This window comes from Peromyscus eremicus, chromosome 5, assembly GCF_949786415.1.
Source record: "Peromyscus eremicus chromosome 5, PerEre_H2_v1, whole genome shotgun sequence".
NCBI lineage: Eukaryota > Metazoa > Chordata > Mammalia > Rodentia > Cricetidae > Peromyscus > Peromyscus eremicus.
This window is the reverse complement of record NC_081420.1, coordinates 93536725-93825082: the sequence shown is the minus strand read 5'-3', so window position 1 is coordinate 93825082 and position 288358 is coordinate 93536725. Positions and strand designations below refer to the sequence as shown.

At 42.9% G+C, this 288358-nt stretch overlaps 3 protein-coding genes across 3 annotated transcripts in view; all 3 read left to right on the top strand.

Annotated features, from left to right (window-relative positions):
* Window positions 1-7547, top strand: part of Nudt7 (nudix hydrolase 7) — a 15634-nt gene extending 8087 nt beyond the window's left edge. Inside the window, exons 3-4 of the mRNA XM_059262543.1 lie at window positions 2888-3046; window positions 7031-7547. Of these exons, the coding sequence (XP_059118526.1) occupies window positions 2888-3046; window positions 7031-7393 (522 nt within the window). The 3' untranslated portion in view covers window positions 7394-7547. The remainder of the gene's footprint in view (window positions 1-2887; window positions 3047-7030) is intronic.
* A 57680-nt stretch (window positions 7548-65227) lies between these two features.
* On the top strand, window positions 65228-225735 carry Vat1l (vesicle amine transport 1 like). The gene is made up of 9 exons (XM_059262542.1): window positions 65228-65454; window positions 90892-91021; window positions 97373-97588; window positions 132315-132457; window positions 142267-142370; window positions 144498-144553; window positions 149360-149554; window positions 222722-222805; window positions 224470-225735. The coding sequence occupies exons 1-9, from the start codon at window positions 65228-65230 to the stop codon at window positions 224566-224568; spliced, it is 1254 nt and encodes a 417-aa protein (XP_059118525.1). The 3' UTR covers window positions 224569-225735.
* Window positions 225736-283918: 58183 nt separating this feature from the next.
* Clec3a (C-type lectin domain family 3 member A) overlaps window positions 283919-288358 on the top strand; it is a 9546-nt gene continuing 5106 nt past the window's right edge. The window contains exon 1 of the mRNA XM_059262541.1: window positions 283919-284033. Coding sequence (XP_059118524.1) covers window positions 283919-284033 — 115 coding nt within the window. The remainder of the gene's footprint in view (window positions 284034-288358) is intronic.

Sequence of the window (288358 nt, the reverse complement as noted above, 5' to 3'; positions counted from 1 at the left end):
GTTGAAATGCATGGCACCAATGGTGATGGCTTCTCGACCCCACTATGTTTTAGCAAACTCTTACTGATTTCTTTAAACTTACATGGGAGTGGGAGTGTGGGCACGTGTGCACCATGGCCTGTGTAAGGTAGCTAGAGGACAACTTTTGAGTCTCTTCTCTCCTACCTTGTTATTGAGACAGGGTCTCTCTTGGCCTTATCCCCTCAATTCCCAGCTACAGGATCCAAAATCTTGCACTTGGAGCTTCTGTCAGGTTGTCTCAAATTCTGCAGAATGATTGCTGACTGGCAGAGGAACCTTCCAGATTCTGGACTGTTCTTCTGCCTCGGCCTCCCATTAAGTTGTAAGAATTCTGAGGTCACAGATGCATGCCACCATACACAGTTTTGTGTGTGGATTCTGGGAATCAAATTCAGATTGTCCAGTCGAGTCATCTCTGTGGCCCTAGAGACTCTAAATAGATGATTCGCTGAGTAAGAACAAGGCCTCTGGAATTAAACTCCAATGTATAGCTCACTATGTGAACTTTGTCAGGTAACTTAACCTCTAGGCGCCTTACCCTTTCTGTGAAAATAGAATAATAGTAGCCTAATGTGGTTTGTATACCTGTTAATAGAGATCATTTGTGAAAACAAAGGAATTACTGTTCAGCCATATTCAGACCTGTGACAACATGGCAAAACCTCACAAACAAGATGCTGAGAGACAGAAAAGGTCACATGTCATATGATTTCATTTACATGAAATAATCAAACTGGAAATCCATTTGGAAAGCAGAGAACGCATCTGAGTGCGGTGTGGGGGTGGGGGAGCTTAATAAGTGGTTTCCTCTTGGAGTGGGGAAAACATTCTGAAAATAGATATTAGTTATGGTTCTACATCATTATGAATTTATGAAATGTTCCTGAATTGTTTGTTTTAAATTGGTTAATCTTATATTAATTTCACTTCATTAAAAATGCTTTAAGATATAATAGCTTGTAGGGTTGGTAGAGTGTTTACCTAGCATGTGCCAGGTCCTGGGCCCGATCCCCAGCACTGCCTAAAACAGGGCGTGGTAGTGCAAATCCTAACCGCTGCACTGGGAAGCAGGAAGCAGGGAGGTCAAAAGCTCAAGGTCATCCTTGACTACATAGCAAATTTGAGGCCAGACTGGGCTGTATGAGACCCTGTCCAAATCTTTCCCCACCATACATAACAGCTACAGAGAAATTCCTGTGAAACGTATGCCCTGGATATGGTCAGCACCCATAAAGGACTTAACAAAATCATCTATTGGTAATACTATCTTTATACTATCCTTTCTTTTAGCTTTTGCAAATCCTCATTGGTGTCTGTCTGTTTGTGTGTTTATGTTAGAAGCATGTAGAGAAAAATCAGAAGTGAGGGAAGTTCTCAGTTGTTAAGGTGTGTGTGTATCTGTGTGTGTGTGTGTGTGTGTGTGTGTGTGTGTGTGTGTGTGTGTGTGTTTGCATGTATGTGCAGGCCAGTATTCAACACTGGATGTCTTTCTCAATCACCACCTTATTTTTTGAAAGTTTTCTTGACATTTCCTTCTAACAGTTTGAGGTGGGGTGGAAAGGAACCTTTATACATGGCTGGTGAGAATGTAAACTAGTCCAGTCAGTATGGAGGTTTAAATTGTTTTTTAAAAGATGTTCCATACAACCCAGCTATTCCACTCCTAAGTATTTAACCAAAGTATTTCAAACTAACAAATCACAGAGATACTTGCACATCAGTGTTTATTGAAGCAGTAGTCACAATAAGTAAATTATATATATATATATATATATATATATATATATATATATAAAATGAAAATTGAAATAAATAAAAGAAAAGCAAAATCATACCATTTGTAAGAAAATAAATGCAACTGAACTTAATCATATAGTGTTTTCTTTCACTTGTAGTTCTTACATTTTATATAGACACATAAAATCGTGTGTGTATATATGATATAAAAGGAAAAGGAAAGCCGATTAGGGAGACTCTGGAAACTAATGGGAGGGAAAAGAAAGGGGGGGAGGGGGTATAGGAGAACTATGTTCTACATACAATATAGACATAGACATATTTTGTATAAATTAAAACATCTAAAACATAACAATGAATTGAAATTAGTAATATTTTTATGAACATGTGAGTTTGCCAGACAAAATAAGCCTACATCCTTTGGTATGTTTTCTATGCAGTTTTGTTTTATTTTAAGTACACACATTATTTATAAAGTTGAATTATTATTTCCATCAGGGATATTTTCATGTTCTCTATGTAATAAATGTAATGTGTTAAAAATCATATCTAAAGGATATGTGGTGAAATATAAAAAGTAGCATATATATTAGATGAATAAGTTGCAAAATTTGATTTAATATTAATATTGAGTGAAAATATTATCATAGGTTTATGAACTAGGAAAAAAAACTATGTAAAATATATATTTCAGATGGGGAACAATACAGAGAATTTTCTAAACAGATATTTTCCAACCTTTGTAATAAAATTATTAGTGTAAGATATATTTGTGTGTGTGTGTGTGTGTGTGTGTGTGTGCATGTGCGCTTGCCCACTTGTGCAAGCATGCACATGTACCATGGCATTCATGTGAGGGTCAGAGGGTAACTTTCAAGCATCACTTTTTTTCTTCCACCATATGAGTTCAAGATTCAAACTCAGGTTGTGCCCTTACCTGCTGAGCTCATCTCATGGGCCCTGGTTTTGTGTTGTTGTTGTTTGTTTGTTTTTTGGTTGTTGTTTTGTTTTTAGGATTCAAGGAAAAACATACCTTGCACATTGTAGATGTTGAGTTAATATTTGTTAAATGACTAAATAGTTCTCAAATTGAAATCTCACTTGTAACTCTATTCTTTCAATCCCCCAGCTGCGAAGGGCACCCGGAGAAGTCTGCTTCCCTGGAGGAAAGAGGGACCCGGTGGACATGGACGACACAGCCACTGCTCTCCGTGAAGCCCAGGAGGAGGTGGGGCTGCATCCCCACCAAGTGGAGGTGGTCTCTCACCTGGTGCCATATCTGCTTAATGTAAGGACAGTCATGGGCCCTCCTGAGCTCCTAAGGGGTGCCACATTTGTTCAATTCTCAAGAGCATGATGCACAGAGACAGGATACCTGGGTCCTTGGGTGGACTTTGCCCTTCATGAGCTCTGTGGCCCTGGGTAAGCCCCTCCTACCCCATCCAGAACGAGAGGGGTGCTACCTCAATGATTTTCATACTGGGTGCCGTGGAACACTGAATGTTCTCAGAATTGCTCCACTTATGTTCAGTTTGTGTGTATTTTTCTCCAGCGTACATTTATTTTGAGAAGTCAGTTGAAAAATAATATGCTATTGTGCAAAATACTAAATGGTGTCCCTTTGGAGGGGCCCAGTGTTTTCTGTTTACTCTAATGTCACTCGTTTTGGTGCACACCTTGGGATACAGAGCCCTCTTGTCAAAGAACTAGGGGGCTTTTTATCCTCAGCCTCGTCTCACATACCATACTGCATTTGATTGTCTGGTCGCTGTGGGCCTTGGGTCTGTGATTATTTCTCACACTTCATGTTACCGTGACCCTGGCAGTTTTAAGCTATACTGGACACCCTTCAGTTCAGGTACCTCATGGTTAAGGACTTTATAAAAAGATTTTATTTTTATTTATGTGTATGTAGGTGGCAGCAAATGTGCCTGCAGGATCCTCCAGAGGCCAAAAAGAGGGTGTCAGATCCACTGGAGCTGGAGTTTATAAGTAACAGGGAGCGGGAGTTATAGGCGGTTGGGAGCCACCCAATATGGATGCTGAGAACTGGAACTCTGGTCCACTGCAGGAGCAGCATGTGCTCTCCGCTGCTGAACTAGCTCTCCATGCCCTGGGCTCCTTATGGTTCGACTAGGGTCACAATTTGGGAGAACAAGATCATTTGACAAGATGCCTAAAAACTGCCAGTGTTTGCCACTGCATTCTTGTATGAGTCAGGAGTTCCTTATTCCATAAACCCAACAGCACAGGGAAACCTGTAGCTGGGGTAACTGGGTCTCATTGGCTTTATTGTAACAAAGCCAGTTGTGCAAACAGACTTCAGGAGTCACCTGTTGATTTTAACTTGTATACCAGCATTATTTTATCAGTAGAAATGTACTATACCCATTTACATTCATGTCCAGAATGATGACAGATTAGTAGTCATCTGTTCTCATGTCCCCGCACTCCATATCTTCCATGGTTGATGCCTGACACAGCTATGGTACAGTGGTCACAACGAAGAAACAGTGTGAGGACATGATTGTGAACTACATCCACACTTTCTTCACTACTTTTCCAATTGCCTTCCCTCCTGCCCTTGACCCCATCCTACTTACCGGATTGCATGCAATTGTCAGATCTCTTAGTCCCTGTGACAGTTTCTCCTGCTACACTCATTGTGACTATGGCGGTCTCAAGGTTTGCCATTCATGTGTTTTGTTCCGTGTCCTTGAATTTGAGTTTCACTGATATTTTTCTCATGATTAAGCTGGTGTTACAGTTTGGGTGAGGAAGGCCACAGGGTTTGATGTCCTTCCCACATAACCACAGAACTAGGTATAAATATTTTAATATTCTATGCATTGGGCTTTCAGGAAAAATTTATATTAAAACATTACGGCCACCAGTGCCTCACAGCTGGAAAACTGGGGCATTAGATTGTCCTTCGGTTACAGTTTGCTTAAAGTCTCAGTGGTACCGGGCTGTAAAAATCAGTGACACTGAGCCTGTCCTTCCTCACTGAGCCTATTTGAAAAGTGGGAAGGATGCATTTGAGAAAGATTCAGTATGGAATAAGCTGGTGGCCACTCCATAAATGTATGTGTGCGCGTGCGTGCGTGTGTGTGTGTGTGTGTGTGTGTGTGTGTGTGTGTTATGATTGAGAAAGACAGAAGAGACACATGGAGAAAGATTAGAGATAGATCTATAGAGACACACAGATACAGACAGACAGCAGACACAAAGAGAAGAGAGCATTAGAAGGAGGGAAATGTGGCAGCTATTTCCTCTTTAGTTGCATTTTCTAATAGGGGTGATTTTCAATTAATTTCTGCAAATCCCCCAACGCATTTTAGGGAGCTGAGTTTAAAACTCTATTAACTCGTTGATGTAAAGCAGTTAGAAGTTTCTCAAACCAGAGTAGCTTCATTTCCACAATCCCTGGGAGCGCCTGAATTGTATGTGGGTGGATGCAATAATGGAGTTCACAGATTCCTCAGTCACCTGTTACTCTAACAAACCTGAGCTAATCAACTGATAGGGTCTGATGGTTAATTTTAAATGTCAAATTGCCACAACCTAGAATCACCTGAGTAGAGAATCTCAACTGAATTATCTAGATCAGATTGACGTGTGTGTGTGTGTGTGTGTGTGTGTGTGTGTGTGTGTGTGTGTGTGTGTGTGTGTTTGGTGGTAGGAAGTGTATCTTAGTGGTTAATGGATGCAGGAGTGCTCAGCCCACTGTGAGCAGTGCCATCCCCTAGGCAGGTGGTCCTGGGCTGTATAAGAAAGCTACCTAAGCATAAGCCAGCCTGAGAGCCAACAAACATCATCATCCATGGTTGCTGCTTCACTTCTTGGGCTGTGAAGTGAACTCCTTGCTCTGGAGTAATACTATGTGGACTAGTAAGCAGGCCCTCCTTTGAGTTCCTACCTTGACTTCCTTCAGTGATGGACTGTGAGCTAGACAAATAACCTTCTCTCACCTCAAATGACTTTTGGTAAGTGTTTTATCGCTGCAGTAGAAATGACATTAGAACATGAAGGACGGTTTAGTTCAGCTCATAATTTTGGAGGTTCAAGCCCCTGGTTAGCTGGCCCCATTACTTTGAGAACTGTAGTAAGGCACCTCATTCTGACATACCCTGTTGGGGTTCTCTTGAGACCTCGTCATCCATCCTTCCTTCCCACTATGCATTTCTGCTGGCCACTCACTGTTGGGTGACTGTGGATGACCAGCTGGACATCCTGCACGGGGTCACAAATGTTGGGCTGACTTCCTGCAAAGCCGTCCTCCACCAGCATCTGGACCTGAGCCTGAAACCCCAGCTCCTTGTCTCTAGCTGGAGTCGCCTCCCCAACACCCTGCCTGCTTTCTTCACCAGGCTGTTGCCCTCCCTCCGGAGCCCCTCACCAGTTTCTCCTGGTAGCACTTTCTGAAAAACCTGCTCACACGTCAATCCTCCACTCACCATCTACTCTGGGAAACCCATGACCTCCAAGAGTGAGCCCTTACCCAGGACCCCGCATGGCTGAGGCTCTCGGTAACCTATGACCCCAGATTTATTGCCCCAAGGCTATTTAAGGTCTGTTTCCCCCTTGTCTCCTCTCTAGCCAAAGGTTGTTACTCACCATGGATGCATTTAATAGTCTGACCTATTTCCATTGTGAAACCCTCTTTGGCTGCCTCCCCCCATGGAAGGTCCCCATGGGCCTGTTTAATCTTCTCTAGACTCCCTCCTCACAATGTACCTCCATCTGGTTTCCCAAGCATCTTTTCCATGATCCAGGAACTTCAAACTGGAGATCACATCTGGGTTCAGTCCCAGCCTCTCTTGCAGGCTTTCCAGTAGAAGTGAAGATGGTACATTCAGCAGAAACTCTGAGTCATTTTGCAAGCATTTGTGCTCCCTTTGCAAAACAAATATGTACGTTATGAAAATACAGTTTATAAGCAATTATACAGCTTACGATTTTGTGTGTGTACTTCCCCCTGAATATAAGTATGCCAGAAGTAATATGTTACTTTTTTGTTGATAAGACATCACACCTCTGTCCTCACCAAGAGAAAAAGGTGTGTAACATCAGTCCAGATGCCAGCACAGGTGGAGCATCTCTGTTACGTGGGGGACATGGATTTGTGTCAGGAGTCCTCCCACCCCCTGGCCCACCTAATACCATATATCATAGCCTTGGTCTTTCCTCTCCTAGAAGTGGCGTGAGTTTAATCTTTGAAACCACATGTGGCTGCACTTTTTAATGTGTGGATTTGGATTTCTGCTTTCAGAATGATGCACTGGTAACCCCAGTAGTGGGTTTTCTAGACCACAACTTCCAGGCCCAGCCTAACGCAGATGAAGTTAAGGATGTGTTCCTTGTGCCTTTGGACTATTTCCTGCATCCCCAAGTCTACTACCAGAACCACTTCACACACTCTGACTACCATCTTGTTATACACTGCTTTGAGTATACAGACCCCGAAACTGGTCTGAAGTACCTAATCAAGGGAATGACTTCAAAACTGGCTGTGCTGGCTGCCTTAATTATTTTGGAAGAAAGTCCCTCCTTTGAAATTGAGTTTGATCTCAATGACCTGATACCGTCTTGTGAAAAGACCTTTCTTCGTAAATATCCTTCAAGCAAGTTGTGAAGCCATCAAAACCCAAAAGAACATCCACGAGGTCCTTGTGTGAGCTTCTGCACGAGCTTCTGCACAGAATGACAGTGTCAGCAAGTGGAATCTGACAGGTGCAAATATTCTCCTGCAACGCAGAGGTAAAAGCCTTGCCTGGTTTCCAGTTGCCTTTTTTTTTTTTTCCATCTATAACACTAAAAGTCTTTTAAGACTGGAAAAATGCTTTGGCAGGGCAGTATAATTTTACCCACAATGCCAAGACTTTTAGTTATTTTAGGGGTATCTGGCACATAGTAGGCACTTAATAAATATATGTTGAATATATGGCTGTGCAATGTTCATATCATTTTAAATATATTTTTAATCCATTGTTTCTCATGACAGAAACTTCTGGCTAAACATTCAAGCCTACCCACTTGGGACTAGGAAGACAGCTCCACCTATATTGGAGTTATCTATATTGTGCCTGTCTTGGAAGCATAAGGATCTGAGTTTAATCCCCGTCACCCATGTAAAATGACTCAGGTGTGGTGGTGTATATTTGCAATTTCAGCATTGGGACACAGAACCTGGCATCTCCGAGGCTTATTATCTGGGCAACGTACCCTATTTGGCAAGCTCCAAGTCAATGAGAGTAACTGTTTAAAAAAAACATAAATGTTGGCAGTGCCTGAGGAACGACACCTAAGATGGTCCTCTGACCTCCACAAACATGTGTACACACACACACACACACACACACACACACACACACACACAGAGTTTACCTTCCCTTGATTCTATGACAATAGAGTTTAAGCTGGGTCAACAGACTCCCCCAGGATCTCTTGCAATTAAATACGCCCCTGGGATTTAGTTTGGGGCAATGTGATGTGGGGGAAAGATGACGTTGTGAGTCACATTCAATTTAAGAGAGAAGACAGCTCCCCTGGAGCCCCATTTCCTATCTTCTGTGAGCTGCAGCATGGATATATCTACAAACCAATCATGACCAGGTAGATGCTGGGAGGCCCAGCTCTCTCTGCGCTTCATAACATGGAAGATGCCCTGTTCTCTACCTGATCTTATTTGGAGACTGTCTCGAGGTCCGGATGCCTGACTTATCTCTAGTATGACTCTGGATGCAGTTCTCTGCAGAAGCTATCCCCCTGCTGCCCATATGGTAATTAGTCATGTGCTGGGAACATTATGATAGGACCGTGCTTTCACAGATGATAACTAAGACTGTACTAGGAGCTTTATGATAGGGGCGTGCTGTTTAGTACAAATCAGGTGATACCCCAGCTACTGTTCCCAATCCTGTACATTCCCTGTACTCTGGAATAAAGCTGAACTGACTCACTGAGCCATCTCCCAGAGAGCTATCTCCATGCTCACAGGCCATACAAAGTTCTCTGTCATTGCTTCTGCCCCTTGTCCTCGTGGACTGGTGGCCAACAGGCAGTAGGGAAAAAGGGGACCCCCACAAGTAAATGACGAAATTCCCTAAGGGAATGGCAGAATGCAAAGAATGGTGAGCGCCTGGTTCTCCAAGGGACTCTGTGAAGCAAAGCAACCCTTCAGATCGAGCTGTCGACAGAGGTCAGTGATGGAAGACAGTAATAAAATCCTGTCATCTTTCTGCACTGTAATTTGGGGCCCTCTCATTGCAGTATTGCTGCAACCCTAAATAATAAACTATAATACTTGAATATGACAAGATGAATATTCACCCAAGCTCAAGGGATCGCACGCAAAATTGACATCCCAGCTCTGACTCGTGTTGTGAAAGTTCTGTGATGTGCACAGAATGTCATAGGCGCAGGAGGGGGCAGGCGGCAGACACCCAAAGCCGCTTAAACAGACGAGCAGGAGAGGCGGCCTATGTGCTTCCAAATATAACCATATAACCAGCCATCTCCCAATATGCTGATGGCAAATAAAACACCAATTTCAAACACAAATCCTAAATCAGAAAGACAAGCATTCCAAACTGCATGCCTTGAGATCTACCGCCTCCTCTGTGACCATCACCATGGACCATGCTTCGGTGCCCGCGGGGATTTCTTTGTCTAATTAAGATATTAACTGTGCCAAGGTCAGAGAGGCTGGTAAGTGAAGCCCTAGAACCACAACTCCACGATGCTAATTTCACATCCTACTGAGTAGTAGTATTAGATTTTCATAACTATAGCTGAAAATCTGATGCCCAAACTAAACATGTCAATCTGCTGAGGAAGTGTCCATTGCTGCTGAGGGTTTTTTTCCCCCTCAAATTTGGCAGAAGCAAATACCCAGTCTACTGCTTTATGCCCATAAATGTTTAAATGGTGCAGATCTGGATCCAACCAGGAAAGCAGATGTTGGGTGAGCATCCCCATTAACATTCTGTAACTAGCCCTGCATGAACAGGCCTGAGCCATTTCTGAACAATTACAGAGGCATTTGCAAATGTGTATTTACAATCTGACAGCAGTGTAATTGCTGGGGAGATGGCTGACCTCTCTGGCGGTCCAGAAAGCCTCCCTTCACACTGTTTGTTGATGTGAACTCCACTGGCCTTGACTGCTTTCTGAAAGGAGTTGGAGCAGCTGAACTCTGCAACCTGAAGACACCCAAGTTAGAGTGCTGGTTATTTATTGATAGCTGCATTATGGTCTCTGTCTTTTACTAATTACAACTATGTTCAGGGCTCTAATTAAATATCTAATCTAGATCAAATACAAAGAAGTTGTTGGGGGCTGGAGAGAGAGCTTAGCGGACAAAATTCTTGCTGGGCAAGCCTGAGGACCTAAGTTCTGTACTTAGAACCTATGTTTTTTAAAACGTCAGACATGGTGGCACTTGTTTGCAATCTCAGGGCTAGGGTAGTAGAAGCAGGCAGATCCTCCTGAGGCTCACTGGCAGCCAGTGTCATGGAATGGGCAGACTCCAGGCTAGTGAAAGATCTTGTCTCAAAATATAAGGTGGAGGACTCGGGAGAGGGTTCAGTTAGTAACGTGTTTGCTGCCCAAGCAAAAGGACCCAAGTTTAGATCTGCAGAACCCACGTAAAACCTGGGCATGGCAGTATAAGTCTGTAACCCCAGTGCTGGGGGTAGTAACAAGTGGACATCAGGGGCTTGCTTGCCAGACAGTCTAGTTGAAATGATGACCTTCAGGTTCAGTGAGAGACCACCAAAAACAGAACAGAAGTGACTGAGAAAGACATGCTTAGGTCAGTCCTTGGCTGTCCACGTGCAATCATGTGGGGGGACTGCACCTGAATGCACACCATCACACCATGCCCATATACACACAAGGATGGATGGCAGTTGGCTGTCCTCTAGCCTCCACATACATGAGCCTAATACACACACACACACACACACACACACACACACACACACACACACACTGTTGGCCTGGTGCAGACCTCAGGGAGTCTACAGTGCTACTGACCAGATTAGCCTCAAGTATAATAGCAGCCACAAGCACACAATGCTGAAGACCTCAAAATCAGAAGGACCTGGACCTTGTTTTTGCATCCTGTCATTTATTGTAATAAGAACCATCTGTTGGAATTGATGCAGACACAGAAGAGCAACCTGTTTGCCAACTTACAGAACAAACCGATGTGCCCATCAATAGATGAATGGACAAAGAAAATGTGGTATACACATAAATAGAGTTTTATTTAGCCATACAGAAGAATGAGATTATGTCATTTATAAGAAAGTGGGTGAAACAGGAGAGCATAAGGTTAAGAGGACTAAGACTCAGAAAAACGAATGTCACATTTTTGTCATGTAATCTCATTGGGGTGGAGGGGTGAGGATGCATAAAAATAGAAGAGGGATATGTCCTGGCTAGTTTTATGTCATCTTGGTACAGCTCAAGTTATCTGGGAGGAGGGAACCTCAACTGAGAAAATGCCTCCCTAAAATTGGACTACAGACAGGCAAGCCTATAGGGTATGTTCTTAATTAGTGATTGTTGGGAGAGGGCCCAATTCATTGTGGGCTGGTGGTCCTGGGTTCTATACAAGAGCAGATTGAGCAAGCCAGTAAGCAGCACCCCTCCATGGCCTCTGCATCAGCTCCTGCCTCCAGATTCCTGCCCTGTTCCAGTTCCTGCCCTGACTTCTTTTGATGGTGAATACTGTTATGAAAGTGTTAGCAAAGTAAATCCTTCCCTCACCAACCTGCTTTGGTCATGGTGTCTCCTCATACTAAAGTGACCCTAAGATGGGGAATATTTGGGAAGAGGCAGGGGACTAGCAGGAGAGGAAGGGGACCGAATAATGCAGGTGAATTGATCAATGAAAGTCATGATATGCTTAAACAAAAATTGCATTATGAAACCTGTTACTCTGTTACTTCATGTAATAAATATACATTAGGGTTTTTTTTTAAAGAAAAAGATCAGAAAATTAGTACTTCAGTTCATAATTCCTAGAAGAAGGTACCATTTTGCCCACCAGTGTTCCGTGCCAGGATTCCACATACTCTGTGATATGCAGGGTTCAGTGTGGAGTGCTCAGATAACTTCAATCATCTCCTGTCTCCACTCTCATGAAAATAAGTGGTTCTGCCAAGGAGACAGCCTCAACTCTGTATTTCTACAGCCTCCAGAACTAGTAAAGAAGAGGATAAGAACCCAAGTCTGACATCAGGATGCTTAGGCATGAGTACCGCCTCCATCATCACCAATCCATTACCCAAACCTGTTTTCCATTCTCTGTGGCTTCCCTACCACACAGAAGATGAACATTCCTGTCAGGGACGTTGTCCTGGTTTACTTCTCTGTTGCTGTGGGGAAAAAAAAAAAAAAAAAAAAAAAAAACACTGACCAAAAAGCAACTTGAGGAGGAAAGGGTTTATTTCACCTTATACTTTCAGATAACACTACACACTACTAAGGAAGTCAGGGCAGGAACTTAATGGGGGAACCTGGAGGCAAGAACAGAAGCAGAGACCATGAGGAGAGGTGCTCACTGGATCGTCCTCCATGGCTTGTGCAGCCTGGTTTCTTATACAACCCAGGCTGACCTGCTTGGGGTGGTACCATTCACAGTGAGCTGGACTCTCCGGTATCAGTCATAAATCAAAAACATTTTCTACAGACTTGACTATTGATAGAAGCAATTCCTCAACTAAGGTTTCTTTTTCCCAAATTGACAAAATGAATAAATACATATACTAACCAGCACCGATGTCAAGGTATTAAATAAATCAATATACATGAGACTCTGAAGTTAGTATTTACTTTCTTGTTAGCTACTAAGTGTGGCTGTTATTTTGTGGCAGTATGGTTGTACCCAAGCTCTCATGCTCGTTAGACAAGCACTGAACCATTAAACTACATCTCCAGCCCTGCCACCATTTTACCCAGGCTGGCTTTGAAGTCATCCTGTAGCCCAAATAGGTCTTGAACTTGCCATACTCTTGCCTCAGTCTCCAAAGTGGCTAATTATAGTATTGTCTATAACAATTATATATATAATTATATATATATATATATATATATATATATATATAGTCTATATAATTGTCTATAACCATTGTTATATCTCTAGTTTAAAGCTTTACCATTTTCCTGCACTTGGGGTTCTAGAACTTTCTCAGTGTAGAGCCCTTCATACCTCAGTAACTTTTCCAAAGCTCATCTAGGAGGAAAAACAAGAAAACAACACTTAACAGTTTTGTCTGTTCTGTAACTCCACCATAACAACTTAGTACGGATTTATGTTCTACTAGCTTGATAGCCACTTGACAATGCAGTCTACACACACTGGGAGAAAAATACTTGTAGCTAGAGTTTTCCTGCCTGGCCCACAGTCAGGACAAATCTCTGACACCCGCCAGTCCCACAGCCGCTCAGACCCAACCAAGTAAACACAGAGACTTATATTGCTTACAAACTCTATGGCCGTGGCAGGCTTCTTTCTAACTGTTCTTATATCTTAAATTAACTCATTTCTATAAATCTATACCTTGCCATGTGGCTTGTGGCTTACTGGCATCTTCACATGCTGCTTGTCATGGCGGTGGCTGGCAGTGTCTCCCTGACTCAGCCTTCCACTTTCCAGAATTCTCCTCTCTCCTTGTCCCGCCTATACTTCCTGCCTGGCCACTGCCAATCAGTGTTTTATTTATACAGAACGATATCCACAGCAAATACTGTTTTCCATTTCAGCCTTAACCACAGGGCTTTATTACTTACAAGTCAATAAAAGGCTTGAGTAAGTGGTGTCATATGGCAGAATAGATCCACATAGAGAGGAGGGGCAAAATCAGATTGGAAATTCAGTGCCAGCTTTTAGGAGAATGTGGTGACTAAGCTGAGGCTGGTGGATGAGGAAATGGCATCCAGGCCAGTGGGAAGGTGGTGTTGATAATGGCGACTAAGATTTATTAAGTACAGATTTTAATAGTTACTGTTGTGTCCCTGTGACAAATACTTCACCATTTAAGAGTGGACAGATTGATCTGGGTCACTGGTTTCAGAGGGGTCCAGCCCATTGCCACAGTGGAGAAGGCTGTAGAGAATTCTGGTCCATGACACTGGAAGTACCTAATAGGTGCTGATCGGGTGATAGCAGATAAGGGCGGGCAGGCCTGAATGAGCAGTTGAGTATAAACTCCACTGTCCCCTCTTCCCGCCCCTCACACCATGATCTGTTTCCTCCAGGTAGGTCCCATCTTCTAAAGATTCCACCACCAGACTTCTTATACGCCAGCCTTGTGCCTTTATGACTTCACTGAACCCTCACACCATTTTTTTTTTTGTGTAGCAACTACCAATACGGTGCCTATTTTTAGGTGAGAAAACTGCTAGAAGGTCATGGTCCTGTAGTACATGAAGAACAAAGCCAGCATTTCAAAGCTCCCATTCTCTCTACTCTGCTCACTTACTCCAAGATGAAGAGGGGCTGAAAGTTTAAATTTACACTTCCTTTGGATCGCCACATGCGTGAAGGAAACACACTAAAAAGTTAACGAAGCAGAGAGAGTATGGAGTTTGTTTTTGCCTAAACCGTGTCCTCCAATTTATTGGCTGGCATTACATACAGTGAAATGAGTAATTAGCTAGGGTGGTTTTCATTGAAATGGAACATACCAATTAATAAAGACAGTGCTGGCATACTTGCTAATTTCACATTTCATTCATGCCACCAGAGTTTCAGTTAAAGAATTGGGATGGGCTCAGAGAGATGGTTCATGGTTGATAGCAAGTACAGCTTCTGCAGAGCAGCTGAGTTTGATTCCTAGCACCTGCATCGGACAACTCATAACTGCTGGAAACGCCAGCTCCAGGGCATCTGATACCCTCTCCTGGCACTTCCATGAATATGAGCACACACAAACACACACACACACACACACACACACACACACACACACACACACACACACGAGAGGTAGCGGGGAGAGAAGAGAGAGAAAAATAAAAATAAAAAATAAATCTTAAAAAAATGAACTGAATTTGGTCAGGGGGAGGATGGAGAGAGAGAAGACTGGGAAAGACAACTGGAATCAGAGGCATCTCTGGGATGAGCTAGAAACCTAGAGCAATGGAAACTCCCAGAAATATATGAGGGTGATCCTAACTAAAACTCCTAGCAATGGGAGATACAACCCTGAACCGGCAAGTCTTCCAGTGGAGGGATTGGGACCTCATCACATCCACATAACCTCTGACCTACAATTTGCCCTGCCTACAAGATGTGCTGGGTAAAGGTGGTGCAGAAGTTGTGGGAGTGGCCAACCAATGACTGGTCCAGCTTGAGATCCATACCATAAGAGGGAGCCCACTCCTGACACTGCCTGGTGGGCCAGGACCCAGAGGCTGGACAGCTTAGAGACCAAGGATAGAACCAAACATGACTGGTAAAAGGAAAAAAAAGCCAATGAAATGATATTCTGCTATACTCATATTGCCTAGCCCAATTGTCATTAGAGAGGCTTCACCCAGCAGCTGATGAAAACAGATGCAGAGACCCACAGCCAAACATTAGGCAGACTTCAGGGAATCCTGTGGAAGAAGAGGAGGAAGGATTATGGGAGCCGAGGAGCTAGGGACACCACAAGAAAACCCACAGAATTAACTAACTTGGGCTCACAGGGACTCATGTAGACTGAATCACCAACCAGAGAGCTAGCATGGGATTGACCCAGGCCCTCTGCACAATGTTACAGTTGTGTAGCTTGGTCTTCTTGTGGAACTCTTAACAGTGGGTGCAGGGACTGTCTCTGACTCTGTTACCTGCTTTTGGAACCCTTTCCTCCAACTGGGTTGCCTCATCCAGCCTTAATAGGAGAAGAGGTACCTAGTCTTACTGCAACTTGATATGCCATGGCTGGTTGATATACAGGGAGGCCTGCCCTTTTCTGAACAGAAAGGAGGAGGAGTGGATGGGGGGTTTGGGGGGAGGGACTAGGATGGGAAAATGTGATGGGGCTGGGGAAAATTAATTAATTATTAATTAATTAAAAATTAAATAAAGTTTTAAAAAATGCATGAAATGGGGAAAATATCCAACCCCTTTAAACAAGGTGATTAAATATAACCCAAGTAGTTGTTCCTTTTCCTCTCATTGCTAGTGGGTTTACTGAGAACAGCATAAGGTTTCAGTGAACTTCTGGAATGTTCACCCACCACCCATTCACAATTATCTTAGATGACCCGTACAAAGGGTCCCTACTGGGGACAACAGGTCAGGTCACCCATGTGCACTCTAACTGCCTTCCCTTCCTGGACTTTATTGCACTGTTCTGCATATCAATATGACACATTTAATTTGTAGCCCAATTCCCCCGCAAAAGGAATGATTTCCATACTGTGAGACTCCTTTGTCCCCTGACTTCAGGTTAATGTTAACAGCAAACCTAAAGGTAACTCAATTTGATGACCAGGCCTGTGACTTCTTAAAAAACTTCTCCAAATACATTTGATTTCTCCAAGACTTTGAACTACACCAGGGATAACACATGTTTGAAAAAGACTTTAGAGTGAGTTCAGCTAGCCAGAGTTGTAAGGTCAGACAGTCAATAATTGGAGTAAATATGTCTCTACTGTAAGCCAGTGAGTCTCAACTTGTGAGTTGAGACACCTTTGGGGGTCATATATCAGATGTCCTCATATTAGATATTTATATTATGAGTCATAACAGTGCAAAATTATGAAGTAGCAGTGAAATAATTTTATGGTTGGGGGTCACCACAACATGGGGAACTGTACTAAAGGACCACATCATTAGGACAGTTGAGAACCAGTGAGAGTCTAAGCAGTGTTTGCCCTGTTAGGGAGTCCACCACATAAATCTGGGAGAAGATATATTTTCTGAAGCAATTTAAAGTCCCTCTTTTTAAAGTCTCATACTCAAGTCCATAAATTTTTATTTTATAGGTGTGGAGTTGGTTTGATTTCCTTGACTATTACTTTCCTCTTTTTATATCTTCAAGTGCTTACTCCCCACTTCATCATGGCGTCATTGGCAGGTCTGTGTCGTTTTTCTTTTCATTTATTATTAACATGAAATTTTAAGTTCCTGATTGTTTTTCATTTTTGCTTAACTCCCATGTATTTCCTGACTCGGGGTTCATTTCATTTCTTCTCACCAGCCTTGATCCTCTTTTACATCCGCTATATTTCACGGGCCCCAGAAGGCCTTCTGAGAAGTGGCCTACATTTTTTTTTTTCGCTCCACTATCAATTTGTACAGCCCTACATCAGACTGAACGATCAACCGAAGATAGTGGCAGCATTTTGTGAGTGTCCTTAACCTGTGGTAAGCACCCATTCTCCTGTCTCAGTGAGTTAAATAATTGCCACAGAAGGACCCATCTGAATCCTATCCCTGGTGTTCGCGTGAACTTACTTAGAAACAGTCTTTATGGGTGTGATTAACTTGAGGATCTTGAGGAGGGTCCTAAGTTCAGTGATTGTCATCTTTATAAATGAAAAGAGAAGGAGGCTCAAGCCACATGGAGACAAGGACAGAGATCAGAGTGCAATGCCACAAGCCAGGGGATGCTGGCAGCCTCCACCCCTTAGAGAACTTGGAGAGACTAAGTTGCTGCAATGCCTTCCTTTCGGACTTCCGGCTTCCAGGATGGAAAGAGTACGGATTTTTGTTGTGTGAAGCCACTGAGTCTGTGCTAACTTGTTAGGATAAACTGTGTGTTCACCTCCTTTCTTAAATAGCTCCCCATTTATTGGTGCAGCTTCCCTTCTGCCTTGGGATTAGCAGGGAATGGGCCGCTGTTGACAGGCTAGAGATTGGCATGCAGCCTAAGCCCAGCTAATCAGATTTAATTCCAAGAAATCCTTTTGGGATTAGAACCAAGTGGCACCAGGGCCTATTTGTCTGATGTCTGGAAGGGACAATAAAGTCAGTGTCCAGACTGGGACAGAGATGGCAGTCAGCAGTGTGTCCTGAGGGCCTTGGGCTCTCCAGATGCTCTGGAGGCCTGAGTTTCACGGTTTCCATGAAACATACCTGTTTTTTTAGGGTATAATTCCCTAACATGCAAGCTTAAAAAGATTTCTAGACCTTTCATCAGAAAGTATATATGGGGGGGTTGGGGATTTAGCTCAGTGGTAGAGTGCTTGCCTAGCAAGCGCAGGGCCCTGGGTTCGGTCCTCAGCTCTGGAAAAAAAAAAAAAGTATATATGTAAACAAATACACATGTGGGTACAATATAACATGAAGAAAAAATAAAAATAAAGGTGCTAAGTATAAGGGCTTGAGGAAAGATTGACCACAGACACTAGACATGCATTATGAAAGAAGGCATGAAGTGAATTCTTGAAATAGTTCTAAACCTGCCATGGACCTTTTGTTTTTGGTGGTGAATATGTGCATAAAACATATTCAATACTGAAAGAGTAAAAGTTAATATGAATGAAGCTCCACAACTCTTTTCCGAGTGCTAATTCCAATGGCAAAGGAGTTCATTGACTTGTATAGACTCCTGGTCTGGTTAAGTGTGTTGTGAGTGATGTTTATATTTACCTGAAAGGTTTTATAGTAAAGTTTATTTAAAAATTTAAAGATGTTACCATATTACAAGTATACATCCTCATATCCTTTGACCCTCCTCCCTCTCTCCTTTCTCATACTCTTTCATACTTTGGGGAATTTCAATTGTAATCTTAACTCAGACTAAACCTGTCCACGGGCAGAATTTTCTGGAAGCAACGTGCTGTGGTAAGAAGGCTCTGATGGCAGAAAACCCAGAGTTAAAATTCTGTCCTCTTTGCTAGCTGTGCGACCCACTGGGCATAAAACTAATTAAAAGAATAGAAAGAAAAGTGGGAATCGTGTATTTTCACTCCTGTTCTGAGATGCAGGCTCAGTCAACATGGAACCCTTCCTTAAGTTGCTTTTCTCAGGGTATTTTATTATAGCTGCAGGAACAGAAACTAAGAAATCCAGAAATATCTGGCCTGCAACACTTTCCAATATTGCTTAACTCTGACTAATACTTGACTATGTGTTTTAGCTTTCAACTCTTTTTTTCTTTTTTAATTATTAAATTTTTAAAATTTATTTTACATACCAACCAGTTTCCTTTCCCTCCTCTCCTTTTGTTCCCTCCCTCCACCTCCTTTCTATCCTCCCTCCCCCATCCACTCCTCAGAAAGGGTGAGGCCTGCTATGGGAGTCACAAAGCATAGCATATTAAGTTGAGGCACGAGTCACCTATAGTAATAAAAACAGCTTGGTATTGGCATAAAAACAGACACATGGATTAATGAAATCGAACCAAAAACCCTGATATAAATCCATACACCTATAAACACTTGATTTTTGACAAAGAAGCCAAAATTGTACAATGGAAAAAAGAAAGCAAATGGCGCTGGCATAACTGGATGTTGACATGTAGAAAAATGCAAACAGTTCCAAATCTATCGCTCTGCACAAAACTCAAGTCCAAGTGGATCGAAGACCTCAACATAAATCCAGTCACACGGAACCTGATGAGAGAAAGTGGGAAGTAGCCTTGAACGCGTTTGGCACAGGAGGCAATTTAACACGAGCACAGTGATGTCAGGGACCAAAGCCTCAGGCCCCTGGGAAAATGACAACTACTTCCCTAGGCTAGACTCAGGAAAATAGCAAAGCTTTGCCAAGTGTGAATGGTGAGGTTGTGTGTAGAAAGTCCACCATCACTTTCTCCCCACAGACATTTTTGGCATAGAGACTGCACACATCCCTCAGGACTTCATTTACCCAAGGCTTCCTCATCTTCTCACACTTCTCTGTCCAATATGTCACCAAACCCTACACATTTCACTCTCTGACCATCCTAGTCTCATATGTCCCTGCTTTCCTGAATCACCTGAGCTTAAGCTGCCAGGAACTCCTGAAGACATCTGTCTAGCAGCTGTTCCTCAGAGCTGTCTTTCCTCTACAGCAATGGTTACTTTTCAACATTTACATAGGATCCGTGTGTGTGTGTGTGTGTGTGTGTGTGTGTGTGTTATGTGTGTGTGTGTGCATGTATGTGTGTGTGTGATTGTGTGTGTGAACCAAGGCTTCTCATTGTTTTTTGTAATTACAAATTCTCTGATCTCACTTCTGTGTGACTCCAGCTGTGTAGTGTAACATTTGTCCCCCCAGGACTCACCACCGGACTTGGCCTTGGTTTAGTTCATGGGTGCCGTAGGACTTCTTGACAAGCTGATCCCTCTGCCCAGGATTTTACATCTCCCTGTGTCTTTCTAACTAGTTCATTACTTTACTGACAAATGCCCCCTCTATCAGCTTCATTAGTTCAGTTTCTCTTAGTACCTATCCTTCAGAACTCCTGCCCCAATGATGTCATGGTATTCTTTGTTCATTTATTTTTCTTGACATCCCCCTCTCCCTCCAGATTTCAGATTCCACAATAGCAGGATCATGTCTCCAGTTTGATCCACTACTGAACTCTAAGCCTTGGCACTAGACTTGGTCAATGATTTAGGCTCAATGGATACTAGTTAAAATTTAAAAATATAACTTAATGAGAGATAGCTATTTGTAATCAAATAGAAGATTTCACCTGTTATGAAGTCTAAGAGAAACCCAATCCAGATCTTCCCAACAGACTATCTCTAGTACAAGTCAACCTCAGGTTGCCAAGCATTGCCATCAACCATCACTACTTCACTTAATGTGTAAAATACTCTATATAAAGTGCTCCCTGGAAAGTAGACAAGAGTGAGCAGCTCTTGTCTCTAAGCAGTGCTTATCTTGTAACTTAGTCATGTTCACACTTGATTTTCCAGAAGGAAAAAGTTACATCTTCTTCATTTGTGGTGGTTTGACTAAGAAACGTCCCCCATAGACTCCTGTATTTGAACACTGGGTCCCCGGTTGGTGGTGCTGTTTGGGAAGGTTGTAGAACTTTTTAGGACTTGGAGACTTCCTGGAAGAAGTATGTTGTAGGAGGGGTAGGATTGAGAGTTTATAGCCTCTCCCCACTCCAATTTGCTATCCTCTGCTTTGTATTTGTGGTCGAAGATGTGATCTCTCAGCTCCCTGCTTCAGCTGCTTGCTACCATACCCTCCCCCACCATTATGGATTTCCCCTCTGGAACTGTAAGCCCAAATAAACTCTTTTATTCATAAGTTGCATTTGGACATGATGTTTTATCCAAGTAGCAGAAAATTATAATACATCATCCTTCTAGAAAAAAGGTCTGATTCTTGGATCTGGAATATTTCTCTACATTTTGTATATTAAAGGTGCCACTGTCAGCCTGTGGTGCTGTTGAGAGGGAGTGGACCCTTGAAGAGGGGGGTCAGAAGAAGTTAGGTCATTGGGAGTATGGCCTTGAAGAAGATATTTGGACCTGGCCCCTTCTTCTATCTTTCTGCTTCCCAGGCACCATGAGGTGAACAGGCCTCTTTCCTCGTCGGTTTCTTTGTCTTTCTGTGATAAAATACTCTGACAAAAGCATCTTCAGGTTTGTTTTGGTGCACAGTTCAAGGTTACAGTCTAGGCGGGAAAGTCACAGAGGCAGGAGTTTGAGGCAATTGTCAAATCACATCCACATGTCAAATCACATCCACAGCTGAGAAGCCGAGAACAATGAACTCAAGCTAGTACTCAGTGCAGAATCTCTTGGTTATCTTGTCACTCCTGACGTAGATTTAGGGACCATCCCCCATCAGTTCTATATGAACTTGACCTATATCCTTATTATAACTTTAGTGTGAAGCTCAGTGTCCTGGAGATTTATTCCAACGCTTCAGGGCTTCTATTTCTTCTAATCACCTTCAGGTTCATTTCCACGTCAGTGATTCTTACTTCTGTATCTCCAGTTCATTTTATTCCTCTCTTTACATTAATGTCAAGCAAAACCCAAGTTAGAGAGCACTTCTTCTTGATTACATTAATATGTTTTTATGTAACTCAGTGAGTTGAGTTAGAGGCACAGGACTATTAAGGACCATTTATACCACACCACACAAGAATAGAATCTACTATTTTTCTCATCTCTATTACATTTCTCATCTTCAAAACTTCCTGTCACAGACAGATACTGAGTCCTGATTGGGCAGAAATGCCACATTTACTCTTCTCTTTTCTCTTTTATTTACATCTACCACTAACACCATACTCACTTCCTTTGAAGTACTGTATCTGTTTGACACCTGGTATTTCACGCCCATGAGGATTCATCTTCTGCATCCAATAAGCTTAGCAGTGAGTTGTCCTAATATAAGCATTTGTTTGTGCTACAATGATTCCAATTACATTTTTCTCACTTCACTGGCTGTTTTCTAATGAAATGACCAGGGTCAAGTGAGGACAGGCTTATGCCAAAACCCATGGGCACTGGATTGGAAAATATACTTATGCAAAATACAATTTGATGTGCAAATATGTATTTTTTTTAAACAAGGTTTCCTGTGATCCAAGCCTTCACATGTCCCATCTATATTCCACTGCAAGTCTACTTATTCTATCTGCAATTCATAACTAAATTAATCTCATGCCTCCCATTCCCTTGCAGCACCTTCTCCCAGGCCCCACCACATTCACACCTATGTAACGAAAGGTAACCTGGACGTCCCGAGTCTCCTGCCTCCACTTCCCAGTGACTGGGCTTATAGGTATACACCATCAGGCCCTTATTTTGCAAAGAGAGAGATGAGCCTAGGACATAGTAATGAAACAAATGATAAAAGTAGGTGTGAGGTTTGAAATAATTTGCTGCAGCAGAGAAGTCTGGGCATCCAAGAAGCAATCAGGGGAGGGAAAAGGCAATGGCTTTATTAAGGAGCCTGAGGGCAAAGGATATAGGGAAGAGAGAGAAGAGAATGTGAAAAATTTATACCAAAGAGTAGCGAGGGCAACTTTAAGAGGAGGTAAGAGAAATAGCCTTGATACAGAGAAAAACAGCACTAGGTTTTCAGCCAGGGCAAGTGGACCTTGCCTCTGGTTCTGCCCATTAATAAGCTGTGTGTATGCCCTTGAAAAATAAATCTACGATGCTGAACCTAAGGCTCCTTATGTATAAAGTCAATCTGAAGTATGCGGTCTTTAAACTTCTGTTGAAAACCCATTCTGGATTTGTCCAGCTACATTTGACTACATGTGAGTACATGGGCAATTAGGCTTAATGTTTTACACAGGAGAAATGTGACTGAGACAAAAAGAAAACAAATACCTCTTTCCCCCTACCATTTAAAACTAGCATTATGCCAAGAGTTTATTATGTGAAAATACCATTTGGTGGGGTTAATTAAAAATTCTGACATTCAGAGCAGGGATTTGAGGAAGGAATGTGCAAGTCTAGAACTCTGGGTAGCATTAGACAGGCCTCTAAATGTTGGATTGTATTAAGTATAGTGTTAGGCATTAGGAAGGGGACATTTGGAGGCCAATGTTTCAAAGCCAAGTGCTGGTTGGCTTTGCACATTTCGTTTGAATTATAGCATGTTTAATAGGATTTAGCTGCGGTGCCTCTGCTTAACAATCTGTTTCCTTGGCAATTCAGTCCACAGTAGGGCAAAGGGCAGACGGAAAGCATGGGCTATTTGGTAATTTAGTAAGCAAAATAAATAGGATAGAATTTCATTCAATGTACAGCTTTGTATCCTTGTTCCCCCTGCACATGAAAAGAAAAAAAAAGTGCGTGGGGGGGGGGGGCGGGGAGACCAGTATTAAGTACGTGCTAGGTTCTTAATAAATGGAAAGTATTGTTATTACTAGAAAACATTTTTTATACTCTGCCGAGTGCTTGTAAGAGATACCCAAACATGTTATTCTATTTGTCTCCAAATGTTCACCAAACAAATTAAGTATCCTTTCTGTATCTCCACTGGTATTACCTCGATCTCTTCTGCTCCCATGTCTCCCGTCTCCACTCCAGCACAAGTTCAACTGCAATTCACACAAGAGCATCCGTTCCTGCCATGCCCCCTTGGCACCCGCTTCCCCCTCTCTCCCACCTGGGCCTACAAGTTTGCTAGCCTTCCTCCCTGAGAGCCTCCTCTTCTTCCCTGCACTTCATGCTCCACTCAACATTGAGGGCCACGTGGCATCTCCTCAAGCCTTGCGCCACTCCCCGGTGCCTTGCAGTTGTACAAAAATGAAGCTTGACCTTCTTCTCTCCCTTACAAGACGACACATTCTCGACCCTGCTTAGTAACTCCTGCTCTTCGAATCCTGCGTGAGCATGCTGATTTCATTTGCTCCATCCACATCACTTTTGCACCCAGTGTCCCCTCCCCCCAGAATGGTCTCCACCCATCATTGGCACTGGTCTCCTCACATCAAGAATCAATTTTAACCATGCAATACACTTGTCTATGCTGAGAAACTCTTGACATCACTCTGCTGTATACACACATTTTAATTTCCTGCCTTCTACAAATCTGTTATTTTGAGTACTTATTCGTGTTTCCCTTTATTGCTTACACCACAGTACAATCTCTATGAACATGGCAACTTTTTATTATATTTTATTTTCTGCTAAAAATGTAAATAGTCTTTGAATGGATAAATGAGTTGGGTTTCTTTTTTTTTGAAACTAAGTCAAAGTCATTTACAACAAAGAAGTAGCTCCTTGTAATACTGAAATCATATTAATAATTAGGTAAAAATATTCCCAAACACTATGGCTTTTATTTTTACTATTTAAAAAAATATTAGCTGGGCCTGGCTAATGTTGAAGTTGGACTTTCTATTCAGTTCAACTGATCATTAATGTGGTAAACATTTGATATGACTAGTCACTGGATGCCTTTGTCACATTGACTCGTTTAGAAAAAGTGATTTTTTTAAAAATAAAACACATTTGTTTTAGGTGAAGAGTTTTGTAACTTGAAAATGTCCCCCTTTTCCTTTTGTTTAAAACCATATCAAATATTCTATTACAGTGTTGTTTAATATGTAATTTGTATGGCTATACATAAAGTATTGTTTTAAAATAGATATTAGCTGGACATGGATTAACTTAGTAACCCTAGAGCATGGGAAAGCCGGGGGAAAAGTATTACCACAAATTAGAGGGTAGATGTAGCCATTTAGTGAGTATGTATAGGCAGTGTGGGCCCCTGCCTCTAAAAAATAAAAGGATAGATCATTTGCTCTGACCTGGGCTGATTTTATAATCATTTATGTATTGTTACCTTTTTTATTTGTTAATACATTTTTCTTGAACCAAAAATATTTAATTTATCCTCAGTCATTTATCCTCCCTCTATATTTGTATGCAGTGGGGGAAAAAAGACACCAAAGAACTTATGAAGTGTTTTTAGAATTACAGAATATTATGAAAAACCTGTATATCTATTCTTGCCAAGTAATTTTGTTTTTGTTGTTGTTCTGCTTTGTTATCGTTGTTGTTATCATTTGAGACAGGGTTTCTTTGTGTAACAGTTCTGGATGGCCTGGAACTTGCTTTGTCAACCAGGCTGGCCTCAGACTCACAGAGATTCACCTGCCTGGGCCTCCCAAGTGCTGGGATTAAAGGCATGCACCACCACTGGCTGTCCTTGGAAAGTAATTTTGTATGTATCTCTGTCATTGGAAGACTAGTTGCCAAACTGCTGAAAGTTCCCAAGACAGGTCCTGGGACTGTAACTATCCCTTATGTTGTTGGTTTGGGTGGGGTTTTCTTGTTCTCCACTTCCTCACTTTTCCAAAATGGTCCCCCCTCCCCAGAGGTGAGGACCAAACCCAGGGCTTTGCACTTGCTAGGCAAGCGCTCTACCACTGAGCTAAATCCCCAACCCCTCCAAAAATGTTTATGCATCTCTTTGATAGCCAGAAAAAAAAAAACTTTTAAAAACAGAAATTCTCAAAGGTTAAAATGCAGAAGGACTTGGTGTTTGAGTATGAGAAGGAGTTTTTAAATACAAAAATTCTAATCTCTAAATTTAAAATTGCATAGCCATATGTTGTGGAAGAAACACTGAAAAGTGCAAGTCTCTGTACAGTGTGCAGTGGGGTTAACCATTCCAGTCCCGTATATGGAATCATAAAGGCATCTAAATTAAGAATCAGAGTAGCCTGGAGATAGAGCTCACTTGGTAGAGTATTTACCCAGCATGCACTAGGCGTTAAACTGGGCCTATCGGCTCACACCTGTGATTACAGCTGTCAGAAGGTAGCAGTGGGAAGACCGGAAGTTCAAGGGCATCTTTTCCTACACAGTTTGAGAGAGAAGAAGGAGCAAAGCAAGCACTGGGTCAATGTTCGTTGTTGTGGATTTCCTTCCTCTTTTGTCTCCCTTTAGACATCACTTTAGATTAGGGGTGCGCTGAAGAAGAAGTCATGGGCAGTCACTTGATCCATGTGGGCAGAGGAGGAAAGTCTTTGGAACCTGTGTTCCATTAAAGCATGCGCTCCATGTTTGGTGTTAGCAGTCTTCAAAATGAGAAGCAGTGCCTCGGGAAGTGAAGGTTCTGACTGCTTTTTTAGTCATAATATATTCTCCAAACAATCCTATTTAGCCACAATCTCAATATTCAGATCAGGACCTGTGAAACTGTCAAGTATTTGTTCTAAGAGTTTTGTTCCTCCAGAGAATCCCTAATACAAAATAATAGGAAGCAAGAATTCAAATTCTGAGTCCCGAATTCTCAGCTACTGAGTTCAGCTGATGTGATCAAGTCTTCCATGACGTGGCTTCGTCTGTCTGGGTAACACCACAATAGATTATTCATGGAAACAAGCCCATTCCTCCTCTGTTCTCCCTCTTCTCTTGTTCCTTGCACATCCCTAACATCACCCGGTACTTTACTGTGTCTTTAGTTTTCATCTCTGTAGTATAAATTGTCCATAAATGAAACATCTGAAAAGCCTCGAGCTTTCTGTATGCAAAGATCATGTGTGAAGCAGGATCTCTTCCTCTATTGTGTCTGTTTTGTACATTTTCATCTGTTAATGTACATGGGACAGAGTCATATGCTGAGAAAGCAAACTGACCCCACACACAGTAGGACCCAGCAATGTCCAGGCATATCACAACTTAGAGGGGCCTCTGCTACAAATGAGTTGCCAAGAGAACATGGGCTGTCTAGGAGAAAATCCTTTGAGGAGGAATATAAGCTCATTCTGGGTGGAACCTAGGAGTAAACAACACCTTGTGATTCAACGAAGACTGTGGTGCTTTGAATTTTCTTTGCTGCTTTGTAGGGGATAAGTATTTTTATAGAACTGCAAGTATGAACCCCTGAAGGTTCTGATATCCCTGCTGCTCACTTGTCTTAAGCAGTGTTGATGCACATTCCAAGATGATCCTCCCCTAAGATTCACTCGTTAAGAAGGGAAAAATGTAATTATGAAAAATGTCCAGTCTGCTCCTGTGGTAGTGTGGCTATGTCTGCCATGTGTGACATGACCATCAACATCATGGAGAAGCGATTACTGACAACTCATAGAATAGGGTGGCCCTGCAGTCCCAGCAAGGAACTAAGCAGAGCTTTATAGCTGATACCAGTAGAGCGATAGCCATGCTGCCAGGAATGGTAATAAGGATGCTAACACTCCCTCTTAGGAAGGAGAGAGGGTCACCAGATCCACATTTAAGATTTCAGACCTGTCTTCTTACTGCCCCCAACTGTACTTATCATGAGAAAAGATGTGCTAGAGGAGGTGGAGGCTGACTGAGGGTTGGGAATCCTCGACTGTACAACTTTTCATGAGCTGTCATTGTGTTGAGGTTGAAAGCCTTTGGCCATGCAAGCTGCCTTTGAATCATCCAAGCACTAGTAAGTAACCTTATAAACGTTGTCTGGCAAGCTGGGCTTGGCTGAAACCTTCCTTTGGTCTGTTGGTGCCTTAGCCGGGATGAATGGATGTTTCTTTGAGAGTTCTAAGTATACTGATCTGAACATATGGATCTAGAGTGTGATTAATTATGAATAAGTATTTGGAGAAAATATTATGACTAAAAAGTAATCAGGACCTTCATTGCCCATGTAATTGCTTCTAAGCTAACACAAAACATGGAATGTATGTTTTAATTGTACACATGGATTCTAAAGACCTTCATACTCTGTTCACATGGATCAGCTGTTTGCCCACGACATCCTCTTCCACCTACTGCTGTTGTAAAGTGAGGTCTAAAAGAAAACAAAGAACAAATCAAATGAACAATAATGTACATTTCTGTAGTGCTTCTCTCTGCTGCTTCACACCCCCCCCCCTTACGTTCATTGTGTAGGCACGGGTTTCCTTGTATTTCTGATCCTCTTTGCCATCACTCCTGTACACAGGGTAACAGGTGTGTGCCAATATGTCAGACTTATGCAGAGCTGGGGATGGAGCCCAGGGCCTTGTTCATGCTAGGTACATTCTCTACCAACTGAGCTCTCTCCTCCACCTACTCTGGTTCTTAGTTAGTAGTCCTTATAATCAGATGCAAGACTGAAACAGTCCTATTGCATACTGTAAGGTAGTTTACCGACTTTCAATGTTCCCCCAGGGTGTAAGCTTATTCAAATGAGGATTGCTGTTACTAAATGTGTAGAGTTTCTTTTGGCCTCCAGGACCAGGGATTCTAAGGCCCAGACCCCTTTTTGTCCCTTACAGATACCCTAATCCACTGATATTCAAATAGCTTGTATAGAATCACAGTATTTGCATATCATCCATCCACAGTCTCACAACTATTTTTTGTTAGAGTATTTACAACATCTGGTGATGGTTAATTTTAACTGCCAACTTGATACAACCTAGAACCACCTGGAAAGAGAGTTTCAATGAGGGGTTGTCCACATCAAATTGGCTCATGGTCATGTCTTTGGAGGACTGTCTTGATTCCCTTCATTGATGCAGAAACACCCACCCTAAATGTGGGCAGCACCTTCTGGTAGTGGCCCAGAATTTTTTAAAAAGCCATGGAAAAAGGAGAGCTTTTTGTTTTTATGCTGGCTTAGCCTTCACTCTTGCTGGTGAGTTAATCTACTCTATTGCTGCTGCTGGTGATGATGATGATGATGATGATGATGATGATGATGATGATGACGATGGTGGTGGTGGTGGTGATGGTGATGATGATGATGATGATAATTCCTTTGCTGTTACCAGCTTCTTCAGGCTTCAGATGTGAACTAAAAACCAGCAGCTCTCCAGGCCTTCAATGCCAGATTGGGACTGTGGAGGCCTCTAGCCTCATGGAATGAGTGAAACCAGCTTCTTGGCTTCTCCAGTGTGGGACAACCATTGTTGATTGCCAAAACTACCAATCTAATAAATCCAATTAGCCAATCTAACAAATCCTTATTAGTATATTCATTCTATCTCCTTTGTTCCCCTAGAGAACACTGGTGAATGAAGCACCTAATACAATGTAAATACTATCTAAATAGTTATTATGCTGTATTATTTAGGGAATAATAACATGGAGTCTCTATACATATTCAATGGACACATTTAAAATCCCATTTTCAATTCATAGCTAGGAGAACTCACAAAAGCAGGCCTCATAGATGGAGGGGACTGATGATACATCATCATACCATCCCAAAGGAAGCCGAGTTTGTTTGCTTTCTGTTGCTTTGATAAACACCATGATCAAAAGCAACCTAGGGAGTAAAGGGTTTATTTCATCTTACAACTCCCACAGCCCATCACTGAAAGGAGTCAGGACAAGATCTCAAGGCAGGAACCTGGAGGCAGGAACTGAAGCAGAGATCACAGAGGACTGCTGCTTACTGACTTGCTCCTCATGGTTCATTCAACTTACTTTTTTTTTTGTACAACTCATGACCACTTTCTCAGAGGTGGCATCGCCTGTAGTGGGCTGGGCCCTCTCACACCAGACTCTGTAGGCCCACAGATTTGTCTAAAGGCCAATCTAATGGAGGCACTTTCTCAACTGAGATTCCTTCTTCACAGATGACTCTAGTTTGGGTCAAGTTGACAGAAGCCTGGCATCCAATGCACATCTCACAATACCTCTGTTTGAATTTCTTCTCACAAAACCCCAAGCTACTTGTGTTGCCTCTGTAGCAGTAATATAGACAGGTCAAAGAAAACCACAGAAGTGGAGAGACACTATCCTAGTTAGCTCTGAGAATTCTAGGCCACACAAAGTTCAGAAGACCTCTAGGGGTGACATTAAAAAAAAAGGCAAAGCAAAACAAGGAGCCAATCACAGAACAGAAACTGACTGCCAAATAATTCCATCCTTTCCTCTCGTTACTGCAGGCAACCTAACAAACGCATTAATTTTGTCTTCCAGCTAATAGCACATTGGGAGATAAGCTCACTAATGAGCATTTTCATTTGGAACATGAGACTGTGGATGTTTGCAGGGCACACAAGCACGGTTAAACTGCTGCTTCTGCTCAGCTAGTCCTGAGAAAATAAAGTTGCGGTTCTTACACTAAAGTCATTAAATAAATTCTCTTGGCTATGAAGACTTACTCAGCCCTCCAGGAGAGCTAAAAGTAAACAATTAAATTATCTCAATCTACTCACATTTTGCAGCAAACCATTCCCATATACTATTTTCACTCTCTTGCTCTACAGCTGAATCTGGCTGAGTTAATGAGAAATGAACCATGCTGTGTATTATTTATTTCTCAGATTATTCCCCAAACACCCTAAAGTTTGATCAATAAAAATGAAACCTTCAAGGGGCCAACATTTCAAAAAAGCAATACCAAAAGCACTTGGAAGATACAATTCTCTTGGCTGATTTAAAGTCCAAAGAAATGAATGCACCCTCCCTCGCTCTTGCCACTTCCTTATCCACAGAAGCAATTCTCCAAGAAGGATAAAGATGAATGGCAGCCATCCATTTTTGAAAATCTGCTCATTCAAATAAGGACTCAGTTGATACCACAATGCTCTAATGCACAGAATCGGAATCATAGCCACCAGTTTTGAAGGTTTAATGGTATTGATCTAAAGTGTGGATACACAGATTATTGCCCAAACTCTGATTTGCAATTAAAGTTTCATTAGCACACAGCCCTGGAGAGTCAAGAGTTACTATAGGAAGCAATGCCCTGAAAAGCTTAAAACTTGAAAAGAGCCTTTCAAGTTTCAAGAAAAATATATATATTCACTGTCTTCAGTTGTGTATCTACTGAGGAGCCCTCTAGGCTCCAATGGATAGTTATAAATCCCTGGTCACACAGATGATACAGGTTAAACTCTATGTGTCTTAGGCTGGAAAGATGGCTCAGTGGTCAAGACATTTGTTGCTCTTGCAGAGGACCTGGGTGTGGTGATATATTGTGTACCCCAATAAAACTTATCTGGGGATCAGAGGATAGAGCCAGACACTAAATTAAACATAGAGGTCAGGCAGTGGTAGCACACAACTTTAATCCTAGTACTTGGGAGTCAGAGATCCATCCAGATCTCTGTAAGTTCAAGGCCACACTGGAAACAGAGCCAGGCAATGGTGGCACACACCTTTAATCTCAGTACTGGGAAGCACACACGCCTTTAATCCCAGGAAGTGATGGCAGGGCAGAGAAAGGTATATAAAGTGTAAGGAAACAGGAACTCTCTTTAGACTGAGAATTTCATAGAGGTAAGAACTTACTTCTCTGATCTTTCAGCTTTCACCCTAATATCTGGCTCTAGGTTTTTTTTTTAATTAATAAGACCATTTAGCAATTCATGTTACACCTGGGTTTGTTTCTCAGCACCCACATGGTGACTTACAGCCATCTGGAACTCCAGTTCCAGGGAGTCTGACCTCATCTTCTGACCTTTATAGGTACCAGACATGAACATGGTATACATAAACACATTGCAGGCAAAACACACATACAGATAAAATAACTAAATCTTAAATAGAAAAATTAAACTCCATGGGTCTCAAACCAAAATAAACAGTTTGAAAGGGAGTTTTAGGGAGAAGGGGTTAACAAGATTGGGAAGGAGACCAGAGAGGGTGGGAGATTACAGGAATAAGAGTGTACTTTAGACATGTGTGAAGTTATCAAAAGACAAATTCAATTAAGAGTTTAAAAATAAAAAAATATATTATGATTATTGTAATAAAATACATCACTGTAGATGTCAACAATAAAAAATATTCACCATCTGTCTCTTAACTAAAAAAGCTTGCTAAACTCTCATCTAGATGACTTTCTCGCCTTTTTATATTTCACCCTCAGTGCTGGAGAGACGGCTCGGTTGTTAAGAGAGCCTACTGCTTCCACAGACAATCCAGGTTCAGTTCCCATCACCCACATCAGGTGGCTCATGGCCTCCTGTAACTCCAGTTGCAGATCTGAAGCCCTCTTCTGGGCTCTGTGAGTACCTGCATAAATTCGGTGCACATAAACTCATGCAGGCACACATGCACATGAACAATACTAAATATCTTCTTTAACCTGTATCAACGCCAAGAGATTGGAAGATGCTGTTGTCACTCCCATTCTACAAATAGTGAAATGGACACTCCTAACATTGTGAAACCCCTCCAAGGGAAGGAAGGACTCGGTACACTGCTTATTAGTTTCAGAATTTGCGCTCTTAATGCATCCGTAGTGCTTTCTCCCTAAAGCTATTCTACCACTGCCCTTCCTCCCTTCCAGGTCTTATCTGCTGGCAGATATTCTTTTAATTTAGTCTGGGGAACCAGAATAGGAGCCTCCATCAGGGGGATGGGTAGGTAGCGAGTGGAGTGTAAGAGGAGTCAGAGGGAGGGAGGGTCCTTCTGCATTCCATGTTGTGTAAATACTAGCCAGCAGTCAAAGATCCTACCCATGACACGAGAGCTTTTCTCCTCAAACTTTGTATTTCTTTTCTCCTGATCTCTGAAAATTTGATTAATTAGCTTAGGAAAAATTCAGGGATATACCTATTGTTCCTATGCTACAAAATGTACTGGCATGCTCTTTGCCTCTGGTGAGGACCTTCTTGGTGAATCATAAGAAAAGTAAAATTCAACTAACTTTATTATTGAAGACCTACTAAGTAAGAAATTAAGAGACATGGGTATGATAGGCTATACAATGCCACTCACCCAAATATTCAATGGCAAGTTGCCAGTGCTTCAGGGGTCTATACCTCATGACCTTATTGAATCATAAGTGTCCTCCAAATGTCATATCTCCTAATTCTGTTTTTAGGGATTTGGTTTCTAGCACATGAAATTCTGAGGGACACAGTCAAGCTGGCATGGGACTCTGTGGCAAACCTATATTTAAATTCACTGTATTACACTAATGCAAACAAGCCCAATAATCCATAAGGACCTATGGCACACACCTTGACTCTGAGAGAATCAGTCACTTCAGGGAGACTCGAATGTCAGGAACTGTGTATGGGTTCATTCTGATTTTTGCCACTTCCCCTGGCATTAATAGAAAGATTGCCGCGCTACAGATGAGGAAACTCACTAAGGCCACAAAGCTGGTGATGGATGGGGGAGAGATGTGGTGACTCCATTTTTAAACAAGTCATGCTGTAAGTGTTCTGTCTGATTTTGGACCTCGGTGCTCCCTTCCCATTTCATCCCTGTTCCTGTTCCTTGGACTTCCTAAATGCTTTTGTTTCCTCTAGCTACGAGATCCTGCTCAGTCAAGCTTCTAGAACCACATTTCTTGGCTGGTGTCTCCTCCCTGCATCTACAAAGCTACCAACATAGCACCTTGCTTTAGGCCTCATACCTTCTTGTTCCTATTGTAAGTACCAACACTTGTGATTGCACATCCTGGGCTACATCACTATGTGGAGACTTTTAATCCCATCTGCAAGATTCCTCTTCAAGTATGTCTGGTGGGTTCTACTGATTAGGACACAGCTATTAGGATAGAGAGCCCTGCACAAATTAGGTCTGCAGCTTGGCACTTAGTTGGTCTTTACTAGTGGTTGGTTGAAATTTTATGTATTTGGTGGGTATCACAATTAATACAGTCCCATCTGGAGATGACTTCATGGAAATATAAAGTAAATAACTTCACTGTAATCTATCATAATCCAATATTAATGAACATACCCCTCAAATTAATTTCCAATGGACAGAAGTAATTAACCTTGAAGGACTCACAAAGGAGGAGATCTGAGTTCTGAAAAAAAGTGATTAGAAATCCAGCAAGTTACCTTATCATGGAGAGATGGTCCAAGAAGTGGGAACAGCAGTTCAAAGCAACATCCAAGAGCACAGGACTTGCACAAAGCCCACTTACAGAGCAGAAGGAACTGGGGAATAGAATGTAAGTGCGAAGCTAGGGAAATCAGACTCACTGAGTCCCACTAGGAAAGGCTTTCAACACCTCCCTGAAGATGCTGGGGGTTCATTCTGCAGATCATGAGCAAGAATTAAGGGGTTAAAGTTGGGGATCGACAAAACCCGAGCCACATGGATGGAAGACCATTCTGGTTGCAGCAAGGGGGGGGGGCTGTTCTTAAAAAGCCTAGCACAACTGACTTAACTAGCATCTCAGCGTAAGTTTGCATAGGTCTCTGTCCAGTATATCCCACATGCAGCATCCTTGAACTCCTGGAAAGAAGAGGGAAAAGATGTTCTGTTCTAAGCAGATGCCACTCCGGTCTGAGCAGGAGGTACAGCTATTCAGGGGTAACCAGAATGCCAGTTGCTACTCCAATGCTTTTTAAGTGGAGAAGGAGTACAAGAATGAAAGGGCAAGAGAGCACCTACCTAGCATGCCTGGAAAGCACCTTGACTTCTTCAAGACAAACTGGGTCTGTTCTCTGCTCAGCATTTCCAAAACTAGAAAGTTTGTGCTGGTGGTAATCATCTGCCTTGGTGATGGACATCTCTAGACAGTCTGGACGGTTAGCAGGACTCAGAAGCATTAGCCTGTTTAATCCTTCAGTTGTCTGTGATCAGAGGACCATTGGTTAATGTAGACAGACAGCCTTGGATTCTCCTGCCTTGTCAAGAGATAGAAACGACAGTGAAGAAGACAATAGTAATGACAATGACAGTTCTGTCACTAACTGTGCATCCAGCACTCCCTTTACCTAAATTGCCTTTAATCTGCTCTGGCATTGTATTGGTTTTTCCATCTCTGTGACAAATACAACAAAAACACCTTGCACAAACATCGTCAAGGAGGAAGGATTTGCTTTGGTCCCCAGTTTCAGAAGGTTCAGCCCTTCCCGGAAGGGAAGGCATGGTGGATAGGTTCATTCACAGCATATCAGTGCCAGGCCAAGAGGCACCTTCTCCTTTGTCCCCCTTTTATGTCTATGACCCAGTGCGTGGAGTGGTGCCACTCATATCCTAAGTGGATGCTCCCTGTCAGCTAGTGCTCTCTGAAAATGCTTAGCATAAAATGTATGAGCTAGACATGTGGCTCAGTGGAGCTTGTTTATCTAGCTTATATGAGACCCTGGGTTTGACCCCCAGTACCATAAAATTAATTGATAAAATGTGAGATCATTTTAAAAAACCTCATTGTATGTCATAATGAGGGTTGCACCTACTTACATGTATAGGCGTTTTATAATGCTATACTCCACTAATATTTCCTGGCGGAAATTTCTGCTCTACCCTTTTATACTTTATTTTGTTGTATATATCTGTGGCTTTTTCTAACATGTTCGTCATTGTGTACCTAAACTGATCTAGTTGAAGAATTAGAGATAGTATGGCTGTCACCGTTGTTTTATTAAAGCAACTGAGGATTAAGTGACATGTCCAGAGCAAGACAAACTCTAGTATGGCAAAATTCACCCTCTTTACTTTGTATTATTCTGGACCCCCAAGTCACAGAGCCTCTGCTGGTAGGGAAGATGCCTCAGGACAGGTAAAAAGGATAACAATGACTGTAGCAGTTATTTTTTTTTTAATTGCTAATACCTGTTGTGCCATATTTGATCACACTGTGACACTCTGAGACTGTTAAATAAAGTTTACCTTGAATCAGGGGGAAATCCAGTGACTAGCTGGCCAGAATTAGCCAAAGAAGCCAGCAATTTGGATAGAGAAGATATTCAGGAAGGAAAGGGCAGGGATTTGGGTTTGGCGCTTCTTTTTTGTTTGGGGATGATGCTTGCTGGGTCTCTGGCCAAAAAGCAAGGTCAGCTGATCGCTTCTCAGGTTCTTTAATCTAGCAGGTTTTCACCCCCACATCTGACTTCTGAGTCTTTGTTGGTAAAAAGAACGCTAGAGATTTAGTTTAAACTTACATATCACTGCCAAGGAGAGCTGGTACCAGGGGACTGAAAGGCCCTCCAAGGGTACTGACTGTGGGACCATGGGGCTGTAGATGATAATTAAAACATCAGTAGATTCATGTGCAACCATTAAGGTGACAGAAAAACATCAAATACCTTTTCTCTACATATTTAAAAGTGACTTCAGTGTGAAGTAAAATTTTACATGACATTAGTATAACATTTTTGGTTTTTATTATTTTTAATTGTGTATATGTTAATGTGCATGTGAGCACAAATGCACACTGAGGCTGGAAGACAACCCTGGATCTCATTAAACTAGATTTACATGAGCTGCCTCATGTGGGCAAAGGGAACCAAACTCAGGTCTTCTGCAAGAGCAGCATGTGCTCTTAACAGCTGAGGCATCTCTCCAGCCCCATTGTAGCTACCTTTACATGGTTACCTTTGTGCCCAATAAAATGTCACATGGTACCATATTTAAATGATAGACACATGAGTGCCTGAGAGGTAGTATAACACAGTTATACCTATGCCAGATCAGGCATGGATGTTATACACTTGCTCAATTTTCATCTCTAAGTTGGAAAACAAAATTTTAACCCATTTTTCAACTTTCTATGGCAATCAATGACAGCTACTAACACCCATCCCCTTTGATAGCTATACTAAGGGTTAAAAGTGCAGAAGCCAAAGGTAAGCTGGAGAAATGCCAACCAATCCTTCTTACTTGTTCACCGTTCTCTGAAAGCTCACTTTGCAAAGAGGCTGGGAAAATACAACCTCCCAGGCAAGAACATCAGGGAGGCCTGATGGAAAGTGTCCTTGGTTGGCAATGTTTGAGTCTCTGTCCAGGCAATTAGATTTCCCAGAAAGCCCTTTGCTTATGGAGACCTAAGGACCAGAGAGCAGATTTGTGTAACAGGTGCCAACAGAATGAGAAGTCCAAATTCCAATGAGGAGGGTCACTGTGGATTAGTCAAGATGAACACAGTAGACAGATTGCTAGGGTATCGGAAATCTCACAAGATCTAGATTATTCTTTGTGTGTGTTCCTGCACTGTCCTCATATGCTCACATAGTCCATTTCCTATAGCACATCCTCCAAGGCGATCTTCTCTATAAACTTGTATCTTACTAACGTGGGGCCTTTCTCTGTTCCCTCTCACTTTCCCCCTTTTCATCTTATAGCACTTCTCTGATACTTTGACTCAACAGAAAGGTAACTTCCAAGATTTGTAATACACAAATTCCATGAGACACAGAGCTGTTAGGGGAGGGAACATAAACTTGAACTGTATTCCACATCTCTTCCTCTGTTACGAGGAAATTTCTTAAGCACTATGCCAGGGAGGGGCCTGATGTTGAGAGGCTGGACTCCAAGGTTGCAGGACCAAGTCTCAGTCCTGGCTCCAGTGCATGTGATTCTGCTGTGTGATTCTGGGCTCATCTTTAACCTATCTAAGCCACGGTGTCTTAGAGATCCTGATGTCATTTATTTTGGATAAATATCAGAAGTATAGTATCTTCCTCCTGGATGATCTCCTTCCTGAGTTAGAAAGACAGGCTCACTGGACTGCAATACCAACAGTATTCCAGGCACAGTGTCCTTTTCTTGAGATTGTTGTAAAGTTAAAGGCTCCTAGGATTGTCTGTGGTGGGATTGTGGTCTAAGTAATGAGACTCCTACCCTTCGCTGAGCAAAGAGAACCCACCATCTTCTTGCTAATTCTTGATTGCTGCCTGTGGGCTTCATGGTGTGCTTCAGACAGTGTGAAAGGATGGTTCAGTGGATAAAAGTGGTTCTAACACAGCCCCTGAGACCTCTGTAAAGGTGGGAGAGAGCAAAGTTGTCCTCTGACCTCCACACATGCATGGCACTCACGTCAAGACACATACAAACACACACATGTGAACACGCATGTAGACATACATACAACACAAGTCAGTTAACTAAGATTCCAGAAGTCCGAGGGGCTCAGAACATGTCATATCTCCCAAGGTGGTGCCAAGACCTGAAAGTGGATTATACCCTAAGTCATCTCACAGCTGGTGGGGAGAGATTAGGACATTGAGGACAGGGCACACTGTATCCAGATTGAGACTCACGCCACACCTTCCTCAATTCATTTTTTCTCTTCATTCATCACTCATGAAACAAGTTCTCTCTTTTCATTCATTAAGCCTCCTAAATTCAAAGAAGTTATTAAGTTGATTTTTAGAAGTTGGTTTACAAAGCACTGGGTTTCATTCTGATATTTTGTACATGTATATCATTTTACTTCACTCACATTTACCCTCTCTCCCCTTTGTTAGTCCCTTTGCTTGAGAGAAAGTATACAATCTCTGAATTTCTGAGTAGGGCTTGTTTCATTTAACATTGTGATCTCCAGTTCCATACATTTTCCTGCAAGTGACATGATCTCTCAGTTATTTCTGGATGAATTAAACTCCATTGTGTGTATATAATTTGCTTTGTCTTTTCATCAGTTGATGGGCATCTAGGCTCAATCCTTACCTTGGCTATTATGTCTATCACCACAATAAACATAGATATGCAAGTATCTCTGTGGAGTGCCCAGTGAAGAATCAGGTATATTCCCAAGAGTGGCATCAAATGACAATTCTGCTTTTAGATCTTTTAGGAACTGCCATACTGATCTCCATAGTGGCTGTACCAATGTATATTCTTACCATCAATATGCAAGTATTCCTTTCCAAGGAAAAACTTTTGTCTTCAGTATCTCCCTTTGAAATACCAACTCTGCCAAGCTTAAAGACGTTTACTCTTATGTTCCAAAACATCACAATCATAGGGCCAGACTATTCTCAGCAGCCACTTTTCAGGGCAGAGTAGGGCCAGAGCTTGGCATGGCAATCCTATATATGCAAGATGCCAGGGCCTGTGGTCTGGCATGAGAAACTCTGGGCTCAGGCTAAGCTCTCATACTCTAATCTTAGTTATAATATTTGCTTTGTGTCCTGGAATGAGGAGGGATTTGTGTGTATGTGTGTGTGTGTGTGTGTGTGTGTGTCCATCTGTCTGTGTACTTGTGTAAATATGATACTGCTAAAAGCCAAGACCCCATACTTATAAAGATTTTTCCTTTATTCTTAGTATTTGTGATTGTTTTATGTGGTGGGCTTGGGATTTGATCTAAAGTTAGCTGAACACCAGGACCTATTCTCTGCTCGTATCTGGGAATTTTGTCATAAATGTGTCCCGTGGGAGGCAAGCTCCCACCTTTTAAAGGGTTCCTATAAGGAGGAGAGAGAGATAAGAAACGTTTAGAAAGATAGCAAAGAGGAGAAAGACAGAAACATAGGATAGCTTCGGGAGGACCTGGATCAAAACCCAACAGCCCCTTCTACCTCTTCAAAAGGGCTTTTTATAACATGCCAAGGGGAGAGGCAAAAGACCTCCCCCTTGCAAGATCAAAGCACACTGTGCAGCCAAGTGTAGACCCTTCCAAATACCTGGTAAACACCCCCGTGGCCAAATCATCTCCTTATGCAGCCCTGCTGGGTAAAGCCAGATTCTCTGACCCTGAGTAATTTGGTCCTCTACAGTGTCCCACCTCTACTATTATTTTTAAAACAAAGCTACTTATTTAATTTTACTTATTTTGAGACAGAGTCTTGTGTATTCCTGGCTAGCCTCAAACTCACTACATACCTGAGAATGACCTTGAGCTACTGATTCTCCTGCCTCTACTTCCAGAGTGCTGGGATTGCAAGTGTGCACCACTATGTGCCAGCTATGCAGTAGTAGGTATCAAATCCAGTGCCTTGTGCATGCTACATAAGCACTCTACCAACTGGGCTACATCCCCAACCCCCACAAATACATTTATTCTTAAATGAAAATATATTTCACTACAAAAGAAAACCAATGTCACTTGCGACCAGAAGAAGACAAAATGAGAAATGAAACTGTACCATAAAAACCTAACAGTTATTGCTGCCCACAAGTATGAGTTTCATTAATCAAAAACTAGACAGCATTCTCAACTGGGGAAGTCAAGTAGAGTTCAATGAAGAAACCATTAACAAAGTTGTGAACAAGCTAAAGGACCCTAACAAGGAGCTGGCAATAGTAGGTGCAATTATCTACAAGGCTAGTCTTGGCAGATTTAGCAAATGAAAATATTAGATGTCTAATTAAATTTGAAGCCCAGAGCCGGGCGGTGGTGGCGCACGCCTTTAATCCCAGCACTCGGGAGGCAGAGCCAGGTGGATCTCTGTGAGTTCGAGGCCAGCCTGGACTACCAAGTGAGTCCCAGGAAAGGCGCAAAGCTACACAGAGAAACCCTGTCTCGAAAAAACCAAAAAAAAAAAAAAAAAAAAAAATTTTAAGCCCAGAAAAAAAATAATTTTATATATAATTATGTTCAATATACTATGTAGAACCTAGTTATATTAAAATGAATAGTAATTTATTTGAAATTCAAAGTTAACTGTTTGTTCAATGTGTTCCTGACAACACTTACCTGGATGTGAAGAGAGTAGGGTAGAGAGAGCAGAAACTGGGACATGAGAGAAGAGCTGCCTTCTGGATATTATAGCCTTCCTTAGGAGCCAGTTAGAACCTAACTGGACAGGGTGTGAACTGGTAACAAGCATCTTGAACTCTCTCTTCCTTGAATCTTACAACTTTCTGTTGGTATTTCTAATTATTTGGACAATCCTGAAACTAGCAAGTAAGTGCACCTATAGCTTCATTCCAATGATTTCCCTGGAAACTGGCCTCCTGGGGACACTGACCAGGATGAGAAGAAATGAGTATTACCTTGAGGGCAAATAGAAGATGCCACCAGGAACCTGCTGGAGACCTGGGGCTGAAGCCTCATCTCTCCCTGTTCAGAGTTGCCAGCTGCCAACTTGACACGTAATTCTTCGCTTAGTCAGAAGATATAGAGGAAAAATGGAAGTATCTTGATGACGAAGTATCACCTGAAGTCAAACAAAGCACCATCTATGCATCATGAACACTTTTAAATGTATGTGTACCATACTTTTTGAAACCTATTTCAAATTAAATGACATTAGGGGTGGATTAGGACCAAGACTCATAGGGACTTACCTTGGATGCAAACCTCAAAATTTCTATTCCTAACCTCAGAAATTAAGATTAAATATAGTATCCCAAAGTATTATTTTTTAAGTGCAAAATAAAAGTTCATGATTGAATTGTCAGTATTCTCCATCATGATAGCACCTGCCTCTGTGTTTGCACAGTCCAGCCTCCCCTTCTTCCTCTGACATGGTCCTGTCACTGCTGGAAGAGTCTGCTACAAGGTGGATTTCACATCTGGTGAGTATTCTCTAATTACCAAAATATGACATGTATCTATTTATTGTATTTGCATTTCCCAACAATTCATGAGGGAACTAGAAAAGGAAAAAGTCAGTCCTAGCATAGTGGCTTAAGATCCAAGTGGACTGAGTCAAATCCTGTGCCTGCCTTATAGTAGTATATTACCCCAAGCAATTTGCAAAATTATCTTCCTATAGACTCCATACCTTCATCTGTCCCCATTGCTGTCTGTGTTTTTCTGCCACCTAGCAGAGATTAATATCTGCTACTTAGGAAGAAAAGCCAGCTGTGCTCGTTTTTGAAGATAAAAGTCCGAACAGCAGAAGCAGGCTCTAGGTAGCATCCTCCTCTTGTCTCAGCTTATGGCAGACAAAGAGAGACAGTGTGGACAAATCACATCTTCTAACAGGAAGCCAGAGAGACTGGGTTGTGCTAGCTCAGATTTTCATAAGAACCTTTAGAGAGAACTAACCATGATCCCATGAGAAATATCTTAATCCTTTTGGGCCATGAAAGAAAACATCTCCTGTTGCCCTAAAGATGTTCTACTTTATACAGCCTCTTAATGGTTCCACACCTCTTCTCATTAGGCCACCCTGGGGACCAAGCTGGGAGGGCCAATGATATCTAAACCACAGCATCAAATTGTACCTGCTGGAAGGTCACTTGGAACATGGGAGGAGAAAGTCTTCTGCAGGCTCTTCATTTGCTCTTCATTATACACCACTTCTACTATTGACTTATTTCATTTTTTACACATGGGAGGAACAAACTATGATGAAGGTGTCTTTGTCAATCTTCTATTGCTGTGAAGAGACACCATGACCACAGCAACTCTTATAAAGGAAAACGTTTCATTGGGGCTGTTTCAGGCTTAGTCCAGTATCATCATGACAGGAAGCATGGCAGCATGTAGGCAGACATGCTGCTGGAAAAGTAGCTGAGAGTTCTACATCTGGATCCACAGGCAGCAGAAGAGACACTGGGCCTGTCTTGAGCATTTGAAATCCCAAAGCCCACTCCCAGAGACACACTTCCTCCCCTAACAAGGCCACACCTACCTCCAACAAGGCCACACCTCCTAATCCCTGTCAAGTAGTGTCACGCCCTGATGACTAAGCATTCAAATATATGAGCCTATTGGGGTCATTCCTTTTCAAACCACCACAAAAGGTCTACACAGTCAAGAAAAAGGAAGAATGGGACAACACTTTAGAAACAAACCAAGATAAAACAGCGCTAGGGCTCTAGACTTCTCCCTGATGCCTTGGCTTCCTTCCAAACACTGTCAAAGGGTTCGGGTTTTTTGTTGGTTTTTTTTTAATTGTCTGCCAAAGTCAGTAATAAAATGCAAAAGACCCTTTGATCATCAATCTAATTAATTCACTTTACTGCTCTTCTTGACTTTTTCATCTCTTTTCTATGTATTTGAAATAAATTTTCTTCTCCTAACCAAGAGGTAAAATTGAATTGTGTGAATCATAAAACACGCTGTCCTAGTTATTATTAACTGTCAACCTGACACAGCCTAGAATCACCGGAAAAAGAATCTCAGTTGAGTAACTCTTTATCATGTTGGTCTGTGGGCACATCTGTGGGGTATTACCTTAATTGTTGATACAAAAGGGCACAGCCTCCTATGGATCGAAATGTTACTAGACAGGTAGTCTTGGACTGTATAAGAAAGCTAATTAGCTGTGAGCTAGCCAGCAAGCAATGTTCTTCCATGATTTCTGCTTCAGATCCCTGCTTGAGTTCCTGCTCTGACCTCCCTCAATGATGGACTATGACCTGGGACCATAAGCCAAATAAACCCTTTCCTCCCCTGAGTAGCTTGGTTTGAGTGTTTTCATCACTACAGTAAGAAGAAAACTAGAACAAATGCCAAACAAATATCCACACTATCCATCAAGCTTCATCTGCTAGTTCAAAGACATTCCTGGGTATTTGCAGACTCAAAGGCAGATTAGACTTTGAACTCCCTGTACTTCCTGAATTTGAATAGAAGGATCAAAACATACCAAAGGTAGATATTTTAACTGTTTGAAAGAGAGTGGTTTCTGTGACCGACAATTTATTGTAGGTCTCATTATTTCTGAGAAATGCTACCCTTTAGAAAAGGTAGAGGAGGTATTTGAGAGCCAGGTATATACTCCAGTTCTCTCATAGAACCGTTTTGTAGTCTTAGGCAAAGAGTTAGTCTCTTCTGGATCTCACACTCATCAAGTTGGAATAAAATCTTTCTGACAGGAGTTGTGTAAGAACCAAGTACAATAGCATACAAGAAGGAGAGATGAATGTAACCCTAACACACAGGGACAAGAAATGTCACTTTAATTTCTCTGCACAACATCTAACCTACCAACAACCATCCACATACCAGAGACAATAAAAAAATACAATCCACCCACCACACCATCCACAGGGGCCGTATCTCTGAATTCAGCCAACCACAAGGCAAAAGAAGTCCTTTGAAAAGAATGACACCCACACTCAATGCATGCAGATTATTCTGCTGTTGCTGTTCCCTAAACAGTGCAGTCTAGCTGCTTGTATAGCATTTATACTGCACTAGGGACTAGATGTCATCTAGAGATGATTGGGAGCTTGTGGGAAGATATGCCCAGGGTACATACAAACACTATACCATTTTATATGAGGAGCTTGACCATCTGGGAATTTCAGTAGCCCAGGGAAATTTTAGAATCAATTCCACACAGATACGGAGGGATGACTGTGCAAAACAAAAAAGGGGGATGGGGTGGAGTGATGGCTCAGCAGTTAGGAGCTTGCTGCTCTTGTACAAGACCTGAGTTCAGGACCCAGCACCCAGGTCAGATGGCTTACAACCTTCTGTAACTCTAGCTCCAGGGGACACAACACTCTCTTCTGGTCTCAGTGGGCACCTGCACTTATGTGTGCACACACACACATACACACACAAATTTTACAAAAAAAAAAAATGAAAACCTGTGTTGATCCCCATACCATCAGAATGGCATTAAATTCAATAGTGCCCCCCCTCCTACTTCTGAAAGTCTCAGAGTAAAGTTCAGAATCATCATCCAGGATCCTCCTGGTTTTTGATAAACCCTTGAAGGAGGAGTTCTCCTGATGTTTAGATACATGGTTCAAGCACAAGGGATTTGCCAAGGTTGAGAATCCTAGAGCATTGGGTCTCAATGTTATTAAGAGCTTCCTCCTACAGCCATTTTCTTCTAAATCTATCAGCCCTCAGAACACAAAGAACTGAGGTCTCCAGTCATTCATAGAGTAAGTGAGCCTTTCTCAGTTTGAGACATGTTCTCAATGCCCAACCCTGAGCTGATTATGTCTGTTCTCCAGCCGCCAGTATTCCAATCTAAAAACCTTCCTTCCCTTGGGAACATTTTCCACCACAATGGAAATATCCAGGCCAATGATCATAAATTCACAGCCCACTGGTGTGATTTATTCTACCTTAATATGATAATTGCATTACTTGTCAAGAGTTAATGACTAAGTCAGAATAAACTGTGGCATGTGCACATTTGCGTTACTAGGCAGCTACAAAAGAAATAAAAAGAATCTCTGTGCAGTGATTATGGAACACTTTCTAGCAGATATTGTTGTATGGAAAAGCAAAGCATGAAAAAGGTAGGCACAGAATGCTACCTCTTATGGTAGAAGAGGAGAATAAAGAAAACATATCCATACACATGCTAATCTTTTTAGAAAGAAGCACAAAGGAAAGACATAAAGCAATGAAGTTGGTTATTCATCAAGGGTGAGTGGGAAGAAGAGGGTGGAAGATGCAGAGAAGGGAGAACACTCATCTAGTATACCTTTTGTATCATTTTGTCGTCTGGGGGTACATTAGTGCTCCACATATTAAAAATAACATTAAAATTGTCACAGACAAGAAGAGAAGAGTGGTATAATTGTCATCTTAATATCACTTTCCTTACATAGGGTCAAGGTGAGATGGTTTGACATGTGTTAAACTGCTTTTTATTTTAAGTCAAAATGTATCTTGCAACTCATGCTATGCTTAGGGCTAATGGTCCCCTGTTCTAGTTTTATTTCTGTTGCTATGATAAAATTATTTTGACTAAAAGCAATGTGAAGGAGAGGGGGGGTTATTTCAGCTTGCAGTTCCAGTTTTCAACCCATTATTGTGGAAAGTCAAGGCAGAAGTTCAAACAGCTGGTCATAGCACATCAACCCAAGATCAAGAGCAGAGAGAAATGCAAGCATGTATGCTCACTTCCTTGATTTCACTCAGTTCAATTTCTCCATGTATCTTACATAGTTCAGGCCCCCCTGCCTAGGGAATGATGTTACCCAAAGTGGGCTGGATCTTCCTACATCAATTTGCTTAATTAATACAATCTTCCATAGACATTTCCACAAGCCAACCCAATGTAGACAATTCCTCATTAAGAATGCCCTCCCAGGTGATTCTAGGATGTGTCAAACTGACAAAGCTAACTATTACACTTCCTTTTCTTCAGTTTGGCAATTATATGGCAAGGTAGAACCTCCCATCTAAATCTAGATTTAGATCTAGATCATAATTTATCCCTACCTACTATAAAGTAAAGAATAATAATAATTTCCCCCTTTGCAAATTCTCTCTAGTCCCTCCCTCTTTAGCTCTTGGTATCTTTAATGCTTTGGTCTCTCTATCCTAAAGGAAAAGGGAGAGTCACTTTCCATTCATTCATTTGTTCATTCATTCCACCTAGGTAGGGTGAGTCCACCAGAATAGAGACGTAGGTTCACCTTGGATCCTAACTTCTACCCTGCCTAGGTTAAGCCCATTCCCCTCACCATGCTATCCAAGAGAGTTTGGCTTTTTCTTCATCTTGCATCCTATTGCCAAGACACTATTACACTATTTTTATAATAGCATTATTCAAAGAGGAGCAAGGCAGAAACAATCTCAGCCCATATGTCAATGGTTATTGGTACTTCAACTCAAGCAGACTGAACTCTTATGCTTCTGCCCACTGGGGAAAAAAAACTGTTGGCTTCTGAAAGCCAATTTGAGGATAGAAGTCTGGTCAATGAAAAGCAGGGGTAGGAGAGTCCTCCTGAAGCTCCCTGGGGACCTAGGTGTCAGCTGGTGAGGTGAGAATCTTTGAAGCTGGCTGAGCTGGTTGAACTCAAGTTCTCTACTGTCTAGAAGCATACAACTTTCATCTGTTCAGCCTCTTACAAACAGAAGTTGTATCAATATGAAGCATTTTTACTATATAGGACACAATGGTGTTAGTTGAGAAACACTGCATGTAAAAAACATTGCACATGTTGTAACTATTTGCTTATTTACAAAAAATCACTTAGGGGCCAACAAGATGGCCCAGCAGGTAAAGGCCCTTGCTGCCAAGCTTGATGAGTTCAGTTCCTGCAAGCTGCCTCTGACCTCCAGACATATACCATGTCATGTGTATACCCACGCACATACACACCATACACACACATCAACATAGCTAGAAACAGAAGAACTATGCAGGGATTTTTTTTCCTTAAAACATGATCATTTGAAAATAATTATATTTAAATTGTAGAAAATGAGAAAACACAAAAAAGCACGAAGAAAATAAACCAGGCTTGCAAAAAATAGCCGCAAATAAGTAGCATTTCATATCATCTACATGCTCAGCAAATCTGCGTGCATGGCCTATTGTAGAGAAGATTTTATTATTAAAGGTGTATATTTTTTTTTAAATCTTCTTCCACTGATAATGTTTTCCAAGGTCCTGTGGTTTTAAAATGTATGGACTCACACAAAACTAAAGCTCTTATTCCTAGTCTGTGGTTCGGCGTATTTTCATTAATACTGCAATGAAGATACTTGGAGCTGAAATGTGTGTGCACATCTTTAATTACCTCCCCAGAATAAATAGCTTTTTCATTACTGTGACAAAAGGTCTGTCTTTTTCAGGCTTTGGTTTCATTTGCCCAAATTCCCTTCCCAAAATATTTCTACCACTTGACACCTCCAAAAATATGTTACTATTTTGTGGATTCCTAATCCACGTGCATAACCACACAAAATACCCCCACCTCAAGCTTAGCAGGGGAAGAAGAAAAAGTCAACATTTAAATTTTCATGTATTTAAGCCCACTCTCTTCCAGTGCCTCATGCACAGGACAGTCTTATATGGCTGCCCTGTTTTGATGTTTGTCTTGGGCCTTTTCCAGGTATTTGGATTGTGATTTTTAATATTGGTCATCATCTTGATACACTTGGGAAGAGAAAGCCAGGTGGGCCTGCGGCCATGTTTGTGAGGCATTTCTTGATCGCTAATTTATTTAGAAGAGTCCAGCTCACTACTGGTCGTGCCATCTCTACTCACTGGCCTGGGCTGTGTGTATATATATATATATGAGCAAGCCAGAGGGAACAAGCCAGTGAGCAACATTCCTCCATGATTTCTGAAAAACTCCCACCTTAGCTCCCCTCAATATTAGTCTATAAGCAGTAAAGCTAAATAAATCCTTTGCTCCCCCAAGTTGCTTCTGGTCATAGTCTTTATCACAGCAACAAAACCTCCCTAGAACAGGGATGGACACACTTGAGCTATGTATGACTGAAAAAGACTTACAGTTGCGAGCATATGCCTCACTATGAAATCCCTCGTTAAGACTCAGAGGCCCAAAAATGCAGATGGAAAATAATCTCAAACAGACTTTGCAACCCATCTGTTCCTAATAGCCTTCCTGTGGGAATATTTCTTCTATGATTAGAGAAAGGTTGGCCAAATAAACTTACCTGGGACCTTGTGGTTTTCTATAAAAATAATAAAATCTCCATGTCCCTCTCTTCCTTTTTACTGACTTTAAAATTCTTATTTTTATTTTTTGAGAATTCCATACATGAGTACTGAATTTATATCATTTTTTTGCTCCTCTCCCCCTCTATCTTCTCTTGTGTCCTCCAACTCTCTCTCACAAATTCATGACCTCATCTTCTTTAATTATTATTGTTACATATAGAAGATAGACAGATAGATAGATAGATAGATAGATAGATAGATAGATAGATAGATAGATAGATAGATATTAAAAAGACAACCTGCTGGATCCATTTTGTGTGTTTAGGAGTGATCCCTTAAGATTGAGTAACCTATCAAGGAGTACAAAAACTAAATCTCCCTTTCCTAGCAGTCATTAATTGCTTGTAGCTCTTCATCTAGGGGAGGGACCTGTGAGACAACCCCTGTGCATATTGACATGTCTACTGGTATCAATGTGCTGGTCTTGCTTAGGCAACCATATTGTTGATTTCATGGATGCAGCATCTTTGTCCTATATAGAAGTTACCATCTTGCAGCAGATGCCCTGAACCTCAGGCTCTAACAATCTTTCTACCCCTTCTTCCGTGATGTGCCCTGAGCCTTAGGTATTGTGTTATAGATGTATCAGTTGGGGTTAGGTACCTCTGTGTTCTCTGCATTTTGACAAGCTGTGGCTTTCTGTAATGGTCTGTCTGCTACAAAAAAAAAAGAAGCTTCCTTGCTGAGGGGTAAGAGCTTCACTTATCTGTGGATACAATGATAGTTATTTAGAACACAGTTGGAAACTATACGAGTATAGGAAAGTGATAGGTGTGGGCTTTCCTCTAGGGTCCATTACCTCACCGGCCACAAGTGTTTGGCTATGTTAGCAGTGCCAGGCATGAATTCCCTTCAGTTAAGCTGGCCTCAACCTCCTCTTACAAGAAGCTCTTCTCTGTTAACCAAAGTCAATGAAAACAGCTGCCCAAACAATATTAGCTAACACATGTCAGCTTTATTTACAGAGCAAGGACTGTGGAAAGACAAGATATTCTTGAATATTCCCCTAGCACTCTTTCCTCTGTAGACATTGGTGTTTGATATAACTACTATTATCAGTCTGGTTTGTACTGCTGTGACAAAACAAAACAAACAAAAAAAAACAAAAACAGAGTCTGGGTACTTTATAGGATTAATTTACTCCACAGATTCCTGACTCCAAATTCCAAGACTGAGTAGCCTCCTCAGTCATCCTCTACTGAGGGTCCCCTTGATTGGGTCACAACACAACAGAAGTAGAAAGGGAAATGCTGAAGGAACAGGTGAGTTAGCAGCCTTGCTTTATAACATCCATCTCTTGTAAGAACTAGTTCACAAGAGACCGGTATTGATTCTTGAGAGGCTGTACCTCACCATCTCGTTGCTGTCCAGTATCCCTACCTCAAAGAAGCCTCAAGACTTCAACATGAGCACACTGGGACCCACAAGCCCAGCACGTGAAGCTTTAGGGAAACACACTCAAACTATGTGTAAATCACAGTAAACACCTGATTCTTCTAGTTAAAAACCCCTGTTCCATTTCTTCCCATTTTTCTGCAGAGTCCTAGTGATCCCAGGGATTTTGTGAGCTTCCCAACATCATTTGTTTCAATGAATTTATTTATTTATTCATTTTTTTTTTTGGTTTTTCGAGACAGGATTTCTCTGTGTAATCTTGGTGCCTGTCTTGGATCTTGTTCTATAGACCAGGCTGGCCTCAAACTCACAGAGATCCACCTGGCTCTGCCTCCTGAGTGCTGGAATTAAAGGCATGCGCCACCACTGCCCAGCTATGAATTTATTTTTTAAGGCAGGATCTTGTTTGATAGCCCAGGCCAGCCTCAAATTTCAGATGCAAAAGTACTAAGGCTACAGACATATGCCACCATGCTTAGCTCTTCTTTGTTCCTTTCTCTGTATAAGCCTACAACCATACTGCATCTACACACTCTTTGACAAGGAGATCAGCGTCCTTGTCAATACAATTTCTTCAATACACATTGAAGAAAAGACAGTGTCTTCAACAAATGCTGCTGCCCAAACAAGATAGTTACCCAAAGAAGAAGGAAACTCAGTCCTTATCTCCTCCTGCATTTTAAAATTTATTTTGCATGTGTATGTCTGTATATGGGCATGCACCATACAGGTGTGGAAGTCAGAGGACAGTCTGAGGGTGTTGCTTCTCTCCTTGCTGGTCCTGGGAATCGAACTGAAGTTATCAGGCCTCGATTTTACCTGCTGAGTCATCTCACTGGTCGCCACCTTTTTCAATAGATCCTTTTCCTTAATGTGCTAGGTCAACCAGTTTCAACTAAGAGCCTCATTTGACTAGAATGGGATATCTTAAAAGTTAAGATATTCCATTATACTCACAGATCAGAGCCTAGCCCCATTGTCATCAGAGAGGTTTCTTCCAGCAGGTGTGGTAGCAGATGCAGAGACCCACACTCGAACATTAGGCAGAGCTCTGGGAACTCCTCTGAAGAGAGGGAGGAAGGATGGTAGGAGCCAGGGGTGTCCAAAATTCCAGGAAAACAAGACCCACCGAATCAACTAGCTGGGCTCACAGGAGCTCACAAAGATTGAAGTGGCAATCATAGAGCCTGCATGGGTCTGTGCTAGGTCCTTTGCATTATTTGCTGTGGTTGTTTAGTCTGGAGTTCTTGTGGGATTTCTAACAGTGGGAGTAGGGGTGTTTCTAACTCTTTTGCCTGCTCTTTTTTCTCCTACTGGGATGCCTCATCCAGTCTTGAAATGAGGGTTTGTGCCTGATCTTATTGCATCTTGTTATATCATGTTTGGTTGATATCCTTGGGAGCCTTGCTCTTTTCTGAAGGGAAGCAGAGAAGCAGAGGATGGGAGGAGAGACTGGGAAGAGTGGAGGGAAGGGAGGCTGTGGTAGGGATGTATTGTATGAGAGAATAAATAAAAATTTAAAAAAAAAAGTTAAGACAAAATGGTGTGCTTGGGTTCAGTGAAAACTTGAAAACTTCATAGCTATAGAATAGGTGTTTTTTTTTTTTTTTTCCAGCTGGGAGGTATAGTTATCACAAGATCTAGCCACATGGATTTCAGAATAATTGGCCTCTTGGTAGTCAGCATATTTGCACAGTAAATCTCCATCTTGTTTGACCAAAGTATGTTATGCATCATATCAAGGTATCGTTATTTTGACTTGCGCTGTGTTTTACTGCTTTGAAAATGTAATATTCAAGCATGTTTTGCTTCTTAGCACAATCTGTTAAGCACTATAAGCAAAAGAATATTACAGTCGGTTTTCGTCTGTACAAGTGCTACAGTGATAATAACAGTTTAAATCAATACACTCCAGCAAGTGCTGTCCCATCGAAGTCTGCATTCCTCTGCACTCACTGCCCTCCTGGAGCTGCTTGCTGGCTTTGAACATCTGCTACTGTCTGCCTGAGGACACTGGCAATGGCTTGTTCTACAAGGAAGGCCAGACAAGAGTTCTGGAAACTACTTTTCTCTTGAAAGCAATGTTGAATGCTTGATAGAGCCATGGTCCTCAACCTGTGGGTCATGACCCCCTTGAGGCCAACCCATTCACCGGGGTTGTGTATCAGATCTTTACATTATTAAGATTCATAACACTGGCAAAATTACAGTTATGGAGTGGCATGAAATAATTATATGGTTGGGGGTCACCACAACATGAGGAACTGTATTAAAGGGCTACAGCATTCATAAATATCCCAGTTTCATTAGTGGCCACTTTGAAAAGTTCAAAAGCATGATCCACACTACCTTCTGGAGATCTCTAGTAGAGTCAAGAACCAGCCACCCACTTGTTTGAAAACGTGCCTGTTCCCCATTTTCTTTCATTCCAGATGTGACTTCCCCATGCTGCTTCCAATGCTTCCTGGGATCCACCCCAGTCAACTAGGCCTCCAGTGTTAGTTCCAGTGTCTGCTTTAAGGGAAACCTAAACCAAGAGAGCTGCCCATCAGTCAACATTGCCCTTCACCTCTGCATTCTACATGTCAATGCATCTGCGTGTGGAACTGGCACAAACTACCTGTATTTGCTCACACATCTATCATGCTAGTAGACTGACCTCCTAACCTGACAAGTGAAAGGTATAGGAAGCTGCTGGAAGAGCAATCACTACTCAGAGGGAAGGTATAGAATATTTGATGCATTAACTCTCATCTACAGGAGCAAGTACAAATTTAATTATTTTATTAGACTCTACCAAGTTACTGTAAGCATTTTTAAGTACTTATTCTTTTTTTTTAAATTTACTACCAACCACAGATCCCCCTGTCATCCTTGCTCCTACTCCCCTCCCACCATCCCCCTGATCCACTCTTCATCCCCTCCTCCAACAGGGTAAGTTCTCCCATGAGGGGAAAGCTAAGCCTGATACATTTGGTTGAGGCAAGACCAAGCCCCTCCCCGATGCATCAAGGGTGAGCAAGGTGTCTCACCATAGGTAATAGGATCTAGAAAATCAGCTCATGCACCAGGGATAGATCCTGATCACACTGCCAGAGACCCCTCAAACAGACCCAACTACGCAACTGTCTCTGTATGCAGAGGGTCTAGTCCAGGCCTATGCAGGTTTCACAGCTGTTGGTATAAAGTTTATGAGTTCTTTTGAGCTTGGTTCAGTTGTCTCTGTAGATTTCCCCATCATGATCTTGATCCCCCTTGCTCATATAATCCCTCTTTCATCTCTTCAATTGGACTCCTGGAGCTTGGCCTGGTGCTTGGCTGTGGGTCTCTGCATCTGCTTCCATAAGTTACTGCATGAAGGCTCTATGATCACAGTTAGGGTATTCACCAATCTGATTACCAGGGTAGGCCAGTTCAGGCACCCTTACCACTATTGCTAGTAGTCTAGTCTGGGGTCGTCCTTATGGATTCCTGGGAATTTCCCTAGCTCCAAGTTTCTCCCTCACCTGATAATATCTCCCTCTATCAAGATATCTCTTTCCTTGTTCTCCCACTTGTTGGAGAGGATATGGAACAAGGGGAACACCCCTCCACTATTGGTGGGAGTGCAAACTTGTACAGTCATTTTGGAAACCAGTGTGGCGGTTTCTCAGAAAATTGGGTATCAATCTACCTCAAGACCCAATGATACCACTCTTGGGCATATACCCAAGGGTTGCTCAATAATATCCAAGGACACTTATTCAACTATGTTCATAGCACCATTATTTGTAGTAGCCAGAACCTGGACACAACCTAGATGCCTCTCAACGGAAGAATGGATAAAGAAAATGTGGTACATATACACAATGGAGTATTACTTGGCTGTAAAAAACAACAACATCATGAATTTGCAGGCAAATGGATGGAACTAGAAAATATCATCTTGGGTGAGGTAACCCAGACTCAGAAAGACACAGTATATACTCACTCATAAGTGGATACTAGAGGTAAAGCAAAGGACAATCAAACTACAACCCATAGCTCCAGAGAAGCTAAGAAACAAGGAGGACCCTAAGAGGGATGCATAAATTGCCCTGGGAAAGGGAAATAGATGAGATCTCCATGAGTAAACTGGGGATGGGAGGCAATAGAGGATAGGAGATGGGGGATAAGAACATGAGGGAACAGGATGGACGAGCTGGGGGAGGGACGGAGTGGGAGAGCAAATGGAATTTTTTATCTGGGGCAGGGGTTTGCTTTGTTATGACTCTTGAACTCTCAGGTTTGCACTACCACGAAGAGCTTGTCATAGCAATCAGCACACTGCTGTTAAATCAAATGCTATAGACAGACTGGGACTCTGAAGGAAACTTAGCATTACTAAAGCCACGCCTATTCTTGGAAGGCTGGTGGGGTCAGTATCCAGAAATCCTGAAAGAGCGACCCTGTCTCTTCTCTAGCACCTTTTCCTCCCAATAAATATATCTCAGTTAGAAAAATCTTTTTGCATATTGAAGAAAGGGGCTATGGTACCAAGAAGGGTAATACTGAAGACTGAATATTTAAGTTTATGTATTGAAAAGCTCATCCCTGAGGTGATTGTATTGGTGGGTGAGTCTTTGAGGAGGTGACTAAGAGATCCTCATGAGTGGGGTTACTATCTGTGATGACTAGCTTTTTATTGACAACTTGTCACAACCTAGACTGGCCTGAAATAATCCTCAGTTGAGGAACTGTCTAGAGAAGGCTGATCAGTGGGCATGTCTTTGAGGGACAGTCTTGATTATTGTTTGATGGGGGAAGTACTATTTCATCATGCACTGGACTCTGAACTGTATAATAGTAAAGAGTGCCAGCTGAGCAGAAACAGCTGAAAGGCAACCATGTGTCCATTTTATTCACTCTTGACTGTGGATGTGATGTAACTAGTGGCTTTGAGTTCATGCCTTGATCTCTCCTCTGTGATGGACTGTGACCTGGAATTGTAAGCCAAGTAAAATTTGTCTTCCCCTGGGTTAGTTTTGGTCAGAATGTTTTACTAGAGCAACACAAATGGAATTAGTTCAGTATCCTTATCAGCGGTAGACACAACAGCCCCCTCCATCCTTCTATCATGGAAAGATGAAGCTAGAAGACCCCTGCTATGAATCAGAAGAGGCCTTCCACAAACATCCAATCTGCTGCCAGTTTCATCTTAGATTTCCAGCCTGCAGAACCATGATCTTTCTTATTTATAAAATAAGCCCACTCAACGTATGTTGTTCTATAATCCCAGACTAAGACAACAGTCAGAGTGACTCAGGCTGCCTGGGGATGAGCATGCTCAGCAGTGAGCTGTGTGTCAGCATGGGAGCCTGCAAGCTGCATCATGTGCCTTCTGTCCATCCTGCCGCTCCCGGCCTGGCATCACCCTTCCTCCATGTACCTCATTTAACAGTCTGCCTCACTACCCCTGTGGGCACAATTGAATTAAATCCTGAAGATCAAATAATAACTTTGCTCATGAAGGCCAAGGAGATACACAGGCACACACAATGACGAGACTCAAAGTCCACATCTGAAAGGCTGTCTCTATTCAGAAGGGCAGTGGCATATTAAATTAGAGTATGTCCTTTGATTTCTTTTCCTCTCTGAAAATATGAACAGTCTCTAAAAACAAAATTGTACAGGATGATTTAGGAGCCTTGCAACATCAGCTTCAAATTTTTCAAGTGCCTTAAGTGAGATAGAATTGAAAGGAGCTTCGGAACTCATCCAAAGGACAGACAGTATTCCAGGTTGGGAACACTCCTGGCCTGTGTTGTCTTATCCATAGCTATCATTTCCCATCAAGGGCATTTCTGCAGAGAGCCTTTGTGCCAGGTCACTGCCAGTATGAGGACTGATATGACCTCAGGCCCTAGGCTGGAAAGTTCCTGGAGCATCAATTAGCACAAATATCTTCTTTTATCAACTAGAACAAGGACATTTCCAAAGTCACACAGGCAGGAGGACAAAAACCACAGAGTCACACATTCCCAACATCTGAACCTGTGGCTTAGAGTGAGCACTTTTAACATCATGGATGTACTAATTATTTTCTATTGACAAAGGTATTTAGCAGCCTCTATCCCTCAGTTGCCTGTAATGCCAGTTGTGACAAACATGTACCCACCCAGGCATTGGCAAATGACCCAAGGAACAAATTTATCCCACCTGAGAATGATTGGCAAAGACCAAAGATTGCAAAGTGAAGCCATGTGGGATAAATTTGACTCACAGACACACTGTGTTCATCCAATGTTATATTCATAAGGATTTTATAAATTTGGTATATTTTGCATAAAAAAAATCCAGACTACTCGATTCTTGTGAATGTCTAAAAGATCTGGCAATCCTGAGCTCACATCCTTACCTGGCCATCATGGCTGTTAGAGTTTAAATACAAAATGTCTCCACAGGCTCATGGGTTGAAGGCTTTGTCCCCAGCTGGCGGTGCTATCTGAGGAGGCAGTGGAAAGTTTGGGAGGTGGGGCTTTGCTAGAGTAAGTAAGTGGAATACCAGGAATGGGTCACCAAAGAGTAACTTGTCCTTCCTGCCTGTGCTTCCAGGTCATGATGTTGAGCAGCTCTGTTCCACCAAGATATTCTATCTGTCTACAGCTTGGAAACAAAGGAGCCAGCAAACAGAAGGTTGGAAACTCTGAAGTTGTAAGTCGTAACAAATTCTTCCTCTAAAATACTTTCCTTTTGGTATCTGTCAAGCAAGAGAAAAATCAACTAATACAGTGAGTCAAGGTTAAGTTGATAGTTCTCCCCTTCAGAATGCCCTCCACACTCCTGATTATCTCAGTCCCTTCCACTCCCTACTGCACCCCACGCAAGAGCCATGTCATTTGACTCACATGCATCGTGGTTCCAAATTTAGAGTGAAGTGTTCTCAGAACTCTTTGGCTCTGTTTTCTCTTAATAAGCCTCTCAGAAATTTGAGGGCAAGGTCATGACATTTTCTTGCTGCCCTTCCATGGTATCTGATGCTGGGCAAATACTCAGAAGTAATTATGGATTGATTTGTCCACAGCAGCCTTCTCTTCATGACACCCTGAGATTGTCACCCGTGTGAACTTCACTGGAAAAGGCCTGGAAGTCAAGTATGCTTGGATGAAGCTCTATTCTATAGCTCCATTTGGAGGTTCAAGAATCGTGCTACACTAGGTTCTAAATCTGGATTAAAGACAGCTGCCTAACTGCACTTGACCCCTGTGTCCCCAGTTAATTTGACTATAGAATCCCCTTTAACTCTGCATCCATCAGTATCCTAAGAGACCAATGTACCACTCAGGGGACTTTAGAAAAGGCTAGCTTGGAGCCCTAACCTTTCTCAGTTAAACAGTGGTTAAAATACTAAGTGACATAGTAAAGGGAGTTTCAAGTAAGGCATGCTTTTTCCAAGCACAGACATCGATTTGGATTGCTTCCTTTAAATTTCCCCACAAATCTGGGAAGACAGCATGATCAATATACACATTTTGCAAATTAAGCAATAAACACACACACACACACACACACACACAGAGACAGAGACAGAGACAGAGACAGAGACAGAGACAGAGAGATACACAGACAGATAGACCGACAGACAGACAGACACAGAAACAGAGACACACAGAGAGAAAGCATAAGGAACTTCAGCAGTGGTTACACAGTTAGGAAGAGGTAAATGAAGCCAGGTCTGGCATGGACAGCCTGATCAAGTCTAGGAACTAGGAGCTTTCCCTCTGTTTACCTTGACCCTGCATCCTTGGAGCAGCACAGCATGTGGTTTATATGTCCATTGTCTACAAGGAAGGCATCAGGCCTTCATGAAGCAAGTAGAAAAGTAGTTATTATGCCTTAATCAACTACTGTATGTGAGAAATGATACGCAGGGTTTGTCATGTGTCCCATGCAGTTTTTTACATGCCTGCAAATTAGTTATCTGATTCTCATTTCACGTGTGAACTGTGTTAACATCTCAGAGTCCAAAATTCACACAGTTGGGAATTGGGAACATTGGGATGTGAACAGTGTCTGGGATCAAAGTAAGTGATCAATACCTATATTTTACAAATTAGGAAATGGAACAATACAGATTAAGAATCTTGCATTGGGGAGCTGGCTCAGTTGGTAAAGTTCAGAACACCACAACTCAGGTACCTTTATCTGTAACTCCAGCACTTGGGAAGAAGACACACAGATACCTGGAGTTTACTGGCCAGCCATTCTAGGTCTATGTTCAATGAGCAACAATTTCAAAAAAAAAAAAAAAAAAAAGAATAGTGAGTGAGGAAGACATCACACATTGACCTCTGACCTCCATATACACACACATGTACCTGCACCTGCATGCAACATGTACACACACCCTCACCCACACACACAAATAGATTTTTAAAAAGAAAGATTGAAAGGTCAAGGGATATGGTTCAATTGTTAGGAGCACTTGCAGAGTGCTCAGAGGACCCACATTCGATCCCCAGAGCCCACATTGTGGTTCACAATCATCCATAACTCTGGTTCCAGGGGATCCAATGCTATTTTCTGACCTCTGTAGGCATGAAACATGCACATGGTGCACATACGTACATACATACAGGCAAAACACCCTCCCATGAAAATACAATATATAAATTCCCCCAATTTTTTCCTTCAGAAAAGTTAAGAAACTTGGTCATGGTTACACGGTGGCTTTGCTCAGTACATATTAAGAATTTAGAGACTCAGTGCTGGACTGGTGGATGGATAAATGAGTGACAGGTGGTTGAGTAATATTTCTTGCCCACTTACTTTATGTAAGTTCAGTGAAGAGGAGGTACTTGCTAAGAGGCAATGGGTAAGATTCCTGTCCCTGAAGAATGTTTTCCCTCTCCTGGAAATTAAGCCATTTACCCTCAGAAAAGAAAAGGCCAAGTGTGCCCTTCTCACATTCTCTGCTGCATCCAGATCTTACAGCTTCACACGGTCATGACTCTGAGAAAAAGCCAACAAACTGGATACTGGCCAATAAAATAACAGAAACAGCACTCTGGGAAAAAAAAAAAAAAAAAAAAAAAAACCCTGGCTCAGCTCAAACCAGGTCTGTCAGGGAAATAAGAGAGCCAAGGTAGCTGCAGGGCTAGTTCACCCTGGTGTATAGTGTACTGGGAAGAAGAAGGGGGGAGAGGGGAGAAAGGAGGAGGGAGGGAGAAAAGGAAGGAGGGAAAGAAGAGAGGAAGGAAGAAAGAAAGGAGGGAGGGAGGGAGGGAAGGAGGGAGGGAAGGAAGGATGCATGCAGGGCAGAATCCCCAGATCTGGTTTTTACTGGACCCTGTCTGAGAAGTCAAGGTTTTATTTGCTTCTAAACCTGTATTTTACATCCCTGTTCAGTTGCCATTATTCACAATGATCTATACCAAAGTGCTTTGGGGAAACACATCTCTACGCAGCATTTGGAAGGAGCAGACAGCATTACTGTGTGATAATTCATAGAAGAAATCACACAGCCTCATACGAGGGGAAAACCCACCAAAATATGCAGAAGGGGATAAAAGAAATCACTCAGAAATCATCTTGTAGCATGAATGAAGTTACAAAACCATAAACTGCTTCATTTAAATTTCCTCACCTGGTCCCGTGTGGTATATTCTCCTCCACACTTGGCCAGCCATGTTTACCAAGCAATGCAAAACAATCAATAAAAATCATCTCTCCATAGACAATAGCTGCTTGTGAATAAAAGAGAAAAAAAGAGCAGGTAAAATTATCCCAATTTTAACTATTTGCGATCTGGCAAATACAGACCTAAAATGCTCTTCTTAGGGCTAGCACCTCCAAGTTATGAAAAAAGAACAGAGTTTTCCTATTAGTTTCTGTCATTAAACTGCAATTGAATTCTATGGAGATAAAAAACATGAAATGGGACAAAAATGTATTTTTAGGGCTGGAGAGATGGCTTAGCAGTTAAAAGTGCTTGCTGCTCTTTCAAGAGATCAGAGTTCAGTTCCCAGCACCCACCTCAGACAGATCAGAAGCCCCTGGAACTCCAGCTCCAGGGGATTTACACCTTCTTCTGGTCTCTGTGGACAGCTACATACACATGGCCATGTATGTGCACACACACACACACACACACACACACACTATATAATATAATAAATCTTTTTTTTTTTAAAGAAAACATGTTTTGGAGGAATTTTTGAGAAAATAGCCTCAAGTCTCAGGGGCCAGAGTTATTTAAGTGATGTTGTACTTTGACAAAGGAACCTGGGAATTCCCTTTACTCCCCATACCGTCCATCCACCATCCCATAGTGTCATCTATTAGAGACTATTACTCCCAGTATTGTCTCTCCCCTTATCACTAATAACTTGACTCCTACTTTCTTCGGGGATTCTGTCACTTCACTGACAGAACACTACAATCCCCCCAACCTCCTTTGCAAGAGGATGTGACTAAACTAGACAAGTAGTATCCTTAAGAATAAAGATATGTAGGGGCTGGAGGGATGATGGTTCAATGGGTAAGAGCGCTTGCTCCTCTTGTACAGAACCCACATAGTAGCTCATAAGTGCCTGTCACTCCAGATCTAGGGACTCTGATGCTCTCTGCTGACCTCTATGGGCTCCTGTATATGGACAGGTGGTGCACAAATACACTCAGGCACACCCATGGGTGCCTAGAAAATAAATAAATCCTCAAAAAGTTAGAAAGATGGAGTAACATAAAACCATATATATTATCAAATAATGGTTAAGATGTCATGTTTCAAAGTGACATGGCTCCCATGAGGAAATGATCTTGGGAAAGCTCTTCAGCTTTTTGCAAATCTTTCCTCTGTAAAATAGGAATAGTAGTTCCTAAAGCACAAGAGTATCCTGAAGAGTAACGACTGTGATTTACGCATAACCAGTTATTCTAACAGGACTGAAGATGATGCAGTGGACCAAACCTGGTTAAAGAGTGCATCTGGATGCACGGATCATCATACAAGTGGTGTATTTCTAGAATCTTGCTGAGCCATTTCAAATTATTTAGATAACCATTTATAAACTAATATTAATATTGTTTCAATATTATTTCCTATATCTTTTTACTTTCTGGATTAAGAAAAGTTTGCTTCTGGGCAACCCAACCTAAATCAATATACATCACTTGAACTAGACTGTTAGACTTCACCTGACACTCTGTTCCTCTTTACTTAAATTCTTACTGGGCACGGTGGCACATGCCTTTAATCCCAGCACTCAGGAGGCAGAGGCAGGTGGATCTCTGAATTCGAGGCCAGCCTGGTCTACAGAGTGAGTTCCAGGACAGGCTCCAAAGCTACACAGAGAAACCCTGTCTCGAAAAACCAAAAAGAAAAAATTCTCTACCCTTTCCTTCTCTCCTCCCTTCCCTCCCTCCATCTCTCCCTCTTTCTATCTCTCTCCTCCCTGCCCCCTACACACATGCACTCACGCAGGCATGCATGCATGCACTTGCATACACACTCACTCAGGAACACATGTGCTCTTTTCTGAGAGCCATTAACAGTCTAGAGCTGAGCTGCAATACCTCATCATGCCTGCAGTGGTACTACCTCAGTGTTTGACATTGCCCTTTATGGGAAGGTACTTCTCAAGGAAGCGCAGTGAGAATACCTGGAATAACCCATTTACACCAAATAAAAGCTGACTTATTCTGTATGTGGAGTTATGCCAGCCAGCACAGCTTCCACCATATTATACTAGAGAGGAACAATGTTACAAATGCTTACTTAAATTGTTATATGGGACTCAAAGGACAGTATTCTTCTCCAAGTAGCTCAAAGGGTGGTGTATCCCTTCTTGGTTGTTGTGAATATCAGCTGTCTACCAGTTACAATCTGGGTTTTTTTAACAGCCAGAAGACTCACTTATAGGGAATAATTATCTTCCACTTAACACACTGTATAAGACAAACACCATCTCCTAAATATGCAGTCTGTGAACTACAGCATAGATTTACTTCCTTTGAGCCAAAAGAAAATGCTTAGAAACAACACAAAGAGCCTTGGTGAAATAGAGATATTAGAAGTCCAAGAAAGGAGCAGACACATTTAACAATTCCATTGAGTAATGTTAATCAGAGGCATAACTGATTATACCCAGTTCAACAAACACACATGGGAAATGCTAAGAGCAGAAAACTGGAGTCAGTTTTTTTTTTTTATCTTATTCAAAAGAACTGAGGTGTTCCATATGCTGAGTCATTTGAGATTCAATTTTCTTTCTGTAAGGTGGAAATGGTCATTCTTACCTCATGAGGTTATTCTGAGAATCAGATTTTATTATGCAATGTCTAGAACAGTAGACAGCCAACACAACACCATATATTGCAATGCTATTTACACCGAAGCAACCTCTACTCACTTCTCCATGTGTAAAGTGACTGCCTCCCATGGAGAGCAGCTAAAGTTCTCAGCCTGGTATTCTCTCTGCCTAGATACCTAGGACAGGATAGAGCAAACACTTCCAGGATCAGCTCTTGGCCAGTCATATGCAGAGTGTAGTGAGTAAATAACTATTTCCCTGCTTCTTGGATGACACAACTCTGGGATGTGTTTCATCCACAATGTATCCCAAAGGTCTCCTATGGTTTTAACCCCACTCACCCACAGTGGTAATCTGCTCTTAAAGGCATCCTGTATTGGCTTCTGTCATTTTACTGTCTCACTTTCCTAATTTATAACCAAAGCTTCCTGGGATTACCTCCAAAATAAACCATGGGCACTTGTTCCAATTCTTATTCCAGGATTGAATCCAGCCTAAAGACTCTATCTCACAATGTGATCAGGGTTCTTAACTGGGTTTACAACAAAGCTCAGTTCACTAAAGGGGACCTTCTGTTCTGCCTCTGTCTGCCCTCTCCCTCCCACACATAGCCATTGCCTCCACAGAAACCCCTGTCCTTTGCATCATCTCCCATTGCCCATGCTCTCATCTCCAACTGATCACCATGCTTCCAGGGATTCTATCATCTCACCCACAGCCCACTTATCGCCAACATTATTACCCTAAAATGCAGTTCTGGTAATCCTGGTCCCTCATTTTTGTGTCTGAAGCTTTCTGTAAGGTGGAAATGGTCATTCAAAACAAAACAAAAAACCATGTTTCAAAGACCAGCCTCAAATGTTGCTTCCTTCAGCTCCTCTGCAAGGACTAGAACTCACCGGACAGATGAGCATTATCTGAAGATTGCCTTTACCTGTCACCTTTGTATGTGCTTCAGTGGGCCTGGAATCTTCTTGGTCTGCAGAACTGGCTTACATGTCCCCTCCTCCCCGAGAATGCCTCCAACCTCATAGGATGAATTCATAGTTCCATCTTCCGGGATTCCACAGAAGCATCTGCTTCCATTGGCTAAATAGTTCATCCAAAAAACATGTTTGTTTATGGACCAATCATGAGCTACACCTAGGAAAACAAGGTTGGTTAAAAGTAGCACAGCTCCTATCCACCTGAAGTTTAAGTTGGGCTAAGGAATGAGACATTGCTAAATAAATTATATTATACTTACAAACTGACATGCATTTTTACAGTGAAGAACCCCGCCTGGGAGTTAGTGAACTTTGATGAAAAATTGATGCTCTGGATGAGAGTGGGTAAGGAATTAACCCTGATGAAGGTGGTAAGCTGAACATCCAAGTTCAAGGGCACAGCAGGTGTAGAGTTCTGAGTTAAGATGGGGATGATGTAATGACTTTTTCCAGGGAAAGGCCAAAGTTTGAAAACAGAGAGGCACAGAAAGGATGGAATGAGGAGAGACGGTTATAGTATCATTCTGCCATGTGCCTATGAACATTGCCCCACCAGTCTCACTCACTGAGACAGAGAGCCTCACAATCACTGACCTAAGCCACCATAACACTTTACTCCATGCAGAATACAAATGGAATGCACTCATTCTGTGGATGTGCAGGGTAGTTTTATGTCACCTTGACATGAGCTAGTGTTATCTGAAAGTAGAGAACCTCAGTTGAGAAAATATCACCATAAAATATGGCTATAAGGCATTCTCTAAATTAATGATTGACAGGGGAGGTTCCAGCCCATTGTGAATGGTACCGTCCCTGGGCTGGTAGTCCTGGGTTCTTAAAAAAAAAAAAAAAAAAGCAGGCTGAGCCCACCTAGAGGAGCAAGCCAATAAGCAATAGTCTTCCAAGTCCTCTGTCTGCATCAGCCCCTGCCTCCAGGTTCCTGCCCTGTTGGAGTTCCTGCTCTGACTTTCCTCAGAGATGGATTGTAACCTGGAAGTATATGCTGAAATAAACTCTTTTCTTCCAAGTCGCTTTGATCATGGTGTTTCATCACAGCAATAGGAACCCTAACTAGGACAGTGGATACGGGTGTTGGGACTCAGGAAGAGTAAATATCACTTGAGATCTCAAAGGTAGGATTTACCTGAACTGAAACGTGCACCTGATGAGAAATTGTATCTCTTTCCTTAAACCGCACAGGGCAACTCCTATATCATCTTTTAAGACAGCACAAATGAACTTTTTTTAAGAGTTAGAATTTATTATGTGATAGACATGCTTGGATTGCATCTATAGTTTTTGCTATTTTTTATTTTTTGAGACAGGGTCTCACTATGTAGCCCTGGCCAGTCTGCTCACTATGTAGACCAGGCTACCCTTAGACTCACAGAGACCCACCTTGTCTCTACCTCCCAGGTGCTGGAATTAAAGACGTTGCACCTTGGTTGCCTGGCAATTAATGCTTACTCCTTTAGGCTCACTGAGACAGGGTTTCTCTCATACCTCAATTTCATGAGTGCTGGGACTATGCAGACATGTCACCACAACCTGCTGGAGAAAGTACACGTTTTTCTATAAACTTTCAAAACAAAAGACTGTGTGTGTGTGTGTGTGTGTGTGTGTGTGTGTGTGTGTGTGTGTTCCAGGATTTTCTTTTTCTTCTGGAGATCCCAGCAGGAACTGTGTGTGTGTGTGTGTGTGTGTGTGTGTGTGTGTGTGTGTGTGTGTTTGTGTGTGTGTGTGTGTGTGTGTTGTCCAGGAGGTTCTTATTCTTCTAGAGATCCCAGTAAGAACCAGATCTGTTCTGGGACTGAATTTTTCTGGAGCATCTTTGCTCAAAAAAAGCATAGGTCCTAGGAACTAACTGTCAGAAGGAAGCCTCAGGAGAAGCCCAGGAAGAGCATCTCCCATGACACAGGGTCCAGAGGGAAAAGACTGGACCTGGCCCTTCAGAGCCCTGGTTGGGAGGGATCTCTAACTTCCCGCACCTCCCTGCGGTTCCACTCAGAACCAGCAGATGGTAAACAGCCCAATTTCCCGGCTGTCCCGCCCACCCCTGCCTACCCGCGGGAGAGGAGGCAACCTTGTCTCGCGGCAGCATCCTCCAGGCCCAGACATTCATCTCTGTCCATTTCAAGGCGCCAGAGTCTGTGCCGTATATACCCAAGTATTGAGCCCACGCCCGGGATTGGGGTGTCCAGGCAGCCGCTCCTGGTGCGTTTTATTCAAGAGTCTTGGGGGAAATCCGTTTTGAATGTTGCGACCAAAAGCCTGATTTGGGGTCCGCGCAAAAGCTGGACTTGAGGTTTGATTTGAAGCAGGAGGAAATGTGAGGGCGCGAGGGAGGTGGGGCGCGAGGGCGCGGCTCCTTTGAGGATTACGTCGGAGGCGGTGGACCGCGGCTCCGCTCGCAGAGGTTGCAGCCATTGCACTGAAGAGCATCCCACATTCAACAGGAGGAGCCCGCGGGAGAGAAGCCCCGACCCTCCTCATAGCCGCTGCCTGTGCGCCCCGCAACCCCTCGCGCGCCATGGCCAAGGAAGGCGTAGAGAAGGCGGAGGAGACGGAGCAGATGATCGAGAAGGAGACCAGCAAGGAGCCTGCTGAGGGCGGCGACGGCTCCCACCGCCTTGGGGATGCCCAGGAGATGCGCGCTGTGGTGCTGGCCGGCTTCGGCGGGCTCAACAAGCTGAGGCTCTCCAGAAAGGCCATGCCGGAGCCACAGGACGGCGAGCTCAAGATCCGCGTCAAAGCCTGGTCCAGTATCCACGACTTTCTGGTTTTTCTCTTTTGCGCGCTGGGCGCTCCGGGAGTGGGTGGGAGAGCCTAGGTTGGGGATGCTGCCCAGGTACCTAGTACCCACAGGCAGCAGGCGCCCACTCTACACCCGTACTTGGTTCTCAGGGCTCCCCCATTCCCAGCCCAAGCCAGTGGAGCCTGGGGAGGATGCTCAGAGGTGGCCCTTCTCCCCACAGCAGAAGCAGGGTGACAGGAAGGATAGTGGTTCCCAGGACTTGAAGTCTGGAAGATTGCGTCGTGCCCCTCTTGTAGGACAACTCAGCTGCAACACTGGGAAGGATGTAAGGGTGGGAACTGATCGTTTACGTGGTTTGAAAAATAGCAATTGCTGTATTCATACTGTTCCCGGTGCCGTTTTTTGGAGTTTTACATATGCGATCCCATTTACTACTTCCTGAGCCCCAGTAAGCCAGGTGCCCAGCTTTAGAGGTGAGAAAAGGGAGCCTCAGAGGGAATGAGTGATCTGCCAAGATCACTCAGCTGCCAGTAAGTGACCTGGCTGGGACTTGACACTCGATCTCTCTTTTCACCTCTGTGCATTCAGATGGGGCTGAGGTCAGGGTGCAGGACTGGGTGTCCCCACCCCCACCCCTTGTGCATTTCTTTCCCCGGACTTACATGAAGACAGGAGCTGAGAATCAAGAGAATTAAATCACCCAACCTAAGCTGGGTGAAAGGTGAGGCCAGGGATGTATCCCACCCTCTCTCCCCCACTGCATCTTCTGCCTTTCCGGGTAGCTGGGGAAACCAGATCGTGTTCTTCAGGAACTCCTGAGCTGCTCTCAGAAGGAGCCCACACTCTAAGAGACCCTCTATTCCCATTCCTCCTGGGGAGACGTGCCTAGACCAGCTGGGATTCCCCGCAGTGTGTAAGTGTGAAAGCTGTTCTCTGCTTGGGGGCACAAACCGCCATGCCCCTGAAGTCAAGTGGAGTGGGGAGCCTCTCACTAGGCTCAGCGTTCTGTAGTAACCATGATTCTTACAAGGGTTGTTGGATGGATTTCCTAAGCCCCTGATGTCCCTACTTCATAGAAATAGCAGCTGACTCAAACCTCCCTAGGACAGATCCGGAAAGAAAGCCGGGATCTGCAACTTGATCTAAGGGCAAGAAAAATGCAAAGAGCTCCCTTTGGCCCCTTCATCACCTTGACAGCAGGTGGGTTTTATTTACCAGATTGGGAGACAGCTGGTGGGAGCAGCCGAGCAGTGATCCATGGTTAGCTCTTCATATATGATCTTGGTCCTGCTTGACTTTAAACACTGTTTGGAGGTTTCTCAGGTGAGGAGAGGAATTCAGGCTAAGAGAAGCTTCTGGCCAATCTGGGGATCTGGTGCAGTTCTTTTCGTTAACTCTTAGGAGGCCAAGGTGATTGATCCCAGCAGGCGGAGGTATTACCTGCCCCCTTCACCAATAAACCACCAGCATCCAACAGAGTTGGCACAGTACATATTCTAAGTAAGTGGCGATGGGTGAATGGATTGAGGGGGTAGACTGGAGGAGGGTTGTGGAGTCATCATTTTTCTATACTCGTTGATGGAAGACCATCTACCTAGTATAATTAAAACCATGAATGAATAACTCTCCTTCCTTAATGACCTCATCAAAAATATTATGCACCTATGGACACACATTTATATACAAGTGTGTGTGTGTGTGTGTGTGTGTGTGTGTGTGTGTGTGTGTGATTTATGAACTTTCATTCACACTGAAGATTGAGGTCTAGGATTCAAAGATATATTCAGGGAATAACTGTTGGGGCCTCAATTTCAAGAAAAGAGCTTTAGCTGCAGTGTGAGTAAGTCTGTGTTCCCCAGCTTCTGCATTCAGTAGCCCTGTGCTAACAACAAGAAAATGCCTGCAGGAGCAGGGACGTTTTGAAGTAATCTCAAGATGAAAATGAGGAGGTGATTTTCAGAGACTGAAATACAGACCTGCGCTTGAATGCAGCCACACACATGTGTACACACACACACACATACACACATGAACACATGCACATTTGCACATATGTATACATACACACACACACACACACACACACACACACACACAAACACACTACTACAGAAGCCCTGCTTATTCAGAAAGCCACACAGACCTGGTCTGTACTAGGAATATAGTATGGCAAAGAGCTTCAGATTGATTTTTTCCTTTCACCAAGTGAGAAGCAGAATTAATCATTTTGCAAGGCCACATTGGAATAGCTTGTGGAGATGGCCTGCTGGGTCTGTCATCCTCCGCTGGGCTGGGATTGGCTAGCCAAAGAGGCCCATTGATTATAAGTTTCTGCCTTGAGAGGCAACATGACTCATCCCATGTTTTTATGAATCAACTGAGGCCTTGTGGCTGAAGGTCCCCCTTTTATCTGCTTTCTGTTCTTAATGGAAACCTTTTTATCATCAAATAGGATGTTATTTTTGCTTGGAAACAAAGCATAGCGCATCTGAACTAGTATTACTCAGACCTGGGACAAGGGCTCAAGTTGGCGAGTCTATAATTATAAAAGTGGATAAGAAAAAGCAGGAAGAAAGGAATATTTTATTTCATTTACCCTCTAATTCACTGATTGGTTGGGCAGGCATTTTTCTTACAGAACAAATTGGGCATTGGGGACATTGTGTGATTTGTCAAAAGTGTCACACAAACAGTAGTGAGGATGTATATTTATGTGTCCTCAGGGCTTCGACACTTTCCCTTTTGTTCCATTTTGTGACCCTCAGAAATACCACAGGAGATGTGATTTGCCTCTCTAGACCATGACACGTATGGTTGTGTCCTTTGTTTCTTTAATAAATATGGTCCATTGTTCTTCTTATGTGTGGCTAAGGGTATACTTTCTGGCTATTCCCAGAGTAACATGGTTGTTTTTTCTGGAAATTAAAGATGTGTTCAAGTGCAGCTTAGGGAGAGCCACTGCTTGTTGCTATAGGGTTGGAAAGACAGAGGGTTCTGCCCTCTAAAAAAAAATGTCAATTGATGGGAGATCCATTTCACAAATTCTTCATTGAGTGGTCTATGTAATAGTAGGTTTAAGTGCCCAACCAGCAAATGAGTATGTGAAAGAGAGACAGTGTGTGTGTGTGTGTGTGTGTGTGTGTGTGTGTATGAGTATGTGTGATTGTGTATGAGTATGTATGAGGGAAAAAGTGTGTGTGTGTGTGTGTGTGTGTGTGTGTGAGTGTGCACGCATGTGTGTCCTTTGAAGAAAGGTGGACCTGAGCGTGTGCCTGAGCTTCTGCTCTTCCTTCTGTGTGACCTTGGTGAGCTTGTCTCATTTGCTCCAAGCTTCCTAGGGTTCATCTTCAAAGCATGGACAGTAAGATGATGGTTGTAGTGTTATCAAGACGGCCAAACCTGAGTTCTAGCTCAGCTCCTTCCTTGCTAACTGGATAGCGTGGATCAGGCTCCTTGGAACCAGAGGCTGGTACGGAGAGCCTTTTGCAAGCTGTTTACTAAGGAAGACCTTTCAGGGCAAAGAGAGCAATGCAAGCAGGCCAGGGCCAAGAGAGCTAAACAAGGGTATGGTCTCCATTGGCTCCCTCTGCAGAGTCAGTTCCTCCCAAGAGCAAGAAATAGGGTAAGCCTTTTGGTCACTGGCTGGGCTGCTAATGGGAGTGTGGAATCACTTAAGCAGAGGTTCTCATACAATGGATCACAATTCTCCAGGAGATAATGAGTAGCCAACATCCACAGGAGGGATCTAGATGAAGTACAATCTCACTCCTTGGTTAGCATTGCTGATTAGCTACCCTAAACCTAAACAGAGGACCGGTTTGTAAAATGGGGATAATTGTGATGCCTCCTTTATTCATACTGTACTGAAGTTGAAATGAGGTAAAACACATAAGACCTATATATACAATTAACGGTTAATAAATGACTTACTGTCTAAGCTATTAATTTTGGCTTACATTACATCACTACCTTACAGAGTCTTATCAGAATGGTTTTGAAAGTAAAATGATCGATAATTACACTGGGATAGCAGGGACAAACTGGAAGGATTCTGGACAAACCAGGGTATCCTACCTGACAAGGGTCTAATGACGTGTGACCTTGTTGCCATCATGTCTTTTGAAAAGGAGCTGGTAAGGTCTGAGGCGGGCTGAAGGTCTCCAGGTTGGGCTGTAGGAATGTATTTAAGTGGCCATTAACAAGCCTTGTCTAGTTTGTGGCTCAAATTGGCTTGTGACGGAAAGTCACTAATGGATTGGGGACATTTATTTTCCCAGAGTGATTTACAGCAAGAGGCCATATGAAACTGCTGGAAGGAGACCAATTGGATGAAAAATGGTTCTAGCTTGTCATGGCCCCATTGGCTGATCTAAAAATGGGCCGAGGGCAGGCCACACCAGAAGCAAGCCAGCAGATGGGCAGAATTCTAATATGTCATAAGGATATGTAGGAGACAGGGGAAGAATGTATGCTCACTGAACAGTTATTATGAGCCAGAAATTGAGTGCATATATAGGTCAACAAGGTCAATGTCACTGACTCTGTTTTAAAGAAGACTTGTCAGGACTTCAGACTTCCAAGTAGAAAAGAGATTTAAAAAGTTCAAGTCTATATTGCTCCTGGATTCTTCACATTTGGGTGCCAGATAGTAGGAAATCATAATGATGAACAGCGTCGGGGGCAGGCAGACCCAGGGATGTGTAACACAGAGAAAGCACCATTCCAGATAGAACTGATAAGACTCAAAATTGTATACTGTCTGCCCCCTAGATGGCCGTTTGTATTTGTTTCACTTCCGTTTCCTCTAAGCTTCTGAGGTATAAGATACCTTGAGGATAAAGTTACTCAGGCTGTCGATAAAGAACACTCATGCTGATTAAACCTTGGAACCACTCAAAATAGTGGAGTTCTTTCCTTTGCTTCCTTTGATTAACTGGCCACCTTTGCAAACACTGACAACTTGAAGACAAGATGTCCTAAATCAGTATAGCATTAAAGTGTCACTAATGAGGCTGATGGGATGAAATACGGCCAATGGCATGCTCTGGGTTTGTTCAAGTAAGCAAATGGAGTCCGTGAGGTTCGATGGCACAGCTGTTCATAAAACCGAGAAATTATGCTGAGAGAACTCTAAGTGCCCAACTCAGAAGATGCTCTGACATGGAAACTGGGCTACGGTATTCTGAATCACTCTCTGTTGAGTGAAAGTAGCAGGGTTTGACACGAGAAGGGTGGCTCCGTGCTGAGTCATAACTAAGTCTCCTTTGGTAATGAACCTGACACAGCTCCTAGCTCAGGGGTCATTCTCATCTACTGAAGCTTCTGTTTGCTCCTTACCTATATCCTTGCCAGCCAGGGCTGGGGACAGTGATGGCTCCTGTTTACCCAATGATAGAACGGAAATTCTTTGGTCATTTTGTTTTGCTCTGTCTTGAGACAAGGTCTCACTAAGCATCCTAGGCTGGCCTGGAACTTGCAATCCTCCTGCTTCAGCCTTCCAAAGTTTAAATATGTGCTATCATACCTAGTTTAGACAACATCGCCTCCCAGCAACTTCGATAGGTAGGAACACAAAAATGGCATATATCTTTCCTCATCACTGTGGCCAAATGTATGTCAAAAGCAATTTAAAGGAAGCAAGGTTTACTTTGGCTCAGAGTTTGGAGAAACAGTCCATCACGGCAGGGAGGGCATGCCAGCTGGAGAGACTCAGTCTATAGTGGTGGGAGCTTGCAGCTGCTGCTGCCTCACATAGATCTTAGAAATTATGTCAGGTTATAGTCCTGAAAAACTTACCCTCAGTGACCCACTTCCATCAGCCATGTGCAGACCCCAAAAGTTCCACAACTTCCCTAAATAACCCACCAGCTGGAGACCACATATGAAAACATACGAGCCTGTGGGAGACATATAAGATTTAACACGGTGGCTCTTCTATCGCAGGTTTAACCCCCATAATTTTAACTTACTGTTTATAGTGAGCCATCTTGTCCCTTTGAGACTGTTTTGATCTCAATTCAATAGGGACACTAGGCTGTTCCTTTCTCCCCCCCCCATCACACATACTCCTCCCTTCCTCCTCATTTTTCATTATGATTAAAAGAAAAACAGCAATGGCCATCAAAGCATAGTCCCAATAACAGAAGCAGTAACTGGAAAAATTTATAGTGGAGGGTAAACAAGACCGAGGAATTAAAATGTGTAGTAATATTTTATGTAAAGTAGGAGTCATCCAAGTGGAAATAGTTTTACTAAAATAAAAATGAAGTAAGTTGCAATTAGCTTAACAATGCTATTTAGAATGTTGTAACTTGCTAGAGTTACTAATGTCGTAATTGTGATTATGTTTTGGTAGCAGTTATGTCTAAACATTCTGAGAGTCAAAGTTACGAAATTGAAAATAGTTTGGGAGCAAAAGAAAGTACCTGAAGAAAGAACTGGAAGAAAGGCCAATGAGTTCACGTAGAGTTTGTTCTGAACTACAGATATAGCTCAGTGAAAGAGCACTTGCATAACATCCATAAAGCTCTGGGTTTGAGGGAGAAACTATCAGTTCATTCATTCACCCTTTAGAAAGTGATGGTTGGTCAACACTCTTTGGTAGGAAAGCAAGTAAAAAAAAGCTGTGATAAGATACCTAACAACAAGCAAATTAAAGAAGAAATGTTGTTTTCTGGTTTACAGTTTGGTAGGATACCTTCCATGGTGGTGAGGAATGCATGGTGGTAGGCTCAGGAAGCCAGCTGGTCATGTTGCATTGACAGCGAGCAAAGACAGAATGAACAGGAAGTGAGGCCATGATATAAAACCTCAAGGCCCACCCCTAGTGCCCCACCCATTCTTTTCCTTCAAGGATCCACCTGCTGGCACCAAGTGCTCAAACACATGAGCCTTTGGGAAAGACATTTCATATTCAAACCACAGCAGCTCTCAACACGTCTTGCCCATAATAGGTATTCAATGAAGGTCATTTTCCTTCCTGAGTCTCTCACGTTTGAATTGGTGTCTCCTGGTTCTGAACCATGTTGGTGGCAAGGAGCAGGAAATTGGATTTTAATCCTTATTCCTAGGGTTGGGAATAGAACTGGCTTGCTCTATGACTACCATCACACTAGCCCTTACATAGCTATCCATGGGTAGTGGTAGGGATTCTCTGACAGTTGAACATGTATGGATAATCCATCCTTGGGAGTTTAGTTCACTGTAATTCAAAGGATTCCAAATTCCATGACCTTTGGGTGGACCCATGACATCCAATGCTAACAACAAAGCTCACCCAGACACAGAGAAATTGTACCCCCCCAAGTTCCTAGCACTTCTCTTTCCTAAAATGGATCCTTTTGACATCTTGGCATTTGTTGTAGAAGAAAAAGTTTAATTAGAAGCCAGAAGAGACTCTTTGTAGGAAAGGGCAGCAAGCATGTAATCTCAAATTAGTTCCTCTGTGTGTGATCTCATACAGGAAATTGGTTGGAGTCATGGCATTGAAATGAGTGAGTTTTATGTTTGAAGGCTCAGGAGACAGCATCGATGCTCCCATAAAAGGCACTGCTTCATCTCTGAAAGTGATATTTCCTTCATAAGAGCATGCGTCAGCTTCTGCTTTTAATCTTCTTCTGCCAGTGACCCCTGACTCTTCATCTAGTTTCATCCTCAGCACTGTCTGGGAGCAGGGCATGCCAAACACCACGTTCCCCAACAAAACCCCAGTAGCAAGCTAAAGCATTGAGTCTTGTTACTCTCAACATCTCTAATTGAGTGTGGTCCCCAGAGTTCAATGCAAGATAATTATCCCTTATTCAGGGAAGCATAATGATTCATATCTTAGAACGTCACTGCGTGCAAACCTTTGGTTATAAAATATTCTATATTTGAAGTGAAGTGGGCATGGATGAAAGTCCTGCTTCCAATAATCTCAGAAACTTGTATAACTGTGAGATAATGGTGGGCTTCTTTAAGGTTTCAATTTGTTCATATGCAATATGGGTATAATAATAGATAATGGGGGGTTGGGGATAGTTCATTTGGTAAAGTGCTGGCAAGCCCAAGTCTGAAGATCTGAATTCAGTCCCCAGCTCCCACATAAAAAGCTAAATGTGGTGGTGCACACTTGGCAATCTCAGCAATGAGAATGTAAAGACACATAGATCTCAAGGCTCGATGGCCAGCCCCAGAGCTTACTTGATGAGCCCAGAATCCTAGTGAGAGACTGCCTCAAACAACAAAACAACAAAGAAACAAAAAAACAAAGTGGACAACTCTTGGGGACTGCTACCCAAGGTTGACTTCTGGTTGCCACACACAGAAGCATGGGTGTGTGTGGCTATCTATCCACAAATGCACTTACACAAGCTCTCACACCCCACCCACAACGTACCCACAAATACAAACACACACACACACACACACACACACACACACACACACACACACACACACAGATACAAGTTCCTAGCAGTGATATTGGTGTATGTAATATTTGTTGAATTAATGATTTTTCTGAGGTATATATTATGTGTTCCAAAGACATTATTGGTGTGGAAGCAGTGCAAAGAAACACATTAGGAAGTCCCCCAGTACTCCATAACACTCTGTGTATAGTGCTAGGGATAGACCCTGGAACCTTGTGTACACTCTACAAGTGCAAGCTTAATCACTGAGCTGCTTCCCTAGCCCCTCATAAGGTTTTCTGGCCCATTATTCAGACACTACATTTCTCCCCCAAAGGTTACAATATCCTGACATCAAGAGTAGCCCAGGCAGGAGGCACCAAGATTAATTCCTGAAGGAAGAGCAGAAATAGAATCCAGAGATATTATGCTTCTACAGTGTGCCAGGACCTGAAGCCAAGTCTTCAGAAAGAAGAGCAGTCTGTTCTTCCCTGACCTGTGTCTTTGTGTCTTGTTTGTGCTGATGGTTGTGATGGGCTCTTGCTAACTGGGCTTTGCTGTCTTTCCTCTTATCTTTTCATAGTCTCCTTTCTCCTGAGCTAGCTCCTACAATGACTTTCCATCTCCATCTTGAGACTGACAGAGATGTCAACCTCTAGATTCAGCTGGCTTGTACAAGTCTTTAGTAAGCCCCAGTACAACAAAAGATGTTTTTCTCCTGATTTTCAAGCAGCAAGGAAAGAATCTGATTGGTCATTGCTTAGCAGCATCTAAATCTCTCTCTCTCTCTCTCTCTCTCTCTCTCTCTCTCTCTCTCTCTCTCTCTCTCCCTAGTCCCCAAAGGAATAAAGAACTTAGACTGTCTGTATTTATGTCTTGATCTCTCCCACATTGGCCTAAAATAGTAGGACTGTGTGATTAACAGCTCACTTGGAGTGTGTGTGTGTGTGTGTGTGAGAGAGAGAGAGAGAGAGAGACACAGAGAGAGAGACAGAGAGACAGAGAGAGAGAGAGAGAGAGAGAGAGAGAGAGAGAGAGAGAGAGAGAGATGGGAGGAGAGAGAGTGGGCATGCAGGCAAGGTTGTGTGCATGTCTATTTGTGTGTATCCTTATGTGAGTGTGTGTGTAGAGAGGAAAGAGGAATAGATACTCCAAAATCAGTAGATAGTGATCAGAAGATAGGAACAAGAACCACAAAGGATATGCAAACTGAGCATGTTGTATGTGTGTATGTGTGTGTGTGTGTGTGTGTGTGTACACAACTAATTTTAAAAAGAGATTATGATTGAGATTGCAGGTACAAGCCACTGTGCCCAGTTAGGAGAGTCTGCCCATGCAGAAAAAGTTGGAGAAACCAGGCAGAGGACTGGAATGGCAACCCTGCTCATTCCATTTTAGGTTCTTACAATTCTTATTTCAAACTTATGAAATGACGTAGGATTAAGTCTTCATACCTCTTTGGTAATCTTGGAAATTCTAACATTACCAATTACCAATCATATACCAAGTATGGACTTGGTTAATATAGACAGACATCCAATAAATATTCACAGGATAGACAAATAAATGATTGACTCTGATGGTGATAAATACAGCTATTGTAACATAACCAGTAACACAATCTATCTAGCATTTTTCCCAAACAAGAAAGGTCATCTCTTCTAAAACTTGCAGCTGGCAGGTCTTTGAGTAAGGACTGAACAAATCCCAGTGGAAGTGTTTTCAGAGAGTTTTATTTCTTCTTAACACACCGTGTTACCTTGGAACCTGAAGTTACTTCCCCGCTCTCTAATAACTACCTTCTCTGGGCTGTGAAATGTGGGGCTCTGACTTCTGGGGATGCTCTGTAATTTTCTCCCTATTGACCTCTGTCTCCACCAAGTGCTGGAAGCCAGGGCTGTCGAGAGAACCCAGGGGGCTGCCTCCAATAACTGTTATTCTGGGAGGACTCACTCAGGCATCCCTCAATGCCTGTGTATCAGGAACAGAATTTGGAAAGACATATGTCCATGACTCTGTCCCAATCTTCTTATATATGCATCAGCCCCCAACCCCCACTCCTCAATCTTCAGACAGTTGAATGTGCTGTACGGGTGCTCAGAAATGGAGTTTTCTTGTTGTGTCCTTTTAATTATGACTCTTTCCTGTCACCCTGTTTTGCCCCCCTTGCCCTTGAAGTATCCAAATTATACACCTATTTTGTGTCCACTCTTCCTAGAGTCATATTCTCACTGTTTGAAAACAATATAAGAATGCTATCATTTCCTTTATTTCATTCATATATTAGTCATATTATTATATTATTATTAATATCATAAAAAACCTTAGGAATCATTTCTTTGTGTCACAGACACTATTCTAAGCATTCTGTAGCTATCTTTATGACACCAGATGAAGAAATGAGATCAGACAGGTGAATGAATTTGTTTAGGATCTGAGCTAGGAATGTAGGTCAGTGGTAGAATGCTTGCTTAGCATGTACAAGACCTTGAGTTTGAACCTTAGCACTACATGATAAATAAATAACAATTACACAGATAATAAGACTGAGAGCGTAGATTTAAGACAGAATGTGTCTGTCTCCAGCATTCCATCCTGTTCTACCCCTCTTTATACACCTGTGCTTCACTGCCCTGTCCTAGACACGAGCCCCTGGAGTGGGAAAACAGCTTGCTTGGTAGTGTATACAACATTGACACATCATAGCTGTCTTCATTCGAGCCTAGATTCTCGGGCCCATTTTTCCCTCAAGGTAAGGTTGTTTTTGCTTGTTTTGTTTTTTTTTTCTTCAGAAGATACAGCTGTTCTTCAAGGAAACTGATATATAGTGGGCAGTGCCCCACCCCATACAGGTAGTTTGTGGCCTGGGATTTGTGCGAACTCTCATGAGATTCTCTCACTACAGTCTCGGTGGCTCCCTCTTTCCTCCCAAAACAGTTAGTCATCATCTCTGGTGGGAGAAGAAAAGCAGGCCTTGCCCAGGATCAAAGAGAATTGCTTTCTCATTTATCTGTGCTACCTCTTGTTCAGTCAGCTAATGGAGAGCTATTAAGCCCACCGTTCCCATGATTGGTCTGAGTGATTTTGTAATTGGATTCTTCTTATCCTCCCAGCAAAACTCACTGAAATTGTTCCATTTGGGGATTTTGTCATACACTCTGACTCAACCTCTCAGTCAGATCTGGAGATGTTTCATGCAGGCACCGATGCATCCTCCACACATCCTGAAACAGCAGCTTCAGTTTTGAGGGCCTCCTTGATGTGACCAGAGGAACAGCCAGCACCTCTGGGATGCTAGGAACTAAGTAGCAAAGGCCAGAGTCACTTCCTGCCTCCTCCAAGCTGCAAAACCTGTGCTGGCAGCCAGCAGCTTGGCTCCTTCCTTGAGCGGTTTGCTCTTCTTTTCCTAGTCACACTCTTCCCTTTCTCCAGCATAGCTGGGCTTGCTCACTTCTGAATGGAGAGCAAACTTCTTATGCAACTGAAAGCTGTGTCAATCCAGCATTCTCTAGAAAACAAGAAAGCTGGATCCATTAGAGCAACAGAGAAGGGTCTTGAAAATAGTGCTTTGCTGTTGACATCCCCAAATGTCTCCTGTGTTCTTCATATTATCTCTGCTGTCTTTACACTCTCCTCCTTCATCCTCTTCTTCCCCACTCCCCCGCCGCCCCCCATCCGCACCCCCACCCCCATTACTTTCCTGTATGTGTTCTCATGAATGCTCATGGATACAGGAGCTTGGTGCAGGAACTTGCTCTCTTCTTCTCCACCACATTTATTTATTTATTTATTTATTTATTTATTTATTTATTTATTTATTTATTTATTTATTTGTTTGTTCGTTTATTCATTCATTCATTTGTTTATTTATTTTGAGACAGGCTGTCATATTGACAAAGAGTTCCCCAATCCAGCTAGACTGGCTAGTCAGCCAGTCTCATGCCCCTCGTGTCTGCCTCCTCAATGCTGGCATTACAAGGATGGATGCTTGTGCTCAGCTCTCCAAATGGGTTAGGGATCTGAGTTAAGGCACTCATGCTTATGTGGCAAGTAGTTTACCAACCAAGCCATCTCCCTAGCCCCCTCGCCTGTATTTTAAACTCTGTTCTTGCTGTCTGGTCTTTTATATTTATCTTTACTCACCTTTCCCCTTCCACGTCCCAGGGGTAAATCTTTGCCCTTTCCAAAGCAGTCAATGCAGGAAGTCTTTGATTTACTTGGTTCTCCCACTCCCCATTATACCAGTATACACCTGAGGCTGCAAACCAAGCAGAGCTGAGTGATAATTCTGTTAACAAAGAGAGGAAAAGAAAGGGAAAAGCTAGAAACTCTCAGATGTTTTCCTATTTGAGTCTCCAGTTGAAGAAGCATTGTTTGCAAGCCTTTGATGCACCCTGTGCTAAGCATTTTTTTTGAAAGACAGACTTCTAGAGTTGCTAATTATCTGTGGGGATGGTAGGTGCATCATGATCCTGCTGCTGTCTTCTTTTTAGGCTAATGACACCTAAATATTAATGAAACAACATTTGAAATTCAGTTCTTTAGTGCTAGGATTTGAGTTTGAAATTTCCCTCATAGGCTCATGTACTGAACACTTGGTCCCCAGCTGCTAGCACTATTTTGGGAGGTTCTGGAAGCTTCAATGGGTGGGACCTAGATGGGAAAAGTAGGTCTCTTGGACATTATGTTCTTAGTCCCTAGTTTCTTGCTGCCCTGCTTCTTGTGTACCATGAAATGAACAGTCTCCTTCTCCATGCTCCAGCCACCAGGCTAACCTATTTCTCCACTTGCCTAGAATCAATGGAGCAAGGGACAAGGAGCTGCAGTGTCTGCAAATGTTAGCCAAAACAAAACATTTCTCCTCCTAAATCAGGTATTTAGTCACATCTACCATAAAAATGACTACTGTATTCAGTTACAATGATTGTATTTCAAGTGTTTGATATCCACATGTGTGTCTAGTGGCTACTATATTGGCTACCCTGTTCCCATCACCCCAGGAAGACATAGACATAATTGTGCTAGTCTTTACCTTTCTCCATTTGTCCTATTGAAACAACAATTTTCTTATACATCTTGCTCATCAGCAGCAATGTCTTGGGAAGTAACTGCCCTAGCACAGCAAAAGTGAACTGTTTCTATTTGGGCCTCCTTGTGCCCTGGCTTTATGGAGAAATCAAACTGGGGTCACTCTGAACCTTTTTCCTCTCCATGGAGAGGTGGGCTAGGGCTGGAGGGTTTGAAGAATGGAAGCAAAGAGCGTGCCCATCCCATTCTTTCCTTTGAGAAGCACCCAATCCCAATGGGACAAGTTAATAGCTACTTTCTCCGTGTTAGCCGTGACCCTCGTGTAACAGCTTCTTGGGGAATTGTCACACTGTGTAGTCATTTATTTGCTGAGCCCTGGACTCAGGGGAAGCACAGATGTCACTGTCAGTGTTGTAACATCATTGCCTAGCCAACCCCCAGAACTCAGAGAGTCTGTTGAATATAAATTGGATGAGAATGAGTGTTCTGTGCTATCAACTGCTGCCAAGAAGCCTTCTGAAGCTCATGCCTTGGTCAGCGTAAAACATGGGACATAGAGATGTTAACCTTTTCAGCAACCATCATAGGAATGAATACCATCTGCCGCTCCCAGGGGTTGAGTAGATAAATAACTCCAAGTCCCTCAAATCAAAAACATTAGTCTTGGCATCAAGGGGAGCTTATTTGTGCCATGCTTTCCTGTTTCTGTTGAAAACTGGCTCTGGATATTTACATTCTCAATATGTCTCTTTGGTTATTTTATTACATGGTGAAAATACTACTGAAGTGTGCCTTGAATACAAATTTAGACAGATGGTCTAAATGTATTTCCTTTCTCAGACACAGTAGCAATAAAGGACTCATACAGCTATATCTTTTGCTAATAGCATCCATCATCACTGTTCATGTTATAGAGAAAGTGATCTGGGTGGGACAACAATCCTATCATTTATTTAATAAGAAAACGGTAGGCTGTGCAAAAACATCAGATGGATCAGGGAATTCCCTATATATCATATGGATGCAAAGGCTTGTTTACTTAACAATTATGGATAGAGAGGGCAGTCAGAGTTATGTGGAGCCAGACCCCAAAGGGACTGCAGTCAAGAGAAGTAGGAAGAAAGGAGCTGGGCATTCTAGAGCACACTCTTTCCACTCTCTGATTGGATGGAGGGCTACTCTTTGCTGTAACTTACTCAGAACAGTTCTGAATGTCTTCACATAAGATACTATTTGGAATTTACAAATAAGGTGTCCTTGCTTTGCATGTAATTTTCCTTCCAAGAGCAAATGATTTTCACAGTCTTGAGATATCAAAAAAGGAGCCTTAAAAAGCCAAGAGAGAAAAAAATGTAAGCAAGATTTTTCTGAGATCAATCAATGCCTATTTTCCTGGGCGTGCGTATGCTATCAGCTGGGAGTAACAAACAGATATCCAAACTTCAGTTCTTAAGAAATAAAATGAATCAAACATCTTCTTCTTTGACCCTACCTGGGTTGGAGTTAAGTGCTTTGATGAACGTATTATCGGTAAGACAAGACCGGAATAATGAGCGGCTCACTTTCTCTGCTGTGTCTGCTTGGTCAGAGTCTCACATCAGATCTGCTTGGTCCCTCTCACAGTTGGTAGAGGCTGTCTTAGATGCTGGGGTCCTTGACACCCATTGGCTGTCAAATTCCACTTGGAATTTGAAGGTATTTTCCTCGATGCCACATGTTCCACAGCATTCTGGGACCTTAGCTTCCTACAGACATATCGAAAGCACATGGATATGAACTTAATATGGACTTTTACCTGCCCCCCCCCCCGCCAGAAATGTGCAAATCCTGCAAGTATTTTGGTGGTGCTGCCTGCTAAGCCCTTTCTGTTTTCTTTGTCCTCAGTCTCTGCCTTTTTTTTTGTTCTTTGATCTCTTTAATTCCTCATTTTTCTTTCCTCTTTCTACTTCACATCCTTAATTAATGGCCTTATTCTAATTTCAGGTTTTACATAATTAGTTATTAGAACATGTAAGTCTTTCCATCTCAGGGACCACCACGCAAAGGAGCCCTTAAATATTCACAAGTAACAACTGCTCCATGATCATGAGGGAATAAAATCCTCAAAGTAGGTATTGCACCATTGCTCTTGTAGTGGGTTCTGCCATATGTCACCAGAACATTATTTTAAGACCCCATTCTTTATTCGTCCTGTTACTGGGAGTAATGGCTACTGGCAACACATAGCCAGTCCCTCCCCTTCTAAAGAATTAATTTCAGCAGAAGGGAACCCCCTTGTCTAAGATCTCTCTCTCTCTCTCTCTCTCTCTCTCTCTCTCTCTCTCTCTCTCTCTCTCTCCCTCCCTGCCTCCACCCCTCCTACCCTCCTTCTCCCCCTCCCTCCCTGCCTTCATCCCTCCTACCCTCCTTCCCTCCCTCCCTCCCACCCTCCCTCCCTCCCTCCCTCCCTTTCCCACCCTCCCTTCCTCCCTCCTTCCCTTTCCCACCCCTCTATCTGCAGCTCTCAAGCCGTGACTACTCAGTACAAGGTCTTGTCTTGACTAAGACCTGCTAAAAGGACATGAGTCTGCATGGATTCAGAGACCTCTGTAGTAATACATCAGAAATTAACTTCTTCTCTGCCCAATCCAACTTCCCTCAGATGATCCAACCATTGTTCCCTAGAGCATTTACTATCAGAATGCATGCAAATCTCAATCTTGGAGTCTGTTTCCCAGTGAACTTGACCTTTGATACCCTCTTCGTGTTATGAGAATGATGGTGGTAGATGAGGCTCATGCTTATGGAGCACTTGTTGTGTGAGAGGCATTCTGTAGCACAAGCACTATCAACATTAGATCCACACCAACACCTTGGCCTAACCCCCAAGGAAGTCAAACCACCTGCTCATGGAGAAGGGAGAAAATTCAAGTGAAGGAGATAAATATATCTTTGGTGATGGCAGAGGGTCTCTGGAACATTTCTTTGATAAAAGCTTTTGGGTGTCAATGTTTTGGCTTTCTAGCTAGATTCTATTTGGGCACATCCCTGGTGGTCATACAAGTACTCTGCTTCTGTACAGCATAAAAGTCCTCATCGTACTGAGTGAGCTTTTAGGAATTTGTTCCTAGGAGGATTTTGAATGTGTTTACTCTAAGCTTCCAAGACCAAGCATACTGCTTGGTAAACATCAGGTACTCCACATGCTGAATACAGAGGTCCAATCTTTGTAACTGGAAATGTTGGGTGGTAGCTTCCAAAGAAAGTAAGTATGGAGATTCTGGATTCATATCACTCACATCTTAGCATTGTGAATTTCAACAGGCCCTCATTTTGTTCTTTGTAAAACTGGGATAATATCATTATCTCTTGGCATTATTTATGGGCGTTATAGAAAGTAAATGATACCATATGTATAAACCACTTAGCCTTGGATGCAGTAAGTGCCTGATAAATGTTATCTATAATAATCACTGGCCATAAATCAATTGATTTTCTCCTTGGGTTCCATCTTCAGAGAAGTCAGTTAGAAAGAATGCAACCTTTCTTGGACATTCCTCTTCATGGGAAGAGCTGACACTACTTATTACAGTAGTGCTTTGCAGCCCTTATGGCAGTGAGAAGGATTGTATGGCATATTTGTTACTTTCATATCACCGTGACCATGGTCTCTGACAAGAAGAAATTCTTTTGACTTGCATTTTTAGAGTCTTTCAATTCAACATGCCAGTGAAGCCATGGCAGGACAGTTCGGTTCATGTTTCGGTGAACATGAGATAAGCTGTTCACATTGTGACAAACCAAGGAACAGAGAGAATGAGGGCCTATCCTTATTTACCTGCTTTATGTCCTAGATGTTCCACAGCCTTCCAATTGGCAGCATTAGCTGGAAGCCAAACACTCAAAGCATGGTTCTGTGGGGGCACATTTCAAATTCAATCCATAATACTTGAGCTAGAGACATTCTGAGCTGGGCCAGGATTTTCATACTTACAGGGAGGTAAGACCTGAAAAAGGATCTTGACATGGATCCAAAATATACTGGATTTGATGTATTCAATAATACTACAGTGGGAGAGAGGACTTACTGCTACCAGCCACAAGCAAGGAGATCTCATGCTTTCCACTCAAGGCACAGGAGCTCAAGGTGTCTAGAAGATATTTCTATATTTCCAGCATGACATCTTCCATTGGTTTTTTATAAATGCCATTAGCAGGGATGTGACAACCTATCCAATATTTTATCAGCAATTTGGACATAGATAGCAATGGGCTTGGTGACAACATGTTCAGAGAACAGATTCATGAAGGCAGGCCAAGGTTTTGGATCAAAGAATTGGGATCCAAGAAAGAAACAGACAAATTAGACAAATTAAGCTAATCTAATAAGATTACATTTAACATGGCTAAATATGATCTTCTGGACCAAGGTCAGAAACCTCAACTACCCTGGGAGATGATGACAGCACTTTTCATTTTCATATCTACATAATGACCACCTAGTAATTCTTACCCTATCTCATTCCAAGAAGGACTTGAATTAGCTCATGAAGATCTATTGGTGGTTCTCTGAGCATGGTCCACAGCCTGGCAGCACAGCCTGGAAGCTTGGCCTACTGAGTCAGAAGTAGGGACCAACAATCTACTCTAACAAGCCTTCATGGGAATTCTAATACAGAATATAATTTTCAAACCAGAGCTGGGATATATTAAACAGACGATAAAGCGTTTGCCACACAAGCGTAAGGGCCCTAAGTTTGATCCCTAGTCCGTGTATAAGAAACCAGGCATGATAACATGCATTTGTAATTCCATCTTTGGGGTGATAGAGGCAGGCAGATTCCTGACAATTGCTAATGAGCCAGTCTAGCTGAATAGTGAGACTTAGTACAAGTGAGAAATGCTGTCTCAAAAAATAAGATGGACAACCCCTGAGGAACTGTGTACCAAGGTTGACTACTGACTTCTGACCACAGGCATTTGTTCACACATATGCACACACACACCATGACATACACTTGCACCCTCACACTCAAGAAGTAAATTTGTAAATAACTGAAAAAAAAGGAGTATAAGATTTTAAGTAGAAATTTCTAAGATTCAGATATTAAGATGAAGTGGAGCTTTAAGACAAGCTCAGTGGGTAGAGCACTTGCAGTACAAGAAGGGGGACCTGAGTTTGGATCCCCAGCATCTACCCAGGTGGCTGTGGCAGCCCTCCTGTAATGCCAGCATATGTGGAAGCAAAGACAAGATGTCTCTGTGGCAGTTTAGCTAGCTAGACTAGCTAGCTGAGCTCCAGATTCCATGAGAGACCCTGTCTCAGTAGACTAACTGAAAAACGAACAAGGAAAGTATACAATATCAACCTCAGGCCTCTACATGTGTATGCACATGGGTTTCTGAAGGTGATTTCTTTACTTATCTGCCTCTTAACTGGACCCATGGCAGGGTAAGCTTTGAGATTTCTGATGAGCATATGATCAGAATATAGGGTGGAGCTTTTGTGATCTGTGTCCATGTAAAGGTAGGCTCAAAGAGGGTTTTCACCTGGTGGTCTTTGCTTAATAATCTAACATTGTTTCGACCCCTGTGGTCAGGGTTGAAGTACTGACTATCTGACAAAAGAATGGGCTGGCTGAAGCCCTAAGATTCTCTCATAGTGTTAGCATATCCCAAATGACAACAGATAAGAGTGCACAACAGTCTACTGTGGTTTATAAATGACAAGATGCTGATTTAGTGGTCAAAATCTCAAGCTCGGAAATCATAAAAAAGAATGTGCATGCTTATTCAGGTCCTATAATATAATCTTAAATGGGGTACTGGATTCTCTCATGGCCTCAGTTTCCTTTCGTGCAGGGAGATTAAAATGGTCCCTACCTTAGTCTTCACAGGTAGCATCTTCATTATGGGAGCAGTGTTTGTTGGTGCAGACCACATGGTGGAGACAGTGTAACATCTCTCACTACCTCTCCTGAGGCTTCCTAGGGTGACACGCCTTACTCAATAAGGAAAAGAATGATAGAGGTCAAGGAAGGCTAGTTCCTATCGTGAGTCCATATCTCTATCATGACCACTAGTGTCTCTCCCCATCTCCCTGGGATTTAATTCTAATATCATTTTAAGGAGAAGCCACAGAAGAAAGGACCATCAGGAGAAGAGTGTGAGAGCTGATGAAGGCTTTAGAGACTCAGCAATGACCCACAGACGATGGAGTGAAGTGAAGGTTCTAGACTCTATATGCTTACATCCATCCTTTCCCCATTTCCTCTTAGCCTTCTTGCCTTTGAGTCTAAGATCATTGACTTTTGTGCATTTGGTTTACTTGCATTTCACTATGTCGTGGGCTATAAAACAAGAAAGGAACCTGAAGGCCTTTGTTCAGTCTCAGCTCTGCCACACACTACATGCACTGCCTTTGGCAGTTCAGTGTTTTTGTGCCCTTCTTAATGTGTACATCTATTTGATGGGAAAATGATGTTGGCGTGTTTGGTTTTTCTGAACCTGTTATTAATTAATTAAAGAGACTTGCATGAAAACGTATTGAAAACTCTGCTAGTCTAGGTAAGTGTTAGACAATATTATTTAAAAGGAATGTCCCAAACGCCTCCATATTTCTTATCATGACATTGGAACCCCGTTCTTACAATGACGTTTTTTTTCAGGATACCTTCTTCATGCTGTTGCCTTTGCCCTTTAGGATTCTTTTCTCAATAATAACCCTTTGTACCTAGCTTCTGATAAATGACTTAGTTTGGGAGGAAAAAACAGTCTCTCTCTCTCTCTCTCTCTCTCTCTCTCTCTCTCTCTCTCTCTATATATATATATATATATATATATATATATATAGCAGTTTTAAGAAATTATAGCAGTTTTAAGAAACTAGGATTGTAGTAGAACATTATCAAGTCCTTTTAAACACCATTTTGCAATTATTTCAAATGCTTGAAAGTTATAACATAAAACATAATGAGAGACATGAGGAATCCTTATCACATGCTCGGGGAGCCACAAACTCTGCCATGTCTTCCTGGTCATGATGGCCTATACCTTCAAACTGAGAGCCAAAATAAATCATTCTTCTTTTAAGAAAAAAAAATTCAGTAGAAGGAGCATTGAGAGATTCTCTCTCCCTCTCTCCCCTCCAGCCCCCATGTGCACTTGGGTGATTATGCACAGTCCTCAATGTCTCCCCAACATGAGTGTCCAGGTAAAAATCAGGCTGTCTTAGAGAGTAGTGGAGACTATAGTTGTGAAACTTCATGGCTTGGTGGGCCCCTGCTTTGTTTTGCTTTTGTAGCCGTGGAAAAATAAAAGTGGTAAATACCATGAAACCAAGGTCAACAGCTTCACTCTGTGGCTTTTGTTTTCATATTTCTAATATCATTGCTTTGAAAAAACAATGTTTCAATGGGTGGCTGATGATGGTACTTGTTTAGTTTGTAGGTTTGGGTTTTACTAAACCACACAGGGAATTCAAGTAAAGAGGTTCCAGTAGAAAGATGTGTGATAAACAAAGGAATTCAGAGAGAAGGAGGCATGAGGAGGCACCAAATTGTTCTCTTCAGAATATTTCCACTTACTGATTTCTGGGGAACAACGATTTGTTGGGATAATTTATTTGCTCCTATTGAAAATGGGTCCTGGAGCTGGAGAGATGCCTCATTGGTTAAGAGCACGGGCTGCTCGTCTCCAGGATGCAGGTTAGTTTCCCAGCGCCCCATGGTAGCTCACAAACCTCTGTAACTCCAGTTCCCGGGGATTCAACACAGGTTTCTGGCTTCCACAGGCATCATACATGCACAAGAAGATGGCTCAGTGGTTAAGACTATTTACTGCTCTTGTGCAGGACCCAAGTTCAGTTCCCAGAATCCATATCAGGTGTCTCACAGCTGCCTGTAACTCCAAGTTCATGGGGCTCCCATGCCTCTAGCCTCCTCAGGTGCCTGCTTCATATGTATTCGCTTGCAACACAAATTATGCATACACATAATTAAGAATAATATCTTTTTCTTAGAAAAGAGCAGTTCCTGCTCGGATTATGAATGGCCACTCTTCCAGTACTTGACTTCCTTTTGGCACACTCAGCTGCCGACAAGTGGGAAGGGATAAGGAGTTATAGACGTTGCCTTGGGATATGCCACTTCACCCAGCATCATGGGTGGAGAAGTTTCCATGAAGAGGTAGCATATTCAGGAGGCTGGGGAGATGGCTCAGAAGATAAAAACACTTGTTCCACAAGTTTGAGAACTTGAGTTCAAATGCATGTAAAACACTAGCTGTGGCATCGTACATGCCTGTGAATTCAGTACTGCCAGCATAGTTTCAAATTCAGTGAGAGACTCTGTCTCAAGGACATAAACTGGAATGTGATAGAGGTGGCCACCCAATGTCCTCTGGCCTCCACGTAGGCATGCACACATACATGCACACGTGTGCATACACTGCACACACAAACACACATATACATACATGTGCCACATGCACACATAGTGTACTATATTCTATAAGGGCTCAAGTTTCTATTATGTTTGAAGTCAAGTCCTTTCATGTTTCTCAAAGATAATGCTGACTTAATCTGTGTGTCTGTGGTTTCCTCATTTTGAAATGGGTACCACAGTTCATTACTCATGGGAGTATCATTGAGTTTAAAACAATAAAACAAAAATACTCAGTATAGTCCTTACCACAAATCAAACCCCTAACAAATTGAAGCTGTATCCTTTTCAAGAGGATGTGGATGATACAACAGATTAATGTAGTCCACTGATAATAGGTCATGTTTTCTGTACTGAAATAGACACTGAGTGCTTGTTCCCAGGAACGGTGGCATTGCCCATGACCTGATAGAATCACTGAGTATTTTACTGTGGCTACAATCAATCTGAATTCTTCTCACGGAATGCAGGAGCTTGGATCTCAGCTCCAGTCACCAGGCCTAACTCATGCCGAAGGCGTCTGAAGACAGCCCTCCTAAGCTGTGTAATGGACACCTAGCATGAAGCCTTCTCCAGGGGTGGCTGTGTTTGCAAAATGGCTGAGTGATTATTTTCTGGCATTTCACTATCTGGGTCTTGGAAAACCGTAAGTTACCACACAAAAGGAAACAGTGAGCTGAACCATGCGTGGGTGAGATGGAGTGCTTGATTCGAGACACAGAAATTCTTTTTATTGTTCTACAGTGACTTTGGACAATGGACCTTTTCACAGAAGCAAAGTTTGTACATAGTTGATGCTGGTCCATGTAAACTCTGGAATGGTTTTTAACATACCCCTCCTCTTTATTTTAAAAAGAGGGACAAGGCTTCCTAAAATGTTCACATACTTCTTGCCTTCTTAATTAAAGATGTGCACTATAAGCCTGATGTTTTTTAAATGCTTTCTATGAAGCTGGTAACATGTTTCAGGGCTTCACTCTTCATTAATTTTCACAAGTCTGTGGGTGCTGCCTAACTCTTGCCTTCAGATGGGGAAACTCAGGGCAGAGAAGCCAAGTTATTTATTCAAGGTCATATAGTTAGAAGTGGTCGAGTTGAATTTTGAACTCCATTCCCCAGACCCTTAAGAAACAAAGATCCACAGCCAAACACCAGGCCGAGCGCCAGGAGTCTAGTCAAAGAGAGAGAAGAGGAATTCTATGAGCAAGGGGCATCAAGATCATGATGGGGAAACCTACAGAGACAACTGAACCAAACTAGTGGGAACTCATGAAATTTAGACCAATATCTGTGGAGCCTCCATGGGACTGGAATAGGCCCTCTGTAAAAGCAAGAGAGTTATGTAGCTTGATCTGCTTAAGGGATCCCCTGGCAGCAGGATCAGGATCCATCCCTGGTGCACGAGGGGGCTTTTTGAAGCCCACTATCTGTGGTGGGACGCCTCACACAGCCTTGATGCAGGGGGAGGGGCTTAGACCTGCCTCTACTGAATGTACCAGGCTCTGCTGACTCCCCATGGGAGGCCTTACCTTCTTGTAGAGGGAATGGGGGATGAGTTGGGAGGGGGAGGCTGGAGGGGTGGGAAGAGGAAAGAGGGGGATCTGTGATTGGTATGTAAAATGAATAAAATAAAACTCTGAATAAATAAAAGAAACAGGACTTATTGTCAAAGAACATTTTTGTTTAAGAAGTGACAGAAATGGTTACTAAACATCAAAGTAGGACCCTTGGAAATCTGAACATCCACTTCCAAAGTGTTTCCATTATTCTGGTGTTTGAAAAAGGTGCATTGTAAACCTGAAGTGCAAACCTGTGCATATCCATGACTATCCCTTTGTTTACCAGATGTTATTTGCACACCTGCTTCATGGTGTGACTGTGGGACTATTGCATGCTAGGCCCTATAGAAACAACTAAATGTCATAAGGCACACAGTTGCCTTCCAAAGGGCCCCTTACAAGAGATGCATCATTTGAGGCATAATAGGGACCTCACCTCATTCACGATCAGGAGGACCTCGAGAAAGTGTCAACTTTTAACTCACCCTTCAAGGAAATCATCCTTTTTGACTTCCTCCATCCTGTCTGAATGAGACTAATGAGTGAGAGCAGAGGGCGTTGGTAGAATTACATGCTTTTGGGGCTTCAAAGAGGCCTCTCTGTGTTCAAAATAGTTCAAGCTATCTTGTTTGGCCAGATACTAATGGACCTTAGGTTGGGTAAAAACTTTTGGATTTTGTTTTTTAGATGGTAGCTGATGAAAATGAGAAGCTTGTAAGAACTGAATCTCTTGATAAAAGATGCATTTTCAATGAGATATGTTCCTCCATACGGTTAGCAAATTAAAAAATGCAACTCTAGATCTAAGCCAACAAACACAAAGCCATTGGGGACATTGATGGCATTGGTGAAAGTGAGCATATGATTTCCTGTGGCTATGACTTAAACATAAGTTTCATAACTGTCTCATTTTAAAAGTAACGAGTTAGCAGAAAATACTCGGTAACTTCTTGTACTGGGTAGTTTTGTGTGTCAACTTGACACAAGCTAGAGTCATCTGAGGAAGGAGCCTCAGCTGAGGAAATGCCTCCTTGATATCCAGCTACAAGGCATATTCTCACTTAGTGACCAATGGGGGAGGGCCCAGCCCATGGTGGGTGGTGCCATCCCTGGGCTGCTGGTTCTGGGTTCTATAAGAAGGTGGACTAAGGAAGCCAGGGGAAGCAAGCCAGTAAGCAGCTCCCCTCCATGGCCTCTGCACCAGCTCCTGCCTTCGGGATCCTGCCCTGTTTGAGTTCCTATTCTGACTTTCTTCAGTGATGAACAACAGTGCTGAAGTGTAAGCCAAATAAACACTTGGCTCCCAACTTGCTTTTTGGTCATGATATTTCATGACAACAATAGAAACCCTGACTGAGACACTTCTCCCACCCAGATATGACTTAGATTCTGTATCCTCATACCCCTGGGGCCATCTTTTGATGCCCCTTCTCTGAGCCACCTTCCTCCTGTAGGAAGTGATGCAGTCTCTGAATGGCTCCCATTCCCTATCGCGGGTGCTGCGCATGCGCAGTGCTGGTATGCATGTGTGGGATGATGGAGGAGAGATGGTTGGTTGTCTCGAGCCCTTTTAAATTAGGTCTTCTTTCTCTTTCTGTCTCACAGATCCACCGGTAGCCATTGTGTCTGGCTGCTTTCCATATGTCTGTTCATAACCAGTCCCTAGTATATTTTTTTTCCCCTTGGATTAAGTGCTAGAATGTCTAATGATCAATCTAGTCAATATGTGTTTTCGGGATAAGAGTGAGCAGACTCTGAGGGAGGATAAAGGGGCTGAATTAGAGTGTGAACTGCAACTGTCTTCACTGCCAGGAAAGCATTAGTTATCCACGTGGAGATAATTGAATTTTGCTTTATTGCTGATATCTAGCTAAGTGGCATTACTATTAGGGACACTTTGGCAAGAAGGAGATGATGTTTTTTACAAAAGGAAGGAGAGGGAAGGAGGGAGAAGGTGGAAGGCAGGGGAAGGGAAGGGAGCGCCAGAGCGGTGTTGTGAGGGGATCTCATTTTGAATCTTTCTTTATGCTTGTTCTCCACAGTGGCTTGAACTTCCTCGACCTGATGGTGCGACAAGGGAATATTGACAACCCTCCTAAGACGCCCTTGGTGCCAGGATTTGAGTGTTCTGGGATTGTTGAAGCTCTAGGGGACAGCGTGAAGGGTTACGAGGTAAAGTTTGAAGTCTGACTTACACAGCAAGGATCATCTAGAATATGTGAGGCACTAAGACTATGGGAAATATGGGAAAATGTATTTGAAATAATAGCAGCCATGTTTTATTTTGTCATTTTGAGTTTGATAATATTAACCATGTTTGTAATGATAGGGCTTTCCAAAAATCTCATGACCGTTTGCTTATGTTTTAGGATTTTTTTCCATATCCCATCTTTGTGGCTCCTGGCAACAGTTTGGGGAAGTGGGCTGGACACGTCTTGTTAAATTCCTCTCTCACACTTACTTAAAATAGCTATTAAGACTATTTGATTTTGTAGTAACTAAGTGCATAGTCCCTTGTTCCATCTACAGCTACCATTTTCCACCATCTCAGGCTTAGTAATCAACTACAAAATGCAAAAGTAAGGGGAGTTAATTATTTTATAATAAGGTTCTTTAAAGTATTTACCTAGTGGGTGCTTTTTAAGTTATCATTTATAAATGCTGAAATATTTTAGAAATGGACAAAGCAGGATTTCAAATTTAAAAAAAGTGCTTTAACTCAAGGAACCTCTACCTGACAATAAGATATAATTGGTGAGGGATTAATTAATGGCTTTGGGAAGAAGGCAACATGTAAGTGGTTTATTTCATTATTCTGCTTTCATATACTTGTGAAATTCTCCATAATCAAACATTTTATTTTGAAAAAATGCATGCATGAGTCTTCCTGCTGTTCTAATACAAACGAAACACAATTTAGTCTATAAAACCTGAAGCACCATGGCTGGCAAGATGGCAGTGGGTAAAGGTGCTTGCCACCAAGCCTGGTGATTTTAGTTCAATCCCTACATCACACAAGATTAAAGGAAAGAACTACAAGTTGTCCCTGACTTCCACATAAGTGCTGTGGTACACACACACACACACACACACACACACACACACACACACACACACACTAATGAAACACTGCAGCCATATCAGCTGTATAAAATTAGGAGTTTGACATCTAAAAACTCACTACAAATCGAATTCAAGGGTACTCACTCATAACTGGGATCTCAGCAGAAAGGCAGGGAGACTGACGGTTGAGAACACACCATAACCAGCTCTGCAGAGCAGTCATCTTTTCTCTAACCACAATGGACAGAGAGAGACAGACAGACAGACAGAGAGAGACAGACAGAGAGAGAGAGACAGACAGACAGACAGACAGACAGACAGACAGAGAGACAGAGAGAGGGGGGAGAGGAGAGAGAATTCTCTGGTAGTCTAGAAGGTAGGAAGTAGAAGCAGATCCCAGATTTAAGTCACCAAAGCCATTTACAGTTCCTAGAATCTCATGGCCTTGACCCATATTCCCACCCTCACCCCCAATGCTACCAAATTGCATGCAAGGCATGAGGAGTGAAGATGAGTCCTGTAAAATCAGCACCAGCGTTCTCTCCAACTTGACCTTCAGCCTGCAGCTCGTCCTCATGCCAGCTGGAGTCACTCTACCTGAAAATACGGAATGTTCTAAATTCATGTTGATGAATGCCTGGAAACCTCATCCCATTTAACGATGCTTCTTTCAAAGATTTCCAAATAACATAGGTGAAGAAAAACACAGAAAGGAAGAAAAGATGAGCTTTGGACCTTTAAACACAACTTCACATTCTCTGACCCTAGTAGACATTGTCACCTAGACACACATCTCTTTTTCCAGATGTGCTGCATGTATATGGATCTGGTTGTTCTTCACGCCTCCACATGGTCCCCAAGAAAAATCTCACTCTGCTCATTCTGCTAACCCTGCGCATTGACTAAATATCAGTAAACAGAAATGTCATTGGACTTGGTTTATAGGGATAACTTACCATACTCAATTAAATGCATTTGTCCTCTAAATATGATTTTCCTTCTTTTAGTTAGCCATGACTTGACAGTAATATCAAGCCTTCATGGGAACCCTCTCTCCTGCCAGTGATTTTCAGCTGCACATATTTTTTAAAAAGTCCTCTCTATGTCTCTGCACAGGGTGTTGTGTTAGAGAAAGCCAACACTAATATCCTCTATGAGGTTTTGACTTAAGATTCTTAATTTTAGTCATGTTGGAGATGGAATTCTATGCAGCAACATGCTCCATGGCACTCTTAGTTTTTATCATTAGCAAGAGATTGAAAAGTTGTGTCCTAGCTGGGCGGTGGTGGCGCACACCTTTAATCCCAGCATTTGGGAGGCAGAGGCAGGCAGAACTCTGTGAGTTCGAGACCAGCCTGGTCTACAAAGCGAGTTTCAGGAAAGGCACAAAGCTACACAGAGAAACCCTGTCTCAAAAAACCAAAAAGAAAAAAGAAAAAGAAAAAAAAAAGAAAAGTTGTGTCCAGAGGCCATTAGTGAAAAAAAAAAAAGATTTGGACTCATGGCCTCGGAGCTGATTTGTTTTTCTTACTAGAATCAACTAATTGGATAAATATAGATACATATTTCACATGTATCCAAGTATATATGTGCGTGCTGATCCCATTGCCTGGTCATATTTGCTATTTTGAGAATGAAATAAATGAATAAATGATAGGCTGAAGTGTAGTGAGAGACCCGAGAGTGGTCCTACACTTCCAACAGCAAAGCACATTGAAACAATTCATTTCACTCCCTGTGGATACTAGAGGCCATTAGCTACTCTAGGGTGCTGAGTTTGTGTCTCAGTTTTCACAGTTCTGTGAGGAAGAAGCCAGTGCTGGGCTCTCTTCATGATCTGGTCCAAATGCTTGCCTTGATGACAACACTTAGCAGAGTCACTGCCAGTGGGACAGCATTTTTTTCTCTCTCGGATCTTCATTGGGCAGCTATTCCTTCTGCTTCGTGCAGTAGAGCAGGTCTGTGCTTCAGTGGATCATTGATCTGTGAATCCCCGAGTTTTGGAGCCAGTTTATTCTTTGTAAAACAGGTGCATGTTTTGCTCTTTCCTTGGTTTCCACGCACTGTGCTAAGTGCACTGGATCCGCACTGCGTCGTAAACATGGTATCCATTTCAGAGAGGAGGAAAGTGAGTTAAAGAGCTCAGTATGCCATCATAGAGTCCCCTTTTGTGCACTTCCACATGGTATGTTTTCTTCATAGCACTTACCTCAAGTACGATGGGTTACTTATTTGTATCTGGAGTTGAAGTACCTGGACACCAACCATGACGCTGCCACTCTCCAACTGCATGACCTTTGACAGTGATTCCATGTTTCTTTGGGTTCCTTTAAATGAAGATAAATATTTATGGCCATTCATCTGTACAGGAGGGCTATGACAGAACCCATCTTAAAGGAGGTTGTTGCTGTTGTTGGGTAAGGATAGGAAGCAAACACTAAGCCGCAAGGAAAATACAATGGAAGAATTAATTATAATAAAAATACCTAAAAATTGAACCGTTTCTCTAGGAAAGCCATTAGTTCTTGGGAGTTGGCATTGACCATAGCAAATTTGTTATTAACATTTGAAAACTGTAATATAAGGAACTAATATTTCAAATTCCCAAATGTTTTAATTTACCTAGCACTTGGTGACTCGTACTAACATTAGTGCTTCTTCTGATATTTCCTAATAATGATATGCTATTTTAAAAAACTTGTCATTTCAAAAAGATGGCTCTTTTTTCCTCATTTTTCATAGTGTTTGGCCAGATCAACTATTGATGAGAATGCAGTGTCTAGCTGTGCCTTCTCGGGGTTTGCCAAAGCTTACATGAGTCAAACTATGTGAGGTCTTTAGAGAAATGTTTCCATGTGCTACACATCCAGTAAATATTGTATAGCACTTATCCCATCCAGTGCCACTGTCCTGTTTCACTCAAAGCCACATTGCTCTTGTTCAGTTCATGCCTGTGTGTTTTCGTGGATCTCTCATCTACCAAGTTTCCTGTCCACTAGGATCAATAATCCTGGGATCTGGTTAGAGGCAAATACAATGAACTAAACTGGCAGGGAGTCTATCTAGGCATGAGAAAAAAAAAATAAATGAGAGTGAGCTGGACTCCTAGGCCTGTCCTCAGTGCTCAGGGAGGTTTTAGTAGAATTTCAACTACCTTGGTTTATCTGATTCCCTCATCACTAAAATAGAGTAGTTATATAGCAACTGAGTCAGAAAATAGCTTGGACAGTCTGTGGTGTGTCACTCAAGGAGGGGGCTAATAGAACATGGACTCCATGGCCCCTGGAAGAGTTTAATATATTGGTTGTGAAGGATCAAAAATGTCTTGAAATATGGAGGTAGACATGAATATGCATCTTTGGCGATGCTAGGTTTTGTTTCATGGGGAGGAAACTATAATTTCCATCAGATTCTAATTTCAGAAATCTCTCTAAAAATTATAAAATACAAAATTTTAAACTTGAAATCTGAAATATGTTCGTAAAGTAGAGGACTACTTCTAATCAGTATTCAGTGAGTCCAGGATTACTACAGACTTGAGAGAGGAGAAAAAAGAAGGCAAGTTTAAACCAGAGCCATAGGTAAGCCTGAGCAAGAACTGCTCACTGTCTAGACCAGAGAGGACTCAGGGACAGGAGAACCTTGTCTAAGCCATTTAAATCTCCAGCAAAATGGAAAGATTAAGTAGCAGATACTCCTCTGTGCCCAGCCACCAGATCATCATGATTAATTGCTCTCTCAGACCAAGCAGACCAGGTTTTGCATTGTTCCTATTGCTAGCAAGGCATAACAGGGTTCTGTGACTCAGATATCTCTCCTGAACTGAGCTCTTTCAGCTCCATCAGGGATGTCCTGACACAGGGACAGAGATGTGCAGCTTCTCTTAGAACACAATAGATGCGGTCCTCACCTGTGTCATCTTATTGAGCTTTTCTTAACCCAGATCTGATAGGTTCCAGGATAGACAGGAAAGTCTTTATAGATGCTGTGACATCCACACACTGAGGTTATAACAACCTTATCCCCAAATACATGGAACTGTCTGGTCCTATTAAACAGACTACTGTGGGATCTCTCGGAACATCTCAACCCTTCCACACATAAAAAACATGATCTTCATTCTTTTGGACCAGTGTCTGAAACATCACCATGCTCATGCCATTAGCTTAAGAGTTTATTTTCTACTAAAGTATTTCTTCTAGGTGGAGTTGCCTCCTAAGCCCTGTCACTCAAAGTATTTGCCACCTGCAGTTTTTCAGAGAATATGAACAAATTAAGAGTATGAACTGTAACTCATTTACTGTTATATCACCTGTGCTTGGAATTCAAGACTGAGAAGGAGCTTACATAAACCATCATCGCAGGAGAGCATTGTAATATTCTGAAAAGATATATGGAAACAGACAGCTCTTTGCCTGTGTGACCTCAGGCCAGAGACATAATGCACCTTCAGTTTCAACATGAGCGTAGTGGAGCTACTACCCCAGAAAGCTGCCATGGAGACTAAATAACTGATGTAATATGTAGGTTAGAGTTCAGTATATAATTGTTTTTGTCCAGTAAATGGGTTTTTCTGTAATAATCAAATATGCAAATACAATAACCTCTTATGAAGAGAAATCCTTTCCCAGCCAAACTGTAAGTCCAAGGATGCTTGGCTATGAGGGCTAAAAGAAGCCTTAAAGGAAGGCCACGAGGTTCGGGTGAATGGCAATTTGGGAAGGAGAGAGGAAGTATGTGCCTCATTCTAACTTTGTCAGGTGTACTGATACTGTTTAAGCCTCTGCTACCACCTGAACAGTCTTCAGAATTCTAGTGACAGAAAACAAGGATGTAACTCAATTAGTAGAATGCTTGTCTATCATGTACGAGGTCTTGGGTTCAAGTCCTCAGCACTGTATAAAGCCAGACATGCTGATGCATACCTAAAATCCCAGGTCTCAGAAGGTGGAGGCAGGAGGATCAGAAGTTCAAGGTCATCTTCAACTACATAATAAGTGTTAGGCCATCCTAGAAAACATGAGACTGTTTAAGAAGGAGGAGGAAGAGAATAAGGGAGGAGGTGAAGGAGGAGGAATAGGAGAATTATTCTAGTGACAGAATGAGTTTCCCCAAAGTCATGGCTGTGGAGAGGAGACAATAAATAGTAGGGAAGATGAGTAGTTAGGAAATCCAAAGCTCTCAATGGATCATTAAATAATCATATGATTTAGAGCAATTTACTTGAGATTTTACTGCAAATACATAGAAGTGTGTTTGCTTCATCAAAGAAGAAATCTGAAAATCGGAAGGATTTTTATGGAGGTCACAGTGTATGAATTAGGAGAAACGGCCCATGTCTGTTATGTAATAGAAACACTGTGCATGTTAGGTACCACGGACAGCTCCCGATGAGCCTGGTCCTTCTTAGAAGCCCATCATGAACCAGTTTCCTTTAACTTTGTCCTTCTTTATTCCCAGATCGGGGACCGTGTCATGGCATTTGTCAACTACAATGCCTGGGCTGAGGTGGTCTGCACCCCAGTGGAGTTTGTCTACAAGATCCCAGATGACATGAGTTTCTCTGAGGCCGCTGCCTTCCCCATGAACTTCGTCACAGCATACACAATGCTCTTTGAGATTGCCAATCTCCGGGAAGGGATGTCTGTGCTTGTGCACTCAGCCGGCGGTGGAGTGGTAAGTTTGCTGTTGGTGATTCTGTTTCTTCAGGGTCGTAATGGTACAAATGGAGTTGAAATTGACAGTTGGTTCTTATGTGAGTTGTCATTGGTAGGAATAGTCCACAACAGCAGTGGTACTTGCATGAACTGCAAAAAGCCTTTATCGATTGTTGTAGTGGGGTGAGGTTGAGCATCATAGATGGTGTCTCTGGGGCTTAGGATGTTCTCAGAGGGTTATGTGAGGACACAGTGGTCTCAGGTGTGGTTTTTGTGGAGAGACACTGAGTCTTGGCATCATAATGAAGTGCTGTGTTGATTATTATGAGATACTTGCACATGTCACATCTTACTGATGCCATGTAAAATGCCAAGAGAATGGATAATGTCCTTTTCAATTAGTTGCAGTACTTGACATGATTCTTATAGTAACATTCTAATCCACTTGTGCTCTGGTGTATTTTCTTAAATGGGAAAAATGTGGACAGAGATTGACCTGTCACACTGAGAACTGCACATGAACCTTAGCACACCCAGGAGAGTGATCATACGTGGGACTATTCTGTATGAAATCTTTCAGACATATCTTTGCCAGGTGGGAAAATAAAGAATATCAAAATTTCTTCTCTATAGTTCATGTACAGTGGGATTTTCTTTCATGGTTTCAATATGTCTTGGTGCTTATGTCCAATGCACACTGTATGCCCTTCACATGGACAATTACCAGGCTTGACATATTCTATTGAGGTTTAGGCAGTATTACTCACTAACTCAACACAGATTCATTAAGCACATGTCATGCTCTACACACTGTGGATATACAGACTCAGAAGAGAAGGCACAATCTAACAGAATTCAAAGGTTCCTGAGTTGTGATTCTGTTTGCTGGCTTCAGATATGAGTTCTTATGATTTAATCTGGCTCAGATGTTTTCATTGGAGGGTTTGTTAATATTGATTTAGAAGAAAAACTTGGCTTTTTATAATTACCAGAAATTTCTGAAGTTTAAAGCAAACTGTGTGTGTGTGTGTGTTGTGTGTGTGTGTGTGTGTGTGTGTGTGTGTGTGTGTGTGTGTGTGTGTAAGCCAGAGGTTGACACTGGGTCATCAGCTGTCTTCTGCAGTTGTTCTCCATCTAATTCTTTGAAATAAAGCCTGTCACTGAACCTGAAGCTCCCAATTTACCTAGACTGGCTGGCCAGCAAGCCCCAGGGGTCCATCTGTCTCTAGCTCCCCTGCACTGGGACAATAGGCACCACCACACCTCTCTTCTTAACATGGAGGCTGAGAATGGAACACAGGTCCTCATGCTTGTTCAGGAAGCACCTTACCAGGTCATTTTCCCAGCCTATGAACGTCATTTCTGCATTTCCTTTTTTAACAAAGCAAGTTCACATCCAAAAAACAAGGGTGTGAAAGTTTCAGAATGCCTGAAGAAGAGATCTTCAATCTTATTCACAAATTTGCTGATGTCTTCTGACCATGAGTAAAGATATAATAAAAACTAAATGCCCCTTAGAAAAGAGAATACTTTCTGTTCCGGCAATCTGCTAACAGCAAGCAAACCATTTAGCATGCTGGCATTTATGGTCTTGGTGTGTTCTGCATATGAAGTGTGGGGATGATTTCACATTGCCAGCAGAAGCACTTGTCCTTACGGTGATACTAGCTTCTGTCCTGCCAAGGGTCAGTGTGATGGTTCATTATACTTACTTGCCAACTTGATTGGCTCTGGTATCAACTAAAATGCAAGCCTCTGGGCATTACCAGGACTTTCTTGATCCAATTGTTTTATTCAGGAAGGCCACCCTAAATGTGGGAGGCATCTTCCAAGGGCAACCCAGATTAAAAAAAAGACATGGAAGACAGAAGCCTTGCTTCTTACCTGCTTGCCTCTACTCTTGCTGGCAAGTCCATCTATCCTATTGCTACAGCACTCTCTCAATGGTAGCAGAACCAGTTTCTTCAGGCTTCCAATGCAAGCTGAAGATGAGTAGCTCTCCAGGAATCCTTAAGGCCTTCAGCATCAGAGTGGGACTGAGCAAGCCAGTAAGCAGCATTCGTCTGTGGCCCCTGCTTCAGTTCCTCTCTCCAGGTTCCTGCCTTGGCTTCCTGCACCAACTTCTCTCAGTGATGAACTCCTACCTGGAAGTGTAATCCAAAGGAACCACTCTTGTCAAGTCGCCTTGAGTCAGAATGTTTTATCATAGTAACTGAAAGCAAACCAGAACAGTTCATTTGCATATGTCATCACTGATTATTTTCCTCTTTCTTCTTGTGCTGAGAACAAATAGCAACATATCAAGAGTATCTTTCTCATGCAGGAAAAGAAATTCTTGGGAACTCACCATAACTTTTACTCTCCCTTGTTCTGAGCTTGCAGATATTACCAACAATAACTGAAATGAGAAAAGGTGAAGGAATTAGAGAAAAGGGCCAATAAGAGGAGGAAAATAAGTTAACGGGCATTACGCAGGCTGAGACGTTTTAAAGCTTTGTTTGAGATAGGCAACAGTTTTCTCCCTTGGCTTCACAATAGCTGACAAAAATAGGGGGAAATGATCATTTGTGTAAGCAAGCTGTGTTCATTTAATGGAAACAACCCCATTAGAGAGAAAAATACTGGTTTGGAGAGTAGGGGGCTAGTCTCCTGTAGCTTCTCGTAAGGCACATATGTGGGAAAGCCATGAAGATCCTCACTAGAGCTGCTTCAGGAAGTGGAATATTTCCATTACGTCTCCTATGCTATGCTCCCAAGGCTGTTAAATAGTATAGAAGTAAAATAAAATTTAGTGAAAGTCAACATTTACCTGCGACCAAGAGGATGTGGCTTAGCTTCATCTTTGGACAGATTTAAACGTGTGGTTCAGCCACCTGTCTCTCCAGCGGGAGGGCCTTCTTGGAGAGCATTTCTTCCAGACAAAATTGATAGGTTCAATGATACAATTCAAGGCCACCATTAAAGGAAAGAGTGTAAACCAAGCACATACTTACACATACGGACAGTCATCTGATCTGAGGAGGGTTGACAGTCTTGCAGAAATGAAGAGTGGTCTGGGGGAGGTGGGGACCACCTCCACCCCCCATTGTGGAGATGAATGAATGAATCCTCCAAGTTTGAACCAAATTCCTTCCATGACTGGCTGATGACTGTACATGTGGTCAGGGACCCCCTGAGGGAAATTTCACCTGCATTATCTGTGACACTTTTGGAGAGGAATGGAGATGCTCCCCACCACTGTGTACAACTGTTTCAGTAGGTAGGACAATGGCTTCTGAAGACACCCGAGTCCCTGGCCCCTTTGAGTATGTCCCTTTTAGAGCAAAGGGAATTTCACAAATTTGATTATGCTAAGGGTCTTGAGATGGAGAAATTCTCTGATTGTGGCTGGTCCCAAAGTAACCAGGAGAATTTTTGAGGCAAGCAGAAGAGTGAGGGAGGTTTAAAGATGCTTCCATGTGGCTTTGCTGACAGACTGGGGCTATGAGCCAAAGACAGCAGGTGGGCTCTAGATGCCGAGAGAAACACTGCATCTAGAGCCCACAGAAGGAAAGAACTCTGCTAACATTTTGGTTTCAGCTGAGTGAAATCCATTTTGGATATGAGATTTCCAGAAGCAAAATATTAAAAAAAAAAAAAAAAAAAAAGACATTTTGTGAGCTCTCAAGTTTGTAGCCGTTTGTCACGGAGGCCATTTTTCCTGGACCCTCTCTCACAGTAGGGATCCCAGTGTGGCTTAACAAAAACACAGGAAGCAATAAAAAAGTTAAAATTTGTTCCCCTTCTCTGGGTGATTCTAAACCTGTTCTGTTGCCACTCAGCAAACCAGAATATTAGGAGAACATTGGCCGTTTATTTTCATGTTTTCACTTACTCGGGACTGGGGCGATGGCTCAGTCAGTAAAGTGCTTGTTATGCAAGCATGAGGTCCTGAGTTGGATCTCCAGAACCCATGCAAAAAACTAAATCTAATGAGACAGAGACAGGCACATTTGGGGGATGTGCAAGTTCCAAGCCAGTGAGAGACCATGTGTCAAAAAACAAGGTAGACAATTCCTGAGGAATGACCTCTGGCCTCCACATGCATGCAAACACATGTACACATGTACACACACACACACACACACACACACACACACACACACACACACACACCATGTAGTGAATTTTCAGGAGTAAGTATAGACATTTCAAAAGCTGTGAGACTGTGGCCCAGGCATGCATATTCTAGCTAAATTTTAATGTGATGGTAAAGATTAAATGTCATTAGGATAAAACTGTCTAAATTGGGTTTCTGTAAAACTATACAGTCTTAATAGCACCAAGATTTCTGTTAGCTTCGCAGTAAAGGTCGGGGTGGAAATTTTGCAGATAGCTCTCAAAGAATACCAACCTTAGCTGTGATTTTATCCAACTATAATAGGGCACTGAGAAATAATTCAGACCAGAGCAGGATGTGTGGTCGCTGGAGTGACTCAGATGTATCCACTGCTCCATCAAAGCCTTGGATACGTAATTTCCTCTGACTATAGCATGACCAGATGGCCTGAGATGGTAATGCCCCTAATCAAATCTTGAGAAACTGGTGGGAAATTGGTTCATGAGCCCTTAAAATGAAAGTAACAAAATAAGCGATGGTGTGGGACTCATGTCAGGGACTGTATGGGCTTTGTTGCAATCCCATTCAGCATGCCTTGTGGATGAGCCTTCCAAATTTCAGCATCATGACTCGGGTATGCTCCAGTTCTAGAATAAGTGGCATGACTGTTACTGGGAAGCCATTTGCATGGACTTGTGACATTCGATGCTCTCTACTTTGGGATTTTCCTCATGTTGGAGCAGTGATCCCTTGACACTGAGTGTCATCCCCTTTGACAGATATAGGAGCTGATGGATAGAGGGGTGAGAGCAGTAAGAATGTCAGAGACATAATGAGCTCCAAGATTCTTGACCCTGTACTTCATTCTCTTGTTGCTCCACCATCTGGACCCCAGCAACAGAGAGACAAGAAGATGAGAAGGGTTGACCTTACAGACATCCTCAGTAAAGGACTCCAGGAAGTTGGTGCTAGATCAACATCTCACTCCCCTACCCTCATCCAGCCACGCTGACCTGCTCACTCTTCTTAGAGCACACCAAACACTCTAAACTTCTGTGCTTTCTAGGATCCTGTTTCTTCTTTCCAGAATGATTGTCTTGCCTAATTCAAATGTCACCTCCTCTGAGAAGGCAAACAACAGTCACAGAAGAATCCTTATAGCTCTTCCTTTATACGTGGGTTCATCTGAACAATGTTTCTTAGTTTGAGGTGTTATCTAGTAGGAAGCATGGATGGTTGTGTGGTCAAAAAAAAAAACAAAAACAAAAAAAAACCCTGAATTCAACACTCAGCTCTGCCCTCCAATAGCTAGATGATTGTGAACAACTTAAAATCTATAACATGGAAACAACCATGTCTATCTCATGGCATCATATGAAATGTGAGAAATATGGGGTTGTCATTATTCCTGGCATAAAGTTTATTGATTTTCTAGAGAAAGGAGGGAAAGGAAGAGAGAGAGAGAGAGAGAGAGAGAGAGAGAGAGAGAGAGAGAGAGAGAGAGATGAGAAGGAGAGGAAGAGGAAAAAGGTGAGGTGAAGGAATAGAGACTGGGAAGGAATGAGGGAGAAGACAGAGACAGGGAGGTTGACCTCTATATTCATAGTACCAGGAACAATCTTAGACCCAAAGCAAGGGCTGAATGACTTATAACTTCTGGCAAATATTTGATGCAAACAAGGGTTTACTCTAGTTCATATATTATACTTTCCAATTATGCCATGGGATTGACACCTCACCTCCACCCAAACCTATGAAAGTTTAATCACAAAGCATTGTACAAGCTCAGATCAAAGCTAATCCTTCAAAATATCTAACCAAACTCCTCATAACTGCCAAGGTAATGAAAATAAAAAAGCAAAGAACTCCTAAGAAACTGTCACATATCAGACGAGACAAAGAAGACAGAATATATGTGTTGGCATTAGACATATCTGGGAAGAGGGGATCTCAATTGAAGAACTGTCGTTAACAGATTAGCTCATGGGCAAGTCTCCGGGGGAATTTTCTTAATTAATGATTGATGTGGGAGGGCCTGGCCCACTGTGGGCAGTGTCACATCTGGAAAGGTGGTCCTGAGTGATATAGGAAAGCCAGCTGAAGAAGCCAGTAAGTAGCATGGCCTCTGCTTCAGTTCCTGACTCCAAGTTCCTGCTGGAGTTTCTGTCCTGACTTTCCTAAATGATGGATTGTGGTGGGGGAAATGTAAGCTAAGTTGCTTTTGGTCAGTGTTTTATCAAAGCAACAGGAAACCAAACTAGGAAAACATGGAAGTGCAATATAGTACCCTAGGTCAGCTCCTTGAATAGAGAATGTAGCCTAATGGGAAAACTGGTGAATTTCAAAGAAACTCTGCAGTCTAGTTAATATGATGCTAATTCCCTACTTGAGGTGAATGTACCCTGGAGTGGAAAGCATTGCCATTAAGGACAGCAAGGCAATGTTTAAATAGAAAGTCTCTATCCCTTTTTGTAAAACTAAAACTGTTCCAAGATAAAGAGTTGGAAGAAAGACAGACAATTTCAGCTAATGGATTCTTGGCTAAAGTAAATGAATTTTCAAATTCTTTTTATTTCTCTAGCCCTGCCACAGCAGCCTCTCATTTTCTCCAAGCAAAAGGGTACTTTAGAGAAAACAGAATGCAGCTAGGTCTCCACCAATCCTAGCTTTAGTTGCAAGCCAGAAAGAATGGCTGAAGCATCTACAACTCTTCCCTGAAAGTGAGTGAGGTTTTGTGCATGGGCTCCCAGATGAGACAGTGTGAGAAGATAGAGAGAGAAGCAGGGTGAGAAAAGCTGATCGTTCCATGGTTCTTAGAAAAGAAAGCACAGTTTAACTTTCAGAGTTAACTGGCTATAGCACAATGACTATACTCCATTCCTTATGGATGAGGGATGTGTGGCCTTGAACTCACAGAGATCCAGATGGATTTCTGCCTCTGGAGTGTGAGGATTAAAAGTGTGTGCTACCATGGCCTAACCTCTATGTTTAATATAGTGGCTGTTCTGTTCTCTGACGCCCAAATAAGTTTATTGGGGTGCACAATATATCAAGCACAGTATCTCCCAGCATCATTCAAAACCTTGAAAAGAAGCAATCATGAAAGGGAAGGAGGAGTCTCTACTGGGGCACCCTAAGTCTTCACTACAGGATCCCACAGGCCCAGGAACTGGTGATCTTCTCTAAATGATGGATTCACAGTTCTTTAGCATGAAACCTGATGGAGAAAAAGCCTCAGTGTTTTGAAGAATTTAGGTGTGTAGGGTGATGCCTTTGCTTCTTGTTGCTCAGATTTTTTTTTTTTAAATCCAGACAAAAACAACTTAAGGGAGAAAGGTTTTTTTACTCAGAGTTCAAGGGTACTATCCATCATAGTGGAGAAGTCATACAGCAGAAGCTGGAAGCACTTGGTCCCCTCACGTCCTCAATCAGGAAACAGAATGATGACTTCATGTTGTCATCAGTTCCCTTTCTCCGTTATACAACCCAGGACCCTAACTGGGGAATGGTGCCACCCACAATGAGCAGGTCAACTTCCCATCTCAACTCATGCAATCAAGATAATCCCCCATAGTCATGCCTAGAGGCCTCTCTACCAGGTGACTCTAGGTTCTGTCAAGTTGACAGTTGGCATGAACCGTCACAGGAAGATGTATCATCTCAGCAAGAGTCAGTTGTGACATAGAACTTTTTTCAATGGTGGAAAGTTGATCTTTCTGAAAATTTCAGCTCTTTGTTGTGGGGAAGGCATGATAGAACAGAGATCATGTCACAACAGCCAGGGAGAAAAGAGAATTCTCTCTGTGGAGATGTCATCTTAGAAGAGTATTTTGTTGAAAACAAAACCATGATTGCTCATAAAAGGAACTAACATTGACCCAACTACTCAAGCCTACAACCTAAGAACTATGGTTAGTTCTTCTCTGACATGATGTCCCTTCCAGATCCCATGACTCATTCATTTATTCACTCAGAAGTTCAGCACATAGATTGTGAAGATATACTTAATTCAGGACATTGAATTATGAACTAGAAATTGAACAACTGATAAGACAGATTCCCTTCTTTCAATGAGAAATCCAATAAATCAAAAGTGGACACATTAATCAAATAATTACATCAATAGCTCTGCTGTGGGCTTTAAAAGAGATATGTGCTATCATAAGTGTTCATAACAGAGACTTGGTATAGAGCAGGGTATGGAATCAGAAAGCCACTTCCTCATGGGAATGCCATTTGCACTCCACTCTAAGGATGATGAGTGAACTGGACCACGGTGGAAGCAAACAACCTTGGTGAAAAGTGCATTTGGGATGAGTGATTCATGAGGGTAGGGAACTTTATTAGAAATGGGGTGGGTTGGGCCTTCATGAGAAGTGGGGGGTGTATGCCTTCAGTGAAAGAATTTCAGACAACAGGATATTTCTTATGTCTACCAACTCTCCATCTGTCTTAGCTTGGTTTCTGTTGCTGCAACGAATATTATGACCAAAAGCAACTTGGGGAGGAAAAAATTCCTTTCATCTTACGGGTTTCAGCCCATTGTTGATAGAAGCAAGAGAAGACGCTCAAGAAAGGCAAGAACTCCAACAGGAAAAGAACTCAAAGCAGAAGCCATGACAGAGGTTTCTTACCAGCTTGCTGTCCATGGTTCAGGCTCAGCCAACTTTCTTATACAACCCAGGACCACCTACCTAGGGCTGGGACCACTGACATCAACCAAGATACTGGCTTACAGAGATGTCTAAAGGCCATCTAATTGAAGCAATTCTTTTACCAAGGTTCTCTCTTACAACTCTGGGCTATGTCAAGTTGTGGCTGAAGCTAACTAGCAGCCCATCCTTCTTCTGTTGCTTTGTGGCCCCAATATCACTCACCTAGGTTATTGCTGAAGTTCTTTAACAGTTTCCTGCTCACAGAGTCTCCTCTTTATTCTTCTTAAAATTTCTCTCTCTCTCTGTGTGTATGATGATGTGTGTGCATGTGTGTTGATGAGTGTCTATGTGCATGTGAGTGCCATGGTAAGCTTGTGGATGTCAGAGGGACAACCTTGGAAGTCAGTCTTTGCCCCTCACCTTGTTAGAGACGTGCATTCTTTGGTTTTTCCGTCTTTAAATACACCAGGCTAACTGGACCATAAGCTGCTGGGGATTTTCCTGCCTCGGCCTCCTGTCTCACCATAGAAGTGCTGGAATGACAGTATACTGCCATACTTGACTGTTAAATGGATTCTGGGGATTCAAACTTAAGTTACCATGTTTGCACAGCAGGGACTTTAACAACTGGGCCATGTGTCCAGCCCCACCTCTCTTTGTTCTTTCAGCTCTTTGCTTGGGTCCACAGGCCACCAATCTGCTCCTATATCCCTCTGCTGTAACAGACAGTGGGCAATAATGAGAATTATTCTCAGGTTAAGCTCAACATCCATAACTTCCTTGTATGTGCTGCCACTATTGCCAGCATTCTCCTGCCGCTTGCATCTGGCTTCTTCTCTTAGGTCTTTACCTCAGTGGGACAGAGGTTAAAAAAAAAAAGCTTTCAGCATCCATAAAGAGCATGGAAAAGATAGCTAACTGTCCACCCAGCTCTGCATTCTGCTCTCTATGAGAAGCTGCACAATGCCCCAACTACGCCCTGCCCTCAAATCTAGCTGGGATGATGTGCTGATGTTTGGGTTGATGGTGGAGTATATAGACAGACTCTCTATAATACACACCAGTTCCAGGCCTGTCTCTTCCATCATAATCTCCCATGATTTTTTCTCCCCAATTCCTTGCAGGTGTTGAGTTTAGTCCAAGAGACATTCTGAACCTGGTACTGTTCCATCAACCTGGAACCCTTAGAATTTTTACTTTCTTCCTCTACCCCATTGATTCCCTGCCCCTACCATCATGTGGACTTCATGTAAGCAAAGGGAAGGAATAGAAACTGCTACTATCTAAACCACTAACATTCCTGGGATCTCCCATTCCCACTACTCGTGTTCTTCCAAGTCTTTTGCAGGATGAGTCTACTTCATCTACCTCCCAGTCTGCATCTTCCTTCTCCTTGGGCTTTCCCAAGGTCAATGATCCTGACCTGAGTACTGGAGTCAGACAGTCTGGGTCAAAAGCCCAGTGCTTTGAGCAACTGCTTAACATCTCACTTTCCTCATTTATATAATCGGAATTAAAACAACACAACGATTACTCCAAAGCCCTCTATTCATGCTAAATGAGCTGACAATGAAGAGGCACTTAACTCAGAAGAGCAGGCAAAAAGGATTAGCCATGATAAAGGGAGGGTCAGCTTACCTCATCCTGTCCCCTCAACCCACAAAACTCAGATCTCTTTATTTTGTACATATTCCCTGCTTCATAAGGGCTGTAAATACTTGTATACCAAAGAGCTTATCATTTAAAAAATATTCTAGATGAAGTATCTGCTAAGAAGCCCTGCTACTGAATTAATCCCAGAAGGAAAATAACATTCCCAAAATTCTTGTAAATTTTAATCTATTAGGCAGTTTGTGGGGCTCTTGTTCATGTCAGAAAATGTTTTTCTAAGAGGTTTTGATCTGCATCCGGTCTATGCATTAGGCGAATGAGATCCATTTTCATGGCCTCTGTACCTGCCTTTCCCATCATCCCTCCACTATCCCATGGCCCAGTTCTCCTGAGTCCTTAGTCCTTTCCTTCAGGGATCTAAACTGCAGCCACATACATAAGAGTTACAGAGCTGTGAGGAAGCAAAGACATCACCACCTTCTGCCAATCACTAGCTATGCACTAGATGCTTTGAAACATTTGTTTATTTCCTATTAAGTTCTATCTGTTGGACTTTATGTAGCATCAAGGATAAGAGACTGTGAACTCTGAGTTTAAAATCCCTCTGTTCATGTTTTATCTTCCCAACTGCTCCATCTGTAAAGTGTGAGTGAGATTACTGCCAACCTTAGCAGTTAGTGGTGAGCTATAACACCACTTGCCATACCATCAACACCAACAAAAGTTTAGCTGTTATAATGTCCCAGACTAAGAGTTCTGATAATGTTTCCAAAGCCATAGAGTGAATTAGTCAGAGGATCAAATTGATCCCAAGTATCCAGGGCTCGTGATTCCCACAGCATATCCAGCGCTCTTGACACTATTCCCACATCAACAGCCTCAGAAACACCTACATCTCTCTTCATTTCTTTTCTGCCTACTTCACTTTGTGCCCTAGAATAAGGGAGATTTTTCTGTGGCGAGACACTTGGTCTCTAAGGGCCTGCAATGATAGGAAGCAGAACTGCTAAAAATTTAAAGAGAACAAAGCGGCTCTGCCATGTCCTTCATGAATAATTGACACCACCAGGATTAGCCGCATCTTCACATCAGCAGAAAGGGCCATGACTAGGGTTAAGACCTCCTCTAACTGCAAACCCTAAGAGACGAGCACTTGCTTTCCTAAATGTCCACCAAGCTCCTGGTCCTGAGAGATGTGAAGGAACAGCGTCCCCATTCCCCATCCTCAGAAACATCTGGTGATAACATCTAGGATGGATTCCTTATGCCACCAACATGCTTATATTAGATACTAAACACATTAGATATATAGATATTAAACACAATAGATAGATATTAAACATAATAAATGTTAGTGAGATAGATAGATAGATAGATAGATAGATAGATAGATAGATAGATAATAGACAGACAGATAAGTAAGTAGGTAGGGAGAGAGAGAGGGAGATCTAAACACATTGCTGGCATAGGAAATCATCTATATATAATCATATATAATATATATATATAATCTTCTAAGCTCTGACTATGTCTGACAAAGCCTTACTTGAACTCTATTCTAGTTGCTTTTAACTCATGTACATAAATCATGATTAGCTTGAAGAGAGCTACCTTCATCATAAATATTGTAAAGGTTGAGTTTGGCCTCAGAGGCAGGATCCATTCACTCAATATTAGCTGGATAAATATATCAGCTCTTGAGAGTAGACATACTAAAGTAGATAGAGCCGCATAATTTCCATTCGTTGTCCATGAGACAAACTATTACAGTTCCATTTTAGTAGAGGAAACTGAGGCATAGAAAAGTGTCTTGGTTGCTTGAGGCTACATTGTGCTATTATTAATGAGAACTGGTTTGTGAACTCTTTTGTATAAGGATTCAAAGTTTTAAAGTGTTTGGCTGTGCAAATGAATCAGCTGTGCTCACAGAGAAGCTTGTTTCCACTTGGAATGAGATGAGATGGATTCTTCTCTATGCATTTTGTTTGGGGCACTCTTCTTCTATGTTTAGAATAATCTGGTATTGTACAGGAGCTGGGAGATCCCCAGGAAGAGTGAAGACTTGATAGATTACTTCTCAAGGAGTCTGACAAATTCAGTGCTCCAGCATCCCTTGACCATAACATTCCATCTGAAATTAAGCACCCATTTGCCACATTCACAAAGGCAAGGACAGTGCAATTTCTTCATTCTTGAATCTTGCCCATTGAGGCCACATCAAGCACGTTTATGTAGCTTGATGAATATTTGGAGAAAGTGTGAAGAAATCATAAGAAAAATAACAAAAAGGTCAAAAGGCAAACAAAACCTTTTGTAATAGAGAGTCCAGATTCTGAAGCCAGATTTGGAGCTCATCCTAGCTTTCAAGTATGACCCCAGAGCAGAGTGACTTCTTTGAACCTTGTTTCTTCATCTGTAAGAATGTGACTGTAATCTCTGTCTCATGGTTCTCATGTGGTGTTGTATAAAGAAGATTGTAATTGGATTGTCATACTCTCTTCTAGCATGTAGAAAATGCACATACTAGCTACTATTAATAATAATATTATTACCAACACAGTGTAATCATCATCCAATTAGGAATACTCAGTGGTACTTTGGCATTCACAGCTAGGAGTAGATGAGTAGGAAACAGCACAATCTAAGGGTTGCTAGCTTTTGACACCTATAAAAAAGGCAGATAAGGCTAATTTTGCATTCTTTCATGTATCTTTCTTGAAAGCATCTGTTTAGGGGCCTTTTAGATTACTAAAATGGTCTCACATGTACCTTTCCAAACATCAATTTCCTTGAACACAGAGGAGATCATTAAACTTGAAAGAAAAGTTAGCTTCAGAATTTTAGCCCCTTGAACACTTGCCAAGATCTTCAACCAAACAGACTAGTCTTTTTCTGGGTTTATATGACCCCAGGGACCCATCAGCTTCCCAGTAACACACCTGAAATGCCACAGTTGCTTTTTAGAATATTATTGCCTTATTAAGAAAAAGAATACTTCAGCTAGGAATAAATGAGGTATGTAGCAAGGACACCCTTTTCACATTTGAGGCATTAGTCTGAGTTCCAGCTAACACTCTTGGGCTGTTGACCCAAGTCCTAGGTACCATGCTTCCTAGGATGGCCTTGCATGGCCTCTGGTTATCTTGATCACTTCCTCCTAAGCTTACTCCAGGGTAAGGTCAAGTTGCCCTTTCCAATTATGTACTCCTTGCTCAAGATGTGGTTGGGCCCCTAAATTACACACCAGAACAGGGAAATGAAAATAGAGACCCACCTTTCCCTCAAATAATCCTAAGTCCTCCCTACCCTACACTCGTACATAACTCCCTGGCTGTCCCCAAAACATTTCATCGTGTTTCTTTTCATTGTGTCTTCTCATTTCTTTATTCCCCACTCCTTTTCTGTTCCTTTCTCTTTATGCTCATTTCTATTTCTGCCTTACACTTATTTCTCTCTGCATCTCTCTTTTCCTCTTTTTTGTTCCTTTCTTCCTCTTTTCTTTCCTGCCTCCTTTCTCCTTTCTCTCCCTCTGTCTTCCCATTTTTCTTCCTCCTTTTCACCTCTCCTCCTCTCCCCCTCAATATCTGTGAAGTATAAGCATTAGAAATAATTGTGCTGGCCTTTGGATATTTTATAGTAAGCAACTCTTCTGAGAATTAAAATGTGTGACACAAGTTTCTATTATTCATCACTGGCAGTAGTGACAGGAACTGGGGGGAGGAGTAAAGGTTGCTGAGGCTGAGGAACGTAGGACATGACCTCATACTCTAAGACATTGCACATGACTGCTTATGAACTAAACTTAGAACTGGTATCCAGGAGGGGAAGACATAGGGGAAGAAAGGGATTTTAAAAAAGGACAGAAATAGAGTATTGAAAGAATGACCACAAACACAGGACCTGGACATCCTATAGGAACTTAACAAGCATGATAGAGAACAGGAGAAATAGAAAGTAACAATAAAATGGGCTGGCATCCGAGTTCAAAGAAGCCGAGTGGAGAGTGGTAATCTTCTCCTAAAATCTATATGGAATCCTTAGAAGATTTTGAATAGATATTTAGTGCATGGTTGACATTTTTTATAAGATTTTATATGAGGGAGCGTTGGGGGAAGATGGGTGTGAATATGTTGGATCTGGTCAGTGTGAGAATCAAGTGGTTTTGAAATGGATGCATCCAAAGTACCCTTTCCAACATCTCCCAGAGCAGTGAGAGGAAAGACAGTATTCACAAATTTAGGCATCTAGAGTTGTCATCTTTGTTTTACTCCTGACAAGTCCTTTGTCATCCTTAGACCTCAGATTTCTTCTGTAAAATGAGTTATACCAGTGTGTCTTCTATGAGGTGAGGTAGACCAGATGCTGCTTCTGGAAACTGAGGTAGACCAGATGCTGCTTTAGTGAAGTGAGGTAGACCAGATGCTGCTTTTATGAGGTGTGGTAGACCGGATGCTGCTCTTGTGAGGTGAAGTAAAACAGATGCTCTTTCTGTGAGGTGCAGCAGACCAGATACTGCTCTTCTGAGGTGAGGGAGATCAGATATTGCTTCTGTGGGTTGTTGCTTCTGTAGGTTAAGTTAGATGCTTCTTCTGTAAGGCGAGACAGTCAAGATGTTGTTTATGGAAGGTATGGCAGATGAGATGCTTCTTCAATGAGGTAGATTTGATACTTAATGAAAAGTGAGGTAGACCAGATAATTCCTATAGTCCTGGTTCTCTTCATTAGTACTCTGTGTTTTCTTTAGGAGGCTATCTTTAGCTCCTGTGTGAAAACTTTATTGTCTGTTAATCTCTTTACCATCACCTCTTTTATCCCTACTATGAGCCCATTCTTTAAATTCTTAGAATTAGAAAGATAATTAACAATTGTCATTAAGCATTCAATCTCTAGAGACCTTTTGAACTAGAATACTGGTTTTCAGGGCTTATTTAGCTGTCTTTTATTTTTCCATGTATAATGTAGTCACTTTTTTTCACTCAAAATATTGTGAGATTTTTAATGAACCATTTGGTGCAAAAAAATGGAAGAATGCCTAACACATTGTACATAAACATAAATTGCCTAATAAAATTGCACTGAGTACTATGACATAAAATCTAGAACATTCTTTGGGATGAAGGTATTCATGGCCTCTAACTGACAGGAGAGTTGGCTGCTGGTGACTGAAACTTTCACTGCAAATAGCCTTGAAAGAAATGGAGCTATATTGTGAAAGATTTCTGCCCTTTGTAGCAAGGGCAGCCTATATCTAATCACCAGTCCTCTTGCCTCAGAAGAAACAACACTGAAGGCCTAGCTAGTCCAGTCTCAGAGCTCCTCTGGCAGCTGGCTAGAGAATCTCTCAAGCACACCACATCCTAGCCCTCTGCCCTCTGCCCACCCCTGCTTTTCTTTCACCCCTTTACACATATTCCTCAAGTCTCCCCACAGAGTTCTTTCCCAGGAACCCAGACTACAGAAATAATGAGGATATTCTATTGGGCACCATGTGTGCACCCCATACAAACTGCCTGACCTATTGATACCCCTCAATCATGAATCTCATTTAGATCTTGCTACATGTCCTAACTAAGATCTTTGGTTTGTAATATTAACACACTCCAGAATTCAGATGAGTGTACAAAAGAAGTTAATGAATTCAAATGGACTGAATAAATGGGTGGACCAAGAAGCTGATGAACTCTAAGCCATTTGGGCCTCCACCAAAGTATTAAATTGACAGCCTGATGGGCCATTTTGGTCAATTCTCTAATAAAGAAGGCATCCCTGTACAATTCCCAAGCCCCAGAATTCATGAGAGAAAAGAGCGAGTGGGAATTTACTCCTCCACTGCCCAAAGACTGCCAAGCAGTGGGAGGAAAGATCTGCCCTATGAAATGAGTCAACAAGGGTGGAATACAAATGGGTAACCCTGCTGATTCTGGAGTTCTGTATGAATATCTCCCAATGCTTCTAAGAAACATATTACTGCTGCATACAAGGCCATTTGATTTGATAGTTAAGTTTTACATTCACATAGTGTAAGGTTTGAAGTTGGAGTTATTGTACACCCAATTTAACCTGACAGGGGAAAAAAGTAAAACAAGCATGCATATATAATATCTGCCTCTTTAAATCTATGCTGGAAAGTCTAATAAGACTACTTTCAATACTACAGACTACTTTCAATACTACAGTCAAAAATAGCTAAGAGAATGTTGTGTGTCAGACCCCTCACTGCCTACTTAGTATGTATTACCTGGGTTTTCTCATTTTACAAATGAGTTAGCTGATATTTAGAGAACTAAGAAAGACTATAAATCAGCAAATAGTAAAGCCAGAAATTGAACCTTCATCTGCTAAGTATAGAGCCCTAACCACTCTCCCCTGTTACCAAACAAGTAAATACATTCATTACTAAATGGCATGGTTTTATAACTGTGATTGGTCTCTAGCATTTTCTTCTCCCAGGCAAAACTAAACACAGGCTCTAAAATGAAGAATATATATGTGAGTAAGACATAATGGTGCACAGCTATAATCCACCAAGCAGTAACTCTGTCCCTTAGATACCCTGCTCTTGGAAGTTGGGATAGATGTTTAGACGAGAAGAGAAAGCAGGGCTTCTTGTGTAATTGGGAGAGCCTGGGAGCTGATCCTCTGAGGATGACCAGCCTGAGTTCAGCTGGCATTTAAAATATGGTGATGAAAAGGGAGCCCATCTTCATGAAGGACAAGTGTGAATTTCATTTTATTTCAAATGGCACCCAAGCTTGGACAGCAAAGGAGGCTACCTAGGTCTTTCAAAATCAGGGTAGTTTCTGTTTTCCAAGGATAACAAAAAATACTGTCTGAGGCTAAATGAACCTGAGTCCATTGAAATGTATTTATACAGATGGATGCTTTCATTGGAACATGTTCGATACAAGGCCTTGTAAAAACAAAGTTTGGAAGATATAGGCCTTGCGTTGAGATGGATACAGGGTCTGTGGAGGACACCAGTAAGCGAGTAAACACGGTCAGAGTGTGGGGGCTGCAAGGGTAGAGCCAATGTGGATTTTCTTTTTTTTTTTTTTTTTTGGTTTTTCGAGACAGGGTTTCTCTGTGTAGCTTTGCGCCTTTTCCTGGAACTCACTTGGTAGCCCAGGCTGGCCTCGAACTCACAGAGATCCGCCTGGCTCTGCCTCCCAAGTGCTAGGATTAAAGGCGTGCGCCACCATCGCCCAGCGTGGATTTTCTTATTTTACTTATGTTCACAACAATTTCAGGAGGTACAGACTGTGATCACTGATGTGTTTTGAAATTTTAAAATACTTGAGAGTGACTAAAGTGAAGCCACATATACAGAAATGCATATGCGGCAAGATACAGCATAGATGGCACATGGCAAGGGTGGAGGTAAAATCCACACTTGGTGGGTCTTCTTCAAAGCCAGTATTTTAAACAAGAAATATAGGTCAGAGAAGAAGGAAGAAAACAGAAGGTCCAGGTTTAGCCATCTGCTCTGACCACTTACCTATTTTGCAGTATGGAGGAGAACTTGCTACAAGTTGTCTTTTCTGATAGTACATGGGGTTGTGTTGGCCTCTGAGAAGCCATTTGGAGAGTGGGAGAGCAGGACTGAAGTACATCAGGCTACACAAGGTGGAAGGCATGCACCAAGCCACCCCTGCTTAGAGGGGTAGGCTATAGTACTTCCCTCTTCTCCAGAGCCCCAACAGAATACCAATCTATCTGTTACTAGATTGAGCAAATACAAATTTTATCTGGTAGTCTTTATTTCCCAGGGACCTGTGAGTCTTCCCACAGAAAGTTCTAAACTTTCCAGGGGATTATTTACACCAGCCAGGCAGTAAGCCTGGATTTGATGTGATTAGGAACAGGTACAGTCAAGAATGCATTAAGGAAGGCAAGTATGTTAAGCTTCAAGAGCAGTGACTAAGGGAGCCCTGCTCTCCACCATCTACCCCAAGGTGAGAGAAAGGCTGCACGTTCAGTGCTAAGACTTGGGCTGTCCAGATGGCCAAGTAGAGATGAACCTTCCTCGGTGTTACTCACCAGGGCCTGGAACTGCTGGATAGCAGAGAGACAGTGGAAGGACAAGGCTGCTTCTGCCTTCCTCTCACAGCAAGTTCATGGAGTGAATAGTGGACTTTACCCAGTAGTTCTTTACTATTTACTATGTGCTAGGCAGCATGCAAGGTATCTGGAAAATAAATAAAACACTGTCTTCAGGGATTATCATTTAGCCAAATGGAAAATAAATATATCTTCACATATACATCTTCTGTGTGTTACTATAATATGCGTGAGTAATGAATAAATGTGTATATACACATACATATATGTACACACACACACATACACACACACACACACACACACACACACACACACAGATCTCTTCAGAACTTTATTGAGTCTTTTAACTCAATTTCCTACTTGTCAGGCTATCATATGAAAATATGACATAGCACTGGGGATGTAGTTCAAGAGTAGAGAGCTCGCCTAGCATGCACAGGGTCCTCTGATCTACCTTTAACATTTCAGAAAAATTAATTAATTAATTAATTAACTAAAATAGAATTAAATATAACTACTTCTAGGAAACACTTTCAGAGAAGAGTTACCTGTTTTGGTTCACAGTTCTGGAGAGTTCCATGCACTGTGGAGTTGCTTGGCTCCGTGTGCTTACACAGAGCCTCATGGCAGCAGGAGTACATAATAAGAAAGGGTTGTTCAAATCGAAGCAGAACAGGGTCCAGAGAACAAGACCAGAAGTGGCTAGAGATAATTTACTACCAAGGACCAATCTACCAGCAAGGCTCTACCTCCTATGTTTCCAAAACCTCTCACAATAGTGCCACCAACTGGGGACCAAAGATTCCAACAATGAACCATTGGAAGGCATTTCAGAGTCATAATCAGAACACATCCATGTCCATACTGAGGGATGACACTGAATCAGAGACAGGTACGGTTATGTGAAAAGCAGGGGGAAACACCCTGCTGGCCTTAGGACACAGCAAACACAGGGCAGGCATGGCTCATGGCATGAAGTCTTTACAACAGGATTATTCTCCCTCTTGAGGTGCAGTTTCCTTGCAGAGATATAGCTGTTCTCATTGAGCCTGGCAGCAGACATACCCACATTCCCATCCTGAGGTCAGCACAGACAGTCCCATCTTCTGTCAGCAAATCCAGCAGCTTACTGCCCCAAGGCTGATTATGGTTGTGCAATTTGGCGCATGCTCAGAACAGGCTGGCAGGGCTCTGGAGTTAGTGTGCCCAGGACCACCCCTCAGCAGATGCCACATGGGAACTAGGGTTACTAAAATTCCGGCTTCTCAATGGGAAAACCATGAGCCTTGATTTATGTTTTATATGATCTCTCAAAGGGTCCCCACTGGAATGGAGTTGTGTTGTTCACTGGAGAAAGCCATTTTCTAGACTTTCCCATCTTCCCAACTCATTACTCCTGAGTAATCCTTACTCCTGAGATTAATTTGAAATAACTATATGCACCTATATTTTTACCTTACAATGCATTTGGAGGAGAACTCAAGCCCTTGAATTCATCTTCCATGACCAGTCAAAGGTCAAATCAATTATTTCTCTCTGTAAATCCTCTATCAACATTCCATCTCTAGCACTGCCTTTCTGTCTGGGAACATTCCAGCTATGTAGACTTTTCTCTCTTACCTCATTACTGATGTGTCTTGGACATTTCTTTTTAAACTTTCTGTTTATTATTTTTAATTTTTGTTTTTGAGACAAGTCCTTGCTCTGTTCTAGTACATCTTTTTGCCTTATATTAGCACATACTTCCACATTTGACCTTCCACTAGAAAATTGTATTTCTCATTTCAATATTACCTCCTCTTAGAAGCCTTCCATGCTTCTCCTTCCTCTGCACACTCTACATTGCCTTTCTAATGTTGCCCTCACCAGATTCCATCTGATTACCCATCCTTTCCACCCATCCATTTGTCTACATATCAATACACCTATTCATCAACCTACCCATCCAACCACTCATCTATATATGCATTTATACATCCATTTATTCACTCACCTAGCAGCTCATCCATCTCTCTACCCACCCAGCCATCTATCACCCACCCACATGTTTATCTTCCAACCCATCCATCCATCCACTAACAGGTATACATTGGCTGCCACTGTGTGCTAGGCAAGAGTATTGTGCAATTTCCCATTCATCTTCCTGGGCTACATGGATTTTCGTAGACATCTCTGTGCTTCCAATGAGTAGCACTGTATATGTAAAGGAGGGAATGAGTGGCAAGGGTTAGATCACATTAAGCTGATGAACTTCACCTGTTTTAATTGGACAACATCTGTGTGATGATAATGAGCATTTTAATTACTTGGCAGCAGATACATTAAGTATGTGGAATTAACAAATGAATATGTTATCATCAAAACACAAGCCATATGTAGACAGTTTCATTATTTAAAACAGCTTGTAAACCATTAAGCCGGTGACCGTATTTCATTCCCCACTACCAAAATGTATCTTCAAAGCAAAAATACCCCCTGGTGGGCTTTATTTTATCCCTCTGTAGACTAAAGAGATGGAAATTTTTGTTTTAATGCCCCAAATCCTCTCTGTAGAACTTTACCGAGTCTTTTGAACTCAGTTTCCTGCTGGTCAGGCTGCTGAATAAAAATATAGGACATAGTGCTGAGGATATAGCTTGGTGAGATTGTCAAGGACAGACAAGGCCCTGGGTCTATTCACAACACTACAGAAAAAATATACTAATTAACTAAAGTTAAATGAAGTATAGGAAACCACTTGAACAGTGGACAATCTCTCCTAAGGAAACTGTAACCAAGAAGTTGGCAAGATTGCTCAATGGTTATATTCTTACCTTGCAGGCATAAAGACTAGAGCTCAGATACCCAGGACACATGTAAAATGTTGGCATCTCAGCCCACGTGTAATTCCAACCTTGGAAATAAAGACAGTGGATCCCCAGAGCAAGTTGGCTAACAAGACCACCTGTATCAGTGAGATCTGAGTTTAATTGAGGGACACTGCCTGAATGAACATGGTGGAAGAGCAATCAGGGGTGATTGCAAACACACACACACACACACACACACACACACACACACACACTCACACCAGAAGCAAAAACCCCACAGACAACTACTGTTCACTCAAACATCAGGCACTTACAGTCTATCAAGTAATGTACTAAACTCAAATTGTATGTCATAGATAGAAACCTACCTTCTGTAGGTAACAGAGATCTCCTCACAAAGACACTTAGTGAAATATGGGTCAAAATAGTACATATTACAATTCCTGGTAAGACATGGATTTATTCAAAAAAGTATAGTTTATAGCATTAAAGTATAGTTTAGTCATACAATAGAAATATCCTGCAGCTATTAAAAAATGATGATGTTAACATTTTTTTATGATCTACCAAAATACAATATAAGCTTAGAAATGAAAAAAAAATACATTGAGGTGCATAGTGGCATTTATTACGGTTCCAATTCTGCGGGTAAGCAAACACATTATCAGAAAACAAGAATGAAATAAGCCAGAGGGGCGGAGTGTTTATCTCTGACAAACGGCATTATAGTTGATGGTTTTTTATAGCCTTTTCGAGTTTTGGAATGTAGTTCTTTACAATGGCAAAAAATGTGTGTTGCTTTTGTAATGACACTTTTCTGCAAAAAGCTCAGTGGAGCCCAGTGTAGATTCCCACCATGGCACTATGGTGCCTTTCATTCTCCAGTGTTTGCACATAGCAGGAAAAATTACTGATATGCCCAGAGCTTCTCCTGTTCTGGGGAGCCATGGCTTTCTGTTACATCAATTGCTTTCTAAGAATGAAGGTCATATCAGAAACAGAGACTATAGTTGTTTGTGTTTAGTTCTTTTGTTGATTGCAACCTATGGATATTTAGAGTCCAAAGCAATGAGTGTGTTTCAGGAGACAGGGGGACCAATGATATATCCATCGACTCTCCTTGGGTAATTTGCTGCTTCTGATAAACGGTCATTGTGTTTTGTTGTCCCCATGCTATGTCAGTAGTAAACTCCTAAATCCATGTGTTTATTGGGGGTGCTAGAGATCAAATCCTGGGCCTTGCATCTGCTAGGCAAGCCCTCAACCACTGATCTGCCTCCCCAGCCCCTAAAGCCACATGCCCACTTGACTTTATACAACTGGCAATATTGTTCTGCATGTCCATCAGAGAATAGACATGATTTGGTTTGAAAACGCAGGGTTTCATGTGAGACACTCTGCTGCAAGTAAATGGGTAACTTGTGGAAGCTGTTGGTTGCCTGAGGAGGATCTGTCTTCTGGACTGTGTCTCTCATGCCCCTCTATAGAAGGCCTAGCCTGGCCGGTAAGCGCTTCTAATGTTGGTGACACCAACCAGGAAGCAGTCACACAACTTTTGGTGACTTTATAGAGACACGAAGTCATGCTATGCAAATGACACTCTCCCTTCAACATGTTTAGTGTTACTCTGATCTTTCTGATCCATCCGTGTACCACAAATTCTATTACCCAAATAAGGCAGCTATGAACACAAAAATATCTAGAACTGCTGATGTTCTTCTGTGGTGCATTTAAGAGAATTATCACCTTCCAGATCATTATTTACTGGACAGGAGTCCATGTAAAGTCCATGGAAAGAGGTGAGGGGGATAAACAGGCTCTGACCCGGAAACAGAAAGCCCAGGGTACAGGATTGATGTTGGGAACATAACAGTAACAATGAGAGTATAGCACGAGCAAGCCTATGGCTTTGTGTGCCATGCTTCCTAGCAGCACAATTGACAGTGAGGCTGTCTATAGCACACCATACATACTTCTGAGATAGCAGAGCCACCTCAAAAAAGAATGGGCTAATGTGGGAGGCCATTAGTTCCCCATCTCATCTGGAACTGTTAGAGGAGGCTGCTGAGTCAGGAAGCTCTTCCTCAATAGGCAAGAGGTTGGACTGAATGATCCAAGAGCATTTTCAAGTTTCACATCTTCCATTCTGTGCTCTCCATGCTCCATGTTCTCCCTTCTTGGGCTCCAGTGTGGGAGACAAGCCCAAACGTCTGATCCAAAAATCTTCTTGAAAAGAGAGGACAGGAGATGAAGTCTTTGATGTCAGTATTGATTGGTGCCAGGCCATGTGCTGAGCCTCGTGAAGGACTATCTACTTCCCACCTAAAGCTACCTTGAGAAGGGCACCATGGCCACTCACATGTGCTCTGGCTGCTTGTGTGATTTGCCACCCAGGCTAGTAAATGTAATGGAGTATTCCTGGAGGCACTCTGTCCCCAGAACAAGCTATTTAGTGTCCTGGGGTCTAACAAATCCTGCAACAGTGTGTAGATTCCCAGTACATGGCCCACTGGCATGTGTAAGGCACATAAATATTTACAGAATGAAACATGTACACATAAAATTTGTGGGACACTAGGGATAAACAGAGAAAGAAAGAACGTTGCTTTACAGAGATAGCAAAGAAGAAAAAAAAGAAAGATTGTCATTGATGGAACCATTCATTTATCTGCTCCAAGTTTTACAAATAGCTTCTGTGTTCTAGCACTATGCAGGAACTCCAGATCAGTGGTTCTCAACCTGTAGGTTGTGACTCTTTTGGGTTCAAACAATCCTTTCACAGGGGTAGCTTAAGATCATCAAAAAGCACTGATATTTACATTACAATTCATAATAGTAGCAAAATTACAGTTACAACAAAATCATCTTAGGTTAGGGGTCACTACATGAGGAATTATATTTAAAGGGTTAGGAAGGTTGAGAAACACTGCTGGAGATAAAGAGGCGACTTTAAAATAAAGAAAGGGTGCCATTGCTTAAGTAAGGGAGATGGCTTAGTAAATAATACTAAGAACAAAATAATTTTGCTCATGATATATCTGCAAAGAAATCCAGTTAACTTTGAAAGTTTCTCCTTAAAATGAAACAGCGGGACAAAGAGCTTTGGGCACACTTGCTGGCCTGCAAAGAGAGCTAGTCTAAAGATGAAGGCATAGAAAGATGAAGTGACTATGTCTAGGCCCCCCAGTGGGAACCCTTATCTGGAGACTGATCCATGGCACCTCAGTTCCCTACAGGACTAACTGATGAACTAGTCTGATCTGGGTGCCTCAGATGTTACCTCCAGCAGTGACAGGCCCTGACCAGCCCCATTTAGAACCCCAGCCTCAGGATTTGAAGTCACAGTGAAGAGTCCCCATGACTGATCTGTGAGGGCTGGTAGGAACAGAGCAGCAGTCTGAGTTGGGGAAGTTCACGGTCAGGGCAGGAGCTTTCAGATGAAATGCTACATCACATCAGAGAGTGTTGAAGCCAGCGTTGGGCTCCAGCTGGAGTCAACCGCTCTGGTTAATGAGATGCCTCCAGCAAGTGTGGGTATTTCAAGCAGGGCAGAAGGCAGGTTGCTGAGTTGTAAAACCCCATCCCAAGGAAGAGCATCCGATCTCTGCCAGGCACCATTGCAAGTTGGTTCACAAATCCCTGTGTTTGGGGAGGAGATGCTGTGTAGACTGTAACCTAAAGTAAGCAAAAGAAGCAAGCTTGTGTTTCCTCACAAGGCCCTATACCTCTGTGTCTAGTTTGTTTGCACGGTTGCCTGGTGGGTTATATCCAGTTACCCCAACAGCATGTATACAGCCGTCTTTCAGAGTAACCAGGTCACGTCCCTGAAGAAATGTGCAACAGATACAAACCTCCGAGTCTCACTGAAGCTCTTCCCTTCTGGCCACCCTGTAAGTTCTTTCTCTTCATTCAACATCAGAATGACAGTATGACCCAATTTACCAGGACACTTCTAGTTTATATCTATTGATGAAGGAAAAATTAACAATAGCATTTTCCACCTTCCTATTTCAATAATAAATTATATGGTGTACTTGGTCACCTTGCTGGACTGTAATTCAGTTTGGTTTGGATTGAAAGAGGTGCATTTATAAAAACCACAGCTCAAAACTGGGTACAAATTGTCATCTGGCTGGAAACAGGAACCTGGCATCCCCACTATGCAAATACAGCCATCCCGGAAATCTATCCAGGTGCACCAGTTGGAAGGCAGCCAGCTTGGAAGGTTTCTGACTCTCTGTGATTTAGAGGCCTGTAAGGGGACTTTGCCATCTGGTGGGCTGGCTGTTCCCTGGCCAAGATGCTAGCTACATAGTTACTGGAGCCATCTTGAGGCAAAGAGGCCGTCTGTGAGCTATGGGTCTTCCAGTGGCTGTGCATAACCTCCACTACCTGGAAAGGATTCCTGAATAGAGACAAAAGTCTTAGTGTGATACCTATAAGGGTGGGTTAATAGGGCTGTCATGTGCAGTTGGGCAGTCTATACATTGCACAAAGACACCTGCTTCATGCAGGCAAGCAAAGAATACCCTTACTTCAGTTGCCCAGACTCACACCTCTGTGGGTACAGGGTTATCTTTCCAATTCACATAAAATTCTAGTAGGATACTGTTTCAGAGTGACAATGGTTATAAATGGAGCCCTTCCAATCTAGCTAATTGCCCTGAAATTGACAATTGTGGGTCCCAGAGTGCCTTAGAAAAAGGCATTTAACCTGGAATGATGAGACCCAAGATCAATACAAAGAATGGAATCAGGCTTTGGATAAGAATAAAAAGCCTGGAATTCACTGAGCTCCTGCTCTGAGTATGCCCCAGGCTGAGCAAACTCTCCTGCTGCAGTGAACATCTTCCCCACCTCCAGGGCAGGAAGCACTGTCTCAAGTGGACAGAATAGAGCACTGAGGCTCATACATGTAATCTCAGCACTCAGGAGGCTGGGGCAGTAAAATTGCTATGAGTTCTGGGTCAGCCTAGGCTACAGTGTGAGATCTTGTCTCAAAAAAAGCAAAAAATAAAAGATAGAAGACAGATGAGTGAAGAGGGATGGGTAGAAGAGAAAGAAGACTCTATGCAGTGAGAAGGGGCTTTGGGTAGGGCTGTCAGTGAGTGTGCAGACAGAGCAGAAGATGCTAACTCTTCCAAGGAACTCTGGGAAGGCATCCCAGAAGAGATGGTTTGGGAAGGTGATGGGCAAGGAGCCAAAGTCAGCGGCTGTGGTTTGAACGTGAAAAGTACCCCACAGGCTTATGCTTCTTGGTTCCCTGGAAGAGGTTGTGAAACATTTGGGCCTGAGCACATAGTTGGTGGAGGGGGGTTGCTGGGGCCAGGCTGTGACTGTTAGATCCTGGTCATACATTCAGTGCTGTTTCCCTGTGTCCTGGTAGCTCAGAGGCCACACACCTCCAAGATTGAGAGCTTCAGGCCCTACTCCTAGTACTAAGGACTTATTTCCTTTTTCTGTGTCTGAGTCACAGAATCCTACATCCATCATGTCCCTATTGACAGCATCCCACACACTGAACCCACAGGCTGTGACGTCAACCTCTGTTAGGCAAAGAGGAAGTGGAGCATGACAGGGCCATGACTGAACACATTAGAGGCAGTGGATCCCAGCACTGCTGCACATTGGAACCCCCAGGGAACCTAGAAAGGATACACTAAGAACCAAGCTCTATTCAGGTTTGGAATAGAATGCCTGCCATTCAGATCTGCTGGGTGGGCTTCTTCCTGCCTCTACCCCACGGAGTAGATGTTACCTACTTAGGATTATTTCCATCCAGAGTTCTCAATGTGGGCTGCATCTGACTCCTCAAAAAGGCTTGTGAAACTCAGACTTGTGGTGCCCCGTCTGGACAGTTCTACTGAAGATCTGTGTGGAGCCTGGGCATCTGCATTTCAAGAGGCCTCTATAAGAGGAGGATGGCTGGTACTAGTTCTGAGACGTACTCATTCATATAACTGGTAGAAGGGAAAGGGTAAAAGGCTGACAGCACCTACCATTCCTTTGCAAAGAATGTGTCTACTGCTTTTGGGGAAACAAAAAAGGGGGAGAACCTGTTGTATAAACTTCTCCTTAGGAGGTATGAGCAGATACCTACTCACCCAAATAGGGACCAGCTGACAGATTCATTTCTCACTTGGTGAACCAAGAAGTTTATTTGCTTACAGGAACATCAGTGACTCAGAAACACTACTGGAAAGCCCCACTTTGGATGGGTGATAGTTTCTCCATAGCTGTGTGAGCTGGCTAGTTTAAATCAACTTGACACAAGCTAAAGTTATCAGAGAGGAGGGAGCCTCAACTGAGAAAATGCCTCCATAAGATAAGGCTGTAGGCAAGCCAGTAAGGCATTTTCTTAGTGATTGATGGGGAAGAGCCCAGCCCATTGCGGGTGGTGCCATCCCTGGGCAGATAGTCCTGGGTTCTATAAGAAAGTAGGCTGAGCAAGCCATGGGGAGCAAGCCAGTAAGCAGCACTTCTCCGTGGTCTCTGCATCAACTCCCGCCTCCAGACTTCCACCCTATTTGAGTTCCTGCACTAACTGCTTTCAGTGATCAACTATGGATGTGGAAGCGTAAGCCAAATAAACCATTTCCTTCACAACTTGCTCTTGATCATTGTATTTCATCATAACAATAGTAACCCAAACTAAGATACTGTGCAAATGGAGCTCCCCCCATCCAATTAACCTTCCAATGTCTACCGTTCAACAAGACCATGTGCATCCAAGTAAGAATTACATGCCAATGGGGTGTGGGAGTGAGAGGCTGGAATATCAAATGAGAACACAGTGGTGCTCCAGGCCTATCCTTCTACAAGGGAACATAAGCAGACCCAATCCTGAAGGTCTGTTTTAGTCACAACTGCTCTCATGAAGATGGTAATGGTCGATATGCTTGGAGGACAGCATTCCACAATAGATCCAGACTCATCTTGAGCAGTTAAAACAACATTGTCCCACATTGTTCACTTTTTCCCTCTCTTCCACCCTGACCATGTACCCCTATAGCTTCATGCCATTAGAATTCTCAGTACCCACCTGTTCCAATTGGTGTCATATTTAGGTCAACAGCTTTGTGACAACACAACAAAGGAAAAGAAAAACAGACTGATCTTTAGAGTATAGTGGGTGAGCCCAGAGAACAGGCTTTGCCACTTTTAGTGGTGAGTCACAGCAGTCCCCAAGGTGGGATTTGAAAATCATGTTCTTCCCAGAATGGAACGGACTGAATTGTTAAGCAGGCAAAAGACAGCATCAATTGTGAAGTCCCAAAGTACAGTTCGTATTGTTATATAAGAAAGGCATAAGGAGAGTGTGAGTGTCCAGAGGCCAGGGCTTTGTGATCTAGCACACAGTGGTCTTTGCAAGTCTGTGCCTCTGTGCATTGATAAAAGGGGAAAACCTCAGCCTATGGTTCTTTGGAATAAATCTTCCCTCTGCATTTCCTCCATGCACTTTCCTTGTGCACTCACAGCCTCCTTCTGCTCAGTCTTTTACATTCTCTGACCACATTAATGGCCTGTGGTTTCCATAGCTGTTTAAAAGTGAAAACAGCTTAAAAGAGCTAAAGAGAAGTCTATTTTTGAGGTGAATTCGGAAGCGGTTATGATGCCAATAGAAACTTCCTTCCCTGTCTTCTCTTTCTGCTTTGCTTTTAAATAGTATTGGGGATCGGACCCAGGGTTGCCAGCATGCTTGGCCTTGAACTCACTCTATATCCAAGGCGGGCCTTGAACTTGCAATCTCTTTGTCTCCACTCTCACATAGCTGGGATGAATGGCCTGTGCCACCCCCACCCCCCAGGTCTAGTTTGACTTTCATTGTCTTTAGGAAACTTCTTCAGATAGTCTTTCTAGGGTTCGGTTGAAGAATGAGGTAGTGCTCTGAACTGCTGAGCCATCTCTCCAGCCTCCTAAGTTCCCATGTTTAAAACAGTGAAACTGGCAAAAAGAGATTAACTTGCCCCCAACCACATGATACATTAAGGATGTGTAACACGGTGGGGTCCTTTTCTGTGTCTAGTCTCCTTCAATGTTCATACACTCCTCCTTAATGCACACCTCTTATTCTTGGCATATGTACTAAAGCACAGGACACGATAGGGTCTTAGACCACTCTGCCTCGTGGTTTTCAAATATGTCATTGGACTATTAATACTGCATTGACTCTGCTAGTAGCTCTTTTCCCCATTAAAATGTGAAAACCAAGATAGAGGAACCACGTGTAATTCTTTCAATTTTATAATTCTAGAACTTCTCAGTGGAGTCAGCAGGCAGGCATTTCAGACATATCTAAAGAACTGAATGAGTTAAGGAAGTGGGAGGCTGGGATATAAAGGATGATGAGGAATAATCCAGAAGAAATGACAGTGAAGAGGATTCCAAGCAGTAGTGTCTGTATGTCCAAAGGTCCTGTGGCGAGAGGCAAGGTGACCCTTTGGAAGAAATAGGTATTTTTCCTTAGGATCAAAGCCAGAGTTCCAAAGAAGGCTGGGGAGGTGGATGCCATCTGCATTCCAGAGTCCCTTGTGAGCTCTCCATTCATTTTTCTTGTGTCGTTGAGTCTCTGACGGCGATCCTGAATCTCAGTGCTTTGATAAGATCATGTCTTCAACGCCCATCGAGTGATTTTCCAGAATTCCTCTGGATTTCTTGCCATCTCCAAAACTATAGCTAAAGATTGTTGTTTACTCAGTACTCAGTATGGACTATGCCAAAGGCTAATCCTCCTGATCCTCTAACCATTTGTTCACTGCGCCTGGCTTTTCTACAGTAGGATTTTGCCTTGTGTTACTCAGGTGTGAAGACCTGAAACATTTCCTCATAGCTGTCCCCAGATTTCTTGCTCTCTATGTTTTGGGGTATGGTGGGAAGCTCCAGCAACCTTGTGATAATGGAGTTAGAAACCTGTTCATGCGTATACCCTGAGACCCAGCTCTCCAGAGCAGACCAGTTAAAACGTTTGAGTCAAGGACTACAGTATCTCCAAGACTCTAAACTAGGTGTGTCTAATTGGTGACCCACAGGCAGCATGCATCTGAGGATAATTATGAATGCAGTCAAACACATCTGTAGATGACAGCATCACACTGTGATGCCTGAAGACTGAACTGCTAAAAGGTTAGGTCCTAGGTCAGCAGCCTGCCTGATCAGCTGGACAGATCAGCAGCATGGGTGACGGTAGAGTCCAGGCACACAGCTGTATCATTCACAGGCCCCATAACTTTGGGCCAGGTCCAGTTCCTCTCTGAATGCCCATTTTGAGGCTTAAATGGGAAACAAAAATTGCTTTAGAGTGGTTAAAGGATTTAACAAAGCCTTTAGTGCCTGGCTCCTGAAGGGATAAAAGGAAGCACAGCTGCTATTGCTGTTGCATTGTTAGTCATAAGAAGGGCAGGGTGCTTGGAGCAGAATGCTTGTGTCCCTGAGAGGGAATAAGAGTCGATTAAAACAGGCATATGCGTATCTCCATTTACTGCAGCTGCCAGGAGCATGGATTGTCTTGTTCATTTTATGCTGTGGGTCTGCAGGTAAACTGCAAAATCCTTTTTATTGAGAAGTCATTCCATCTCCCACAAATGTTTATTGAGTCCCTGTGATGCCTTGACTGGCCGGAGAAAGGAAGAATGAATGAGCTGCTGATTTTGCATTACCTGGGGAGTGAGAGAAAGTAAATTTCCTATAACTGTGAGGGAGAATGCTTAAATACAGAACCCAGCATGGTATTTACTTTTTAAAAAAAGTCATTGAGATCATAGAGGGTCTTTCATCATCTTAGTGAGTTGACGGGATGCTAAAAGGCTACAAACAGTTGAATTTGTGCTTTCTAACCATTGTTACTACATACTATATGTGATAATACTATATTATACTATAATAATGTCATACATCATACTTACATAGTATACAGATATTATTAAAAGAATACTAGTTATCTATTGCTAATTAAGTGTTTGTTTTTAAGTTTTTAAGATTGATCTTAAGTCTTTCTGTCTGTCTGTCTGTCTGTCAATGCATATGCATGAGGGTGCCCAAGGAGGCAAGAAGAGGAAGTCAGTACACACTTTTAACTGCTGAACCATCTCTCCAGCACCTAAATGTTCTATATTATGTATTAATTATGTGTGTGTGTTTATGTCTATAACACTAACTGCATAAATATATTTAATGTCAATATGTAATTATTTTGTTATAATTATATAGTGTCATACAATATATTATATGCATATATTATTCCTTATATAATACTCATATTTCATGACATAATTTGGAGCCATGCCTATATGTTGATTTTAGTCAACAACAGATCTCATGTGCAAGCATAGTCTCCTCATGTTGTAATGATTCTGCCATTTTAGGTCTGTGTTAAGCTACAATATCATGGTGGGAACACATGGTAGAACAAAGCTACTCACACCATATCAGTCATGAAGCAAAAGAGAGAGATGAAAGTCCAGAGTCCCAACATCTGCCTCAAAGGCCACCACTACTGACAACAATATGAAAATTCCCAGTAAGCTCCAACCTCAAGGTGTTACCAGCTCTCAACCATGCTGCAGACTGGGAAATAAGCCTTGAACACACACACACACACACACACACACACACACACACACACACACACACACCCTTTTGGCAGATTTTAAAATTTAAATTATAACAGGATTTTTACAGAAGTAACAATCAAACTAAAGGGAGATCCTTGCAAATGGTCCCTAACTCAAGATGGTGGGCATCCTCAAAAGAAGGGGAAATTTGTACACATGAAACTGGCATAGAGGAGACAATGTGAAGAGACAGAGACAGTGGGTAGCCATCTGCAGGCCAAGGAGAGTGGCCTAGAGCAGAAATCTCCTTCATAACCTATGGGAGGAATCAACACCTTGATTTGAGACCAGTTCCAAACTTCAAGAAAAGAAGTTTCTCTCATAGAACTCATCCAGCATGTCACGTCACTGTTGCAGCATCCTTCACACACTGATTTAAAGACCAGTCCATTTTCATGGTGGTCATGAGTTGTGTTTTGGGTCAGATGAATTTGATACATTGTTTGAGGGAATCCACCAGATGGAGACAAATGTCCATAGCATTGAACTAAACAATGGGGATTTGGGAAATAGTTGAATGAATAAATGTCACATTTGCCCAAAGACAGGAGGAAGAAGTGGCTACAGGGATGTTAAAGTTAATTCTAACCTCTTCCATGGCTGCCAGGGTCTGTTCAAGCCTTATTACTTCAGAGATGTAACCAAGGCTGACATGAGGTCAGTGAATTTAAAGGAGTCACTGCATTGGCTAGGGATATTTATGCTCATTTAGAAGACAGACCCCTCTTTGTCCTATGAAATCTGGGACAAAACATTAAATAAATACCAACACTATACTTAGCATAGAGAACTGTGCCCTGTGTAGAGTCTTAGGCTTATGTCCCTGTTCTGAAATATTGACCTCCCAGTGAAATCGTCATGTCTATTTTAGGCAGCAAGCTAAAGTCGCTTAGCTTAAAATGTCAAAATAAGTTGACAGAATAGAAAAGTTGAAAATGGAAATAACTGGAGTCAAGAAGCCTTGGTTTGAGTCCCAGCTATGCCTCTGAAAAGCTGAGAGACCTGGACCTTTCTGTGGTCCTTTACCTCATCTATAATGTGGCACTCTTCCAGCTCTGACATTCTATGAATCTCTCCATTTTGCCTTTAATTGGGATTGGTAATAAGATACCATTTCCATAAACTGACCTGCCAACTTGAATTATCCACCAACATGAAGACATGAAAATAAGATGATAGGCAGAAATGGCTGTGACAGATGCCTCTAGAAAAATCCCCCTCCTTAAAATGGTAAATGGGATGCTCGAGAGTGATGGCAGTTTCTTCTAATGCATCTTAATTACCAGGAAATTGGGTTTTACTGGAAAGTTTTGAGATGCACATGCCCACATAATTTTGTTCGATGTCTTTAATGTTGACCATATTGGTAGAGGAGATACAAATCACCCACCTCTTAACTGCATTTGTAATTCCCCCCTAGACCATTTACCATTTAAACCACATGTTGACCTTTTCTTTATTTGACTGGACATCTTTAGCCTTGGATATAATAAGCCCCCAAGGGGGAGAGATAATTAAGATTGAGTATCTAGTCAGAACCACATTTTGTCTCAGGTCCTCGGTCTGGTATAATACCTCATTTAGCCCTTCCCTATGGGACATTGGCAATCAGCCATGCATATCTGCCCCACACAACATGCTGAAGCTTGCTGGCTGTGGGCTTCGGTCTAACCAGGGAGCATACTTGACTCACGAGGACACACCAGATGTGTCAAGAGATAATCATACATAAGCAGTGGTCTGCCAGTATTAGATGGAAATTAGTTGGGTAGGCTCTTGATCATGGAGGTGTCAGGCTGAGTTCTGGATGTCCATGATAGATATGAATTTGATAATACATGAGCGGTCAGCTCTTTCTTTGGGGGATTTTGTTTCTCTGAAGTGCCACATGTTGTTGAACTAAACCATTGGATTAAGTCATCTGGGTTCTTCTGGGTCTTTTTGTATAAAAGGGGGATGTATGCATGTTCATGTTCATATATGTATATAGGTGCATGTGCACACGTGTTCTTTGCAGGGATTCCTGAAGACAATACCACATGTTGTTCCTCAGTTTACCAACCACATTTCTTTTGAGAAAGGGTCTCTCATTGGCCTGAAACATGTTCAGCTGGACAGCTAGGATGGCTGTCCATCAAGCCCTAGGAAGCCTCCTGACTCTACCTCCCCAGCACCGAGGTTACAAGCATGCTCTACCATGCCCAGCTTTCTGTTTTTCTTTCTTTTCTACTCTTTTTTTTCTGAATGTAAATTCTGGGGATCAAACTCAGGTCCTTGGTCTTGTAAGGCTTGCACTTGAATGATGTGCCATCTTGCTGGCTCCCCTTTGGGATATTAACCCTGTTAGTATCTAAGATTATCTTACAAATAAAACATTTATATTCAAGTGTTTGCTCAGAATGTGCTTGTAAGAGTCAAAATGAGACATCTTCCAAGATTCCTGTGGAGTAGATAGCATGACTGTTGAGATGTAGCTCAGCATGGTTAAATAGTAGTTAACTTTAGTGCTGGGGTTATCTGGCTCCTGTTGACTTTACCCCCACACAAGTGGTTTCCAGCCAAGACAGGTTTTGTCCTTCAGGAGACAATGCTGCAATGCCTGAACATGTTTGGCTGTCACAGTTGAGCTGGAGATGTTCATTACCTCAAGAGAGTAGAGGCCAAGGATGCTGATAAATACCCTGCAGTCTTATCTGAAAAACATGAATTCAAACTCGAAAATGTCAACTATGTCAAAGTTGCAAAATTCTGCCTTCTGTCCAGCAATACTGGCTGTTAGATAGTTGAGATTTATTAAGTATCTGTAAGTGTCATATTTTGTGCCATGCTCTTGACCCATGTTAAGCAACACCTCTCTGAGAATGGTGGTGTTCATGTGATTACTGTGTGTCATTTCCAGGGTCAAGCTGTGGCTCAGCTATGTTCTACTGTCCCCAATGTGACAGTCTTTGGAACAGCTTCTACTTTCAAGCATGAGGCCATCAAAGATTCTGTGACCCATCTCTTTGACAGAAATGCCGACTACGTGCAAGAAGTAAAAAGGTAAGGGGGTGGCTCTGCAGATCACCAGGCTGGACCCTGCTCTTTGTTTGAAGATCATTAGTATTCATTTATAAGATGGCTAATTGTGGGGCTAGAATGAAGGTGATTTAGGGGCATTGACTGTTCTTGAAGAAGACCGCCATTCAGTTTCCAACACCTCATGGAAACTCACAAGTGTCTGTAACTCTATTTCAGGGATCTGATGAGCTCTTCCTTCTTTCTTGGGCACTGCACTCACATGCTACACGTACATACTTTCAGACAAAACACTCACACACGTAAAATAAAAGTTAATCTTTAAAGGATACTAACGATAATGGCGATAGTAAACATATATTGGAGGCTTAGTTCTAGTTCTAGCTTGACACTTCATATGTGTCAGCCCACCAGATACTCTCAACCTCCCTGTTATCCCCAAGGAAGAAGGCAGTCTTAAAACTTGCAGAATTAATGTGTTAATGTTATGCTAACTGCACTTCATATGAGATCCCACGGAGGTGTGTGTGTGCATATATATATATATATATATATATATAAAATCAATTTATTAAAAGGTGCGATTCGAAAACAGACTCACTAATACAAAGCAAGATAGACATGCTGCTGATCCAGCTTCTGTTCTCCTCAAGGCAGATGGGGACCAACTGAAAGCCACTTTCCGATGCCTGACCCAGTCTTCTCACCCCAAGAGAGCGTGTGACCCCCCTCCCCTTAAGTGGTCATGTACACAGACAAGAAGCCATGCCCCAAGGCTTGTACCCCAAAGCTATTGGTGGAACAAATTCCCACAACAGCTACTACACTATCTTAACACATGCAAGTCTAATTCTCATTCATCCACATAAAAAGCTCAAGGAAGATGTTCACCTGTAAGGAGATTCTGGTACCCAGGCTCATTATATTTTCATTGATCATCATCCTGAGTCTTCTGTTCCTTTGATTCTATCTAGAAAATGGGAAAATAGTAATACATCATGCATGAGAGGTTTTTATTGGTCAGTCCTGGGATGAATATATGTATCCTGCCCAAATTTGAAGCTACTGTTCAGGTCCCTGGCCACACTTCCCTGAAAGCAGACTGAAACCATCACCTAGTTATACAAGCAGGCAGACCCAGCCTTCATGGAATGGTGGACAGTAGAGCCTCAGTTCATACCAGGCTGTCTAGCTTGTGAACCCATGCTTTTACTATAGAGAAGGTGACTTTCTAAAGAGCAGAGCATGAGCCATAGACACCTATAGGAAGAAGAGAGCCTGGAAGAGGATGTTGTAGAGATCAGAGTAGCTGCCTACATACTGAGCAAATGAGTTCAAAGGCTCAAAGGTCAGGAAAATAGCAATAAAACTTCAACAGGGTGTAAGTTCGGGCATGTCTGACTATATAATCTAATTACAGTTTACCTGTGATCCAAAGCTATTGATCATGGCTATGTGTGTCCACACTGGGAATCCCATGGAGAGCCCAGGTGGTAGCACAGCTGTAGATGATGTATGTGTTTCACTTGGCTGCTGCCCAGGGTGAACTCAGTCTCAGCATTTTCAACTGAGAACTGCTAGAGAAGTCAGTGGTGGTCAGGAGCTGTTATTTTTCTCTTTTCATAGTCTGCATTAAATTATAAAGCCTAAATGTAACTAGTCACCCAGCCAGTGCCACACTAATGGAACATTTTTTCCCAAGTCTCAAATTAAGATGAAAAGGGACAAATCTGGTTGTTCAAGCAGGAATTTGGACAAGATTGGGTTTTTATTAAGTGGGGCATTTTTTTTAGAAGGAAGTTTTTCTGACAGGTGAATTTTTTAAATTTGTTGGGCTGGGGCTCATTCATTAAAGTGCTTGCTATGCAAGTATATGAACCTGAATTCAATTCCCCAAACCCATGTAAAAGAGCCAGGAACAGTAGCATATACATGTAATCCCAACACCAGGGAGGCAGAGACTGGAGGATCCCTGGAGCTTTGGCCAGCCAGTCTAGCCAAATATATTTCAAGGTTTAATGAGAGACCCAGTCTCAAAACCTAAGGTAAAGTTAGGCATGGAGGTGCACATTTTCAATGTCAGAACTTGGAAGGCAGAAACCAGCTCTGTGAGTTCAAGGCTAGCCTGGTCTACAGAGTGAGTTCCAGTCTAGCCAGGGTTACATTGAAAGAACCTGTCTAAAACTTAAGGTATAGAGGGATTGAGTTATATAAAAGGTAAGCATGTCCCAATTTTTCCAGTGGGACGTAAAAGGGGAGCTTTTATCTGAAGCTAAATATTAGAAGTCCACCCCATTTCAGAGAGATGCAGACAGTTTAGGTGATTTTAAAGACTTCTGTTTGCCCAGTTCACCTACTTTTAACTTGAGTTTCTCAAGCTGTGGTCTGAAGTATGAACTATTGTTGTCCCTTTTAATAATCTTTTCTTTAGCCTCCTTAACTGATATTTTCACATTCGTCTACCTACTGTTCAATAAATACATGTTGGGGGTCTGAGATGAGATTGGACCTGTGCCAAAGAGGAAGAACCAGCAACAACCAATCAGAAAGACTCTGTACTTAGGGAGTGTGGAGTCTAGTTGTCAGAGAGGAGACAGGAAAAAAAAGAAACCATTCAAAGAATACATTGGTTTGGACTTTCCACATACACTCTGGTGGAGAAATGCAGGTTGCTAATGGGGAACTCAGACATGACAATAATTTGAGAAAGAGTTTTGGCTGAGAGTTGAAAGATGAGAAGTTGTGGGGAGACAAGCATTTTGGATTAGGGGGAACAGCATTGCTGAGGTGCTGTGGAAACCCTGGGTTCTGACAGGAAGCAAGTGTGGCTGGTTCTGGAGAGCAGTAAGAACAGAAAATCAGGACACCACAGCTATTCTCAACAAATGGAAGCTGATAGCCAGGGTCCTCCTGCCTGCCCCACTTCCCACACAGCTGCTCCATCTCCTCAGCCCCACCCTACTCTGGCCCCACTCGGAGCCAGAATCAATGTTTTCTACTACGAGAAAAGTAGAAGGAAAGAGCGTCTTGGGCCCTTCTCATTACCACCTGCCTTTCGAGAGGTGGCTTCCAACAACTCACTTTAAGTAGAGACCCATAGATATGGGAAATGGATCGGGAGCTGTGACTGCGAACAGAGCCTCTGCCCAGAAATCCTACCCTCGGGAAATAGTCCAGAGCAAGCTCAAAGCCAAAGAGACAAAGCTGCTAAGCTGAGCTCTGCTTCTGCATGGTCGTCAGCGCTCAACATATGTCAACAGTGAGTTATAATAGGCCTGTCTGTAACAGTGGCAATCAGATCCAGTCTCCACTGTCAACAGAAGGCAAACACTGCAGGGATTTTTGCTATGCCGCATGCATGTGTTATGCAGCCCCTAGAAACAACTATTATGGAGGTTGTGTCTCAGAAAAGATGCCTGTGGTAGAATTTAAGGGAAGAAAACAGAATGCCAAGTTCCATCAACACTGTGATCACAACTTGATTCAAATTCTCTGTGCATGGGGATGTAAAATGAAAGGGTTTCAATCACACACATGTAGTAAAGCACTGTACAGAGTCATTTCTTTTTTGGTGTTTTCCTTATAGACATGGTTACAGTAATCTATGTACAGTGAACTACAGAGATACAATAAAAAAATTTCCTGCAATTAAAAATTCATATAAACTAGCCAGTTGGAGAGCCTCTTTGGAATTCATGTTAAGCCAGGAAAGAAATTAGAGAAAAAAAAATTTATAATGCATGTGTTGTATATTTGCATGTATGTGCCTATACATGTTTTTGTATGTGCAGATGTGATCACACATGTATGTGTACTTGTGTGTAGAGGTCAGAGGACAGTCTTCAGGAATATTGACACCCATCTTTGAGGCTGGATCTATCATTGATCTAGAGCTCACTATGGTTAGACTGGCTAGCCAGTGAGCCCCAGGCATCCATCCTTCTGTGTCCCAAATACTGGAATTACCAGCTTTTCCACCACACCCAGCATTTTTGTATGTGTTCTGGGGAACCTAACTCAGCTCACCATGCTTGTGAGGCATGAACTTTAACAGCTGAGCCATCTCCCAAGCCTGGGGGGAAAAACAACTCTGATGTAGACTTTATATTTGCATTGATGTTCTTATCTGTGTGAAAAAGGAGATGACAATGGGTGGGAAATGGACCAAACAGTTAGAAACCTTGAGTCCTGTGGATCTGACTCATAGGCCTTCAGAAATAAAAAAGAGAGGGGAAAATTCAGAGAGAAGGGCAACACAGTTAGCCCCATGGCCCCCTGGAAGGATGCAAAGCATTTCAGCAGGAGGAGATGCAGGAACAAACCGCAGGGGAACTGGGACAGGGCAAGGCAGGTAAGAACAGCCATGCTCAGTCAGCCTCTGCTCTCTTAGATGATCATTTCACAAGCACCTTGTACAAATGTGAAAACAACCCACTTCACAAATGAGAAAGCTGAAGCTTAGTTCCAGATTTACCTTCCAAATGTGTGGACTCAGTTTTCTCCAGCTCTTTATGGTTTACAAGATGACCCGAGGAAACATTTGAGCTAGAAGAATGCATCCATCACCTTGAATAATTTCACTGGTGTGGACTTTGCTTTCACTGATGTGGACTGCCACAACTCATTGAACTATTCACTGCACATTTGAAATCTGTCCTACTTATTGCCATCAATTATAGCTCAATAAAGCTGCTTATGGGTGCCTTTAAAATCAAACACTTGGTGGAATTGGTGCACAATATCATTTAAGACCTTATGTTCATGCATTCATGTTTTATTACTTTTTTATTGATGACTAAAAAAATATGTTATGCAAACACAATGGTGACCAAGACACATATATCACTGTGTCCTGAAATGTCCAAACTACTAGTCACAGTTAATGTAGTAAGTAATTGCATCAGCACCAAGTAGAGACAGCCAGGACATTTGGGAACACATGGAAGTGACATTTGAGAACACATGGAAGTGATATCTGACCAAAAGCCCAAAGCGCATATGGGAGCTCAGTTTTGTCCCTTTGCAAATTTGATGATGTGGACACTGTCTTTATTTCTTTAGGGAGAAGCCAAGGTATAGAAGGTTTAAATAGTATTTACATACCTACACGCAGTGGGACTCGCCACACATGGCCTACTTCCAGAGTTTAAACTTTCTACCATCTATGCCCATTCTCCCTAAGGGAGTAGGGGTGGCTCACCCCTGGGTCAGTGAGGGAACCAAGCCATCCAACTTGAAGGCTGTGGCTGTGTGAGATGCTGAATGGCAGGAACAGGCTAGATCAGGGCTTGTCAATCTCAGCTCTGTGTACACTTGGAGTCGTTCTGTGGTTGGAGGCCATCTCGTGCAATGGAACTTATTAGATGTAGTTAGCAGCTCCCTGCCACATCCCCCAAGCCATGACAATGAAACATCCCTGGACATCACCCATGGGGGGCTGTGAGCAAACAGCTCCCAATTAAGCAACCTTGGAATGAGTAATGACTGAGATGATGGACATGCTAATTACCCAGATTTCTTTGCTCATTCTGATTTGTGTGCATGTGTGAAAATATCACACTGTGACTCATAAATAAAGGCACTAGAAAAAATTGTCACACGTTCGTTTATTTATTTATTTATTTATTTATTTATTTATTTATTTATTTATTTATTTATACAACCGTGGAGGAAGTCAGTTCTCTCCTCCCACTCTGTGACTCTCTGAGCTCAAACTCATGTTGTCAGGCTTAATGATTGGCACCTTTACCCACAAAACTGTCTCTCCAATTTGAAAACATAAAAATTTTAAACAGACTTTCTCAGCTATATAGATGAAACTCTCGAAAGCCCTTAGATGGGGTTAAAATTGGATTATGTTGGAAATCTAGAATCCTTTGCAGATTCAAGGCAGGTAAGAGCTATTATGTGAGATGAGTCTATGAAACAGTCTGGCCACAATGCGCAAGATAAGTGGGAAATGGGATTCAGAGGCCAGGAATAGGCAGAGTCAAAGGAAAAGAACAGAAACTGAGGAGGTAGCTCAGTCCATAAAGGGCTTGTCTGCATGAACATGAACATCTGAGTTTGATCCCCAGAACACACCCTAAGAAGCTGGACAGGGTGGCGCATGCTTACAATCCCAGTGCTGCAGAGATGGAAACAGGATTTCTAGAGCTCATTAGCCAATCAACCTGGCCTGTTTGGCAAGCTCTAGGCCAGTGAGGAGCTCCCCCTTTCTCCAAATCAAAGTAGACAGTGTCTGAGGAATGATACCCTAGATTAACCTATGGCCTTCACCCATGCCTGTGCACATAGGAGAAAAATAGAAAAGAAAAATAGACTTAGTGACCAGTGACTATGGAGAAGAACACAAGAGGAAAGAAAACATCTACTTGAGCTGTTGTGGCCTTGAGAGCTGTTGGGTTATCTTCTAGCATGACTGTGAACCCCCAGGGATTACAGGGAGTAGACCTGGGTTGTGACCACTTGCTGAGTGACCACTAAGAGCTGGCTCTAGAAGCTGAAGAGCAAAGCTGAGCAAAAGCCAGACTAAGGAGCACCAAACCCAGAGGAAGGAACCCAGCTCTCATTGGAGGGCTGCTGCTTGCTCATGTAACTTGAGTCTGTAGACCCAGGGTAAGGGTAAAGCCAGGAAGTGTGAGCTCAGAAAAAGGATTGTCCATGTTGTCTTCAGTAGCCTCAGTGCCTAGCAGCGTGCCTGGCCCATAGTAGGTGCTTACTCAACCACTGGTGGAAATTATTGAGAATCAAATTGCTGGGAGAGAATAGGAATGTAGGTCCAGAGGTGACTTCTAGAAGGGATATTACTAAGTAAATGTGGGAACTACCAGTAAGTGAACATTTCCTGAGAAGCCTACTATGCATCAGCACTTATGCTTAGCACACTTAGAGAAGCCTACTGTGAAAATCTTGCTTGATGTGCATCAGGTACCGTGCCTGGAACTTTGTAAGAAGCCTACTGTGTGTTGGTCATCATGCTCAGCAATTTTAAGAAGCCTAATGTGCACCTGGCACTATGGCTAGCCCTCTAGAAGCTGCTATTCCCCAGGCACTGTGCCCAACACTCTATAGGAAGTCTATGGATACTGGGCACTGTGCCCAACACTCTATAGGAAGTCTACTGAATGCTGGGCAGTGTGACCAGTCTCTGGGACAAGCCCACTATGGACCAGCCTTTCTGTGAGAAACCTACTATGCAACAACCATACTGGAAGTTATGGCACAGGCAAGTTCTCAAGTCACAGGGAATCTAGAAAAAGAAAGCTCAGCAGAGAACCAAGGAAACAGTGAGAAAGGATGCACTTCCTGGCTAGGCTGAAGGCTTTCCACACCAATAATGGCTCTCAGGGAACCTCATCCCATCCAGAGAAATGTTTCCCTTATCCATGTGGGTGGAAATCAAAGAAGCAGAATTCCCCATAGAGGGACCAGGACTGGGAACAAAAGAAAAATGAACTGTGTGGTCTTGGGTTAGCAATTCTAAAATGTCTTGCTGCTGAGTTGGCCCAGAGTGCCTGAGCTGGGGTTGCTGGTATCTTAAATTCATGGAGATTTGTGATGGCAACAGCAAACACACAGAGAAACCATATCCTTGGCCCTTGACCCATCTCTGCTGCTGCATAATTATGTATACATAGACAGTGTGACACCCCTAGAAGTGAGGACATTGGAAATGAGGCTGGGCCTTGGACCTTTCAGAGCTGACTGGCTCTTCCAGTGATGGTCCTGATGATGTCACGAAAAGGACAGCTGAGGAGCATGACAGTAGCCAAGCCCATTCTAAAAATGCGTCTGGATGATTTTTTAATGGTCTCGTGTAAACCGTAGCTATCTGCAAACTTACTACACAGTTGTGGATGGCCTTGAACTTCTGATCCTCTTGCCTCCACATCTCTTCTGCTGGAACTAAGGGAGTATGCCACCACACCTGTTTTAGCTGATGATAGGGGTCAAACCCAAGGCTTTGTGCATGCTAGGCAAGTGTTCTACCATCTGAGTCACATCTCTAGCTCTGAACGTGAAACACTTTCACTAGACCTAAGCCCAATTTGGTTTGAGTAGGTTCCATTCAATAGCATTCATTTGTTCATTCTAATGATAGGGTGAGATGGTGGTAGTCTTTAATAAACTATTCACTGAAAGAATGTCTCTACCCTCAAAAGGAGCAATGTACAGGAATGCTCATTCATCAAAACTTTAAATACCAAAGGAACAAATCCTACCCATGTCTGGCTTGGTGAATCAGCAATTTGGGGGGGGGGGGCTTACTTACAGGCACCTTGGTAAGCCATTACTTCCAAAACATGGTAACTTATTCAGGTAGCCATATCACCAAAAAAGCCCACCCCAGCATACATGACAAATCACAAAATTTGAATCTCTGGAGTTCCGACCCCAGTCACTGTTCAGTCTCCTAAATACTGTAGCACTCCAAAGACAACATCTCAGGAGGAAGGGAGCAGCTAGAACCTCAGGCAAGGAGTTGGCCAACTGTCTTCCTTCTGTAAGGGAAGGTTATTTCACTTATTTACTTGTGTGTTGAACCATTCCTGCATTTCTAGGATAAAGCCAACTTGGTCATGATGCATGATCTCTTTGATATATTTGTGGATTGGTTTGCAAGCATTTTACTGTGAAATCTGTGGACGTTTTCATTGGGAAGATTAGTTCATGACTTTTTTGTGTGTATCTCTGTCTTGTTTTTGAAAAGGGAATAGGTAAACGAATGAAACTGGAAATAAAACAGACTGAATGAGGTAGCATAGACAAGAATGCCATGTCCTTCCATGTGTGGACTCTAGCATCAAATCTTTAGATTGTGTGTTTAACTTGGACTGTATGGAGAATCCAGCAAAGTAGAAAGCAGCCATTCGAGTGGGGGCTTAAAGGAGAAGGAATAGTAGAAATAAGTGATAAGAAAACAATGAGGGAGAATTCTAGGGGTTGGATGGGGGAGTTGGGGGGTAACCTAAATAAAGGATTACAAAAAGCTGTGACCTCCACGCCAGACTAGCAGCCACATAAACTCAGGGAATGTATTGGTTTTCTGACTCAGTTCAGTACCTTGGACAGCACAGACACGTTGGCCATATTCCTTTAAAAATGATTGTTGGCTGAGAGACTAACTGACTGGACTGTGGGAAGCCTGAGCTAAATACCTCATTTGTTTTTTCATTGCATCCTCCCACAAAGAAACACATTCACTCTACACTACAAAGGAGAGAGCTAAGGCTTGGAGAGTTTGAGTGAGCATCTAGATAGAAAAGCTCAGACCTTCTGACTCCAGTTTTCCTCTTCATTATTCCACCCCAGACTTATTCTTGGGAGAGGTACTTTGCTGCCTCCAACTTTGTGAAATACTTGTACAGACAGTGCCTGACTCACAGTGGTTTGGTCCAGGAATTTTTTTTTTAAAAAAGCAGTTGGCATTCATAGACATTATATTTCAGACACTGATTTTCAGTTCTTCCTGGGCTACCAATGTGTCTTATAATATTCTCTTGTGATGCTAGGGGTGGGGACAGTGCCCAGGCATCCATGTAAACATGGGGTAAACCATTTGCATGCTACAATGTGCTGCACTGCTTGGCCACGCCAGGTATTAGGTTAGATGAATTCAACAAAATTTGACTTGAGATATTTTTAGCTTACAGAGGACTTATCGCTGGCATCTGCAGTAGGTCAAGGATGATGGTAGTTAGATGGATGGTCCTAGAGTGATCACTCTTTGTTTTCTGGAAACCAAATGATGTGACATGGAAAGGAAAGAACCAAGAGTTTGGGTCCTGACAGGGTGTATGTATCATTTCACTTTGTCTCCTTCTGTGCAGGATCTCTGCTGAAGGTGTGGACATTGTTTTGGACTGCCTGTGTGGGGACAACACTGGCAAGGGGCTCAGTCTCCTCAAACCTCTGGGGACCTACATTTTATATGGTGAGTGCATGCATAGTGGGCTAAAACCAACAACAACAGAAAGCACCCCACCATGCTTACCACATTCTACAAGGTGAAAGGTGTTAGTATCCTGGGTAATGGGCAAGCTTGGGAGTGTCTAGTTTTTTTTTTTCAGTGCATTTATTATGCTGATACTGTTGTCATAAAGTATAAAGCTAACTTATTTGCCTACTGCCCTATCTCCTACACTGTCATTCTTTAAATGTTTTGTTTGTTTGAAACACAGTCTCACTATACAACCCTGGCTGATCTTGCACTCATAATCCCACTGCCTCAGCCTCTTCAGTGATAGGATTACAAGTGTGAGTCACCATGCCTGGCCACATCTACTATGCTCTTGAGTGTACAGAAAAGTTACGAAAATCAGAAGCAAATTTTCTCCAGCAAAATGAAACTTTAGTGTCTGACCTTCTTGTCTTCACACACACACACACACACACACACACACACACACACATATATATAAACAGTGGTCTCCACAAATTCCAAAAGGTGTATAGAAAGCCAGAGGCCATCTTCCAAAGCAGAATATTGGAATATCTGATGTTTGATGTTCCTAAAACCTCTGTGCCCTGTTCTCGCAATAGAAATTGAGCCTTGCTATGTGGTGGTGGTGCACACCTTTAATCCCTGCACTCCAAAGGCAGAGGCAGGCAGATCTCTGTAAGTTCGAGATCAGCCTAGTCTATAGAGCAAGTTCCAGGACAGGTTCTAAACAGAGAAATCCTGTCTCGAAAAAAAAATGAGCCTTAATTCTGAGTATTTCAGAAGGAAAAACAGAAGTAAATTCTCTTTATAAAAGAGATATTTGAGGGTTATAAATATCTTTTCATCATCAGATCATTATTACAAAGGAATTGAGCTCACCAAGCAGGTGAGCAACACTCCTTTTCTGATACATTCTGGTCATTTCTGTCCTGACCACTTATTTCCCAAGAAGTAAATAATTGATTAATATTATTGATGAGAAAACCTACAAGGGTCAATACCATTATGAGAACATAGGATGTGACTAATAGAAGGCAGATGGGCAATTTATTCATCCTTCCTTCTCATTAGCCAGGAGTTATATTTTTGCCTCAATTCCATGATGTCATTTGGGTGAAAGTCAACTTGATTATCTCGTAATTTTCCAAGTCATTACATTGATCACTTGGTTACTATGTAATGGAAGCCTGGAGTTATGATCCCTGGGACTCAACATCCCATCAAATATAAAGGGATGGTTAACTGATTGGGAAATAGTTTAGCCAGGCCAAATGGTTAATTTAAAAATACGCATTTTTTAAGTAAATGACTGTTCTCTAAGAAAAATTACACTTCCAGATATCTGATGAGAAGCAGGAAAGTCTGTGGAGATGGGCCATTGCATCAGGATGGTCTCTATACTGTCGAGGGTTTCTTCTTCCTCCCACCCCATCCGCACTGGGAACCCTGCAAAGGGATCATTTCTCTCTGAGCATCTCACCTCACCTCCATCTGGCATCTGAGTGTCACTTGGTCCAGCTGTCAACACAGTTTCCAATATTGTTTTATCTAGAGTTTTAGGTTTTGTTTTGTTTTTTAACCTCTCTGCCTGGTCCCCTTTGAAGGTGACAGATAGTCACACATTCCCCAAACTCTGAAATTACTGTTCTCTCCTTTATCTTTTCTGTATCTTGTTATTTATATCCATCTAAGTTTCCCTCCTACCCTTTAGTACCCAGCCCATGTCAGAGTCCTAAGCCCCTCACTTGCTAAGAATCAAATTTGGGTCTATGTAGTGCCTTCCTACAGAAGTTCACTTCTTATTTTTAAGAAACAGGACCAAAATGTTTCATATTATTAAAACATTGGACTATTCAATCACCTATGGCTACAAGCCTGACTTTCCAAAGGAATGAAACGGCCACCATGATACACACACCTTCCTCTAAGAGCTGATGACTAGCCAAATGTTCCACTTTGTGCCCCACCCCAACACCTCTACTTCTTCGAAGACTGAAGTGTGTTGTTTGCAAGCTTTTGCTACTTGTGGACAGATGAAACGCCTGCCACTCTTCTTCCATAAGAAGATACCTTGATTTTCATGAACAATTACTTGACTTGGGCATTTTTCATTTGCAGGTTCATCCAACATGGTAACTGGAGAGACCAAGAGTTTCTTCAGTTTTGCAAAGTCAGTAAGTATCCTTGCCTGTCTACTAGCCAGTAGTTAACATTCTTTTGCATGTTGTGAGCTCCATTTAAAAACATTGGTCAACAGGCGGTGGTGGCGCACACCTTTAATCCCAGCACTTAGGAGGTGGAGGCAGACAGATCTCTGAGATTGAGGCCAGCCTGGTCTACAGAGTGAGTTCCAGGACAGCCAGGGATACACAGAGAAACCCTGTCTTGGGAAAACAAAAAACCAAAACCAAAAAAACAACAAAAAAGACATTGGTCAACTGGTCAACTGCTGGTCTGTCATCTGCGTCATGCAGTTCTAATAAATTCCATATCCATTCCCTGCTAACTGCATAAAGGCAGGACCAGGACTTGAAAGGTGGTAGTGTCAGTAAAATTTTGAAAAGCTTCCTTTTTATTTAAGTAGAGATTGGTTCAACCTGTCTATAGTGAACTTAGAGTTGTGGCACTGTAATTGTTCCTTATAGTAGACAGTCTTAATTTGACCATTTTCTGTCCAGGTTTCTAGGGTCACAGTAGATTTCTGTGTCCCCATCTTACTGTGTTGGAGATGGGAATGCGAAACCCCTAACTTTAATAATTTCTGAGTATGTGATGATGTTGCCTGCCATTGAGGAGTGCTCTCCCTCACTGCACCTGCTCAGATGGATATTTCCATACAGAGCTATTTATATGTGTTAGAGTTAAGCTGATTTGGGGTTGTGCTTTTGTTACCCCACCCAATAGAGCAAGGGACTGCTATTTCTCACAAGTGTTCAGCTTCTGTCCCTGTGCTCCAAGTCTCTGGTGCAGCTGACGCACCAAATAAGTTTTGCAAGAATTTCTTCTCTGGGGAGATGTAAAAAACACCCCCACATAAAGTCCTGGCAACAGACCAATGTATGATTCCACCAGAGTTCACCCTGAGGAACCACTGAGATTATTGCCCTTACATATGAGCATGAATGAGGAGTTACTGGCAGGAGTGTAGGTGACCCTAAAGCAGCTGCACTGGGAAGTTCATACCCAACTAGATGATGGCTTCCTCATAGTCACATAGATGGAAACCCTTCTTTTAGCCCTCCCAAGATTATGTTTGTCTAGTACCTCCTGAAACTAGGCCACATGTAATTAGGGCAAAATTGCATTACATATGGCTTAGAGGAGCATCTGGAATTTCAGGTGATGATCCAAGGATCCTCTCTACCCTCTCCTTCTCTGATGGAATGTCAATAGTCAACAAGCCTGCTCATGTACAGGCACAGGCACTCTGATGAAAATGGTAGCTGTTTTGCTCAGAGGACCATGCTCTATAACAATAAGCATCACTACATAGGCATTTCCTGAGCATCTACTGTGGGTAGCATTCTAAGCAAGGTATCACAGCAGATGTGACAGAGGTGTGCAGGACCCTTGTGGCTCCTACATTCTATTAAGGAGATAGACCCAACAATAAGGAAATGTGTTAATAACCTGATTGTGAATGCCTACCCAACCTCAATGGAAAACAGAAATGGGATTCTGGAAGAAGGCAGGATGAGGTAGAAGCATTGTGTAAAGGGTGGTGAGAGAGCCAGGGAAAAAGGCATTAGAATTCTCTTTCCATATATCACGATGGAGTTGTATTGGTCGCATTTTTGAAGGGTTTTCCCATCTCAGTTAACCCAGTCTAGAAATTCCCCCACAAACACACCCAGAGATTTGTCTCCAAGATGATTTTGGAGGCCGTCAAGTTGACAATCAATATTAAACATGCCAGGAATATTTATATGTTCTTTATGCCAACACTGACTGACCAAATTTTACCCTCGAACATCTGCTGAATCGGGGAATGGCAGTATTCCTTCTATATGTGAGATCAGAATTTCAAAGACTTTTTTTGCATTGTTTGCATATGGGACTTTAATAAAAATGTAGGTCAAGAATCATTTGAACTAGCCAAGTGGTGGTGTCACACACCTTTAATCCCATCACTCAGGAGGCAGAGCCAGGAAGATCTTTGTGAGTTTGAGGCCAGCCTGGTCTACAGAGCGAGATCCAGGACAGGCACCGAAACTATGCAAGAAACCCTGTCTCAAAAAAGCCCAAATGTGAGTGTGTGTGTGTGTGTGTGTGTGTGTGTGTGTGTGTGTGTGTGTGTGAATCATTTGAAATTTAGTTCCTGTAGGAACAAGGCTAGAACCTACTAAGGGATGCTATCTTCTGTCTGTCCCTGAAGACAGGCTGTGTACAACTCATGGCTGTTTTGTTGCCGTGGATACAGTTTGCATGATGCTGAAAGACTGCTCTGAGGAATCATGCTAGTCCCAATTACACACAACTGTAAGAAATGTTTTCCCTTTTCTCACCCTTAATGCCCAATCCCAACACACAGTACTAATGAAATAATTACAGTGTGTCCAAGCTAGGGACAGTATTTATAACAACACAGTCAGGATGGAGACTCGGTTTCCTCTTCCTCAAATGAGTACCATTATGCTCCGGAGCCGAAGGTCATGAATAAAAGCCCGGAGGCCCAGGTCCATGCAGGCTGATTGGCTAGAAGTAAATTGAAGAGAAGGTTTCCTGAGAAGTGCAATGATGGCTTTGCTCCAGGAAAAAAATTCTATGCAATCAAGAAAGGCACATTTAGAATCATAGAGAGAGTTCTCACTCTGCTATCTTAATTATGTTCCGTCTTAAGATTTCAGCAAAAGGAATTCTTTATGCTTTGTCAGCCTTGCCGTTCGCTCTGGGGCTGTGACAAGGATGATGCCTACAGATGATGTTGACATTTAGAGAGCAGCCTGACTCCAAATTCCAAGCTATTGCTCAGTAAATCTAAAACATGGCTTTCAGATTAAAAGGACAATTAAATTTGTCTACGCTTGTGGAGCCTGTGGTATACACACACTGCTGTAATGACATGCATCTCACATGAACACATTTACTTCCTATGACAACCTCCCTCGCCCCAAGCTATATAACGAGACTGAACGCAGAGAGGTTAGGTGAATTGCCTAGGTACACAGCTAACAAGAGACACTCAACTCTAGAAATTTCAGAGAAGATTTTAAGTACACTTGTTTAATAGTGTGTGTGTGTGTGTGTGTGTGTGTGTGTGTACACCTGGCATAGCATGCATGAAGCAGTCAGAGTGTAACTTGCAGAAATCATTTCTCTGCCTTCACCATGTAGGTCCTAAGATCAAAGTCAGATTTCCAGCCTTGTGGCAAGCCCCTTTACCCACTGAGCCATCCCTAGAGCTCTTGGTCACAGATGTGCAGTGCCTGTAGCGTCAGCCGGCATTCACAAACATTCACTGAGGTCCTACAGATGTGCAGGCATCAAGCTTAATCATGGGGCCCAAGATTTTGAACTTCTGTTTTGGGATACTTAGGAGACCAAGAGTAAGAGAAGATGGTTTGCAAACAAACATGAAGCTCTCATGCAGGTGCTGCCATGTCTAGTTTTCTGTGGTGCTGGAGAGCAACACCGGAGTTTCATGCATGCTAGGCATGCAGTCTACAAACTGAGCGACACCCACAGCCACACTCACGGAACTTTTCATGGAATCACATTTAGCAGAGCTGGGGATGGGGCAGCTCAAGAAGAGCAGTACATTTGACCGTAAAATCCTTGTCACATTTCAAAGGCTAAACCCACAGGAGAGCCATTTACACAGTCCCAACCTCTTGGATTTATCACTCCAAGCTGTGTTCTCTTCTTAACTTGCCCTTCCTTTCTACCTACCTTTCCAGTAGTCTTGTCATTATCCTCCCCAACTCACCCTCTTAAAAATAATAAAAAGTAAAAAGGTGATCTTGCACCCATGGCGGTCACCTCCACCATGCCCCCAATACTTTGTCACTCTGTAAACGTCCCTGTATTAGGTTCATCATCCCCACAACCATTCATAGAGCCAGATGTTTTACTCTGTACCCTCCTGGAAGACGCCAGTGTATCCTCTCATTTGAGTCAGCTGAGAAGGATGAAGTGCAAAGAATAATGGGGAGTGAGGTACACAACCAGGATCCACTCCAGAGTCAATGATCCTAATCACACACTCACTACTGTAGCAACCCGTGGCCTCGAGTAGACTGAGAAACCTTATCCAAGGCAATGGGGTGAGAAAAGCTTCAGAATTTGCATTGGTGGGGGAAGGGAGACTTCTTTTTCCAGATTTTGGAATATTTACAGGTAAGTTATAAGATATGTTTTATAATGTGTGTGTGTGTGTGTCTGTCTGTCTGTCTGTGTCTGTGTCTGTGTGTATTAAGACAGGTTCTGCTGTAGCCTATGCTGTTCTGAAACTCACTTTTTGGCTGAAGATGACCTGGGATTTCTAATCCTTCTGCTTCTACCTCCAAAGTTCTGGGATTACAAGCATCTATCTCCAAATTGTTTACTGTGTGTGGTTCTAGAATTTGAATCCAGAATTTCGTATGTACTAGGCAAGCACTGTCCCAACTGAGCTACATTCCCAGCATAGACAGGATTTTTAGTGTCCCTTTATGGTACCATATTAGCACTCAAAAAGATTTGGCTTTTGAAGCATTTTAGAGTGGGGATTTTGGAAAAAGGGATGCCCAACCTTCTCTCTCTCTCCAAGCTAAAACCCTCACACAGCATTGCTGTCTAGTATATCCTCTGCACCAACGGCTGTAGATCCAGAAGTAGATGCTTAAAAGATATATCACCAAGACTGCTTGCTGGTCCACTAGAGTGCACCCAGTTTCAACTTTGGCTTCCTTGGAATAGATCATATCCCCAAGACATAGGCAATGCTGCACAATGTAACCCCCTCTTTGGACTTCATAACCTAGAATCTTCTCTAATTGCAGTGGTGGCAGGTGGAGAAAGTAAACCCCATCAAGCTGTATGAAGAAAACAAAGTCATTGCAGGGTTCTCACTCCTCAACCTGCTCTTCAAACAGGGCCGCTCAGGCCTCATCCGGGGAGTAGTGGAGAAGCTCCTAGGGCTGTACAACCAGAAGAAGATCAAGCCTGTGGTGGATTCCTTATGGGCCCTGGAGGAGGTAAGCAAGCAACCGTCTTGGTTTATTTCGAGGACTTTGGGCACCCATGACAATCTTTTACAAAGCCATTTTTCTCTAGGTTTGTTCTAAACAAAAGTCCTAAAGTAGGTGAACCCAACCTTCTGACATCAAAATGCCACATTGTCACCTACCAAGTTCACACGCAAGAAATACACAGTTGAGCAACAAGAAGGAAATCACCGAAAAAAAATAATCTCATAACATTTTAAGTAACCTCATTATTTTCTGTTGGACCGCATTCATAGATATCCTTGGCCACAGGTGGCCCACAGGTTTGGCATATCTGGGTCATGGTGCTTTAGGTATAAGGACCACTTCAAAGTCCCAAGAGGCTTTCAAGCCATGCATCTCCAGCATTTATACATGAATGCTTTATTCCCAGGTAAAACACCAAATTTGAATGGATATAGCCAATTCACCTTGATTACATAAGGGTGGGAACACTGTTAAAATGTCAAGATCGAGGTAGCTCACAGATGGAAATGATTTGTATGCAGACACTGGATGCTTTGTGCCCCTTTGAGACATTGTCAGCTGTCGTGGTGGACACAGTAATGGTGTTGTGCTTGGTGTTGAACTTAGGAGTTTTGTTGCTGCTGGTGTTGTTGATGATGGCAGATTGCCAAAAGTTCTGGTGTTGGAAAACATTCTTGAAATGTGAACAAAATAACCTTCAAGGATGCTAAAGTAGGAACTAGCTGGATTGGTTCATACGGTACTCAAGGAGGAAGGCAGTTTTCAAGTGTCTAGAAATCCTTCAGGACAAGACAAGGGTGAAGCATGACAGCTCCTTGTGAGAATAAGGGAAGCATGTGGCCTGGATTTGGGGTGATATTTCAGATCTCCCTCAGTCATGAGGCCTGGGAAAATGCTTAAGTTGGCATGGACTGTGTTCTTGGTTTGTTTTGCATTGTTTTCATGGATGAGGCGCCTTATAGTACTTGATGGATACTTGATGTGTGTTTGTGCATGAGGGGTGTGTGTGTAAGTGTGTGTACCCATGAGTGGTACACTCATCCATGTATGTGTGTGTGAAGGCCAGACATCAAAATTAAACAAAAACTCTTGTTTTCCTCAATCAGTCTCCACTTTATATTTTGAGATAGGCACCCACTAAACTTGGAGCTTGGCATTTAGGCTAGACTGCTAGCCAGCAACCCCCAGCTCTGCCTTCCTCCTCTCTCAACTCTAGTTCTGGGGTTATAGATGGGCACCATCATGCCCAACTTTTACATGGATGCTGGAGGTCCTAACTCAGGTTCTTATGCTTACAGAGCAAGCATATAGCCTACTGAACCATCTCCTCAGCCACGGAATAAGTGCTTTTAAACTTTGGGGGGGGGGGGCGTCCCAGAAACCTTTACAACCTAAGTTGCAAACACTAAGTTGTCTAAGTTAGAAGTGTGTATGATAGATTTGGGTGAGGGGTAACATGCCATCAGATTAACTGTGAACTTGAACTGTACGCATGTATGCCATTCTAATATTGAAGTATCATGGACAGTCTTTAAAAAAAAAAAAAAAAAAGAACAGCCACCCAAAGTCCTTGTTTGTTGTGATAACCGAAATCCATATTCAGTACAGGACATTCCTAAATCAACCCAGCATAAATAGAAGACAAACTGCACAACCACATTCCAGAGAAGGATAATGTGGTTAACATTCCAGCTTCCTTCCTTCCCATCTTGTTCTATTGCAGATGCTCATTGTAATTCAATTTATTGCTAAAGTAAATCAGACAATAATGTGTTCTTTGTCCTGTGTAATTGCCAAGATGGTTCGCCTCTTGTCATCATTTTACTGAAAATCTTTTCAATTTAATGAATCGGAGATCTGTATGGTATTCATAGTGGCATGCCAGAGAAAAGTAGAAACAATCAGGACAAACTCTCATCCATGTGGCACATATAAGACTTAGGTTTACAAGCTCATAGGAACTCACTCACTTTACATTGACAGCTGTAGAACCTGCACGACCAGACTAGACCCTCTGCATACGGGAGACAGTTGTGTAGCTGGGTGTGTTTGAGGGGCCCCCTAGCAGTAAGATTAGGATCTAGCCCTGGTACTAGATGAGCTGGCTTTCTGGAGCCCATTACCCATGATGGGATGCCTTGCTCAGCCTTGATGCAGCAGGGAGGGGCTTGGTCCTGCCTCAACTGAATGTACCAGGCTTTGTTGATGGGGGGTAGGTTGGGGTTGGGGGGGAGGCTGAGGGGGAATGGGAGGAGGGATGAGAGGGGAAATCTGTGGTTGGTATGTAAAATGAATTTTAAAAAATTTCTTAAACTGAAAAAAAAAAAAAAAAGACAGGTTTAAACTCAGTGCCCAAAGGGACTCGGCAAATCTGGTAGCTTATGAGGGTTAAAACCTGAGAGGCAGTCAAGTTGGCCTCGCTAGTTTTCTTAGTATTTGACACTATTCCTTGCTCACAGTAGTAATAGAGTCTCTAAACACCTACTGAGTAATTATTGTGTGCTTAGTTCTGGGGAGATGCTGAAGATACAGTGAATAATAGGTAGATGCTATCCCTGGGTTTTACAGAGTTTATATCCAAGGAGTATGAAGGAACAGAAACTACTAAAGTGGGCAAAAACACGCAGAAAGCTTGCTGCTTGTAATAAGCTCTTGGGAGGGGCCGTGTTCGCTGTTTTCCTCACATGACCACACTACCTGACAACCTGGGATGAAGGTGTCGCTTTGGTTCACAATTTCAGAAGCTTTCCTTCTTTTGTGGAGGGGAAGGCATGGCAGAGCATCTCAGATCATGGTGGTGGCGGAGTGTGGGATTGGCTAATCGTATCAGAGATGACAAGGGAGCGGAGAGCAGCCCCAGAGCCAGGGCCCGCCTCCAGTGACTGTAACTACCAGATGGACCCAGCCTCCTAAAATAGTGTCACTAGCCTGGGGAAAAAAAACACTTGAAATACAAGCCTGTGGGGAACGTTGCAGATTCAAGTGACAGCAGGAGGAAATTGGGGGTGGTGGTGGTGTAGGTCACTTAGTTCCCACATAGAAGTGTTTTCCTTCCCAAACTCTTCTCAACATGGTCTCTCTAAGGAGGACCTTTTTCAGACTTTTTTACTCTCCATGAAATTTTACCTGGCTAGAATCTCTCTCTCTCTCTCTCTCTCTCTCTCTCTCTCTCTCTCTCTCTCTCTCTCTCTCTCTCTCTCTCTCTGCCTAAGGAAGTTCTCAGCTCCTGCTCCAGCACTTGCCTGCATGCCGTTATACTCCCTGCCATGATGATAATGGACCTCTGAAAATAAAACCAAGTCCCAATTAAATGCTTTCTTTCATAAGAGTTTCCTTGGTCATCTTCACAGTAATAGCACAATAACTAAGACATCCTCTCTTCTGCCCACTCTCTCCTGAGTGTTAACACACATATATATATATAGAGAGAGAGGGAGGGGGGGAGAGAGAGAGAGAGAGAGAGAGAGAGAGAGAGAGAGAGAGAGAGAAAGAATCTGGAACCCGGTCTAAATCCCTGTCTTCTTGAGATTAGTCAAGTCCTGATCCACTGTACTCCCAACCATTTTCTCATGCTCTATGCATCCACCCACCCTCTCCCACCCACACTTCAGCACCTTCCAATCTTCTGGTCTTTAAGCCTACTCACACCCTCCCCTCCCTGCACCTCTGAAGAAGTAGTTGTCCCCTGCATTAAATATACATCCTCCCCACTATTCATGACTACTTTTGTGACCTATGTGGAAAGGCCTTCTCTGCCCCTGCCTTCCAAAGAAGCTACCTCTGCCCTGGTCACTGACATTTTTTCCACTGTTTGGTAGTCTCCGTTGTATAAACCAATGGTTGATCAGCTTGTGCATTGACTCTTGCCTGGCATCTACTAGAAGGTAAGTAGGAAAATCCAACATATAGGCTTCCAGTGACTGGCAGAGTGGATGCTCAGGAAACAGCATATTGTAATGGATGAGTCAGTGAGCCCAGCACCACACAGAAACATGACTGGTTAGACACTTGCTATGCTTAATCATAAATATTTGCTGAGAAAATAGATGAGTAAGTGAAGAAATAAATAAGCCATACTTTTTTAGAGATAATTTCCTGGAATCAGCAAGTTGTCTCTGTGGGTAAAGGTACTTGCCACCAATGTTGATGATCCCTGGAACTCACAAGGGGAAAGGAACAAAAAGACTCCCACAAATTGTCCTCTAATCTACGCATGTACACATACATACACATGTACATACATATGGAGAGAGTGAGAGAAAAAGAGAAAAAGTTAATTTATTTAATAAAATGTTAAAAATGCAATTTCAAGTACAAATAAAACGATATTATTATTATTTTTAACACAGGGTTTCTAAGCAGAAAGAAAGATGTCATGGTTTTTCACCTAGGGCCTGATTCATGTTTTGATCTGGATAATTCTTCATCATGGGTGGGGGGCTTGCCCTATGCAATATTGAATCTACTCATTAGATGCCAGCAGCAGCAATAAAAGAAAACTGTCTCTAGTTATTGTCACATGTCCCCTGGGCCACTGAGTAGGACAAGAGTGATGGAAAACTGTTCCTAGTGGAAGATCACTGTTTTAAAAGAAGCTGTGGGGCTGGGGTTGTAGCTCCATTGCTTAGCAACTGCTACAAAAAGCACCACATTTACCAGGAATTGCTAAGTCCAGCACTCAGGAAGCAGAGGCAGGAAAATTAGAAGTTCGAGGTCATCTTGGTCTCTATAGTGAATTTGAAGCCAGCCTGGAGTGCATGATACCCTGTCCCAGGAGGCAGGGGAGGGGAGAAGAGAAGGGGGAAGAGGAAGAGGAGGAGGAGGAGGAGGAGGAGGAGGAGGAGGAGGAGGAGGAGGAGGCAGGAGAAGCCTCAGCAGCAGAAGCTATAGTGGGTGATCCAGTCACCAGAAAAACAAAGGAACTGTAATCAGCGTGGCAGGCTGGTCCTCCACAGAAGGGAGACAGACGGCTGCTGCCTGTTTGCCAACAAAGCCTCCACAGCCACTCATCAGCGACACCCACCAACTTTCTGAGGGTTCTTTTCTACAATATTTACAGACATCTGTTTAGAGCTGCAGTTGGGCCAAATGCAGCCATTTATCAAGCCCACGCAGCTCTTCTGGGCTTAAAGGGAGTGGAGCATGCTTATTGCTTGAGAACCTTCGGGGGCGGACTGTAATGATTTTCCTCCTCCCATTTGGTAAGGGCTTACACAAAATTGCTTCTCAGACCAGCTATGTAACTCCATTTATAGAATATAAAACCCAAAGGGATTAAAAGAAAATTTTCTTGGGCTCTCTGAGCCCTCAGACAAGAAGATTTAATAATATCAGACACGATTAAGGATTTTTTTCTAGCCATCTGTCTGGGATTCTATTGTAAATTTAATACACAAAGCAGAGTGGGGGATACTATAGTCTCCCATTTGCTTTCAGATGCTAAATATACACCTGTATTTTATATTGTAGGAAAAAATTAAGCTTGCAGGTTAAGCTGGAAAGGGGACAAAACATTTGTGTTTGTCACCCAAGCAGCTGTTGTTTCCTTGGGCACTAGTGATGCTTATCTTCATAGTGAATTTGACTTGCTTTGGAGTCACTATGGAAACAAGCCTCTAGGTGTATCTCTGAGAGCAATTCCAGAAAGGCATAACTCAGGAGAGAACACCCACCCAATGTGGGCAGCACCATCCTATGGGCTGGTATCCTGAGCTGAATGAAAAGGAGAATGAGAGCTGAGCATCAGCATTCATCTGTCTCTGCCTCCTGATTATGGGTACCATGTGACCGGCCACCCCATGTTCCAGCTGCCATGCTCCTGCAGCCATGCCTCCTTGCCATGATGGACTGTACCCTTGAATGTGGAGCCAAAATAAACTCGTCTTTCCTTAAGTTACATTTGTCAGTCATTAGGTCACATGGACCAGAAAAGTAAGTAAACAAGCGTCTACTATGCCCTCATAGTACTTTCACCTGTCAAGTCTACACCAACCATAGGCAACCTGTTTCCTGTCCTTGAGTTGTTAACAAAACTTAAACCTATGAAATAATTAGAGAATAGCAATAATCAATCACAGGGTATCAGTGTCAACTGCAATTGGGTGTGAAATCAGAGAGAACAAAGTTAAGAATGAACTAAATGTGCAGAGATGGTTTTAAGAACGATAAAAGGGAAGAGGGAAGAGATGTCCCCATCAGTAAAGTTCCTGCTGTACGAGCATGAGGACCCTGGTTTATATACACGGCACTCACATAAAAGCAGGGTATGGTGGCAAGAGTCTGTAATGCAGCCCTGCAGGGGCGGAGACAGGCAGACTCCTGTAGATTATTAGCCTAGTCTGAGCAAATCAATGAGACCCAGGTTCAATGAAAAACTCAGTCTCATAAAATAAGATGCAAATAATCAAGGAAAATACCCAATATTGACCTTTGGCCTCCACACACACATAAGCACATGAGCACACACACATACCTGCAGGGACATGTATACACAGCTAGGTGAACACAAACATACACCTCTCTCTCTCTCTCTCTCTCTAAATGGATAGAAATCATTTGGTTGATGTTGGTACCGCAAAAATACCACACACTGCGGGGATGGTGTGAACAAAATCACAGGCAGTTATAAGGCAGGTGGGTCAGAGAGAAATCTCCAGAGTAAGCATGGGAGAGGACATAGGGTTTAGGGAATGGATCCAAATCACAGACACCTTTGCTGCCTGGCACAAGACTTGGAGTTGGCTTCTGATTAATGGGGTTGCTATGAGAGAGTATGACACCACTTTATTCCCAGTCTAGTGAGGCTCAACCATGCCGCCAAGGCTGATCTATGTTGTCATGAACCTGAAGTGAGGCTTGATGGTACAGACCTGTAATCCCAGCACAAAGGCACTGATGGCAGAGGAACATGGATTCAAGTCCAGCCTGGGCTCCAAAGTAAGCTCCAGAATAGCCTAGTTTACAGGCCAAGACCCTGCCTTAAAATAAATAAATAAATAAATAAATAAATAAATAAATAAATAAATGAATAAATGAATAAATAAATAAATAAACAAAAACAGTAGGACTGGAGAGATGGCTCATTAGTTAGGGATGCATACTGTTCTTGTAGAAGACCCCATTTCAGATGCTAACATCTACATCTGATACAACCACCTGTAAGTAAAGTTCCAGGGAATCTGACACCCTCTCCTGCCCTCCAATGGTACCTACACTCACATGCTTGTACCTACATACATAGATACACATAATTAAAAACAATACAAATTTTTTTAAGAAGAAAACATTTTAAGAAACAATACAGATAGTACACATGTATAACCCTAGCTCTTGGAAAATGAAGGTATCAGGGGTTGAAAGCCTGCCTTGGCTGTGTAGTAAGTATGAGGTCAACCTGGGCTATATGAGACCCTTTCGCAAAAAAATACCCAAAACACCAGTATCATCAAAAGGCTGTGTGTCTAGACTATATCACTGCAGACTTTACCCATTTGCCAGTTAACAGCTCACCAAGGGCTCTGTGAGATCTTAATAACTGTGTATGTGTACACATGAATGTGGATACCCATGTTGGTAGATGTGCGCACATGTGGGTGGATAACCATGTTCATGCTTCCATGTACATGTGTGTTTTTGGAAGCTGAAGAACATCTTTGAGTGTTATTTCTCAGGCACTGCCTGCATTTTATTTTAATATAGGGTTTCTCAGTAGCCTGGAATCATCAAGTAAGCTAGTCTGGCTGGCTAGCACACTCCAGTGATTCTCCTGTCTCGGCCTTCCTAGCACTGGAATTCTACATGCAAACACCTCATTCAGCTTCTTTGGATGAACTCTTGGGTTCTGGGGATCTAGCTCAGGTCCTTGCACTACCAACAGTGAGCATCTTAAAGTCCTAACTATTTTCCAAGCCCTCAATATATTTATAAGTTCTCTGCTGAAGGCACCATGTATAGTATTTTGCAACATGATTTCATCAAGAGTCTGGCTATAGTCTCCCATATGATACCACTAGTCACAGGTGGCTCTTGAAGTTTCAATTATGTCACATTAAAAATGCAATTTCAAGTACTCTGAAGCTACATGTGGCTAGTGGCTACCGTACTGAACAGGGTGTGTTTAGAACACTCCCATCATTGTAGAATGGTTCACTAGAACTGGTCTATGTGATGATGTCACCCTTCTGCTTGAAAGCAGGGAACAATTTGTCTCTGCAGCCTTCTGGCCTGGTTGCCTTTCCATCAATTATGTTAATTATGCCCTTCCATGTGTCGCTCTCTTTGCTGTGGTGTCATGAAGGTCACTGCCCAAACAGAGTCACTTATTTGATGTGTGTGTCCTGAATATCTCATTATGCATAACCTGCACTTTAGCTCCGTGTAGATAGTCACGGCTTGAATATATTTGTGTCTTTCATTTGAAGCCAATACTAGCTCCAAACAGATACAGCCTGTCTAAAGGCATGAATGGAAGGAAAGAAAGGCTAGATGCTGAGCTTCATGGGTGCTTTTCTATGCCTTGAGACAAAAAAGCAGCTAGATAAAAGGGAGATTAATATGGGGAAGAAATCATAGGAGAGTGGCATGACTCAAGGCCAGAGCTGGCAGACGGAGGAGGTGATTGACAGTCCTAACGTAGGCTTCAACTATAGGCCAGGAAGTTAAGAGATGATGCAGTCGGTTTATAGAAACAAATGCCCAGATGAAATCTAGAAGCTTCTGTAAGAAAGTTTAAAAACTCAGACAGACATGAGTCTTGTTTAAGGGACTCAGCAAAAGCATGTGGAAATGTCCCCAGAGAGCTGAGAACCACATCCATGTGGGAGAGAAGAGGACTGGATAACTGTGCCCATTAATATATCTGGGAGATTCTAGATGTGCCAGACTGTTCAATATGCTTCATGTATTAACTTGGTTAAACTCTCCAGTAACCCAAAGACCCAGGGAGCTATTAGACTCATCTGTAAGACCACAAAATGAGCTTTTGGAGAGGTTTCACTGCCCAGAGACCCTGCCTTTAATTGAATTTGCAGGACATTTGAACCTCAGAGAAATCTAAAGCATAGACACTGTTGGAAAAAATGGCAATGAATAAATTCACTGAACAAAAGAATGAGCTAAATAATTATATTAGGAATCAGCACAGAAGGAGTCTATATAACACATATTTTGTGGAGGCCTTAACATTCATTTAATCTTCATGAGACCCCTGAGTGGTGGTTACCATGACAACAGCTGTGACAACAGATGAGGGATAGAGGCATACAAAGATAAAGTTTCTGGAAATCACAGAGCTTGTATGTATCAAAGCTGACCTTGAGACACAGGGAGCCTGACTCTGAACTTGGGAGCAGGATCATTAACTCCTCCACTGTGGAGGGAAAGGCTAGCATGCCCCTTTCTTCACTTGGCTGTCAGACTCAGATGAGGTATCCTTAGGCAGTGTCGTTGGTTAGGCAGATAGTTATGATAGGCCATTACCATTGGCCACTGCTTGCTACCAGGGGTATGTAAAGGAGATGTCATTGGGTTCAACCAGGGCCCATTGCCAGTCTTTCAGAAAGCCATTTCAGTGGTGTGGTGAGGGCTGAAGTTTGACCAGCCAGGGCTTGGAAGGAAATGTTTAGGTAGGGCAGACTGACAGCCAGCATAAGCCTGCTACTTGGCATCAGACAGAGTAAGTGCCTGGAAAGCATCCAACAGGAGCCCAAGTCTGGAAGAGGGCTGCTTAGAAAGTGGATTAGGGATTCCCTGGGGTGAAAGATTATGAGAAATGGAGTGGGACTGCTCACAGGCACAGGATTTCTTATTAGAAGAATAAAAATGTTCTACAGTAAATGGTAGTGGTAGTTGCACAACTCCATGAATATTCTAGAAATCATTGAGTTGCATACCACGAATGGATGAACTGTATGATACTTGAATTATATTTAAATCTATGATATATATATATGTGTGTGTGTGTGTGTGTGTGTGTGTGTGTGTGTGTGTGTGTGTATTGATAGACACAGGATGGTTAATATTGATTGTCAACAGGATCTAGATCACCTTAGGAGACAAGCCTCTGGGGACATCTGTGGTGAGGTATCTAGATTGGGTTAGTTGAGGTGGGGAGACCTAACTTAAAATGTGGGTGGCATCATCCTGGGGTCATAGATTGGAAAAAAAAAACTGAGAAAATGAACTGAGCACCAACATTCATGGTTCTCTGCTTCCTGACTATGGATGCCATATGACCAGCTGCCTCACATTCCTACCACCATGCTTTCTCTGCTGTGATGGACTGTATCCCCCTGAACTGTGAGACCCACCCTGGAAGCCTTCCCTGTTTCCATGCACACCCCTCGGCCACATGTTTTCTGCCACCTAAACACTTCCACGGATTGTGGCTCTAAACCTACTTGTGCATTTGCCTGCCCCTTTCTCCTAGTTGTCCAACAGGCCAAATAAATTGCATAGCTTGAACTCAGCTCACTCATCTATGTCAAGCAGAATCCCATCTTCTCACAGATGTCCATATTGCAGCTGGTGAGATGGCTCAGCAGGTGAAGGTGCTTGCCTCCAAGTCCAACAACCTGAGTTCCTTCCCTGCTAAAAGGAATGAACCAATTCCTGAAAGTTGTCTTCTAATGGCTATACATGTGCCATGACACATGTGTGTGCATGCACATACACACACACACACACATAAATAAGTTAAAATTTTTTAAGATGTCCACATCTGTCAGGAAGTTGAGGCTGGAGGATTGACAACTAGTCTAGGCTACATAGTGAGTTCTGAATCAGCCTAAGCTATAGAATGAAAGCCTAAAGCATTGAGATATCAAAGATCAGGAGTTACTATGCAAGGTGCTAAGCAAGGACAACTTAAAATAAAACCAAACCAGTGTCTACTTCCAAATCTCTAATCTTTGAATATGCTACTTCATATGACAAAGGCACTTTGTAGATGTGATTAAGAACTTTAAAATGACTCTGCATTACCCAGGAGGCTTCAGTGTAGTCACAAGGGGCTTTGTAAGAAGGAAAGTAGGGACCAGAAACAGGGAAGGCATTTTGATACCATAATCAGAGGATGAAAGGTGATTTGGTGTAAGGCCATGAGTCCAGGAATAAGAAAAGACTGTAAGAACCAGAAAGGGCAAGGACCCAGAGCCTACAGAAGGTACGCAGCTACCTCCAGTGATTTTAGTACACAAGAGGCTTTATACCTAAACAGCTGTAAGAGGATGAATGTGTACTGGCTGAGGCCCCTGTATTTGTGGCCATTTGTTACAGCAGCAACTGGAATCTAATGCACCATCTATGTCCCAAACACATCCAGAGTAGCTCCCTGTGCCACAGCAGTCTCTGAGCTTTGGAAACAATTGTGTATGGGTCTTGGATCTACACACAAGGAGTAGACAGGGGGCAGAAGTGAATGTGTAACTTAATAAGAAGGAAATAAAATGAAGAGAAAAGAGTTGAGCAGGAGTGAGACCTGGGTCTGTGTTATAGCCCAGCTAAGGCCAAGGAGCTAGAGAAAGAGACAGAGAGAGGCAGACACATCCATGTAGAGCAAAGAATTTCATCAGGCTAAAGACAAAATGATGCGGGAGGCTGGGGAAGCTGATCTTGAAAGAAGTGAAATCAGATGGGATAGTAGGGATCCCCCAGCCAGGTGGCCATTGTTCTAGCCTCAATGGACGACTGTGGCTCTGCACCTCACTTCCTTGGTCCATGCTGGAAACTTTGCTCACTGTGCCCTTCCCTCTTCCTTGTCTTCTTAACGAATTTCTGGTCATTTTTAAGACTCGGGCAAGATGATATCAGCTCCTCTATAAAAACACAACTCCCTCCCTGTTGTCAATACCCCGACCCTGAGTTAGGAGCTTCTGCCTTCAGAGCCCAGGGGCTCACCTCCCTCATTGTCATGGACCTGTGAAAATGGAGAGCGCAATGTTCACTTCCATTTCTAATTGGAAAAATTAAATGACCTAATAGACAGACTGCTTAGCCTATTGTTGACACAGAAGTCCGTGGTGCTGTCAAAGGGCATTGCCACACCACTACAACAGAGTTATGGTAACAAGGTCCCAAGCAAGGAGAACTCAAGAGAACTCCAGTGCCTCAGAGCATGCATTTTCATTGGCCCAGTGCATCATCTCTCATTCAGACCTAATCCAAACAATCCTATCTGCACCACAGACCTCAGTATATTATCCACAGCTTAGCACTCCTGTTTGAAGTCCACAGGCTCAGCTTGGATACATTCCTGTTATGAAGAAAATAATTATCTTTTGCCTTTGCCCCTGTCACTTGGTGGAAAATATATCATGAAGCTGGTCTTCTTTGCAAGCTGGGAACCATTGATGTAGGCAGCTCCTGGATGTGTTTTTAAAAGATCTGAAGCTATATTCTGCTGATGCCAATGCTTAGAAATGTTCTTTTTGCCTTTGGGGCTGTTAAGGAAGTTATTTTATATATCTTACTTGCAAGAGGGCAATGGAAATCATCTCTAAGTATTTTCCAAGGTATCTACAGAGGTAAGCTATTCACAGATGTTGATTTATTCACTAGACTAGATGGAAGGGCTGCTATGCAGCAGATAAGGAGTCATTTGCACCCCAGCACAGACATTTACTTCAGAGGGTGCAGGGATAAAGGCCACAGCCTGCCAGCTGAGCATGCTGTGAACAAGCTCCACTCCCATCCTTGGGAACCCATCAACAATTCTCTGAACCTCTGTTTCCTCCATTAGAAATGGGGATGCTTGGGGCAGGCAAGATGAGTCAGTAAAGAGCTTGCTGTATAAGTATGAGGATTAAGTTGGATTCCCAAGAGCCCACATTTTTAAAGAGCCAGGCACAATGACAAACTTGTAATCCCAGTGCCAAGGAAGGCAGAGACAGGAGGATTCCTGAATCTTGTTGGCCAACCTGCCTGGCTGAATCAGCACACTCCAAGTTCAGTGAGTGACCCTATTTTAAAAACTAAAGTAGAGTGACTGGGGGAGACATCTGACAATGGCCTCTGACCTCCACGTGCATGTACATGGACAAGTATGTAGAAACACACACACACACACACACACACACACACACACACACACACACACACACACACGAAAAAGAAGTGGAGATACTGTCATGTCCCTGTAATTATTATAGGGTTTTTTATTTTTATTGTTCAATCCCCAGAATCCATAATGCATTGAACTTTTAATTGCAAAGTACTCTATTCACATGAGACTTGTTCCCATCTGTGAGCAAATCCCTAAATAAATAGTATAAATTGTTGAATCAACAGATTGTTTTATTCAACCATCCTACTTTCTAGCTGTTACCCTCTAACACTTTATTTCTCCATTCTTCATTTTCTTATAGAATGGGAACAGCTGATCCTGTTTCCCAGAGGAATTGTGTGGTCACTCACTCTCAGTACTGTAACGGAGTACTGTAGGCCAGGCAGTTTAAACAACTAAATCTTTTCATTTCAGTATGGTGAACAGAAAGGGGAAGATCACAATGGCACCAGGGCTAATGCCTTCTGAGGCCTGTGAACAAGGATCTGTCCATGCCTGTTTAAGCTCCTTGTTGCTAACAGTCTCCAGTATGCCTTGGCCTGTAGATACATCCCCTGGTCTCTTGGTTTATTTCATAGGATGGTGTCCCTGCATGCATCCATCTCCCAAATTCCCCATTTTCTAAGGACACAGATCATACCAGGTTCTGCCCTCCTCCGGCACAGTGTCTGTCATCTAACAAACAGCATCTGAAAAGATGGTCACAGCTTAAGGTCCTAAGCATTAGGATTTCAACATACAAACTTAAGGAGTGAAAGGTTTAAGATTGGGGGTGTGAGGAGGGGCTGAGGTGGATCACCCTTTTGGATAAGAAACTTAGTAATGCCATAGGCTGGGTGGTGGGAGTGAGAGAGGGTGGGATGGAGAGAGAGAGAGAAGCAGTGGCTGGCGCTGTGAGGAGAGTTTAAGGCCACAAGGCAGTTGGGGACCCCTTCTTAGGTCCCAGAGGAAGGGGAAATGTTTTGTGATGAGTGGTACACAGCATGGTCCTGCAGTCCCAGCCCATGTGTTTCTGATTACTGAGCAGCAGGGAGAAGGTCTTACCTCCCAAGAAGGAAATGTGATGCTCTGAGGATGCAGGTCGGGGGAGAGATGGGCACCTAGTTGAAATGTACCTATCATGCAGCTAGCCTTCTGCTGTCCCAGATTCTAACAACCTCAGGTCTGTAAAATTCCTTCGGGAAGTAAAAGTGGTACCTGTCAATTTCGTGGAATTTAGGCACCAGGGGAGTCTGTCAGAGAATAATAAATTTACAAACAGGATCTTGCCATTTTCTTATGTCAAATGGAGCTGTAAGGAAGAGGTTTCTGCAGGTGGGCATAGCCTGATTAGCCTATAGCTGAAAACCTAGCAGGCAAGAGGGGAAAGACACATTTCAACACATAATTTATGAATCCAAAATGATGGGAAAGTGCAATTGTGCTATGGCCTATAAAGGGCCAAAGAAACAAACTTTGGCGTCTGAATTCAGAGGGAAGATTCTAGAAAAGGTTTCCATGTACCTTCTTCTAGGTCCAGCCTCTCGTTCCTTCAGGAAATCACCTCACTTCTTCCCTGGGCTTTGCTCTTTCCTCTATAAAATTAGGATAATGGCGGTACCTTCTCAATGGAAACACTGCAGTGATGCCCAGAGGTGATGTGTATCAAGTCCCTGGGGCCTCTGCCCTTCAGAAGGGAGGAAAGGCATGTCTTTCGCTGATCCTGCAGTGTGGCCCTCGTGTGGCGGTTTCCTCTGCGGTAGCACCATGGGACCATTGGTTCTCTGCCTTACGTTGCTCAGTCCCTGCCAAAGGCGTCTGTGGATCTGCTTTGGGGGTAGACGCTCCTTGCAACACACATGATAAACACACGCTGCTGTTTGCCTTTCTCCTCCCTGCACCAACCAGTCTTTGATTACTAAACTGTTAGCTGATGCGGGGAGGCTCTGCCAGGAAAGTGCCATGTGCCTGTTAGTCATTTAATAAGCTGTAAGTGAGCAGCTGCCCACCAAGTCCTGGATGGATGACAAAGGAACAGGAGCGCGGAAATTTGATGCTGGCCCTGAGACCTTAAATATACATTCACTTGTCTGATGCCTGGTGGTCCCATTGGGAAAAAGCAATTCTTTACCCCATTTTACAGACAAGAAAGTTGAGTTTCAGAGAGAGGATTCTAGGACGAGGTGAGGATCACACAGCAAATTAGTGGAGTCAAAACTTGACTCTCGGGTTCACTGTCTCCTGAGACTGTGCTCCTAACCAGGACGCAGATCCCTTCTAAGAGTAAAGATGCCTTTGTCCTGAGCTCACTCTCTGGTTCTCCCAAATCCTTTATGATTGAAACATCCTGGCTCAGGGCTATTAGAAAGGGAAAGAGAATTGCTTTCAAGACCCTGGTTCATCAGTCCCTAATTTCTCCAAGTACAGTGGACTTTTTATCCTAAACCTCAGTTTTTGCATCTATGAAATGGGAATAAGCCTGGGTCTCTCGGCCTGTTCTAAAGCCTTTTGCAATCAATATACAAGTTGCTGACTGGATGCTGGAGGGTAAAAGCCGGAGTGTGGGGCAGATGAGATGACTCAGCAGGTAAAGGCACAGCTAGTTGCCAAACCTGATGCCTGAGTTGAATCCCTAGGATCGCACGGTGAAAGAAGAGAACTGACTCCCACTCCCACTCTCCTACTTCCACGTGCCTTACACACACACACACACACACACACACACCACACACACACAGAGGCACACAAAACAATTAAAATGTCAAAGAAAAAAATAAAAGCCAGAGAGGGTTCTTGAGAAAACCTTTCCCATTTCTCTTTCAAATGTACCATTGTGAGTTTCCCTAGCAACTTCATATACATATGAGTTTACTCAACAGAGAACAAGTGGGTGAGGACAGGGACATGAAGATGAAATCTTAATGCTATGACTAAGGAGGTGCAGTAGGGTTGACTCACGTTAGCCCCCTGTGGCTGGAGGAGCGAAGCCCACATTCCAGATGAGACAGAGGTGATGGAGATGAGCATGGATACCTCTGCTGCCAAGACACAAAACTCTTTTGTATTAAATTTTTTTTATTTATTTTACACTCCAACCACAGTGTCCCCTCCAACCTCTCCTTCTGTTTCCTCCCCCTACCCCTATTTTCCTCCCCCACCCCCCCCACCCCTGCCATCCACTCCTCAGAAAGGGTAAGGCCTCCCATGGGAGTCAACAAAGCATACATACCAAGTTGAGGCAAAACCAAGCTGCATCAAGGCTGAGCCAGGCATCCCACCATAGGAAATAGGTTCCAAACAGCCAGCTTGGTATACGCCAGGGACAGATCCTGGTCCCACTGCTAGGGGCCACAGACAGACCAAGCTACACAACTATCACCCACATGCAGAGGGCTTAGGTCAGTCCCATGCAGACTCCCTAGCTGTCAGTCGAGAGTCCATGAGCTCCCACGAGCTCAGGTCAGCTAAGACACAAAACTCTCAATGGTAGCACAGATTCGCTTCACTCCAAAGCCAGGGCTTGAACCCCTCACTGTCACCCCCTGGACCTCACCCCCACTTACCGCAAATCCCCTATTACTTGCTTTGGTTTCGTTGCATTTCCTGGCTCACCAGTTGGACATACTCCAAAGGAGCACTTTACTTTCCAAGCTACAGCATGCAAGGTTGTACTGGAAAATGCAGAGGTGAAAATGGGCAACAGTGGCACCCTCCCTGTCCATAGAATTTAACCCTTCATCGTTTGTAGCAATCAGGACCCACAGTGAACCCATAGAGACAGCAGGACAAGGGTTGTGACCATTATGCAGATTTTCACAAAGATAGACTGAAAAGGATGATTTAAAAAGTAATAGAATTTAAGGTCATTTTATCCTGGATATTGCGCGCGCGCGTGTGTGTGTGTGTGTGTGTGTGTGTGTGTGTGTGTGTGTGTGTGTGCTCTGCTTTTGTGCCTGTTTGCCTTTTTCCCTCACCACTCATTTTTGCAGCTAAAAGAATAAAAGATGTAAGTACCATATGGCCACAATGTCCAACATTTAGCAAATACTATTAAAAGGCATTAGCAATCACCCAGAATTGTGCCACCCTAAAGAAAACAAGTTCCTGTTTTAATGCAGCCCATTCCAGCCTTTATTACAGTACATATCTTTTATGACTTTTTCTCCCTCCCCCCATGGCTTTAACTGTGGGTGCCTCAGGTCTTCTTCTGAGTTCATATAAGCAATTTAAGAGTCTGTTGTGATGCTAGAGAAGGGATGTGGGGTCACAACTCGGTGAGACAGTGTTAACTTTGGACTAGCATTGTCGATAGAGCCAAGGGAGGATCTAGACTTATCTCTAGGGTCATAGCTGTGGGAGAATTAAAGAGTGATAGAAGGACTTGGGTTAAAGAGCGTATAGCAAGATCAGAGACAGAGGGGTTGGAGGTGGGACTGGAGTTGTGACACTGAGATTCAGGAACAAGCTGGTGCCTTCGTTTGTAGCTTACCTATGATTTATAAATAATGGTACCTTTTCTCTTTTTATGCTTTTATAGTCACAGAGTCATTTAGAATAATTGTCACCTAAATTCTATCAAAAGCCTGTGCTCACATCTGCTGACTTATTCCCTGATCAGGGCAAATAGAATGGACTCCCTTTAGACAATATAGGGCCAAGACCATGGCTTGCAAGCCATCTGAACTTCCTCCCCAGTCCCTGACATCCATCACCAATTAATCTTGGTCTTTTCCACTGGGTGCCTCTTACTGTTGGATAACTCCTAGTTCAACATTCTAGGCAGCATCTGCTTCTTCTTGGAAATGCTATATTAAATGAACCACACTGGTCATCCTCACCCCTCACCACACAGGAGAAAAGCCTCTATTGTTCTGTACCAATACAACTGTGCTTCAAATATGTTCAGTCCATAGCTGGTTCAGTTTACAGATATGGAACCAGATATACAGGGGGCTGATGTTATAAGTATAATCCACCCAAATTTTCTTTATTAGAAATCAAAAAGCATACACAACCATAGCTGTTACTGGTTAATGGGTTTATCATATTCCTCTTTTTTTTTCTCTGTGTTCTAATAAAAGCGAGGGCCATGGATAAAGTTGGAAATGCATGATGACATTCCTTTTTGTAATTAACCTCACCTGTGCATGTCAGGGGACAACAGCAATCTGAATTATTTATATAATTTACCCTATTTCCATAATAACATTGTGTAATTATCTCAATAGATGCCTAGGCACTTGATGAAATTCAACTACTATTTCTCATTTAATTACCGGGTTTTGTTTTGTTTTTTTAATATAACAAATGTGGTAAATGTTCTAAAATGAAGATTAAAACCGAAATTATCAACAGTGCTGTATTTGGTGTAAAACCCTAAGACCCTCAAAAAGCTATGCATAGCTAGGATGGTCCTCGCAAGAAGACACTCTGGCAAATAAACAAACTCATCAAAAGATAAAGAGACTGTGCGCCTGCCCTGGCCATATAATGCTGCTCCTGCATGGTGGCTACTTACTAAAAGTCTCTTTAAGAGGGATGCATATCTGGCCTGGGAAGACATGCCCTCTGTTTAATTGCATACCTGCCTACTAGTAAGGAGGGTGTGGCAAGAAACACTAAAGCAGAGGTTCCTCCCTTGTAAATTTTGGATGCCATACCACCAGTATACCACAGAGCAAGGACACAGAAGACATCGTCTTCTCTCCTGTGAAATCTAAGCCCGACCTTTGATTTATACTTCTCTCTTTTTTTCAATGTTAAATCTAAGGCTTAAACATACATTTGCTATGTAAATTAATTTTAGAAATAGACTTTGCTGTGGTGAGTAGTTAGCATATATAATTCTGTATCTCTTCTGAGCTTGGTGTTCTATGAGAGTGAGAATTAATCTGTTCACACTTTTAGTAGATACTAAAAATAATAGCTCTACTACCTACCGAAGACTTGTACGCCAGCCAACAGATTGACCCAAGGTATAGAAAAATTGTGGGAAAAGAAGCACAGGTCCCAATGTCTCGCAGAGAAATGGTAACAAGCCATATACAGTCTTTGAGGCTCTGATTTGTGAGACATTGGTGTGGGTACTTTTAGAAAAAAAATCAAACTATGTCACTTTTCAAAAAGACATTAAATACATAACAGAGTCACAAAATTACCATTAAAACCCCACTTCTGGCTGGGCAGTGGTGGTGCATGCTTTTAATCTCAGCACTTGGGAGGCAGAGGAATGCAGATCTCTGAGAGTTCAAGGCTAGCCTGGTCTCCAGAGCTAGTTCTAGGACACTCAAGGCTACACAAAGAAACCCTCTCTCAAAAAAATCAAAAACCAACCAAAGAAAAGCAGCCACTTCTGGGCCTACAGAAATGACTCAGCAGTTAGGAGGACCCACTGCTCTTGCAGGGGTCCTGACTTCAGTTTCCAACACTCACATGGAGGCTCACAACCATCTGTAACTCCAGTTCCAGGGGTTCCAATGTCCTCTTCTGGCTTCTGTGGGCTCTGTATACATGTGGTGCACATACATACATACAAACACTTATACATGTACAAAAATATATAAATTTTGAAAATTCCATCTCTGCATGTATTCTTTCAGAGTACTCTTTTTATTCCTATTATTATTGGTTTATTCTTTTATCACAAGTGACAGTGGTTTACCAATGTGGCTTATCTATTCACTTAGATTCTGCTTTATTCTTTTCTCCTCCTCCTCCTTCTCCTCCTCTTTCTCCTCCTCCTCTTCCTCCTCCTCCTCCTCTTCCTCCTCTTCTATTCTCTTTTCTTCTCCTCTTCCTCCTCCTCCTTCTTTTTGGGAAATGCTCTCACTGTGTAGCTCTCACTGTGTAGCTCTCACTGTGCAGCTGTCCTGCAACTCACTATGTAGACCAGACTAGCCTCCAGTTCACAGATATTCACCTGCCTCTACCTCTTGAGTTCTGGGATTAAAGGCGTGGGCCACCACACTGGGCTTCACTTTATTCTTAATAGTTTAGCTTTTAACATTATTTCTAGTGTATTGCTTCATGTTCTGACTTCTTGGGCTATCATAGCAAAATACCATTGACTGGGTGGCTTCAACAATAGCAATTTACTTCCTACACTTCCTTTTTGATGCTGAGAGTTCAGGATCAAGATGTCAATATGGTGCCTGATGGGAATGCTTTCTAGATGTGTGCTTTATCCCTGTGTCTTTATACAGAGGGGTGGGAGGGAGATAAACTTCTGTGGAGTCTCATATTAAAGGACACTAATCCCATCATTAGACGCCTTCCACCCTATTCTCATCCAATACTGCATACCTCCCAAAGACCCCATCTCTAAATAGCATTGGTCTTTGATGGAGTTTATGGCTTCAACACATGAATTTGGGAGGACACTATCATTCGATCTTTAATACTTCTCAAATTCCCTAAGGAAAGACTTACATCAACTTTTCTTTCCTAATTATTATAAGGACTTAGATCAATCTTTCTTTGCTAATTAGTGTAAGGACTTGAGATAAATAAATGTGATTTGAATATTATTTAGAAGTGGCATATATAGTACACTCTTCACTTATTTTTTGAGATGATGTTCTTTTTCAATTTACATATCATTACCTGTAATTTTTTTTCACTAATTATAAAACAACTTGCCTTCACTGGGCATCTACTATCTACTAAAGCTCAGGACCTGGAGAGACAGAAAAATCAAAGCACCTTCAAAGTGAATGGTTGCAAAGTAAACAAATGAATAAATAGAGCTGTTGTTCCAGGAAGGAGAGAGTTTCTTCAGAATGACTGATGGCACAGACAGGAGTTTCCACTCCCCCTTTGCAGTCAGAAAGACCCTTTGAGGCTATCCCCCAGTGTCAATATGTGAGGCTTTGTTTATGTGACTCTCCTTGACAATCTGTAAGGACACTTGATAGCTTTAGATGCTCCAAATCTGGAAATAATTTTCTTATGGTTAAAAACAAACGAGGCAAAGGAAAGGAAGGCACCAGTACACTGGTTGGTGCGGCTCATCATCTTTGAAGGCAGGAACTTAAGGTGAAGGCACATAAGGAAAGGTAAAGCTCATAGGAGGTGCCTGATGTTATGTTTTCTGCTAAGATTCTAGTCTTACAAGTTTTTGCACTTAAGAATCCGATGAAGAGGGCTCCTCAAATAATTCCTGCAAAAACCTTGAAAAGTAGATCTCAGATCGTTCTGCCTACCCTGCTAAGTTCATTTCTTAGTTTAGGTCTGGGTTGCTGTGTTTTCTGCTTCTGGTTTCTGTGTGGCAGCCATTTTCCAGTGTCCACTGCTGTCTTGTTATACATGGTTGACTTTCTTTGTCTGGGTCTTCAGGCTTCTGTGCATCATGACTCCCTGCTTGTGGCATTACATGCTGCTTAGGTTTATTGTACCAATGTCCATCCTCAATGCTTTGGAAAGTGGCTTGCCCATGTTTGTGTTTCCTCCCATGTTGTTTATAGGTGTACCATAAGCCCCTGCTGAGGAAAAGACACGTTGGTGCTTTTTTGAAAGATTGTCATTAAAAATTGTCAGTAGTGGTGGCTTCTGCTTCTCTCCCTGGCAGTATTGGCGAAATTATTTAGGCCACTCCACGTAGTTAAAAGGAGATTTATTTAATGGCGTAACTTACAAATTAAGGGATAGGTAGGTCGCGGGGTCTGGGGAAGGTGTATCACAGTCCAGCAGTGTTCTCTGGAGCTCTCCTCTGTCTACCTCCACCATCCAGCGTCCTGGAACCAAGAGAGCGTTCCCCGATCCCGATCTCGGGTCCCCAGGCGCCTCCCTTGGCCCCGCCTTGTAGGAGTGACAGTTGCTGAAGTCTCAATGGGGGTTGGAACTTCCAGAACAAAGCTGGAATGGCTACCCACTACATGGCAGTCCCTTTATTTTATTTATTTGTTTGTTACTTAGGAAATATGGGCTAATTTTCACATCTCTGGGACAAAAATACCTGACAACATCCACTTGGGAGAAGGGTTTGTCTAGCTTGTGGTTTCGGGGGATTGAGTCCCTCACAGTGGGAATCCACAGTAGAACAACAGGGGAGCAGCAGCAGGTGCTCACGTAAAAGCTAGCCAGGAAGCAGAGAGTTTGGACCAGAACCAGAAGCAGATGTCACTCAAGGTCTTCCCCCCAATAACTCACTTCTGCTAGACCACAATCCCAAAAAGTTCCACAACCTCCACAAATAGTTCCACCAGCTAGGTACCAAACTCTCAAACACCTGAGCCCATAAGGAACATGTCACAGTCACAACAGGCTTACATTTGCTAAAGCCTTACTTACTTTATTTCCTTAGCTTGTATTGTTAAATTTCCCCTTTACATCACACATTGCACGTGGATGGTTTGGACTCACATCTGTAACTCATTTCTCTACCATCCACCCACAGTTAGTATTTAATGACTCTTCAAAGATGTGCTAAAGATGTATTTAAAGTGCTTACTTAATTCACTCATCTAAATTTTATTAGTACTTAGTCTGGCTTAGGGGATGCTGTAAGGTGAGGGAGAGAAAGCCCCATCAATGTCCCAGTGTGAAACACATGGAAGAATAGAACATTGATATGTTGATCCATCAATTAATTACTTTACAATGTGATGAGTGCTTCCCAAGATTCCCCATGGGAGCAAGGCATGATTGGTCTTGGGAGACCAGACAAGGCTTTCAACACATCACAGTGGGCTATTTGTTCATCATAGGCCACTTCCTTATTACCACTTATTAATACAACAGGACAGTCCTGAGACTGACATACAAATGTCAACAGATTCAGCTTTAGGGTGAGTTTGGCCTGGGATGTAGACAGCATGCAGAAATTCATTTGGGCAATGATCCCAGAGCAAAAGAGGGAGGTAGAAGGAGAATATTCAGAAAAAAAAGATACATTTTCAAAGGTAGCTCCTGCTGTAAGTGGCAAGTGCTTGATCCCAGGCCCTGGGGAGACTTAGGAATGCATCTCAGAACTGTCTTCCTGGAAAACCAGAGCAAGGAGCATCTGTCACTAAATGTCACGGCCCATGAGTCAAAAGTGACACTATAGGCACTAACTCTCAGCTTTTCTGGCCAAACTCTATGTGGAACAGGTCCCAACAGCAGTAGTTGCACAAAGCTTCCAATATAGTCGGTTGGGGTTGAATTTCCTTTAGCAGAATGTAATATAGAAACCTATGAAGATGGTTGTACCTGGTGGGAGGCAGGAGAGAAAATTCCCAAGTAAAACTACACACAGGGGTATGCTAATAACTAATTTAGCAATAGGCCCTTAGAAAAAGAGTAGTACTTGCCAATTTCCCTGGTGTAAATGCCCTCACCACTATGTCACTGAAAACACGGAGCTGGGAAATTACGCAAACCATCACTTCTCCAGGCTCACACAGACCCAGTTCCATAGGGTTGACTGACAACTGGATCTCCTGAGTAGTGGATTGGACCAGACATACAGCTCACTTTTGCTAGTCTCCTGTGTGCAGAAAGTTTTAAACTGGTACAATATGACTAGAGGAAACAACCTTAAGACTTTCCAGAAGGTTTACATGAGGCCTTATTATAGAAATGAATATCAAGGTAGACTCTCTCTCCCTGGCACCAGACATCAGGCTTCCTTCCCTAAGGTCCATTTCTGTTCAATTCTTTAGGTCTTGCTTTAGCATGTGTGTCTTGGAAAACATCCTTGCAGCTCTAGTCCCTATTTTGTATTCTCAGCACTATGTACTTACAATGAAGAGACGTAATTGAATATTTATTTTCCATATCTTTCAGCAAGCTATAAGCTTCCCAAAGGCAAGGACAGACATGGTGTTTTTAATTTCATACTCATAGCACTAATTTACTAGTATAGTTATGAAACCTCCTCCCTTCTCCATCCGTTTTGCTGAGTGATACCAAATACAATACTACCTTCAGGGTAGTTTAGGTCCGTCAAAAGAAAAAGTTCATGGCCCTTTTTTTTTTTTTTTTTTTTTTTTTTTTTACTAGCAATGATTTTAATGTCTGCTTAGGGAGAAGTAAAAGCAAAAAATAGCAATGAGTGATTCTCCTATAATAGCTTTAGACAACAATTAAAAAACCATGTCAAGGCTTTCCATAGTTAATTGTCAAGTGAATAGCCAAGATCATTGGAGCTCCTGGGGTTTAAGGAAAAAGCCAAGAAGAGGGTTGGCTCAATTGGTAAAGTGCTTGCCTTACTAGCATTAGGACCTGAGTTCTATCCCCTAGAACCCACATAAAAAGCCGGGCATGACAGTAAATGTTTATAATCCCAAAGCTGAGGAGGAAGGACAGGATGATACCTGGGGTTTACTGGCTGGGCAATCTATACAAATTGCTGAGCTTCAGGTTTGGTGAAAGACCCTATCTCAAAAAATAAGATAGAGAGCAGCTGAGGAAAATGCATGACCTCATGTGCACATCCATTGTACAACCAAGTGCCTACACTCATGCCCTCCCCCTAAAAAAACCTTAAAAAAACAAGAACAGCTACTGGACCTGCCAAAGCATAGGTGGTCACTGATGCTAATAGTGCGTCCATGGCTTAAAACAAGAAGAGAAGAGTAGCATTGAGAGAGACAGCACTGGATCATGTAGGCAAGAGTCTGATGATAATTATAACATAACAGGCATAGAAATCAATTCACACTGAACTCTGACCATGCACTTAACATTGTTCTAAGAACCCTATACAGACCGTGTTCCATTTAATCCTCACAGCATCCATCATAAGTAGACAGTATTATCTATTTTTATTTCACAAGGGGCAGGCACAGAGTAGTAGCAAACTTACCAAAGCCATTTGGAAGATGTACAAGATGAGGAAATAAATATTATTTAAATCTTGCTTTAAAATTAGGTCGTAGCAATTTAGAATCACCTAGGAGACACACCTCTGGGTATGCCTGTAAAAGTGTGTCAAGAGAGGTTTAACTAGAGAGAGAAGATCCATCCTGAATAGGGAAGAACTACCTCATGGACTGAGTTCCTAGACTGAATATACAGGAGGAAATATTAGCAGTCACTGCTCTCTACTTATTGACTGTAAATGCAATATGACCAGGTAGATGCCTCGCTCTCCCATCACCACAGCTTATGTGCAATAATGGACTGCATCTTTAAACTGTGAGCAAAAAAAGACCTTCCCTTCCTTAAGCTGCCTTTGTCCAGTAATTTGTCATGGCAACAAGAAAATAACTAATTCAGGAATGTTCAGCAGCTTCTCCAAAACCACATGCCTGCTCAGGGGAGGAGCTGGTTTTTAAACACACATCACTGGAAATGTGCATATCCCCAGGCTTGCCTTTGTCTCTGCCCTTTATCCTAGTCCTTCCTTTCTTCAGTGATCCTTAGAGTAGTTCTGATGCAACTACACAAACTGTCTTGTGATATTCTGGTTACAAGTAGAAGAAGACAGAGTCACTGAGTTGGGGTAATTTGTATGAATAGAAATGAGCAGGTGTTGGTCAAGACAATATCTAACGTTATGTCTAAAGGGAAATTTTGAGATCCTTAGTAATCCTGCATTTAGAACCAGCCTATGAACCTCACAGGGATACCGGGGTTCCCTCTCTATCCAGAGGTCACTTTTCATCAGTATTTACTGGGGAGATGTCAGAGGGCTGCCTTATTTTTGCAATCTCTTTGGCCATTGGCCCTTTTGAATCCTAAGCTCCTCATTCAACAGGGTGAGTATTCAGAGGCTCTCTCTGCAGCCCAGAACCACAGAAGACATTGGATTACAAAACAGAGGCACTGCTGTTCTAGAACTGGCTCCTACCAGCTCTCAAGTGAGATTGCTAAATAGGCAGAGATTTCGTGAGCCAGTCATCTGATAGAACCATTGCATTAAATACTAAATTATGTAAAGCTATCATTTAAAATGGTTACTGAAATCAAAGGTAGTTAATATTTAAAACCTATTAGTCCTTTACTTGATTAGATATGCTTTTAAGTTTATTTGCTTTATTTTGTCTTTTTGGTGGAAGTGTAATTAATGATGAGCTACCTCATATGCACCTACACATTGATAGCAATTTTTAACCCATGAAAAATGGCAAATGCTACAGTCAGAGCTTGATTTAGTATTTAGCAGTTTAATAGGCTTTGGAAAGTAATGAAGGTTTGAGGAAATTGCTCAGTGGTAAAACACTTGCTCAGCATGCATAAGGCCTTGGGTTCAATCCCCAGTACTGTCAAAAACAGAAACAGCAATGAAGGAAATGTGAGTAATGCAAATTAATTTTTAAAAGTTGCCTTGCTAAGTGATGAAGCTGAAAGAGATTCACTTATTAATAAAACTTGGTTGAGAGTAAGAAGTTGACGTACCTAGTAGATCAATCACGTAATGCGCTGAACTGCACCAAGTTTCCTGTGAAGGAGGAATTGGATTGGAATGCAACTCCATTTGTCAAATCATGACAAATGATTTGTTGAATGGTGCCCATGGGTGGGCTACAGATCAAAAGGGTTTGGGAAAAATCAACAAATGCAACCTCTGAAAACAAATCAACATCCGTGGATTCGACAGGAGTGTTATGTGTTGTATTTATATTTGTAAATTGTCTAACACACATTTTCCATGCCAGAAAAATTTATCACAAACTTATGTTTATACATATGGGACCCTTTTGCTCCCAGGAAGTCAGTTGTTCAACATCTACTAGCGCATCACTGCCTGTGACCATGATCCTGAGAACCAGAAATTTAACATCTATTTGGGGGGAAGCAAGTGACATACATAAGAAAATAGATTCTTTTCTGTAAAACATTATTTAATGTGTGGACAGATTATAAAAATGTCTGGTGAGTAGTAGATACATGTGAGAATCTTCAAGGGGTCACCAAGGAAGGTTCTGCAGATGGCTGCATTTTAAGCTATATAAGCAGTTGTGGGTCAGCCTAGACATCATAGTAAGACTCTGGCTCAAAAAAAAAACAGATAGATGGATAGAGAGATAGATAGATAGATAGATAGATAGATAGATAGATAGATAGATAGATAGATAGATATGTAGGTACACCTATACACACACACATATATATATGTATATATATATATATATCATGTATGAATGGAAGTGTTTTATAATTGAGTATTTTTATATTTTTATAACATTGAACTGTTGACCAAGAAATATTAAGGCTTTGAAAGAATCTACAATGAAGATGATATATCTGTTTTTTAAGTGTATTGCAAAAAAGATCTTTTTATGTCACATTGACTTTTGCCTTTTTTTAAACAAGTCAGTCATATTTTCAGGGTACCCTCTTATCATCTCCCCCATTTTACTGTTGCCATCCTGAGCAAAGAGAACCCCCTTGATCAGTGGTGACTGATCTCAGAGCAACATTACTCACAGAACAGCTGGGTCATACAGGAGTGCTAACATACACTGCTTTGATTTAAAAGAAATCATCTTTGTGTATTCATCAGTGAATCAAAGTTTATAAGCCAAGCACCAGAGCTTGAAGGACTTAGATGAGAGGTACTGTTGAGTAATCTACCCTCTTGGCCTAATGGAGACTTCAAAATAGAACCTAAGTCTCTCGGGTCCTAGTGAAACATCACTTTCTTAATGAAGGGCCAATTTGGAAGGATGAGAGAGGAAAGGGGGACAGGATTAGAGGAAACTTAAGCTCATCTTCTTAGCTCAGAGATGAGATACCAGGAGAGAAAGAGAAATAAAAAATGGAAAGGGTTCTTACTGCTATTGAACTCCTGAGATGTAGCTATTACAACGGAAGATATATCTGTGATTCATAATTTCAAAGATATTGCCTTTATTAAAGTATTATCTTTCATCATCTCACCTTTAATATTGGAAAATAAAAATTACTACAGGGACTCGGGTCCCATGGCAAATTTAACAGAGGTAATTAAATCCAACCTAATTCAGTCCCCCAGATCTCTATTCAGCCTCAAATCATTGCAACTATGAAGGTGCTTTTCAACAGAGTGCAGAGACTAACCAATGTTGTGGTTTGGCTTGTCCACAGCTTCCATTAATGCAGAGTTTACGGGGCTACAGATAAGACTATTGACAGAGGACCAGGAAGAATGATATAGTTAGACCAGATTTCTGTTCTGTCTAATCCAAAGACTGCTTGGTCAAGTCCTGTGCCACTTTGTCTACAATGAGTTTCTCTGAAAGTAGGAGATACTGTTACAAAGTATACCGTTTCAGTTAGTTTTCTATTACTGTTACAAAACACCATGGCCAAGAAAGTGTTAACTGGAGTTATGGTTTCAGAAGGTTAGAGTCCATAATGGTGGAGTAAAAGCATGGCTGCAGGACCAGCTGAGAGCTCATATCTTTATCCAGAAGCATAAGGCGGAGCGCTAACAGGATATGGCATGAGGCTTTTGAAACTTCAAAGCCCACACCCAGTGATACTCCCTCTCCAACAAGACCACACCTTCTAATCCTTCTGAAACAGTTCCAGTAACTGAGGGCCAAGCATTCAAACATGTGAGTCTATGGGGCCATTCTCATTTAAATCACCACAACACTGTGCATTAGTTACTTTTCTCTTTAGTGGGACAGAACACATCTCAGACACAAGTTCAGCATTTATTTTGGTTCATGGTTTAAATAGGGTACAATTTTATCATGGTAAGAAGGTGGTGGGATCATGAGGTGGTCCTCACATCTCAGCACATAAGGGGCTGGCGCTGAAGTGGGATCAGGCTATATAATACTCAGAACCTACCTATTAGTGACCCACTTAATCCAGTGAGGTTCCACCTCCTAAAAGTTCCACAACCTCCCAAAAGTGTGCCATCAGCTGGAGACCAAGTGTACAAACTCATGAACTTGTGAAGGACATTTCACATTCAAGCCATGACATACACTAGGTAACTGAAGATTTGCTTTGCACTTGAGGAGGTTATCTATGGGTTGAAAGAATGCTAAACTCCAAGTGTTCCTTCATGTGTTTGGTGGTGGAGCCCCGAGTAGTAGACATCAATTGGTGGCCAATGAAGACTCTAGATCTGGGCTGCCCCTTCCCATCACCCTAGGAAAACACTGATTACTTGGCACCCACATTTGTTGGCAAAGTAGGGAAATAAAGAGTTGGTTCATAAACCTAAGTTCTTTCAGTCTTAGTTAGGGTATCTATTGCTGTGATAAAACAGTGACAATAAGCAACTTGGAGAGGAAAGGGTTTATTTCATCTTACAAATCTCAGGTCATACTCCATCATTAAAGGAAATCAGAGCAGGAACTCAAGGCAGGGACCTGGAGGCAGGAGCTGATGCAGAGACCATGGAGGAATAGTGCTTACTGGCTTGCTCCTCAGCGTTTGCTTAACCTACCTTCTTACAGCACCTAGGATTAGCAGCCCAGGGGTGGCATCACCCTCAGTGAGCTAAGCAATATCAATAATCAATCAAGAAAATTCACCACAAGATTTCCCATAGCCCAATCTGATGGGAGCATTTTCTTAATTGATATTCCCTCTTCCAAGACAACTCTAGTTTATGTCAAGTTGTTATAATACTAGCCAGCATGCTATCAAAAGACATACTTTGAAGAAATTCATGTTATTGTGTGAATGAGAGCTACAAGAATGTGAAGCAAAGGCATTAAGCAATATGATATAATTGGCTGAAAAAAAACACAGGGTTTCCTCACTAACCAACCTCATGCCATCTGACCCAGCAAGCTCACTGTTCTGTGGTCTCAGAGGCCAGCCAAAGATGACATAGTGGGCCCAATAAGCTAAGTATAACTTGGTGACTGAGAAACATTTTTCTCATAACGTTTCAATTAATGCCATTGGCATCCATGCAGGAAGCCAAGGCTGATATCTCTCCTCCTCAGACACATGTTCTAATCCCTCTGTCCTTCATTCTTCCCCCTGGATAGCTCATACAGCTAGCTAGTCCTCTCTTGTCACTCCAGAGAAGCTGGAGTAATTGCATTGGCCATCTCCCTTGTTAGACTCCTTCATGCATTGCTTGTCTCCTTGTTTCCTGTGTCCTGCCATGACCTCTGTCCTCCTTGTCTTGCTGTGACCAATACTAAAATGTCAGATCCCAGAACCAGCTGGGAACCTATGTGACACTCATGGTGCACTTGGCTAATGTCTTCTATAGCACAGGTGGAAAACCTCTTCCAATCATTTCTCAAGACCTACTTCCCTCCATGAAAATGAAGGTTTAAAAGTGGAGAGAGATACATTCATCCTCCCAGCTGAGCATATCTATCTTTTCTTACTTTGTTCATCACAGGATCCTTCCTTTATTTATCTTGGGGTTCAGTGTGTATAGGTTCCTGGTTAATGTTTGTTTACTAGAATAATTCTCTTTCTCTCCCTCTCTTTCTTGCACATACACATACAGAGAGAGAGAGAGAGAGAGAGAGAGAGAGAGAGAGAGACAGAGAGAGAGAGAGACAGAGAGAGAGAGACAGAGACAGAGACAGAGACAGAGACAGAGATTGGGCTGATAGTTAAAATTAAGTTGCTCAGAAGGCAGGAGCCATCCATCATTCCTTCCTATCTAGCGTATTCCTTATTCAAGTGTGTCTCCGCTAGATAAGCAATTCTAAGGCATCCATCTTTCCTTTCACCCTAGAGCTCTGCTATGGGAAGATGTAAGGAAGGTATTGAAAGCAACTAGCTAACAGTGAGAGACTGTAAGTCCCTCAGGAGTTTTAAGGTTGGTGTGTGTGTGTGTGTGTGTGCGCGCGCGCGCGCGCGCGCGCGCGCGCATGCTCGTGAATGTACATATGTGTGTATACATTCATATGCAGTGTGAATGTGCATGCACATGTGTGTTTTGTATACACATATGTGTACATGTGTGCATATATACATGTGTGCATGTGTGTGTTGCAATGCTTCATCTGAAGCCCGGGCATATGTGGAAAAACAGACACCCTTTAATGTCCCCTGATTTTCAAACCACACAGGCCCCTCAGTGGTGGGTGTTGTACCTAGAGTGGGATGATGTTTTGATGGGAAAGATACTGGGCTGATGAGTTGAAACAAAACATTTTCCAATTAACAGAAATAGAGGCTGGAACTGGAATGTGAAGTGTTCTGTGACAGTGTTGCTAGGCAGCCTGTATAAAATGAATGAGAGGTGGAGATGTGAGGAAGTGTTAAACACCTCCCTTCCCTGGCTTAACAGGGCTGGAGGAGGATGAATATGATAATATGATGTGGAAATCATCCCATATCTTTGCATGAGTTTGCATTAACTTCTCGGGCCCATTTGTTTCTACTCATGTTATGGGCACTAAAATGAGTCCATTATAAAGTAGAGAAAAGATAACCGCGTGAGAGAAAACAGCCATCAAACCTCATCTTCTGGGCGTGCAAACCAAGAGACTGCAGTGAGGATCCAGCAAGCAAGGGATGCCTGGAGTGATGGCAGATCTTCAGTGCCAACCTGACTAGCTTTAGAATCGCCAAAGAAACACACCTCTAGGTTTATCTAGGAGAATGTTTCCAGAAATGCCTAACTGCGAGTGGGCCAGGTTCCCAGGCTGAAAAAAAAAAAGGAGATAGTAAGCTGAACTCCCTGCTTCCTGCTGTGATGCAGTGTGACCAGCTGCCTCACACTCCTCCTACCTCCTTGAACTGTGAACTAGTACAAGCCAGGAGCCTCCTCCTTGATCACAGTAGTGGGAAAGTCACCAATACAGCTGGTATTGCTAAAATAGGTCAACTATATGTCATCTGACTAAAAAGCAAATCATATCCACACAGAGCTGAAGCTCTAGAAGGGATAGCGAGGTAATTGCTGCCCAAATGCCGTTCTAGTCAAGCAAGACTTCATTCAGCTCCTAGGAACTGGGATTTCTACAAAATTCTAGCCACCATAAGTCTTGGCTGCTTCCAGTCAGATGTGGTGCGGCATGTGGAGGTTAGGGGTGGAGGAAACCAGTAGAGAGGCAGAGCCCTTACAAATACTGGAAGCAATAGCCTGAGTAAAGGAGGAGGAGGAAGCCGGGGAGATTTCCAAAATGCCATGTTAGAGATTCACAAAGATAGAGCTGGTGATGGGAACAAAGTGACTCCACACACCTCACGGAGGCTAGAAGACACACGCATGAATTACACTCAGAAGTGTCTAAATTTATTTGTATGTGCATAATGTGTCTATGTATAGTGTGCATATGAATGTATATAATATATAAAGTCTATGCAGGTACGTGGTGTATGCAAATATACCCACATTCAGTGAGTCCAAAGTCAGCTCAGTTCTCCATCACTCTGGACCAGAATCAGCCATCTGTTCCATCTCCTGCCATTTTTGATGCTGAATGTGGCCACCTGAAATTTGTGTTATGAAGCATGCCCAGGCCAAATCTTTTCTGAGGGGTAGAAAGGGCTGTCATTGATGCTAAGTGTCCCTAGACTTAGCAAGGAAGCAAGCTAGGCTTCCTACTCTTCCCCAGCTGGGGCAAGTCAGCGCCGAAGAATGTAGTGAATCAAGGTACCTCTCTGATTGACCATGAAGCTGTTTTTAATGAATAGTGTGCTGGTGATTCTCTGTCCTGCAACAAGAGATGCTGCTATAGAATCTCCAGGGTGTTTCATAGGGGAGTCTGTAAATTTGATCTACAAGGGCTCATGAAGAAACACACAAAGCAGGGAAGAGAACTCTCTCTTAAAGAACTGGTTTGCTCCCCTCTTCGGGAGACCATGAATATTGTAATGAATTATGCTTCCTGTTCTAGTTGCTTTCTGTTGCTGTGCCAAACACCATAACCAAATGCAACTTAGGGGGAAAGGGGTTTCTTTTAATTTAGGTTACAGTCAATCACTGAGGGAATTCAGGGCAGGAACTAAAACAGGAACTTAGAGGCAGGTGTTACCTCTGACCTCAGAATTCATTTAATAGCTAGAGCAGTACAGTAGAAACTATAGAGAAATACTGCTTGCTGGCTCACTCACTGGCTCCCTCTGCTTTATGCTTAGCTAGCTTTCTTGTCTGCCCAGGGAATGGTGCTACCTACTATGTGCTGAACCTTCCAATGTCAATTAATAAAGACAGTCTACCACAGCCATGACCACAGGCCAATCTGATCTGGGCAATTCCTCGGTTGAGATTTCCTTTCAGATGTGACCCTGGGCTATGTCAAATTGACAGTTACGTATCAGTAGGACACTTCCCCTTTCCTGAAAGAGCCAGAAACAAAAGGAGCCAGTGTGAACACACATGGACTCCTCTGTGTTTCTTCTTTTTTTAAAACAGGTTAATTATTTGACATTTATTTATTTGTTTATTTATTTACTTACTTACTTTTTATGCACATTGGTATTTTGCCTTCATGTATGTCTGTGTGAGGAAGTCAGATCCTCTGGAGCAGGAGTTACAGACAGGTGTGAGCTGCCATGTTGGTTCTGAGAATTGAACCTTGGTCCTCTGGAAGAGCAGCCAGTGGCCTTAACCACTGAGCCATCTCTCCAGCCACTCCCTCCCCTACTTTTTTGAGACAGGGTCTTACTGTGTAGTTCTGGCTGGTCAGAAACTCACTCTGTAGACCAGGCTAGCCATGATCTCACAGAGATCCGCCAGCCTCTGACTCCTAAGTGCTGGGCTTGCAGGTGTCTATCAACACAGCTGGTTTATTTACCATCTTTAAAGATGGGGAAAATGACATCTGCACTGCCATCTTCATGTTTCATGTGGTAGAAACATAAACAATGAATACAGAGATGCTTTATATATACACAGAGACCTGCACTGATCAGAAAGACCTAGGCTGTACCTGAGATGTGGAAAGAAGTGATTGGACAACTTGAATTTAAGTGCTGGCTCTTTAACCTTGTCTATTATTCTTTTTTTAATTTTATTTATTCTATGTGTCTTTTACATCATGTATCTTGATCCCATTCATTTCCCTGTCCCTTCGCATCAGCCCTCTGCCCCTGCGTACCCCCAAATAAAACAAAATTTAAGAGAAAAAAATAAAATAAAATAAAAAATAAAAAGAGAAGAACTTTAAAATCTCATCATAGGAGTTCCAGTGTGACCTTGAGTCACGCTATATACCCTTTTGTCCATATATCTTTACTTGCCAGTGTTCGTTGCAAAGTGTCATTGATCTGGTTCGAGGTCTCTGGTTTCTACTCTTGGGCTCATCCTGGATATCCTGTTGTTGTTCTGTGTTGTGGAGATCCTGCAGCTTTGAGTCTGCAGATCAGGTCCCTCCACATGCTCCAGCAGGTCATAGTTGGGGTGGATGATGGGGTGGGCCAAGTCATATCCTTGGGTCTGGGCCTGGGCAGCTGTGCTCTCAATAACAGGATGATCACTGCTGTGCTGCCCAACAAAGTTCAGGGCAAGCTTTCCCATGTGCTACCGCTGGTCGAGGGTTCAGCTCCCTAATCATCTCAGCACGCTCCCTTCCTCTCTCTTCTCTTCAGATATGCCTCTGTCCACAGGACCTGAACCATTCTGTCTCTCTCTCTCTCTTTCTCCCATGCTCACACTAATAGTGTCCATCTGGCTGGTACTGCAAGGTACTAGGTGGGCCTGTGTTCTCCCCCTCCCTGCCAGGCCTATAGTGAACAGCCTCAGACCTGCACATAGTTCTCCTTATCCTACTCAGGTCGCCCTGGTGGTGTGCTGGTTCATGCTTCCTCATCACAAAGAGATCACCATAGTGCCCAATTGCAGCACCATGGCAGGTTCCTGGTTGGTGCATTCAGCTGCAGGTGTGGGCTAGGGGGTTTCTCTAGAATCCGGTCAGGGGCTGGGAATTAGGGTGCTCGTGGCTGGCTGAGTCCCGCCCATGCATTTGTGTTTCTTCTATCTGTTCTTCTTACCCCTTAATTTCATGTCTTTATGAACAGTTTCTTTGTCCTGATTTGACTACTTCTTTTGAGATATTCAGGCATTTGCATTTCTCTTAATCACTCCACACCTACTTGAATAACAATAAGTCAGAGGATTCTGTACTCTTCAGAAAAGAAAAAATGAAAATTTAATTTCAGATTAGTGCCTACTGCAAGAAGTTGCTGCTGAGTCCAAACTTGAGGAATACGTGCGTCGGATTTGTGTGACTGTGTCCAGTACCTGAGAAGGGCAGGTGTAATCTGGCTCATGGCTGCATAGGTTTTGGTCCATGGTCAGCCAGCCCCATTGCTGCTAGACCCGCAGCAAGGCGGAACATCAGGTAGTGACTGTAGCAGAGAAAGCTATTGCTTCATAGTGACCGGGAAACAGAGGAGAGTGGAAATGACACAGGGACAAAGCATGTCTTTGCAGGGCACACTCCCAGTGACCTCCTTTCACCAATGAGCACCATCTTCTCTTCCTACCACCTCCCAGTTAGACTCTATCATGAATACATCCAGGGATTAAACTATTGACTGGGCCTGAACCATCATCAGGATGCAATAATTTGCTGGAATTCTATCATCTAGAGAAACTCCTGACATAGGAGCCCATGAAGACCATCTCAAACTGACATCATCACAGCAAATACTGTATTAGATAAGACTGTCTTCCTCTCACCCATGTGTGTATGTCCATGTGTGTGTGTCTGTCTGTCTCTGCATGACTCTGTGCCACTAACCGTGTCTGTGTGTGAGAGTGCATGTAGAACATCCACAAGGCTCTTACAAGGTCCTGGGATAAAAAGGCACTGTGTTCCTGCTGAGCCACTCCGAGTCACACAATTGCAGTAATTACCAAGGCCAGTTCTGGCACAAGGCAGCGGAGTTAGACATGTTTCAATGGAGCAGACAAAGGCACCTAAGCCACTGTAGGATGTGCTTCTTATTATGGGCTGCAGGGGAGCATTCTTTTCCTGCCTTGGCCTTGGAATGAGAAGAGATTAATTCATTATAATGAAAAGACAGGCAGCTGCTGACGGCTTGTCACAGCTGGGAATGGAAGAGGTGGGGAGATGTGGCATGTGACAGCAAGGATCATACTTAGGCAGGGGGCAAGGAAAAAGGCAGCCTTGAAAATGGGGGTGCAGGGTTGGGGGAAAAAGTTGCATTAAAGTTGATGGTGCTCTCATCATACACCAGACGCTTTTGAGAGTTTCTCATGGAAGGGGGAGAAAGTTGCGTTAAAGTTGATGGTGCTCTCTCATAGACCAGGCACTTCTGAGAGCTTCTCATTATACTTGCATAGCCAAAACTCCTTTTGGTAGATAAAGAAAGTGAAGCACAGAGGAATGAAGTCTCTTCCCTATGGAGTAACTTGGGCTCATACATGGCTTCCCAAACTGTGAGCTGTTCACTATACCATATCCCCATAGTGCTGTCTAAGAACTGCCTGAGCTGCCATTCAAGAAGACCCTTACAAAAATGCAGACTCTAGGGCCTCAGCCCACCTGGATCTATCAGGTCGATCTCTGCATGTACTATAGCCTGAGAACCACTAGGCTATCTTTGAGGCCTCTCAACGCCCAAAGTTCCTGGCCACAGTGGTGAGCTTTGGGAAGATTCTCCAACTCATAGGCTTCCCCATGCAAGCGTCTCTAGGTCTCAGCATTCACGGGAGATCTGGAGACAAGGCATCTATGAGCTTGCTGACCGTCACAGACAGGAGCTAGGGAGAAGGAACCAGACGGGAGGCCATAGCACCATTCCCTGCCCCTGGGTAGCCTCAGGTTAACAGAATAAACTGCCCTGTTGTCAGGCTTGTTTTGTGCTCTGCCTGCATGTGCACAAAATCCCTTTGGCATTTATCAGAAGGCTTCCTCATGCCTGCTCACATGGCTTTCTCCTCTGGGACTTAATTTCCCATTCTGCAAGATGAAAGAGATGGCCAAAAAACATCCCCCAAGGTCCCCTCCTGCTTGCTTTTTACTCAAACTGAAACACACAGCTATTACACTACTTTTGCTGGAAAAATAGTTCCTATAAGAACTGTCCTGGGTCAGTGCTTTTGAGTTTAGTGGCATACATGTGAATGAGATGGGGTCCTTTGCCCACCCAGCCCTTTGCTGTAGCTTAGACATATCCCTCGTGATACCTGTCAGCCTTCCCTTATCCCCTTCTCCAAGCAAAGACAAGAAATATATGTACACAGCTCTTAAAGTAAACACACCCAAAGCTCTTTTCTGGCTATGGGACTCTTCTCAGCTGACTCTGCCTCTCTGAGCCTCACTGTCCCTGTGTGTACATAAGACAGAGGTCTGCTGGAGTCCTGCTTTCCCTAGACAAGCTTTTTGATTCATATCTTCCACTCAATGCTATAATCTATAGAAACCTGAAATGATTTTTCAGTAGTTGCTTCTTCTGGGGCTCAGGATCTGTTGTCTTCCTGGCAGTTGTGAGCGGGATCTCTGTTTAGTACGTGTCCCTCCAGCATCAGTATCATCACTTTCGCTGCCCCCAGAAGGTGCTGTCAGCCCTAACATACACCAAGCATTTTAAGATGGAGTATAGAGACCAGGAGACAGCACACTAAGATAGCCAAACCCTCTCTAAGACTCCATCCCTTTCTCCTTTTCTTCATACTCCTCAAGCTGGCCTCTGAGACCTTCAAATTTATTTCCTTATTTCTTACAGAGAAATTTCTTTCTTTCCTTAAGATCTGGGGTCAACAAATCCCCCCCCAAGGCCTGTGACATTCAGCTCTGCCTTCAGTTCTTTCATTTCATGAAAACAATTTCTTTCTGATCATGTGGCCATCTCGAAGAGAGGAACGGTGATGGGTAAAATTGTCTCTACTTCTTTAATCAAGAGGAAGCATACCTTCTCTTCTGGTTTGAATATGCAATGTCCCCAAGACGCCTGTGTTTCAGCACTTGGTGCTTAGCTATGACACTGTTTTGTGAGGTCTAAGTACCTTCTGGAATTTTGATCTGACAAGTATGAACTTGAGTCACCTTTATCAAATAATTATTGCTTTGGTCTTGATCAAGTTGTTTGAAGCTTATCTATAAAACTGGGCCAATATACTTCATTCATGGAAAGAATACTGGGGAGATTAAGGGATTCTTCAGTGTGGCTTTTCTCTTCCCAGAGTCAAATAAGCAAAAGGAACCATTTCAGCTTCCAGCATCTAGTGTCTGTCCCACTTTGTGCATCAAATGGACTCAGCAGGAGAAGAGACTAGCCCAGAACCATTTTTCACAGTTTCTCTTTCTAAAATCAATTTCGCTTCTTCCTTGACCCCGAGAAAGACATAAGCTCTAAAGGGAAGACTGGAAGACTAAAACAGATCTCAGAGCAGCAGAGTTGGTGCTGGATCGTGGAGTGGTGCCTTCTGAGAAATTTTTAAAACAGCTTAAAAAGCCAGTGGCAGCTTTTCCTTCCTTTCTCTCGGCTTCTTGCCTGGAAAGACCTTAACCATGAAATTGACTGGATGCTGTATTTGGTCCTTTGATGATCGACACTACACATTCCTTTGATCCTTCCCCACCAATGATCCATCATTAAGACATAATAAAGGAAAGCAACACCCACGGAGCTAATGGCTAGCTACATGGATATGGCCAGGTTTTCTAAAAAGTTCCAAAATCAAAACTTGGGAAACAGGCTGGAGAGACAGCTTAGTTCTTACAAGTGCTTGCTGCTCAATTCCCAGTTCCCATGTTAGGAAGCTCACAACGGTCTGTAACTCCAGCTCTAGTGAATCTAATGCCTTCTTCCAGCCTCTGTGGACTCCTGAACATATCAGGCACATGTGTGCATGTGTGCACGTGCACTAAAAACTCAGAAAAACATAAGGCATGATGGCCCATGCCTGTAATCCCAGCACTCTGAAGTGGAAGTAGGAGGGTTACAATTTTAAGGCTATCCCTGGCTACATTAGCACATTTGAAGGCACCCTTGGCTAGATGAGACCCTGTCTCAAAATAAGTCTATAATAAAACCCTAGGGCAACTTCATAGCCCTCTCAACACCATCCCAATCCCAATGACTCTTGTCACTACAACTTCTTCGTCCAGGCCTTTGGCCTTAGCCAGGGTTGGGACTGTGAGCATTTGTTTTGTTTTGTGCCCAGCCATTCTCCTTACAGTGTGTCTATGTGAGGACACTCTACCTCCATGTAGCTTTTCTTTAAACAAATAGTTAAGATCAAAGAAATAATATTTAAATGGAAACTCCTCTTGAACAATGTCTTTCATATGCCTCCCAAAAGCAGTTACAAAAACAATTGCATAGACTGTCGTATTAATAGCTCGAGAGAGAAGTCTGGAAAGCAAGAAATGCTCTGTTAAATGGCTGGTGAAGTCTCTTGCATCTCCGCAGCAGAATGCTCTGCTGTTTTTATGCCAAGGGACACTGAATGCTCTTTATGTGCACTCTGCATTCTCAAGATGGATGGAATGTGACATCTTTCTTTGTCTCCAGAAGTCCCCCTCCCTCTCCTTCAGCTGTTGGACTCCTGGCTCAGTGGTCTTTAAACAATGAGGCACTCTCTCCCAGGCAGGGACCTTTCGTGAGAGAAAGATCCACGGCATCTTTGAATACAGGTAGAAGCAGTGTGCGTGGTTTTAAGGATGTGCAATCATGTTGTTCCCTGGGGAGTGTGAAGGCATGCTGAATCTCCTTCAGCATTCAGTGCTGGATAAATAACCCATAGGAAGCTGTTCTCAGTTCCAGCAGATAGAAGAGCACTTCAAATATGGAAGGAAATTTTCAGGCAGAAGAAAGGCACCTCATTTTCCCAAATCATCAACGTTTTTCAAGCCACCGACACTTTCACAATGGAGAGGGAAGCAGACAGGGCATCCAATGGGGACTCTGAGTGACAGAAATGCCTTAAGAAGGAAACAGAAGCCACCTTCCACACTCATAGCGTGGCAAGAGGAAGGGCTCCCATGTCTGTTTTGCTGTGGAGGAAACACCTTGAAGAGAGCAGCTGGTAAATGATACATCTGGTATTTGAAGTCAGCAAAGAGTTTCTGAAACTGCACTCAAAGCCATCCTCCTGTCTCACATAGTACACTCGACTTCCTGCAGGCCTTTCTTTCTGGAAAAGGACCTCATCTCCAAATGAGTTTCCAATCACACTCTACCCCCAATTTCTTCAAATGAAATGAACTATCAACCCAAACCCCATCCCAAATTCTTTATCTCTTTGGAGTGAACATCAGAACCCAACCCTAGACCATGTCATCGACATTCTCAAAATAACACACTGTGTTCCACATCCAGTCCATACTGTCTATTTTCTCTAGTCATAATCAACTTCAGTGGCAACTAGTGTGTGTGTGTGTGTGTTACAGGAGCTTGAACCCAGAGCCTCTTGCACACTAGTCAAGTGCTCTTCACTAAGCTGTATCCCCAGCTCATAATATTACATATTCCTGGCTTGTCACTGCCACAGGTTTCTTTGGGGGCATTGTTCAACTGTTGCCCACACAGTAGCCACCACCTCTTACCCCACCATGGTCTTCACCATCATTACAGTAAAGAGAGCTCTAGCACTTTGAAGTGGGACCAGTTCCCAGAGAAACATCATGAAGGTGTTACCTTGCTGAATCAAAACTCAGCAACACATTACTGGCCCTAATCCAACCTTTGAGATGGGCTCAGGACTCCTACCTCAGGAGTATGTTCCTGACACCCAAGAAAACCCTCTGCAAACTGTAGATTACCTTTTGATGTTTAAATAGTTTCTAATCTCAAGGTGTTCCATGCCTCATTAAGGGAACTCTTTGCTCTTGTTACCAGGAGGTACCCCTCTCTCTCCTCTTGGCCTTAGTATAGCACCCTTGTCCAGTGGAATGGACAGATGTGAAGTCTCTTTATCTTTTTCTCCCAAGGTGTTTGCCTTTCTAGAAACAGCAGATAGGGAAGTGTGGGCTGGTCTAATGACTCTATATTCTCTCTGGCTTAACACACTGTAGTCAATGTAATTTATTGCATGTTTGTGATGTACTTGACACCAAACTAAGGATCTTAAATTCCCTTGTGTTTAAATCCCAGTTCTTTTGAGTTAGATCATACTATTATCCCCATTTTCCTGATGAGACTGAACTCTGGAGTTCACAGCAGCTATTCTGGAGTGCACAGCCAGGCAGTGAGAGGGCCATAATTTGAACCCAGGTTATTCTATTCCAGAGGTCAGAAGATACATTATTTCATTAGATTGCACCCGTAATCACTGACTCCTGAAGTCATTCTTTCATAGGAGAAGGGGAGGACAGATTAGCCTCACATAAAATGGCATTAGTATGCACAGGATGGCCATGTTGAAGGAGAAAGATTCTAGGATCTAACTATTTCAAAAGCACTTCTTAGCATAAAGAACCTAAGACACAGAGAAAAGAAATTACTTAAAACTAAGCTCTTGCTTCCCAGTTCTGGGAAACAGCAACAGGCTACAGAGAGTTAACTTTTACGTCAAATTTTCCAAAGAGTAAGAGATGTGAGACATCAAAAAATACTTCAGAAAAGGGAAAGGAAGAATTGGAGGCTCAAATGCTACATTTGCTGATGTATGAAAAACACCAGTTACATGAAGTAAAAACTAACTTTGTAAAGAAATTGCAGGCAAGAAAGGACTTTTCATCAACCATTTTAAACAGTGATCTTACAGAATAAAATTATTTGTTTGTACAAATGCAGACTGTTGTACTGTGGGATCCTAGTAGAAAATTATGGAGCCTCGTTCTGGGTGATAATGTACAGACTGCTATGGGATATGGAAAAAAGTCATACAGCTGAAAGAAATGCATTGATGTTAGCAAAGGCTGATATATGGTAGAGTTAGTGGTAAACTATTAAGGTTCTTATATTATGAGTAGAAACCCAAATTCCTCTATGAACTTAAAACTTCTGAAATCGTGTCAAAAAGCTACGTCTCTGGCTGGTAGAGTGGCTTAGCAGATAAAGGCATTTGTCGCCACACCTGATGACCAGGACTCACATGATGGGAGGAGAGAACTGGCTCCTGAACCTTGCCCTCTAGTCTCCACACATGCACACCCACCCAGGCCCATGCACGCTTAATGTAACTTTTGAATAGCTGCATCTCTACCATGACATTTTGTATTGCCTACCTCTTTTGGCTGGCAGATTCAGAAGGTCACTGTATATTATTGTACCCTGGACTTTCATTTATTCATCCATCCCTGGGCATATAATGTGACATTTAGGCTGTCACTGTTTTGCTGTAAGATGGGAAGGTTCTCAGGAAATGTATCCTACAAGCTTAAAATCTAGTAAATTCAAGAAGCACTAGATAATGAAGCTAAATGGGTTTCTTACCTACAGAATTTTATGCTGATATTGTCTACAGTGTTTCTGAATTTTGACTATGAGGACTCTTTTCTCAGTCCTATCTCATCCTCCACCATTTGGAACTCACAGTAGAAGCACAATGTCTGAGGCCTCCTCCTACTGAGGAAGCTATCCTTGAGATGCAACAGTTCATCATTAATGCTGGCCACAGCACCCTAAGCTTCCCCTTCTCTGCTCTTCCTGCCTGCATTCTTGCTTGCCTCCATGAATTCACAGAAATCCAAAGGGGAGGAAGAACAACAAAGGGGTTTTTTGTTGTTTAACAGAAGCACTGTGTTAACTCATAGAAGAATGAACACTGGGACTCAAGTGTGTTAGAGCTGGATTCTAACAGAGGGTTCCAAGGACTGAGGCAACATTCTCCCACACAAATCTCATTGGTTAAAAATTGCCACATGACCTTGCCTAACTGAAAAGGTTGGAAGTTTAGTCCCCTTGAGTCTCCAGGAAGGGGAGGAAAGCCAGATACAAGTACCAGGGTCTCCAGCTTCAACCTCCATGTTCTCCCAGTGGCCAAGAGAAGGAATGAATGTGACCTACACTTCACTCACCTCCTCTTAGAGTATCATTGCTCTGTCTCCTTGCAGTTTATTTGAGTTCCCCATTTTCAGTTGAGAAACTGTTGCTTAGGATGCTTAAGTCACTTGCCTAAGACTCTTTCAGCTGGCATATGACAAACTAAAATCAAACCCTCATCCTGCAAAAACTGTATTTACCTGGCAGGGCTGTTGGGAGAATCAAGGGAACCAGAATGCCGTTCATTCAGTCAAATATTTATCAAACACCTACATGTACCTAGTTGCTATTCAGGATTTGGAGGAAGTGGTAAATACTGCCCACACAGAACTGAACTTTGTATGGGAAGAAAAAATAAGCAAAGAAATAATCATATAAGTTCTGGTAATGACAAGTTCTGAGTAAAAAAACACATTAAGGAGAAAGGATTGGGGGACAGATAAAGACAGCAGATGTTACGGGTTAGGGCGTCAAAGACAAGAGGGTCTGGAGACAGCAAAGCAACGTCTTAAACAACGTCTGAGCAAGAGGAAACAGCTAGGGCAGACATAAGAGGGGAACAAGCTGTTTACTTTTAAGAAAACATCAGTGAGGCAAGGCAAATGTGCTATGGTGGGAAAACAAAGGAGGAAGTAGCAGTCTCTGAGGTCAGAGAAACAGGAAATGGGGCATAATCAAGGCAGATCAGTGGCGAACTTAGAAACAAACTAAGCAAGATGGGAAAGATGCTATTGGAGCATGTGAAGAAAGGGATTCTGTTAGCCTGTTGCCTCCGTGCGTGTGTGTGTGTGTGTGTGTGTGTGTGTGTGTGCGCACGCACCATTCTGGTTCCTTTGTGTAAAATAGAATGTTCTAGAAAAGAAGAAATAAGAAAAGAAGTAAAAAGAGCTTAGCGAAAGCTTCTGGAGTCATCCAGGCAAATGATGCTACTAGCCTAGGTGGCAGAGGTGAGAGGAAGTAGGAAGTGTTAGACTTGAGGAACGCTTCCAGTTGAGTGACTGGGACTTGCTGGTCAATTAGAAGTCAAGACTGGGAAGAAGAAGAAATCAAGGAAAGTACTGGACTGGAAACAACAAATGAATAGTGGCTCTAGTAGATGTTGATGTCCCCAAAGATGTCTATGTTTTAGTCCCTGGAACCTGTGAATATATTTCCTTTTGTGTCAAAAGGGACTTTACAGATATGATTAAATAGAGGGTCTTGTGATAGGAGGACTATCCTGGAGATCCAGGAGGCCCACTAGAGTTATGAGGTTATTGAAAGAGTGAAGCACAAGGCCACAGCAAGATGCTGAAAGCCTCAGATGGTAACCTAGGAAACAGACATTTCCCTAGAGCATTCAGACAGAACGCATCTCAGCTGACATCTTGATTTTAGGCCACTGAAAGCCATTTCAGATTCCTGCACTCCAGAATGATAATAAATTTGTATTGGTGATGGCCACTAGGCAAGTGGTACTTTGTTATGGCAGCAGTTGGAAATTAATATCAATTATTTGGAGCTTATAAAACACCACACAGTGACCACCATAGAAAACCAGGAATTACAGCCAAGAGAACAGAGGGAGACAGGAGAGATTTATTGCCTAACTTTAAAATGGAAAAGGGCTTAACTGTGTGGTATCTTCTGTTGCATCAACAGGCAGGAGACATCAATTTATAGCAGCCCTACATCTGATAATGGAGGGGTAGGAGAGTAAGCGGCAGGGCCAAAGCTATGATGGTAAATTTGAGGCTGGGACACTTCCATGTCTGGTAAATAGACCTGCCTTTTCTTTTGCCTCTGACAGGGACTCAGGTCTACTTTTTAATCTTTAGATGAAGACAAAAAGGTGTCATGGTGTTCTGTTCCCCATGAGGCCAGCGGACTTTCTCTAAGCAGGTCACTTACCTTTGCCCCTCCGAGTGGAATTCATTCCTCTTAACTAGGATATCCCCTGAAACCAGTGAAGTGATTCACTGAGTGTATGACATCTCTGAAAAATTGTGAAAGATTCATTCAGAGAGTAGCATTTCTTTTTGGCTGTATGGGATTGGATCTTCATCTCCTATGACATGATTCTAGTAAAGTCTATTGAGGTTTTTATGAGCACAATTAAGAAATGTCATTACTACTTATTATGGATAATAGAATAAATTGGCAGTTCAGGTAATAGAATCTATATGCTACACCTTCACAGTCTTTGGAGAATTAGAGCTGAGCTAACTATTTGGGTGACCATGAATTTTCAATGCCTTCTGGTAAGTAGAATCTGAGCTTATTACTTTTTCCAGTGTCCATTCAATGATGGTTATAAAGAAAATCAGCCCTTATCTCAAATCAAAGACAGACAAAGACATAGAGTAGAGGAAGATGGAGGATGAAGATTAGAAAGGAATGTGGTAAGAGGTGTGGGAAAGAGGTTCAGCCTGGATTCTGAGCACAGCCATCATTAGCGAAAGGGTTGCTTAGGAATGTCGGTAATGGTAGTGATATTAAGCTGGCTAGAATCCGAAGCTCATCTATGACATAAATGATCTGAGTGGCCATGAACAAATTGTCATCCCTTCTTCACTTTTTTCATCCATCAAATTGAAGTAATAAGAGCTCTTCGTAGGCCTGCTGAACATTGGGAAGAGGAGGGAGGGAGAAGAGCCGCAGCACACCATCTTCTGGGAAGACATAGGCGTTGCAATCATGAGCTCAAAGCAGCTGAGCATACCTACCCTAGGTCTACACAGAAATGTGCTCCTCGGTGGTCAGAATGGATGGTGGAAAAGCTCAGGGCCTACCTCCCACTGCTGGACTATTGGCTGCTGAGAGATTCAGGGACAGGAGCAATCATAGCCTTCAGCTGAATGCCCACCGGTGACCCTACCAGGCTCCAGTGGATAGCTTCAACCCAGTGGTCACACAGACAGCCCTGGGTATATCAAATGGGTCACAAAATAAAACCAGAAGTCATGAATCTAGGAAAGAGACTGGTAGGGATGGGAGGGGTGTTGTTAGGAATGGAAAGGAGATACAGGGGGGAAAGTGGGGGAGAAAGTAATCAGAATGCATTACACACATGTAAGAAAATATCAAAGAACAAAATTAATCAATAAAAAATAAAGAAAAGAATTGTGGAGGGGGAGGGAGTACACTTCTGTGGTACTTACAATGAGAATGGCCCCCATAGGCTCATATATTTGAATGCTTGGTCCCAGCTGGTAAAATTGTTTTGGAATGATTAGAAGGTGTAGCCTTGTTGGAGGAGATAGTCACTAAGGGTAAGCTTTGAGGTTTCATAAGCCCATGCCATTCTCAATTAGTTCTCTCTCTCTCTCTCTCTCTCTCTCTCTCTCTCTCTCTCTCTCTCTCTCTCTCTCTCTCTCTCTTCTCTCTGTCTCTCTCTTTCTGTCTCTGTCTGTCTCTCTCTCACTCCCTCTCCCTCTCTCTGCCTAATGCTTGTATATCAGATGTAAGCTCTTAGCTACTGCTCCAGTGCCATACCTGCCTGCCTGTTGCCATGCTCTTCACCATGATGGTCAGGAACTCTTCTACCCTCTGGAACCATGAGCCCAAATTAAATGTTTTCTTTTAAAACTTGCCTTGGTCATAGTATCTCTTCATAGCAATAGAACAATAACTAAAAGCCGGGCGGTGGTGGCGCAGGCCTTTAATCCCAGCACTCGGGAGGCAGAGGCAGGTGGATCTCTATATAGAGTTCGAGGCCAGCCTGGGCTACCAAGTGAGTTCCAGGAAAGGCACAAAGCTACACAGAGAAACCCTGTCTCGAAAAACCAAAAAAAAAAATAAAAATAAAAGAACAGTAACTAAGACAACTTTTAAAAATAAAAGGCATTGCTCTAAACAGGTGAAGGGATCCCTGAATTCATGGCCAAGTCTGTTTGATGATAATGATAAGCATGAGAAAAGCTATAAAAGATAGAGTGGGTCTGAACCTCTGTGTAGAGAAGACCACAGCCTCTCACATCTGTGCAGAGAAGACCACAGCCTCTCACATCTGTGCAGAGAAGACCACAGCCCCTCACATCTGTGCAGAGATGACCACAGCCTCTCATATCTACAGAGAAGACCACAGCCTAACTCATATCCAGTTGACCAGTTGCCCTTCATAGGGCCTCTCAGTTCCTGCCACTGTCTGTTACTGTGAGAATGAAGAGCAGAACCATCCCTCCAGAGCCCTAGTCACTGTTGTACACACCTCAGTACCACACCAGAAAAGCAATGAACAAATGGAATGAGCCAACGAAAATGTTCTCTTAGTGTTAGAAAGTGATCCGTGCTAAGGAAGCCATGGAGAAAGGAAAGCAATTCTGAGAAGAGATCTGAGCATGGGTGGGCTGATGTGTCTCTGGAGCCCCTTCCCACTCCTGATGCAGGTTCAGACGGTTCCGGTTTATACTCACCAGGATGCTCAGATCCCACTTCTGGTTGCGTCCTGTCCTGAGAGCCTTTTGCTGCCCCCTGCTGGCTCTTATGGGATCCACAGACCGCACATAAGGGCAGTAGCTCCCATTTCTGACTGGAGTCTATCTTGCCTCTCCCAGCTAACTGTGAGAAAGCACCTATTTCTACCTCTCTATAGGACTGAGCACTCTCCACTCCTCTGAAACACTAAAGACCAGAGATTTGAACAACACAGAGCTGGGCAGGAGCCAGCCTGCATCAGCTCCTCAGAGACAACTGTACACATCACAGCTAGAAATCAGCACAGACAGAACTAGCTGCATCAAAGGCATCACACGTCAGCAAAGGCTGCAAATCAGGGTTTCCCCTACCTGAGACACCCTACCTACCCTTACACCTCCACTACCATGACAACAGCATATTTACCACCTCACCAATGACAGCACATGCACTGAAGACCACCACCTAGTAGCACAACTCCAAAGCCCTGTCCATTGTGCTATATCTAGCAATCTCTGTTTGGTCCCTGACTTGCTTCTGAGGTGTTAAAAACCAAAGGTTTGAGATTCTGTGGCCAAAATATAAACAGAAAGGCTTAGGATAAAACAGCAGTAACTTGGGGGGATATAGAGGGTGTAAAATCTCTGCACTCAATTGATTATGCCTTCTATCTTAGGGGGTGTTTTTTCCTCTCCTAATAGTCATTACACCCTCAGAAACTGATGAGTTTCCAGAGCATTATAAATTTCAGACATTTAGCAGGGCCAGCACTAAAATAGCTCATTAAAGAGTATAGGCTGGAAGGAAGCCTGGTTCATCTACTTTATATGCAATAATCAATTACAGCACATTTCTCCACAGTAGTTTCTATTGCTCTCCTTCGAGATGAAGTAATGGAAATGAGATCATGAGACGTAAGGAAGCTGTTGAATACATCTCCATTCTGCCCACACAGATTCTACAAGGCAGGAGAAAAAACAGATAATCCATCCCCCCCCCCCAAAGTCTATGGTCATAGATGCCTTGGAGAAGTTTTAACAGAAGCATGGAAGTTTTGGCCAGTGGCTGTTCTACCAACCAGCTCTACAGGGTGGGGAGTTTGTAGAGTTTGTTTTTTTAATTTCTTGGTATAAACAGTCCCAGTAGGTGAAATTAAAATTACTTGTGTGCTATCAACTGATTTGCTAGATTCCTGTAATTTGAAATCGTGGATCCCTATGAGCTAGTACAAGCTGAGTCCAACATGCCACTGTTTAGGATAAGAGTTTAATGGGGCTGGGGTTTGAAGATCTGTGAGAAATCACATGCCTTGCATGTGTGAGGCCCTAGATGCAATCCCCAGAACCATGCTAAAAAACAAAAATCTAGTATTAAGTTATCTCAATGTTATATCCATGCTCAATCAAAAATTGATGTTTTCTCTCTGCCTTCAAGTCTTCCAGCATCTCCTAATAGGGGTTTCCTAAAGATAGTTCCATTCTCTGGTGTACAATGACATAGTGTAGAGCTCAAACATGGGGTAGCCTCGCCTTGAATCACCTAGCGAGAAGATCACCCCCTTTGCACTCTTCTCTTGGTGCTCCTGACCACATCGAAAGTGAAGTTTCAGTAGGGTATGAATGTTCTTCTGAGCATTTTGCTCTTTCTTCTTTAGTAAAGGCTGCCCTAATCTGGCATGAAGTTTCCGTTTGAATCCCCAGAACCCACATAAAAATAAACTGGACATGCTGTAATCACAGTACTTGAGAGGTAGCAACAGAGGATCACTGGGGATGGCTGGCCAGCTAATCCAACCTCCATGGTGAGGCTCTCAGGTCAATGAAATATTTACCTTAAAAAGCAAGGTATGGCTGGAGAGATGGCTCTGTGGACCAAGTGTTTACCATTCAAGAAGCCACTGAAATCCAGATGTGGTAGCAAATGTCTGGAGTCTGTTGTTCCTATGGAGGCACAAGAGGCAGAGCCAGGAGACTCCACAGAAGCTTAAGGGCCAGCTAGCCTGGCATGTGCAGAGGTGAACAGGAGACCCCTTCTCAAGCTGGAAGATGTGAACCAACACCCAGGAATGTCCTCTTACCACTGAATGCACACAGTGGCATGCAAGCACCTATGCTCACAGAAAGAGACATACATGCACATATACACTCACACATACACACATACAGAGAGAGAGAGAGAGAGAGAGAGAGAGAGAGAGAGAGAGAGAGAGAGAGAGAGAGAGAGAGAGAGATTAAAATAAAAATGTTTAAAACAAGATAAAGGACAACTCAGGAATAAGACCTAAGGTTGTCCTCTGGCTTCCTCGGGCACAAGCACACACGCACTTACATGAACACACACACACACACACACACACACACACACACACACACACACATAAATTGTAATGATCCCTCATAATTCCTCTAACAAGGAGCCCTAAACAGCAAAATTATAACAGACAGGAGAGATTCTCAGGACCCTATTCCCATATTTAAGTCCTAGCTCTTCCACAGCTCAGCCTTGTGACCTTGAGCAGAGTATGAGCTAGGATCTTCCATTTCCTCCTCTACAAAGCAAGTAGAATGCACCTGCCTTGTACCGAGTTGTGAGGATGAAAGGCACTAAAGCTTGGAAAGCAGCTTGCTGGCTGCTGCTGCTGGCTGCTGCTGGCTGCTGCTGGCTGCTGCTGGCTGCTGGCATGCTCCTAGAACTCAATAACTATCATCATTACCCCTATTACTACTATTGCCTACGGTACTCAGGGCTCAAATACCTACTGCATCAGCGTCATTACTCTAGGCCTGTTCTGGTTTCTTAAACAGTTGTGGGTGGCTGTGTAGCTGATGTTTGTGCCAAGACTCGGCTGCTGCGGAAAGGAAAACAATGCCAGAGGATGGGACGTTCCCTGGGCAGCTTTTTTCCCAATGCAATCTGCACACACAGAGGGAGAAAGGAAGTCCTCTTCCAAACTGCCTTCATCTTGGATGATTTCTTTAAAGCTTGCATGAAATCCCAAGTAAGAGAGAATGAGAAGACCAAGGATAGACCCCGCATTGCACAGAGGCCTGGGTGTTCACACAGATCAGATCATCTGGCTTTAGCACGGAGTGCGCGTTTAGAAGCATCTGGAAGCTAACAGAACTCATCTGTCAAATCAGTGGAGACAGACGGAATCATTTGGTCCTATATCTCACACAATGCCTAGATTTTATATGCAATAATATAAAGGGCCCCAAGACTATGAGAGGGGAGGAAGAAATCAACAGTGGGGACAAGAGAGAATGATGGAATGGACATGTCATGAAAGCAGCAGGGGGGAACTATTTGGAGAGTTTGGAAAAGTTTGGATATGTCTATCCCTGGATTGCTTCCAGAACATGATGAAGGGCTACTGACAGGAGCATGCAAGACGCCAGCATGTCCTCACCGGAAGATACTCACTCAGCTTCCCAACTGCTCCATGGATAGAGCCCCTCTTCAACTAGCATCCCATCCTATATACTTGGACCCCTCCAAGATGTCCCTTCCCACAAACCATGTGCCATTAGGGCAGGATTACATGCAGATGCTGAGAGGGGCAGCTGAAACCTCAGGCGATGGCAAGGCCCGAAGCCCCTCCTTCTCTGAGGAAATGATGGTCTCTTGCAGTAAGGCACCATCTTCAATGAAGACAGTGGCTGCTTTACTCAGAGCCCTGCATGATATAATTATATATCATGCAGGGGAAGGGGATGAGACCCAACATACACAAAATGGAGAGGGTAAAAATTGGGAGGGTTGAATAAGAATAAAGTATGAGAAAATATATGTATAAAATGTCACAATAAAAGCAGTTCTTTGTGTACAAAAAAAATAGCCAAAAACTTGGAAATATTTTCTTAAAAAGAAGTGATTTTTTTTAATTTTTAAAATTTTTTATTTTAAAAATTTTTCAATTTTAAAAATTAAGGTTAGTTGTTTTAGTCAGTGTTCTATTGCTGTGAAGAGACACCATGACCATGGCAACTCTTATAAAGGAAAGCAATTAAATGGGGCTGGCTTGCAGCTTCAGAGGGTTAGTCCATTGTCATGGGAGATAACATGGCAGCACACAGGCAGACATGGTGCTGGAAAAGTAGCTCAGAATTCTATACCCAGATCCACAGGCAGCAGGAAGAGAAAGACACTGGGCCTGACTTGGGCCCTTGAAACCTCAAAGCCCAACCCCCAGTGACACACTTCCTCCAAGAAGGCCATGCCTACTCCAACAAGGCCATACCTCCTAATCCTTTCAAATAGTGCCACTCCCTGGTGACCAAGCATTCAAATCTATGAGCATATAGGGGCCATTCTTATTCAAACCACCAGAGTCCTGGAATCTCAGGACTTAGGAAGTGGGGGCAGGAGAATCATGAACTCAAGATCATACTCAACTACATGGCAAGTACAAGGTCAGTTTGAGCTACATGGAACCCTGTCACAAAAACAATAAAAAAGATCATCCCCCACCCCAACCCAAGTACCTTTTGTCTCTATACCTTCTGAAAACATAGAACATTTATCAGGAAACATGGCTGGCTGTTTCCAAATTATAAAACTTGAATTGTTGAATTGTTATTTTTCTTTGCATAAGGAAAGTAGCATATTCTTTTTACAAATACTTAAACAAAAAAGAGAAAGAACGAAAGAAAAATGAACAGAAACCTCCCATATTCCCATCACTGGTGATATTTTTATGTGTTCTATTGTTTCCAAAATTGTCTTTTTGTAGAGGGATTTTGTTTTTGCTTTTCTTTTGTTTAGGGTTAGGCATTTGGAGGAACACGCCAATCATACTGTGTAAAAAAGTAGGACCTGCTTTTTGCACTCCTATCAGCATGTACAACTACAGTGACCAAACATACTCTAAGTCATGACAACAACAGCACTTACTCAACTATTCCCCATACGTGCATACCTAGCTTGCTTTTTTGTTTTATTGGTATAGCTGCAAATATTTTGAATGTCTTTCTTTTAGTTTTTTTTAATTACCATTGGAGGATTATTTCTTTGGGACATGGTCTCAGAAATGGAACTACCAATTTGGGGACTTTTAAAGAATTTGCACGGCATATAAAAGACCTTTCAAAGACTACACAAACATTTCCTTTTTTAATTTTAATTTTTTTAAATATATATATATATATATATATATATATATATATATATATATGCCTCTGTGTGTGTGTGCTTGTGTGTGTGTGTACACATGCATGTAGATGCTTTCAGAGGCCAGAAGAGGGAGTCGGATCCCCTGGAGCTGGAACTGCAGGCAATTGTGAGCTGCCAGATATGGGTACTAGGAACCAAACTCAGATTCTCTGCAGGATCAGCAAGCACTCTTAACTGCTGAGCCATCTCTCTAGCCCTCCACGAATATTGTTACACTGCTTGGAGAGTCTATGACTTCTTTCTTATTGGTACTGAGGAATTGCCACACACCTTCCTAATACCTTCTAACAAACTCTTTGCTGTGTGAACTTCTCCCATACCCACCTTTCTCCACGACTCTAGAGGGTCTGGCTGGCTACTATCCACCAGCCACATGCACTCCACTCTGATCACCTATGAATCCTGCTTTAGGACCAGAGTCCAATCTGACAAGGCTATGCCCAACACATTAGCCAGTCACTGGAAAACAATGTCTCCTTCAACTATACCCTTGGATTCCCTATATATTAGGGCTGGTTTAGTCTTGTTACCATGGTAACACAGGCCCTAGGCTAATAGATATTCCTTGGTGCTTAAAAGAAAAAAAAATAGCTTACAGGCAAGCAGGAAAGATGCAAAGGAAAACGTTTTTTTTTAAGGGGGTTAGAATGTTCCCGTTTCCCCTTCATGTCCCTGCAAATGGGCAGGGATAATTAAAAATTAGACCTTTGAGTCACATAGATGCTGACAGGGGGAACATAAGGAAGTTCCAGGGCTGATGAGGCCATCTGTTTCCAGTGCTAATTGAAACGGATGGAAATAAACCAAATTATCCCAAGATCTCATCCCTCCCTGACAGTCTTTCAAAACATGGCTCGCTGTGGAGAATCCTCTCCACCATTTGGGGGAATTACCCAACTTGCAGACAGCATAAAATGATCCTAAAAACAGGGACTGAGTAGCACACCTCAAATCTTGCTAGCTCTGCCTCTTCAAGTATCCCTCACTTCCTATCCCCACTGGACTCCCCATTTCTCCACCTGCCAACATTGCCCTCTGGAAAGTCTTCCTGAAACCCCTGACAGCTCCTTCCTGCTCCTCGCAGAGCCACACCTGTACAGCTCAATAGTGTCCCCAGGAGGCATGGTGCCACCCCAACTCCCATTTTCCTGGCTGAGCCACCTACTCCCCTTCAGGACTCTGGTCTGAGGGTACACAGCTTCTTTTCCGGAAACGCCTCTCCACTCCTAAAACCCCAGTGAGAATGCCACTTTTCTCCAAATTGAGTCATTTCCTCCCCTGGGCTCCCACGCTTCTTCATTCATTCTGAGAACGCAGCTCTTCCCACACTCTATGGGAATTGACAGTCTCCGTGGCCTCCTCCCTCCTCTCCCAGCCTGCGGGCTTCTCTGGGGTATGGCTTTGCAAGCATTCATTGGTGAATGCTGCCTGGCTGGGAGTTGTTGAAGTTTTACCTTAGCAGAGGTGAACTGGTTCATTGAAAAGGCACATCCTTCTCTGAGGAGATGAGAACAACACTTCTCTAAGCATTGAATGTGTAAGGAGCCTCAACTCTTCGCTTATAACATCATCATCATCTGGCATAGTGGGTAAGCGCTTCAGTACAAAGTCATTGTTATAGTTGTTGCTTGTGAAGAAAGCCCGAAGCTCACATTTATAAATCTTTTAGAATTTTCAAACCATATTCAAAAACATCAATAATGGAATATTGACGCTCTTAGTCCTCTTTCCCTATACTTGGGTACTACCCTTCACCTTGTTTCCATAGTGATTAATACTGTGTCTCCTTTGTTTCCAGTCCCTAGTATTATAAGATAAGTCTCAGGCATGATATCACCCCATCTGCATATATTTATTATTATTATTATCATCATCATTATCATCACATGTGTGTATGAGAGGGAGGGGAAGGAGGAAAAGTGCTAGGTATTGTGCACACATGCCACAGTACACGTGTAGAGGTCAGAAGATAACTCCCACCGTGAGTCTGGTTCTGGGAATTGGACTTCGGTTTCCAGGCCTCTGTAGTAAATGCTTTTATCTGCCTATCCACCAACTATCTTGCTGAACTCCAGATATATATATCTTTTATCAAAGAGCTAGGTTGAACTCCCAGCTCTTCTATCTACTATGTCAACAACCACAGGCAAATTCACCTCTCTATCTGTCTCTCATTTTCTATGTATGCAAAGTGAGAATGGCTATGCTCCCTCCATCACGGGGTTCTAATCTGCAGCAAAGGCACTGCTTTGGGGCAAACACTTTCAGTTAGCTCTAGCTGGCCAGTGTAGCTGAAGTCACCATCATTGGCTTCTTAATTCACAGTGAATCCCAAGCCCTGGACACATGAAACCATAACACTATACCTACCAGTCATCAAAACTTGGCAGCAGAATGAGGGACAAGCTGAGACTGGAAAAACAGTGACCTCAGGGATCAAGCAGGAGGCTAAAAAAAAGCTCCCATAGAGAGAGGAGGAGGCCTTAAGCTAGACAAAGGCCTCTGACCGATGGGCTGAAGCAATGGGTGCCCTAGGACAGGGCACCCTATGCTTGGGCACCCTGGCAAGAATTTGGCATGGAAGGTTGTGGACTATCACTTGAAAGCCAACTCTGCCCTTTAGGAGACATGAAATGGGCTCTCTTCTTATTTAGGGCTTGCTCACACATCCCCCAACAAAGACTCTAGGCTGTCCACCACACAAGCTTTCTCTGAACCTTGTTCCTCAATAACTTAATGTGCATTTTTAAAAACAGAGAAATTTAAATGAGGAAAATGAAAATCAGCTCTAATTTGGTGAGCTACCCAGGGGTTATAATTTTTTAAGGTGTATGTATCTATGTCCTTTCTATATGCAATTATTTACTTATCTGTAGATATAAGCAGATGTAACTATTCTGGTATGGTTGCCTTTTTAAAAAATTTTTACTCAGCAGAACACTCTTTTGCAATTCTTTAATTTTTGCATTTATTTTAGTGTGTATGTGTACACATGTGCACATGTACACAACACACATACATGCATGTGAATGCCACTTTGTGTATGGAGGTCATAGTACAACTTGCAGGAGTCAGTTCTTTCCTTCTACCATGTAGATTCCAGGGACTGAACTCAGGTCATCAATCTTGGAAGCAAGTGCCTTTCTGGCTGAGCCATTTCCCCAGCCCTGTTTTGTGCTTCTTTTTTTCTTTTTCTTTTTTTTTTTTTTCTTAACGCAGGCATGTGTGTCCCTACTAGCCTTTGGCTCATACTGACTCCTATTTCCTCCCTAAGAATGAGTCAGGCCCTCCTGCTACAATCCCAACATGCACCTCTGCTTCTAATATTTTAACTCATATCACAGTAAGTTTGGTCTCATCATATTTCTTTGGGCTATGAGCTATTCTACCAGCCCTGTGATTCTAACTCATCAAAATCCCACCATCATCCAGACTCTGCTGAGGGGTCTTCCGAGGGACTACACAGAGATGGTGAGTGAATTTAATTAACGGTACAACAATATCCTGAAGGGTTCTTTCTGCACTGAGTAGAAATCTAATTATTTGATGCTTGCACGGAACAGAGACCAGGATCCAACTCCTCCTCTGCTGCCTTCAAGTTGAAGGACTCATCACTGTAGCTCTCTGCTGATTTCCAGTATGGTGTGATGGTTGAACCAAGCAGTAACCAAGGCTACATCCAGGTGTTCATCACCTCATCCTCTCCAGGGATCTTAGCCCGGCCAGAGACTTCTCTCTTCTGTTCTTCACATGAATCAGCTAAGCACAGTGCCTATCTCATGATGGCCAAGCACTGTTAAAGAAATGAAGCACTGTTTGAATTCAGAAGTTCCAGAATTTCAGAGCTTTGGGATCATATAGGTAACAGCATGGCCAGTGTGATGGTTAATGTTAATTTTCGACTTGACAGAATCTAGAATCACCTCTGGCTGTGGCTGAAGGGGGTTATCATAATTATGTTAATTGAGGTGGAAGGTCTGCCCACTGCAGGTGGTATAATTCCCTTGGCTAGGCCATATATATAAATATATAAATGTTTTATAAAAATATATAAATAGAGATAGGGATCTGAACAGTAGCATGTATTCATCACTCTCCACTCTCTGATTGTGGATGCAATGTGACCTGGTGCCCAAAGCTTCTTCTACCTTTACTTCTCTACATCAATGGACTATGCCCTTGAACTATGAACCAGAATAAACCCTGTATCCCTAAAGTTGCTTCTGTCAGGGTATTTTATTACAGCAAAAGGAAAAGGAACTAAGACAACCAGTTCACTACTCTTTCAGGCACCACATGAGTGTGATTGAGGCTGTCTCCAATCTAAATTTTAAGAAAAAAAACATACTAACTAATGAGCATACGAAATCAGAGACCAAATGTGTTCTGTTACTGAGCATCTCCCAAGCTGTGTGCCATACTCTTTTCCTAGTCCCAGGAACAAAACAGAACCAAATCTCTGGTAGGCAAGTCCCTGTCCAAGGTGTTACATGGGATTAAGATGAGGCAAGATGCTGTTTTGAAAAACACATCCACTAACCAATGGAAAGGTGAATATGTACAATACATTCCCATGATGCTTTAGTTCTTAACTGGAGGGAATTGTGCAGCAGGGTGGCATTTGGTAAAGCCTAGAAATGCATTTGTCACAACTAGAGAGTGTTGCCTACAACTATACAGTAAAACCAAGAGTGCTGCTTACTCTCCTGTGGTGCACAGGACCACTACCACAGCAAATAAACATCCAGCCCTAAATGCCATAGATTGAACAATTCCTCCCCAGAGGACAGAAGAAAAGCAATGACCTAGGAAAAGCAAGTGCAGGGGAAACAGTCCATTGATGGTCCTGTGCTGCAGTCCCCAGCATCCTTCATCCTTCAGTCCTCTTCTCCATTCCTGTATCAGGGGCTGCCTACTCTCACATTGCAACAATGCCTCAAACTCTGCGCATATCCAGAGCTAGCTTCTTCTTACTCCACTGGGCAAGCCATTAACCTCACTAAATTCCACTCTCCTTTCAACTCTATTCCATGAGTGACAGAGACTCAAGAAGAAAAACGGAAGTATTTTTATGTAACCCTGAGTGACAGCCTGACAGACTCCCACCTGCTCCATGGCACTGATGCAACAAAATGAGAGAATGCATATAAGGTGCTTTGCTTGGTGACAGCACCTGGCAGGCACCCGTCATGTGTCAGCAGCTGTGGTGGTACTGCGCAATGTCCTCTGCCACCCAGGGACTTACCACCCCTGCCTTGTCCTTTACATTGTAACCAAAGTTTTTGTTTCAGTTCTCTCCTACAACCCACTGGCAGGGAGTGACTCACACTGCTACGTGCTTCTTCAGAGCCCAGAGCCCTCCCCATTCTTCCTCTCTCAGTGGAAGGAGCCAATAGAGACGTCCCTCCCTCCATCGAGGAGGGAAAAGGACCAGCTTTCTGAAGGAGCTCTTTGTACAGAATTGCTTTATTCTAAATGCTTTTTACACAGACTCAATCATTTCCATTCCACCTAGTCAATGCATCTCCATTCCCTTAAGTATAGAAATTTCCCCCTATACCCTGTAGACCAGCCTTTTGTCTGCAAAGCCTAAGGAAAAAGTCACCTGTGCCTACTCAGTTGTAGGTTCCAGTGTCATTGAGGTTCACCGTCATGTAGCACGAATCTTAAAAGGTCTTATTAATAAAATCAAACCTCAAGCCAGGTATTGGGGTGAATGCTGGAAGATCAGAGAAGCAGAACAAGCCACGGCTTCCTTACCTCGCAATTCCTCAGCTAATCCTGTTTCCTCAGACTGGAAGCCTCTGAGTCCTCATCTAAATGGATCTCAGCTGAACTGCTTCTCGAAAGCCTGAAAGCTTAACCAGTTTGAGTTCCTGGTCCTCACGCCTTATATACCTTTCTGCTTTCTGCCATCATTTCCTGGGATTAAAGGCATGAGTCACCATGCCTGGCTGTTTCCAGTGTGGCTTTGAACTCAGAGATCTAGATGGATCTCTGCCTCCCAAGTGATAGGATTAAAGGCATGTGCTACCACTATTTTCTGGCCTCTATGTCTATCTAGTGGCTGTTCCTCTGTCCCCAGATAAGTTTATTAGGATGCACAATATATTGGGGGACACAATATATCACCACACCATCATCCCCTTCAAATATGGCTAACCACTTAAGAATTAAGAATTTCAAGGCCTTGAAAGATCTTTGGACTTTTTGCAGCGTGTGTGTGTGTGTGTGTGTGTGTGTGTGTGTGTGTGTGTGTGTGTAAAAGTCAGAGGTCATTGTTTTGGATGTCTTCTTCTCTGGCTTCTCTGCCTTGTTTTTTGACCTTATGGATATGAATACATCGGCTAGCCAGTAAGCCAGAGGATCCTCCTGTCTCCACTCCTCCAGTAAGAGTTAGAAGCATGAACCATCACACTTGGCAATTTTACTTGGTTCAGGGCATTAAACTCAGGCCTTCGTGCTTCCATGGCTAGTTCTTTACCTACTGAGCCTTCTCTTGAGCCTTGGACTTCTTATGGTTTTTAACCCTTTCCACAAATTCTTCCTTTTGAAAATTCTAGGCAAAAACCTTCAGGCATGGTAGAAAAGACTCAGTTGTTCCTCTGTGAGTAAGTAAAACCCACATGATCTGGCAGCAAGGTCATTACATCCTTAGTGAGGAACTAGATCACTAAGTATTCAGGCAAAAATACTGCATCTCTTCCCTGATTTGAGTTTTTTTTTTTTCTAAAATATCCAAAACAAGAATAAACTTTAAATGTAATCTCCAAGTTCCCCATTGGCTTGTGGAACCCCACAAATGTTGGAAGCTCGGGTTATTGTCTTAACCTTCCATTCTCTAGATAAGACAATATTTTCTTAGATTATTTAAGTCCTTCCATTTGACTGAATGATAAATTTCTAACCCATCTTCAGGTCCTAGGTGAGAAATCACTTCCTCTCCATGGCTGTCTCCTGTTTTCATCCTTGACCTATTCCCAGACAGATTGCTTCCTCTTCTGTGCTCATCACACCCCCCAACATCTCTCTTGTACAACAATCTAGGGGTACGGCTTACTGTATTATGACAGGCTGTATACCTAGCATGCATGAGAACCCTGGTTTGACCCCAAAAACTGCAGTAACAACCATCAAAGATTGCACAGTATATATTAGAGTTTAGACCTTTCTGAGAGACTGCATCTCCAGCGAGGAAGCTCTTTGTGTCTTCTTGTACCCCCCTCCCTTCCCCTGGCCTCACACACACTGGAATTAGCATTCATTGGATGTTTACTTTAGTTCTTCTCAACCACCCAAATCCATTGCTAATTAAACAAACATAATGGCCAAGCATGGCAGAGCACACCTATCATCTTAGCACTCAGAAAGTAGAAGAGAGAGAATCAGAAGTTCAAGATCATCCTTGGGTACATAACAAGTTCAAGGCCAGCTTCTGATACATTACACTCTGTCTCAAAAAGAAAATGAGTGGCTAAATCAATAATTATCAAAGCAATACACTTGACAATTGTTTTTCCTATCTCTTGCTTTCATAAAAAATAGAGCAGAGTAAGTATGAACACTAAGACTTGCTATATGGATTAGGTGGATTTCTGCTGCATGGCTGACTTTGGCTCTGTTTAATTCACTTGAACCGCTATATGACCACAATATATATTTGACCAAGGGACCCCATGCCATCCAGATGCTCATGACAAGAGAATGAACCACTCCATCCAGGTGGTTCTGACTTGCTTTTTGCTTTTCTTTACTCCTTACTCTCAGCATGCTCCTGGTGTCTTCTGAGCCAGCACTTGCTACTAATGGCCCCTTAAAATTTCTCTTGAGGGAGCTGTAGAGATGGTTCAGTTAGTAAAGTGCTTGCCACGCAAGCCCAGGGAAGACCTGAGTTTGATCTCAAGTACCCACATAAGAAGCCACACACAGTGTTACACATCTGTAATCCCAGCCCAGGGGAGACAAAGCTTAGAAGATCCCTGGAGCTGGCTGACCAGGAATCGGTAAGCTCCAGGTTCAGTGAGACACCCTGTCTCAAAGCACACAGTAGAAAGTGATCGAAATATAAAGTGGAGAATGACTGAGGAGGACATCCAAGGTCAACACATGCACATGCACGTACACACAAGCACACAAGCACAATCATGTATATATCCACACAAATGCAATGCTCTTGAAGTATCCCCACTAGCTCTCCTGTTGCCAAGTAGAGAATTGCCTTAAATATAATATCTAATTCACCACCTGCTTTCCAAAATAATAGTTGTCCATACAAGCCCAGACAAGAGAAAGACAGGGTGGTTGCTAGAGTACAAAATTTAAGGCAGTCCTCACTTTCAGGTGCTTACCCTGCACTTGCATGGTTCTGAGAACAAGGTCCTCTTTAAATGTGGCTTCGTGTCCTGCATTACCACAAAGATCCACATGTAGCTTGTTCAAGGAGGAAATGAAGATTGCCTCATTTGTGCTCTCTTCCTGGCATGTGAGTCCATGGGTCTGACATTTCATAATTCCAGTCATTCTTCCATAAAACCTTCAGGCTGAGGACTGGAGAGATGCTCAACAGTTAAGAGCAGTTGCTGCTCTTGCAGAGGACCCGTATTTGGTTCCCAGCACCCATATCCCATGGCTCATAACCGACTGTAACTCCAGCTCTAAGGGATCTCATACCCTCTTCAGGATGCTGTAAGTACCTGCACTCACATAACCATACTCACACACATGTACATAATTAAAAATGAAATAAATATATTTCTAAATTTTGGGCTTCTATCACTTTCATATCTAAAACTACACAGTAGAACCAGGAAATCTAGATCCTATGGGCACTCATCATGATTATTCTGCCCTTAAACACCCACTTTTGATTTTAAGCAATCTTTGGTCCCTCCCAGAGAAGGGCATGGTTAGTATAATGTCTCACAGATGACTTTACTAGATGTGTCTTGTCATTATGGTATTTCTCAATTCTTCATTTTCAAAGCCTTTAATTTATCATCTAATAGGCACAGTGATTCACAGAATCATCCATCTTCATTTCTTTTCCTATCTTAGGTGGACAGTTCTTATTACTATTCATAACACAAGCTCAGTGCCATAGTTATTAAGTGATGTCATTTGTACCTTAATGACTTCATCCCTTTCATACCATTCAAAAGAAAATTGAATATTATGAAGCATTAAATGGAACCCCAAACAAAAACTGAGCTTTCTATAACCCTCATCACCCAAGTATAAAAGAATGAGCCACTCAAGTTGCAGTGTGGAAATACAGGGATGTTCTGTTTGTGTGCTACAGGTTATTATTTCAACTCTGTTGCTGTGAAAAAATACTCTGACAACTAGGGGAAAAAGGAATTTATTTCAATTTGCAATTCCAAGTTACAGCCAGTCATTGTGCAACTTACAATGCCAGAATACAGACCGTCATCGTGGAGACACCACGGTGCCAGGTTACAGCCCATCATTGTGGAGACATCACAGTGCCAGGTTACAGCCCATCATTGTGGAGACATCACGGTGCCAGGTTACAGCCCATCATTGTGGAGGTGTCAAGGTGCCAAGACCTTCAAACAGCTAGTCACAGCACGTCTGCAGTCAACAGCAAAGAGAAATAGATGCATGCAGCTTGCTTGGTTTTGCTCAGCTTGATTTCTTCACTCTCATATGGCTCAGGAGCTCCCACTTGTGCTTACACAGTGGGCTGGGTCTCCCCACATCAATTAACTCAATTAAGACAATTTTCTACAGTCATGTCCACAGGCCAACTCAATGTAAACTGTCTCTTTCCCAGGCGATTCTATATTATGTCACTTTGACAGGGCTAGCCATCACAATACTTATCCTTTGAATGCCCCAACTCAACCTTTCTCAAATCTAGGTTCATGCTCACTTTGTTCTATAGTTCCCGTGGCCATTGGCCTTTGGGGGTCTTTTTCACATTCTCCTGTTGGTCGAAATTGTCCTCTCTGACCCATCCCCCTTCGCTATAAATAAACTCCATTCATTTCTTAAGTCCTAGATCAATTATTTCTTTCTCAGATTTCTCCCTGGTCCTCCAGTCAGGTCAAATTCTCTATCCACATTGTCCTCACACCAATGAGTAATGAGCAAATAGCAATGTTGTGTCTAAGCTTGTGTTTAAGATAATAAACAGAGCACTGGTAGGGACTCTTGGAGACATCATGTGCCCATCAGTCTTCCCAGATCTAAGTTTGAGTGTACACTCAACAAAATTTGTTTGTTTATTTTTTGAAATGAGGTCTCACAGTTTATCCGAGGCTGACCTCAAATTCATAGCAATCCTCTCAAACGATGGCCCAGCTTCACTAAATTTGATGAATGTATTAAATGTACCAATCTAAGTGTCCTAGATGACACAGCAGCACATTAACCCAGAGGTTTGAAGACCTGAAATGATGGTAGTGTCCACTGACATGTTTCAGAGTTGAAGAAGCCAACAAAGAGGTTGAGACACCTAGGAACCGGCAATAGTAGAAAGATCTTGCCTGCCCCAAGCTTGAAGGTGTGTGGGAAAGAATAAGTATTACCATTACTGGGCATGTAAGGGTCAGAGACTGATCCCTGACAGACCCACAAAGCTGTGTTTGTCCATCCATTCTTAATAAGAAAAAAAAATAGTAAGAGGAAAAACTAGAAAAGGGAGATTTATTCAATGTGGCCACTCTGGGAAGAGCAACAGGATCAAGCCCCCACTCCACCCCACAGTCCATCTCCAGAATTCTGGAATGAGGTTTGGGTTAAAGCAGAGGCCAGAGATATGGAAAACAAAGTAGTTCTGATCCAACTGTGGTCCTGCCATTCATTGTCTGAGCTCCAGCCTCTCCTTCACGGCTACAGTTAAGATTAGTTGTCAGAAGTGTGTGAAGTTCCTTCCTGGGACACAAGCTTCCCCTCCGTTTGTCGCCATGTTTTATTGTTTCTCTTCTCCCAGCATGACATTCTGGAGGACATTCCAAGTCCTTGGGGCACTTTGTTTCAATAGTCTGTTAGCTAAACGAGAAGGACACAAATGTCTCTCTAAAATATCTTGATGCTTGTCAGTACAGTCACACTACCAGATGCCAGAGAGGGAACTGGGAGCTGGCAATGGCTGCAGTTACAAAGAGACCTAGCTTCTGCCAGAAATCTGCCTCCACTAGGCAGGGATGGCCAAGGGGAAGCCTCCACTACCCCTCTTGCCTTCTGTTCTTCTGCCAGAGTCTCTGGCAGAGGAATGAACAAAGAGGCCCAAGAATGAATGAGAGACACAATGTCTTGAGAATAAACAGAACACCAAGGGTGCAATCAGTGAGCCAGCATTGGTAGACTTCTGGAAACTTCATCTCTCCTGGTTCTGGTGTAGACAGAAATGAGCACATTCAGTCGTAATTGCTCCACTGCTCCTACATGCTGTGAGCCAATTAAATTTTCCTTGTGGGTCATGCCCTGAGTATTAAACACAACGGACTTCATGCAGAGCATGAACCAATGGTACCAGATGAACTATGCTGGGTTGCAGTGCAGAGGCCACACAAATCAGCCAGGGACTCTCTGTGAGTAAGGCTACCTGCACACAATAAAGTAGTTTCAAATAAGTTATTCTGAGAACCTCTATTAGGAGGCTGCAACCTCCATGACAGTCTGTGTTTAACCTTGGGTGCGACAGATGGGGAGTTTGCATGGAGAGAATAGGTTTGGAGAACAAGAGTCTTGGTTGACTATGGGTCTATAAAGAAGCAAAATGCAAGAGATCAGAGTCCCAGGATACCCACAAAGGGCTGTTCTCAGTCAGTGCACTGTGGCTTAGCTTTGCTAATTCTAAACCCTCTGCATCATCAGATCCAGGGACACCTGCCTGCTATTGGCCTTCTTCCCTCTGAGCTGTTCACCTTCTTGTTCCCTCTCCTCTTCCTAGTCCTATATCTCAGATCCTAGGGCCTGTTCAGTCTTGGACCCACATTTTAGGGATGGAGATGGAAGAAGAAATCAATGTTCATCACGAAGCATTGTTCAACAATGAAGGTCAAAGATGACAATGAGGATCCTCATATGGATATGTGGTATTTTATCATCATCGTCATCCCTGTGGTGATGTCAGCTACCCTCACTCATCACCTGCTCTGACTTGTTTGTGTCTTAGAGCATCACCATGAGCTGCCATCTTTAGTTCTTGCCACCCTCACACCCCACGGTCAATTACCAGTCACACTACATAATCCCTGTGTCACAGCCAGGTCTGACTGTCACCTGTGCAGGGCTGGAGGCAAGAGTACAAGGAGAGGCATCCAGCCTGTGAGTGGCTAATTTTCTCACACCCTCAAGTCCCACCTAAGCCACTAGGACAGGCTCGGATGTGGGAGAACTTGACTATCTTTCAGAATTCCAATAGAGGGCGCTGAGACCTCAAGTTTCATCCTAAAGTAACTCCCAGTAGAGAACATCTTCCTGGTCCTGTGTAGACATTACATGAAATTAGTTGGGGCTAATCACAATGCCAAATTCCTGATGTGCCATCCTTGTCACTCTTCATAATGGTCGTTCTATGAGGTGGACCTAACCTTGTGATGGGCATAAGTTCCCCTCAAAGACATCTACATTCTCATCCCCAGAACCTGGAGTCATGTGGCCTCAAACCAAAGGTGATTTCATAGATGAAACTAATTTAAGGATCTTGAGATAGGTGGGTTTTCCTGGATTATCGTTAGGGCTCTGAGTAATCACAAGTGTCCTTAAAAATCAGAGGCAAGAAAGCCAGAGTCGGAGAGACGAGGAGGTTCTGTGCTGCTGGCTTTGAAGATGGTAGCAGGGACATGCCAGCAAAGGGATGCAGGGTTCTAGAAGCTGGAAAAGTCAAAGAAATGGGTTCCTCCTTTGATCCTCCAGAGAGATGCATGGTCTTAAACCTACCTTGAGTTTAGACCAGTGTGACTCACATCAGATTCATGACCCCCAGAACTATAGGAAAATAAATTTGTGCTTCGAGCACTATGCTAGAAGCAATTTGTTACAGCAGGGAGAACAAATATATACAAAACTTTACCCACACTTCACAGGGGGAAAGTGTCCCAAGAACATTAGGTAATAATGCCATGTGATGAATGCAGGAGTCTGGATTCCAATGAGATCCTGAGGCTTTGCAGGGCAGCCTGGGGTCCCCACAGGAATGGCAGGTAGTTAGTAAGTGGAGAATGCTGGGGGTGGGGTGATAGGGACCCTGAGGAGGTCCACTGTCCTTCCCTGTCATACTATACAAGCAGGTTGCCCCTCTCCATGGCCATGTTTTCTTCACAACCAAACATCATTCTCCCCTTTTTGAGTACATTCTTGAGGGAGTCATGGAATGTTTATCTTTATGATTAACATGTTTAAGAAGGGAAAGTGGGGCTCCTTCAAAGTAGAGCAGGAACTAGGGAGAAGGCTCGGCAGTTAAAAAGCATTTGCTGGTCTTCTGGAGGTCCTGAGTTTGGTTCCCAGTACCTGTGGAGGATAGCTCACAACTGCTTGTAACTCCAGCTCCAGGGGGATAAAATGCCCTCTTCTGGTCTCCAAGGGCACAGCACTCCTGTGCATACACACACACACACACACACACACACACACACACACACACACACGTGAATTTAAAAATAAAAGTCTTTTTTTTTTTTTAAAGATAGAGCTCCAGGCAGTGGTGGCACTGCCTTTAACCCCAGCACTCGGGAGGCAGAGCTAGGTGGATCTCTGTGAGTTCGAGGCCAGCCTGGTCTACAGAGCAAGATCCAGAACAGGCACCAAAACTACACAGAGAAACCCTGTCTCGAAAAATCAAATAAATAAATGAATAAATAAATAAATAAATAAATAAATAAATAAATAAATAAATAAAATAAAAATAGAGCACACCCATTCTACCTGGGCTTTGGCACTGTCAAAGGGAAGAGGGAGTAGGTAGCATAGGTATTGCTGTTTCATGTAAACCAAAGACAAAACCCAGGGACATCAAACAGTGTCACCAAGTAGAAGCAGAGCCAATCACCTCTGCCATCATCTGCTTGGGTCGCCATCCAAGTAGCCTCATGAAAAACAGCCATATCAGAAAAAGTTCGAGTGACTTCAGGAACTTGAGATGCTGACATGTCTGGATGGCACGACTCAGATTCCCTGCCTCCCACTGCGTCTATGGGAAACTAGTGCCAGTGGGTAGAGCCTGAGAACTTCCACAATGCCCAGCCCTGGGAAAGTCAGCTGCTGAGACACATCTGGATGGCCTAACAGCTAGCAGAAGTTGTTGTTGTTTCCCACAGGGTATGGGGAGCACAGCTCTGATTAGGAACAGATTCCTCCAGGCCACCCAGGAAGCACAGAGCAGGCCACCAAGAGACAGCTGCCCTACTCTGGGAAGTGGGGTAGACACAGGATGGAAACCCACTGGGTGAGGCTCAGCCACATAGCATCTCAGCCGCTTCACATATCCACTTGTTCCTTCGTCTGTTCACTTACTTATGCATTTATTCTGCAGGTTAGCATATGCTGACCTTCCTTTACACTGGGGGTTCCTGTAAGCACCCCCAAGTTGCCCATGAGCCACGTGGGGCCTCTGAGTATTTAAAGAGAGGCTAGTCTGACTTGGATACTTTGTAAATTTGCTGTATACCCCGAATTCCCAAAACGCAGAACAAACACACATTGTTAACTTGATATCACTTTGAGTACATATTGAAATGACAGAGCTTTGAATAGTGTCCCAGTTATCATCTGTCACTGTGAAAACTATCAGGACCAAAAGCAAACCTAGGGGAGAAAAGGGTTTATTTCCACTTAGAGGTCACAGTCCATCACTGAAGGAAGGGCAGGAACTTGAAGTAGAAGTCCTGGAGGAACACTGTGTTGGACAACTCACAGACCAACGCTTTGCTAACTTTTGTATACAAGACAGGACCACCTTCCCAGGGAATGGTGCCACCCACAGTGGCCTGGGCCCTCCTCTATCAATTAACAAGACAACCGCCCAAAGACACGCCCACAGGTCAATCAATCTGTTCTGGGCAACCCCTCAACTGAGACTTCCTTCTCAAGTTACACTAAGGTGTTGATAATTAAAGCTAAGTAGGATGGATAGAGTTGGTAAAATACATTATTGAAATCAATTTTATTAGCTGCTTCGTTGCATTTCTTCCTGTGCCTAGTCGGAAAACCTTTTGTCATATCTGTAGCTTGCTTTGTGTTTATATTTGAGTGTGTTGTTCTGTTGGCTTACAACATAAAGGCTGCTGTAGATGTTACAAGTACAGGGATGGAGTTGATGTTACCTGCCAGCCCGACTTGCCAGGACCCCACAGTACTTGGCCAGATTGTGAAGGTCAAGTGTATAGGGCACAGAACAAGTACCCAGAGGAGCTCACAGCTGAGCTGTCAGCTGAGTTAGCGCCAGGACTGGGAAGCTCCAGGAAGTGCACAGAGGCACAGCAGACAGCCGACTGAGCTTCAGGCATATCTTCAGTTGTGGGGTGAAGGGTGCAAGAACTGGCTCCTGGGGCAGCCAGTCAAGAGCAGAGCAGGACACTTGCCAAGCCACCAGTGAAGTTTTGAAGTGCTCTACTAACCCGTTCAGAGGACAAGAAGATGACTTGAATGTGCCCGCCTTAAGCCAATGTCTAAATATCATAATTTGAACCTTTAAGCATTGTCCACAATCCTCACCGAGATGTTTTACATTCTTTTTTCAGTTTTTAAAGTAATTTTTATAATTTTTTAAGTGTGTGTGTGTGTGTGTGTGTGTGTGTGTGTACAAATGTGCCTGTGTGGCATACAGTGTGAGTGCAGGTGCCTATAGAGGCCAGGAGAAGAATCCCCTAAAGGTGGAGTCACAGGGAACTGTGAGTTACCTGATACCTGATATGGGTGCTAGGAACCAAACTCTGGTCTCCTACCAAAGCAGTATGTGCTCTAAACCACTGAGCCATCTCTCCAGGCCCTAGTTTGTGCTCTGGCGGCTTCATAACTACTAAATCTTTGAAATCTGGTACACATTTTATGGTGACAGCATGTGGCAGTTAGTACCACATTCAAGTGCAAGTCCTGTTGTCACAGGTGACCTGTGGCTACTGGATTAGATGATGCAAGCCTACAAGATTCTTCTCATTAATGCAATTTTGGTTTCAGATGGAAAGGTACATTAGGAAAGTCTTAAATGCAGAGGAGACAAATCTTCCCAGGTGCTCTCAAACATCTCAAGAATATCACCTATTAGGGGACCTTTTTAAGCTGATAAATTGGTGGTTAAGTCTAAACCCCATGCAGAAGTATCAGCAGAGGACAGTCTTGGGGTGTGGCCAGCACAGCCTTGTCATGGGTTTTGCACAGAGCCTTAGAAGGAGAAGCTGGCACTCACTTTTCCCACACGGCTCTTCCTCTTTGAGTGACAGGTAGAGGCAGACCTCTCAGATGCTTCCTCCTGTGTTTCTCGTCCGAAAGGCTGATGCAGACATTCCCTCAAGAAGCTCAGCGTGTGGATGAAATAGCACCATGCGTGCAAAATGCTACACACTGTGCCTGATAAAGAATTGATCAAAAGTAGTAGTCTCCTTCCTTCTAAGCCTCTGCCAGTGGGGCTCCTGTGCAGCTCCAGGAGCAGCCTTTAAAAGAGTGTGGAGAGCCTAACAGCATGACTGGGGTGGGGGTAATTAAATGACCTCTTGAGATTACTCCTGGTCCTTTATCCATTTTCCATAGACAGGACTTCAAGGCGGTGTTTCATTTCGGAAAGAAATTTCTAGAAATATGCAGATTAAAGGCAACCCTACAGGGGGTACTTCCACCAACCCCTCGAGCATCACGATCCACTTTAACTTGTGAGAAAACAGCTCTTTACATTTTCCTGGACTCCAACTTAGTACAGAAGCAGCTTAAAGTGTGCCTAACTGTGTCCTGTCATCCTGGCTCTTCCAGATGCTGAGACAGGAGGATTACAAACTCATTGTCTACTTAGACTTCTGAGTTCTAGACCACCCTGGGAAACAGAGTGAAACCCTGTCTCAAAATAAAAAGTAAAAGGAGCCGGGTGGTGGTGGCGGTGGTGGCGCACGCCTTTAATCCCAGCACTCGGGAGGCAGAGCCAGGTGGATCTCTGTGAGTTCAAGGCCAGCCTGGGCTACCAAGTGAGTTCCAGGAAAAGGCGCAAAGCTACACAGAGAAACCCTGTCTCGAAAAACCAAAAAAAAAAAAAAAAAAAAAAAAAAAAAAGGAAAAGGAAGGCTGGGGTGTGGTTCAGTGGTAAAACGCTTGCCTAGAGTCCACCATGGAAGGACTAGGGATGTGACTCAGTGTTAGAACAGTTGCCTAGAATCTGCCAGGGTCTTAGTTAGGGTGTCTATTGCTGTGAAGAGACACCATGACCACACAACTCTTATAAAGGAAAGCATTTTTTTTTTTTTTTTTTTTTTTTTTTTTTTTTTGGTTTTTCAAGACAGGGTTTCTCTGTGTAGCTTTGCGCCTTTCCTGGAACTCACTTGGTAGTCCAGGCTGGCCTCGAACTCACAGAGATCCGCCTGGCTCTGCCTCCCGAGTTCTGGGATTAAAGGCGTGCGCCACCACCGCCCGGCCAAAGGAAAGCATTTAATTGGTGTGGCTTGCTTACAGTTTCAGAAGTTCAGTCCATTATCATCATGGTGATATGAGCATGGCAGAATGTAGGCAGACATGATATTGGAGAAGTAGCTGGGAGTCCTACATCTTGCAGGCAACAGGTAGTCGGCTGAGACACTGAGTGGTATCCTGAGCATAGGGATCCTCAAAGCCCACCCCAACAGTAACACACTTCCTCCAACAAGGCCATATCCACTCCAACAAAGCCACACCACCTAATAGTGCTACTCCTTATGAGATTATGGGGGCCAATGACATTCCAACTACCATAGCCAGTGAGGGATTAGGGGATGGCTCAGCAGCAGAGTGCCTGGCTAGAAACCATCAGGAAAAGTCTGGCAACATGGCTCAGTAATAGAGTGCTTGGTCAGAATTCATCATTGAGGAGTTAAGGGCATAGCTCAGTGGCAGAGCACTTGACTAGAATCTGACAATGAGAGACTTGGAGCAGTGGTCAAGTGATTGGCCAGAATCCACCATCAGGAGACTAAGGATGTGATTCGGTAGTAGAGCACTTGCCTGTGATATACAGAAGGTACATAGTGTTCCTAATACTCAAAAGGAACATTGTGAGAGTTTTTGTTACCACCTTCTACTTTCTAGAATCAAGTGAAACAGACCTCTCTAGGTAAAACTGAGGGGGAAATGCTGGATTTGAAGTCTATCCAACCTAGTTCTGAACCACACTTTGGTTCCCCGTAGCCATGTAACCTTTGAATGAATTGCTTATGCTCTTTAGCCTCGGGGTACTTATCTTTAAAATGGGCACTATTTGTATCTTGCAAGCTAAACCTATATGCAAGGTAGGAGTCTATTAAGTCTTTATTATCCCATTTACTCCCCCCCCCCAAAAAAAAACAGTGAACTTTAAAGCAATGGTGATTTCATAGGCTCAGGATAGGGTACCAGGAGCTGGGTATGATTTGATTTAGCTGGGTCCTTCGGCCCCCACAAGGCTACAGTCAAGATGTCAGCAGGATATGATCTCATTTCAGGGCTTGTTGGAGAAGATTCTACTTTTAAGTTCTTTAGGGGTTGGTGGCAAGATTTAACTCCTCAGAGGAACTGAAGGTCTCGGCTTCTTCCTGACTACTGGATGGAGCGTGTCTTAGGTCTCTCTCTTGGAGGGATTCTATAGGGTAGCCCCAGGCCACGCAGCATTCCTCACTAGAGTCAATGCAGCACAGATGTGGTATTCTGTAACTTAATCTTGAAAGGAGGAGCGCATCCCATCTGCTGTGCTCTGCAGGGAAACAGGTCCCTAGCTCCGGCCTATACTCAACGGGAAAGAATCACACAAGGACATGAGTCCCATGATGGGCAGAGAGCTATACCAACAATTATCTGTCACCATATAGAGCTTTTCAATAAGCATGGTGGGCCTGCCTCATCTGCAGATTCTACATCAGCAGTTTCAGCAAACCTTGAAGAGGAAATACTTGAGGTGGCCGGGGGAGGGGGGGAGCGGGGGAGGGGGGGGAGCGGGGGAGGGGGGAGTTTTCACGAACATGCATGCTTTGATTCCATGTCATGATTCTCTGTATAGTAGAACAGCACGGTGTCATGTTGTATTTGGTGTTACAAGTGATCTAGAGGGAACTTAAAGTCTATGGGGAAATGTATGTAGGGTCTATGCAGATATATACCACACTGTTTTATATAAGAGCACCCACACATGTTGGAATCCATGAAGAGCTTTGGAATCAACCTGCCACAGATACCGAGGGGCAAAGGTGCTACCTGTTGTTATAACCAAGTGTGAAAATACTTCAGAAGTCACTACGTAAATGGAAGGAATCAGCTAGTTTGTTTATCGGGGTCGAAAAAATTAACAATCACAGGACACTGTCAGTCTACAAAACAGAGACTGTTTCTCACCACGAAGTGACCAAAAATACTGCATTTGAAAGATGCATTAAATTTATATTAAACATTGAATTTGACAGCATGTTACCACATAACATTATTTGAATAGTAGAGTTAAAAGGCCCACCTCTCCTCCACTTAACTTTCCAGGTACACCTGCAAGCCTTCCTAGTTATTTTAGAATATCTACATTTTTATAGAGATGTAAATAAAAGTATGCCTGTCGGTTTCCTCATTTAGCAGGATTACAAAAGCATTCGATCCTGCTGTGTCTCCTTTATAATTAGTGACATATATCTTTCTTTTCCTTAAAAGCTATGCAGCATTTCCATTCGGTAGATGAATATAGAAACCATTGTTTATTTACCCATCCCTTTACTGGGACGTATACGCTGTCTCAGGGTTTTGCCACTAAAAGCAATACACTCATTATCTTTTATGTTTTTCTCCCGTAAATTGAATTGTGTCTCTGAAGTCCCAGAAAAGCAATTTGAACACAAACATTTTAATGGTTCTGTGAGTTTGGATCCAAATGAATGGAAGCCTTTGAGTTTCCAATAAGCAAACATTTCTCCAACAGCCACAGGCTAAGTTCCTCACATGCAGTTAACGATGTCTGACTTTTCAATTTTTTTTTTTTACGTCATAGCATCTAGCCTTGAAGCAACATTTACTGAATTTTTGTGGGCTGAAGGAACAAAAATATTTTAAATTGTGAGACTTTAAGAAAAATGTTTAGACTCAATCTATTATAAATTTTTACAAATTGACTTTTGTGAGGCAAGAGAAGCTGCGTTCATTCCCGTTTAGATTTCAATAAGACGTGGTGGGCATACATGGCTCAGTGTCTTCTCCATGAATCCCCACAGCGCCCCCTGCAGTTCACTTTCTACACAGCAGCAGAAGGAAAGGCTCCGAACAAACAGGAATGTGTATTACAGCTTTCCTTTCAAAGAGGGTCCCCTACATTCATGAGTCTGACAAGCACCCAGATATGGGAAAGGAGACCATCGATCCTCTTTTCTAGAGAGAATGCTCTTCTGAAGAGAGTTCCTGCTAGGTGAAAGCAGGAACTAGAAATCCCAGCAACTAGAAATCATGGGAATTTCGCAAATGAGGTTCAGCCCTGGTAACTGATTTATTTAGCCAAATTATGAGCCAGGGTTATGTAAAACTTAAGTAGGCAGGCTTACAGGAGAGGGTCACAGTGTATAATTGACGCAAGGCGAATGAATATATTTGCGCCCCCAAAAAGTTGCTGCGTGAACCACTATTTGAGCTGCAGCGCCCTCTAGTGGGAGGCCGACGGATTGACTTTTCCAGGCCCGTTTTCCAGGAACGGCATCTCACTAATGACTGCTTCTGTCTCCCTTGTGTCTCAGGTAAAGGAGGCCATGCAGCGCATCCACGACCGAGGGAACATCGGGAAGCTGATTCTAGATGTGGAAAAGACTCCGACTCCGCTGGTAAGTGGAATGCAGAGGAAACTGCCCGGCTCAACACCAAAGGCAAACTGCCGGATCATCACATGTAGCACAGCTGATGATGAAGGAAATATACAGGCAGTGTTTACAGGTTCTCAAAAACTAGAGGTGATCAGATGACTCCAGAATGAGGGATCAGCCACGGGCTGAGATGAAAATGGAAAAGGACAGGAAAATTGCTGAATGAGGACGGACAGGGATGGACAGAAAAGGACTGTTTTACGGTTCTGTCTCTAGGCTGCTACCAAGGGGAAGACTTCCTAGTTAATTCTAAACAATACACTGCTTGTGCTCAACAGAACGGTGCCAGCTGCCTCTAGGGTGCCCCTGGTGCTCCTGTTCAATTCACTTCCATTTATTAGGATAAAACCCTAATATCCAGGCAATCCACAAGAATACAACAGGTCAGATTCACCTGTTCCCAAACTGGCTGCTTTGGGGGAGGGGTGGCCTATGACGTAGCCCTCAATGCATAGACTCTCCCGACTGCATGCATTCAAAGCCTGGCGGCGCTCAGTCCACTTGCGACCTGGGCAAGTTGCTTTGCACTCCAGCTTTGGTCCTGTTGATGAGCTAGAGACTGACAGGTTCTTTGAGATCAGCTAGAAAGGCATTCACTGAGCATGAGTGGCCATCCTAAGTTCTGGATAAGCTAAAAAAAAGAAAACACGGAGGTTTGTTGTTGTTTTAAGTTTCTTTACTAACGCACTAGTCTTGTGTCAGTATCTGTCTTTTTCAAGAAAAAGAATTAAAATGATCCGTAGCTGTCAGTCCAAGTGTGTATTTTCAAAAATAGCTCCTGGTCTTCTGTAGCCAGAACATGGCTCAAGGGTAATGGCCATTTCACTCCGTACAGAACAGTCAAAGGAAGGGGCACTTTGTGACACAAGCTGCTGGTGACAATATGGATAGAGTTTTTAAATACTCATGAAGTTCACAGGACTGTTGGAGGAAAAATTATGGCATGAGGTTAGAGAGAGGGACTAGGATCCCAGGACTTTCATGCAAATACCCTGTGGCCCACGTGAATAGGTCTTTCAGCTCCATGCATAGAAGGCTCTAGAACTGACCTAGCCAACTATTACATTTAACCAAAATAGCTGGCACTAGCTTCCTGTGCAGAGGGACTTCATATCTCCGTGAACACATGCGATTCTGATGGCCCTTGGGTTGGGGTTACAGTTGCTTGACCAAGGGGCAGAGCCTATCAAAGGCCAGATAATGCTCCCATTCAAGCCAAGAGCTCAGGTCTGCCTCTGTTGAATTGTTGCTCTTGTTTCCTGGAAATATTTTTACCCTGACACCCAAAGGGACAAAGAGACAGTAGAGAACGAGTATTTGGAGCATTGTGGTAGGGGAAATGCCGCAGCCGAAATTCTAGATGCAAGAAGATAGCATGAAGTCAAACTGAATCTAGGGCATCGTGAGATTCAGGATGAATCCAATGAGATCACCTCCAGGGCTTACAGGTGACATTAAAAGAAGCAGCAGGGCCTTGGTGGGTATTAGTAAAGGGTATAGAAGGGCTCCTCAGAGGCACTTTCCCCTATCGGAATGAACACTCTGAAAGAGGTCCATCCCACAATGCTCAGGGATGACGAGGGAGTAGGTACATAATCTCCATCACGACCTCTGTTGAATTGCAGATGGCCAATGACAGCACAGAGACCAGCGAGGCAGGGGAGGAGGAAGAGGACCACGAAGGCGACAGCGAGAACAAGGAAAGGATGCCCTTCATCCAGTAAGACCTCATCTCTGTGAATGTAGAGGACGGCTGGCAAGATAATGGCCACCATCAGAACTCTTCTGTGCCCCCGTGAACAAATGCTGTAGTCCAGTGCGTGTCGTGTTTGTCTGCAGTCAGCCAAGCTAAGAAGCTGTTGATCACTGTTGTGTTTGGAATTAAGTGCCAATCCCATTCCATGCAGTATTGTGTCCCTTCCTGGTCTGTGTGTCACACTCTCCCCTCTCCCTCGTATCAAACCCATCCTTCTTCGGGTCCTTCTTGACAGTTTTAGAATAGCCTTGCGAATTAATACAAGACTATGGAGCCCAATGTCTGAAACCAGACATGGACAAGGCTACGCTGATTGAAAGGTGTTGTCACAGAGCCCTGTCCAGATCCCATTATTCTTCAGGCCAATGACACTCTTTGCCCGCCAGCCACCAGCAATGCCTTGAACTATGGCACTTTGTCTGTTTGGCTAGTGGCAAGAGAGTAGGCCAGGAGGAGCATTCACGATCTTATACATGCAGACTTTTCCAAGCTGTACTTTGTCACTCCCCCTCTAAGAGGCCATGTCCCTCCCTGCCTTTGTCTCTGCACCTTAAGGTTTGAACCTCTCTTTAACTCTTGTCCCTGGTTCTTATTCAAAAACCATAAACCAGGGAAGCAGGTGTGGGTTCTTTCTAGGATAGAGATGGGTCAACAGCATGTCTGAAGACCAGCTACAGAGACCTCTCCTCTGAAACCATGTCTCCTGAGCAAAGTCCTCCCTGTGGCCACACACAGTTTATTTAAATCCTAAAAACACTCACCACATGTAGGCCTAACTCAGATGTCATTAAACTCACCTAGGTTCTCACCCTCACCCTCAGCCTTCAGAATTACCATGATTATTTCTAAGCTCCTGCCCAAGAAATGCCTTTCCCAAGGAAGAGCTCCCTTGAAGACCAACCACATTTGGGGTTGAAAAACCAATTGGTTTCTTTTGCCTTCTCAAAGCATGTTCTACTGTGCAATAAGCACTAAGGATAAAGATGGTGGCTACCCAGCATCTGATGCCAAGTGTGTGGTCCCCCTCTCCAACACACAAAACCATGGTGCTGATTTGCAGGCTCCCTCAAAATCAGGGGCCAAACTGCTTGATCACATACCCTGGTCAATTTTCCAGCTTTTTGATGGGCCTTGAAGGGACAACAGTTACCTTAAAGGAAAAGGAGTCTCCTTTCCCCCTCAGTGGGGCTCCTTATTGCCTCCTTCCCCAACCAAGCTAGATATAAAAGGCACCCATGCAGTTAGCACCCTGAATTTATTTTGCCTTCTGGAAGACCTAGTGGGCTCCCCCATGACTTGAGTTGGTGTTCCAAGTTTCTTTACATTCTTGAAGACTTTAAGAGGGTTCCTATGTTGCCCACCTTCTCCACTAATACGCTTTAGGGTGGACCACACTCTTTCCCCCATGGGCTGGGTACAAACACATTTCAACAATTCCCTGCTTGGTTTGCAAAGTCTCTGTAACGAGTCTCATGTCATTCATCATGTTCCTTTATCTCGATCCTGAACCTGTGATGATGACTTCTTCATGCCAAATATTTACCTGAATGGAGTCTTTCCTCATTGTGACTGTGTGAGTCAAATATGGAGATGAGAAAAGGTACCACCAGCCAATAAGCCAGGGGATGAGAATATCTAAAAGAGCGTGCCAACCACAGACTTTTATTTCCTAGCTCTGGGGAGTGACTAGCACTCCAGTGTTTGGCTATCCAGAGAGATGATGGCCCTTGCTAAATACTGTATAATCAATTACGTTTCCACCGTAACCATGCTCAAGAGTGGGTAGACCTGAGGACCACTCTCAAAGTGCTATTGCTAGTGTGTAGAAATAGCCTTCTGGTCACTGGCCATAGAAAGGTTCTCTTCTGGGGAACACGGAACCTGACTCACATTCAGAATGCAAATGGTCTTGTCATGTACAGCAGAGAAGCATAGAAAGTCACCTCTCCCCAGCCACTGATTACACGTGAAAAGCCCTCCTCTACTGAGAACACAGAATGAGAAAACTTGAGTGTGACCAGCATCACCTTGAAGAACAGGAGGGTGGGTGAGGGACAACTAGAATCAGTCAGTCATCCTGTGGACTCTTGTGTTAAGCACCTTCTTTCCCCTCTCGTGGTATTTTCCTGGAGGAAGTGTAAAGAGTGTCTTTGTTTGCCTTAAGGGAGCTACAAAGGCTTCTCGGAAGGTTGAGCTTTATTGGAATGAACCGAACATTGTCTAATGTGTCTGTGGCTTCAGAGCTTTCGTTATATTGTTATATTGTGCCTACAAAGCAAATTATGTTTACATAAAAATATAAATAAAGTATTCAGCATAGCATAACCTCTTGTGGCATCCTTTACTCCACATAAATATTTGGATGAGCGGCCTCACTGTGAGAATATAGGGAGCAGGTAACTGGGGGCGGGGGGAGGGCACCTAAGATAGGAAATACAAGCTGGAGATCTGAGAGAAAAAGAAGCTGAAATGAGACGAGCATTTTTAAAAGACATCTTTCCCAGGCATGGTGGTGCACACCTTAATCCTAGCGCTTGAGTGGTAGAGGCAGAAGTGTCAGGAACTCAAGGTCATCCTCTGCTAAATAATGACTTTGAGGCCAGCCTGAACTACAAAAGATCCCCATCTCAAAAGAACAAACAGAACCTAAAAGCCAACAAACTAACAAAAAAACTCCTACTCCAAGTACCTGGGTATAGTGATGCAAGCCTGTACGCAGAGAATGGAAAATGATGATTTTTGAGACTAGCCTGGGCTACATAGTGAGCCCTGGTCTCAAAAGTAATTTTAATTGCACACAGATGATACCAATGGTGATATCAAACACGATAGAAAGTAACAATGAGGATAATGGCAGGCATTTATGAGACACCTACTGAATGCACCTGAAAGACCAATGAATGCATGTGCTAAGTCACTGACTCTCCCACCAGTGCCAAGTCAAGTCTGGTATTAAACCCACTCATGGGCAGAAAGACCAAAGTGCATGAAGTTTCAGTACCATCTGAGGTCACATGGCTGGTAAATGACAGAGCCAGCACTCACCAAGATCCGGCCAGGCTTTCACTCTGGGAATCTATGCTCTTAACCACTGATGACACTGTCTCACACTTTAAACCTTGGTACTGTCAGAACTCAACACGGTCTGCAACTTCAAAGCAGATGCCGAAGCCTGAATCAGGCCACACCTCCCTGCAGATTTTCTCTGGAACAGAAAATATAGAAGCAGCCTGTGCTGTGACTTGACAGCTCTCAGTTTATGGTACCTAGCTCCTCCATGCTATTTATCATGCAGGCCAGGCGATGCTCAACTAAGTCACATGATGTGAAATTTCCCATTAGCTCTAAAAGATTACAAAAAGTCAAATCTTTCCTTTGTCCTTTGTTCTGGGGTTTGGCCCAAGACGCCTTGGAGGGATTTGGTCCTGAAAGCTTATCTCAGAAGAACCTGCTCTGTACCCTCTACCCCCCATCCCTCCCATAACATCTCAACATCTCACTCCTCTCTCTCTCTCTCTCTCTCTCTCTCTCTCTCTCTCTCTCTCTCTCTCTCTCTCTCTCTCTCTCTCTCTCTCTCTCTCACCTTTCCAAAGCTTCAGAGAGACTTTCCTTCCCTTTAAGGCCTCATCATGTCCAGATCAGTCTCCAGATATTGTTTCTATCCAATGCTCTCCCTCCCGCCATGAGGCCTCATGATGCCCTTGAGGCCCTCTCATGCTAACAAACCTCACTGGAGAGAACTGAGTGTCAGTGTCCTTTGCAGACTCCCACTGCTACATTTCCTTTGCAACAGCTCTAACACGATGCATTTCCAATCACCATCTCCTGTTCACTGGAACTCCTTCAGGGATTCTGTTTCCCTTTGATTTCAAGGCTGTGCTTGCAAATTTGTTTCACTTTCTAGCAACTAATACGGGTGTGGAGAAGCTCTTTGCTCCCCTCCTGGCCTTCCATCCAAGTAGTCTATAAAAAACTGATTTTAAAGCTTGTGTAATCTCAACAATGTCCATGTTCACAATCTAAAATTCTCAAGGTTATCAAGAAAAATACCTTTGCATGGGCCAGGATCTCAGGAAAGAGGAGTTCACTCCTGGAGACTGTTCAGTGCTTCCTCATGTTTCTCAGCAGGAAGCTGATGATCCAGAGTCATTGCCCAAAGCCCCCATCCATGGACCACACGGATAAGTCTCAATTTACAAAGTAGAAAGGATGATGAGACTATCATGACATTTCTCGTTATATGGTTTGGTTTCATTGAAGTAGAGTAGCCATGCTAGCTTCAATCTCACTTTGTCGTAGAGGATGACCTCCAACTTTTGATCCTCCCATGTCCACCTCCTGATTATTGGGGTTACAATGATGTGCCACCAAACCCCATTTTCTGGAGTGCTGGGCAACAAACCCAGAGCCTCCTGCATACTAGACAGGACAATGAGTCTTACACAGTCTCAGTACTGAGACTTCCTCATTTATCCTTCCCTATTTAATACTTTTGTTCTGTATATAGATCTCATGGCTGCCCTTAAAGGGTGCTGTGTGTGCCTAGCCACATCCAAACACAGTCCAGATACAACACCTGGAATTGAAACTTAAAGTGAGTAAGCTCTTAGAAAACATTATTTCCTTTCTCTATCCACCCTGGCCAATGCTGAGAAGAATGGATACATGGGGAAAGTTAGAAGACTCTTTTTCCTTCTGTCTTAATACAACAGAGAATTTATAGATCCTAATACTTACTTGTTTCCTAATTTGTTTATGCGAGAAGAAACAGGCGACTTGGTATTCTCTGTCACAAATTGATTGAGCCAACCCCTGACTACAAAGATGGTAGAGAACATGTCCTCTGAATATTTCACCAGGTGTCCAAACTTCCAAACAAAGGAGCAACTTATGCAGGAGTAACTAAACCAACCACAGCACAGATGTATACCCCAACTCCAGTGCAAAGAGTAAGAGCAAAAGCCTTAGAATCTCTCCAACAGGGAGTAATGCTTTGGAAAAACTGATTTAGCACCTGAATTTCTCCTATTGAAAGGGAGATGTATAAGGTCATGGTTTAGATACGAATTCCCCCCTCATACCTTGCAAAGTCTCATATATTGAAGATATGGTTCTGGATGCATGCAGTATTCAGAGGTGTGGTAGTCTGAAAGAAAATGGCCCCATAGGCTCATAGGAACTGGCACTATTGAAAGGTGTGGCCTTGTTAGAGTAAGTGTGGCTTTGTTGGAGGAAGTGTGTCACTAGGAATGGGCTTTAACAGCGGTGGTGGCACATGCCTTTAATCCCAGCACTCGGGAGGCAGAGGCAGGCGGATCTCTGTGAGTTCCAGGCCAGCCTGAGCTACAGAGTGAGTTCCAGGACAGGCTCCAAAGCTACACAGAGAAACCCTGTCTCGAAAAAGCAAAAAAAAAAAAAAAAAAAAAAAAAAAAAAAAAGAGTGGGCTTTAAGGTCTCAGATGCTCAAGCCACACCCAGTGTGGCATTCTATTCCTACTGCCTGCTGATCTGGATGTGGAACACTGAGTTTCTCTAGCACCATGTCCGCCTACACACTGCCATGCTTCCCACCATGATGATAATGGATTAGACCTCTAAAACGCTAAGCTAGGCCCAATTAAATGTTTTCCTTTGTAAGAGTATCTGTGGTCATGGTGTCTCTTCATAACAATAGAAACCTTAACTAAGACAGAAGTTGGTACCAGGGACTAGGGTATTGCTGTGATAGGCATGACCGTGCTTTTGTTTGGAGGAATGTGGACTTTGGACTTTGGATCAAAAAAAGCAGTTGAACACTTTAAGTGGGGCTTCATGGGCCATACTAGCAGGAGCATGAAAGACAGTGGCGCTGAGGGTGATTTAAACTATGGGATGTTGGCTCAAGAGGTTTCAGAGGGGAAAATATTTGTATGTGGCCTAGAGACTGTTCTTGTGATATTTTGGCTAAGAATGTGGCTACTTTTTGCCCTTGTCTTAAAAGTCTGCCTGAGACTAAATTGAAGAGTTTTAGATTAATGATGGCATTGCCAGAGGAAATTTCAAAACAGCCTAGTTTTGACTCTGTCATATTATTATTAGTGTTCACTCTTATAAAGATCTATAATGAAAAAGAGCAAGCTGAGCAAGGAAAAATACAAAATCTATAGCTCAAGAAAAAAGGGGCACCAGGAAGTGGAATAGAACTAAGTCCTATGTTCAAGGAGATAAACAAAAAGCCTGATGTTGGGTAGAATAAAGGGAGTGGTGACCTCATGGCAAGACCCCACCCAGCTAAGTTTCCAATTTGTGAAAAGGAATTAAAGAAAAGCTTAGAGCCCAGTATGGTGGTGCACGCCTTTAATCCTAGCACTCCAGAGGAAGAGACAAGGAGATCTCTAAGTTTAAGACAAGCTAGCTCTACAGATCAAGTTTCAGGACAGCCAAGATTGGGCAATAAAACAAATCATCAAAAACAGAAAGCCGGTGAAAATGTATTTGAATGAGGGGACCATGTTCCAGCCCCAGCAAGCTGCAGAACTTGGCACCCTCAGTCACGTGGTCCTGATTTTAGAGTCAAGGACAGAAGAAAGGGGTTATGGAATCTCCCTCCATGACTAAGGAAAGCTACTGAGGTCAGGCATATGTCAAGGATGTCCCTGAATACAGGCCTAGAGGGGCCATTGTGTGAAGCTGTAAAGGATTGCCTTGGAGACCCAAAAATGTTGGAGATGTCAGAGTCATGGGATATCTGCTAAAGAGAGCTGCTAACAGAATGAAAACAGCCCAAGAGAAAGAAGTGTGTTACAGTCAAAAAAAGCTTAAAGGAGTTGGAGATCTGAAGAGTATTTTGACCTCAGACATGGAGATGCAAAGTTTGGAGTTTGCCCAGCTGATTTTCAGTTTTGCTTTGGTCCAGTATTTCCTCACCATGCTCCCTTCCCTACACTTTGGAGTGGCAATGTATATCTTATGCCATTATATGATGGAAGTATGTGATCTGCTTGTTTGATTTTGATTTTATAGGGGATTACAAGTTAAGAGATTTTTCATGAGTCTCAAAAAAGACTTTGAACTTTGGACTTTTACAGGTTTAAGATGCTCTTAAACTATGGAGACTTTGAAGTCAGACTAAATGAATTTTGCATTATTATATAGCTATAAGCCTGTGGGGGCCAGGGAATGGAATGTGGTAGTGTGAATGAAAATGGACCCATAGGATCATAGGGACTGGCGTTATTGGGAGGTGTGGCCTTGTTGGAGTAGGTATGATGTTGGAGGAAATATATCACTGGGGGTGGGCTTTGAAGTCTCAGATGTTTGAGCCAGGCCAATGTGGAATTCTCTTCCTGCTGCCTGCCAATCTGGATTTAGAACTCTCAGCTCTTTCACCAGCACCGTGTCTGCCTGCACACCATCATACTTCCTGCTGTGACGATAAAGAAGTAAACCTCTAAAACTGTAAGAAAGCTCCAACTAAATGTTTTCCTGTTGTGGGATATTTGTACACCGTGTGAAGATATATTTTTGTGATTGGTTTAATAGAGAACTAAACAGCCAATAGTTAGACAGGAGGTATAGGTGGGACTTCTGGACAGAGAGAGGAAGTAGGAGGAGATAATCATAATCGAGGTATGGAGGAGATGCCAGGAGACACAGAGAGGAAACAGGAGGTGCAAGATGGAAGAGAGGTAATGCCATGTGATAGACTGTAGATTAATATAAATGGGTTAATTTAAGTTATAAGAGCTGGTTAGGAACAAGCCTAAGCTATAGGCCTATCTTTCATAATTAATAATAAGTCTCCATATCATTATTTGTGAGCTGGTGGCCCAAAGGAAAGTCCAACTACATTTTCCTTTTTAAGAGTTGCCAACCATGATTATGATGTCTCTTCATAGCAACAGAAACTCTAACTAAGACAAGAGGTAATACACTTCAGAGGTGAGTGCATTGTGAGAACTCTACCTTCATTGATGGCTTAGTCCATTGGTAGATTCAAAATTTGGGAGGATGTAGAAATGTGGAACTAGAGGCTTTTTTGGAGGAAGTAGGTCACTGGCTAGTGTCATTGAAAGGTATACATACATGTGATAGCCCCCTTCCATTCCTCCTTTCTACTTCCTAGCTGCCATGAGGTGAATATCTTTGCTCTCTCATGCCCTTCTGACCTGATGTTCTGCCTCACCACAACCCAGAAACAGCAGAGTTGGCCAACCATAAACTAACTGAAATCATGAGCTGTAAAGATTAAATGTGGTACTGTATGTATGTGTAAGCTATTGAAAGTATCACCCACAAGTTCTATTCTAGAAGTTACAAAGACCAATCACATGCCTATAATGATCCAGCTTTAATCTTTTTAGTGTCTTTCAGGTGAAAAAAAAATGAAGTTTCAGTCATCATGCAGGAGTTCTCAGTTTAATGTCATGATAACAAATAAGTTTTATCTCCCACATGAAAGGCAAATTTATTTGAAGAATCCCTCTTGATCCTGAGAATTGATGTGTGGTGAGTAGAAAAGAATATGACTATAACTAATGAAGAGGTTCCATCAAGAGCAGGCACAGACAACTATCCAGGCAGATTCACTATCTTTAGTTCTGTGAGTGCAGAAACACAAGGTAAGCTCATGGAATGATCTGCCTAGCTGTTATGTGCATCATGAAAAGAGAGACTGCCAGGCATGGTGGCACATGCCTTTAATCCCAGCACTTTGGAGGTACAGGCAGATGGATCTCTGTGAGTTCCAAAGCAGCTATGAGTTCAAGATCAGCCTGTTCTACATGGCGAATTCCAGGACAGTCAGAGCTATACAGTAAGACCATGGAGAAACAAGGAGGGGCACTGGATTATGGCTATCCAAGAAATCCAAGAGTTTTAGATTTTATACTAAACATTTTTTTAAATATGAAGGATGGAAAAAAAACATAGGAAACCTTTCTAAAATAAATGCTACTATTTTATTTGGTCCACTGTGGGAAGCAGACCAGATGTGGTACCATATTGGAATAAGTGTTTTGTGATTAATTTTCCAGGGTCCATCCATGGTTTAGTTTATCATATTTTAGGGTGGCTATTAAATTGGTATGGTGTAAATAATAATACTTATCTCAAGAAAAGTACAGCAAGCCATGACTTTTCATAGGAATATAGGGATTATTTTCCATTAGAAGCTTCCAGAAAGTAAACTATCATGTGAGGGAGCAAAAAATAATACAGGACAGCAACCTACAAGGAGTAAGAAGGAAAGAAAGATATATAGAATAAAGAAAGGTAAAAAGCCCAGAGGCAAAATGTAGCTAAAAAGAAATGAAATAATTTAAATTATAAAAGCAAGGTAGAAACAAGCCAAACTAAGGCTGGACATTCATAAGTAAGAATAAGTCTCCCTATTTTTATTTGGGAGCTGGGTGGTGGGCCTCCAAAGAGTAAAGTAACCAACTACATATTTCTACGTTATGATATCCTCTTCCACATGAACCACACTCACCCAAGTCTTCCATTGTATTGGTCATGCACTGTGTGCCAGACAGTGATTTACACTCCCACAGCAACCCCTATAAAATCTCACACATACATGTTCTTGCTGTACCGGAGTTCACCTAGAGCTGTATACAGTTCTTGGCATGCTGACAGCTTCCGCATTGTCTTTGCTCTTCTCCACCTGTAAGCCTATGCCAACACCACAGGCTACACACATACATGGGTTATATGTAGAGGAAAAGCACCCAAAGAGCAGGCTTAACCACTAGAGACAAAGAACCTGATGGCAAGTGCCCAGCCAGCACCCTTGTCCTGTGGGCCGTGGTTAAGAGGCATGAGCAGTCCCACATTCCGGTGCTGCTAGTTCCTAACACCTCCTTTCACTTAAACTACTTTTTCTCAAGCCCTTGTCTTCCAGCCACTTTTGGGAGAAATCCAAAAGCCAAGTTACAACACAGTAACCAGACTTCATGGGAGAATCCATGCCAGCCAGCCAGACCTCCTCCAAGAATATAGAAAGCATTCAACATTGTATAAAACCCTGTAACAATGCAGGATTTTTTTTCTTTTGTTCTTTCTCTGTTGTAGAATATTATTTTAAGGTGTGTTACTTTTGTTTATGTTGCATTTGTTTAACTCTGTGAAGCTGTGATACTGTGTCTGTCTAAAACACCTGATGGTTTAATAAAGAACTGAATGGCCGGCCGGGCGGTGGTGGCGCACGCCTTTAATCCCAGCACTCGGGAGGCAGAGCCAGGCGGATCTCTGTGAGTTCGAGGCCAGCCTGGACTACCAAGTGAGTTCCAGGAAAGGCGCAAAGCTACACAGAGAAACCCTGTCTCGAAAAACCAAAAAAAAAAAAAACTGAATGGCCAATTAAAAAAAATAAATAAAAATTTAGAAAAAAATAGATGTTAATTTTCTAACTTCTCCTAACCTGTTTACAAAGTAAATGATGGTGTCCCTATTTTATAATGATAAAGTACAAAATTAGAGACATAAATAAGATATCCAAAATAATATAATCAGCAACTGAGTTTCCAGAAGTTGCACCCTAGAAATCAAGCCACACTCTCCCAAATGCCCAGATCTTTGAAAACACGCACAACCACTTCACGCTATGGAAACATTTACTCAAACTCTAAACTGGTGTCATAGTTAATACAACTCCTGGTGCCAGTCCCTCTCTCTCTGTTTTCCAAAAGCCTTCCGAGGAAGTGAGAAGGGATTACTACTGTTTTTCCGACTCTGGAGAACTCTACCCCAGGCCAAGGGGAAAAGCCCAGCAGCCCTGATGACCTAAGGGGCTGTGCTGTGAGACAGGAAATCAGACAAAGAGCCACATGGGGGAAAGAGTGGGGTCCACCCTAAAGCTTATTAGTGGAGAAGGTGGGCAACACAGGAACCCTCTTAAAGTCTTCAAGAATGTAAAAAAAACTTGGAACACCAACTCAAGGTCATGGGGAAGCCCATTAGGTCTTCCAGAAGGCAAAATAAATTCAGGGTGCTAACTACATGGGTGCCTTTTATATCTAGCTTGGTTTGTAAGTGACATATGAACCTTTAGGACAGAAAGACTGGAAGGAGGCAATAAGGAGCCCCACTGAGAAGGAAAGGAGACTCCTTTTCCTTTAAGGTAACTGCTGTCCCTTCAAGGCCCATCAAAAAGCTGGAAAATTGAACACAATACATGTGGCTAGTGAACCCTTTGCTAAATAAGCCTAAATGCCTAGTTACTGAGTTCAGGTCGATGTGGCTCAGCTGTCCAGCACTTGGTTGGCATGTGCAAAGCTGTGGGTTCAATTCCTACCATCACCAAAAAACCAACAACAAACAAAAATCTCTCTGTGTTGAGGGACAAAAGTCTTGGCTATTAGTTGTGCTGCTGTGGTCAAACATCTAACAAAAGCAACTAAAGGAAGGGAGGGTTCATGTTGACTCATGGTTTGAGGGTACAGTACATCATGGTGAGGTGGGTACAATGACAGGAGTGTTAGGCAACTAGTCACATTGTGTCAGGTCAGGAAGAAGAAAGAGACATAGGCTTATTGTATGATATTTTGTTTATGTTCTGACAAATGAAACTTGCCTGGAGATCAGAGGGTGGAGCTAGCCACTAGTTAACCATAGAGGCCAGGCAGTGGTGGCACACACCTTTAATCCTAGCACTTAGGAAGAGGAAGCAGGAAGATCAGGAGTTCAAGGCCACCCTGGACTACATGAGATTGAACCAGTCTAAAAGAAGAACAGAGGGGCTGGGTCCTGCCTCAACTGAATTTACAAGGCTTTGCTTTCCCTCCATGGGAGAACTTACCCTTTTGGAAAAGGGGGTGAGGGGTGGGTCCCAGGAGGGAGTGGGGATGTGGGGAGCGGGAGGAGGGATGTTTGGTATGTAAAATGAATTTAAAAAATTTTTAAATAAAAATAAAGAAAAAGAGGGAAACAGAGCCAGGTGGTGGTGGCTCACACCTTTGATCCCAGCACTTGGGAGGTGCATGCCTTTAATCCCAGCACTAGGGAAATGAAGACAGGGATATAAGGTGGGTGGAGACAGGATCTAGGTGCCCTAGTCAGTCTGAGGATGCGTAGAGACAGGAGTACCCTCATTCGGTCTAAGGATTTGTAGAGGTAGAAGTTTCTAGTGGCTGTTGCTCTGCTTCTCTGATCTTTTAGCTTTCACCCTGATATCTGACTCTGGGTTTTTATTATTAAGATTAATTAGGACTGTGCTTCAGATGCTCTTCTTTTTATATAGTCTGGGACCCCTGCCCATGGGGTGGTGCCACCCACATTCAGTATGGTCTTCCCTTCTCAGACTTCTCTGGAAACATCCTCAGAGACACTCCTCCTACCCAGAGCTTTGGCTCCTAGATGACTTTAAATCCCACCAAGTTGACACTCTAGGTTAACTATTACATATGGACAGCCAATCAACTCTTTGGTATTAATCAATTAGTAAGGCAGGAAATCAGTGCCTCATCAAATTGACACTTAGAGTGTATAATTATTAACTAGATGAATTAAGAGTACATCAAATGCTCCCCACCCAGGTTCTAACTCTTGTCACTCTCTGTTAAAGCAAATGTTATGGAAGAGATTTCATTCAGTTAGTCAAATATTTACTAAGTTTTGGCTATGTACATAGCTCTGTTTTACATGCTGTGAAGGATTCAGAGACAAATAGAACCTAGAAAAGAGTTTATTGTCTAGAAGACAGAGAGAGGCAAAGATATAAATCATAGGACAGAGCTGGCAAGGATTAATGAACAGCACTCTGGGAGAAGCAATGTTGAAACAAAGACCAGGAAAGTCTCTGAGATGGAATGAAATGATGGTAAAAAGGCTCGGTTTTCTCTTTTTAAATTGTTTTTAATTTCATGTGTGTGTAAGTGCATTTGAACATATATGTGTGTGCCACTTGCATGCAGATGCCCAGAAAAGTTAAAAGGGCCTCAGATCCTTTAGAGCTACAATTTGCAAGTGTTTGTGAGCGCCTGATACCAGTGCTAGAAACCAAACCTGGGTCCAACAGCAAGAGTTCTTAACAGCTGAGCCATTTCTTTGGCTCCCAATGACTTAGTTTTCTTGATAAGAATTAATTGTGTCTGTTGTGGAGTATCCATCAGAGAAGACTGCTGGGACACGGGTTTAAGCCAATAGAAGATCTATATTAGCTGGCAGGCAATTACACTGGGTGTTCAGGATCCCAGTATAGTGTACTTGGAGTTTTTTGTCAGGACCTCTGGTCAGCTCTGTCTTGCCAGCTGGCTCCCAAATAACCACACAAAGACTTAATATTAATTATAAATGCTCAGCTGATAGCTTAGGCTTGTTACTAACTAGCTCTTACAACTTAAATTAACCTATATTTTTATCTGTGTTCTACCATGTGGTTTGGTACCTTATCTCAGCATGGCATGTACATCTCCTGCTTCCTCTGTGTCTCACTTATGACTCCCGAAACTCTGCCCTTCTTCCCAGTGTCCTCATAGTCTGGCTCTTCTGCCCAATCTCTTCCTGCCCAGCTATAGCCTGTCATCTCTCTATTAATCAATAAAAGTAATACACATTTACAGTGTACGAAGATTGTTCCACAGCAGTGTAGCACTGAACCTTTCTCAGGGTGAGATTTTAAGCACAAAAATCATATTCTGGGTTGACATACTTTAGATAACAAGAACAGTTAGCCAGAAGCAGAACTACAGAAGCCAAAGAAGCAAGCTTAATATATTTAGAGACTTTTCCAGGGCTACAGTCCATGGTGCATTAGGTCTTTGTTATTAGTGTGGCAGGTGGTACTCTCTACATGCTGAGTTTTATGGCCTGAATGTTATTTCTATCATGGAGTCGGTTGTGCTAAGGTCTGGAGCCTATTAAGGTCTGGAGCCCTGTTATATTACCCACTTGTCTTGGTGAATGAGTCAAATCATGAACTCATCTGCTCTAAAGAGGTGTGGTTGGTCCTAAGGACCATTGATTTTACTGAACCGATACATAATTGGCCATATAGTTTAAGATGCAGGAGCCTGCCGTTAATCCAATCAGAATGAGAATTAAAGGTCCAGCCAGTGCCAATAGCAGAGAATTAGCCAAGGGGAACAAGAGAACAGACATTGGTATCAATTATTTGATTTGTGTTTTTATCTCTTTCTATTTTTAAGGTTTTCCACAGCAATAGCAAGATTTTCTCTAATAAATCCTGATCAATTAGAGAAAAAAAAAAACAGGTTTCTTTACCTTCATACCTAGTTTGCTTTATCTCCTATGAGAAATAAGTCTAAGCCTTTTCAATTTTGTAGGATCATTTCTGCAAGGGAATCTATTGTTTGAATTCAGAAGAAGAAACTTTTAATACCTCTAGGTCCTGATCAACCTGTCTACTTAGTTCAGAAAGCATCTAAAGACGCACATTCAGTCAAACCATTAGTACATGCCCAGTCATCTCAGGGGCTTGGTAATATTGCTTTTATCAAGATGAATTAACCCATAAGGCAAAATAGGAGGCATCAGAATAAGGGGAAGTGTCTAGGTTAAAGGTTTGTGATATTAGACAAGTTTCAGCCCACTGTATGTTCTCTAACATTAATTTGGGCTTTCCCCAGTCACAAGGAGTCTCATCAGTCAATGAGCTGACAGGCTGGTCAGTTCCTATTGCTATGTATTATGGGGGCCAGGTGTCTAAGCATAACTAACAATCCTGCTTGATTAACAATCCTGCTTGATTTTTGGCTGGAAATGATTAACTATCCCCAGGGTCCCTTCCTGTGACATAGAGTCTGGTTTTCCAGGTTTTTTCCTGTTTCCCGAAGGCCAGAATCTTTATTAAGGAATTTTTCAGGAAGCCTCAGTTTCACAACCCTAGTTTTTGCCATAGAAACTCCCCTGTTCCTGGAAATTAGGGGTTCCAGCTTAAGGGCATGCATAGAATTGTTAACTCTGTATTTCTATATCAAAAGATAAACTCCCATATCTTTCTTTTCTCCAATACAACAAGACACTTAAAGTGGGCATCAGTAAAAAGTCAAGATGGAATTGCTGGTCTGTAGCCATATTAGCTATTGCCTCCCCTGTTTCTGTCTTCCTTAGTTCCTGGGTCCAGGCCTGAAGGTGGTGGGGATTATCCCATAACCCTCTATTCAAACCAAACATGAGTTTCAGGAAGAGGTAGAGGGGCAGCGAGAGGAAGGGTCTGGTACCTGATGAAACTTTAAGTTTAATGGGTCCATCATCTTGGAGACAGTCTATTTAGAGGCAATGTCTGTGGCTTCCATTTTTGGGGGGTGTGATGGATCCATGGTGTAATGCCAGCTACCTTCACAGCTGTAGGAGTGGAGAGCGTCACCAAGTAGGGTTCCTTCCAAGTTGTCTCCAGCACCCATTTGGCTACCCACTGGACCCAGACAGTATCACTGGACTCAAACAAGGGGAAACTGATTGTGGACTGGGTGATCAGCTGAGTCTCTTAGATGGCTAGCCTGTACGGAGGATTGAAGGGCCTGTGGTGACCTGAGAATGGAATGGTTAGAGAGTTCTACCAATGGCTGGTCTCTGAGCTATGGAAGCAGGGGGAAAGGGGAAGTCTTCCAAACATGATCTCATAGGGGGTAAATCTGTCCCTATATGGAGTACAACAGACCCAAAGTGAAGCAAAGGAAGGTTTATCCACAATTTGCTGGGCTCTAATGAGAGTTTTACCAGCCCAGAATTCTGAGTCTGATCTCTATATTATGCACAATGAAGTTTTCTTTCTATCTTCCTTCGGGTTTTGTTGTTGTTGTTTGTTTGTTTGTTTTGTTTTGGGTTTGGGTTTTGTTGTTGTTGTTTTGTTTTTGTCTTTCAAGACAGGGTTTCTCTGTGTATCAGCCCTGCTTGTCCTGGAACTTGCTTTGTAGACCAGGCTGGCCTCAAACTCACAGATATGTGCCTGCCTCTGCCTCCTGAGTGCTGGGATTAAAGGCATGTGCCACCACCCCAGCACAATGAAGTTTTCAATCTACCTAAGTTAGGAAGTTTCAATCTAAGTCTAAAGCTTTAGTTATTCATTGGGAGGTTTCAGCTATGAAAGCTGAACTATTGTTGGATTCCATTGCTACAGGAAGGCCAAATCAGGATACCAGTTCCTGCAGGAACTTTTAAGCTAGCATTAAAGCAGTTTCAGTCCAGGTGGGAAATGCTTCTACCCACCAGAAAAAATACTTGTAAAAACTAACAAGTACTTTTTTATCCTCCCCTGGCAGGCTGGAACTTAGTGAAGTCAGTTTTCCCAGTTTGCCAGGGTGTTGGACTCTCATCCTCATCCCTTCCTGGGTAAGGGCTCTTTGTTTTGGACTTCCTTGAGCACAAACCTGATATCTGACTAAGACATCCCACACTGTAACATACCTTAGTCTGAAGAACTCAGAAAGCTTTGTGGACCCCAGATGAGTAGCCTGGTGAAGGTCAGTTACCAGAGTCCTGCCAGCTACTTCCAGGAGAATGATCTTTCCCTCTGGTGTCCTCCATCAGCCTGTGGGTTTGAACTGTCCAGTCTTCCTTTACCATGGTGTCTCAGGCTGCACCAGGCCAGGGTATGTCATCAGAATACCGATAGGTCCCACTAGTCTTAGGGCCATTAATCACATAGCCAGGTCAGCACTCAGCAGTGGAGAACAGCAATTTGTAGGGGAAGCCAAATAACTTCCAGGAGGGCCAAGATTGTCTAATGTCCTTTTTCTCAGTGGTGAGAAGCCCTCTTTTTCTATAAATCATACCATGGGCATGCCTGCTAGTAAAGGCATAGCACCTGCCCACGTACATGGTGGTGGACCTTCCTCTTCCTCATTTGAGAGCAGAGTCAGTTCTGCTCTCTGGGCTGAGGTACTTGGCTTGAGCCCAAACCATCTCAGTTAAGGTAACTGCTGCAGCTCCCACGTACTGGTTTTATCTTTCATCTTGTAATAGTCATGGATGAACACTTGCGGGTTGTCATCAGGCAAAGGAGTAGCAGGATTGATGGTGGTGGGTTTTTCAAACCAGACTCGCAGGTCCAGGAATGGGCCCTGATACTGGGCCACACAGGCATTAGACAGTTAGCACTCTGGTGTTCCTCGGAGGGCCCCAATAGCATGGGGTGCTGTGAGTTTTAAGATCCTGATCCAGAGTTAGCTTGTTTTTCATTAAGCTAACAGTAGCCACCACAGCTCTTAGACAGGTGGGCCACTGTGTGGTGACAGAGTCCAGTCGTTTGGACAGTTATGTCACACGGTGTTTCCATAGTCCCAATGTTTGGGTTAAAATCCAGTTTGTAATGGCTTTTGTTTCTTGAACAAACAGGTGAAAAGGTTTTGAGACACCTGGAAGTTCTGGGCCATGAGCTGAGGTCAGAGCTGTTTTTAAAGCCTCAAATGCCTTTTGAGTCTCAATCTAGATGAAGGACTCAGTGCCCCCTTTTATGCTTCTGTACAGAGCCTTGCTATTTCCACAAACTCTAGAATACAGAGGCAGCAATACCTAGCTGCTCCTAGGAACTCTCGAACCTGTCTCTTAGTCTTCGGAGTTGAGATCTGAAGGATGACAGCAATCCTACTCTGAGACAGGCTCCTTGTGCTTCCCCTCAGCCAGTATCCAAGATAGGCAGCCTCTGATGTACAGAGTTGGGATTTCTTAGCTGATATTCTGTAGCCCAAAGTCTGTAACTCTTGCAGCAGTCCCTCGGTGGCCCTTTTATACTCTATTTTCCCAATAAACCTCTGATAGAAGGTCAGGAGGTCAGCATTTAGTGTCTCATCAAACAGTTGGAGAATCCTTACATCCTTGGGGCAAACTGGTCCATGTAAGTTGTCCACTGTAACCTCCCTCTGGGTCTGGCCATTTAAAAGGAAGGATGGGCTGATTCACCTCTGCCAATGGGAGATTGAAGAATGCATCTTTTGTGTCCAAGACAGTGTACACCTGTTTCTCTAGAAGACTCAGACTCATGAGAATCAGACATCCCAGGTTTCTTCCCAGGCAGGAGAGGTGTATTCTAGGATGACTGGGAGGGCACCGGGATGACTGGGAGGGCACCGGGATGACTGTCTCTCCAAGACAGACTGCAATTTCTTTTTCTTTCCAGGATCATTGGATTATTGCTTAATCTGGATGGGGGTAGCTGAACTGATTAGCTGAATAATTATAGGAACCTGGTGTTGGGCCAGTCCTGGGAGCATAGTTTCTGCCCATACACCCAGGAACTTTTATTGTCAATCTGAGAGACAGTCCAATTGTATCTTTTGATTGGAGGAAGAGCTTTTAGCCAGAAGATAGTCTTCTAACAGAGGGTAGACACCAAAATTTTGCTGGGTATCTATAAATCTAATTGTGTCTCACCATCAGAGGTCATGGGGGCTTTCAGTTTATACAAAATGTCTTGTCCCAATCAGCCCGTCTTTTTAAACACCATTTGAGCTACCTCCAGCAACTGGGATCTACTTATGCCTTTAAATTTTTCTAACTTTTTAATATCTGGGGCCAAATGGATGACAAAGGAAATCTTTTTAGCAGCTGTCGTTAATCCTTCTACAAAGGACCTAGCAAAAGTTTAAAGTCTCCTTGGTCAGTGTTGGCCAGAAGAGAAAATCCATTTTATCCAGGCTGCTGCTTTGTCCAGTCGTGATTCCCCCTATCCAGCCTGGAGATGGCTTTTCTACTTTTTTCAGAGAATGATAGGTTCTGAGGTTTTCAATTATATGGATCATTGGGTGAAGTGAAGACATACGTCATGAAAGGAGTGGAGTGTCCCCTTTTCCCTTTCCTGGGGTTGCTTAGAGCAGGCAAAGGAGCAGAATGCTCACCTCAGGGGAACTGTTTCTCCCTGCCTGTGTGCCTTCCACTTAGATGGCAGGGGGACCCCTGGAGGAGAGGCCTGCCCTGCCCCCTTCACATTAGGATGTCTCTGACTGTGAGCAAGAATCAAGCAGCTAAACAACATCAAGCTCCAGAGTGAGGCAGGCAGGGTTTCTGTTTGGTTGGTTTTGTTTGATTGGGTTTTGTTTGGTTTTGTTTGGTTTGGGTTTTGTTGTTGTTTTTGTTTGTTTGTTTCTCCGGGCAAAGCTAAAAGATTTGGGTCCCCAACAGGAGGGGGCACAGGTCTTAAGGGGGGGGGTGTCATACCAAAGAAAGCCATTAGTTAACAGAGGGAAACAGAACTAAAAGAAACATGTAGAAAGACACACACATACCATACACATGCACATACACACACACACACACAGAGAGAGAGAGAGAGAGAGAGAGAGAGAGAGAGAGAGAGAGAGAGAGAGAGAGAGAGAGAGAGAAGACAACCAGAGGGGCCACCACACATTCACACACCTGAGCAAACAAGCAGAATCCAGTGACATCTCACATGGACCCTGGACACTGGATCAGCAGCTGTGTCCAGCCTCTCCTATGTGTCCAAACATAAGGTGCCTTAACCAGACTTACCTCCAGAGGTGACAGACCAGGCAACTTTCTAATTTGTTTCCTTTGGGGTGGAGGTGTCAGATTCCTCCTAAGTGCTAGGCAACAATTGACCAAGGGGAGTCTTGGGAATCTGGAACTCAGGCTGTGCACCCCCTAGGAGCTCCACGGCCACTGTACTCTTCACCACTCCTGAGATTCCTGGTGTCTCAAGGTCTGGTCTCTGGGGATCTCTGTGGGACCTCCAGAAATATTGTGGAGTATCCACCAGACAAGACTGCTGGGACATGGATTTAAGCCAATAGAAAGTCTTTATTAGTATGCCAACTACACTGGGTGTTCAGAATCCCAGTGTAGCACTGAGCCTTTCTCAGGGTGAGCTTTTAAACACAAAGCCCATGTTCAGGGTGGACATACTTCAGTTCACAAGAACTGTTAGCCAGAAGCAGAACAACAGAAGCCAAAATGCAAGGTTAGTACAGTTAGAGACTTTCCCAGAACTATGGACTTAGTGGATTAGGCCTTTGTTTTCACTTTGGCAGGTGGTGCTACCTACATGCTGAGTTTTATGTCCTGAATGCCATTTCCATCATGGAGTCAGTTGGGCTAAGGTTTGGAGCCCTGTTGCGTGTTCTGTTGGTAGCTGTGATAGGAATCAGGGAATCCGAAGATGGATAGCCTGGATTTGAATACTGACTCATAATTACAAGCTATGTGACCTCTGTCACCCTCTTACCATTAAAACATCATGCAGATTAGATGAATCAGTAGATGCAAAATGCTTAAGTGAGAGCCTGGCACAGCAGACACTTGTACTTGTGAGGCCCATTGACCATTGTACCTGACCTTCCTTTGGAGCATGACCTTGTCCCTGTGTGTTGTTAGGAGTTCAACTCTAACCAAATGGGCTCAGGGACCATGGAAAGGCCTTGGGGATACTCTATACTAGTAACTTAATGCCTAAGAAGAGAGGTGTGAACATAGGAAAATCAGTGGAACACATTCAAGCTGAGGGTCGTTGTCTTAGGGTTTCTATTGCTGTGAAGAGACACCACAACCACGGCAGCTCTTATAAAAGAAAATATTTAATTGGGTGGCTTACAGTTTCAGAGGTTCAGTCCATTATCTTCATGGTGGGACATGGGAGCATGTAGGCAGACATGGTGCTGGAGAAGGAACTGAGATTTCTACATCTTGATCCACAGGCAACAGGAAGCAACTGTGACATTGGGTGTAGCTTGAGAATAGGAGATCTCAAAGCCCACCCCCACAGTAACACACTTTCTTCAATAAGGCCATGCCCCCTAATAGTGCTACTCCCTTTGGCAGCCATTTTCTTTCAAACAACCACATTCCACACCCTGGTCCCTAAAGACTTGTAGCCACATCATAATGCAAAAGCATATTCAATCCAACTTCAATAGTCCCCATAGTATACAACAGTCCCAAACTTATTTAAAACTCAAAATTTCAAAGTCTCTTCTGAGATTTATACAATCTCTTCACTGCTCCATCCTACTTCCTGGTGCTCCTTTTCTCCTCAAATTGTACAATTTGTGTTTTACCTTCTCAGTGTGCTCCTTTTCATTATAAATCTTCATTAGAGTTAATGACCACACAACAGAGTCTGTACCAGGCTGTTTTGAGATTTTCTTTGACAATGAAATTAATCCAAATCTCTTCACTCTTCAGACAAGCCATCAGCAAAAAACAGCCACATTCTTCACCAAAATATCACAAGAACAATCTCTAGGCAACATACTAAAATTCTTCTCCTCTGAAACATCTTGAGCCAGGCCCCCACAGTTCCAATCTTCCATGCTCCTACTAGTATGGTCCATCAAGTAGTACTTAAAGCATTTCACTGTAACCCAAAGTACCTGTGGTCGCCAGGCAGTGGTGGCACACGCCTTTAATCCCAGCACTCGGGAGGCAGAGCCAGGAGGATCTCTGTGAGTTCGAGGCCAGCCTGGGCTACCAAGTGAGTTCCAGGAAAGGTGCAAAGCTACACAGAGAAACCCTGTCTCGAAAAACAAAAAAACAAAAAAACAAAAAAAACAAACAAAAAAAAAAGTACATTTAAATGTAATTTGCCCCTATAATCTCGTAGGGAGTTGGCACTATTAGAAGGTATGGCTTTGTTGGAGTGAGTATGGCCTTGTTAGAGGAAGTGTGTCACTATGGGAGCAGACTTTGAGGTTTCCTATACTCAGAGTATATATACCCGTGTCTCAGAGTACTTCCTGTAGCCTACAAGGTGTAGAACTCTCAGCATCTTCTCTCCAGCACCATGTCTGCCTGCATGCCATCATACTCCCCACCATGATGATGATGTATTGAACCTCTGAAACTGTAAGCAAGTGCCCCAACTAAATATTTTCCTTTATAAGAGTTGCCATGGTCGTGGTGTCTCTTCACAGCAATAAAAAACCTAAGACAGTACAAAAGTCCAAGTTCCTCCAAACAAAAACATAGTCAGTCCCTGGTACCAAGTTCTTTCTTAGTTAGAGTTTCTATTGCTGTGAAGACACCATGACCATGGCAACTCTTATAAAGGAAAACATTTTATTGGGATGGCTTAACAGTTTCAGAGGTTTAGTCCATTATTATTATGGTGGGACATGGCAGCATGTAGGCAGACATGGTGTTAGAGAAGGAGCTGAGAGTCCTACATCTTGATCTTCAGGGAACAGGAAATGAACTGTGTGTCACACTGAGCATAGCATGAGCAAAAGAAACCTCAAAGTCCACCCCCACAGTGACACACTTCCTCCAACAAGGCCACACCTACTCCAACAAAGCTACACCTCCTAATAGTGCCACTCCCTATGAGCCTATGGGGGTTAATTACATTCAAAGTACCACTGTGGTACCCTAAAGAGACTCTATGAGTCCCTAGCACCCAGATCCCCAAAGCCAGTCATGTTTCTTTTTTACTTTTTTTGTGACAGTGAGGGTATAACACAAAAACCTCTGTGAAATAAAAAAGCTCCCACCACCGAGCTATCTACACCCTGGCTCCCTCCCTATACTTCAGGATCTTAGTCCATGAGAAGGGGATTTTGGGCCAGCCAGCCTAGTTTAACTAGTGTGTTCCAGGCCAACGAGAGACTCCCTTCTCAAAGAAGGTGGACAGGATTCCCAAAGCTCACTAACAACTTAGACTTTCTCTTACTGATACACATAACATATACTGAAGCTCCTGGGTACACACACAACACTACCAAAATGATCATGACAATAGATGTTATTCTAATCTAGTTAAACACTTGGCCCTCCAAGTCTTGGAGCTGGAGGACATTCTCTTGCTAATAAAGAAAGACATTTGCAAGTTTGAGAATGATTTTAAAAGGCAAAGAAGCCTCCTTGGCCTCTTTATAAAACTTAAAGCATTGAGCACTAGAGATGCACATGCCTGGCACTCAACCTGCAGCTCCTCTGCAGCAGAGCTTGCAGAAGTTTGGATTCTGACTTCTGGCTGAGAAGACTTGGCAGTGCATATAACTTAATACCCTGCTTTTGTCTCTAAGAAATCCACTCTGTTTGCCAGTTTTGAAGCAGATCTTGCTTCTGGGTGTTGACACTATTTTCTGTGGCTAGCCATTACTATTTAAGGCTGGTTAGATAAGGCTTCCACAGTGATTCATCAAGACAGAAGTTGTATTTCATCCTCACTAGGAAACTCACATGAACAGGGAAGTATCTGCCCGCCATTTCTACAGTCTCTTTCCAGCTGTCAAGCGTATTGAGATAGAACCCCACAGAATCAACTCTTTACTTGGTCCCAAGACCCAGAAAAGATTAAAATATAGTGCCCCCCATTACCATAGCCATGCCCATTGAATGTTTACCTGAAGTTCTTGGAAGAGGAGGAAGAGTCCTTGGGCTCCTTAGTGGATTAGCTATTTTTCTATTGCTGTGATAAAATACTGTGACCAGAAGCAATTTACAGAAGGAAGAGTTCTTTTGACTTTTAGTTCCAGAAGGATAAAAGTCCGTCATGGTGGAGAGGCATGGCAGCAAGAGGTAGGTACAGAACCAAGAGCAGGAAGACATCACATGCTCAACCACAAACACAAGTCAGAGAGACTGAACTAAAAGCAGAGTGAGACTATGAACTCTCAAAGCCAGTACCCAATGATGTACTTCTTCCAGCAAGGCCACACCACTTTATAACCTCCACATGCTGCACTGCTAACTGGTGGCCAAGTGTTCAAATACTTGAGACCATGGAAAACATTTTCATTCAAGCCATCACACCCCCAAACCATCATCATGATGAATAAGCAGTTAGTCATCAATTCCAGCAGGAAGGACCTTTGCTAAGTGCTCTATGTGGACTATTGAGTTCTCTCACCATTTGAGACTATTTCCCAGAAGAATAAGCTAAGGCTAGAAGGTAAGTAACTTACCCTGTTTCCATGGCCAGCAACTTGTTGCCAAGATTTGGACCCTAATCATCTGGCTACAGAGCTCATATGCTCCATCATCATCAACCCCTAAGATAAATGGCCCCACAGAAAACAACTTCATTTTGCTGGTGGACTGCCACATAAAATGTAGGATTCCCAATTCCACTGGAACTTCAGACAAATAGAGAATTTTTTTGATATAGGTTGAAAATACTATATGAGATATCTAATATCTAAAATGTAGCTTAGACTGGAGATGTGGCTCGGTTGGTAGAATGTTTGCCTGGCATGTATAAAGAACCAGCAGCACTAGGCATGATGGCATAGGCCTGTAATCCCAGCCCTCAGGAGGTGGAAACAGGAGGGTCAGAAATTCAAGGTCATCCTTGGCTGCACAGCAAGTTGGAGGCTATCTTGGGATGCGAGAGATTTCTTGGAAGAAAAAAAAAAACTCTTATCTAAATGACAGTGTCACTAGATCCAGCCCATACTTTTATTTATTAAATTTTGAGATTATGTATGGTAAGAACCAAACTTACAACCAGATAACTAGTGTAATTATTAGGGCACAGGGTTAACTTTATCAGATCTGGAAACGTCTGCACAAATATATGCACAGATCATTTCAGAATTTTGAGTGGGTGGTGGGATGAATTCTAGAAAATTCTATGGGGAATTAGGAACCGACAGAGTTACAACACAGGTGTATATTGAGCCTGATGAATGAGTCGGAGAAGGTAGAACCTCAACTCTCAGACCCAAGACAAGCTCCAAACGGAGCTACCCTAGCTATACGACCTCCTTGCCATCACTCCCCCAGTGACGACCCTCAGCCACTCATATACATAAAAGAGCTCACTGAGCAAGGCTTGCTGCTTTGTCACAGATCCAGGAGACAGAAATCAGTGGAAGGAAATGGGCTTACTCAAAGCTGGTCCCGAAAAGAATACAAAGGAGACTCTGCCTCAAATCTCCACCTTGGCACAAAAAATAGCAAAAGGATTCTATGGTAAAGGGTGGAGTTTCACATTCCATGGGTTGTACCTTCTTTCCTCTGCTCTGGTGATCGCAGTGTATATGTGTTGGGGCCAGGGGGACCAGAACAGCTTGACCACACAGCTGCCACAACAGGCTTAGAGGCCCAGACACAGCTTCCATGACAGGCTTACTGGCAGGTACCACCGGGTGGGGCCCCAGGAAAAGACATAACTGGTACCACCCAGGAACGGGCCAATCAGCATCCCAGGGGAAAATACCTAACATTCCAACCGTTATAGATATTACCAGGTGTCCTTTAGCCCAGCACACACCCATTTCCCTTTTACCAAGGTAGCCCTAGACGAATGTCAGCCAATCAGAGTTCTGAACCCTGGAAAATCCCCTTACCCCTAACATCTACTATGATAAAAACCCCACCCTGCCCAGTCTTGGGACTCTCTGATCATACTGCTGGGTCCACATGGACAGTCCAAGCTCGAGCTTGCTTGAATAAAGGCACTTTGCTTTTCCATGAGGATTCGAACTCCTTGGTGGTTTTGGGGGGACCCTGCAATCTAGGCATTACACCAGCACAATGGATTTACTCCCGTGTGTGGTTCACTCTAATCCTAGAAAGGGTTTCTCCTCAGCACTAAGGGCTGGTGAGAGGAAGAAGGCTGAGGGGATGAATGGGGAACTGGGAACAGTTTCAGATGAATATCAGTTGCAGAACCTCCCCTGATTCTCATTTAGTTACAGGAGGGGCCCGGTGGTGCCTGTTCAACAGACTGCTTGAATGTTATCTTTACAAGCAGGGTCCTACACTCACAAGACAGCAGCATCACAGCCACAGAGGAGATCTGGAGTCACAGGGCTCTGGCTTGAGTTTTAGTTACTCAAACTCCCTGAACTTCAATTTCTTTCTGTATAAGTGAGAAAAATCACAACAAAACAACCACTGTAATGCTTGATTTGAGGGTAAGTTGAATTAGTATGAAAGTGCTTAAAATTACACCTCAGTTTTATAAGAAGAACATTGACTTCTACTTGAAGAGAGGACAGAGAAAGGGAGGAGAAGAAAGAGGAGGAGGAAGAAAGGAGGAAATGAAAGAAAGAAAGGGTGGGTGGAGGAGGAAGGAAAAAGGGAAAGTTGAAGGTGAGAGAAAAGAATGGAAAGAAGGGAGGAGAGAGGGGGAAGGGAAGAGGGAGGGAAGGAGACAGAAGGGAAGGGGGAGGGGAAGGGAAAGGGAAGGGAGGGGAGGGGGGAAGGGAAGGGAAAGAGAAGGGAGAGAAGGGGAAGGGAGGGGAAGGGGAGGGGAAGGCAGAGGAAGGGAAGAGAGGGGAGGTGAGGGAAGAAAAGGGATTCTTGAGCCCGTCATTCCTCCATTCACCTTCATCCTAAATACACATGGGTAAATATTCACAAAATGGCCGTACATTGCATATAAGTCCGTGGAGTTTCACTTTCTTGGCCCAAGGTCAATCTGTGCAATCAACCCCTTGTGTTAACACCTCAGGCTCCAGCTTGACAAGTGTCTTCATTCATATTGAGTCACCAAACCATATTCTCATCTTGTGATCACAGTTTTAGGGGTGTTTGTCTGAACTTTTTCAAAAAAACCTCATCTATCTCATTGCAATTACTATGGATTTTTTTTCTTGTTTCTCTAAATCTGTTAGTGTTATGAATTATTGTGGGGGGGGACGACCCCTGAGGGTATCCCATGCATGCAGGGAAACATGCTGGGCAGATGCATGCCATTTGGGCATGGCAGTGTGGTCTCGGACAGTAATTCACAACCCAGACACTGCATCCACATGGAGAGTTTACTATAATAGAGAGATGAAGAGAAAGATAGGAAAGAGGGAGACAGAGAGAAGAGAGACAGAGAGAGGGGGGTCAAGGGTGCACACCTCATGGGAGGAAAAAGCGAAAGAGATGGAGAGGCAGGGGAGGGGTTTTTCCTTAGAAAGAGGCTTTTACGTCAGGATGACGGGCGGCACCAAGGAGCAGGACTTCAAGGGGCAGATCAGAATATTAACATTCCTCCATTTTGATTATTATAAAAAGAGGTGAGTTATGGGAGCAAGTGGGGGAAGAAGGGCGCTGAATTCTCGAGGCTACTTCAAGCTGACAAGCTGCTCTCTCTCTCCTCTCTCTCTCTCTCTCTCTCTCTCTCTCTCTCTCTCTCTCTCTCTCTCTCTCCCCTATCATCTCTTTCCTTCATCTCTCTATTATAATAAACTCTCCACATGGATACAGCATCTGAGTTGTGAATTACTGGCCGCCGCCGCCGCCATGACATGCATCTGTCCAGCATGTTTCCCTGCATGCATGGGATACCCTCAGGGGTTCCCCCTGCAATAATTCATAACAGTTAGAAAATCCAGCCATACTCAGTAAACATTTGTATAGGTAATAAGCACTGGAAGATGATGTTCAAAGTCGAGCTAGGCTTATTTATCAGTACACAACTCCAGCGTAGAACGTGGTCCTACAATGTTAGAAGAAACCATGACCTCATGGAAGGTGCCAGTCTCCAAAGGCCGACAGATATGGGTTCAAGCTCCAGCATCTTTCATTCAGCACACGATACTAGAAATGAGGCAGGGCTGAATCAGAGCTTCTGATTCTCTGGAGCCACAACCAGTCCCTATCAAGTCTCCACCACCATACTGTGTGATATGACCTTGAATAATTCCAAGAACATCTCCGCTTTGGTTTTCTATGGCTGAAGAACACATCACTGTAAACTAATGGGATATAAGCAGCATATTTTTTTGTTGTTTATTTTTTTTTGAGTAAAACCAAAACTTATTCTAAGCCACAGTCATCCTAGGGTCCCCCCTGCCATATAGCCTCCCTGGTTCTGTGGGTTGCAGTCTAACTGTTCTTTGCTTTATATCTAGAATCCACTTATGAGTGAGTACATACCATGTTTCTGAGTCTGGGTTACCTCACTCAGGATGATATTTTCTAGTTCCATCCATTTGCCTGCAAATTTCATGTTGTCATTGTTTTTCTCTGCTGAGTAGTACTCCATTGTGTATATGTACCACATTTTCTTAATCTATTCTTCGGTTGACAGGCATCTAGGTTGTTTCCAGGTTCTGGTTATTACAAATAGTGCAAGCAGCATATTTTTACCATCTGATATTTCCATGGGTGGGGAATGTGGATCAGCTGATTCCTTCACATATGCTATCATTGATAGGAGCAGAATGCATACTTGCTGGGGCAAGGTCTCTTCTGTACTCACAAGCTCATGGGCCATCTTACATAAGCATTTTATTGAAAGGCCTCACAAGACTTGGATAAGTTTAGACAGGATCATACCCCTGTTAACTCTTAAAAGTCAACCATTTGGGAACTTAAATTCTAAATCCTTTCACCTTTTTTTTTCTGTTCTGAGTGGGTTGAAGCAAAGCTTCTATACTCACAAGCGCATGGGAAGAAAATTATAGAAGCCTGTGTACAACAGGGATTGGGATGGGGAAAGTCAGTTTAGAATTCAGCATTTCAGACTATTCATGTCTCCAACTATAAAATGAGAAGACCACTACCCTCCTTGTAATATTGTTCAGAAGATTAAGTGAGCAGACCTATATAATAAGCAAAGTGCTATCAATTCTCTCCTACAAAGAATAATAAACAGTTATGATGTGCCACATGCAGCCAAGAGGAAGAACTGAAGGGCCAGTGTGCTGTAGTGATTAAAGACACAGTTGTACAGTCAAAGTACATGGATTTCATAAACCCAGACTTTACTTCTGGGACAGGTTTGCTACGATCTCATGTAGAAACTGCATACTATTTCCTAACAGTAGACAGAGGGCAATAATAGGCTCCATCTGGTGGGTTGTCTTAAAAATTAATGAGTACTAAACCGTCCAGCTTAATGTGTGTCTCATAGAAAGAGCTTAAACAGCATCAACTCCAGCTGGACACAATAGCACTTCCTGTAATCCTAGGATTTAGGAGGTGGGAGCAGGAGGACTAGGAGTTCAAAGTCAGCCTTAGCTCCATAGCAAGTTCAAGGGCAGCCTGAGCTACATGACACCCTGTCAAGAAAGAAAGAAAGAAAGAAAGAAAGAAAGAAAGAAAGAAAGAAAGAAAGAAAGAAAGAAAGGAAGGAAGGAAGGAAGGAAGGAAGGAAGAAAGAAAGAAAGAAAGAAAGAAAAGGAAAGAAAGAAAGAAAAAGAAGAGGGAAGGAAGGAAGGGAGGGAGGGAAGGAGGGAGGGAAGAAAAAGGAAGAAAAGAAAGAAAAAGAAAAAATAATCGGTGCTAAAAAGAGGCCTCATGGAGTAAAGGTGATGCTGCTTGACAACCTGAATCTAAGCTCTGGAATCCACATCATAGAAGGAGAGAACTGACTTCCCAAAGTTATCCTCTAACCTCTACACTCACAACAAAGCATGTGTGCATTCCTCTCCACATGCAATAAATAAATAAAATGTAATGATGTTTTTAAACCCCTGTCTTTTCTATAATTAAATGCACTCTTTTCTAGAGAAACCAAGCACTTTCCTTCCATCATGTGGGTTCCAGGAATCAAACCCAAGTCATTAAGTTTAGAGGGAAGCACCATTACCCACAGAACCATCTGCTGGCCCCAGAGATATTTTTAAAATAGGATTAAACACTAACAGTTTTGGCTAGGGAGCCTTTCTGGTGGGAGAAAGTGTACTGATTTTACTTACTTAATGGGAAGGGAGGGGTCATGTTTGGAGTTAATAAAATAGCAGTTTGGCATGGACCACATGGTGACCATTGCTGCTTGACAAAGTTCCAGCATTTTAACATTGCAGATCACACTTCTCCAGCACCTTTTTACTTTCATTATTAATGCCCTTCCCTTTGGGAAATTTTGTGTGAACTTTGGTAAAGGATGAAAATGTGTACAATGGTAGCCTCTCTAAACAAAATAATTCTTTGGGAAAAAATCCCTGCCACCATGAAATGAGGAATCCCATTGTGCCCTCCTAATTGCCCTCTTATTCCTCCTAAGAAAAGGAAAGTTAGACAATTCAGATTCAGAGCCTGAGGCCGTTAAGGGCAAGAGTTCAGTTAATAAGTATAGAGAAATCAGAATGGTAGAGTATAATGGGAAAAGAGTAAGACATCAGGACCCTCCCTTTTGGGAGTGTATGAGGAAAACAGGCCCATATAGTAAGACTAAGATACAAAGAGATGCAATTAGGGAATTGCTTCCCCTTGAGGAATGAAAATTGCTCTTAAATTGTAGTGTAGTGTCTGGTCCCCAGAAGAAGTCCTTTTCCCAAGGTCAGACATCAGGATAAGGGTCTCCGTTCCCTTGGGGGCTTGAGGAAAGTTCCTGCTTAGTATACCAGTTATTCTCCTTATCTCTGGCAAGAGGAACTCGTGGCCTTTCCATTAACAACTGGTGCCTATTATCAAGGTCAATGCTAGATTCATCGATCCCTGATCTCAAGTCACACCCCAGCTGACATGCCCCTTGTCTCCTGTTTAATCCTACATGCAACTATAGTATAAAAGGTGTGTTCTTCTTTTCAATGAACTCTGCTGGCAGCCATCCTGATTCACCTTCAGATCATGTCTGTCTCTTCCTTCTTCCCACCTCCACACATCCTCTTTGGGACCTGAACCCCCACTGAAGCAAGTCTCCAGCACCAACTAGTAACAGTCACTCACCCTGATTTACAACAGTATGGAAGATTTCAATTTCCTGGTATGTATTTTTATAACCTCAGATTTGTACAATGACAATGCATCACCATGCGTGCTCACAATCCAAAAAGTAAACAAAAAGCAGCCGTGTGCATGTGCACGCACATATGTGTATGTGCATCTAAAGCTACAAATGGCAGAGGCCCAGAGCAACCCTTAGGAAATGCCAAGGGAATCGTCTATTTCTACCCACCCTGCGTCCTGATGTAAATCCTCCTTTAAGGAAAAAAAAACTCTCCCTTCTTCTTCCTCTTTCTCTTCCTCGCCATGAGGTGTGCACACCTCTGCTTTCCTTCTTTCCTTCCTTTTCTCCTTCTCCCTCTCTCCCTCTCTCCCTTCCTCTCCCTCTCTTTCTATCTCTCTATAATAATAAACTTCCACATGAATGCTGTGCCTGGGGCGTGAGTAACTTTCCACTGTGACACACTGCTGCATCTGCATGGCATGTCTCCCTCACCCACTGGGGTGCCTTGGCCCAGCCTGCCAAGGCCTCCCATGCACCGTATCATACATAACATTGGTGCTCCATAACTCGGCAGGCTCTCCCACTGCTTTCTCCTGCCTACCAGCAGTCTGAGAAACTATGGGACCCTGTACTGTCTAACATCGTCCCCTTTCTGACTGAAGGACCTCTGGGACTCTTCACCCTATTGGTAAGATTCCCCCCTTCCCTTCTGGCCATTTTCCATGAGTGAGAATTCATCTCCTCTAGACCATGGTCTCTTACCTCTTGGCCTCACTCAGGTTCCAGTACTGGCAACCATGCATCTTAGGCTTTCAGCCCTCGGGCCCCTGTTCCTAGCTAATGGTATATGGCAACAGCTTGTGCCCACTCACTCCATGGCCCATAGCCTTTAAATGATGATCCACTGGATATCTTGAGCTGTCATTGGTCCTCACTGACCCTCTGGGATGCTGAAGGTCAGTCTGTTGGACCTTCTACCTCACTGTGGAAGATACGCCTACCAACTAACCTCTATCCAGGCTCTACCTGCTGGAGTCCTTCCTTATCTCCACTCGCTCATGCTCCTCCAGTCTCTGCCAAAGCAGTTACATCATCACCTGTAGCCAGGTCCCTTCACCCTCATGCTTTCGCTCTCAAACTGTCTCGTACTGTTTCCCACTCTTCTCCCTCCTCCTGCCACCACCACCATCACCACTGTAGCCCCCAGCGTCATGGAGCTGAGCTCCTCCCCACTCTGGCTGCCTGTCCTCCCTCTGCCACCACCCGCACTCAGGGCATTGGGGCAAGCTGCGCAGAACATAGCCCCCGCCCCACCATGCACTATTTTATGGTAGAGGACTTGATCTTGGCCTGGCATTCGTTTCTCCAAGGCTGCTCATGTGGGCAAGCCCAGAGACCTATCTTCTCCTGTCCCAGGCTCTAGGGCATCAGTGGAGCCACATGCTGGTGATATGGCCAACTTGCCAGCTCATTTTATAGATTAAAAAAAAAATCAAGCCTTACTTTTCCTAAAGCTACTAGGTCTTTTTACATAAATAAATGATTTAAATGCTTCAGATTACTTTCCCCTTCTATGATATTGTTATACCAAGATTTCAAAAGTTCACATTTTTAACATTAATAGAATTCTGATACTATTTGGTTTGCAAGCCCAATATGTTAAATTTTCCTTGATCGTCTTCTAAATATAAACTTAAACTTTTCATCAGACCAAAGACATCTCTGTCCAATCTGTGCCTAGCTCTCTCTAAACAAAAATGTACACACCCTTTAACACAAATCTGTAATTCTGGTAGGACTCAAGGGTACGAGTCTACTTCTACTGTTTTGCAGATACCCATTGTCTGCTTTCCTACAATGTGGGTTTCAATACTGATTGGTAATGCTAATATATCTAAAACGTTTATGTCCTTTTGTAAAATAAAAATTCATATAAGACTCAGAGGATCAAAAGAAGCCCTTGGATCCACTTCAGAGAGGTCAGAGGGGCTCCAGATGGGTACAACATCTTGAGTTATTAAACTCCTCCCCTTCCCAATTACTGAGGCTGTGGGCCTAAAGGTTCCAAATAAGTTCATCAATTTTAACTCTTATCTCTAGTCTATATCTCTTTCAGTAGGCTTCCATTTGGCAGACTGACATATCCAGGCATTGGCTACTGACTTCAACCTGTGAGCCATGGACTTACTGAAAGCTGGTATGGACCAAGCCAGCTGATATGAATGCTCATTGTTTCCAGCTGGATCAAATAAGATGCTTCTGATTAATATCCCATTGCCTAAATCCTCTCCTTACCTTTGACTAGCCTCTCACCCTCATTGAGCTCTGACTGTCTGTGCCCCATTTCAGCCTGAAGCAGCTTTGGAAAAGAATACATAGTCCTGTGCTCCCTGCTCCCAAAACAAGCTAAAAGGCTAAATTAAAGGTAAAACCCCTAGCATAGGGGACAAAATGGCTACCTAATGCCCATTGATATCTTGATATCCCAGGAAACTGGACCCAATATTGTCAATTGATAGATTTATTAACTAAAATGGTTCTGCAATAAGATAAGACACTTGACCTTCTTTATGCAGAGCCAAAGGGGTATTATATGACCTTAAGACATTATTATTTCTATATAAATCATTCAGGATTATAATCAAAGACCAGAACTACACTGCCTTAAAAATGGTAATAGATGCAGATATTGCTGCCAATGGCTTAAAAAGTGTCTCTCCTTGTTCAAGGTCTATTCAGGCTTCGGAATGTAAGCCTCCTTGTCCTTACTAAATTTATCTGTTTAGACTAACAAAAGCTAACTTAGAGATTTATACCTCTAGAGAATTTAAATAAATGATGGCATATGTTTAATAAATAAGATATTTGATAAACAAGATATATATCCTATGATGGAGTTTCTGGTCCCCCAAGAGGGTCCTTTTCTCAGAGTTGGGCCATGCCTCAACTCACCCCTTTCTTCTGTTCCTATTTCACCCTGTGATCTTTCCCTTGTTACTTCCTTGCTTTCCCAGGAGACAGCCTTAACAGCTTTATACAAACTTGTTTTGTTTTTACCACGGAATGGCTATTTTGTTTTGGTTTCTTTACTGAACCCATATTTGATACTAAAAGAGCTTCAATTCAAAATCATTGTTTTTAAGGCTACTTATTATAGACTGTTAGAGAACACAAGTAAACAGTCAGCCATCTTATAAACAATCAAGTTCTTTAATTGTAGTTATCCTAAGTACTGATGTAATTAATTACAGGGATAAGCTTTACTTAGTCCTTTGCATATGTTTTCAGGGTTGAGCTTAAAACAAGTAACAAGAAACAAAGTTTGTCTATTCAGATATACCTTGACAGTCCTCAAATACTTCAGAGATCTGCAGAATATGGCACTTAAAATGTTTAATTAAAAAGCTTTTCATGATAGAGAGATCTTTTGGCTCCTGGCAGCACCTTTATTTCCTCCGAAGAAGATGGCTGGGCATGGAAGAACTTCCACTCGGAACTTGCTCCAGAGTGGCAGCGCCAGCCAGAGATGGTCACAGAAGAACCTCCACTGCTGCCAGTGGGCCCTCTTCAGACCATGGACAAGAGGACTCTGGGAACCCATTGCCTCACTTTTACCTAGACAAGGTAGGCTGGTCCTTCCCACAAGTTCCTATCCCACAGCTGTCAGATCTTCTGAGGCCTGGCAGGCCTAGGCCTGGCAGTTGAAGATTGATGTTGTTGCCCTGAGACCTCTGCCCTCAACAACCATAGAGGACCCTAGGGTGGCTGTCTAGGCAGCCAGCAGGTAAGTCTCTGTCACTCTCAATTGCTAACTCAGGTAAAATGTGTCCCTCTCAGATCTCTGATGCCATTTGACCACCAGGCTTTGCTTCAGCTGCCTTCTCAGTTCTCCATGTAAAATTCACAGCCTCATTCATTCTCTTAGGGCTAATACCGCTCTCAGTATCTCCTGGTGAATTGGATAAAAAGAAACAGCTTTAAGGTTTGTTTATATGAAGCTAGGAAAGCTGTCTCACTTCTGTTCACTTACTTATCTTTCTCAGACCTGATGATGTTTGCCGGTTTTAACAGTTCTCTCCCCAACTCCAAGATTTCTGTGGACTTTACTGGTCCCAGCTTTTAGAGACAGGCTAACATTGGAAAGGGTAGGGGAGCCTCCCTCCTCCTCCTTCATTTCCCCCTCCCACTTCACCCCTTGTCAGCAGGAAGCAGTCTCGAGAATTCAGTGTCCGTATTCCCCAACTTGCTATCCATAACTCATCTTTTTATAATCGTCAAAATGAAGGAATGTTGGCATTCTGGCCCGCCCCTTAGGGGCTCACCCTCCATTCTGATGTAAAGTCTCCTTTAAAAAGAAAACTCGGGCTGGGCGGTGGTGGCACACGCCTTTAATCCCAGCACTCGGGAGGCAGAGCCAAGCAGATCTCTGTGAGTTCGAGGCCAGCCTGGACTACCAAGTGAGTTCCAGGAAAGGTGCAAAGCTACACAGAGAAACCCTGTCTCGAAAAACCAAAAAAAAAAAAAGAAAAGAAAAGAAAACTCCTCCTCTCTCCTTCTCTCTATTCCCACCTCTCTCTCTCTCTCTCTCTCTCTCTCTCTCTCTCTCTCTCTCCCTCCCTCCCCTTTCTCCTTCCCTCCATTTCTTCTCCCCTACCCTCAAAATAAACTTCCATGTGGATGCAGTGCCTGGGGTGTGAGTAACTTTCCACTGTGCCATGCCACTCGCCACTGCATTTGCAAGAAGTGTCTCCCTCATCCATCAGGGCACCTTGGCACAACCTGCCAAGGCCTCCTGCACCCAGTAGCATAACAATTGCCCCTTAGAATCCCTAGGAGCACAAGGAAATGCAGATCCATGGATTCCTTGGGGAGTCTGGTGACATCTGGGAACCTGCATTTACACACACCAAGTGATTCCTCTGTGCTTTTAGAAGGCTTTGTTAGGAACTGGGCTCCTGTAGTACAAATGAGCCTCAAAGCTGGAAAGACCCAGGCTCATTTCACAATGAGAAGTCTGACACCTGGCTCCATAGAGCAGGCATGTGGGAGCACCCCTTGTGCTCAGAGATAGAAAAGAATTTGCCATCTCTGTTTTGAAGTTGTTCCTAAATTTTATTTTTTTTAAATTATCTTTATTTTATTTTATTTTATTTATTTATTTATTTTTGGTTTTTCGTTTTGGTTTCTCTGTGTAGCTTTGCGCCTTTCCTGGAACTCACTTGGTAACCCAGGCTGGCCTTGAACTCACAGAGATCCGCCTGGCTCTGCCTCCCGAGTGCTGGGATTAAAGGCATGCGCCACCACCTCCCGGCTATTTTGTTTTATTTAATGTATATGAGTGCTTTGCCTGCATGCATGTGTGTGTATCCTATGCATACCTAGTGCCCACAGAGTCAGAAGAGGGCACTGGGTCCTCTGAAACTGGAATTACAGATGGTGATGAGCCATCATGAGGGTTCTGGGGATTGAACCCCAGGCCTCTGAATGAGCAGCCACTATTCTTTAACCACTGAGCCCCTGTTTGTAAATTGTTAGGATTTTAGAAATATGCAGATCTTAGGATGGGGAGGTGGATCAGTGGGTAAAATGCGACACCCTAGCACAAGGACTTGGACCTCCAGGACTCATGGAGAACCAGACAGGACGGAGTCCTACTGTGCTCCTGCAGCAGGATAAGAACTGAGAGATGGAGAAAGGAGAATTCCTGGAAACTTTAGACCACACGGGCCAGACAGAAACAACAGCGTCTGAAATAAGATGGAGAAGAGCCATACCCAAGATTGTCCTCTGACCTCCCTATGGGTGCCATGGTACTGGCACACACCCATCTTGACTCAGATACACAAATAGCACTCACACATGAACATCCACAATGCCCGCACTCACACATGAACACTCACATGCTCCTGCTTGCACACACATATACACTCCCCTCTCCCCCTTACCCCACCACACACAAAGGTTTTGGTTTTGGTTTTTAAGGCAAGGTCTCACTATGTAGCCCTAGTCAGGAGCACTCTATGTAGATCAGGCTGGCCTTGAACTCACAGAGATCCTCCCCCCATCTCTGCCCCCTAAAGGCTGGGATTAAAGGTGTGCACCACCATACAGAGCCCAGATTTTACACATACACACCCCTATGCAAAACTTACGATAAAAAATCTTTTGTAATTCTACCTGAAATTCTTTGTGTGTGTATGTGTGTGTGTGTGTGTGTGTTTGTTATATTTTTATTTTCCAAGTAACACTGATTAAAAGTATTTACACACCTACTTTTAAGTCCACAGTTTAGCACTCTTATTTGTATGGCTTTAAAAGTTATAGCACAAAATCTTTACATTAAGGATTGGGGAAAAGATTCCATTCAAAACAAAGCCGGATATGTTGTATACATACTTTTCCTCTGTACTTTATTTTAAATACATTAATTTTAAAATGATGCTGATATGGTTTTTTTTTCAATCTGGTGGTAAAATATTAATGCAACTTCTCATCAAAAGAAAGTTTATCACAGATGTAAACGAATTTTTCCAATTGAAAATGGCCCTTCAGCTGCCTTTAAATGAAATTTTTTTTTCAATGTAACTTAAAGAAAAAGAATTGGTAGCTGTCCTTAAGCAAAAACACCAAGTACCAGAGCAGTTTACACTGCTCCTTAAAACACACTTTCAAAGAACCAGAGGTGTTTTACCCAAGTTTTGTTGGTTTTGAAAAGGCACAAGGGTGGTTTTGTTGTTGTTGTTTTTGTTTGTTTTGTTTTGTTTTGTTTTTAACATTCTAGAAATTCTGCCACTACCAATTGTTTTGGAGACAGCATTTGCTCTACCTGAATTTCTATGGCAACATAAAATCATTAACGGTGAAAAGCCCAGTATAGGGCTTATTGTGAAAGAGTCTTCTCATCCCTACCTTCGATCCTCATCCCACGACGACGAGGCACAGGCTAAAAGACCATTAAAGACTCCCTAACGAAGGGTCCCAGTAAACAGCGGCTCCTACAGCCTAGAACTGGGTTTGGGCTTGGCTGAAGCCTCCTGCCACCTAGTGGTTGTTCAAGGACTTGCTTCTAGTTTCCCTTTTCCTCCATTACGTTTTCCATTTGTTGAGCCAAGTACTTGATGAATCACTTTGAATGTTCTTTCCTGCACATAACAGGGGCATAAGTCAGAATCAGTTGAGAAGGAAGGAAGATATTTTAAAAAGATACTTCTATAGGGGGTCCACTCGTGAAGCGTCGTAGTTAGGAAATCTATGCTGGATTTCCATGGGGTAAATACACTTTAAAAACTCCAAAGATATCCAGGTGTGGTGGTGCACACTTGTAATCCAGATAGGAGGGAGGAAGATCCCTGCAAATCTGAGAATAGCCTTGGTTTATATAGCAAGTTCCCAGCCATCTAGGCTTACTCATCGAGATCTGTCTCCAAAACAAAACCAACAAAACCCAGCTATCTCCACAAATATTCTCTAGGTGCTCCCTAAAATGCAGACATGAAATATAACATTGAATTGCGACACCAGAAGGTGCATAACCCAATTTTCTATTTGTGCATGGTCTGCCTAGACATACTATTTAGTTTCCAAACTGCCTTCATATCTGCTGTTGCTTTTAACTTTTTTTTGCAACCACATGCAAACGTAATCTTCACTGTGCAGACAAGGACAGTGCGCTCTGCCAAGGTCATGTTCATTCTTCAGGTCCCATAACTAATTCAGTGATAACACTGTGCCTCAAATCCAGGCTGTGACCAATTCCAAATCCCATCATTTCCTGCTTTCTTGGGCTGACCCTAGACACGGGGCCAAGATGAGAGGACTGACTCTGACAGCTGTTAAGGGGTCACACATTTCAAATATTTGCTTAATAAATATTGGAAGAGCTACAACTCACAGAGCATGGCGAAAGGACAGTTTTAGAGATAAATAAGCGGCAGCTCAATGTCTTTAAGGTCCTGAGTGTCCTTTGGAATTCTTCACACATCGCTTTTTTGGTTCATGTTGCCTTTATTCAGCCTCAATCTCTCTCACAGCTCACAGCAGTGTGCTGAGTGTGCTGGCAATCCAGCTCTCTGGATTGAAAGGAAGAAAAAAAGAAAGAGAAAGGAGATTTAAAAAAAAAAAAAGGAGGTTGGGGAAGTGGAAGGAGGAAGAGAGGATTTATATGGTGCAAAAAGTCCAACGATGGTCAATTTCTTGTTGTCAATTATTGACTGATGAGCTTACAAAATCCCCAGAGACTTAAGAGTTTGGTATTTGGTGCCAGTAAGATGGTTCGTCAGTAAAAGCCCTTGCTGCACGATAAGCCTGAAGACTTGAGTTGTCAGGTTGATCCCTGAAATCCACTGTTGAAAGAGAGAACTGACCTCCACAAGTTGCCCTCTGACTTCCACACACATGCTGTGGAACACGAACGCCTGCACACACAGACACACAGACACACACACACACACACACACACACACACACACATGCATGTGTACTCACACACACACATATTACACACTAATAATAAAACAATGATTTTAAAGGATTAGATATTTGTGTTGGTTTTAGGGCTTGTTTGTTTTGGTTTTTTTTTAACAAGGTGTTAAGATGCACCTCAGGTCTGTATGTGTGAGGCGCATGCTCTGCCACGAAATTACATTCACAGCCCAAAGCTATACACTCAGGTGTTTCAAAGAAAGTGCCCACATGGGCAGAGGAGACCTTCCTGTGAAAGCAGAGGCTCAAAGGGGAAGCAGATCCCCTCGGGTAGATCAGAACTCTCTGTGGGGTTGGCATAGAGCAGCTTAGGAATTTTTTAGGTTTTTGTTTTGGTTTGGTTTGGTTTGGTTTGGTTTTTCGAGACAGGGTTTCTCTGTGTAGTTTTGGTTCCTGTCCTGGATTTCACTCTGCAGATCAGGCTGGCCTCAAACTTACAGAGATCCACCTGGCTCTGCCTCCTCAGTGCTGGAATTAATTAATCCACCTGGCAGGAATTTTTAATTTTATTTTGCTTTGTTTTAGAGACAAAGTCTTGCTATATAGCCCAGGTGACTTTAAATTCCTGACAATTCTTCTGCCTCAGTATCTCAATGTTGTACTTACAAGCTTGCATTACCACACCCACCTGAGTCTGTGAACTTTTAGCCACTGAGAATGAATTTGGCAACCTCAGCAAGCAATTTGGCAAACCTTGCCAGGTCCCAGAGAGGACTGTTGTCTGGTCTAGAGAAAAGATCCTTTACATGGTCAGAGCTAGTGTGCTTGTCCACTTCTGGAAGCACAGAAGCAAAGCCATTTATCTGCCCCAAATCACTAAGAACTCTTTTTTCACAGCAGAATCTTTTTAACTAGCAGAGAAATATGTTAGGTAGTAAAAAGCTCCACAGCAGATAATAAACTGTACCTCACAGGTCACCATGAATACTCATTAGGAACATGTGGGATCACTCCCAAACAATAAAGGGAAGCCTCATGAGGGAAAAATTTCATCTGGTTCCATTGCATCCTGTTCTTAGAACATCTATCTGCACATAGAAGGGCCAAGTGATAGTCAACACAGGGGACATATTCCAGTCAAAACTAATCAATGGTTTATCCCATGTGTGGCCACACCAAGTAGGAGTAACACTGCGTTTTTGTCACTCCTACCTGTCTCCAGGACTTAACAAGCATCAGGGGGGATGGGCTATTATTCCTGAGGAAGCAGGAAGAAGCGTGGTCCTGTTATAATAGCCACGATCTAACACACTCAGCCCTGTCTCCAGGAGAGTGTGATTAATGTTTAATCAAGCCTTGTCAGTTACATGAAGTCAAGAAGAAATCTAATTCCCCCAGTGTGGCACTATTCATTAAGAGTGGAATATTTTATTTGCTAAAAAGCCAACAGCCTACTTTATTAAGCAGTTGTGTCTATCAAGTCAAAAGAACATCCCTAGGGCAGATTCACAAGTAAAAATCCATGGGTATATTAATCAAGGTTCTCTAGAGAAACAGAACTGATAGAAAATATACATATATGTGAATATATGTGTATGTGTATAGATCTATAGAAATATAAAGAGATATTCATATATGTTATATCACTTTATATCTATGTGTATAGATATATACATCTATACATCTATTGATATACATATATATCGATATATAAACATATACATACTTGTATATCTTATATACTTATATATCTACATATATATACATCTATATAGATATGCATATATCTATATATATATATTTATTAGAGTGACTTACAGGTTATGAACTGACTATTCCAACAATAGCTGTCTCCTGATGGAAAGTCCAAGAATTCAGTTGTTCAGTCCACAAGGCTGGATGTCTCAGCTGGTTTTTATACCAGAATCCTAAGGAAGTAGAAAGTGAAGAAATGGACTTGCCAGTGAGAGCAAGAGCAATCAGGCACACAGCAACAGCTTCCCTTTTCCATGTCCTTTCTATAGGCGGCCACCAGAAGGTGTGGTCCAGATTGAAGATAGATCCTCTTACCTTGAAACATTTAGATTTAGGGTAGGTCTTCACAATTCAAATGACTGAATTAGGAAAAATCAGTTACAGATGTACCCAGCCACTTGGCGCTTAGTTAATTCCAGATGTAGTCAAGTTGACAACCAAAAATAGCCATTAAAGTGAGCAATCAGAAATGTAACTTTCCCATGATGCTTCCTGTTCACTAGAAATAAAATCATGGAAACAGGGGCAGAGGATAAATTTACGAACAGTGTGTGTGCAGTCCTGCATACTCAACCATGAACCAGAGCCTCATTCCTCCATGAGCTTTGAGAGCTAGCACAAGCTACAGGCACTGTTGAGTACCAACCTAGGCAGAGTGAAGTGTTCCAGAGAGAAAGCACCCAATGTGCATGTCCGAGCATTTCAAGGAAAAGTGCCCACATAGGCAGAGGAGACCTTACTGGGGACTGGAAGGAGAGGTAGACTCTCCCAGGCAGAGTGGGTGGTGAGCTGAGTGTGGTGGTTCACACCTACTTGTAATCCAAGTACTTGAGAAGATCGGGAGTTCAAGGTCATCCTCAAGGACATGATGAGTTCAAGGCCAGCCTAGGCTACATGAGACCCTGTCTCAAAAAAAAAGCAAAACCCAAAACAAATAATCCAAAAAACGTGAGCCACTGAGATGATTCAGTGAGTAAAAGACCCTTGCCATCACCAAGCCTGAACTGGCCACTGACCTGTGTTCTCTTTGTGGAAACCACAGAGGGGAAACAACTCCTGAGACTTGTTCTCTTCCCTCCACAGAGATGCTGTAAAACATGTGTACCCCACCCCCAACAAACACACAATCGCCTGCCCCACATAAAAATGTGCATACATACATACATAAATATATACATAAGTAAGTGGAAGACTGTATTGAATGTCAATCTAAGAGCTATTCCTTAGACTTTTTCCTTGCTAATAGATCCCTCTTGTGCTCCAGAATCTGTTAGCATGCCTTTGATCTCAGAGAAGGTAGGTGCTATGGTTTGAATAAATGTTCCCCAAATGAGTAAGTAAAGGTTTTGTCTCCAGATGAGGCAGTATTAGGAGATGTTCTGGGCCTTCAAGATACAGACCTAAGTGATTGCAGGACCCATCTTATCGATTCTCTGCTTCCTGGCTCCATGTATGAGAACAGGCTTCCATGGGCACCCCGCTATCATGTGCCACACTTGGCAAAGGCCAAATCAATGCCCTGATCATCCCCACTTGACCTTGGGTTGCATCCAAACTTAAAGCTAAATAATCCTTTTCATTCATAAGTTAATTGCCTCAGTTCTGCATCATAATAATGCAAAGCTGAGCTTTTGGTGGGATAGAGCATCTCAGTGCGTTTCCTTCCCTTAAAAGTGGGAATCAAAGAGGACTATCTTTTCCTGCTTTTCCTGCTTCCAAGATGATGCTGTGAAAAGATGATGCTGGAGTCAGTTCAGCTGTCTTGTGACTGATAGAGAAATGAAGAAAAGGACAGAGCCACTGACCTCATGCATATGGAGCCACTGAGCCCACAGTGGAATGAACTACTTCCTCTTAGGAGAGAGAAAATACACTTTTTTGTTCAACATGCATTTTCTGCTATTTGTAGCAGGACACATGCCTTAGCTGATTCAGATTTCAGAGTTTAAATCTTTCTTGTTAAGCAAACAAACTCCTAAAACTCAAGGCCATAGGTCTAGCCATTTTGTTTGCCTACAATTTTGTGGACACAACTCTGTGACAAATGACCTCAAAAGTTGTTAGCTCAACAAGGTTTATTATCTCCCATAGCTTCTGAGGGCCAGGGATTTGGGGATTGTTAAACTGAGTGGTTCTGGTTCATATGGTGATATTTTATTTGTGCTGAAATGTGATTTTATTTGTATGTTAATAAATAAAGTTACCTGGGGGTCAGAGCTAAAAGCAAGCCATAGCAGAAGCCAGATGGTGGTGGTGCACACCTTTAATCCTGATCACATGGCAGGCAGATCTCTGTGTGTTCAAGGATACAGCCAGCATGGAGACACACGCCTGTAATCTCAATACCAACCATAGAGACCTAGAGGTCTGTATAGACAGGCTGTGACGAGGAGGTCATGTGGTTGGGTTTACAACCAATAAGAAGGCAGAACAGAAAGTCAATAAAAGGACAGACACACAGGAAGTAGGCCTCTTTCTGAGGGGAAGGATGGCAGCAGCAGTGAAGGGTAAGAAAGGGTTTTAGTATCAGCTCTTAGCTACTGCTCTGACTTCTTGGGCTTTTAACTCTGCATTTGGCTCTGTGTTTCTAATTTAATAAGACCGATACATCTACAGGTTCATATGGGCCTCTTTACTGGGCTGGCTGAATGTCTTCAGAACATGACAGCTGGCTTCTTCAGAGTAGGAAATTCCAGAAACAGAAGTGGAATTCCCAATGTCTTTCATGACATTATCTTAGAAGTCATGTGCTGGGCTGGTAGGGTATAACTCAGTCAGTAAAGTGATTACTACACAAGAATGAGGACCTGAGTTTGATCCCCAGAACTTACATGGAAAAAGGGGATGTGTTAGCATATCCCAGGGCTCAGGAGGTGAAGGCAAGTGGATACATATGGCTAGCTGGCTAGCCAGCCTAGTAGAATTGGTGAGTACCAGGTCCCCAGTGAGAGACTCTCTCAAAAAATAAAGGTTAACAACAGCTGAGGAACAACACTCAGCACTGGCCTCTTCCTGTTCTCTCTCTCTCTCTTTCTCTCTCTCTCTCTCTCTCTCTCTCTCTCTCTCTCCTTTTCTCTCTCTTCTTCTTCTCTCTCTCTTCTTCTCTCTCTCTGTCCTCTCACACTCAAAGCAAAAAGGTCATTATCATGTTCACAATTTCATCTCTCTAACACCAGTCATTCCTGTTCCATGAAGGAGATACAATCACGATACACACACACACACACACACACACACACACACACACACACACACACACATACACACACACACACACACATTTTGAAAGGCTTATGGAAGAGATCTGACTACTGATTATGGAACTGGTTAAGCTGTGTGGAAAGTTGCCATGTTTCTCTCTGTGGCTGGAGCTTGAGGTTCACAGAGATAGTCACAGGAAACTGGGGATGGAAGTCAAGTAGAAAAGGAGGACCAGTCAAACCAGTAAGTGTGAGATGGACCTTCATTACTGCCTCAGTGCCTTTGACTTTGACCTCTTGGTTATCTTGACTGGAAGTGGATGCCTCTCCATGAGCAGACATGTTCTTAGATGGTCATTCTGGGAAACTCATCTCAGTTTCACTGAGTTGAGGCCACAGTAGTTTATGTCTGGGAAGTTGTCACTGAGATGGGACATGGGAAATATCTGTGGGGCTGAAAGAGCTCAGCTTCTTGGATATATGCATTGTCATGTTCATTGTATGAAGAAAAGAGATAGAAAATTGAATACTTACTTGACAACTGAGGTAGCTTGTTCAACCTGTGCCCCTCAGGACATGTGCAACTGAGTATACCTATAAATGTGATCCAATACAAAACTGCACATTTACTTAAGATATTATGGAATTGCAGGGGAGCAGATTTCCCATTTTTATAATTCTATTGTACATTCTCAAGCATGTCCTTGTAGATGACAATGTCGTTCTGTAATGTCAAAAGATTGGACACATCTGGATGTTTTATTTCAATAAAACATTTACTTCTAAAGCTAAAGGTATAGTGTATGATAGAAATCTTATTTGGTATGTCTAAGACCCTGGAACTGAGACTTAAAAGCACACACACACACAAAATTGACCTTGAAAACACTGATGCCAGGTATGGTAGCTCAAACCTAGCTCGAGAGAGGCAAAGGCAACAAGATTGAGAGTTCAAAGGCAGCCTAGGCTACAGAGTAAGACCTTATCTCAAAAACTGAAAGAGCAAAATCAGCCTGATGTGGATGGCACAGCCCTTTAATCCCAGCAATCAAGAGGCAGGTCAATCTCTGTCCTCAGGTAGTTCAAGGCCAGCCTACTCTGCATAGTGAGTTCCAAGACAGCCAGGGTTCTGTAGAGGAACCCTGTCTCAATAAAAAAACAAACAAACAAACAAAATACAAACCAAAAAAATCAAGGGAACATTGACATATTTTATGCATAAGATTTAGGAAAACAAAGAGGAAGAAATCCAGACATTCAAAAGTACAACCATTATATTGTTTTGATCCATCTCACCCCTCTAAATCCACCATTCCTCACCTCATGTGTTCCGTTTTATAAACCACTTTTACCACTGCAGGGTGGGCGGTGGGGGGGGGGGGAGCAGCTCATGAGATAGCATGATAAAAACACTTGCTACCAAGCCTGAAAATCTAATTCAATCCCCAAGCCCCACATGGTAGAAGGAGAGACCAGACCCCTGCAAGTTGTCCTCCAACTCCACGAGTGCATACATGCTCCCAAAATAAACAAAAGTCAATTTCAAAGTGAACAAAAACACATATACTGTGGACATTTTCCTATCACTCAACATCTTATCATGGTAGAATTTCAATGGTGTCCAAAAATCTAATATAGTCACCGGTTTTGAGTAATATTCTTGTTAGTCTAGTCATTAAACTAGTTCTTTTGCTGCCTCTTGATAAATGCCATTGATAGACTCGGAGCCATTCTGTATTCGCTCTTTATTCCAGTAAGTGACAGTCAAAGGCAAACACTGGCTTTCTCACAGGCAGCCTCAGCTATCTAGTATGTATTTTGGAAGGCGGCTCGTCTCCTCAGCCAGAATAAATTAGAAGAAGCTGCGGGCTGGGTGAATGAGGGACTTTGAGAGACATTAGTCTGTCTCCTGGACTTACTGTCTCCACACCCCAGCGGCCAGCTCTGGAAGTATTTCCTGTCTGGCTTCAACTTGAAGGAGCCCGTTAGCAGGAAGCAGCCACCGCCAATGTAAACTGCCTGCCCCTCTGCAGACTGGCACAGAGCAGAAGCTGAGAAAGACTCCCGAGATGAAAACTAGACACTAACCAAACAACAGTGGTCCCTTCACTGTTTACCAGGTGTCCAGAAAGGAAAAAAATGCTGATCTGTGTTCCTCTGAGAAAAGAGGCAGTGTTTTCCGACATACCTTCCCCACTAGCCTGAAGCACACTCCACACCTTTCAAAAAAAAAGCTGATATATGACTTTTTTTTTTTCTGGTGGAATACTCTCTTTAAATACAAATGTGTGTGATAACGGCAGTTGGTGTTATGAGATGATATTACAGGGATGATCATACCTGAATCTAGGCTAACCCATCCTACTGTCCTCGTGCTTAAAGTGATGGACACAGGGACCTGCTTTGCCAATAGACAGCTGTCTTAAACTCCACTGCAAGGCACCCTGAAGTGTGCTGCATAATCATGGAGATTCTCTCAATGCTTAGCATCTCTGCATGGTATTTGGTCCAGGCCTGATCCTTTGGATCCTGCCAATACCCATTTGTATTGCATATCCTATCCATATTTACATATCCTGCCCATATTTATATATATCACATCCATATTTGCATATCTCAGATTTTAGCTAGAAGGTAAACAATGTCTACTTAAAAAGGTAAAGGGACTGGGTAGAGAGATGACTTAGCAGTTGAAAGTACTGGCTGTTCTTGGAGAGGAGTTGGATTCCATGGCAGCTCACAACCATCTGTAACTCCAGTTCTAGGGAAGCTGACACCTTCTTCTGGCCTCTGCAGACACCAGTCATGCACATGGTGCTTGTACATACATGCATGCAAAACACTCATACGTATAAAATAAAGTAAATAAATGAATAACTGTAAAAGAAATGTCAAAGAGAAAAAGCCAGCCATTCCCACTTGTGTGGAAGACACGAGGTCCTTGTGCTCATAGATAAGCACTAGGGAAACCAGGGATATTAAACACACAATGTTGTCTTTTCAAAGAAAGATGCACAAACCTGTTTTCTGCCCAGATGGCTGAAAATGGATGTGGTTAATAGCCTGATGACCTCTGTGCTATCTGTAGGGCCAGGCCACATCTGGCTCCCCCAGGCTCTTATGTCGATCCCAGTCATCCTCCCCAGACCCTTATCTTGAGCATTGTTTCTCAGTCAATCTATAGAACTCATTTTTTGGGGGAGAGGTCACATGTACCTTTCAAAGAGTTTTGATGTAATCATGTCTTAAGCTTTGTTGTACACATGAGATTGAGTTAATCATCACCAGAAATTTTTTTCAAAATTGTGCTGTGCTTAAATAAATGCCTAAATAAACTACCAGAGGTCAGACTCTTGAAGTTGGAGCCAACACTGGCTACTGAGCTGTGTTGAAGCAGACTTCCTTCTTGCAAGGGTCAACACTCAGCTGGATGTGGTGTTTGCAGAGAGAGATGCACACATGAAAAACTTTCTGGCTCTCCTTGTGATTCACATGGACCAATCTGGGTCCTGGAAGCTGACCAATTCAATCACAAGCCACTGTGAGAAAGGCACTGGCTAAGACCCTCTCTTCTTTCCCATTGGATATGATTTGTTGTAAGTACTGAGAATCCCACATTTCTTATTCCCTTTGATGCAGTGATACTAACTATAACTTACTTATGATAACTATGGCCTGAGTGACACTTAGAGTAAGTGCTTTACAAGTGTGAGTTCCTTTGTGCAACCAACAATCCTAGATTTCAAGTGCCACTATATCCTGTTTTGATAGATGGAGAAATCAAGATATGAAGAGGTTGAGAAAACTGTCCACAACACAGCACATACCAGATTTGATCTCCAGCAGTCCAGGATAATATGCTGCTAAGCATTACACTAAGTATCTTTCAATAAATATATTTATATAGCATATTTTCTAAGAAAGCAGCCTGGGGAGATGTCTCAGCACTGAAAATCACATACTGCCCTTGCAGAGGACCCTTGGAGGTTGGTGCTCAGCATCCACATCAAGCAACCTACAATCTCCCATAATTCAAGTTCCAGGAGATCCAATACCCTTTTCTGGCTTTGACTGGTACCTGAACGAGTGAGTGCAACATACACACACACACACACACACACACACACACACACACACACACACCAGTTGTCATCAGAGATTCTTTAACAACCTCCTGAAAGGATCCTTGTCCACCACGACAGGCAGAAACTTCAAATCAAGACAAAAAAAACAAGCAACGCATTTAATCCCAGCACTCGGGAGGCAGAGGCAGACAGATCTCTGTGAGTTCGAGGCCAGCCTGGTCTACAGAGTGAGTTCCAGGAAAGGCGCAAATCCTATCTCAAAAAAAAAAAAAAAAAAAAAAAAAAAAAAAAAAAAAAACAAGCAACACTCATCTGTTGATGCTGAGATGGTCTTAGCTCCATCACTGAATTTACACCAATGAAGCACTAGGAGAAATTATTCACAGTCAGAAAAGTGAATCTTCCCAAGTTCCCCTCCCCATGTTGGTACCATCTTCTTGCTTCCAGTGCAAGAAGAGGCAGCAGGCTGCTGGCTTCCAAGGAGGAACAAGGACGTCATTTGTGGCTGGCACCCGAAGGTTGAAAACTGTGTCTACCAACTCCAACTCTAGGAGGCCCACAGAGGGGGATTGTGAAGGTCTTTCCACTGTGGTCTGTCCATGCTCTCAGAGGAGGGAGATGAATACTGACTTATTTGTATCCTTTAACCATCTTGGCAGTGATGCCAGGCAAAGTCTCACCATAAATCTGAGACGTTGGTACATCTGGGAAAAACACTGACCGAATGTTTGCCTTCCTTTAAAAATGAGCTTTCAGTGGAGTTGATGTTTGGAGGACGGAATGGGAGGATATGGGCTAGAGTAGGAAAGGAATGGGCAGCAAAAGAAAGGTAGCAGGAACTTGAATGTTATTTTAATAATCATGAAAGCCATTACATTCCTAGCAGTAAGACCACGTATTAAGTAATCTGGGCAACATCATTGTATTGACATATTATATTTTCAGGGAGTCTTTTTAATCTTCCCAACCTTGATGGTAAATATAATCCCCATATTCTAGGAATGGGAAGAGCAGAGGGATTGGTCTAATAATAAACTTATTCAACTCACAGAGCCAGCAAAGGCAGGGAGACACAATTTGACTCTATGTGATGTCATCTGTGCCTTTCAGCTACCCCATGTTGGTGTGGAAAATGAGGAAAGGAGTGGGGTGTCTGGATATTTGAGGGCCAAGGACTCAGAGCCCTTAGCACTTCTTCTGAGGATCTTAAGAAGTAGTCAGCATGGGAAGGTGCTACAGGAACATTTGGTCCTGAAGAGGGAGGAACTGGTTCAAGATGAGATCACGAATTAGAAAGCAGTCCAAAGAAGTGACTGCCACATGCCCAAAGCCAAACCATGGGCAGATATTACCTCATCAGTCAGGGTCATGGAAGAAACAGCAGGCTTTGGTGAATTAAATTGGGTCCTGTAATGTAGTGTGTGTGTGTGTGTGTGTGTGTGTGTGTGTGTGTGTGTGTGTGTGTGTGTGTATACCTGTGGGGAAGGGGTGCTTTATATGTGTGCATATGTATTGAGACCAGAGGACAACCTCAGGTACCATCTACTCTTTTTTTTTAAACAGTCTCTCACTGACCTGGAGCTCACCAAATGGGCTCTTGGGCCAACCAGCCAGGGATCTGCCCATCACCATCTGTCCAGAGCTAGGATTACAAATGTGTGCCACCCCACTTAGCTTTTTTTTTTTTAACATTAAATTCTGGGGATTAAAATAAAAGGTCCTGTGCTTGCAAGTACTTATATAATGAGCCATCTCTCCAGCCCTGTAAGTAAGCTGATAACAGAGGTGGAGGAGGAGGAGGAGGAGGAGGAGGAGGAGGAGGAGGAGGAGGAGGAGGAGGAGGAGGAATGCTTTTTGGGTAAAACGGAAGCCTGGAGTGATAGATCTGTCTGCCTTGCTGGGCACTGAATTCTCTACCCTAGGAAGGAAGGTTCCAGCAGAGGACTATCACCAATACAACATCAGGGACTCGTGTAATAGATCTAATGACTGTGTATCTCTCAAATGTGACATTCTATTTTGCTCATCTTCCTGCCCTGACTTTATCAGAAACATCCACATTGAACTCTCCAGTAAACCCAGGAGGTCCCCATCCCTCTCATCACTAGGCAAATGTTACTTCTTAGCTGAGCTCTGATTGTCCAAGAACTAATTTTGACCACTTATAGGTTGAGGAGAGAAAACTCACTATATAATAATGACTTCCTTACTAGAGTTACATGAAAAAAAAATCTTGTCACACCCAAGAAAAATTTTAAAAATCCTATCATAGCACCTAAGATGAATGGAGTCTAAGTCACCATCTTTCCACTTCAAAGAATCTTTGTTGATATGTCTCATACAACACATGTTTATAAAAGGTCCACTAAGCTAACGAGCCATCTGAGCAGACATTAGAACTGTGCCATCCAACATGGCAGCCACTGGACGCGGGTGACACTGAGCATTCATGTCCAACAGCACTGGTTTAAAAAATAAGAAGGGACCAAGAAGTCTGAAGATGGAGCTTGTTTACACGGTAGAATGCTTGCCTAGTATGCAGGAAGTCTTGAGTTTGAAACCCCAGAACCACATAAAATGGGTGCGGTGGTACATGCCTGTAATCCTAGCACTGAGGAAGTGGGAGCCAAAGAATCATAAATTCAAGGTTGACTACATAGCAAGTTTGAGGTCAGCCTGAACTAGCAGAGACCTGAGGGAAGAGACAGAGAAAGAGGGAGGAGAGAAAGACAGAGAGGAAGAGAGAGGCAAGGAGAAGAGGAGAGGAGAGGAAAAGAGAGGAGGGAGAGATAAAAAGAAATTTCTGTGTCCAGGATCAAGTATGTAGTTAGAGATCAATACAGGAAAGACAATTGTGTGCACAGAAGAAGTATGTTTCATGTGACACATACAGGACTAAGTCTATGAAGCTGGGTTCAGAGCGGGGGGGGGGGGTGAGTCTGAGCACCTTACATAGGTGTGATGCCTTGCTTTTCCTTACAGAAGTAGAAAGGGAAGCCAGAGTATCCTATAGATGGTCATCTACTATGACAACACTCTGCATACCTCTACATGTGTTCTAGTTTGCTTGGTCCTTCTACAAGATGGGTAAAGAAACTGTGTTTTGTTTTGTTTTTTTTAAATAGTCATTGACCACTGCAACACAAACAATGAGTGACATCTGAAATTTGCTCTCCTGCTGTCAGAGCTCTTGTTCATTCCCACAGGCAACACTGCCCCATGGAGCACAATCTCGTAACCTCTTCCTTTAAACCTGTCACTGACTCTTCAAAGGGTTGACGTTCTCAGCAGTCACCAATTTGAGTCACAAACAACAGGAACAACATAATTTGCCGATCTACCTAACCATCTTTCTTCCTTGCATTTCAGCTTGGCTGTGCCATATCCAAGTTCAATACCATGACCTTCCCTAAACGATGCCCTTGAACCTCTGAACACAGCCTTCAAACGTGTTCGGCCTTGAGTATTAATAGACGAAATCACAATGTGGCCGGATGGATTTGCTGGTTAGAATTCGAGACTCTGGAAAATAGCTTAGGGCAGACTTGAAAATAGCAACTGGGGAATAAACACAGCAGAGACACAGGGTGGCCCAGGATGTGTGGCAAACAGACGTTTATTAAGGAAAATAAAATACCGGTGACAGCTTTAGAATCCTCATCAAAACACTTTTTGTCTAAAGGCAATATTTTTATAGTTCCTATTCCCAGCCTATAAATGTGTGATCCTTCTTAAATAGCCCTTTCAGAAGCCCAGATCCAACCCAGGAGACAAGCTGGTTTCATCATTCTGATGAACAAAAAAAGGAGCTGTTGGACCTCCAAGAAAAGGGAGGCTCCCTTCCCTTGGACACAGTGGGGAAGGGACCATCAGTCTCATTCTGTTTCATGTCTGCATTGCTCTTGATTATTTTTTGGTAAGATTCTGGGGGTGTTTCTAGGGTTTTGGAGGCAAGGACCCACATAAAGGGACATAGCAGGCCATGTCTGCTATCAGTTGTCATGTGTGACAAGAGGAACATCTTTATCTCAAGAGCATATACAGACTCAATATGTCCTTAGAGCTCCACCCTCTGTCTCTTCCCTTAGCCACTCATCTGGCAAGTTAGTCTACTTATTTTCCTGAAAGGCAGAATGAACTTGGACTCTCTGCAAGAAGAAGGGGGGGAAAAAAAGCTGAAGTTGGGTGCTGGAGACATGGCTTAGCAGTTAAGAGCATTTGTTGCTCTTGTGAAGGACCCAGGTTCAATCCATGAAGCAGTTCACAACAGTCTGTATCTATAATTCCAGTTCCAGGGACTCCTTCTGTCCTCCCCAAGTGCTAGCCATGCAGGTACTACACACACACACACACACACACACACACACACACACACACACACACACGTGGGCTAAATAGTTTTGTGTTAATTTGACACAAACTAAAGTCATCTGAGAGGAGGGAGCCTCAATTAAGAAGATGCCTCCATAAGATAAGGCTATAGGCAGGCCTATAAGGTAGTTTCTTAATTAGTAATTGATGGGAGAGGGCCCAGCCCATCGTGGGTGGTGCCACCCCTGGTCCTGGGTTCTGCAAGAAAGCAGGCTGAGCAAGCCACATGGGGCAAGCCAGTCAACAGTACTCCTCTATGGTCTCTTCATCAGCTCCTGCCTCCAGGTTACTGCCTTGAGTTCCTGTCCTGACTTCCTTCAATGATGAACAGTGATGTGAAAGTGTAAGCCAAACAAACCCTTTCTTCTCCAAGTCGCTTTGGTCATGGTGATTCATCACAGCAATGATAACCCTAACTAGGACTATACCTGAAAGCAAAGCAGCTATACACATAAAGTAAGATAAATACATCTACAACAGAAGCTTTTTAAAGCTAAAGCTGGGTTTCCTTCTGTGTCTGAGCACAGGGCTGAGCACCTGTAAGATGGCTAGAGCTTCCCCAGGGCTGACAGTGATGACCCCTGAGAAGGACTCCAAGTGCTAACACACCTGTGAGTCTCCTTGCACTTCTGTGGGTTGAGGTACTGTATTCCTCTAGTCATAAGCCTCATTGCTTGGAAAGGAGAGAGGACCGGAGGCAAACAGAATCACAGCTGCCTATCACATGCTCTTAAGTATTTATTAAGCAAGAATTGTACTGTACATCTAACTAAGCTCACTGACCCAGCCTCCAGCTTACAGATACCCAGCAAGTGAGTCGAGGAAACCAAGTCCCAGGTGAGTATCAAACTGTGGTGGAGAGCAGCAGAGTAGAGACCTCATCGACTGTACAGAGAAAGCTTGGGTATGGAGGTGACACTGAATTCAGACCTAAAAGAGGAGGGACCAGCCATAGTTACACCAGAATACACAACAGTTCAAGTCTGAGAGGGATGAGGTTGAAGGCCACAGGAAAAGGCTCAGTGGGGGTGGGGATGTAGTCCGTTAGTTATGATTAAAGTGATTATCAAATATAATTCAAACTTGGCAAGCAGTCTCTTTGACCTGAGAGAGTCACCAGGAAGAGCTAGATGAGAAACCAATGGTATACAAGCCTCATAAACAACTATTGAAATCTGCTTTGAGTTTTAAATTTAACAGAAAGATCTGTCTCAACATGGCTATGGGGGTGGAAATCACAGCACTTGATGTTAGATGGTTATGGGGGGTGAGGTGTTAAGAGAGCTCTGATTTGGCCCATCGAGTCGATGATGAAGACATTTACTGTGATGGGAAAGACAAGGTCAGAAAATGGGACTTTAAAAAAAATTCACAGGACACTCATAGGGAAAGAAAACAGATTTAATTTTTAAATCTGTTTTGAAATCATAGGTTTGAAATGCCTCTAAGATATTAAACCAGGTGTCACGTGGGAACCCAGACATAAGAGTTGGAAGGGAGCAGATTCAATGGCTGAGTCCCCAGGAAAGAATCTGATGCCCTCAGAGGGAACAAGATTATGGAACAAGTGAGTCTAGGGGATTTGAGCATCCAACGGGGACAGTTTAATGAACCAAGAGGGCCAGATTTAGTGAAACCATGTGTAGGGTACTATAACCATGGATACGATACTGTCTATTTGTTCACACCCACAGAATGGACAGTACTAATGACAAACTATTCATTGTCGACTTTAGTTACTAAGTGTGCTATATCAATATTCATTCATTGATTGTAACAAATTCACCACACTAATTTGAAGTGTTACCAGTAGAAACAACTATGCTGGCAGGCACAAGAAGGGTGAGGTATGAAGAAAGTCTTTGTACTTCCTGCTCAACGTTTCTATACATTTAATGCTACTCTATAAAAAAAAAATTATACTGGGGCTGGAGAGTTGACTTGGTGGATAAGAGCACTTACTGCTCTTGCAGAGGACCCAGGTTCAATTCTTAGCATTCACTTGGAGTCTCATAACCATCTATATCTCCAGTTCTATCAGATCCAGCACCTTCTTCTGGCATGCACATGAAGCATACAGGTTCATGCAGGCAAACCACTTATGCACATAAAATAATAATTTTTAAAACTCAAAAAAACTAAACCAAACAAATCCTACTAACTTGACAAGAAGGAAGCATGGACTTTTGGATGAGACTCAAAGAAAAACCAATATAAAAGGTATCAGAGGCTTTCCTGGAAAGGAACAGAGAGCCTTTAAACATAATACATTTATTTAGGAAAAAAAAAAAAAAGATACCTTACCTTACAAGGGTCATGTAAGGGCAGCACAGCTCAAAGACTTAAGACAAATACTTGGCTTTTCATCACTGTTTGACAATTTGGATTTCTCCTCACTGAGGGGGAAAGGATTTGGAAAGACAGTAAAAAGTATTTTTGATCAGTTGTGAAACCAATGTTTGCTTTACACATTGATCTTTTCCCTCATTCAATCAAAGCTCATTTTCACAGCCTAAGCCTTCCAAAGTCAGTGAGAAGTAGATTGTGGTGCCATCTCTTTTCCTTGGAACCCTAGTGATGCTGGCAAGGGCATTTAGGCCTTTCTAGACTCATTTTCAATTACATACAACAGAGGGAATTCCTGCCTCATAGGCTTGGAAGAAAGAATAAAATAGCCTAATATTGAGGCCATCCTGAGTTACACAGTGAGTGTCAGGCCAGCCTGAGCTACATAGTAAAACCTTTTCTCAATAAAAGCAATATATGGGGCCTGGAAAGATGGCTCAGGAGTTAAGAGAACTTGATGCTTTTGCAGAGGACCTGGGTTTGGTTCCAGCATCACATGGTGGCTCACAAACATCAGAAACTCCAGTTCCAGGGCATCCAATGCCTTCTTCTGGCATCTGTGGGTATCAGGCATAAAAATGGTGCACAGACATACATATAAGCAGAACACCCATAGACATAAAATAAAAATAAATCTTTAAGAAACAACATACGGAGGCTTGACTCAGTGGTAGAGCATTTGCCTAGCGTATATGAAGCTCTGGGTTCAATCCCCAGCACTGAAAACAAAAAGTTGGCCATCTGTTCCATAACTCATATGCATTATGCTTAAAGGTAAGCATCTTCAGTATTCCATTTTATAAGTTGTGTATATTGATTTTTTTAATTTATTCTTCTCTCGTATATTACATCCCGACCACAGGTTCCCCTCCCTCTTCTTCCCCCAGCCCCCTTTTCTCTCTCTCTCTCTCCTAGATCCACTCCTCTTTTATTTTCCCTTCAGAAAAGAGCAGGCTTCCCAGGGATATCAACCAAACACGGCGTAACATGCTACAATAAGACCAGGCACACATCCTCATATCAAGGCTGGATGAGGCAACTCAGTAAAAGGAAAAGGGTCCCAAAAGCAGGCAAAGGAGTCAGAAACAGCTCATTCCCCACCCCCACTCCCACTGTTAGGAGTCCCAGAAGAACACCAAACTACACAACCATAACATATTTGCAGAAGCATATTGATCGCTGTTGAGACTCTTCCCTTCTAGATAGTGTGCCAAGGCCCTTGTGGTTGTCATCTCATTTAACCCTTCCTCCAGCCCGGTAGAGCAGGAATTCCTAGCCCCATTCATAAGGCACACGGAGGGGACTTGCCCAAGGTCACACAACTGATAGATGAGTCACAGTAGGATGAGAAGATGGGTCTCAAGTCCGCAGGTGTCCTCAACTGTCTACACATGGAGTCCCTGTTAGCACAAAGAGTCAGCATGGTGGGTGACAATTTTATGTTTTACTGTACACTTATAGTGCTAAACCACCAGACTTTTCCATCCATGTGGTCCTCAAAGTGGCTGTGGCTGAGAGGAAAGGGTGAGGAAGTGGACAGATCTCCTCACTAGCATGCAGGAGGAGGAATCACTTCTTCAGATATCCCAGACGAGTAGCACTGCACCGGTCCATCCACAGAACACGAAGGGTAGCCTCCAGAAGCTGTCCCTGGCTCTGACATGTTCCATCGTGATCACACCTGTAGAAAACCCTGTTGTTTTTGACAAGCCTGTCTAGTCTCAGTACTCATTTTTTTTGTGCGTGCGTGTGTGTGTGTGTGTGTGTGTGTGTGTGTGTGTGTGTGTGTGTATGCAGTGTATATATGTGTGAGTACACACACATGTCTGGGGGCGGCACACATGTGTGAAAGACTGAGATTGATATTGGGTGTCTTCTCTAATCACCCTCTGCATCCTATATGGAGGCGGGTCTCTGGCTGAACCAGAACCTTACATTCTAGCTAGTCCAGCCATACAAAGCCTTATTCTAAGGATTGTTTGTCGCTGCCTCTCCTCTGTTGGGTTACAGGTAGACTACCAAACTTACTTGCTTTTACCTGGGTCCTGGGTATCTAAACTCTCATCTTAGTGCTTGTTACAGCAGGCACAATACTCACACTCCATCCCACCCTACCCCTACACACATACTTAGTCTTAAAACTGATAACTGGCTAAGAACAGTTATAGCTTTTCATTATCTTTCTCCATTTACTTCTAAAATATTTTATTTTGGGTATTTTTGCATATGCTAGGGTTTGTGTGCATGAGTACAGGTACCTGTGGTGATGTGGGAGCCCCCTGGAGCCGGAATTACAGGCGGTTGTGAGCCACCAGATGTGTGTGCTCATAGCCAAACTCGGGTCCTCTGCAAGAGCAGTAAGTAAGCTCTCTTCACTGCTGAGCTGTCTCTGCAGCCCCCCATCACGTTCCTCTATTTCTTATATAATTCACTTGACAGTGTGCTCTCATGTGCTTGGAGAAGCCTCAGGAAAAGGTGTTTGGTGTTGGGGGTTTGAGAAATAACTTTTTTTTTTTTTTTTTTGGTTTTTCGAGACAGGATTTCTCTGTGTAGTTTTGGTGCCTGTCCTGGAACTCACTCTGTAGACCAGGCTGGCCTCGAACTCATAGAGATCCTCCTGCCTCTGCCTCCCAAGTGCTGGGATTAAAGGCGTGCGCCACCACCGACCAGCGAGAAATAACTATTTTTAATACTTTATATTAATTCTTATGGATGCAATCCCTATTTTCTTTTTAGTCTAAGATGCTTCTAGGAATACAGTTTTGTGCATACGTGTGACACTGGGGATTGAACCCACCACCTTGCATGTGTTAAGCAAGTGCTTTACCACTGAGCAACACCCCAGTATTTGCTTTGTTTTAAATCTTGTGTGTGTGTGTGTGTGTGTGTGTGTGTGTGTGTGTGTGTGTGTAAATGTGGGCGTGTGGCAGGGGGTTGTTAAAAGGACAACTCTTGGCATCTGCTCTTATCTTCTAACTTATTTGAAACAGTGTCTCTTGTTCTTCGTTGCTGTGTACTCCAGGCTAGCTGGCCCTCTCCCTTCCAGGGATTCTCCTGTCTGCACCTCCCATCTCACCATGGGAGCATTGGGGTTACAGACGCATGATACCCAGTCTGTGTGTACAAGGGTTCTGCACACCTGAACTCAGGCCCCCACATTTGGGTAGCAAACACTTCACCCACTGAACTACCTCCCCAGCCCTCAGTCCTTATATTTACTTTTTATTTGGGGACAGGGTCTCACTAAATGATCCAGACTGACTGGCTTTGAACTCACTCTGCAGCCCAAGCCGTGCCTGAAACTTGTGATCCTCCTGAATCAGCCTCCCAGACAGCTGGGATTATAGGCCTGAACCACCAGGTAGAGTTTAGGAGTACAATTCTTGATACATTGGCAAAACCTTAATAGAAGGCAACTTTCTGTTTCATAATGAGTTATCTACTTCTATCATTTCTGGAAGTCTGATCTCTGAGCTCCAGCAGAACAGTGCAGACACAGGAGTGTGTAGACATGTGAGTGTGCAGATGTACCCGTTCAAATGCAGAGTGGTACTGGCAATGGTAGCAAATACCTATAATCCAGCACTTTGAAAGGAGAGCCAGGAGGATCAGAATATCAAGGTCACTTTTAGCTATATAGCAAGTTTGAGACCAATCTGGACTACATTAGACTGCCTCAAAACTAAATTAAACTAAAATTTTAATTGTTTTATTTGTTTCTTGGGTTTTTTTGTTTTGTTTTGTTTTGTTTTGTTTTTGTTGTTGTTGTTGTGGTTTTTACAAGGTTTCTCTTTCTGTAGCTTTTGCTGTCCTGGGACTCACTCTATAGACCAGGTTGGTCTCAAACTCACAGAAATCATCCTGCCTCTGCCTCCTGAGTGCTGGGATTAAAGGTGTATGCCACTACTGCCTGTGTTTTGTTTGTTTTTTTTTTAATAAAAATAAATGGGCCAGCCAAATGGCTCAGGGGGTGAAAGTGCTTGTCACCAAGACTGGAGAGCTGAGCCTGATCTCTGGGACCTACTAGGTGAAAGGAAAGAACTGACTAGTGTAGGTTGTCCTCTGATTTTCACATGTTCATGACATGCATTCCCATACACACATAGACTCCCATATGTACACAGACACAAACACATGCAGATGCACACACAGTGTATATGCAGGAACTTCCCTGATGGGAGGAGGAGTCACAGTATCACTTTATTTTCTGTTGGGGAGAGTTGATCTCAGTGTTTCGAATCTGCCAAGCAAACACTGTGCCACTGAGCCACATCCTCAGGCAATTCGGATAAAAAATTTTTTAACTCTGAAAACTGAATTGGATCCATTTTCCAGACGTTTGATATACTTGAGAGCTCTAAAACATATATTACATACATATCAAAGTTTTTTAAAAGGCAAATCTTTCTTTTACTCAAATACACTCGGAAAAGGCAAATCGATGGGAAAACGCAAACAGAATAAAAATAAACGAATCAGGAGCCCAGCATGAGGTGTAAGAACAGGGAGCCTCCTTATGCCATGGCCCAAGGAACATTCCAGACTTCCGTCAGCAGGCTTCTAGCCAACCTTGGAGCTCCCTTATATAAAGTCAGCCCCAGGCAGCCCAGAGCAAGATGTGGCCTCACAGCCTCCCTGCTCGCTAGTTGCTCCAGCGCTGCTGACCAAGTGGCCAGACTGGCCTGTCCCAGAGCCATGGCAAAGAATGGACTTGTCATTTGTATCCTGGTGGCCAGCTTACTCCTGGACCAGACCAATAGCTACCCATCCAGAGCGAAAGCCAGGAAACATAGCAAACGCCGTGTGAAAGGTAATGGGACTTTGCTGCCCAGCAAAAACCCTAGGCTTATTCAGGCAGGGAAAGAGCAGGACAAGGTTCATACTCAAACTGCATCAGGAGACCATCATTACATCGTGGGTGTGTGGCTTTGCAGGGGATCCGGTGACTTTTGGAGTCTCTGGGGAGTTTGCTATTTAAAGAAAACATGACTAAGTTATTATTATTATTATTATTATTATTATTGTTATTACTATTGAAAAAATTTCTCATAATGAAAACAGTCCCTATTGTGTGTCTCTTGTCCAATGAGTTTCAATAATGTGGAACATTTCTGAGCTAGAGCTCACATGGACCTGTGGACATAGGACTTAATAATGATGGGAAAGCAAGACACTGATTAGCGGTGCCCTGTGATCTCCTGGGTGTAAATAAATTCAAATATATTTGTAAGCTCACTGCAATCTCATTAAGTCAGATGACTAGGGGCAAACTGTGGCTTCCTTTCTGTCCACTGCCTATCCTGTGGGTTTATTTTCCCATCTCTACCAGCCTCGGGACAGCTATTGAAACCGTGTATCTGATTTTTCATATCACAGAGCACTGGATGTCTCTTTAATTTAAGAACCTGTCCAACACAAAATCAGACAGAATTTAAAGATATTTTTGACACGGAATTCTCTCGTCCAAGAGTAGCTAGATTTGAAGTGGGTTTATGCCAGGTTAAGAGACAAAAACTTCACAGCTGCAAAGAACCCAGATGAATGTGACTGTGTACGCCTGAGGTGGGAACCAAAGCAGAAGAGAAAGGCAGCGGGTCCAGTGACATGCTACCTCAGACTCTGAGCCATCTGACAGGGTGTTTCAAATATCATGATGCTCTTTCCTCACCACTTTCAGTTTGTTAAATGCAAAGCTAAGCTGTCATGGGTGGCTGGCTCACTTGGGAAGTGGAGGCAGGAGGATCAGGACTTCAAAGTCACCTTTGGCTAGTTGGGAGTTTGAGGCTGGGCTTCTTGAGTCCCTGGCTCAAAGAAACAAAACAAAACAAACAAGCAAAAAACCTCCACTAAAACTTAGATTCCACTTGTCACAAGTGGATGATGGATCCCCCTGTGGGTTTTTGTTGTTGTTTGTGGGTTTTCTGTTTTGTTTTTTCTTATTCTCAAAGGTCATTCCTAGGGGTGTTTATGAAAGCCTGGTCTGAGGGAAGGTTTCTTAAGCAGAGATACTTTTCCTTATAAAGTATTGCCTCTCCGTGCAAGCTCTTTAAATGAAAGTTTCAGATACTTCTCACAAGGAGGTGAAGTGCATCACAGCAGGTGAGGACAGAAGAGAGAGAAGACACTGAGTGGAGTGGCATACTTTTGTGCTTCTCCTTTACTGAAGTAGGAACTGTGGGGAGAGGGTAAAAAAATGTATAGACGTGAGTTTCTTGCTCTTTCTAGCTCCTTGTTGCTCTCACTCTCCTATCCTAAGATCACCTCCAGCAGGTATGTTATTTTATTGTTGCAAACACATCTTAACCATCCCCCTGACCCAAAGGAATAATCTTTGCCTTCAAGTCTAATGAAAGTCACATCTACAAGAGGTAAAGCAATCAGCCTAGATTTGCTGGTTGCTTCTTTTCCTACCTATTCACTCATATTTTTTTTTAAAAATATTTTGAGTACTTTGAAATAATACCAAAGTTTATAGAACCAAATGTGAAAGCCAAGGCAGGAATGGTGACAGATATTTGTAATCCCAGTGCTTGGGAGGTGGAGGCAGAAGACCGTGAGTTCAAGATTAGCCTCAACTGTATAGCAGATTTAAGGGCAACCTGGGCTTCATTAAGACCTTGTCTCAAAATCACAAAAGCAACAACAGCAAAAAAGTAAAATCCACCTTTTCCCCTCCAGTCCTTACCCAGAATTATCTACCGGCTAGTAACAGTAGATAAATATCACCCAGAATGGCATTGAAAATATTTGGCAGGTAAATAAATTTATTTTATGTGTTCAGTCTCGGATAGCTATAAATGGAGGCATGTTTCATTCATTTTAACAGTTGCATATGCTACTTTATTGTTTGGGGAGGCTCTGACTTAACTGGTTCTTTCTTGGCAATGTTTATGTGGTTTCTGGTATGTCTCTCTTTGACACAGTGTTCCACAGGAGACCCTTGTACACATATGTCCATTCTTGTACTAAAAGGCTGCAGTATACCTTCTAGAAGCGACATTCTCTGTTAACCTGACCCTGTAATTGTCTCTTCAAATGACAGCACCAGCCTATGCCATTCTCACTCAACTGGACAACCTAACACCTTACCATGGTTCCACTGGAAATGTTTTTTGTGTTTTTCTGTCCTGGATCTGAAGCCACACAGACATGATCACAAAAGAATAGGAGACCTTTTAAGACACTCGAAGTGGCAACAGCAGTTAATCACCAAAGTGTTCCCTGAGTACTTACTTCATGGGTCTCTACGAATTACGTGTTATACTAATGAATAAAATATACCTTTTAGAGTGAGCTAGCTCCTCAGGGCATTCCTTCTGTTCATCCACCTGAGCAACAGAGAATGGAAGCCACCAAGACCCCCAGATGATGGCTGCCATAATGATCTCCCAGGAGCCTAATAGGGACACATGTGTCTTTGTGGTAATGATAGTGTTTACAGCTACTTATTTAAATAGGAAGAAGCTGGAAGCTGAGCAGGAAGGAAGGGGGATGAAATGTGTCTGGCTGACAGCTTCTACGTTAGAAGCCAGACCTCAGCAGGCCTTTGCAAACCTGGCTCCAATAGCTGATGGGTTTGCATCTAAATACCCCTTTTATTTATTCCACTTTGAGTGTTCTCACAGGAAAAAAAAAAAACTTTGGGTAATTGTATTCCTGAGCTGAGCTGTCGGATGCTTAAGAACTGATGTACAATGTCAAGTGAAACAGAGGGAGGGGGAGGGGGTGCTGAATACCCCAGAATGCAATTTCCTAGCCCAAATGTGGAAACATCTGGCTTGTGAAGCACGAGTTTAAGGGGACAGAGAATTGAGACACTGGATTTTACATTCTTCTGAGAATTCACAGGGACACAAAACTGATTTTCTTTTGTGTGTGTGCCTGTACATATATGTGTCAGTGGGTGTTCACAAGTGTGCACACGCATGTAGGGGCCAGAGGGACAACCTCTAGTATTTCCTAGGTGTCATCCACCTTGTTGTTTTTTGTTGTTGTTTTGTTCTGTTTTGTTTTGTTTTTTGATTTTTTTTTTTTTAAGAAGTGTCTTTTCTTGGCCTGTAGTTCTAAGTAGGCTAGGCTGACTGACCAGGGAGCCCCAGGCATCTGCCTGTATCTGCCTCTCAGGCTGGGATTATTAGCACGCCACCATGCCTGGCTTCATTGGTTAAACTTGAATTTTGGAAAGTTCAAACTTGGCAAGCACTTTCCTGGCTGAGCCACCTTCCCAGCCCACAAAACAGAGTCTCTGTATGGCAGGCCCACGAAGAGACAGCTGGAGATGGTTCATAATCACCTTTACGTGTCATCTCTGTCTAAACCCATGTGCTAGGGACCAAGGAGGTGGAGACAGCTGCTTTGCAGAAATGGGTCAGAGAAATGGGAGAGAACAGGCTGGAAGCCAGAGACACCCACATTTGAGCTCTGTGTCTTACTGACTGGGAGACATTCAGCAGGTGGATTCAGCTTTCTGTTTCTCTGCACCCTCTTCTGTAAGCTTCTAGACCAGAGTGTATATCTCAGAGACAGCAGAAGAACTGATCTCACAGCCTAGTGCATACTATCTTTTTATATATATATATATATATATATATATATATATATATATATATATATACACACGTTTAGTATTTGGTACGGCTTGTCACAGTTCCTAGCGATCACCAAGACAGTCCCCATTCTCCTGGAATTTAGATTCAGCCACAGCTACTCACTTACACACAACTGAGGTTAAGCAAAGACAATCGTGAAGATTTTTTAGCCCCATCTAAGAACATTTAAGAATAAATAACTGAGGCTAGGGATATAGTTATCGGTAGAGCCCTTGCCTAGCATGCATAAGATATATGAGCCTGGGTTTAATCTCTAATACCACCAAAGGGGTGGAGGGGAAGGATAAAGAGAAGGGAGAAGAAAGAAGGGAATGAGGTGGATAGAGAACAAGGAATAAGGAGAAGTAGTAGGTGGTGATGTTCCCGTATAAAAATTTTCAATGGTCCTTTATCACCCAATGCCACCAGGAGCCACTGCACCTCCATCATACCTCATCATTCATGTAAAGATCCCAGGGCCAAGGAGGAGAGTCCCAGTAAGTTTGAGTCCTGGCCTTATCCCCCATGACCCTTAGCTCACTGCACT

Coding starts and splice junctions, on each gene's coding strand:
- Vat1l (XM_059262542.1), top strand. CDS start 65,228: ATGGCCAAGGAAGGCGTAGAGAAGGCGGAGGAGACGGAGCAGATGATC. Junction 91,022..97,372: donor ACAGCGTGAAGGGTTACGAG/GTAAAGTTTGAA, acceptor CTTTATTCCCAG/ATCGGGGACCGTGTCATGGC. Junction 144,554..149,359: donor TCTTCAGTTTTGCAAAGTCA/GTAAGTATCCTT, acceptor CTCTAATTGCAG/TGGTGGCAGGTGGAGAAAGT.